Source organism: Rhinatrema bivittatum, chromosome 6, assembly GCF_901001135.1.
Source record: "Rhinatrema bivittatum chromosome 6, aRhiBiv1.1, whole genome shotgun sequence".
NCBI lineage: Eukaryota > Metazoa > Chordata > Amphibia > Gymnophiona > Rhinatrematidae > Rhinatrema > Rhinatrema bivittatum.
In genome coordinates this window covers 274,422,691-274,709,942 of record NC_042620.1, presented here as the reverse complement: position 1 = coordinate 274,709,942, position 287,252 = coordinate 274,422,691, and the positions used below count along the sequence as shown (strand labels likewise).

The 287,252-nt window shown below is 44.7% G+C and overlaps 3 protein-coding genes across 3 annotated transcripts; 1 reads left to right on the top strand and 2 right to left on the bottom strand.

Annotated features, from left to right (window-relative positions):
- Nucleotides 1-29,001: 29,001 nt before the first annotated feature.
- Nucleotides 29,002-73,664, bottom strand: SNX12 (sorting nexin 12). Its single transcript, XM_029607238.1, is given in 5 exon segments — nucleotides 29,002-30,418; nucleotides 30,749-30,839; nucleotides 49,948-50,072; nucleotides 51,237-51,332; nucleotides 73,217-73,664. Coding segments are annotated over 5 exon segments (480 nt in total). The 5' UTR covers nucleotides 73,382-73,664; the 3' UTR covers nucleotides 29,002-30,415.
- Nucleotides 73,665-104,071: 30,407 nt separating this feature from the next.
- On the top strand, nucleotides 104,072-199,476 carry FOXO4 (forkhead box O4). The gene is made up of 3 exons (XM_029607236.1): nucleotides 104,072-104,852; nucleotides 158,452-159,661; nucleotides 188,322-199,476. The coding sequence occupies exons 1-2, from the start codon at nucleotides 104,478-104,480 to the stop codon at nucleotides 159,640-159,642; spliced, it is 1,566 nt and encodes a 521-aa protein (XP_029463096.1). The 5' UTR covers nucleotides 104,072-104,477; the 3' UTR covers nucleotides 159,643-159,661; nucleotides 188,322-199,476.
- A 5,640-nt stretch (nucleotides 199,477-205,116) lies between these two features.
- On the bottom strand, nucleotides 205,117-277,025 carry C6HXorf65 (chromosome 6 CXorf65 homolog). Its single transcript, XM_029607962.1, has 6 exons — nucleotides 276,703-277,025; nucleotides 262,257-262,343; nucleotides 246,029-246,163; nucleotides 244,307-244,375; nucleotides 207,956-208,083; nucleotides 205,117-205,230 (listed from the first exon to the last, which is right to left on the bottom strand). The coding sequence occupies exons 1-6, from the start codon at nucleotides 276,983-276,985 to the stop codon at nucleotides 205,117-205,119; spliced, it is 816 nt and encodes a 271-aa protein (XP_029463822.1). The 5' UTR covers nucleotides 276,986-277,025.
- Between the last annotated feature and the right edge of the window lie 10,227 nt (nucleotides 277,026-287,252).

Sequence of the window (287,252 nt, the reverse complement as noted above, 5' to 3'; positions counted from 1 at the left end):
GAGTGCTGAGAGGAGAGGATTACCTTGCTGGTGGCCGAAAAGAATCAGTAAGTAGTGCTTTGAGAAATTTTTAAAACTTAAAATTATTGGGGAGAAGTAAACTATTGGGTATAGTATTTAGAGTCTTCATGTGTTTTGTTTTAAATAGGTAGAAAGAAAGGCAACAAACAGAAGTTTGTGTGTTTGTATTTCTCAACCCTCCCACCCACCCCTGTCTACAAAGACAGTTTTATGGAGCAGTTGGTTCAGGAGCCTACGAGAGAGGGAGCAGTTTTAGATATAATTCTCAGTGGACCACAGGATTTGATGAGAGAGGAAACCGTGGTTGATCTGCTTAGCAATAGTGATCATAATATGATCAAATTTGAATTAATGACAGGAAGGGGACAGAATGTAAATCCACAGCTCTAGCGCTAAACTTTCAAAAGGGTAACTGTTAAAATGAGAAAAATAGAAAAAAACTGAAAGGTGCAGTTACAAAGGTAAAATGTGTGCAATAGGCATGGACACTGTTAAAAAATACCATGCTAGAAGTACAGACCAGATGTATTCCATGCATTAAGAAAGGTGTAAGGAAGGTAAAAAAACAATTACCAGCATGGTTAAAAGGTGAGGTGAAAGAGGCTATTTTAGCCAAAAGATCTTTATTCAAAAATTGGACGAAAATAGGATAAAACATAAGCATTGGCAAATTAAATGTAAGACATTGGTAAGACAGGTTAAGAGAAAATTTGAAAAGAAGTTGGCCATAGAGGCAAAAACTCACAATTAAACCTTTTTAATATATAGCTAAAGCAAAAAGCCAAAAGGGAGTCAGTTGGACCATTGGAAGATCAAGGGGTTAAAGGGGCACTTAGAGAAGATAAGGCCATCATGGAAAGATTAAACGATTTCTTTGCTTCCGCGTTTACTGAAGAGGATGTTGGCGAGATTTTCGGAGATGTCCAGAGAAGGTTTTCATGGTTAATGATTCAAATGGGCTGAACCGAATCACGGTGAAGCTGTGGTAGGCCTGACTGACAAACTGAAGAGTAGTAAATCACCTGAACCGGATGGTTTACACCCCAGGATTCTGAAAGAATTAAAAAATGAAATTTCAGACCTATTAGTAAAAATTTGTAACCTGTCATTAAAATCATCCAGTGTTCCTGAAGATTGGAAGATGGCCAATGTAACCCTGATATTTAAAAAGGGATCCAGGGGTGATCCGGGAAACTATAGACCGGTGAACCTGATTTCAGTGCTGGAAAAAATCATGGAAACTGTTATAAAAAATAAAATCACAAAACATTTAGATAGACATGGTTTAATGGGACACAGCCAGCATGGATTTACCCAAGGAAAGTCTTGCCTCACAAATCTACATTTTTTGAAGGGGTGAATAAACATGGGCAAAGGTGAACCAGTAGATGTGGTGTATTTGGATTTTCAGAAGGTGTTTGACAAAGTCCCGCATGAGAGGCTTCTAAGAAAACTAAAGAGTCATGGGTTAGGAGGCAACGTCCTTTTGTGGATTGCAAGTTGATTAAAAGTCAGGAAACGGAGAGTAGGATTAAATGCTCAGTTTTCACAGTGGAAAAAGGTAAACAGAGTGCTTCAGGGATCTGTACTTGGACCGGTGCTTTTTAATATATTTATAAATGATCTGAAAAGGGGTACAATGAGTGAGGTGATCAGATCTGTGGATGACACAAAATTATGCAGAGTAGTTAAATTTCAAGCAGATTGTGATGAATTGCAGGAGGATCTTGCGAGACTGGAAGATTGGGCTTCTAAATGGCAGATGAAATTTGACATTGACAAGGGCAAAGTGATGCATATAGGGAAAAACAACTCTTGCTGTAGTTACACAATGTTAGGTTCTGTCTTGGGAGTTACCACCCAGGAAAGAGATCTAGGCGTCATAGTGGATAATACATTGAAATCGTTGGCCTAGTGTGCTCTGGCGATCAAATAAGCAAACAAACAATGTTAGGATTTATTATGAAGGGAATAGAAAATAAAACAGAGGATGTCATAATGCCTCTGTATCACTCCATAGTGAGACCATACCTTGAATATTCTACACAATATGGAACTCGGGTCAACCACCGAGTTTCATATTGTGTGCAGTTTATTTATTAATTAATGTATTTAATTAAAACTTTTATATACCGACATATGCATATCACATCAGTTTACAAGTAACTAGGGGAGTAATACCTTAAAATGAGAGAGGGAAAAATAAAGTTACATGTAACAGGGACATCAAAGGAACATGGGAAGAGTAAGAACATAAAAGGGTCAGAATGACCTAGGAAAGGCATTAATAAGAGAGTTAACAATAACTATATTACAAATGCTTATAGGTTTTGGGTTTTTTGGGGGGGGGGGGGAGTGGGAAAAAAAGGGGGGGCTATGAACTCAGGGAGGGAAGGGAGGATTTAAGTATAGGCTTGTTTTGAATAGCCAGGTTTTTAGCTTTTTTTTTTTTTAGGTCGTTGTGCCATGTTCTTGGCATAGTTCGGGTGGCATAGAGTTCCATATTGTTGGTCCCGCTATGGAAAGCACACATTCTTTGGTAGAGATGTGTTGGGTGAGTTTGTGAGAGGGTGTAGACAGGGATCCTTTGTAAGCGGATCTAGTGGGTCTGCTGGAGGTGTGGTAATGGAGGGAGTCATTAAGCCAATGAATATTCTTGTTGTGCAAGGTTTTGTCGATAATTGTAAGACTCTTGTGGAGGATTCTGGATGGGATTGGGAGCCAATGGAGGTCTCTAAGGATTGGAGAGATATGGTCTGATCTGCATGAGTTGGTGAGGATTCTAGCCGCTGCATTTTGCAGCATTTGGAGAGATTTGATTGAGATTGAGGGAAGGCCCAAAAGTAGGGAGTTGCAGTAGTCTATTTTAGTATATAGGGTGGCTTGGAGGACAGTCTGGAAGTCATTGTGATGTAGTAGGAGTCTTAATTTCTTAAGTACCTGCAGTTTGTAAAAACAATCTTTGGCCGTGTTGTTGATATATTTTTGTAAGCTGAGATGTTTATCAAGAATGACACCTAAATGTTGGGAAAAGGAGTAGGGATGAAATGAGGGAGGGGGTTATGGCGAGCTGGAGAGATGAAAAGGAGCTCAGTTTTTGATGTGTTTAAGGCAAGATTGAGGTTGGTGAGGAGGCAGTTGTCCCAGGTTTTGAGGACATTGGGCACGGAATCGGTGACAGGGATGAGTATCTGTACATCATCCACGTAAATATAATGAGTAAGTCCAAGGTCAGCAAGCAGTTGGCATAGGGTAAATATTGAAAAGGGTTGGGGAGAGGGAAGAGCCTTGGGGGACCCCATGTGTTAAATTAATGGGGTTGGATTCATGGTTGCCAATTTTGACTTTGTAATGACGGTTGTTTAGGAAGGATGCAAACCAGCTCTGGGCTGTTTCAGAAATACCAATATCAGAAAGGCGGTCAATTAGAATGTTATGACTGACAATGTCGAAAGCTGAGGAGATGTCTAGCATGGCAAGGATAAACGATTGGCACTTGACAAGTCCTTTGATGAGGGTATCAGGGATATTAAGAGAGTTTCCGTATTGAAGAACTTCCGGAAGCCGAATTGTGATATAATGAAGATTTTGCTTCAGGACTTTGGTTCATTTAGCCAGTCCCAGAGTCCTTAGCTGTCTGCTTCAAACTGAATCTGCTGGGATACAGTGAACCTTTGACTGTCCTCAGACTCAAGAATTTGGAAGATATCTGGGAAACCTGTAAGTTCTGCAAAGCCTATAATTAAAGGCCATAAGGTTATCAATGGCAGATAGCTGAGCCATAATACAAGCTTGGTTCTCACAGATTCCTCTCTCGACTGACAGAAGCCAGGTGAACTGGAGATTCCCGGAGGTCAAAGCTTTAATTAAAGGCCTGGAACCAGCAACAAAACACAGACCTATTTATTTACAAAACACAGAAGATCAGAAGAAATATAGTACATCAAAGCAATGCTAAGACAAAGGAACTTTTTAAGGTGGGAGGAGGTTTCTCAGACTAGGGAAGATCAGTTTATGACACTGTCATATTGCGTAAAGGATCCTCTCACAAGCATTTTCTATGAATGGTTTGAAAACTATAAAGTAACAGCTTTCACAAGAGACTGGAAGACACAGTGATGCTGTGCCTGTCTTGAAGGTTGGCATCTGTGCTTCCAAGGATATGAAATATTAAATTTATATTTGTTCTGACAAAATTCTGTGTCATATCCTTGTTTGAAATATGTGCTGACAAGCGTCTTATTAAAATCTAATATTTAGACATTTTTGGCAACAGCACGAAGCGACATAATAGCTGTGGCTATTGTTTTTTGGTGAAGTGTTCAATTGGATTCTGGTGTACAGAAATCAATTATACACTACGTTCTCGGACATTTAATTTGGCTTTAAGTCCGAAGGAAGTGTTCCCAGGCTTAAGTGATCTGGAGGAATTTACCCGGAAGACATTTGAGCTCAGAGAAGAGGCTTAACGAAGTTTTTACGCTACCCTGGTGGTCTGCGTTTCCTGGTTCCAGTTCTTTACGTATGTAAATTAATTTTCAAAAACAATCTGTGAGTATACATTTGTTATTATATGTATATATATTTTCCATTATTTGCTTGTTTGTGTGCACATGTACAGTGTATAGTGATTGTGTGTTAAATCTCATATCAGATATTGCGTTTAAAAAAAAAAAAGGGGAAAAGACAGGAAAGAGGAGGATTAGAATTTTTTCATTTTTAGGGTATAATTTAGTGTGTAAGTAGAGTCAGTGGGTGTATTGTGGTGTAGGGGTGCCATCTAGTGGACGATATGAAAACTCCTTTAGAGTTAGTTTTAGATGCAAATCCCCTTAATGTTAAAGAAATTAGACAATATTATATCAAATGGGGTAAGGGGTCTAAAGCATATCCAGATATGAATGTAGCCCACCATTGTATTAGAGGTCCTGATGGGGATCCTGATTGGGATGATCAATATATGAATGCTGGCTTAATGGTATTGGAGAAATATGAAAAACAAGCAGGGGCTGAAGCTACACAGTATCCCCTGTTGGTAGGGAGACCTAATGAGAGAGGTCAGGTTCTTCCTCGGTATACACCATGGCAATTTACTGATCTGACTAATTTAATCCTGCAATTGCCACCATTAACTAAAGGTGCAGGTGCATGGATTTGTGACTTTGAAAAATTAACTAGTGGATTGATGTTAGCCATTGGAGATATAAAAGCATTATTAGCTAGACTGCCTGGAATTGATGTAGATGCATTGTTTAGACAGGCTAGAATGAGGGAAATTACATTAGCTAATTCAGAATATGATGGTAATCCTTTTAATCATTTTCGTCAGAATGTCTGGAAAGCTTTAAGGCAAAACTTCCCTACACAAAGAGATTTATCAACCCTTATGTCACGTGTATGGGATGGGACAACTGATATCAGACTGCATGTGCAAGCAATGCAGGAAGACTGGTTTAGGCAGATGGAACAGCCATTTGATCAGCTGGGAATGTTACCTCTGTTTTACCAAGCATTAAGGAAAACTTTACCAAAAGGTGTTCAACAAAAGTTAGACCTTGTTGTAGGTTTGGAGAGCAAATTTTGGCCAGAAATGTTATTTTCTTTGTCTGTGTGAATCTATTTATATAGGTTAAGATTTTGTGTAAAATGTTTCCTTGCCAAAACAGTTTAGCGATTGCAGTTAAACTTAAATCTGGACATTTGTTTTACCGGAGCAGTAGATGCAAGAAAAGAAAGAAAAAAAATTGCTGTCTTCCCCTCCTCCCTCAAGGTAGCACAGGGCTGAGTGATTTAACCCTTGCTTGGTACAAGGAATCTTATGTTCACAGTTATCATGATGCTCATAGTTTCATTTAAGTTTTTAGAACTGTGTTATTAATGAGAGTTTATTGTGAAGAGATTTTAGCACAATGTGAGTTGTGTTTCATTTCTGAGAAATTCCAGATTTTCATTTGGTAAGAAAGAAAGCATGAAACTGGGTTTATTTATAGCCATTCATAATTAGAGTTAATTTATCATTGGAAAGGGATGTATTGTTTTTTCCTTGTTTTAGAATTCCCATGGAGTAAATTACTAGCGGCCAGGTGCATGGGCAGAGAGACAGAAAGGAAAAAAAAAAGAAAAGAGAGCGACTCCATTTTAATGAATTGATCTGTTTAGTTTGAAAACAGAAATTTGTGTTGTTGGAAGTGGGCAGAAGTGAATTTGATGGCATTAGCAGGGACATAGTGATGTTAAAGAGGGAAAAGATTTATTTTGTTATGCTGGATGCGGATGGGTGGAGTGCTTTGTCGGTGAATTGGTTATGGGGTACAGTGTAATGTTTGGAGGGGGTTTGGAATGTCTTTGTTAGAAAAAAATTTGTGAGTCAGTTGCATTTAAACCTCTCACCATGGGTTTGCTTTTAAACAATTGTGTGAAGATATGATTTATTTTAAATTAAACAAAGGTCAGAAACAAACAGAAGGCACTGATATGCATGAACTCCATGCTGCAGTATTTGTTAATTACAGCATTTGTGTTATATTCTAATGATGATAGATATTGCTCAGTTTTGCTTATACCTCACTAGATGCTAACTTTTAGAAGAGGGATGTGGTGCTAGATGAAGGGAATGATTGTTTTTTTTTAATTTTTTGATGGGAGCTTAGGTATACAGATCCGAAGGGAGAAATAGATTGAAACAACAACACAATAAAACAGGGAAATCCCTCACATATAATTGCAGGTCTTGGATAATGCATATGAATGAGTGCCCAAGGTTGTGCACAGTAGGGACTTAATTGCTCTCTGGTATAACAAAGTCCATCCTTTTATTTTGCAGACTTCCAGACTCCTAGTTAATATGTCTGTGCTTTTGAAATTATCCGTACTTTTATTTAGGGTATTTACAGGATCTGGTATTACAAACTCAATGGAGTATAGGAAAGACATAACATAAATTCTAATTAAGTATAACAGAATGTTGAATTTTAAGGAAACTGTAATATCATTTTTAAATGTAATTCTAATCATTATATTAATTGTTATATGCTAGATTTCTTTTCAGGGTACGACGGCACAAAGCACATCTGTCTCTGTCCCATGGAAGATGAAGATTGTAGTTTTTTTCAGTTTGATTCCTTTTCACTGTTTAATAGATCTATTTTTAATTTTAATCCTGATTTTGTTTTCTTTTGTGGATCGATCCAATTCTTTTAAAAAAATTTTAAGTATTTTTTATTTTTAATTTTGAGCTCAAACGTTTGTCATGTTGTCTGTTATGTGTTAAATGTGTAATACTGAGAAGGCGGAATGAATGAATGCATGCATTATGTAGTTAGTTCTGTGAAATATTTTTTAATGTAATGTCTGAGTATTTATGTTTGTGGTTTGGACCATTGCATGATGTTTTGAAATACTGTGGGATTATTATGCAAATTAGATATAGGGAGTATATGACCTGATGGCATTTTCTTATGGTTTAATTTGATTTGTTGTACTTTTATTTAGGTTTGAATTCATAAACATGCATCTAATTAATTAGGAGCTAAGATATTCTGCTCTGCCATCAGCACTGAATCCTACTAAAAGAACTATATACGCACTTGACTGCAGATATTATCCTTGGCCACAGAAGTTATTACATACTATATGGACTGAAATACTTACAATTTATACTTGATCTTTGCTTTTCTCTTGGTTCTGTGAGAGTGACTTTATGCAGAATCTAGGTTCTTTCATTCTCTGCCAGTACTTAGGTGTTCAAATCTAGTCTTAGAATTTCTAATACTTATATGTATTACTATGCTGAATCAGCTGAATGAATATGTACTATGTTTTTTCTTTATCTTTACCTATGAAAGCTGCGTTGATCACGTAGAAGGTGATATATCTTAGTGTGATTCAAATATGATAATTTACGGTTCAAGAGGGATATCTATTTATATATATTTCTCTTCCATACCAGCATATGTTAAAATACATACTGATCTATTTGCTATAAGCTATTCCTATTCTTTTGTTCTGCAGCTTGCACTTATGGTAATGGCTTTGTTGATCTTTATTCCCTGTTTACTCTGATTTTTTTCCTGAAACTCTTTTTGAATATTTTTCCTGTAATACTATTAGATTTCAGTGGGGCCTTTGATGCTTACTATGAGATTGTTCTCCTTGAAACAAACACACTCCTTATACATGATGAGCACTGTCATAGGGATCTGCAATTATTCTATTACTATATCTTTTGGCATACTAATGTAGAGATTACTTACCTGATAATCTCGTTTTCCTTAGTGTATGCAGATGGACTCAAAACAAATGGGTATTGTGTGCTTGTGCTAGCAGTTGGAGACGGATCTCACGTCAGCACGGGTACATATACCCCCACAGGAAGTATAGCTATTCAGTAATCTTCCTAGCAAAAGCTTTATGGATATATGTGTGACTGACCGATCGATTAATCAGCAGGATTACCCTGACCAATTGATGGTAGCTGGAGACCGCCAGAGTTCTCAACCGGAAGGCGTCGACACCCGGCAGGGTGGAAGCCCTATTATAAGCAAAACAAAGCTTACCGTGAGTCAGCGAATCCCCATGTATACCGGCAGCCGGGCGGGATGCTGAGTCCATCTGCATACACTAAGGAAAACGAGATTATCAGGTAAGTAATCTCTACATTTCCTAGTGTGTAGCAGATGGACTCAAAACAAATGGGATGTACAAAAGCTACTCCCGGACTGGGCGGGAGGCTGCCCGAGGACCGTGTAGGATTACCCTCGCAAATGCTGTGTCCTCCCTGGCCTGGACGTCCAGACGGTAGAATCTGGAGAAGGTATGGAGGGAGGACCACGTCGCCGCTTTACATATCTCTGCAGGCGACAGCAGCTTGGCTTCTGCCCAAGAGGCTGATTGTGCTCTGGTAGAATGAGCCTTGACCTGTAGAGGTGGTGATTTTCCTGCCTCTACGTAGGCTGCCTTGATAACTTCTTTAATCCAGCGGGCGATGGTCGGCCGTGAGGCCGCTTCCCCTTGCTTCTTCCCGCTGTGCAGGACGAACAGGTGGTCCGTCTTTCGTACTGCTTCTGACATTTCCAGGTATCTGGACAGCAGTCTGCCGATGTCGAGATGACATAGCATTCGACCTTCTTCCGATTTCTTCAAACCTTCCGTGGTAGGCTAGGATATGGTTTGGTTGAGGTGAAAGTGTGAAACCACCTTGGGTAAAAAGGATGGGACTGTGCGAAGATGGATAGCCTCTGGAGTGATTCTGAGAAATGGATCACGACAGGATAGTGCTTGTAGCTCTGAGATGCGGCGTGCTGAACACACAGCCAGCAAGAACACCATCTTCAAGGTTAACAAACGGAGAGACAGGCCTCGAAGGGGCCTGAAGGCTGATCCCGCTAGAAATTCCAATACTAGGTTGAGGTTCCACAAGGGCACTGGCCACTTCAGTGGCGGGCGAATGTGTTTAACTCCTTTCAGGAAGCGTGAAACGTCTGGGTGCTTGGCAATGGATTTGCCGTCACGTCTGGGACCGTAGCAAGACAACGCTGCTACCTGTACCTTGATGGAGCTGAGGGACAGACCCTTCTGAAGTCCATTTTGTAGGAAGTCCAAGATGAGAGGAATCTTAGCAGCATGTGAATTGGTGCCGTGAGAGTCGCACCAAGCTTCAAAAACTCACCAGATCCTGATATATGTTAGTGATGTGGAGAATTTGCATGCTCGGAGGAGTGTATCTATAACCGGCTCCGAGTATCCCCGTTTCTTCAGTCGAGCCCTCTCAATGGCCAGACCGTAAGAGAGAATTGAGCCGGATCCTCGTGGAGGATGGGACCTTGCCGCAGCAGGTCCCTGTGTGGAGGCAGGGATAGAGGGTTCCCTGCCAGTAGTCTTCTCATGTCTGTGTACCAGGGTCTTCTTGGCCAGTCCGGGGCCACTAGAAGAACTAGGCCTCTGTGTCTCTGAATCCTGTGAACAATGGCGCCCAGCAGGGGCCATGGAGGAAAGGCGTATAGCAGGATCCCCCGAGGCCACGGTTGTACCAGGGCATCGATCCCCTGAGCCCGATGATCTCGCCTGCGGCTGAAATATCTGGGAACTTGACCGTTGGACCTGTCCGCTAGTAGGTCCATGGCTGGCGTCCCCCATCGATCCACAATTATCTGAAAAACTGTGGGTGACAGTTGCCACTCCCCCGGGTTTAGGCTTTCTCTGCTGAGGAAGTCTGCCGTCGTGTTGTCCTTCCCGGCAATGTGGACGGCGGAGATGTCCTGGAGATTTGCTTCTGCCCAAATCATCAGGGGAGTTATTTCTAGGGACACTTGTTGGCTTCTGGTTCCGCCCTGTCGATTGATGTATGCCACTGTGGTGGCGTTGTCTGACATCACTCTGACCGCTCTGTCGCGAAGTCTGTGGGCAAATCGCAGGCACGCAAGCCTGACTGCTCATGCCTCTAGTCGGTTGATGTTCCACCTTGATTCTTCTCTGGTCCACCGCCCTTGGGCGGTGAGTTCCTCGCAGTGTGCTCCCCATCCGTTCAGGCTGGCATCTGTGGTGAGCAGAATCCAGGTTGGGGAGGACATTCTCGACCCCCGGCTTATGTGGCTGGGCTGTAACCACCACCGTAGCTGAGTCCGCACTCTGGCCGGCAGAGGTAGGTGTATGGCGTAGTTCCGCGATCGTGGACTCCCTCGAGATAGAAGGGCGCGTTGCAATGGTCTCATATGAGCCCGCGCCCAAGGCACCACTTCCAGAGTGGATGCCATGAGGCCAAGGACTTGTAGGTAATCCCGAGCTGTGGGCCGGCTGGCGGTCAGCAGGACCCGCAGATGATTCCAGAGTTTGAACTGTCTCTTGGAGGTCAGGCTGACCTTGTCGTCTTGGGTGTCGAATTGGACCCCTAGGTATTCCAGCAACTGGGATGGCTGTAGGGAACTCTTCTTTATGTTGACTACCCATCCTAGGCTTTCCAGAAGAGCTATAACTCTGTTGGTTGCCCGGTGACTCTTCTCCGGTGACTTTGCCCTGATCAGCCAATCGTCCAGGTAGGGATGGACGAGAATTCCTTCCTTCCTGAGTGCCGCCGCCACTACTACTATTACCTTGGTAAAGATCCGCGGCGCGGTGGCTAACCCGAAGGGTAAAGCCCGGAACTGGAAGTGCTGATTCAGGACTTTGAAGCGTAAATAGCGCTGGTGTTAATAAACATGTGGATAAAAGTGAACCGGTAGATGTACTGTATTTGGACTTTCAGAAGGCAGTTGACAAAGTCCCTCATGAGAGGCTTCTAAGAAAACTAAGAAGTAATGGGATAGGAGGTAATGTCCTTTCATAGATTACAAACTGGTTAAAAGATAGAGAGTAGGATTAAATGGTCAATTTTCTCAGTGGAAAAGGGTAAACAGTGGAGTGCCTCAGGGATCTGTACTTGGACCGGTGCTTTTCAATATATATATAAATGATCTGGAAAGGAATATGACAAGTGAGCTTATCAAATTTGTGGATGATACAAAATTATTCAGAGAAGTTAAAGCATAAGCAGATTGAGATACATTTCAGGAGGACCTTGCAAGACTGGAAGATTGGGCATCCAATTGGCAAATGAATTTTAATATGGACAAGTATAAGGTGTTGCATATAGGGAAAAATAACCCTTGCTGTAGTTACACGATGTTAGGTTCCATATTAGGCGCTACCACCCAGGAAAAAGATCTAGGCATCATAGTGGATACTACTTTAAAATCTTTGGCTCAGTGTGCTGCAACAGTCAAAAAAGCAAACAGAATGTTAGGAATTATTAGGAAGGGAATGGTTAATAAAACAAAGTGTCATAATGCCTTTATATCACTCCATGGTGAGACCGCACCTTGAATTCTGTGTACAATTTTGGTCGCCGCATCTCAAAAAAGATATAGTTGCGATGCAGACGGTACAGAGAAGGGCAACCAAAATGATAAAGGGGATGGAACAGCTCCCCTATGAGGAACGGCTGAAGAGTTAGGGCTGTTCAGCTTAGAGAAGAGATGGCTGAGGGGGGATATGATAGAGGTCTTTAAGATCATGAGAGGTTTTGAACGAGTATATCTGAATTGGTTATTTACACTTTCAAATAATAGGAGGACTAGGGGGCATTCTATGAAGTTAGCAAGTAGCACATTTAAGACTAATTGGAGAAAATTCTTTTTCACTCAACACACAATAAGCTCTGGAATTTGTTGCCAGTGGTTTGTGGTTAGTGCAGTTAGTGTAGCTGGGTTCAAAAAAGGTTTGGATAAGTGCTTGGAGAAGTCCATTAACTGCTATTAATCAAGTTTACTTAGGGAATAGTCATTGCTATTAATTGCATCAGTAACATGGGATCTTCTTAGTGTTTGGGTAATTGCCAGGCTCTTGTGGCCTGGTTTGGCCTCTGTTGGAAACAGAATGCTGGTCTTGATGGACCCTTGGTCTGACCCAGCATGGCAATTTCTTATGTTCTTTTTTTTTTTTTTTTAATTCTTTATCTGTTTTGATTGTATATTAAAAACTATGTTGCATAATTGAAATATCAATAAATGGTTAACACAAAGCGAAAATAAAAACATGAATTACAAAGGAAAACAAAATTGTTAACCTCTCTATTTACTTATCAACCAAATTGGAGGGATTTTAGTTCCTACAATGGGAGACATTATCAAGTAACTTTTCTAAAGAATCAATTAGCATATCCTATACCCTCCTTTTCCTTACTTAACTGGAACCTGAGGTTGAGGTAGTTTGTCTCATCTGGTCTAAGAAATTCTTTAATTGGTCAGGAACAAAAAAAATATACACATCATCCTGTCTTTTAACTATACATTTACAGGGAAAGCGTAAAAGAAACAAGAAGCCCAATGATATTACATCCTGACCATAGGCAAAAAGGCTTTGTCTTATTTGAGTAGAAAATGCTAAATCAGGAAAGATTTTCATTGATTTCTGCAAATAAGTAATTGGATATTTATTAAAATATCTTTTCATTACTGCATTAACATCAGCAGTAGAGTAAAAGGATACTAATAATGTACCCCAACTTATTACATTTATAGATGAGTCTTACAGAAAATTCGAAAGGTCTCCCTGAAACATTTCCGTTCCTGGTAATTCCCTTCTAACCGGAAGAAAATAGCAATTATTAATAACAGGGGATTGTTCCAGGGAGAAGCCAAGTTGCTCAACCAATATCTTTTTTAAGGTAATTAAGGGCTCTTCCCCAACAACTCTAGGAAAATTTAAACACCTTAAGTTGAGCTTCTTGGAACTATTTTCAAGCATTTCTATACACCTACTCATAGCTTCCCTGTCTTTCACAGCTGCGGCATTAAAATCCAAAGATTTCCTTTCCTGATTTTCCAAATATTTAACTCTATCATTGATTTCTTTAAACTGCGTTTGAATTTTTTGAAAGTCTTGTTCATTTTTACCATATAAATTTTCCCTTCCAAGTTCTTAATATTTATAGACATGCCTGCCAAGGGTAACTTGAGTATCACTCCTCTCATTTGGATTCTGAGTTTGGGTTTGGAGATTCCCCACACTAAGTCCCAAATCTTCATCAGCATTCACAGTTGGTCCCGAGATAATTTCCAACGCCCTGTGTATTGGCAGTAGCCCAGTATTCGAGCTAAGGGAGGCCTCCTCTGCAGACTCAAGGGGTCCTCCCTGACCCCTTAGTACACCAAAGTCCTCAGCGTCCCTCATCCGTGGTATAGGTGAGACCATATAGTTGGTAATTTCTTGTTGAACAGCAGGTAGGGTTGAAAGAGTGGGAAACACTCTAACTCTACCTTTACGTTTGGGAGGCATTATTATAAATCAAGAAAGAAAGTCCCAACTAGATCCCCTTATGCTAATATAATTTAAACAGGAACTGATGACCCAGAGAGGAGTAAATCAAAAAAGATCTTACATATTCCGACGAATCCGGCGAAGCCCGGCAAGGCCCGCTGACTGCACATGCGCGGCTTCAGCGCACGCCGCAGCGGGGCTGATCTTTAAGCCGCTTCCGGGACCGCCTCCTCTCTTGACATCAGACGTCAGCAGGCCGGTCCAGCTGGTCGATGGGGCAATCCTGCTTCACGGCCAGCAGCTGGTGAAGGTAAGCGCTGCGTTCCCCGGTTCTCCTCTCTCTCTCCCTCCTTCTTATGTTCTTAACTGCACTAACCACATCCTCTGGCACCAAATTCCAGAGTTTAATTGTGCATTGAGTGAAAAAGAACGTTCTCTGATTAGTTTTAAATGTGCCACATGCTAACTTCATGGCGTGCCCCCTAGTTTATTATCTGAAAGAGTCTCTTCTCCAAGCTGAAAAATCCTAACCTCTTTAGTCTTTCCTCATAGGGAAGCTGTTCCATTCCCCTTATCATTTTGGTCTAGCACTTCTTGTTTTACTGCAGGAAATGTAACTCCTGAGTCAGGGTTAAAATTTCCCATACCAGAGAAGCAGCAATGAAATCCACCTAATTAAAACAAACAAACAAAAAAACCCCACAAAATTTGTGACAGGAGACCTTACTTTCTCTCATTGGCCTGCTGTAAATGCTAGTACTTATTGTATTCTACTAATTAATTGAATAACCCAAATATAGCATGAAAACAAATAGCCAAATTATTAAAATCTTGCTATACAAACCATGAAAGGCTTATCTTATATAAAGTGACCTTCATATAGCACCGCAGGCTGCTTGTGACTTTTGAATAAGCCCTGAATAGCGCTAGGGCTTTATAATCATCGGTCACTATTATAGGATTTATAGATTCTTTGTAAAAAAGCTATCTGTGCACTTATCTGAATGAGTGTCTTGATCTAGTCCACAATGTGGTCGGACTTCTTGTAATCTATTGTTCTATCCGATACTGCAATGTTTCAGAGTGAATGCTCCTTCAGGGAATCAAATCGCTAAAGTGCCGGCTTCTGAATTGCAGACTGTGGTGGACTAATCTGTGACATGAAAGAATGCCCTCTTAAATACATGACTTCATATTTGTTAGATGGTATAAAGCAGAGTTGCTTACCTGTAACAGGTGTTCTCACAGGACAGCAGGATGTTAGTCCTCACATATGGGTGACATCATCAGGATGGAGCCCAATCACGGAACACTTTTGTCAAAGTTTCTAAAACTTTGGCACCTACTGGGCATGCCCAGCATAGCACCAACCCTGCATCCAGCAGGGTTCCCCCTTCAGTCTCGTATTATAGTAAACAGTACATGCGAAAAATAAAATAAGAAAATGTAAACGAACCCAACACCGCGGCGTGGCGGGTGAGTTTCGTGAGGACTAACATCCTGCTATCCTGTGAGAACACCTGTTACAGCTAAGCAACTCTGCTTTCTCACAGAACAAGCAGGATGGTAGTCCTCACATACGGGTGGGTACTGAGCTGAGGATGCCCGAGCAATAATGCACCAAAGATGTGCAACAGGCACAACAACAGGGGTGGCATTCTGGTTAGGAGAGCATCCCGAATGGGTCGATGGAAAGCTGTCGGGTAATTAAACTGAAAACAAGTTGCGTAGAACAGACTTGCCAAAGATGGAATCCTGCCTGCCAGCCTTATCTTAGTAATAATGGGCTGCAAATGTATGGAGACAACTCCAGGTCACAATCTTACAAATGTCAGCAAGCGGCACCGAACAGAGGTATGCTACTGATGTCGCCATGGCCCTGATAGTGTGCGCTTTCACACGGTCTTGTAACGGAATGCCTGCTTGCTCGTAGCAAAAAGAAATGCAGTCTACCAACCAGGAGAAGAGGGTTTACTTTCCCACAGGATTTCGAAGTTTGATGGCATAAAAAGACACGAACATCTGAGTGGACTTCCTGTGGGTCGACGTGCACTCTAGATAGAAAGCCAGGGCACGCTTACAATCTAAGGAATGCAAAGCCTGTTCTCCTGGGTTTGTATGGGGCCTGAAAAAAAGGTAGGTAGGATAATAGATTGGTTAACATGAAATTCAGACACTACCTTCGGTAAAAATTTAGGGTGCATGCGAAGCAGTAGCCTGTCATGCAGAAGTTTAGTGTAAGGCGGGTAGGTAACTAACGCCTTCAACTCACTAACTCTGAGAGCGGACGTGATTGCAAGAAGAAATACTACCTTCCAGGTAAGATAGCGTAGATCACAGGTGTGGAGAGGCTCAAACGGAGGTTTCATAAGCCGTCCCAAAACCACATTAAGGTACCAAGCAGGGGCAGGAGGGCGCAGTGGAGATTTTAAATGGAGCAAGCCTTTCATGAAACGTGATACTAAGGGTTGGGTTGAGATGGAGACCTCTCCTATACCCTTATGGTACACAGACACTGCACTAACATGCACCCTGATAGAGGAAGCTTTTAGGCTTGTGACAGGTGCCAGAGATAGTCTAGGAACCTCACAGCGGAACAAGTGAAGGGGTCTATGGACATGGAAGTACACCAGACCATAAACCTCTTCCATTTAGAGCGATAAAACCTTCTCATTGAAGGCTTTTGTGAAGCCACCAGGACTCAAGATACCGACTCTGAAAGGTTAAGAGGTTGGAGTATTAACCTTTCAACATCCAAGCCATCAGAGACAGAGCCTGGAGGTTGGAGTGACAAAGGTACCCTTCGTTCTGAGTTATTAGAAGGGGAGCCATCCCCAGAGGAATGTGCCGGCATACTGATAGGTCCTGGAGGATTGGAAACCACACCTGGCGTGGCCAGTGGGGAGCTATCAGGATCATTAATCCCTTGTCCTGCCAGAGCTTCATGAGAGTCTTTGAAATGAGAGGAAGCGGAGGGTACGCATAAAGGAGACCGCTGGCCCAGGAGAGGGAAAAGGCACCTCCCGACACAGCAGCCCTCCAGACATATCAACAACCTGCACACAAAAACACCAGCTTAAACACCTTTGAACCTGTAGCCTCCACTGAGATACAAGCCATCCTGAGAAAAATGAAACCTTCATCTCATCCTGCAGACCACATCTCCTCCAAATTACTTCTATCTATTCCAGACTCAATAGCCACATCTTTGACAAATATCATCAACTGCTCTCTAGCCCAAGGAACCTTCCCTGATGATCTCAAAATGGCCTCAATCTCACCGCTCCTAAAGAAACCTAACCTTGACCCGAAGGACCCCAACAACTTCCGCCCCATAGCTAACCTTCCATTCATCGCCAAGATCATGGAAAAACTAGTGAACTCTCAACTCTCAGTTTTCATCGAAGACAACAATCTTCTCTTCACCCCACAACACGGCTTCCGAAAAAATCGAGGCACAGAATCCCTCCTCTCCTCGTTGACAGATTATATCTTAATGGGCCTTGACAAAGGAAACTCATTCCTATTGATCTTGTTGGACCTTTCAGCAGCGTTCGACACGGTCAACCACGCCATCCTCCTAAACCAGCTCTCGTCTATAGGAATCAGTGGCACTGTCCTATCCTGGTTCAAAACATTTCTCAATAACAGAGGTTACAAAGTTAAAATCCAAAACAAGGAATCCTCTAGATTTGACTCTGTCATAGGAGTCCCTCAAGGTTCTTCATTATCTCCGACCCTATTTAATATCTATCTTCTTCCTCTCTGCCAACTTCTTACCGACCTCAATCTAAAGTACTTCCTTTATGCAGACGATATCCAAATCATCATCCCCATCAAAGACACATATTCTAAAACTCTTGACTACTGGGAATCATGCCACCTGAAAATCAAACAACTACTAAACAACCTACACCTCATCTTAAACTCTTCTAAGACAGAAATCCTACTCATTTCTCCGGAAACCAATATCTCCAACACTTCTCTTCCCACCAACCTACCTACCACACAAGTTCGAGACTTAGGAGTGATAATAGACAACCGGCTAAACTTCAAGGCCCATATCAACAAAACAACCAAAGACTGCTTCTATAAACTCCAGGTTCTGAAGAGGATAAGACCTCTTTTCCATGCTCAAGACTTCAGAACGATTATCCAAGCAGTCATTTTTGCAAAATTAGACTACTGCAATTCCCTATTGCTAGGTCTGCCCTCATCCTATTCCAAACCACTACAGATGGTTCAAAATTCAGCAGCTCGATTACTAACAGGCGCAAGAAAGAGAGACCACATATCCCCCATTCTGAAAGAGTTACATTGGCTACCCGTCCACTTCCGTATCATGTATAAAGCCATTTGTGTCATCTTCAAATCTATTCATCAACGCATCTCCCTTGATCTACAAATCCCCCTCCAAGTATACAACTCGACAAGACCTACCAGAAATGTCTACCGAGGTGCCCTCAAAGTTCCCCCTGCGAAAATGACCAAACACATCACTCTAAGAGATCGTGCCACCTCCACAGCTGGCCCGTCTCTGTGGAATTCCATTCCCACAGATCTCAGACTGGAACCCTGCCTCTTAACTTTTAGGAAAAGACTTAAGACTTGGTTATTCAAGCAAGCTTTCCCAGACACAATCTAATATCACAAGTCATAGATACAAACCAAGGACTTCAAATATTCAGCCATTAATCATGCCATTTTTACATAGCATTTAATTTGTATACCGTTTAACCGTTTATTCTTTCCGATCTCTTCCTTCTTATCCAAGTTCTGCTACCCTTGTTATTTGTAACTGCTCCTTCGATCACCACAGTTCTAGTTGATGTATTTAATGCACTCCCGTTTCATGTAAACCAGCAAGATATGTGCTCATGATTGCCGGTATATAAAAACCTTAAATAAATAAATAAATAAATAAATCTCTTGGTTGCGAGTGGTGACTGCGAATGAGAGAGCAGAAGTTGTCTACTTTGTGGTTGTGGACTGACACAAAGAGGTCTATGAGAGGGTAACCCCAGCTTTGGAATATTGTGTCCGCTACAGACCACTCGTGCGGATGGAAAGTGTGACTCAGCTTGTCCGCCAAAATATTGTCCACTCCTGGCAAGTAGGTTGCTTTGAGGCACATCGAATGGGAAAGGGCTCATGCCCATATCTGTACAGCTTCCTGACACAGGAGGTAGGAGCCCATTCCCCCTTGTTTGTTGATGTACTACATCGCAACCTGATTGTCGATTTGAAGCAGGATGGCTTTGTTTGATAGGCAGTCCTGAAAGGCCTTGAGGGCATATCTGATCGCCCGTAGTTCCAGGAAATTTATCTGGTGTTTGGCTTCCTCTGGAGACCAGGTTCTCGGAGTCTGCAGGTTGCCTACATGTGCACCCTACCAGAGGTTGGATGCATCTGTTGTTAAGGTTATTTGAGGTTCTGGAGCCTGAAACAGAAGGCCTTGAATGAGATTGAAGTGGTGCACACCACACTAGTGACAGACTGAGCTGTTTGGTAACCTGGATAATGTTGGATATTGGCTGATAAGCTAGAATCCACTGGCCTTTTAAAGGTCCACTGCATCACCCTCATGGCTAGGTGAGCCATTGGAGTGACATGCACTGAGGACACCATGTGACCCATCAGCATTAGGAAGTGATGAGCAGTTGAAGATACTCGAGGCTGTAGGTGATGTGCCAGAGATGTTATGGTGAAAGCGTGATCCTGAGGTAGGAAGGCTTTCGCCTGAATAGATAGGGTTTGAGATGGAACTAACTGGGATTTGGGATAGTTGATTAGAAACCCTAGGGAGATCAGGGTGTGTTTAGTAAGACGCAGAGAGGTTAATGTGCCCCACTGAATCGGAGCCCTTATCAACCAATCGTCAAGATCAGGGTAGACGTGCACACCCTGATTCCTGAGGAAGGCTGTGACCACCACCAGGCATCTTGGTGAACAATCGTGGTGCAGACGTTAGGCCGAATGGTAGTGTATGGTACTGGAAATGGTGAGGGCTGACCAGGAATCACAGCTACTTGCTAAGAGATGGGGTAATTGGTATGTGTGTAAGCGTCTTGGAAATCTAGAGAGCATAGCCAATCTGCTCTTTGTAGCAGAGGAAGTAGAGAGGCCAAGGTTACCATTTTGAATTTTTCTCTCTGCAAGAATTTGTTTAGGGCACAGAGGTCCAGTATCGGGCATATGCCACCTGACTTTTTTGGTATTAGAAAATACCGGTAATAGACCCCCTGTCCCTGCTGAGAAAGGGGCACCAGCTCTATTGCTCATGATTTGAGGAGGGATGAGAGCTCCTGTTTGAGCAAGGGAGAGTGGTTGGACGTCATCTTCCACATCATCTGAGTCCGCTGGAACAGTCAGGAAATTTAGGTGGTAACCTTGAGTGACTGTGTGTACCAACTAGTCTGTGGTAACTGACTGCCAAGTGCTGTTCAAGTGGCAGAGTTGACCACCAACCGGTATGGTTAGAAAAGGAGGTTAGCTTACACTCTCTAGGAAGGAGTCAAAACCCTGACTCTGGTCTAGGCTGAGACTTTAGAGGTCGAGACTGCCTGGATTGACCTTTCTGGTAAGGTCTGGAAGGGCGACCACTAGAAGCCAGAGGATAAATTTTCTTGGCTTAAAGGCAGGCCGCTTAGAATCACATCTGACAGTTCTCTTAGGGACAGAAGGGAACTCAAGACGGCACAGAAGAAAGCTGGCGCAGTGTCTCATGGTGATCCTTCAACAGTGTCTCATGGTGATCCTTCAGCTTGATTTAAAATCATAACAGTTTTGACATCAGCAGTGCCATTGAATTGAAGCTTAAATATAAACAAAAAATATAAAAAGATTGTAAAATTGAATGAAAGAAAATTGAAAGAAAAAAAGACTAAATATAGATACAACTTCTGCCGCAAATGATTAGAGGTCCGGGCGGCTCTCGCTTTGAATTCACAGAGAACACGCTGTCAGGCTTGATGATGCGGCTAAAACAAAATTAAATAACAACAAAAACATTTTGATATATTTTGGGAATCGGTGATTCAATATAAAGTTTTTCTGATGTGACATTTCCTTTTTGAATTTAATTTGGTGTTGTGGAAATTGTCCTTGTTCTTTTTGAGACGATCCTTCAACTGCACCACGGTCTCTCGGATCTTTTCCCCAAAGATTATTTACCACCCAGGGTAGATCTGCTAGCCTATCTTGGACTTCTGGTCTTAAGTCTGAGGATTTTAGCCAGGCCCATCTTCTTGCACTGATTCCAGCTGCAGCTACTCTGGAGGCCGTGTCGAAGATATCCTACGCCGCTCGGACTTTGTACTTTCCAGCATCCAGACCTTTTTGAGCGAGAGCACGAAGTTGAGTCTGGAGTTGCTCTAGTAAAGAATCAGAGAAATCCTGGATTCTCTTAAAAAGGTCTCTGTTATACTGGGTCATGTATAACTGGTAAGAGGCAATGCGAGATATGAGCATTGAGCCATGGAAGATACGCCTGCCAAAAGCATCCAGGGATTTTGGTTCCTTCCCTGGCGGTTTGGAGGAATGAGGTTTTGAACGTTGTGTCTTCTTCTGGGCTGATTCAACAACCACAGAGTGATGATCCAACTGTGGCTTCTGGAACCCAGGAGCTGACTGCACAAGAGAGGTGGCATCTGTCCTCCAGTTGACAGGAGGAACAGAACATGGGTGTTTCCAGTTTCTCTTCAGGAAGTCAAGCAGGATTTCATGAATAGGAATAGACATGATTTCCTTGGGAGCATCAAGAAACTAGAGTACCTCCAGCATCTTGTGCCTAGAGTTCTCTTCGGTTAGTAGCTGGAAAGGAATGGTTTCAGTCATTTCCTTGATAAAATTAATGAAAGACAGATCCTCTGGTGGAGTTAGTCGTTTTTCATTCGGGGGGAGAGGGCTCTGATGGTAGATCATCTGTATCCTGGGAGGTATCATCTGTCCAAGGATCATAGTGTTGATCTCCAGCACTTAGAGGGTCTCCAGCAGGGAGAAAAGGTGCTAATCTTGAGGGACCAGGTCTCGGCAACGATGGCATCGGAGGTGGCACCAACAGGACCAGTGACATAGATGGGCGAGTCGGTGGTAAAATGCCAGACTGTGGAATGGGTATCGGTGATTCCTCATCTGATGATAATGGAATCGGAGTAGAAGGCACTGGAGGTACCGGTACTCTCGGTTCCATCGATGGCGGGGCACCGATCAATGCATCTAGTCTTCCCAGTAGCGGTGCGAGGGCTACGGGAATCGGATCGGTGACCGGCTCGTGGACTGGTACCAGTGTTGGAGACTGGAAACCCTGAAGTGCTTTACCGATGGCCTCTTGGATTATCCGATCCAATTCGGCATGGAAGCCCGGGTCCGGAGTAGGAGGCAGCACTGGCGTAGATTGAGAGTCTACTGGAGGTGGAATCGTGGATCCCTGCACCACTGAAGGTGGGGAACGCCTCGGTGACCCGGTCACAGAAGAGGATGGGGCCTTTTCTGTACAGGGCTTCTTTATCGGTGGCTCTGTCGACACAGAGGGCTTGCCTGGATTGGCAGACTGAGCCTTCCGATGGCAGTGTCTATGCTTTTCACGATGATCCCCTCGGTCCTTTTCTTGAGGAGGCAAGGAGGGAAGAGACACCTTTGGAATAGTTGACAGTGGTTGGGCAGCAGCAGAGTCCCGGTGCTGGCGAGAAGTCGATGGTACCGGCTCGATGACGTTGAAGCTATCGATGGAGTCGGGGGTTTTACCTGAAAGAGAAACTCCATTTTCCCTAAACGAGCCTTACGACCCTTCGGTGTCATTTGGGCACATTTGGTGCAAGTAAGGACATCATGGTCAGACCCCAGACACAGAACACAGACCCCATGCGAGTCAGTGATGGACATTGTTAGAGTACAGTCAGGGCACAGACAAAAACCCAATGCCATGACTCTGACAAAAATTTAGCTATGATGTGATCGATGGCCGGTAGGCCCCAAGGAGAAAACTCGATGGGAATCGACCGCAAATAAGGTAAAGCCTTACCTTTCGACCACGGAGTACGGATATTGATAGGGGTACCCCTATGGGGTAAAGGTTTTTGAAAATTTTGAAAGAAGTTCCATGAGGAAAATTCCTGTCAGGAATCTCTAGAGAGCTCCTTTAACCTACATGGCTACTGCTGCATGGAAAAAAGACTGAAGGGGACCCCTGGTGGATGCAGGGTTGGTGCTATGCTGGGCATGCCCAGTAGAGGTGCCAGTCAAAGTTCTAGAAACTTTTGACAAGTGTTCCGTGATATGGGTGACAGCAGGATGGAGCCCAATGTAAGGACTACCATCCTGCTTGTCCTGTGAGAAAGATTACTTAGGAGATTTGATAGCATTCTCAGTTTATAAATGTGTATGATTCATATTTACAGCATTAAAGATGCACAATCCCGATAGTTAGCTGACCGCACTACATGGACCAAGTAAGTGTCTTTTCCAATCTTTATACCATCTAACAAATATGAAGTCATGTATTTAAAAGGGCATTTTTTCATATTTTATGCACATCATAGATTAGTCCACCACAGTCTGCAATTCAGAAGCCAGCACTTGAGCAATTTGATTCCCTGAAGGAGCATTCACGCCGAAACATTGCAGTATCGGATAGAACAATAGATTACAAGAAGTCCGATCACATTGTGGACTAGATCAAGACACTCATTCAGATAAGTGCACAGATAGCTTTTTTACAAAGAATCTATAAATCCTATAATAGTGACCGATGATTATAAAGCCCTAGCACTATTCAGGGCTTATTCAAAAGCCACAAGCAGCCCACGGTGCTATATGATGGTCACTTTATATAAGATAAGCCCTTCATCGTTTGTATAGCAAGATTTTAATAATTTGGGTAAATGCTAGTACAGCAGACAGCTCTTTTCACTGGTCACAGATTGGTCCCTTAACTGACAGCTGTCAGTGTAAGGACCAATTCCTGTTCAGAACTCAAGCTCTGAATGAAGATTGCTTTTAGTGAAGAGACCAACCACTGGCCAATGAAAACTGAATCAATTAATATGCAGGTATAGCTCAGTGGGCATTTACAACAGCCCACTGGGAGGAGGTTAAGGTCTCAGACTGTGCTTCCCTGCAATGGAGGTTGGGAAAGGGATGGCAATTTAGTTGCCCCACAACTTTATGTTTTTAAACTTGGGGTCGTGAAAGAGTGGGTGGGAGGGGGGATTGGGTCCCACTCTGCTCTAATTTGTCTGCAAATCCTCACTTGTTAGCATGAATTTGTATATCAGTGTCATGCAAAAGGCCTAAAAGGAAAAAAAAAAAGCACTTTTTCCATTTAGCATGTTTTACATGCCACAAAGCTATGTTTTAACACAGGGGTAAAATAAAACTCATGCTAAAAATTAGCACCAGTTTTACCACAGTTTATTTCATCAGCCCCTAGGTTAGAGCACTGGTATTTCTCTATGAATGACTGAGCAAGGCCTGTACTCAGAAAAAGACAGTCTGAAAAGCCAGATTCCAGCAATTGCTATCAGAAGGAAAGACCTCAATTATTAGGAACACGGCTCACAAAATGATCCCACAAACCGCTGTACTCACCCCATGCCGCCATGAGCAACCCAGGATGCTGTCAACATGCTCCTGCAACTGGGATGCTGTCACCTCAATTCCACCGTGCTACTCCCATCTTGGAACCTCCTTAGGTGTGCAATACATATGTGCACGCTATATGGACCCCACATTCTACTCTATTTAAAATATTTATGACCCACCCTTCTATGGTTCATGGCAGGGTACAATTAAATACACAAGAAATTGTTCCATAAAATATCCAATTTACATTTATCATAGATCAAGAACATGACGAATTTTGGTTAAGAGATGTTATGGGCCAGTTTAAAAAAAAAGTCTTGACTTTTATTTTTGTTTTAAGACTTATTATTATTTTTATATACCAAGGTTCTTGTAGTGTCTGAGATGCCTCACAGATCAAGAGGGAGGGAATTACAGAGGGTAGGTGCAACAGCCAAAAAAAAAAAATACCTCTCTGGTTTAATCAAGATGAGCAAGCTTTGCTCAGGGTATATCAAGAAAACCTTGGCCAGAGGAGCACAGCAATCAGGTCAATGTGTAAAGTTTAAGTGTAGAAGAGATGCAAGGAGAAGGAAGGGTTATACACTACAGCATGTTGTGGACAGTAACTACAAGTTTATATTGAATCTGGAAAGAGATAGGAAGCCAATATAAAGATGACAGGAGTGATATTACAAACAGGTGACTGGAAAGAAGACAGGCAGCAGAGTTTTGCAAGATCTGAAGAGGACTGACAATATAGGTGGGAAGACCACTTCAAAGGGAGTTCCAGTAATCTAGGCTAGAAAACAAACAATTGAAGAACCGTTCGAAAATCAAAAGGTTCTAAAAGAGGTTTTAGATGTCTGAGAAGTTTGAAGAGAACAAAAAAGAATCAAAATATACTTGTATGGAAAGTGAAGAGTCAATAAGGATGCCAAGATTGCACACAGTTTGAGAAATCTGAAATTGCCTTGGAGAAGAGACAGCTGAGGGGGGATATGATAGAGGTGTTTAAAATCATGAGAGGTCTAGAACAGGTTAATGTGAATCAGTTATTTACTCTTTCGGATAATAGAAAGACTAGGGGGCACTCCATGAAGCTAGCATGGGGCACATTTAAAACTAATCGGAGAAAGTTCTTTTTTATTCAACACACAATTAAACCCTGGAATTTGTTGCCAGAGGATGTGGTTAGTGCAGTTAGTGTAGCTGTGTTTAAAAAAGGATTGGATAAGTTCTTGGAGGAGAAGTCCATTTATTGCTATTAAGTTGACTTAGAAAATAGCCACTGCTGTTACTAGCAACGTAACGTGAGAGACTTAGTTTTTGGGTACTTGCCAGGTTCTTATGGCCTGGATTGGCCACTGTGGGAAACAGGATGCTGGGCTTGATGGACCCTTGGTCTGACCCAGTATGGCATGTTCTTATATACACACTATGCTTATTCTGCAGCTGTCATCCCAAGCGTCCACATGAAGACTGCCTTGGCCATGCTGGCATTAACTTCAACACAATGTTGATGGAGTTAATACCAAACTGTAGAGAGCGCAGAACTTAAGAACATAAGAAAATGCAATACTGGGTCAGACCAAGGGTCCATCAAGCCCAGCATCCTGTTTCCAACAGTGGCCAATCCAGGCCATAAGAACCTGGCAAGTACCCAAAAACTAAGTCTATTCCATGTAACCATTGCTAATGGCAGTGGCTATTCTCTAAGTGAACTTAATAGCAGGTAATGGACTTCTCCTCCAAGAACTTATCCAATCCTTTTTTAAACACAGCTATACTAACTGCACTAACCACATTCTCCGGCAACAAATTCCAGAGTTTAATTGTGCGTTGAGTAAAAAAGAACTTTCTCCGATTAGTTTTAAATGTGCCCCATGCTAACTTCATGGAGTGCCCCCTAGTCTTTCTACTATCCGAAAGAGTAAATAACCGATTCACATCTACCCGTTCTAGACCTCTCATGATTTTAAACACCTCTATCATATCCCCCCTCAGTCGTCTCTTCTCCAAGCTGAAAAGTCCTAACCTCTTTAGTCTTTCCTCATAGGGGAGTTGTTCCATTCCCCTTATCATTTTGGTAGCCCTTCTCTGTACCTTCTCCATCGCAATTATATCTTTTTTGAGATGCGGCAACCAGAATTGTACACAGTATTCAAGGTGCGGTCTCACCATGGAGCGATACAGAGGCATTATGACATTTTCCGTTTTATTCACCATTCCTTTTCTAATAATTCCCAACATTCTGTTTGCTTTTTTGACTGCCGCAGCACACTGCACCGACGATTTCAATGTGTTATCCACTATGACACCTAGATCTCTTTCTTGGGTTGTAGCACCTAATATGGAACCCAACATTGTGTAATTATAGCATGGGTTATTTTTCCCTATATGCATCACCTTGCACTTATCCACATTAAATTTCATCTGCCAGGTGGATGCCCAATTTTCCAGTCTCACAAGGTCTTCCTGCAATTTATCACAATCTGCTTGTGATTTAACTACTCTGAACAATTTTGTGTCATCTGCAAATCTGATTATCTCACTTGTATTTCTTTCCAGATCATTTATAAATATATTGAACAGTAAGGGTCCCAATACAGATCCCTGAGGCACTCCACTGTCCACTCCCTTCCACTGAGAAAATTGCCCATTTAATCCTACTCTCTGTTTCCTGTCTTTTAGCCAGTTTGCAATCCACAAAAGGACATCGCCACCTATCCCATGACTTTTTACTTTTCCTAGAAGCCTCTCATGAGGAACTTTGTCAAACCCCTTCTGAAAATCCAAGTATACTATATCTACCAGTTCACCTTTATCCACATGTTTATTAACTCCTTCAAAAACAGCCTTTACCCTGGTGTCTTCAGCATACATTTGTGGCATAGCTGGATATAAGTTGAAAAGGACGGATACCTAGTTTCCATTTTTTTGAGGCTCAATGTCAATCCAAAATGGAGAAAATAACTCAGAATAGTCATATGGCTGTTGAACTTCATGCAGCTAGTGTACCACTACTATATAGTCTACAAAAAAAAGATGATTATTATGTATCTTTTTTGGATTACACCTGCCTATGGTTGAAGATCTCACCATTAACGTAAAACTAAGAATACATTTTAAAATGCAAGCCATACCATTGAAAAATAACTATAAACCAAAGTGGAGCCAGGACACAATCTTGTTTGGTTCTATTGGCGACAAGAAAGTTCTCATCTGTATTCAACCCATAAGTCCTCATACCATCATGAAAGGGACAATTAACATGTGAATTTGCTAGGGCAACAAGGTTTTCTAAAGATCTTGCAGACTCCTATTGACAGAATCAAAAATTAAAATTGGTGCTGCTTGTGAGATTGCTCCTGTAACTATCTAGCTGTAAATCTCTTATCTGTAGTGCCTTTACTAGCTGAGAGCCAGTTTTCTGTAATGATCAATGGCTTTGACAGCCTGTTGAGGACACACACCAGGATTTTGCCCAATATGGACCATGATCATTTCCAATATTCACGAGTGGTCAGCTACTTCAAAGCAGATTGCATTCAGGTAGTACAGATGTGTTTCTGGCCCAAAAGGACTTACAATCTTACATTTCAGGTGGCAAACCATTTTCATTGGGAGCTTTCCCAGATGGGCTCAATGTAATAAAACTGCTCTGCTGAGTGAAGTTTATCTGCAGTTGTCTGTACATACTTTATTCCTGATTCAGTGCGAAGTTTTGTGCAAATCTTGGCCTATTGGTTAGCACCTCACATGGAAATCCCATGTTTGTTTATTTTTTATTTATTTATTTTAGTTTTTTCTATACCGGCATTCGTGAGGGTATCACATCATGCCGGTTTACAATAAACAGTGGGGTGCTAAACGGAAAACAGTGAACAGTGCTAAAATAATAATAAAGTTACAGTTACAATAAAACAGGGAGGCGTAAAACTAGGAGCGAGAAAAAAATAGGAACTTTAACATAGAGTATTAACCTGAAGTTAATGAAGACATTAGTTAGTACTGCCTCCCCAATACAGAGAGGTGCTTGGAATTAACTCATCTTTCATTAACATTCAAAATTTAACTTTTGGTGAGATGTGGAGGTTCCACATCTCACCAAAAGGCTATGAACCTGAACCTGGAATTAGTAGTGCAGGGGTCCTACATTTAGGATTTATGTACATGTGTTTTCCAAGCATTAAAATATGAGTTATGCACACAAAATGTTTTTTGCACAAACCTTCATGCATAGAAAACATGGTTTGTGCGCCGAAATCATTCTTTCTGCATGTAAATCTCACATTCAGGAGCCACACTAACATTTGCACAAAGATTGTGTGCACATAAATCATTTTCGGTGCATAAATCTTTATGCATGCTATCCCTTCTTTCACACGTTTGTGTTAGTACACTAGCTCCCAATGCATTAGCATTTCATCTTACTGCATCAGGAGTTTAATGCACTTACTAACAATTTAACTGTGAACTGAATTTCAGTGCTGTTTTAATACACACAAACACAGGCCTTATGATGTTAATGTATGCTGTAGCCATGAAGCTATAGTAATAGGGACCTCCGAGTAGGACAGTTCCTACTGCCCTACTGCTTATAAAACTGGCAGAAAGAGAAAGGCAGTTGGTATCACAGTAGTTTAATATGAACAGAAGTTGGACATTACACAGGCAAGCATAAGACCAAAGACATTTTTGCTGGCTTAGAGCAACCCCAATGTTACCTTCAATCTCAGTACTTGAGCAAGATGGAGGAAAGGAGAACAAGAACACCGTTGAAGGCAGCAAATGACATAACAGAAAGGAGCAAGAATCCAGATCTAATGCATCAGCCGGCAGAGCCCTCTTTCTCCAGTCACATCATGGGGTGAAGGAATGGGTTCTTCAATAGCAGCAATTGTTCAGCTTCCAAACGTTCTGCAGCACCATCTTTCTCATAAAGATTGCAATCTCATACTTCAAGTACAATGCAGAACAATGACTGTGCACCAATTGCAAGAAGCAGATCCTCTAAAATCCATGCAATCTTTGGAAAACATATTTAGAGTTCTTCCACATTGAAGAGGATTAACATTCCCTGCCAAAAGTTAAGGGTTGAGGTTCACAAAAACTGTATTTCTCCCTCCCGTCATTCTCTCCCAGAAAAAGACAAATTCTTATAGATATAAATATCAGCTTAATTGTCTAAGTCTGCTCAATCTCTTTCCTCATGCCCCTCCCCCTTTCTCCCTAAGCAGGTATAAGACAGCAAGCTTCTTTGCCCCCACTGCAGGACCTGAAGCCTAATAATCATACAATCTTAGCATGAGCAGGCAAACACCACTTTATTCCCCAGCAGAAAAAACGAACATGGCTCCTGCTTCTCAGCTGCCTGCTTTTAGAGTGCCCATAATAAAATTCTGTGCAGATTCCATTTCGTCCTGCAGCCTCACCATGGCCTGAGTAAGGGCAGAGTGCTTTTCAAGTGAAATTACTTCTTGATCCATAGACTATACAAAATCTATAAATAAATATCATGTATGAGTACAGGGCCAACATTCCTCTGGCCACTTTAAGGCACACAGGTCATAGCTGTCTCCTCTGCTCCAGCAGAGAGACTCAGGCAGCTCATGATGCAGGACACAAACTAGAAATGGCCTCTCTTGCTGTAGCTATGAACGGTCTTCCATGCTACAGTGGAGGCACCAGGTGGCACTATCTGGGGCAGCAAAAGTGGAAAGGAAAAGGTACGGTGAGGGCATATAGCAAGTTTCCCTCTATGTGGGCAGCTGGAGAGGGACAGAGATAAGAGCGCCCACATGATACAGAATGGGGAAGAAGCTGCCAATAGGTTACACAGAGCAGGTCTAACACACAGTACAAGACGCAAGAGATGAGTTCCACCTATGAGACTCAAAAAGGTGGTGGTTAGAGGGAGAAGGGAATGAGCGCAACCCATATCAATTCAGATTTCAACGTATGGGAAGTCACTGGGGCTGAGGGATGATGTAGCGAGCACCTCCACACCTCTCCCCCTTCCGCATGCTCTTTGTCTGTTTCACTATAAAAATAGAAAAGGAGAGAGTCAGTGACTTGCTAGCCTTTTTCCCAGCCTGGGCCATTCCCCTCTCCCCTTCTGGTATAGAGATTCATTTTAATGCTACCGCTTTCTACCGCTGATCTCCATCAGAGCAGGAGTTTACAAAAAGAAAAAGACACAAATGAAAATACCACAGTAATTATAGATAGTGATACAGACTTAAGGTAGAGGAATGAAAGCTGGTTCAGTGAAACAATATTTAGTGTAAAAATAAATGTTATTTATGAAGGGGAGGTGGGCAGGCAAAATAGAAGGAAAACGAGAAAGCACAAGGATCTTCTACTGACGCACTTTTCCAGGCACATAATTCCTATCGATAATTTCTTCTTGTAAGAACATGTGGAGACAGCGTTCGTTCTGTGCCAGCGGATGCCCAGCTATCCTACAAGGAAAGAGGATATCATTAGTGCATGCTCCTGGAAATCAATGAGCTGCAGTGCTGAGGAAAAGGAGAACCCTGCAGCTTATCTGAACTCTGATAACATAAGAAGGTGACCAACCATGTCTTAACAGTCTATGCAGAAGATGCAAAAACATCCACAACTGAAGTCTGAAGACACAGATGTCTATGTTATATTACTAACCACAAGCAGTCCCAGAGAAGGGGGGGACATGTTCTGTCACATAGGTAGCGGCATACCTGTTCTAATAGCGACATGATGCTTAAATTCACATGGATGGCATATACATCTTATTGAAGGAGCTGTTAAATAAGCCTCCAGGAAGCATTCCACATACTTTGTTTGTTTTGAGAATTTTAGTCACTGTAGCAAGACAGCAGTGCAACATTGGCAAATGTTAAACCAAACTACACAGACTTCAGCTAAAAGCTTTTCAAATAAAATGCCATTCAAATATAGCATATTCAAGTACAGCATAAAGAGAATACCTAATGGGTTATCGTCAGATGAAAGATTTAGTCTCAATCACTAACCAAGTTATACAGTTTATGGATTCAGCTAGACACACATACTGCTTAAACAGATATACTGGAGACAAGAAAGGAGTCCTTACTCCCCCTCTGTATAAATGATCCAGGGTCAGGGTAGGGAGAGAAGGCTGCTATCATCCAGAATCCTCAATCTCCCAGGCACTTGAAAAGACTTTTGTAAATGGTAGTAGAGCAGTGACCAACCACACAATGGCCCTTCCCCTACCTTAGTATCCATGAAGTGGCAGAGTCATGACCAAGTGCCTTCCAAACACCCAGCACTAGGTACATGGAAACTTGTCAGAAGCACAAGGGCTGGAATTCCAGGAAACCTTTCCCATATCCCATTCACACTCTGTCTAGAGAAGGAATTCCCTCTGTGTATGTAATACTCAAAAGCTTTACAATTATTCAGCCTTTCCTCTAGGATGAGCAGTAACAAAGAAAAGTTACCTGAAATCCACTAGAATAGCTCAGGCAGTGGGTTGTTCACTCTTCCATTAGGAGGAAACAGACCAAACCTCAGAGGCCTCCGTCATGTATAAAGGGCATGTTTACTTACTCTGCCTTATTCACCATATATTCCCAAAGAAAGCAGAGTTGCTTACCAGTAACAGGTATTCTCCAAGAACAGCAGGATGTTAGTCCTCATACATGGGTGTCATCAGATAGAGCCCAATGCAGAAAACATATGTCAAAGTTTATACAACTTTGACTAGGCACACTGAACATGCCCAGCATGCCCTATACAAAGCATCCACACAGAGTCCCTCTTCAATCTCACAACAATTACGATTAAAATAAGAACATAAGAAATTGCCATACTGGGTCAGACCAAGGGTCCATCCAACCCAGCATCCTGTTTCCAATAGTGGCCAATCCAGACCATAAGAACCTGGCAAGTACCCAAAAACTAAAAAGATCCCATGCTACTGATGCCAGTAATAGCAGAGGCCATTCCCTAAATCAACTTGATTAAAAGCAGTTTATGGACTTCTCCTCCAAGAACTTATCCAAACCTTTTTTAAACCCAGCAGCACTAACTGCACCAACCACATCCTCTGGCAACAAATTCTAGACTGCTTAATTGTGCGTTGAGTAATTTTCTGATTAGTTTTAAATATGCTACTTGCTAACTTCATGGAGTGCCCCTAGACCTTCTGTTATCCGAAAGTGTAAATAACCAATTCACATCTACTCATTCAAGACCTCTCATGATTTTAAAGACCTCTATCATATTCCCCCTCAGCCGTCTCTTCTCCAAGCTGAACAGCCCTAACCTCTTTAGCCTTTCCTCATAGGGGAGCTGTTCCATCCCCTTTATTATTTTGGTCACCCTTCTCTGTACCTTCTCCAGTGCAACTATATCTTTTTTGAAATGCGTTGACTAGAAATGTACACCATACTCAAGGTGCGGTCTCACCATGGAGCAATACAGAGGCATTATGATATTTTCCATTTTATTCACCATTCCCTTCCTAATAATTTCTAACATTCTGTTTGCTTTTTTGACTGCTGCAGCATACTGAGCTGACGATTTCAATCTATTATCCACTATGATGCCTAGATCTTTTTCCTGGGTGGTAGCTCCTAATATGGAACCTAACATGTAAGTACTGCATGGGTTATTTTTCCCTATATGCAACACCTTGCACTTGTCCACATTAAATTTCATCTGCCATTTGGATGCCCAATCTTCCAGTCTCGCAAGGTCCTAATGCAATTTATCAGATTCCGCTTGTGATTTAACTACTCTGAATAAGTTTGTATCATCTGCAAATTTGATAACCTCACTCGTATTCCTTTCCAGATCATTTATAAATTTATGGAAAAGCTCTGGTCTAAGTACAGATCCCTGAGACACTCCACTCTTTACCCTTTTCCACTGAAAAAATTGACATTTAATCCTACTATGTTTCCTGTCTTTTAATCAGTTTGTAATCCATGAAAGGACATCGCCTCCTATCCCATGACTTTTTAGTTTTCTTAGAAGCCTCGCGAGGGACTTTGTCAAATGCCTTCTGAAAATCCAAATGCACTATATCTACCGGTTCACCTTTATCCACGTTTATTAACCCCTTCAAAAAAATGAAGCAGATTTGTGAGCCAAGGACTTCCCTTGGGTAAATCCATGTTGACTGTGTTCTATTACACCATGTCTTTCTATATGCTCTGATTTTGATCTTTAGAATAGTTTCCACTATTTTTCCCCCAACACTAAAGTCAGGCTCACTGGTCTATGGTTTTCCCAATCGCCCCTGAGCCCTTTTTAAATATTGGGGTTACACTGGCCATCCTCCAGTCTTCAGGTACAATGGATGATTTTAATCATAGGTTATACATTTTAACTAATAGATCTGAAATTTCATTTCTGAGTTCCTTCTGAACCCTGGGATGCATACATCCGGTCCAGGTGATTGGCTACTCTTTAGTTTGTCAATCTGGCCTACATCATCTTCCATGTTCACAGTGCTTTGGTTCAGTTCACCCACCTCCCCCAACTCCGCTGAGAGGAGGGTGGGTTTTGTGGGGTCTAGCATCCTGCTGTTCTTGGAGAACACCTGTTACAGGTAGACAACTCTGCTTCGAGAACAAGCAGGATTGTTAGTTCTCACATATGGGTGAATCCCTAGCTACAGGCTGCTCCCCAACACAAAACAGGGACCAGACACCTAACTAGGTGCCAGAGGGCACACCACCACCAGTGCTGTTGGTAACAGAGGGGGAGTAGCATGAACCCAAACAATGGACCCTAGGTTGAGAGAGTTGGGTTCTACACAGACAGGTTCTGAAGGACAGACTGGCCAAATCTGTCACGTCAGCCATCCCTATTCAGACAGTAATGTGATGTTAATGTGTGGAGAGAACTCCACATTGCAGCCTTGTAGATCTCCTCCATGGGATCTGCTTGCAAGTGGGCCACAGACGCTGCCATGGCTCTGACAAAATGAGCCTTGACATGACACCCATGATGCAGTCCCACCTGGGCAAAACAGAAGGCGATGAAATCTGCTAGCCAATTGGATATTGTCTGGCAACGGCAATGCCAATGACTAACATATTCTTATTAAAAGAAACAAAAAGTTGGGTGGACTATCTATGGGCTTCTATCCGCTCCTCATAGAAAGCAAAGGCTTGCTTGCAGTCCAAATTGTGCAGTGCTAGTTCACCTTGGTGTGAATGGGGCCTGGGAAAGAATATTGCAGGATTATTGACTGGTTAAGATGGAAGTCCTTCACCACCTTAGGCAGGTTCTTAGGGTGCATAAGACGACCACCCTGCCATGATAAACAGTGTAAGATGGATAAGTTATTTAAGGCCTGGAGCTCGCTGACTCTGTGCAATAAAGTGACTGCCACCAAAAATATGATCTTTCAGGTCAGGTCATGTGCACAGCGGCTCAAAAGGAGTTTTTATCAGCTGAGCTAACACCAAGTTGAGGCCCCAAGACACAGCGAGAGGCCTTAGGGGAGGCTTCAATTGAAGCAGGCCCCACATGAAAATGTACAGCTATAGGCTGTACAGAGATGGGTGAACCATCTATACCTGTGGTGCTATGTGCCAACTGCACAAGATGAACTCTAACAAAGTTGTTTAAGCCAACTTCTGATAGATGTAAAACTTAATCAAGCAGTTTTTGTGTGGGGCAGGAGAACGGATCTAGGGCCTTCTGCTCACACCACATCGAAAACCTCCACTTCAGTCCATAGGACATTATAGTGGAAGTCTTTCTAGAAGCCAGCAGGACCCAAGACACATCCTCTGAAAGATCAAGCAGCTGCAGGATTAACCTCTCAACATCCAGGCTGTGCACGATAGGGCCTGGAGGTTGAGATGCCACAGCATGCCCTGATCTTGCATGATGAGATTTGGGAACTCCTCAAACTGATCGTTCTCTGGATAGACAGCTCCCGAAGGAGTGGAAAGCAGACCTGTCTCAGTCAATGAAGAGCTATAAGAATCATAGTCCCCTTTGTCCTCGCAAAGCTTCAAGAGTCTTCACCACTAAGGGAATCGGAGGATATGCATATACAAAACTCCTGCCCCAGTGATGGGTGATGGCATCAGAGGCTGGTTTTCCATCTGTCCTGTGCAGGGAACAGAACACAGGCACATTCCTGTTGCAGGGGGACGTAAACAGATTTAAGTCCAAGCTCCCACAGAAGCAGAATATCCGATTCACTACCCACTGGTTCAGGGACCACTCGCGGGGTCTGAAGGCTTGACTCCGCCTGTCTGCGTCAATGTTCTACAGCCCAGCCAGTACATGGCCATGAGCACCATCCCGTGGAACAGGGCCCACAACCAGACATAGGAGGTATGATCCCGTGTCTCCTTGCTTGTTGACATATCATATGGCAACCTGGTTATTAGTCTGGATTAGAACAACTTTGTTGGACAGCCAATCTCTGAAAGCCTATAGTGTGTACAGATTACCTGAAGCTCCAGGAAGCTGATTTGACAAGAACATTCCTGAGTGGACCCCAGGCCCTGGGTGCTGAGCCCAACTACATGAGCTCCCCACCCCAAGGTAGATGGATCCGTGGTTAGCACAATTTAAGTGGGGAGATTCCAAAATAAAATCCCGTTTCCAATTGGAAAGAACCCGCCACTAGGACAAAGAGTCCCTGAGAGATGGGGTGACTTGGCTGTAATCCTGGCGCCACTGTGACCTCAGGATCCACTGGGATCTGCGCATGTGTAAACTTGCCAGGAGAGCGACAGGGATGTTTGTGGCCATATGGCCCAACAGCCTCTTGTGCCAGGCTGACACCTGGTTGCTAAGGCGATGGCCCTGGCCTGAACCGTGTCTAGCGGGGCTCCTATGAAGTCCAACAGGGTACTAGGGTTTGTTTGGGAAATTGAGAACAAACCCTAGTAACTCCAACATCCGAATGGTCAAGTACATGGACCCAACAAGCTCCTACCTGAGACATGCTCGACCAGCCAATCGTCTAGGTATAGGAAAACACACTCCCCATCTGCGGAGGTGCGCCACCACAACCAGGTATTTTGTGAAGACCTGTGGGGTGGATGCGAGCCCAAATGGCAACACACAGTACTGGAAATGCTCATTTCCTACCCATGAATCAGAGATCTCTATATGGGTATATGCGTCCTTTAGGTCGGAGGAGAACAGCCAGTCCTCTTTTTGCAAAAGGGGATCAAGATGCCCAGAGAAACAATCTTGAACTTTTCTGCTCTTAAAAACTTGTTCAAGGCCTTTAGGTCTAGGATGGGACTGAGTCCTCCTGTTCCCTTTGGAATCAGGAAGTAACTGGAGTAAAATCCCCACCCACTTTGCCCTGGTGGAAATGGCTAGACCGCTCTTGGCCATAAAAAGAGAAGAGAGCTCTGTTGAAGTACCTCCTGATGTGTTACTGGTCCCCAATATGGGCTTGGAGGGCAATTTGGTGGGACACCCAGTAGATTCAATTGGTACCCCTGATGGATGATGGACAGAACCCACTGATCTAAGGTTACAGTGGGCAACTGGTTCGCAAAGAACTGTACCCTGCCCCCGACCTGAGGGTCCAATGCCCCAAGTACGGGAGACTGGCTTATGCTCCCTGCGGCCCAGTGAAAACCCCATACTCGGATTTGACAAAAGAGCTGGATAAGGCTTGGAAGCTCTCTGCTGTCTGGAGCCCTAATGGTGTTGACGGGAGCGAGGAGACTGAGGACAGTATGTCCTCTGTTGAAAGAAAGACTTCCTTGGCTCCAGTCTTGATGGCCTCCTGGATGAGGTAGATGGGACTGGAATACTAGCAGAGAGTTGTTGGAAGGTTTCACGGTGGTCCCAGAGTTGGGCCACAACATCCCTCAACTCTGTCGCCGAAGAGATTCTCTCCATCAGCAAGTCGTTCCTGTACCTCTGGTTGAAGATCAGAGGCCTGCAGCCATACCATTCTGCCAATTCCTGCCGCAAAGACTCCTGATGCAGTCTTGAAAACATCATAGGTTGCACAGACCTCACGTTTCCTGCACTCCAGACCTTTGTGCACCAGCGATTAAGTGTCTTGCTGTTTTTGAGGTAGTTGCTCAGCCACCTCTTGCACCTGCTTCCAGATGTCCCATGAGTTCTGGCTCATGTAGAGCTGGTAGGCAGTGATGTGGGAAATAAGCATGGTGCCTTGTGTTATGGTGGCCGGCCTCTCTCACCTCCTACGGCTGCCCCCACGACATGGAGGGAGCGCCCTCGGTGCTGCCCTCCTCTCCGCAGTGCGGTGGAGACGCCGCTGCCATTCCCCTTCGGGGCCTGCATCGCGGCTGATTTGCCCCCACCGAATTCCTCCTTCTGGGTTTCTCCTGGAGCGCGCGTCCCTTCGCTTGATTTAAAGGGTCCGCGGCTTATGCTATTTCTGTAGATCGCTGGAACAGAGATGGCAGTTTTCAGGTCACGTCACGTATTTTTACATGCAGTGTGCGGGGGGGGGGGGAATGCCTGTCACGGGCAATATGTATTTCCGTGAGATGCACTTAAAATTTTTACGTAGAGCGTATATCTCCCCCCACATTGCTCACAAAGCCGGTTTAGTCGAGTCGGCTCAATGTATGCGCTGTGGCGTGGGGAAGGGGACTTTAGCACATGTATTCTGGGCATGTCACCACTCTCAAAGGTATTGGCAACAAATCACTGCGTATCTGGGGCAACTGGTGGGGGTGTGTCTACCCCTTTCACCGTATCTGTGGCTATTTCATTGTGTTATCCATTACTTACTACCTAACTCCGGGCTTCGCATTCTGGTTAAAAAAGCCGGACTAGTTGGGAAGAAAGTCGTTCTACTCAACTGGAAGGAGCCAAAGGGGCCTTCATATTGGACTTGGAGAATACACTTCCATCGTTTGATGCAGTTCGACCATCTGGCGTCCCGAACCTCACCGAGACTTCGGAAACTCTTTCTCCAGACATGGGAAGTCTACTTACAACGCCTACCTCCTAGAGCCCAGAGTTTGGTTCTTAATAATTGACTCTGCAGGTCTTGACTACCACTGGACTTTAGTATCTTAGGGCTATCGATCTCTGTGCTGTGGGGGCGGGTGGGATCTGCCCCTTCTTGGTTGAGCTGTGGAGTCCCGAGCAGTGGGACGAAGATACAGGATCCTGGCTATCCTAGGAAGGGCAGCAATTGTTACTATATTGGGATAAAAATTGTTGTGGTCATGCATTACTGTCTGCATGGATATCTACAGTGGTGAATTGAGTTTGTTGATTTATTTGCTGTCAACAAGATGCACATGCTGTTTATTGTGATTATCTTGGGACCACTCAATAAAACATATTGAACATAAAGGGCCCGCGGCACGCTAGGGCTGCCGGTCCCCGCAAATTATGTCACTCGCCTGGCCCTATTTAAGGCAAGCTCTAACAGTCAGCCTTCTCTGTGCCCTGACTACTGCTTCGTCTGACTACGCCTGCCTTCTCCACGCTCTGACCATCGCCTTGAACGACTATGCTACAGACTGTTCTGAGACCAGAGTTCTACGTCGCTTGCCACAACTTCCACTTTCCGCCGGCTCTGATCCTAGCCTCAACCAGAGGGGAATGAGGGCTGGTATAGGTGAAGTTCCAGCGGTCTCTCGCTTCAGCCCACTCCGCCTGCCGACTGTGGGGATCCATAGGTCCCTACCTACGGGTTGCGTCAACTCCATCTCGGTCCAAGGGTCCACCTCCGACGCAACACCTTCCTTCTAAGAAAGTCCATGGTTCTGTGGTCCTTCCCTAGGGGCACCAAGGAATGGGTCCGAGAATACCTGGCCCACTCGAGGGTCACAACTGGTGAGACAGCTGATGCTTATCAAATCCATCAGCCTTCTGGATAAGGTAGACACTGTCCGCCTTCTTATTAAACAGGAAGCACTATGAGAGTGGGTTCCCATACCCTCAGCATCAACTCCTTAAGGATCTCATGTACCAGGACCTCCACAATCTCCTTAGGAGGCTCCACAAACTGGAGGATCTCAAGCATTCTGTGCCTCCTCTGTCAAAAGTTGAAATGGGATGGCCACAGGGTTTGTGAGGATGATGGCGGAGAAGGTCAAGTCCTCAGGCGAGGACTTCCTTCGCTCATCTGATGTCACTCACGTGCGAGGACTACCATCCTGCTTGTCCTCAGAGAACCACCATCTCTCTCGATCTTCACAAGTCCCCCCTGTCCCTAGTGCTGCAAAGCATCCCCACAATATAATGCTGCCACCATGCATTAACCACAGGGATGGTGTTAGCAGGGTGATGGGCTGTGTTTGTTTTATGCTTAGTGTTGAGGCCAAATAATTCTACTTCTCATCAGACCACAAAACCTTCTACATGTGTGCAGAATCCCCTAACTGTTTCTTTGAAAGCACTATAAAGCACATCATACAACTTCTCTTCAGCAATGGCTTCCTTCCTGCCAACTTCCATAGATGGCCTTGTTTGTGGAGTAATCTTCAAATTATTTAACAGTCAACATTTTTGCTAGTCTCAGCCAGAGATCTCTATAGTTCTTTTAAAGTAATCTTAGGCCTCACAGTGACCTTCCACAGCAGTTTCCTTAACTCACAGCTGCTGACTTTGGAGGAACAGCCTGATCATGGCAGTGCCAAACCTTTTCTGCTTTACAATGATAAACATTTTTTTTTTTATAGCTCTTCCCTTTTCTGTAACTTTGAACAACATTACCCTGGAGTTTTCAGCGGTTCCTTGGTCAGCATGTTTTGATCTCTGCTTCAAATTCACTTCATACAAAACATACTCCTAGGGGAATTATGTGCACAAAAATTTAAAACTCTGCATACTTTGTTATCACTCAAGATGTAGAGTTAAATATTTTGAGCAGAATTTCCCTAAAAGTACACTGCAATAAAGTGTCCTGCCTGTCTCTCTCTGTACTCCTTCCACTGTATCTCCACCCCCTAGCCCTCCACTCCCAAAGTTTGACCACTTACACAGGCTCCACTCTCTCTTGCATCTACACACAATCACCCACCCTCATACAGGCTACCTGTCTTCACAAAACTCCCTCTGTCCCTCAATACACGTGTACACAGAGGCTCCCTCTCTCATGCACACACACATGCTCCCTTCTCTCTTGCACATACTCACCCACCCTCACACAGGCTAACTCTCTCTCGAAACACACACCCCTGCACATACAAACTCCTTCACACATGCATACAGATAGATCTAATCCCTTCCACACACATATAGGTTCCTACTCTCTCACTCGTATATACACACTCACTGGCATCCACACTCACCATAAATATACCAAAAATACAAGGGCAAGCCCTATGAAATTAACAAAACTCAAACAAGATTTTCATATGAATACTATAGAACTCTGCATCAGGAAAATGGTGTTTTCTTGGCTTACACCCACAGTCTCTCGCCACACAATGGGTCTCAAGCATTATCAGCGGTACCCACCTTCAGTTTCATTAACTACTTATAAAAAAAACAAAAAAAAACCAAAGCAGAGTTGCTTACCTATAACAGGTGTTCTCACAGGACAGCAGGATGTTAGTCCTCACATATGGGTGGACATGATCAGGATGGAGCCCAATCACGGAACACTTTTGTCAAAGTTTCCAGAACTTTGACTAGCACCCACTGGGTATGCCCAGCATAGCATCAACTATACAGCCAGCAGGGGTCCCCCTTCAGTCTCGTGTTATAGTAAAACTACATGCGAAAAATAAAATAATAAATCATAAGCGAATAAAACTCCGCGGAGTGGCGGGCAGGTTTCGTGAGGACTAACATCCTGCTGTCCTGTGAGAACACCTGTTACAGGTAAGCAACTCTGCTTTCTCACAGGACAAGCAGGATGGTAGTCCTCACATATGGGTGAGTACCGAGCTGAGGATGCCCGAGCAATGCACCAAGTGTACCCAAAGACGTGCAACAGGCACAAGAACTGGGGTGGAATTTGGTAGAGGGCATCCTGAACCCTACTGGGTTGGCGGAAGGATGTTGGTACCTCAGTTTGCAAATAAGTTGCGTAGCACAGACTGGCAGTAGATGCAATCTTGTCTGCCAGCCTTGTCTAAACAATAATGGGCTGCGAAGGTGTGGAGAGAGCTCCAGGTAGCAGCCTTACAGATGTCAGCAAGTGGCACTGAGCGTAGGTGCGCTACTGATGTTGCCATGGCCCTGACAGAGTGTGCTTTTAACACGGTCTTGAAGCGGAATGCCTGCCTGCTGGTAACAAAAGGAAATACAGTCCGCTAACCAGGAGGAGAGAGTCTGGTTACCCACAGGTTTGCCCAATTTGATGGTATCAAAAGGAAACAAACAATTGGATGCCTTTCCTGTGGGCAGCTGTATGGTCTAGATAAAATGCTAAAGCATGTTTACAGTCAAGGGTATGCAAAGCCTTTTCTCCTGGGTTTGAGTGGGGCCTGGGAAAGAAAGTGGGTAGTATAATGGATTGATTGATATGAAACTCTGATACTACCTTAGGCAAAGGTTTAGGGTGAGTGCGGACTACTACCCTGTCATGCAGAAGTTTAGTGTAAGGCGGGTAGGTGACTAAGGCCTGTAACTCACCAACTCTGCAAGCCGATGTGATCGCCAAAAGAAAAATCACTTTCCAAGTGAGAAAGTGGAGATCACAGGATTGGAGAGGCTCAAACGGCAGTTTCATGAGCCTTTCCAAAACCATGTTGGGGTCCCAAGAAGGGGCCAGAGGGCGCAGTGGAGGTTTAAGGTAAAGTAAGCCCTTCAAAAAGCGTGTGACAAGGGGTTGTACTGAAATGGGTACATCCCCTACACCTTTAATGGAAGGCATCTACCGCACTGACATGTACCCTGATAGAAGAAGTTTCGAGGCCTGACTCTGAAAGGTGCCAGAGATAGTCCAGAAACTTCGGTGTGGGACAAGTGAAGGGATTGATGGACATGGAAGTACACCATCCTGTAAACCTGTTCCATTTATATCGCTAAGACTGCCTTGTGGAAAGCATTTGTGAAGCTACTAGGACACAGGAAACAAACTCTAAAAGGTTAAGAGGTTGGAGTATTAACCTTTCAACATCCAGGCAGTCAGGGAGAGGGCCTAGAGGTTGGGTTGAGAAAGGCAGCCGTTGTTCTGAGTGATCAGAAGCGGGTCCTTCCCTAGAGGAATGTGCCGGTGTACCGATAGGTCGTGGAGAATTGGAAACCAGACCTGGCGTGGCCAATGAGGGGCTATGAGAATCATTAGACCCTTGTCCCTTCGCAACTTCACGAGAGTCTTTAAAATGAGTGGAAGTGGAGGGTACGCATAAAGGAGACCGCTGGCCCACGAGAGGGAGAAAGCATCTCTTGGTTGGCGGTGTTGGCTGCGAGTAAGAGTGCAGAAGTTCCCTACTTTGTGGTTGTGAATTGACGCAAAGAGGTCTTTGTGAGGGTAACCCCAACGTTGGAATAGTGAGTCCACTACAGTGGGGCTGAGGGACCACTCGTGCGGTTGAAAAGTGCAACTCAGCTTGTCCGCCAACACATTGTCCACTCCCGGCAAGTAGGTGGCCCTAAGGTACAGCAAGTGGGAAAGGGCCTCCGCCCATATCTGTGCAGCTTCCTGACACAGGAGGTAGGAGCCTGTTCCCCCTTGCTTGTTGATGTACCACATGGCCAGCTGGTTGTCTGTTTGAATCAGGATGACCTGGTTGGAGAGGTGATCCTGAAAAGCCCTGAGAGCATATCAGATTGCACAAAGCTCCAGGAAATTTATCTGGTGTTTGGCTTCCCCTGGAGACCAGATGCCCTGAGTTTGCAGGTTTCCAACATGTGCTCTCCAGCAGAGGTTGGAGGCATCTGTTGTCAAGGTTATTTGAGGTTCCGGAATCTGAAATGGGAGGCCTTGTACCAGATTGGATTGGTTTGCCCACCAAGCTAGCAATAGATGGAGCTGTTTGGTGATACGGATTCTGGAGGACATTGGCTGAGAAGACTGAGTCCACTGCGATCTTAGAGTCCACTGCATTACTCTCATGGCGAGGCGAGCCATGGGAATGACATGCACTGTGGAGGCCATATGACCAATACTATCAGGAAATGAACGTGCAGTTGAATGTTGTTGAAACTGCAGTCGAAAGGCCAGAGAAGCGAGAGTGAGAGCTCGATCCTGAGGTAGGAAATCTCTCACTCTTAGAGTGTCCGAGTTGGCTCCTATGAATGATAGAGAGTTTGCGAAGGAACTAGTCTGGATTTTTGATAGTTTATGAGAAAACCCAGGGAGATCAGGGAATGCAAAAGTGAGGTGAAGGGACGTCAGTGCACCTTGCCGAGAGGGAGCCCTGATCAACCATTGTCCAGATAGGGGTAGATGGTGGACACTGACCTCCTGAGATAGGCCACTACCACCACGAGGCACTTGGTGAAGACGCATGGGGCAGATGCTAAGCCGAAAGGTAACACTCGATATTGGAAGTGTTTTAGGCCTACTAGGAATCGCAGGAATCTGTGATGTGACGGAGTGATGGAAATGTGCATGTAGGTGCCCTGAAGGTCTAGAGAGCAGAGCCAGTCTCCCCTTTGAAGAAGGGGAAGTAAAGAACTCAAAGTCACCATCTTGAACTTTTCTCTTTGTAGGTATTTGTTCAGAGTGCGAAGATCCAATATTGGGTGCACCCCACCTGACTTTTGGTATCAGGAAACACCTGGAATAGAACCATTGCCCCTGTTCTGAGAGGGGCACTGGTTCTATTGCTCGGGACTAGAGGAGGGAGACCACCTGCTCCAAGAGTGATGAATGATCGGATGTTCCCCACATCAGCAGAGACGGGAATCCGGTGGGACAGACAAAGTTGAGGTGGTAACCTTTGGATACTACTGCAAGTACCCACTGATCTGTGGTGACTGTGGGCCATAGGCTAGAGAAGTGGCACAACCGGCCGCCGACCGGAATGGTCGGAAGTGGAAACTGGGTACTGCTCTCTAGAAAGGAGTCAAAAACCTGCCGCTGGACCTGGTTGAGTGGCTGGCTGTGACTTCTGCCCTCTAGACTGCCTAGGTTGGCCTTTTTGTTAAGGCTTAGAAGGCCAACCCCTGGACGCTGGGGGATAGTATCTCCTCTGCCAGTAGAATTGTCTTAGTATCCTTCTTAAAAGATCTTTTGGATGGAGAAGAGGGATCAGAAGGCAGTAAGGAGAGCTGACGCAGAGTCTCTTGGTGGTCTTTGAGCTACGCCACTGCTTCTTGAATCTTTTCACCGAAAAGATTATCCCCCGCACAGGGTAAATCAGCCAATCTGTCTTGTACCTCTGGTCTGAGGAATTCAGCCAGGCCGATCTCCTTGCACTGATACCGGCTGCAGATACCCTGGAAGCGGTGTCAAAGAGGTCATACGCTGATCGTACTTCATGCTTGCCAGCATCTAAGCCCTTTTGTGCTAGGGCATGAAGTTGATCCTGGAACTGCAGAGGTAAGGCCTCAGCAAAAAGTCTTGAATCTTCGTGAACAAGGTCCTATTATATTGGGTCATGTAGAGTTGGTAGGATGCAATGTGAGAGATTAGCATTGATCCATGGAATACCCGTCTTCCAAATGCATCCAGGAACTTCTGATCTTTCCCTAGGGGAATGGATGAATGAGGTTTGGAGCTTCTGGCCCTCTTTTGGGCTGACTCTACAACCACCGAGTGATGATACAACTGAGTTCTTTGGAAGCCAGGGGCTGACTGAACTAAGTAGGTGGCGTCTGCTTTTCGGTTAACAGGTGCCACCAAGCCAGGGTGCTCCCAGTTTCTCTTCAAAAGGATGTCATGAATAGGGATGGACATGATTTTCTTTGGAGCATCAAGAAATTGTAGAAGCTCTAGCATCTGGTGTCTAGAGTCCTCTTCTGTCTGAAGCTGGAATGGGACTGTTTTCAGACATTTCCTTTACAAAATTAATAAAGGACAGGTCCTCTGGAAGGGAATGCTTCCTTTCATCAGGCGGGGAGGGCTGGGAAGGTAGATCATCAGAATCCTGGGATGAATAGTCAGTCCAAGGATTATAAGGGTCATCACCAGCTCCCAAATGTTCTTCAGAAGGAAGTAATGGGGTTATTTCTGAAGGCCCTGGCCTGGGCATCGATGGTCCTGAAGGAGGAATCTAAGGCATCGATGGAGGCATCGAGGCAGGCACCAATGGATGTGTCAGTGGCGGCACTCCCGATGGTGGAATGAAGAGCGGTGTTTCTTCATCTTCCTCCGACAAGGGAATTGGCGAGGAAGGAGTCTGGTCCCTCTGTTCCACCGGTGGAAGGGCACCGATTAACTTGTCCATTCTAGCCAATAGCAGTGCCAGCGCCATGGGCATCAGATTCGGTGACTGGAGGAGGAACCGGTATTGATGGAAGCTGGAAACCCTGGAGTGCTTTGCCGATGACCTCTTGGATCATCTGATCCAATTCTTCATGGAAACCTGGGGCATGAATACCTGGTTCCGGAGTGGGAGGAGCACTGGCATAGCCAGAGGGTCCACCGTGGAAGGTGGAATCGCGGATCCCGGCAACCTGTCCAGGTGGGGAACGCCTTGGTGATCCAGAGACAGAAGAGGACGAAGCCTTTTCTGTACGGGGCTTGTCGGAGGCTCTGACGACATCGATGTCGAGGGTTTAGCAGTATCGATGGCCTGAGCTTTACGATAACGGTCTATATGTTTTTCTCCATGTTCCCCCCGGTGTTTTTCCAGAGGAGGAACGGGGGGGGGGGGGGGGGGGGGGGGGGGGGGGGGGGGGAGAGGAGGTTTGACACCCGTGGAGTCGTCGAGGCCAGTCGTACAGCAGCGGATTCCCGGCACTGGTTCAGACGACGGCAAAGCTATTGATGGAGTCAGGGTTTTTGCTGAAAGAAGACCCATCTTAATCGAGTTGAGCCTTGCGACCTTTTGGTGTCATTTGAGCACATTTGGGCAAGTAAGGACAATTTGTGGCCGGACCCTAAGCACATCACACAGACCGTGTGAGGGTCAGTGATGGACATTGTTCTAGTGCAGTCGGGGCACGGACGGAAACCCGACGCCATGGCTCCGACAAAAATTTAGTTGCGGTGCGGTCGATGGCCGGTAAGGCCGCGAGGGAAAAACTCAACGGGAATCGGCCGCAAACGGCAAAAAGCTTACCGTTCGACCGCAGACCAAAGAAATTGATAAGGGGACCCCTGTGGGGTAAAAGCTTTTGAAATTTTTCAAACAAAGTTCTGTGAGGAACGTTCCTGTCAGGAATCTCTGAAGAGCTCCTTAACCCGCGTGGCTACTGCTGCACGGAAAAAAGAAGACTGAAGGGGGACCCCTGCTGGCTGCACGGTTGATGCTATGCTGGGCATGCCCAGTGGGCGCTAGTCAAAGTTCTGGAAACTTTGACAAAAGTGTTCCGTGATTGGGCTCCATCCTGATGTCACCCATATGTGAGGACTACCATCCTGCTTGTCCTATGAGAAAAAAAAAAAAAAAAAAAAAACTAGTTTATTAAAGATTTTATGTGAAAACACACTAAAGATCATTCATATACCCACTGAAACAAAATACAACTAAGAAAAAAAAAAATCACTCATCTTATATAGACATGCCATTTATAAACTCACAGCTGACTTGCAAAAAATGAAATCCTGACATGAGCTCACGTTTTGGCAGACACACCGCCTGCCTCAGGGGTGACCCCTCAAATTGGAACAGACACGAAGTTTAATTTGTTTAAATGCCTGTCCAAAGGACTGCACATCAGTTCAAAAACTGATCTCAGCACATTTCACCATTTTCACTGATGTACTGCAGAGATCACAGTTTTTGAACTGATGTGCAGTCCTTTGGACAGGCATTTAAACAAATTAAACTTCGTGTCTGTTCCAATCTATTGAGCCCAGCATCCTGTTCAGGTCACATGCAAGTACCAAACAAACCCCAATAGGAAAGTGTTTCATGTTGCTCTCCCCAAGAATTAAGAAGTAGAGAAACCAAAGTTATTCTAACTACTTATTTATGGGCTTGACTTCCAGAAACTTGTCCTTGGATAATAGCTGAAGGAACAAAAAGTAGTAGACACACACACCTTAAAGCTAGGTGGAGAACTGCCAGAATCTCTCCCATGACGCAGAAATGCTAAATATCTACAACAGCCACTGAAAAGCTGCTCAACTGTATTGGGTCCATGTGTCTTCACCCCTTCTCCCCATTTGTTTTAAAGTTTGGAAGAGAGACTGGGTTTTCAGGTACTTCCCTAGCTCTTCTTTTTGCCACAAGTCCTCTGTGTGAAGGCCGGTAGACCATATTTTTTGTTAATGTAGGTATTCCTTGGACTGGAAGAGGTTGGAAAACACCAAAATGGAGAGAAAGAAGATAAGAGTGGTAATATGCCTGTATCATGCTTTACAAGACATGGAGAAAAAGGTCAAAATGAAAGTGCAACAAGGCTCCAATATTTTCTTAGGCAGGAGAAACCAGGCATATTGGGTTCACCAACCTCTATCTTCTGAGATCTACTATGTTATGTTACATTATTGTCTGCTACTACCACAGATATCCCCCAGTGTAGTACCTTGGGGTAGAGGCCTTCTGCAAGCCTAGTGGTTGCTACAGGCAGGGCTGAAAAAATCCCCAGGAATCAGGTCACTTGATGCCTAAAAATCAAAAAAGCAAAACAAACACAAAAAGGAAAAAAAAAAAAACACAAAAAAAACCCCACAAAAATTTCCCTGGCTCCTGAATATTTTTTAATCAGGACATAACTTTTCTAAACATATTTCCACTCTTGCCTATAAGTTTGTCTTTGCTGCTCCAGAGGAGAAGAGGGAGGACCTGATTGTTATCCCATGCAGAAGATGCCAGCTGCTACTGTAGAGGCTCTAAGGTGGCTGGTGATTTCTGGGACTTACAGATAAGAGTCTTGTCTGTGGCATGAGGGCCTACCCAACACAGGAACCTGCCCAGTACTGGGAGTCCTCTAGACACTGCAGTTCAATACTAAATTGGGCTTCTAGAGTCCACAAGAGCCACCCAAGACTAGAGAAGGGAGGCAGGTCCAAAGCTGTTACAAACTGCTCCCAGCTTGCCTTACTTAAATAAAAAAAAAAACCACATCTGTTGAAATTAGCTAGGTGGATGAGGCATGAAATAAAACAAAACCAAAGCATAAGAAAGGAAAGTGAACATCCTTTCTATAGAAGGAGGCTTCTGACTGAGTTTTGGTCTGTCTCTACCTTTCTGCAAGGGACTATTCTTTAAAGCAGTTCCATGAATTTTATTTAGAAAATGTTTATATTCTGTATTACCAAATTGTTCAAAGCAGATCACAACAGTTTAAAACAAACCTGGCATCAAATGAGGTGCAAATAAATTTCACACTCCACTGATCTGATTTGTCTGTACTGACTATAATGTCCCAGATGACATCAGTGTGCTGATCTCGCAATGTCCCAGATGACTGGAAGATTAAACTTCATCTGCCATTTGGAAGCACAATGTGGACAAGTGCAAAGTGATGCATATAGGGAAAAATAACCCTTGCTGTAGTTACACAATGTTAGGTTCTATCTTAGGATTTACCACCCAGGAAAGAGATCTAGGCGTCTTAGTGGATGAATCATTGAAATAGTCAGCCCAATGTGCTATGGCAATCAAAAAAACAAATAGAATGTTAGGAATTATTAGGAAGGGAATGGAAAATAAAAAACAGAGGATGTCATAATGCCTCTATCGCTCCATGGTGAGACAGCACCTTGAATAGTGTGTGCAATTCCGGTCACTGCATCTCAAAAAGGATATAGCTGCATTAGAGAAAGTGCAGAGAACAGTGACCAAAATGATATGGGGCATGGAATGGCTGCCTTATTTGAAGAGTTTTTATATACCGTTATTCGGAAAGCCATCATAACGGTTTATGAGGAAAAAGACTAAAGAAGTTTAGGACTGTTCAGTTTGAAGAAGGGATGACTGAGGGGGGGATATGATAGAAGTCTACAAAAATCATGAAAGGACTTAATTAATGTAAATCGGTTATTTACTTTCTCAGTAATAGGACCAGGGGCACTCCATGAAGTTAGAAGTAGTTCATTAAAAACAAATTGAAGAAAATTCTTCTTCACTCAGCATAGTTAAACTTTGGAATTCATTCTGGGGATGTGGTTTTAGTAGTTAGTGGCTACTGGTTTTTAGAAAAGGTTTGGATAAGTTCCTAGAGGTTAAATCCATAAACTATTATGGTAATCAATAAGCAATAGTAGCGTGTGATCCGTCTGTTTGGATACTTGCGACTTGGCTTGGCCACGGTTGGAAACAGGATACTGGGCTTGATGGACCTTTGGTCTGACCGAGTATGGGCATTTTCTTATGTTCTTATAGCCAATCATATCTCATTGCACGTGATTGCCACATGTGCATTGTTCTTAACATGACTGCTCCCCAAGGAAGCTACAGGCTAGAAGCTGAAAGTTTCATAAAGAATGATTTGAGAGAATGAAGACTACTATCTTCTGTGCACACTTTTCAAATGCTGCATTATACACCTTTCCTTTACCCAGTTCCCACTTCATTTTCACTCTTGGACTTTTCTTGTTGATGTAAAAGTCCAAAACCACCAAAGCCAAATACAACCACAATAAGAATAGTAACGTACTTGTTAATAAATTGTTCTAGGCCCTGCCGTCGTTCTTCTATGAACGAATCCTCAAATATTCCCTCATCCCCTCGGAACGGGAGCTGTCTCTGTCAGGGCCTTCCAGGCAGCGGTGGCACTACAATCTGCAGAGAGCGCACAAGATCATCTCCAGGAAGTACTGACCCAAGCACCAGCAGCCGACTGTCCTCCCCACCACTATCCAGTCCTGCTAACAGGAAGGACACAGAGATCCAGTGGGTCAGGATGGACAGAGAGATACAATAACAAACACTCCATGCAGGGCTTCCCCACGATATAGCAGACACCCTGGCTCCATGCATCTATCCCAAGATATGAAGAGAGGCTCCTCCAGAGACAGCCAGACTAGTATCCAGCCAGAACTGAAAAACAGAATCGAGCCATGAACACTGAAATCCTGAGCAACAAATTCAGACTCTCACTGCTCAGCAGAGGTAGAAACACAATGTTTAATAAGTGGCTGAAATTCAGTGCAAAGGCTAAACTTTTTTTTTTTTTTTTTTTTTTTTAAAGTCCTGACACAGTAAGCTAATTCATCGGGAGTGGAAAGTGCATGGACTAGAAAATGTGTGCACAAACAGAGTTAAACACACAGGCTGATTACACATTTTAACTCAGGGGAGCCTCTCAGACATTATGCGTACAAAAATACTTTCAGTGCAGAAACTTTTGTACACAAATCATATTTCTGAGCAGAAAACTTACTGTGTGTGCAAAGCATATTTTCTGTGCATAAGAAACATGACGGTAGAGAAAAGACCATATGGACTATCCAATCTGCCCATCAGTCCAATTAATTTAGTAAAATCCTGACTACAGATCTTGATACTGGACTCTTCCTTCTGCCCATTGACTAACACTAGCAATAGATAGATACTTTATTCCATCTCTGACCAGGAATCAAATTTCCAGCACTAGGAAAACATGAGAAGACAGAAAACATCTCTGCACTGGGGGTAATAAATGCCTTCATTTAGATGAGATTTCCATACAAAGGCACTAACAGAATGCAGAGTTTTACACTGTCATTTTATGTGCAAAACTCCCTGCTGCTTCAGAAGTAATATCTGTGCACATCTAAATTATATATCGGGCCCACAGTCCATACTCGGCACACAACAGAAGAGAACAGAGCTACAAATTTTACACCAATCCTAACATGAAGAAAATTACATCAACTTATCAAGGGGTGTGGGGAGGGGGGGGGGGGGGGGTGGGGGGGGGGGGGGGGGGGAGGGGGGGGGGGGGGAGGGAAGCACTCACTTTACCTTACTATCTCTTTCCAGTTCATTCTTCAACCATTCAAAATCACTATATCGCCTCCGTACACAAGAATCTTTCAACTTGAAAATGGGAAGATTTGTCTGGAGGAAAGAAAATTCTATTTATTATTAGTTTTTCAGAGCATGTTTGGCTTATGCTATTACAATGCAGCTGAAGGTATAGAAACCTTAAACTGTGTCCCCAGAGGTCCACAGCTTGCACAAGACTTACTCTGCTCTGTCCTGCCTTAGCCTACAGCATTCTACCAGCCTCTCTTCCTCCCAATCCATCTTACCCCCTAAGAGGTTCTCCAAAATTCCCATCCCACCCACTCTCGACAGCCTGTCCATCTCCATCCCATAGTAGATTGCTTAAACCTCCACCCCCACGATGCTTGTCTCTTTCCTCTCAGAATGTACTTCACAGGGTTGTGTAGACTTGGGACAGGAAAGTAGCATCTGGAAAAGTGGTAGGGTGGGGAGCAAAAAAGTGCAGAAGGACAGCAGGATCCCAAAGATAGAAAGTAGTTAAATGGTGAAGAGTACACTGACAATAGCCAAGACATCGGCAATCCAGCAAAAGCAAAAATGAGGGAAAAGGGAAAATAAGCACAACAGTCGGGAAAGAGATGAAGACAAAGCCCTATTAGTACACCCATACCTGAGTAATACCACAGGGTCCTACACAATCTCCTGCTTTACTGTCACATTCTTTTATCAAGGGATGCTCTGCTCTCAAATTCTGTTAATATCTTTTTCTCTCCACCACAATCGCCTCCCCCTGTGAGGGCATTCCATTCATCCACTATCCTCTTTGTAAAGAAATATTTTCTGATGTAGCCTCATAGCATTTTCTACAGCTTCCTTTTTGTAAAAAAAATTCTCTAATGCACGACAGATAGCCAAACATCCAAAGGTATAAAAGATCCCTCTCTTTCAGAGATTATGTATTTGGGCATTTGGCATTTCTTAGTGTAAGAAAATTGGTGAATAAGAGGGTCCAGAGATTACTGTGTGGATGAATTATGCAATGTGAGCTCCCTGATCCTCTCTTAACAGTGTGAAACAGTGGACTCAGGGGATCCAACTTACTTTGAACACTGATGCAGGGGGGATGGAAGTGACCAGCTATCTATGGACAATTGTGAAGTGATGGAAATGATAGGGGAAAAAAGGAAAAAAAATGTGAGATGGCAACAAAAACATGGAAAAATACAGTGGAGAGTTTAAAACAGGAGAATGTAAAATGGCAACAGAGGCAAAACAACCTGTGCTAATAATGTCAGAGGAAGTTGCCAAACACTTGATAAATGCACAGCAGTAGTCTTAGGTCAAGTTGGCAAATTTTTAAATCGACATTGGATGAGTAGAGAAAGCAGAGTTGCTTACCTGTAACGGGGGATCTCCAAGAACAGCAGGACGTTAGTCCTCATACATGGTGACATCATCAGAACTTTGACGGCATACTGAGCATGCCCTATACCACGCATCCATGTGGGATCCCTCTTCAGTCTTATAAAACAGAATTAGATTTAAAATAACAAAAATAGGAGAAACCCAACTCCATGGGGTGGCAGATGGGTTTCATGAGGACTAAACATCCTGCTGCCCTCAGAGAACACCTGTTACAGGTAAGCAACTCTGCTTTCTCTGAGGACAATCAAGATAGTAGTCCTCACACATGGGTGAAACCCAAGCTACAGGCTGCTCCCCAACTAAAAAGGGGACCAGACACTAACCAAATGCCAACAAGCACAACTGTGCTGTTGGTAACTGTAGGGAAGACAGCCTAAACCCAAACAATGGGCCCTAGGCAGTGAGAGTTGGGTTCTATACCTCAAAGAGATTCCTGAGGACAGACTGGCCAAATCTACTGTCACATCAGCCATCCCTATCCAGACAACAGCAAGATTCAAATGTATGAAGATAACTCCACATCGCAGCCTTGAAGATCTCCTCCATGGAACTGCTTGCAAGTGGGCCACTGACACTGCTATAGCTCTAACAAAATGAGCCTTGACATGACCTTCAAGATGCAGTCCCACCTGGGCATAAAAGAAGGAGATGCAATCTGCTAGACAATTGGATAGTGTGTTTGGCAATGGCAACGCCTAACCTATCTACCATATAAATGTGCTCTCGCACATGCGCAGTTCTACTGCGCATGTGCGAGAGCACGTCAGTCAGAGGGGAGCCCAGCGGACGGCTGTCTTGGAAACGGCGAGGAGGAGCAGCAGCGGCGGCACAGACACAGAAATGGGAGGTCGCTGGGAGTCTCAGGCGCGCGAGAGAGAGACCCCCGGAGACCTCCCATGGAGCAGCGGCATCTAAACGTCAGGCGGGCCAGAGAGAAGAAGAGGGAGTGGAGGAGGGCTGAGGGAGAGGGACAGGGTTGTGGAGGAGGTGGGAGGGGAAGGAAGAGTATGTAAGTGGGGGAGGGTAAAGTTGTGGAATACAGAAAAAGGGAGTGGAGGAGGGCTGAGAGAGAGGGAAGGGAAGGAAAGGGAAGATGAGAAGGGATGGAAGGAAGAGGATGTAAGTGGGAAGAGTAAAGTGGAGTAAAGAAAAAAGAGGAAGTGGAGGAGGGGAGAGGGGAAGGAAAGGGAAAAGGGAAGAGGATATGACTGAACAAGTGGGAAGGATAAGAAGTTCTGGAGAAGAGAAAAAAAGAGTGGAGGAGGGCTGGGAGAGGGATGGGGTTGTAGATGAGGTGAAAGAGGATGGAAGGAAAAGGGAAGTTGTGGAGAACAGAGCGGCTCTAACCGTGCCGGTCTGACCGATGGAATCTCGCCCGTTTTAACGGGCTTAACGGCTAGTTATCATCAAAAGAAACAAAAAGTTGGGTGGACTGTATGGGCTTCTGTCCACTCCAGATAGAAGGCTAAGGCTCACTTGCAGTCCAAACTGTGCAGTGCTCACTCGCCTTGATGCGAATGGGGCCTGGAAAAGAATGCTGGCAGGACAATACACTTTAGGTAAGCCTAAAGTGTATTGTCCTGCCAGATGGGGTGGATAAGTCATTAAGGCCTGGAGCTTGCTGACACTGCGTGCTGAAGTGACCGCCACCAAAAATATATGACTTTCTAGGTCAGGTACAGCAGGTCACAGGTGCACAGCAGCTCAAAAGGAGCTTTCATCAGTTGAGCTAATACCACATTGAGGTCCGAAGACACAGCAGGAAGCCTTAGGGGAGGCTTCAACTGAAGCAGGCCACGCATGAAAAGGACAATAGACTGTACAGAGATAGGCACACCTTCCACACCCTGGTGGTATGCGCCAATTGCACTCAGGTGAACCCTAATGGAATTGGTCTTTAAGTGCAGAAGGTAGTCAAGCAGTTTTTGTGTGGGGCAGGAGAATGGATCAAGGGCCTTCTGCTCACACCACATGGAAAACCTCCTCCACTTCAGTCCATAGGACTTTCTTGTGGAAGGCTTTCTAGAAGCCACCAGGACCCGAGACACAGCCTCAAAGATCAAGCAGCTGCATGATTAACCACTCAACATTCAGGCTGTGAGTGACAAGGCCTGGAGAGGTTGGGATGCCTCAGCCTGCCCTGATCTTGCGTGTTGAGATCTGGGGAAGTCCGCAGATGATCTGTTTTCGGATAGACAACTCCCATAGGAGTGGAACCAGACCTGTCTCAGCCAACGAGGGGCAATGAAGATCATGGTCCCTCTATCCTCGCAAAGCTTCAAAAGAGACTTCGCCAGCAAGGGAATCAGAGAATAAACGTACAGAAGACCTTTGCCTCAATGACAGGCACGGGCATACAAGGCTAGTTTGCCATCTATCCTGTACAAAGAACAGAACCAAGTTATCTCCCTGTTCCAGGGATGCGAATGGGGCCTGGAAAAGAATGCTAGCAGGACAAAAAAGAAAAGTTCAAGATAGTTTCCCTGGGCACCTGATCCCCCTTTTACAAAGCAGGGACTGGCTTTGCTCTCTCAATCTAAAGGAATCGTACACCCAGGTCGAGATCTTCCCAAGTCACAGGAAATATCTCTGATTTGTGATGGGAAAACAGCACTTCCAGTACAGAGTGTTGCCATTTGGGCTAGTGTCAGCCCCAAATGTCTTCACAAAATGTCTGGCAGAGGTGATGGCACACCGCTGCAGGCTGGGAGTGCATATTTTCCCCAATCTGGACGAGGGGCTGGTCAGAAGCATCTCTGAGGCAGGGGTCATTTGGTCCATTAGCTTGACCATTTGGGTGTTGCATCACTAGGGTTCGTCATCAACTACCCAAAGTCCCATCTCAATCAGTCACCTCAATTGGACTTTATAGGAGCCCTGCTAGACCTGGCTCAGGCAAAAACCTTCCTGACTCATTCACGGGCCGCCACCCTGGCGTCCATAGTGGCAGAGATCCAGGGAAGACAGCAGATGTCAGCATGGCACATGTTGAGGTTGTTGGGCTGCAACTGTCTGTCACTCCCTTGGCACGTTTACACGTGCGCAGAGCCCAATGGACCCTGAGGTCGAAGTGGTACCAGGCCATGCAGAGCCTCCAGGTTTGAATCTGAGTCACCCCATCTCTCTTGGCGACTTTGTCCTGGTGGTGGGTACTCTCCAATCTGGAATGGGGGATCTCTTTCCAGAGTCCTCCTATGCAAATTGTCCTGGCCACGGATGCATCCACCCTGGGCACAGATAGAGGGGCTCCGCACCCAGGGCCTCTGGTCTGCTCAGGAAAGCTATTGCCAGATCAACTTCCTGGAGTTCCAGGCGACCAGGTACGCGCTATGGGCTTTCAGAGATTGGCTGTCCAACAGTTGTCCTGATCCAAACAGACAACCAGGTAACGATGTGGTATGTCAACAAGCAGGGATGTATGGGATCATACCTCCTGTGTCAGGAAGTGGTCCAGGTTTGGTCATGGGCCCTGTCCCACAGGATGTTGCTCAGGGCAATGTATATGGCAAGTATGGAGAATGTGGTGGTGGATAGACTTGAGTCGTGCCTTCAAACCCCATGAGTGGTCCCTGAACCAGGAGGTAGCGAATCAGATCTTCCACCTCTGTGGGAGGCCAGGTGTAGATTTGTTCACGTTATCTCCCTGCAACAGGGAAACCAATCTAATACCATCATTTCCAAAGCCTACATATATGAGTCCCCTCAAGATCTGCCTGGTCATCCAGAGTAGAAGACTCCAAGAGTTGCTGTAAGGGAGCATGCCAAGTTCATAGCATAAGAACCAATTCCCCTGAGGAAGAGAAGAGCATTGCCTGAGCAGATTGCTTGTAGCTACAAGCAGCCCTGACCAGGACTGGTATTGAGGGGCTGGAGAGGCTTCCAGTAAGCACATTTAGCTAGCCTCTGAATATTGGTCTCAATCCAGGACTACTTCAAAAAGGCACTTAATCTCAGAGAGGATACAATTGTAGAAAAAGGTCAAGACTGCAGTAGTAACCACTCTCTGGGAGAGCTCCCAAGAAGCATGGCTGTAAACACTGACTCCCACCTTGAACTAACCTGGACCAGGCCACATGAGGGATCTGAACGAGGAGCTCCTAGCATTACTTACCTTCACTATGCAAGACCTGCCAACCGTGAATCCATCCAGGAGCTGCAGGTTTGAGACCTCCCCCTGTAGCATACTGTTACCTGAGGGGGAAGTTCACCATCGCCACCTCAGAGGGACATGGGATCCAACACAGATGAACACAAGTCACACAGTTATTGCACATAGTTGCCTGGACAGAGATATTATAGAAAAAATTTAAGATCATTTAAGCAGAGACTCAATCTTTCTATTATGGAGACCCAGAATGCTACTTCTATCCATCAACTGTGGTCTTAAAAGATGATCCAAAAAAATATTCTTCTCTTCCCTGGGAAAGAACACGCAGGATCTCTCATACTGAACAGATCCTAGATCCAATCTCCAACAGTCAGCAAGAAACTGTTGGGGTAGGGTGCTTGTAGGGGTTCTCCTCCTACAAGCACCCAGGAATAAGGGATCTCCCTACAAATGAATGGCTCTTGTTGCTCATTCAAGAAATGGAGGCAGGCTCAGCGCAACTGGGTGCGCATACCAAGCAACTGCATGGAGCAGCACACGGAGGAACGGCAGCAGTAGTGGATGGATTTGAGATGTCCTTATCCTCCCAAGTCCCGGTGAGCTGGTGCAGTGCCAACCAGAGCAAGAAAAGCAGATTCAGGGAGCAAGTGCAGCTTCTTCCCTCCACCTCCTCCTCCCCCATGGTGCAAGTAACTGAAGGCAGACAGATGGGGTAAATTCTGCTAGCACATAGTATCTATTTAGGGATTTCTAGCAGCTTGATTTATTCTGCTCTCTTAATAGGTGGTGTTTTAGGGTCTAGTGTAATTTATAGTGTTGCCTTTTCATACATAGGATTGTTCCTGTTTGAGTACTGACATTTAGTACTGTTTTGGTATTGGAAGTTTACTATATTATTGTCAGTGTACTCGAGGCTATCCATGGACCAAACCCACCTTACAATAGGCCTAATATCATATGGGTTCCAAGTGTATTTTTTTGGCACTGTGCTCTGAGAAGCACCACAGCAGTGCATGTTTTTCTGTTCAACAAAATGGCATTGTCTACAGGGCTCATCTGGTGCCATTTTTATGTGAAGATAGGTACAAGAGCACCTGGGGATCACTGCTTCACTAGGAATTTTGGAACTGTGAATGGAGTAAGATATGCTCAGGGGTGTATCGATTTTGAAAGCTTGGATTTTTGGAAAGAGCAATGCTGTTAGGCAGGGAAAGGGGTCTGGGAGAACATGAGGCTGATATTTTCTATTGTGTATTGGTTGGTTATTTGGAAAATAGAAATTGTGTTAAAAATAGAGTGGGAGAGCGGGCGCTATCGAGCAGCGCAGCAAAATGGCCGCATAACTCATTTGCTCCCTTCCAGCCCTTCAAGCTGAGGCTGATTTATTATAGCTCTCCGAGGACTTTTTGCTGATACTGGGTAAATACTGCCATCTAATACCGCCAGGATGACTGCGAAATGAAAAATTACCGATTTCAAGCAGTTTGCCTTTAGTAAATTAGCTGAAGACGATCTCCCAGATGAGGAGCTACCAGGCCCGGACCCACGAGGTGGGCAGATCCTAACGGCTGACTTGGGTAATCCTCAAGATTCCCCTGGCGAACAAAACGCGGGATCGCTGCACCCTGACATACCCACTAGATCAGAAATCCGAAATTGGTTTATAGAGCTCCGGTCTGATTTACAGAGCTATAAAGCTGAAATAATGACCTGGATGGAGGAAATGAAGGAGGATCTCAACTCAATGGGGCACCGCGTGAATGAACTTGATTTGCGGGCAGATAATCAAAGCTCCCATATAGACACCCTTGAACAAATCACAACCCAGCTATCCTCGGAGGTCGAAAATATGGCTAAAAAAATTGGAAGATTTGGAAAATTGATCTAGACGTTCCAATCTCCGTATAAGAGGAGTGCCCGAAATGGAGCTACACGCTGACTGCATGAAAACAGCACCTGCTATTTGCTCCGACCTCCTTGCAGCACATGGGCCGCATGCGGGTGAACCGACAGTATCCACTGCGATAGAGCTGGAGAGGGCCCACAGAGCACTCTGGCCTCGACGAGACAACAAACCACGGGATATAATAGTCAAATTCTTAAATTTTCGGCAGAAGGAGGAGATCATTAATCTGGCCAGAATCCATCCCCACTGGAAGTGGAATGACATGGAACTTTCAATATATAACGATCTGGCACCATCCACTCTTCAAAAGCAGTACTTACTACGGGAGGTGGCTGCAGCTCTGCGAGCTGAAGGCATTAAATATCGCTGGGCTTTTCCTTTTGCGTTGTTGTTCCAGAGACAAGGAGTCACCCATAAAATAAAGTCCGTCGAGGATGCGGCACATGCGTTTAAGGAGGCAGGCCTAAACTTGGCGATTGCAGCACCAGTTAAAACCACCGCTCACAAGATATCTGATTCCACTCCAAGATGGCGGCGGCCTGGAACCGGGCGAGGTAGTCTCCGCAGACATCCCAGCCACACCGGCAGAATTGTTGTTGCTGATAAAGGCTGAGCTGAGGAGTGACGGTCACCCACGAGGTAGTTGTGGGTCGCAGAATACTTTAAGCGATCTGTACTTTTTTGGGGGCTATCACTATTAAGATTTAGGGCAGCAGTGTGCCATTTTCTTAACACTGCAGCCTGATATTTACCATCTTATAAATTCAAGATATCCTCTGAGACTGTTTGCTGTTTTGTATGTTAAGTCTCATACTCAATGTTCAGAAGTTTGCCATTTACAGAGGGCGGTGGGAGATGATCCATGGCCTGATGCGCTGTTCTTCTTTCCCCCGGGACCAAGATTCGCAGGGTCTAGATTGCGGATCTCCCCAGGTCCAACCAGAGGACATGACGAAGTCACTTTTTCCATGGTCACATAATGCAATGTTTCAGTTTAAGCCCTCATGTATGTATATATTCTTCTTGGTGTGGCTATCTCTCAACCTGTATTCTACCACAAGAGTCTCTCAGGGGCTTTTACATAGATTGCATCTTACTTCTCACAGTAAATATGGTTAAGATATTTTCTTTGAATGTAAAAGGTTTAAATACTTACAGGAAGCGCTTTCTACTTAGAACTGAACTTAGACGACAGAAAGCGGACATAGTGTATGTGCAGGAGACGCATTTGAAGCGTAGGCATGATCATCTACTTAGCTTTAAGGAATACCCACATAAATATTTGGCTGCAGCGGATAAAAGTCATAAATACGCGGGTACTGGGATCCTGCTGTCAGCATAGTTAGTCTTTGAGTACATCGATCATGTAGCAGACCCAGAGGGGCGATTCTTACTCCTGAAGATTAGGCTGGGCAACCAGGCTTATACGTTGCTATCTTTGTATGCCCCTAATCGTGACTATGCAACATTCATGACTCGTATCAAACATCTTTTACTTACACATGCTACTGGTATATTAATCATCGGCGGTGATTTGAATATCACCCTGAAGCCGGATTTAGATAATTCTGGACCCCGATCTTATGCCTGTGGAAAATCCAGGAAAGCCTGGCATAATATCATGGCTGATTGGAGCTTAATTGATATTTGGAGGAACCGGTTTCCCAAATCCCGCTCCTACACATATTATTCTCCGCCCCATGCGAGTTATTCTTGTATAGATCTGTTTCTGGTAGACAAGCAGATGGGAAATAAAATTATGAGAGCGGACATTGATATTATAACATGGTCTGACCATGCACCTATTAGCATAGAGGTGGACATGAGTGATAACGATTTGGGAGACCAATTCTGGAAACTTAATGAGTCTTTGTTTTACGATGAGGGCTTCACCAAGAAGTTTGAAAGTCAAATGCAGGAGTATTTTGCACTAAATGATACACCTGATACTAAACCTAGTGTTTTGTGAGAATGCTCTAAGCCTGTGGCTAGAGGGCTCTTAATATCTAGGGCTTCAGCCTGTAGAAAGCTTAAATCGCAACAAAGGGAGGAACTGTACAGGGACCTGCAGGCTGTGACCCAAGAACATATGAGTACAAAATCCCCCCGATGCTACCAGAAGCTTCTTGCCCTACAATCTGAATTATATAAACTAGATAATGCACAATACATACACCACCTAGACATTACCAAACAAGCCTATTATGAGGGAGGCGATAAAGCTGGGCGTATGCTTGCTCGCAGGCTTAAAGCCCGGCTTTCACAAAACATTATCCCTAAAATTAAGAATATTTGGGGTGATATAGTAACTGCATCCAGGGATATACGAAAAGAGTTTTCTGAATTTTACGGGACCCTCTATAGTGCAGATCAGAAAGTCCAACAGCCAGATATTAACACTTACCTGCAGGACATTAATTTACCCTGCCTTAATGCCGACCAACAAGCCGGTTTAGATGATCCCATAACGGTATCAGAAGTATTGCATGTTATTAAATCCCTTAAATCAGGTAAGGCTCCGGGCCTGGATGGCCTCTCCAGCGTATACTATAAGAAATGTGCCCACACGATTGCCGAACCTCTTGCCCAATGTTTTTACAGCCTCCGGGGGACGGATAGACTTACTTCACAGGCAAATGTAGCTGGCATAACAGTTCTGGCTAAGCCGGGTAGGGATCCCACACTATGCGCTTCTTATAGACCAATTTCTTTAATAAATTTGGATCTAAAGATACTCGCCCGTATACTAGCTGTCAGACTTAATAAATATCTTCCGCAACTGATACACACTGACCAGGTTGGGTTTGTGCCACACCGAATGGCGGCAGATAATATACGCAAAGTTAGGTGCCGGCAGTACTACTTTCACTTGATGCCGAGAAGGCGTTTGACCTGGTCCATTGGCCTTTTTTATTCAGTTCTTTACAGAAAATGGCGTTTGGACCGTTTTTCATACAATGGATAAGGAAGCTATATGATCAGCCTAAGGCCCTAGTCAAAGTGAACAATGGCTATAGCCAGGCTTTTGTTATAGGGCGAGGCAAACTGCAGGGGTGCCCTCTTTCCCCTCTACTTTTCACTCTCTATCTATTCGGAGCTCTGAGGATATAAAAGGGGTACAGCTTGGGGATTACCATTATAAGCTCTGAGGATATAAAAGGGGTACAGCTTGGGGAGCTCTGAGGATATAAAAGGGGTACAGCTTGAGGATTACCATTATAAATTATCTCTTTGCAGATGATGTGTTATTGATTCTGACCCGATAGCATCTCTGCAAGGAGTACTGAGGGAACTAAATCGGTTCAGCGCCGTGTCGGCCTCAGGATTAATTTCGAGAAGTCTGAATTACTTAATGTGAATTTAGATTCATCCACTGAACAATCTATTAGAACTACATTCCCGTTCAAATGGGCCAAGTCACAGATCAAATACTTAGGAGTGAGAATTTCATCCACCCTGTCGGACCTGTATCGCCTTAATTATCAGCCGTTAATAGATAAAATTATGATTGACATGAGCCGATGGAATAGCAATTCTTTCTCCTGGTTGGGCAGAGTCACGATTGACAAAATGAATGTACTACCTAAGTTTCTGTATTTATTTGCCTCTCTACCAGTCTACATCCCGACTTCAATCCTGCGCACTTGGCAAAAGAGAATATTCGATTTTATATGGAGGAGACGCCCTCCTAGGGTATCTAGAACTATACTTTATAGACAAATCACAGGGAGGATTGGGGGTCCCAAACTTTATGTGGTATTACGTGGCATCACAAATGAGGGCCTTATTGGATATCTATAAAACCCGATTCCCTAAACAGTGGGTGAGGATCGAGCAAGCTATAGTGGGCCAGATGGCGATTGGTGCCATGCCCTGGCAACCACGGTACACATGGCGCTCGGTGCAAACCATACCCTGGTCCCTGGCAATCACATTACGTATCTGGGGTCAGGTGAGGAAGCGACTGGTGGGCAATTATAAGTATTACTATCAAACATCCTTATACCACAATGTACTATTTCCCAGTGGTTATCAAAATCATCACTTTCGGGGGTGGCAGGAGGGGGAATTACCAATATTGGACATTTAATGACACAGGGATTGATTATTCCGTTGGACCAGCTAATTACTAAATATCACCTCCCCCACTGTGATTTTCTGGCCTATGCTCAAATTACTCACTTCCTATGCTCCCAGATATCAAGCAACCATCTACGATCTGGTCGATCCATGGTTGAATCGTTTTGTTTATCTAGTGATTTTATTACTGGGTCCATTTCTAAGTTGTACCAATTATTCTTCCCACCGGGAGAGGAATTATGTAAATATAGGAATAGCTGGGAAAATGATTTGGGCACCAGTCTGGATCCTAAAACTTGGCAAGAAGTATTACGTAGAGCTTACACTTGCTCTCTCTGCAGCTATGCAAGAGAATTGCTATAAAATGATCTACCGGTGGTACTACACACCGGACCGCATTCATAGATTTTGTCCCCAGATTACTGACAACTGTTGGCGCAACTGTGATGGAAAAGGTACTTATTTCCACATTTGGTGGGACTGCCCCAAGATAAAGCCTTACTGGGTGGGTATCTTTTCATGGTTAAGCAAACTATTGGAAAGGGAAATTTCACCCTCGGCAGCTATGGCATTATTAAGCATATTCTCGGAAACTGTTTCTAGTAACCAAAGCTTTGCGCGCAACTTTGTATTGCGGCACGTAGTCTATTAGCAGCACATTGGAAATCAGAACGTGTTCCCTCAGTTGCCAGGATGAAAGAACGATTACATGCCTATTATAGACTGGCGGCATTAACTGCTACCAGGCACAATAGATTGGCGGCTTTTCATAAGGTATTGCAACCTTTTGTGAACCACGGAAAATATTTATGATCCACTTGTAATCCTCTGGGAGGTTTCTCTCTCCATTTTACTTGAGTTAGATCCGTTGTAAGGTTGACTGTACTACGCTCATGGATACCAATGTTTATATAGTAGGGCTCATTGGTGTGTGACTTTGTCATGATGGGTGGGGGGTAGGGAAGGAATGGGGAAGGGGAATAGGAGACAGTAAATTCACCAGTTTTTTGCATTTCTGCCTTTAATATTATTATAACATGATTATTTGTATAATGCAAATATAGCTGTACTGTTTATTGATACATATCTGTACACGCCTCTTAGTACTCTATATTGTTATTTTGTGCACTACAGTTTGGAGTGTTATGGATTGTCAAAAAATTGAATAAAATGTAAATTAAAAAAAAATTAGTGGGAAGTGAGGGGGGGGGGCAGAACAAATGCTAGCAGTAGCCTGGATGCAGGAGGTCATTCCTCAGAATTAGGGGTCACCAGCTTCTCTCTCCTGAATTGCCGATCTAGCAGACTAGAGTAGAGGAATAGTGCCTCAGCAGGGAGGCACGCTCCTCTTCCTCTTGTCCAGCCAATTCCCTACAACTGTCCCAATAGTGGAGTGTTCTACACCCCAAATGTATTATCAAGTGGCTGGAAGGCAATTTTGCATGTATTTGGAATACCAAAATTTTACAACATTACCAATGTCAGGAAGAGTCTAACGCATGCACTGTGTGCAGAGTGAATCAAAGGAAGTTCCTTGCTACTGCTATCTCTTCAGAGATTCATTTCCTCTAGACTGCACTTTTGGTGCAAGGTAGAACCCTAACTACAAGGTCCTTGTTTGTGGGAAAGGCATACATGGTCAGCAGAACTTCAATCCGGTGACTTGGGTGCATTTGTTTTATATTGGAGAAATTATTTACCTGATAATTTTGTTTTCCTTAGTATAGACAGATGGACTCCGAACCAATGGGTATTGTGCTCTCCTGATAGCAGATGGGAGATGGAGTCAGATTTCAAGCTGATGTCACTCTACATATACCCGTGCAGTAAGCTTAGCTCTTCAGTATTCTCCTCAAAAAGCCATTGTGGATATATGTTGCTTAAGTAACTTGATTAAACTTGGAATGGTTTGCACTGATTTTCACACTGGAGACCATCAGTGCACTCAATTAATGCACACAACCGACAGACTGTAGGTGTCTTGAACTAGGGGTAGGCCATGGTTTACCCGTATTTGCTTAGTCTCAATGTTTGCTACCCGAGGTTCTCGTTTTCTGGGGCAGCTGTCCATCTTCTACACTAAGGAAAACGAAATTATCAGGTAAGTAATTTCTCCATTTCCTAGCATGTAGCTAGATGGACTCAGAACCAATGGGATGTACAAAAGCTACTCCCGGACAGGGTGGGAGGCTGCCCGTGGCCCACTGCCATTGTGAAGGCTGCGTCCTCCTGGGTCTGAACATCCAGGTGGTAGAACTGGGAAAGGTGTGTATGGAGGAACATGTTGCCACTTGACCGATCTCGACAGGCGACAACAGCTTGGTTTCCGCTCAGGAGACTGTATGGGCCCTCGTAGAATGAGCCTTAACCTGTAGAGGTAAGGGCTTTCCTGCCTCTTATTAGGCCGCCTTGATTACTTCTTTTATCCAGCGGGCTATGATCGCCCGCCATGCCGCTTCCCCTTATTTCTTCCCGCTGCGAAGAATGAACAGGTGGACCTTTTGCGCACAGGTCCCGATCTAGAAGTTGGCCAACATTTAGATAGCAAAGGAGGCGTGAGTCTTCAGAGTTCTTATGTTCATCTGAAGATTGTCTCGAGATGGTTTGGTTCATGTGAAACTGGGAAACCACTTTTGGTAAAACAGAGGAGACCGTGCGCAGTTCTATGGTTCTAGGTGTTAACCTAAGGAACGGTTCCCGACAGGATAGTTACTGAAGTTCAGAGATGCAAAGAGCTGAATCATCAAGAATGCCGTCTTCAATGTTAAGAGGCGCAGTGACAGACCATGTGTTGGTCTGAAGGAAGCGCCCCCCCGCGCTAGGAAGTCTAATACTAAGTTGAGATTCCATAGAGGTACCGGCCACTTTAGGAGTGGTCGGAGTGGTTTAACCCCTTTCAGGAAGCGGGACACATCTGGATGGGTTGCTAGTCTGATGCAGTCCACTTCAGCTGTGAAGCCGGTCACTGCAGCAACTTGGGACCTTGAGGGAGTTGAGTGACAACCGATTCTTCATACCATCCTGCCGGAACTCCAGGATCCTGGGGTTTTGGCTGTCCGTGGGAGAATCCCGCAGTTCTCACACCAGGCTTCGAATACTCTCCAGATCCGTATGTAAGACGGGGATGTCGAGACTTGCGCACTGGAAGCAGGGTGTCAAATCATGGCCTTTGTGTAACCACGATTCTTTAGGCTGGTCCTCTCAAGGGTCAGACTGTAAGGGAGATGAAACTGATCTTCGTGGAGCATCGGGCCCTGCCGGAGAAGGTCCCTGTGTGAAGGTAGGCACAGAGGGTTCCCCACAAGTAGTCTTCGCATGTCTGCGTACCATGGTAGTCTTGGCCAATCCCCTGCATTGCTTTATCTTGCGGATGGACCCTGCCCAGTAGTGGCCATGGGGGGGAGGCATACAGTAGGACTTCCTCTGGCCAGGTGTGGACGAGAGCATTGAGTCCCCAGGATTGTGGTTCTCATCTGTGGCTGAAGAACCTGGGAATTTGGGCATTGAGCCGGGTTGCCAGGAGATCCAAGGCTGGGAGGCCCCAGCGATTTACTATCAGGTGGAAGGCTGTGATTGACAGTGTCCATTCCACCAGGTCTAGGCTCTCTCTGCTGAGGTAGTCTGCTGAGATATCTTTTCCCACGTAGGAGGCAGAGATCCCTCGTAGGTTTATCTACGCCCATGTCAAGAGTGGGTCTATCTCCAGAGACACCTGCCGGCTCTTGGTTCCTGACGGTTGATGTAAGCCACTGTTGTCGCACTGAATGACATTATTCTGATTGACTCACCCCGGAGTCTGTGGCTGAATCTCAGGCACACTAGCCTGACTGCTTGAGCTTCCAGACGGATTATGTTCCATTGTCCCTGGGCTATCAGTTTCTGACAGTGGGTTCCCCACCCTCACAGGCTCGCATCCGTGGTGAGCAAGATCCGGTTCGGTGGGGATAGGCTTACTCCTCTGCTTAGGTGGTCTTCTTGTAGCTACCATTGGAGTTGAGTCCGAACCTCTGCTGTTAGTTGGAGGTGAATTGAGTAGTCCTGGGACAGTGGGTTCCATGGAGACAGTAGGGAGCGCTGACGCGGTCGCGTATGGGCTCTTGCCCACGGAATGACCTCCGGGGTTGATGTCATGAGGCAGAAGTCTTGAAGGTGGTCCCATACCTTGGGGCATGCATTGGTAATCAATTGTGATTGTTCCATCAGTTTCCTTCTCCTCAGAGGGGGAAGAAAAACTTTGTTCTGTTTGGTGTCGAACCGGGGAACCCCCTCCCTGGGTACTCTAGTGACTAGAGGGCTGTAGACAGCTTTTGTTCATGCTCACGACCAATCCGAGCTCCTGCAGTAGGCTCTTGACTCTGCTGGTCACCTTTCTACGCTCCTCCGAAGGCTTTGCCCTGATCAACCGATCGTCCAGGTAGGGATGTAACAGGATCCCTTCCTTCTTCAGTGTTGCTGCCACAACCACCATAATTTGGTGAAGATCCTGGGGAGGTTGCTAAACCGGAAGGTAGTGCCCACAACTGGTAATGGTGACCCAGTATTGCAACACGCAGAGTTTCCATGTGGAAGTGTGGTATTTGTAGATTACGGATGACGTTCTTGAAATCCAAGATGGGGTCGGAATGACCCTTCCCTTCTTGGGAACGATAAAATAGATGGAATAGCACCCAGTAGTTTGCTGGGGCGTGGGCACCAGAGTTATTGCCTTCAGACTGAGTAGTCTTGTTAATGTGGTTTCTACTGCCAGTCTCTTGGGGTGGGAGTGGCCAGGTGATCTCAAATTTGTCTTGATGGATGCAGCAGAATTACAGAGTACCCCCTCTCGATGATGTTTAGGACCCATGTCAGACGTTATCTTGACCCATCTTTGGTATAAGAGGGCAAGTCGACCCCTATGGCTTCTTCCTGTGAATGGGCCTGTCTCTTCTCATTGTGGGGTACGGCTGGAACCTGCCCCTGGTCCTGCTCCCCTCTTGGTGTGTCTGCTCTGAGAGGCCTGGGTCCTTCTGGAAGGGCGAGGTACCTGGAACTGTGCGTTCCTGTAGGATTAAAGTGCTGCGATCCTCTGCCCTTCTGGGGGAGAAACGCTGGGGTTTTACCTCTATCTACCAATTTCTTGGATAACTTCTCCAATTTGCTCCCAAACAAGAGAGATCCTTTGAGGAATTCTCTTGAGATTTGTTTTAGATGTCGTGTCCACAGACCAATTTCGTAGCCATAGATGTCTTCTGGCTGTTACTACCGAGGCAACGCCTCTGGCTGAGGTGCGCACCAGGTCTGAGCTTATGTCAATGAAGACGGATGCCGCAGATTCCATCGTCTTTCCGGCAGTATTTGTGTCTCTCAAGAGGAATAAGCAGGCACATGCTACCAGTGCGCAGCAGGAAGGAATCTGCGGTGTCATTGTTATTGCGTTGAAGACCTGCTTAAGGGTGGACTCCAATAGTCTGTCCTCGACTCCAATCGTTTGTCCTTCAGTGCCACTCCTCCCTCAACAGGAATCATTCGCTTTGAGACTGCACAGACCATAGCATCCACTCTCGGGAATGCAGGCACTTCTTGGCCGCAGGTCCCAGGGGGTATAGGGCTTCCAAGGACCACCCCCCCCCCCCCTTTGAGGTTGGCCTCTGGGGCCTTCCATTCCAGGTCAAACAGTCCTGGATGGCTTCCAACATAGGAAGTAGCATGTGGCCTTACGAGGGGACAGGGACACCAAGATAGAGGTCCCTCTTTGGTTCCACCATAGGGTCAGTGCCCAGAATGCCCCGCGTCTTCGGAGTCTGAGAAACGAGGGCTGGTAATTCGTCCTTGTGGAAGAAGCGAAGCATGGTTCGGTATGGTTCCATTCCTGGAGGAATTTCTCCTTCTTCCAGGGAGTCACTCTCATCACTGAGGTGTCTGGTTCTTGGTTAGATGAGGCCTGACTCGAGGCATCCGAGTATTGTCGGGAGGATCTTGTGCTTCCGGCCTGGGTTGAGCTTAGTGCTCAGCAGGGGCTGTTTTCAGCCCTTTGAAGAATTCCACCCAGGAGAAGGTCCCTGGGTCCATGTGGACCCCAGGGGTAAAGTAGGGGCCCCAGAGGTGTTCTGCTGTGGGGAGGCCGTGTCAAGGTACGTAGGTCTGGGGAGCAATCAGTAGTTCTGGACCCCTCCTACAGTGGGGGTCCGTTCCTCCTGGGCTTCTTCACACTGCGGGCACAGGCAGGACTTCAATTCAGTCTGCGTGGCTCTTATGTGGCAGGCTGTGCAAGGAGAGGGCCTTCTGGCCTTCTTAGACACCGGTGCCATTGAATTAAAGTGTAGGCGCATAAATTTTACTGCGTGTGAGAATTTGTGCGCGGCCATAGCTATGCGCACAGAGTGCGCTTGGCCAACTTGTGCGCACCACTGCGTGAGCAGCTATGCGTGCGACTCTATGGGATGCGCACAAGTTATGCGCATTGGCCACCGGAAGATCCTGTGCGTACCACCGAGGGTAAGGGAAGGTGGCGCCGACGACCACCGTGTGTAATATGGTGCCCACCCTAAGGGTCTCCACATGTGTGGACCCTTGCACTGGATCAGGGCCTAGCCTAAGCAAGGCTGCTCAACCCGATCAGTGTCCCCTTTTTAACTTGCTGGAAGCAGAGTTAGTACGGCAATCATCTGTGAATTTCCAATGTATAGTGTTGTTACCTTCTGTGTTACCTGCTCCAGATAACAGTTCTAGCAAAGAGACTTGAAAAGGTTTCCAACAGGCTAAGAAGGTAACAACTCTACACACTGGAAATTCACAGATGATTATGCTGCATTTAGCAAGCTGTTAACAGCTGAAGTCACTGACTGGCAAATCATCATATAAAGAATAATAAGATTGAGTCCGCTTCACTAAATACAGTCCATGGTATCAATGCAAGAATAGTTACGAATATTCCCCCCCCCCCCCCCCCCCCCGGGGGAAGCCTGGACAGTGAAACAGAGGCCTTTGTAGAGACAATGCAGGATGTAGCTGAAGTAGATCAGAGACTACAGAAACATCATTGGAACAGCAGCCCTGTGAAACAATTACAAAGTATCCTTTCTTGTGGATTGTGATTCTCAACTGTATCCCCTTTTTAATGAAGGTATCTTCCATGTGACTCATTCACAATTCACAAAGTATCTTTCTTGAAGTCCAGCTCTATTGCAAATGTGTCATTGTTCCATTACAAGCACTTTGTATATATTTTGTCAAACGTTTTATGTCAATATCTATACATGTTATAAATGCATAACACTATAGAGAGTTTAGAAGCAGTGTAAATGAGGAATGACTAGGGCAATTGATAAATGTGTTACGCCAATTTTATTTTTTGAATTATTTTTGGAATAGTATTGATATTCTTTGCCATTGTGTAAAAGTTTGCAACATTAAGCATCTTTCAAATCATTTAAAACATTAGTGATATTACTTACCCTATATTAGAATTTTCTGACAGATATACCATTTTAGATACCCACATATTTTTATTTTATTTAAAGCCTAGATCCAATATAACATATATATTATATAATAGTAGGCAATCACGCTGGCAGCCAGAAGCTCAAAATTCCAATTCTGATTCTCTTCAAGTTGCTTTTAGGGACAATCAAATATGCACAAACACAAAAAGAGGCAGTCACCATGCCACATCCAGAAAGGCACCTCACAATAACAGCAGAACAAACTCCTTCCACTGTAATTATTACACTAAGTCCCAGAATACAAATATAGCAACTATTGAGGAAATGAAACAAATCCAATTGCTATAGATCCCTACTCAGACATTTCATACTCGAAAAATCTCTCCCCTTGGTCACACACACAAAGCAGAAACAGATCCTCACCAAATACAGGATAAAGGATCACAAATTAGAACCAGCAACATGGAGACAAAAACTGAAATGGAAACTCCAAGAAGCCAAACTGTCTACAGTGTAACAGAACCACCATTCCCCATAAAACAAACTCAAGAAACAAAGCATTAATTATAATAGTATAATCATACTAATAAAAGAATGTTTCAAAACTGACAGAATATCTATTAGTCATATATTTTTTTTTAATTTCTCAAGCACCAATAAAATATTTCAAAACAGCACACAACTACCACCCAATAATTAAAACTAAAGAGGATAAAAAAGCCCCTGCATGCCATTCCTAGGAACTTGATTTCCAGTCACCCTGAGATTGTCAAGGATTAGGAGGCTAGGCCCAAACTTTATCCTCTCTCACTCATACAATCACATGTTCTCACATATACATTACATGCTCATATACAGGCTCAAAGTCCCTCTCCCCGCCCCATGCACACAAAACCTCTTACCCAGATTCCCTCACACACACATACAGACTCCACCAGGCAGGCACCCTCTCACACACACACACCCCCAGCAGGTACCCCCTCTCACACAAATACAAGCTCTAATCATAACCATACACACAGTGAAGGCAGACCCCCCTCGCTGTTTTGCCAGCCTCTGAGCCTCTCTCATTTCTGTTGTTGGGGAGGAGCCTATTACTTGTTGCTGCTTCTGGTGCTGAAGACCATTCTGCTGCTGCCTCCTCTGTGCAGGCCCTGCAATATTAAAAATTGGTTGGACTAGCACTTCTTCCATGCTGATCTCATGCATCGTGAGATCAGCACAGAGAAAGTGCTACTCATGAATTCTAATACTGCAGACCTGCACAGACTGCATCCTGCTCTGCTCAGACACTGGTGGGATTGGGTCCACCGGCAGCCACATGCACTTCCCCCCATGGTAAGACATTTGCAACCCCCTGGAAGCTCTTTCATGCTCCTCCCCCCCCCATTTGCACACCCCTGGGCTAGTTGACACACACAAAGACAAGAAAAATGGTGCAGAGTCTGAACTAAAAGCCAATGAGACTACAGGACCTAAATATGTATAGCCTAGAGGGGAGAGAAGGTGGGGAGGGGAGGAGCATAATAGAGACAGTCGGACACTGAAAGGTATTATTAATGAACAAGGAACAAACCTTTGTGTTTCAACAGATAGAAGCTGTAGAACTAGAGGTCATGATATGAAGCTTCAAGAGGGATACAGTTAAGAAAAATGTCAGGAAATTTATTTTCATGGAAAGGGTGGTGAACGCCTGGAATGCCTCACACCCCACTGAACTGGGAGAAGTTAAAACAGTTGTACCAAGAAATTATGGCATAAATACAGAGGATTCTTACTTGCAAGAAGTGAAGGGATAGTGGATGCATGACTTCCTGGTACCACAGGTCATGGGAACAGCCTCACGGAACCTTGAAGGAGCAGCTAGTAAAGCTTAACAGCAGTGGTATGGCTGCATCAGGCTTTCACAAAGGATTTAGGATAACCTGCATGGAGCAATGGTTAAAACCCAAACTTCACTGAGCATGGTGAGGCTAGATGTTTTGGTCAGTGACTTTGCTAGTTTTGTTAGCAATGTGGATTAGTAGAAAATAAGACGTGTGGGTAGATCCAAATGTTGGATTTAGCATTTGTTTTATACAAACATAACAGGAGATAAAAAAGCAAAATGGCATATCTGGCCTGCCCAGCAAGATGTTTATGGTTGTAACTGCCACTCCATACAGGTTACTCTCTTGTAGAAAAGTTACCATGGGTTACCTAAGTGCTTCATTTCCATCCTGCCACTAAAGATACTCCATGTTTATCCCACACCTTTTGAATTCTGTCATTTTTTATCTTCACCACCTCCTCTGGGAGGGAATGCTAGGCATCCATAATACTCTCCATGAAAGTTTCCTGACATTGTTCATGAGTCCACTCCCTGAAGCTACATATCATGACCCCTAGTTCTACAACTTCCTTGCCAGTGGAAAAGGTTTATTTTTGGTGCATTTTTTAAACGTTTTGCAACAATTTATGTCTGTATCATTTCCACCCTCGCTTCCCTATACTATACACATTTAGCTTCTCAAGCCTCAGCTCATCTTTTAGTGCAGAACCCATATAATTTTGGTTGCCTGTCCCTGGCCTGCTTCTATCCTATCTTTTGAGATTATGGTCTCCAAAATTCAACACCATATTTTAGATGAGGCTTATGACAAGGCCTGAAGTGGCCTACTACATTTACAGATTCTGGGCATAATTGGGGGAAAGGGTGCTGAGAAGAGGAGGGGGTGGAGCCGAGTGAAGCTGCGGAGAGGAGGGTGCCGGGGAGAGGAGGGGGGAGACGAGTGAAGCTGCGGAGAGGAGGGTGGAGACGAGTGAGGCTGGGAAAAGGAGGGAAGAGAGGAGTGCGGCTGGAGAGAGGAGAGTGCTGGGAAGGAGGGTGCTAGAGAGAGGAGACGCTGGGAAGAGGAGGGGAGAAAGGAAGGTGCTGGGGAGAGGAATGCGGCTGGAGAGAGGAGGTGCTCAGAGGAGGAGCTCGGTCGCTGGGGTGAAAGGGAGGAGGAAGGCGCTGGCTGGATGTAACTGCATCTTTCAGGGTCTCACTCGGCCCCGCAGGCCCGTCACTCACCCGCATGCGGACCTCATAAGTGGTGAAGCGGTTGCGGCCGACGCCCACGGTCTGCGGGTTGTGGATGTCGATCTCTAGGAAGTTACTGGGCGGCCCGTATGCGTCTGTCAGATCCTGCGGCTTCGAATTCAGCCTCCGAGTATCCGCTACTGCTGCGTCCGCCATGTTCCCCAGTGCGAGCGGCGCCACCACCCGTCACACAGCGCAAGACCACGAGCGAGCTGTAGTGCGCATGCGCCGAGTCCTCACCACCGCCTTTCACGTTGCGCGGGGCTGCAAGCGAACCGAACACGCAGGCGCCCTGTCCTCATTGCCACCTTTCACGCAGTGCAAGGCGGAGAGCGAGTTCAAACATGCATGCGCTATGTATTCCCTGCCACCTTCCACGCCCCGCAGGACGGCGAACTATCTGAAGCACGCCTGCGCTATGCCCTCCTCAGTACCTGAAACATTGTACGGGGCCCGAGCGGGCACAAACACATTTGAGTACTTCTCCTCCTCCGCGCTACTTTATAAATGGTGCGAGGTCCGAGCCAGCTAAATCACGCATACGCCCCACTCCTCAGCACCTCCTTGTACATGGTAAGGGCGCCAACGAGGCTGAATTGGGCAAGCGTCCTGTCTTCTTTCCCACCACCTTATCAATTCCTACTACTATTACTCTTTAATCATTTCTAAATCGCTATTAGACACAGGCGGCATTGTACAGATACACATAAGAGACAGTTCCTGTTCCAAGGAACTCACAATCTAATCAAGAAGAAACATACACTTATTTCGTTTTGATTACTGCTTCCTATAAGTACTCTCAAAAGCAAATACAATAAAGTATAAGAAAATATAAATAGAAAACATAAACTTAACGAGGAGCTGGCAGAATCGGAAGATATAGTTGAAATGGATGAACAGTGGGCTAAATTAAAAGAAGCTAAAATGTCTCACAGGGAGGATGCAAAATGGGGTCTGAATGGAATGCTGAGCCCTGAGTACCTGGTGAAGAGGAAGGCAAATCGAAGGCCTGCCTAACTTTACCTCCACTAACAGCAAGGAGTCTGATTCCTTTATTGCAACTGGTTCTCTGCCTCATGTAGAGACTGCTGCGGCTTTGATGGCAAGCTTCTTTGAAGATCAGGTGGCAGGACCACCTCCCCACAAGCACACTGCTTCCAAACATTACTATTGTTTCCTTCCTTTCTGCTGTGAAGCAGACTGTTAGTAAAGTGAATTCCTGGCAATCTGCCGATTGAGAGTCTATAAAAGGCTGCATTTTGGAGCCAGGATTCTATCCTGCCATGAGGATATCAGTTGTGAAATGATTTGGCCTCCTCTAGGACAACTACAGAAGGTAGCATGGAGGAGCAGGAGGTTCCTGTTCCAGGGTTGGTGGCAGTGTCAATGCTTGCAAGAAGCAGGGCAAGATTTAGGCCTAGGCAACATAGGCATGTGCAGGCCAGGATTTAGGCGTAAACAATTGTCTTTGGTTCCAACTTTTGAAGATGCCAAATATCCAGACCAAGGAGGAACCTGCCTCTGTTTGCTTTAGGGCCATGTGCTAGCACAACTTCAAAAGGGGCGCTGCTATGGCACCCTGCCTAAGGGGACATGCCTAATGCATTCAATTCTGGGTATGTGCTAAAGCATTAAATTCTGATGGCGCCCAAAAAAGTACGACACCCCCCCTTCCCTCCCCCGGCTGCTCACTGATTGCCAGGGGACAGAACTACACCCATTCCTCCACATATGGATACTGTAATTTATATTTTTTTATATATATATATAATTTATGCAATTTCAAATATGCTTTTCAAGAACTACAAATCTTGAGTGGAAATAAAAAATAAACAAAAAGAAAAATATATTTCAGAGAATGCTATCCAGAATCCCCAGGGTAGCATTCCCTGAAATGCTCCCTTTTCCACACCCAGGTCTCCAGAGGCAGGCAGAGCTCCAGAGTCTCAATGCATGGATGAGATGATGGTGCAGGGAAGAAGATTTCAGTTTTGTAAGGGAACTGGCTAACCTTTTGGGAAAAGGGCAGTCTTTTCTGAAAGGACAGATTCCACCTTAACTAGGGTTGAACCAGGCTGCTAGCATTAAACTTTATTTATTTTATTTATTTATTTAAAATATTTATATCCTGCATATCCAAATTTCTAATTGGTTTGACATGAATACATTCATAATAAACTCTTTAATAAAAAGACAAAACTAAATATAAAAAATAATACAACATTAAAATAATATAAAACACCATAATAACATTCATTAGATTTACAATTTACTCAACAATTTAGCTTAAATTCCAGACTTAAGATTGAGGTTATCACAGTACTCTGAACCTATTTATTTAGCATAGTTTCTTCTACAGCCTTGTATCGGAGTATGCCTGAAGAAAGAAATGAGCCTTTAGATGTTTTCTAAATCTTAGTATCGATATCTCTTCTTTTAGCTCGAGGCAACGTGTTCCATAACACTGGCCGATGAGGAGAGAGAGATTTCAAATTAGAATAAAGGGGAAACCCGACAGTCGCTCAGCAGTGTATGGTTTGGAAAGGGGAATCTTCGAAGGATACTAATGAAATAGGAGAGTTAGGGCACCCCAACAAAGAGGTTCCAATAAAAGCAAAAGTAATCCATGTTCCTATAAATAAAGACCTGAGATAAAAAATTCCAAATTACCCCTGTCAATTGATAAGCAGATTGTTAATACCAACAAAGCCACACTTTAAAATGTCTGTATGCAAATGCAAGAAGTCTAAGAAGTAAGATGGGAGAGTTAGATTGTATAGCACTAAATGAGGAGGTAGACATTATTGGCATCTCAGAGATCTGGTGGAAAAAGGATAAACAATGGGATAGTGCTATACGAGGGTATAAATTATACTGTGTATAAACTTGGGGGCAAGTTGGTGCATCATGTTTGGGCTGGCATAGAATCCACAAGGATAAAGATCCTGCAAGAAACTAAATGCACAGTAGAATATTTATGAGTAGAAATCCCATGTGAGATGGGGAAGGGTATAAAGATAGGAATATACTACCATCCACTTGGCCAAAATGATGACAGTTGATGAAATGCTAAGAGAAACAAGGGAAGCTAATCAATTTGGCATTGCAGTAATTATAGGAGAATTCAGTGATCCCAATATTGACTGGGTAAATGTAATATCAAGAATGCTAGAGAGAGAAAGTTCCTGGATAGAATAAATGTCTGCTTCATGGAGCAATTGGTTCAGGAATCGACGAGAAAAGTAGCTAATTCTTAATGGAATGCAAGATTTGGTAAGAGAGGTAATGCTGGTGGGGCCACTTGGCAATAGTGATCATAATATGATCCAATTTGAATTAATGATTGAAAGGGGGGCAATAAGTAAATCTAAAGCTCTAGCACTAAACTTTCAAAAGGGAGACTTTGATAAAATGAGGAAGATAGAAAAAATGAAAGATGCAGCTACAAAGGTTAAGAGTGTACAACAGGGAAAGATGGCTGCCTGAGTTTGAGCTTCTTGTGTGCACCTGCTGCAGCATCTCGCAGCCGATTGCTCTCACCCGACGCAGCCCTGTTGCAGTCCTGGCTCCTCCTGCAGTGGCAGAGAGCCGCCGCCAGCATCAAACCTCTCCGTGGTTCAGAGCTGCTGCTGAGGATGCTGAAGTCCAAGCCCTCTGGTGACTCTTTAGGCACGCGCATGCACCTTTTCACTATTCTTAAAAGGACCATCGCGGGAAGATTCCCATAGTTCCTCATGATGACGTCAACGCTTCTGCCTGCTATGCCTTGCCTCAGCATCAGGTCGTGCTCCTTGTGGGTAGCTAGTTATCTGTCACTGTCTTCTCCAAGATTGCTTCTCTGGTCTTGATTTGGATTGTCTTGGGCTTCGTTTTGGATTGCTGCCTGCATTGACCTTTGATACGTTGATACGTTGCTTGCTGACTTCTGGTTTAGATACAGACTTCGCTTTTTAAATACCTCAAGGCACTTAGTCTTAGTGCCTTGACAAGCTGCACTAAGACTAAGTGTTTCTTCACGATCAAGCTAAGTAGCTGAAATATTATATATGATATATATGAGAATGACTTAAAAGGAGAGAGACATAACTATCGTATTTTATGTTCACAAAATGGTGTATTGACACATATGGCAGCAAAAGAAAATATTTGAATGAACAATGATTATACAAAGTCCCGCACATAAAGGCGTAGTGATTGTGCATATATTGCATTATTAACAGCCTAATACGAGGTCATTTAAATAACAAAAATTATGTTTTGACTCAAACTCATTGGGAAATAGAGGTTTTTTGTCTTTCATATTACCTGATTACAAAGACTGCCACACGGTAGTAAATAGTCTAAATGCCTTTTTCTTGAGCCGGAATCAAGGCTCGGACATGCCAACACCAGCGGTAGAGGTGGATATAGAAAGGGCACACCAGACATTGGGGCCTAAAGCAGGGAATAGTCCTCATGCTATTGTGGCGTGCTTTCACCGTTTCCCTATTAAAGAGAGAATTCTCACTGAGGCCAGAAAGCAACAAACCTGGCTCTGGGAGTCCCATACTATTTCAGTATTCGCTGATCTATCACCAGGCACCATAAAAAAAGATCGGACTTCAGGGAAATCACCTCAGTTCTGTGAAAAGAGGGGATCCATTATCGGTGGTTATTTCCATTCGGTCTAGCAATGACTATTCGTGGCAGTACTGTTATGCCCCTGCCCGCTTATCCCATCCCGCAGACAAGCCCTCACTTCTTTTTCCAGTGCTGCCATCTCCCGCAGCCCGGACCGCCGCTGAGACGCACTTCCCTCTAACTTCGCGGCCTTGCCGCCGCCGCTGCTGCTGCTGTTGTTGCTTCCTCCTGTGTGGCTGCAGCCGCGCCGCTGACTTCTTCGGGGGGAATTCCCTGCTGGGATTCCCCTCCTCCGCGGCCAAGTGCCGCCACCGGAGCCAGTCTTCACGGTAGGGAGCTACCTTCACTGTCTCCTCTTCGGAGCCAGTCCTGCCCCAGCACAGCTCCTCTTCAGCGGCAGGAGCCTCCTCCAGCTGTCTCCAGGCTCCATGATGCTGCTGCAGACCCTAGCTCCGCCCATCTTCCTTCCTAGGCTCCCTCTAGGGGCTGGCCGCACGTCTCTCTTCGTCTTTTAAAGGGTCAGAGACAGGAAGCTCTCCTGTGCCCTCCCAGATGATGTCTTTGGAGCTCTTCCTGGTCCTGCACTATAAAAAGGCACTGCTTCAGTTCCTCAGTGCCTTCGGATGGAGTTACACCAAGGAGTTACACCTTCTCTACATTCCATCTTTGGAGATTCACCCTCCATGGAGTTCCACCGCATCCATTGTGGTCCATCTTGCTGCTCCTGTCCGGAAGACTTCATGTTCCATGTCTTCATCTTCTTGATGTCTTTGTCCGACGCTCCAGGTTCCATTCCTCATCAAATCTTCCTCGTGGTATGTTCCAGCCCTTGGCTTCCCTTCCTGTAAGCCTTGGGGTTTCCAGATGTCCCAGACGTTCCTGATGCCCAGATGTCCTGATGTCCTCTGTTTCAAGTGATCCAGGTGTCCAGAAGTCCTTCGTCCTGTGTCCATCATCCCAGATGTCCAGAGACCCTGATGTCCAGTTGTCTTTTCGTTCTGAGATCCAGATGTCCAGGTGTCTTGAGCTTGAGGCTTCCCCTCTTGTGTGTCTTCTTCTATCTCTTCTATCTGAAGGATCCGCCAGCAGCCTTGTCATCCCCCGGACTTTGCCTCCAGTCGTCCCTCGCAGAAGCATCCAGCGTTCCCAGTATCAGTCTTCAGATGACCGGAATCGTCCCCGGTTGGACTTCTCTCAAGCGCTGTCCGGATTCTCTTCTCTGTCCTGTTCACTTCCCGCTCTCTGCGTGGTCCGCAACCAGCCTTCCAGGTTGTGTAGGGTGTGCAGCGGGACAGGGTGGTCTGTGACCAGTCCACACTGGGCTGTGTAAGGCGCCCTGAGGGACAGCACTCTCCCAAGTCTCCTAGAACGTCATCTCTTCTTCACCTTCGAGTGTCGCCCCTCGTTCAAGTCTTCGAGTGTCTCCCCTCGTTCAAGTCTGTGAGTGTCTCCCCTCGTCCAAGTCTTCAAGAGTATCGTCTTGTCCAAGTCTTCACATCTTTGAGAGTCTCGTCTCATCTTGTCCAGTCCAGGAGTCCTCTTCTCATCCAAGTTCCAGGAGTCTTTGTTTCCCTATGTAGTCTGACTCTTTGACTCGCTTGGGTCTGGAATCTCCTGCTCCGGTACCTTGCCTCAGAGTTTCCAGCCTCTGTCTTCTCTAGTACGGGCTGGTTCAACAGAGGGTTGACCCACTTCGTCCTCCTCCTGTGTTCTTACTCCGCCCTAGCTTGTACTTGCTTACCTCACCTCGGGGTGTGTCTTGGGACTCCTCCCTGAGCCACCTCGGGGCCCAAGGGCTCACTTTCTCTCAGGAGCAAGCGATCGCTCCTCCATGCCCTTCCCAGGGCTTCCTGGGCGTGTTCGTAACAAGTACTTCCAAAGTTAACAAGGTGGAGGAAGTGGAGACCATTTTGGAGGAAGCAGGCTTCACAGTCAAAAAGGTTCTATCTCAGAGTGTGCGAGGGCTCTACTGAAAGATGATACTACAAAATGGCAGAGAGTGGGGAAAGGAGACTGAGGAGACACTCAGGTGACTCCCTTTCTTCTAAGGACAGTGGAAAAGGCTGAACTATGCATCTTTTATTTATGCTTTGGCTCTACCTCTAGCAGCTCCTATCCGCTTCTCGGGAGAAGTATGGAGATGCAGAGACTTCATTAACCAGTGCTGCATGCACTTTGCTTTACAACCTGGACATTTTCCCACAGCTTATGCGAAGACTACGTATATCCTGTCATACCTAGATGGATGAGCCCTGTCCTGGGCATCTTCGCTGAGGGAATGCGAGGACCCGAACCTTCACAACATAGAAGGATTCCTTGAACTGTTTAAATCAATTTTTGATGATCCTGCCCGATATTCTGTTGCAGGATCTTCTTTGGTTCACCTGAAGCAAGGGAACAGGCCCTAGCTGACTTCGCTATCGAATTCAAAACACTGGCGTCTGAATTATCCTGGGACCCAAGATGCCTGAAGACGCTGTTCTTTGAAGGACTGAACACTCACCTGAAGGACGAACTCTCAGCCAGAGAGATGTCTGAAACCTTGGCTGAACTGGTGAAACTGGCAACTAGAATTGATTGCCGGCTTCGAGATAAAGTTCAAGAAACCAAGACTGCCAGGAGACCCTTTCTGAGTGAAGTCCGAGTCAAGACTGCATCGAGGGCTGCCCCTATGGTCCCGGCAGCCGGCGAAGAGGAACCAATGCATTTAGGCCGCAGCCACCAGACGTCCAAAGATAGAGGAATGCGGAAGAAATTAGGGCTGTGTATGTACTGTGGACAAGCTGGGCATGCTGTCCAAAATTGCCATATATGTCCAGGAAACGAGCAGCCCTAAGTCCTGCGGGAGAACTCTTCTTAGGTCTCTCCACTCCTTCTCCTCTGCTCTTTCTTCCTGTATCTCTGATCTGTGGTCCTCTTCAGTACCAGACTCTTGCCCTAGTGGACTCAGGAGCAGGAGGCAACTTCATTCTTCAACGACTAGTGGAAAATCTACGGATCCCCACTTCCACATTGTCGCCTCTTTTACTTCTTTCTTCCATCCATGGAGAACCCTTGCCGGGAGAAGTAACACCACGTACTGAACCAGTGTGTCTACGTACCGGCGCACTTCATACGGAGATCATCTCCTTCTTTATTTTAGAGAAGGCTATGCACCCCATAGTACTGGGATTACCGTGGCTACAACAGCATATGCCGCAATTCAATTGGGTCACTCTGGAACTGTCAAGTTGGGGTCCAGACTGCCATAAGTGATGCCTGACTGAGGTTAAGCCATTACCTACTACCCCAGTAATGCTGGGCTTGCCGCCTCAATACGCATCTTTTCAAGATGTCTTTTCAAAAGAACAGACCTGTTGTTGAAGTGATCGCTTTGTGCAATCGACATCCACACAATGAACATCATGGATTTTATGATGTTGGATGGGCGTATGGATATTGAATAACACGTGGGATGAAGATGTTGATATATGATGCTCATATGAATAACGCAGCAATTTTCCCTGAAGAAGCCCCAAGACAGGGGTGAAACGGGTATTCCGTCGGGCATTGTAGCATTGGGTATTACATTGTATAAATTTAAATAAATTATTATGTTATCATTTAGTGACACATGGTAGATACTGTGTATCTGATATAATACTGGAAATTATCGGTCAATTTAGAAGAAAACGTGATGTTAACAAGTTACAGAGACTGTGTCTCTTTTGTAATAATGAGTTAATTTGTAGAAATACAATGTGTTACAATATCGGGGGGTTATAAGTTGTGTTATTAATATTGCTAATGTATATGATGTTTTTTTAATGGTATGGTGTGTGATGTGTGAGGGTATGTGTGGTATGTATGTAAGTATGATGGGAATATTTTAATGTGGGTATTGTTTATTGCACTTGGCACTTTTTGGTAAAATGTATTTTTGATAAGATTGTGAAATAAAAGTATATATATAATATTTGTTTGGCATTAAATGTAGCCGAGTTCCTCTGGGTTGGAATACAATTTTTCAAAAGAAGCTGCAGACATACTTCCGCCTCACAGACCCTATGACTGCGCCAATCGTCTGAAGCCAAATACGGAGCCACCCAAGGGCAGCGTGTTATGATTCAGAAAGTGGACCCCTGTTCCGAGGTAGAGTCAGCGCTACCAAAAAGGGAGTCAACCCTCTTCGGTCTCTACCGTCGGATGGCAAGGCCTGCTGATGTAGATGTTAGGTGAAGGCTTCACCCTGGAAGCTCGTGAACCCCCCAGGAAGAGCCCGTAGGGACACGGCCGCTGGGACTTAGGAGACTCCCTGAAGACTGAAGATAGTCTGGATGCAGACGCCCCCTGCAGATCGTGGGTTCCAGATGGCTGGCGCCTCCATCAGGTCGTAATCAGTCTGGGAGTAGACGTCAAAGGATAGTCCAAAGCCGGTCCAAGGGTCGAAGTCCAGAGAGAGGTTGAGAGCTGTCCAGGAGCAGAAGGGAAAGTGGTCCGAATCCAGTCCAGGAGCACCACAGGAGAGAGGTCCGAAGCCAGTCCAGGAGCAACACAGGAGAAGGGTCCAAAGCCGGTCCAAGTCAACACCAGAAATTCACCACCACCGGTCCGAGGGTCAGAAGCCAAAGAATCAATCCAACAAAGTGGAGGAGCAGAAGCGGGATAAAGAGCAAATCCAGGAACATGGAACACAGGAACCAAGCACTGAGCCTCAATAACAAGGCAAGGTCTGAGTATTCTTAATAATTCCTAACATTCTAAATGTCTCTGGCCTTGACTTCATCTGTTTTCTGCCTGCCCTGACCTCCTGCTTGGATTCTGACTTCATCTGAACTCTGCCTGCCCAGACCCCAGCCTGCTATGTACGCCTCATGGAAAGCACTGCTGGCTACCAGAGCCTACAGTCTCAACCCAAGGGAGAAGTAGTTGGTCAAGTAGAAGACCCTGTCTAACTTTGCCCTAAAGTCTGGCCTTGCTCCTGCCGGACTGCCGCCCCACTATTCCTCCTATGTGGAGGTCTTTTCCAGAGGATGTGGTTAGTGCAATTAGTGTAGCTGTGTTTAAAAAATGATTGGATACGTTCTTGGAGGAGAAGTCCATTACTTGTATTAATTAAGTTGACTTAGAAAATAGCAACTGCTATTACTAGCAACAGTAGCGTGGAATAGACTTAGATTTTGGGTACTTGCCAGGTTCTTATGGCCTGGATTGGCCACTGTTTGAAACAGGATGCTGGGCTTGATGGACCCTTGGTCTGACCCAGTATGGCATGTTCTTATGTTCTTATTGCATACTTTTTGTTTCATACTTTTGCTCCACTCAGTTTGTGATAATGCTTAGGAATGTGTGGGAAGGGGGAAGGAAAAGGAAGGAAGAATCAAGCAAAAAAAGTTGTAAGTGTTAATTTATGTTTTGCTGTTATTATTTTGTATGTTTTGATACACCAGTATTGTTTATTGCTTTGCATAACACAATGGGGCCGATGTAATAAGGTGCGCTGAAGCTGCCGTGAGTTTGTGCACACCTGTACACACATTTGTATGCGTGTTTTCCTGTGCAAAGCCCTATACGGGGATGTAATAAAGGTTTTATACACGTGAAAAAAGCGTGTACGAACACGCTTACAGGCCCATGGATTTTACTGTGCGAATGCATGCTAACAGCATGCAAAGGAAGCGATTAGCTAATCAAAGGCAATGCAGGGAGCCGTGCTAATGCTAATACGGGTTTTTTAATGAGGGTTTTTTACCTCCATGGACAGGGAGTGAGTTAAGTGTCAGCGCTGACTCAGGGAGGGCCTATGTCGGCTTCCGAGTATCCTGAAAACCACCTAGCTGAGCGCCTATCTCGGCGTCCAAGTGGCCAGCTTAGCTAGGCGCTTTTCTGGGTGACCGAGCGGCCAGCATCGCTAGGCACTTTTCTCGGCATCGGAGCAGCCAGCTTAGGTAGTGCTTTCATAGGCGCTTTTCTGGGTGTCTGATCTTATAGATTTGCGACAAAGCAAGCACCGAGCTCAGCACCTGAGCGGCAAGATTAGCTAGGTGTCTTTCTGGGCGACCGATTGTATAGATTCATGACCAACTAAATGCCTAGCTCAGCGCATGAGCGGCAACATTTGCTAGGTACCTTTCTGGGCGCCAGAGCGTTCATATTCACTCCTGGCTGAGTGCCTATGATGGCACCCGAGCATCCAGATAGGTGCTCAGTTGGGCATCTATCTCGCTGCTATGCCAGTGTGAATTAGCATCCATGAAAATATATGCTACGTTTTCTGCAGCACAGTTATTTGAAGTATTAAAAATACCTTCCAGAGTCATACTTTCACTTAATAGGGAGACCCATTCGCTCGCTCAATTTTATGCACGGATTATTGGCGCGGGTTTTCAGCATGCGACTGCGTATTATATAGGCCCTTACTGTACTTAGGTATGCGTATTTTTCCGTATGTGCACAGATTTCTGCATGCATATCATTTGCATAATTTTTTTTACATCCAGCAGAAGCAGCATCTTCAGCCGTACAATGGTGATCAAAACCCATGCTCATAACTAACTCCTATTTTGCCACGGGTCTTATTACATTGGCCCCAATAAAATTTGAATTGAAAAAAAAGAAAAGAAAAGAAAGAGACCCATCTTTCAAAGGAAGAAATGAGTTAACCAGACTATCCCTCAAATTCCATAAGTGATTGTAAGCAAAGGCAGTTTAGAAAAAAAGGAAAATTCACGTCCTATAATCCAGTAAGACTTGATGACAGGAACAACTTGATGAGTAAATGGAGCATAGGGAAGAACATGTTGCATCGGATATGGACCCTTGGGCTGAGGTGGGGTTGACGCAACCCGTAGGCAAGTACCTACGGGTTCCCACTGTCAGCAGGTGGAGTGGGCTGAAGCTAGAGGCTGCTGGAGCTTCACCTATACCAGCCCTCGTTCCCCTTGGGTTGAGCCTTTGGGTGCTGGGGCCGGCAGGACTTTGGTGGGCCTCGGAGTTAGCTAGGGATGGAAGGTGGTTCAGCCCAGAGACAGCAGCCGGTAGATGGCATAGTCCTATCCTGGACAGGATTCGGTACTGGAACTTGGTCGCCAAAGGAACAATAAGTAACTGGAGGTGCTCAAGTAAAGGAAGGCCTAAGCCTTGTAAGTCCATGTCCAGAGAATAGGCAAAGAGAGGATCAGAGCCGGCAGCAAATGGAAGTTGTGGCAAGCGGCGTAGAACTCTGGACACAGGAGACTCTGTAGCGTAGTCGTTGAAAGCAAGGGTCAGGACACGGAGAAGGCAGGCATAGTCAATCAAAGCAATGGTCAGGGCACGGAGAAGGCAAACGTGGTCAGGTGTAGCAAAGGTCCAGGGCTGGAGAGAAGCAGACGAGTGGTCAGGCGTGGCGGAGGTCCGGGGCTGGAGAGGAGCTGAAGAGTAGTCAGGCGTAGCAATGGTCAAATTCAAGTGTCAGTCCAACGCATAGACAAACAGGAACACAGAGAACAGGAACCGGGAACCACAGGAAACTGGAACACCACGAAGACACAATTCTAGGATCAGCAACGAGTACTCGGAGTACGATGAGACCTGTTGCAAAGGCAACACTATGGAGCGAAGCCTAGCTTTTATACGCTGAAGTGTCTGATGTCAGCATCTGGGTCTGCGGCCAGGTTCCTGCCACGAGCCCTTTAAAAAAACTAGTGATGCACGCGCACCTAGGAAGTGGCGCGGTGTTGATGGCGGCGTCTCTCCGCAGGCCACGCAGAGAGGCCCGACGAACAGGGACATCTTGGCTGGCAACACTGGGAGGCGTGGCAGGACTGGAGGCACTGGAGGGAACCCGAGGTCGGAGCTGGCGGCCCACCTCCGCCAGAGAAGAGGAGCCAGCACTGGAATCCGTCTGAGAAGGTGAAAGGGCCCGGCCACTGGGCTGCCACTGGTGGTACGCGTAACAGAACACATGCCACCCTATCAGAAGACTCCTCTAGTTTCTTCTTCAATAGTAAATCGTGATTACAAAAATGCATCCACTTATAAACCATCTTGACCACATTATATGGATACTCATGTTCCAAAAAAGAATTCCACATTACCATAGTCTGGGCTTTAAACTCGCTTAATGTAGTGCAAACCCAATGCAACTGAAAAAAAAACTGACTAACTGGTATATTTTCCTTCGTTCTACGTGGAGAACAACTATCAAAATGCAAAAGGGAATTAGAATGGGAGGTTTCCTATGAATAGATGTATAAAATCTTCCTGAAGAAAAAGACACCCACATATCCAAAAAATGTATCCGAGAAAGATGAGCTATACATGAGAAATGCAAATTGTTGTCACAGGAATTCAAAACTCAAAAAACTGCAAAAACCTATTCACATTTCCCTGCCAGACCATAAATATATCATCAATATACTTTAGCCATATAACCACCTGAGGCCAAAAAGAAGACTGATACCTAGAACTCTCCTCAAAATAGCTAACATTAAGACAGGCAATAGTGGATACCACAATGGCCCCCCATTGCTGTGCCCTTAATTTGCTGAAAAATCTCTTGTTGAAACATGAAAAAATTCCTTGTGAGAGCTAAAGTGGCATGTTCTGTCAAAAAAGATGTGGTGGTTTATTTAACCAACTGTTTTTTCCTTATTGGGTTTTCCTGTATTTTGGCAATATCTACTTTGGAGGGAGATGTGTTTATTTATGATAGTGTTCATGAGTCTTTATGGAACATCACATCATTCTTTGATTGATGGACAAATGATTTGAGAGGCATTCAGTGGACTAATTTACATAAATTATCTAAATGCTCTCAAGTGACTTTTAAAAGCCCTATGTATGCCAAAGCTGGGAGATATGTGAGTATCTCAGGCCAGTGCGCGCGCTGCAGATTTTAAGAAGCCCATGAGTACGTGCGTATCTCCTGGTATGCGCACAAGTAAAAAAGTTAAAAAAGGGGTGGGGTGTGGGCATGGTCTGTGGAGATCATGAGCAGGACATGGGCGTTCCGGGAAATTGCCTTGGAAATGTGCGTATAAGTATTTATGCACAACATCAATATTCAGCTGAGAGAGAACTCTTGTTAAAAATGCGTAGGGGAACCTTCATAAATAGCTTCAGTACACTTATGGCTTATTTGGTGAAGCCTGTAATATTCTGGGCTTAATATAATCATAGGTTGCATAAACGCTTTTTGCAGCGCCAACAGACGCTATAGATGTAACACGACCACTGTGTAATAGGAAATCACTAGTGCATGCACTTATCTTGTTTAAACGCAGGAAAAAGGCAAATGGTCCTGAAGTGTTGCCTCCGACACCTTGGTGTTTCGGAGTATTAGGGATGTGAATCGTTTTAGGACGATTAAAATTATCGTCCGATAATTTTAATATCGTCTTAAACCGTTATGGAACACAATACAATAGAGATTCTAACGATTTATCGTTATAAATCGTTAGAATCGTGAGCCGGCACACTAAAACCCCCTAAAACCCACCCCCGACCCTTTAAATTAAATCCCCCACCCTCCCGAACCCCCCCCAAATGACTTAAATAACCTGCGGGTCCAGCGGCGGTCCGGAACGGCAGCGGTCCGGAACGGGCTCCTGCTCCTGAATCTTGTTGTCTTCAGCCGGCGCCATTTTCCAAAATGGCGCCAAAAAATGGCGGCGGCCATAGACGAACACGATTGGACGGCAGGAGGTCCTTCCGGACCCCCGCTGGACTTTTGGCAAGTCTCGTGGGGGTCAGGAGGCCCCCCACAAGCTGGCCAAAAGTTCCTGGAGGTCCAGCGGGGGTCAGGGAGCGATTTCCCGCCGCGAATCGTTTTCGTACGGAAAATGGCGCCGGCAGGAGATCGACTGCAGGAGGTCGTTCAGCGAGGGTTCCGGCGCCTCGCTGAACAACCTCCTGCAGTCGATCTCCTGCCGGCGCCATTTTCCGTACGAAAACGATTCGCGGCGGGAAATCGCTCCCTGACCCCCGCTGGACCTCCAGGAACTTTTGGCCAGCTTGTGGGGGGCCTCCTGACCCCCACGAGACTTGCCAAAAGTCCAGCGGGGGTCCGGAAGGACCTCCTGCCGTCCAATCGTGTTCGTCTATGGCCGCCGCCATTTTTCGGCGCCATTTTGGAAAATGGCGCCGGCTGAAGACAACAAGATTCAGGAGCAGGAGCCCGTTCCGGACCGCTGCTGTTCCGGACCGCCGCTGGACCCGCAGGTTATTTAAGTCATTTGGGGGGGGTTCGGGAGGGTGGGGGATTTAATTTAAAGGGTCGGGGGTGGGTTTTAGGGGGTTTTAATGTGCCGGTTTTTGCGATTTTTTCGATTTTTAGATTTTTCACGATTTTTCACGATTTTTCACGATATTTTACCCCCCCCAAACGGCAACAATACGATTCCCTCCCCCTCCCAGCCGAAATCGATCGTTAAGACGATCGAGGACACGATTCACATCCCTACGGAGTATATTACTTCTTCATCAGGGACCTTCAGGGAGAAACGAGCCTTCTGGATTTTTCTGCGTGAAAAGATACAATTAGGAGAGTTCGTGGCATGCTTAACAGCTAAAACATGCAATGGCTTGATTTGGATATGGAAACTTACTCCGCTGTTTCTTGGTCAGTGTATGTATTGAAGCGGCGATTATCTGTGCGCTGTAACAAGTGAACATTTCTTTAAGCATAAAAATGATAATTCCTAAAGTTTTTGAACAAGCGTTCCAAATTTGTCAAAACTTACGTGCACTGTAGCAATGACACCTGCCAGCTTACCGTTCAAAGACTGACAGCTTGCGCGCCGGAGAGACGCTGATTTTAAGGGGAATCCATCGAATCGTTCTTAGGCAGGAAATGACATATAATGGCACAAATATGGTCATATCCATAAAAGGAAAGTGACGTGGTATGGGAAGCCCTTGAGGGCTAACACCAAAAAAGGAAAGTGACGTCATCGAAGCGGCCATCTTTAAAAATTTTGACGAGTGACAAAGCTAGGAAACCTGATATGAAGAAAATGTTTATACAGGGAAAACCATGCTGAAAAAATGAAAATTCGAAATTCAAGTAACAGAAGCCTGATGTGAAACCAAAAGTTTAGATTATGGAGAACCATTTATGTGCACAAGCGCGCACAAGCATGCACCAAGGTCCCTTACCGTGTAACTTTACTTCTGCTATAGATGGCGTGTAAGTATTAAAATAAAAAAAACTAGGTGAGTCAGCAGGGTTGTAAAGGTCAGGGTTAAAAGGGTAAAAGGGAGGCTACATAATAGGGGGTCAGGAAGTCCAATCCATTAACTGGGTGAACTGGGAACGAACTGGGAAAAAGGGCTATTGTGTCAGCACACTGTTACGATTTTTGTGGATCCAATGGAAGAAAGTAACAGTCTTACCTCGAATTGGAGACCAAATGAAGGCTATAGAGCAGTTCTCGACCAGAGTTGAACAGGAGATCAAGACAAGCAGTAGTCAATCTGTCTGAAATCAGACTGAGTGTCGAGGGTTCAGCACACAATCCACGTCCAGAATCCAGCAAGGGGTCGAGGCAGGCAGCAAACAATCCGAATCCAGAGTCTGACAATGGGTTGAGGCAGGCAGCAGACAAACCAAATCCAGAGTCCAACAAGGGGTCGAAGCCACAAGGAAGCCCAAGGACAGAACTTACACACAGAGGGACTCACAAGGCAGGACCAAGGGGCAAGGGGAACACAGGGAACAGAACAATCAGGCACAATCAGTAGAACAGCAAGCACCCACTCAAACCTGTTGCCGAGGCAAAGAACTGCAGAGGAGATGCCATTTAAATATTGACTGCCCTTGATCTCCTCCACGGGAACTTCCAGGCAGGGACGGTCAGCATGGTGGGAAGGAGGGGCCAAAATGGAGCGCGCTTCCCATTGTGCTCCTCTCAGAGGGACCTGCTGCTGCCGATGGCGGCCACTGCCGTGCCGCTGGACCGCTAAGGGCAGGCAAGAAACAGATTGTTAATTAACAGTACCTCCCCCGCAAGGTCCCCTCTCCTTCTTCCTAGGCCTTGGCTTAAATGGAAAGCGTTGATGGAATTCACGAATAAGTTGAGGAGCTTGAATATTACTGACAGGCTGCAAGAGTTCTCCTCCAGGCCTTAACCTTTCCAAAAGTTCAGATATTGTAGTCTCTTTCTTCCTTTCCTAACATCCAAGATCTCTTCCACTTCATACTGAGTATCATCATCAAATATTGTAGGTGAAGATTGTTTTGACTTCCTAGTAGGCCAGGACAGAATTGCGGGCTTAAGGAGAGATACATGGAATGCATCGTAAATTCGAAGAGTAGAAGGTAATCGGAGTTTATATGTGACATTTCCTATTTGTCTCTCAACTGGAAATGGTCTCACAAATCGAGGAGCAAACTTAATGAAGGCCTTCGTAATCAGAGATTGCAAGTACTTAACCACACTAATTCTCCTGGATGGAACTGTTGTGCCGGTTGTCACTTTTTATCTGCCTGATTTTTAGCATGAGCTGCGGCCTGCTCCAAAAGCTAACGAGTATTCTGCCATAATTTGAGTAATTCTTGAGTAGCAAGATTGATAGCCGGGCAGCATGATGTTGTAGCAACAGGTAATGGTACTCAGGGATGCCATCCGAAGACCAGATAAAAGGGTGATGTTCCTGTGGCCTAGTTAACATGGTTATTGTGACACATCTCAGTCCATAAGAGTAATGAGGACCAATCATCCTGATGCTGGTTCACATAATATCGTAAAAAGATTTTAAGTGATTGATTAGTTGACTCCGTCAGTCCATTATTTTGAAGATGATATGCTGAAAAAAAATCAAGTTGAACTCCGAATTTTTTACAAAGGTCCTTCCAATAGTGTGCAGTAAACTGAACTCCTCTATCAGATAAGCTGTGATGAGGAAGTCTGTGAATTCGAAAAACATACTGTGCAAACAATCACGCTAACTCTGGTGCTGATGGTAATACAGTAAGTGCAATAAAATGGGCCATTTTTGAAAAGCTATCAACCACTATCCAAATCATATTATTCCGTTCTGAGGAGGGAAGATCCGTGATAAAATCAGTGGCAATATGGGTCCAGGGTTTCTCAGGTACTGGTAGCGGGTTAAGTAGACCCCAAGGTTGAGTCCGGGAACTTTTGTGGGATGCACACATAGGACAGGATTCCTCATATCGTATAGTGTTATTTTCCCACTGCGGCCACTAAGTTTCATAGTTCGTTGAAGTCCTGGATGTCCTGCAAGGCGAGAATTATGGGCCCATTGGAGGATTCATTCCCGCAAATGTTTAGGGACAACAGTCTTCCCTAAAGGAACTATGAAAGTTGAGGCGACTATGATTTGAGCTGGGTCTATAATGTGATGAGGTATGTCAGGAGTTTCATCAGGATAAAAACTTCTAGACAGAGCGTCTGCCTGATGATTCTTCTCCGCTGGATGAAAGCGCAAATTAAAGTCAAAATGGCTAAAAAATAGAGCCCACAGGGCTTCTTGAGGATGTAGCTGTTGATCATGAGAGAAATATGCCAAATTCTTGTGGTCAGTGTAGATCGTAACGGTATGTTTGGCTCCCTCCAGTAAATGACGCCATTCTTCTAATGCTAGTTTGATGGCATGAAGTTCTCGGTTACCTATGGAATAGGGGAAGAAAATGTTTTCGAGAAATAAGCGCAGGTAATTAATTTCCCCGCTACATCTGGTTGCAAAAAAATTGCTCCAACTCCTATCGCAGAAGCAACTACCTCAACGATGAATGGTCTGGCAGGATCCGGATGTTTGTAAACAAGTATCCTTGATGAACTCTTCCTTTAATTTTTGGAAGGCTTGAATTGCTTCTGGGGTCCAATTTCGTACATCAGCCCCTTTTTGGGTTAAGGCCATAAGTGGAGCTGCTAATGAGGAACATCCAACGATGAACTGGTGGTAATAATTAGAAAATCCTAAAAAATGTTGTAACACCTTGAGACCCACTGGTTGAGGCCAATCCAGAATTGACTTAAGATTTTCTGGGTCCATCAGTAATCCGGTTCAGGAAATTATGGATCCCAAGAAAGGTAATTCTTCTTGGTAAAAAACATATTTTTCTAACTTGGCATATAACTGTTAGGAAAGCTCTGTGTTAGAGCTGGGAGTTAACAATCTGTTAGCGATCTGTTAGCGATTTGCTAGGGAGTTAGCAATCTGATGTATATCTGCTGCTCAAGTTAGCAATCTGTATGGAGAAGATGCTTGATGGGAGGAGCATTCAGATAGAAGGAGCAATCTGTAGAGAAAGCTCTGATATAGTTGTGGGTGGATCTCTGGGCTGATAGCAGATGACCACGCTCTCGGGAGGATACCCTGAGAGGGACCACCGGCTAGGCTGGAGTATGGAGACAGACACACATTAGTTCTTTTATTAAACAGGGATGTGAATCGTGCTTCTGAAGATTGAAAATACCGTACGATATTTTCAAAATCGTTAGAAATCAGGGGCTCCCCGAAACCGATAGGAAAACCCCACAAAATTGTTCGTGGGGTTCTCTTATCGTTTTGGGGGAGGGCGGGGAAAAAACGGCACACCAAAACAATCCCTAAACCCACTCCGACCCTTTAAAACTGATCCCTTAGCTTCGCCCACCCTCCCAACCCCCCCCCCAAAACTTTTTACAAGTACCTGGTGGTCCAGTGGGAGTCCCGGGAGCGATCTCCCGCTCTCGGGCCGTCGGCTGCCACTAATCAAAATGGCGCCGATGGCCCTTTGCCCTTACCATATGACAGGGTATCCGTGCCATTGGCAGGCCCCTGTCACATGGTAGGAGCACTGGATGGCCCGAGCCATTTTTAAAGATGGCGCCGGCTGTCCATTACTCCTACCATTTTGCCAATTGCAAGGAACTCCAGTCAATGTGAGGTTGGTGTAACATCAACCACAGTAGTCCCAAAATTATCTGGTTAATTGCGGAAGGTAGTACATATACAGGGTCATTCATCAAAATGCTTTATGATGTTAACGCACATGATTATGCTAATGCATGGCGCAAATGCAAATTTTAGGAAGAGGCAGGATTAGGGAGGCGTTTGGGCAGGATTTATGAAAATGAGGGGTAATATCGCACCGTGTGATAACATAACGCATGCTATTGCACGGTTTTATCGCCGGAAATTACCCCTTTTTTCCTGGCATTAAGCTGTATGATATGCCCGGAACAGCCATAACGCAATTTGCAATAAATGTTTTGAATAGCGTTTCGGCCATTTCTGGGCTTGAGAGGGAGAGGAGTGGAGGGGAAAGAGAGCCTCTGGGGAGGCCCTCACAGTGTGCACTAACTATATGCCTATAGGAGGGCCATCTAATAGCTTGAGGTGAGGTGTTATGGTGGTTTAGGGGCCAGTTTTCTATGCAGCGTGAGATGTATGAGCAGCACAATACACCTTGGTGAAGGTTTGACATGATTTGGAGTGAGGAAAGTCTCAAAAAGATGAAATTTTGTACTATGTTATCTCGGCCTAGCTTGATGGTATCCTGTTATAGAGTCCATAAAGCTAGGGTGAGAGAACATAGTAGAAATGTCATTTTTGTGAGACTTTCCTCACTCCAAATGATGTCAAATCTTCACCGAGGTGTACTGTGCTGATTTTCGCTCAGTGACACAATCTCTTATTTTAACTAGTCTGGACTACTGCAATGTTCTGTATCTTGGCCTGCCGAAATCTACTATATACCCATTACAACTAGTCCAAAACGTTACTGCCCGTTTACTGTATAACATACCACTCAGAGAACATATCCCCCTGGTTCTACAACATTTACACTGGTTACCTATATCCTACCGTATTACATACAAAATTCTTAATACTATACACAACCTTTTATACAACACAAACTCAATATGGCTCTGCTTGCTTTTTAGAATTCACAAACCAACAAGACAACTAAGATCAATGGATAAATGCACGCTGAAGTACCCTCAGTAAAACTTGCCCATCTAGAATTTACACGTAAACGCGCTTTTTCTGTCGCTGGACCAATCCTCTGGAATCCCATCCTAGAAGAAATTCGTTTAATGGCAAATACGAAAGAATTTAAAAAGGCTCTAAAGACATAACTCTTTGCTGCTGCATACATTACCTAACAACTTTTTCAGTTTATTGAAAACATTGTCATCAACACAGCAAATCTGTTCTTTTGCTTTTAGTCTTTTAAGAAGTAGTTTTTATAACGTTTTAATGTTTTTTGATGTATTGTTCATTTGATGTACTTTGCCTGTTTTAATTTTTGAGTATTTTATTATGTATGTTTATTTTTGTAAACCGCTTAGCCAAACAGATCCTGTTTAATTTGCGGTATATTTATTCTTTTAAATAAATAAATAAATAATAAACCACCACCAACACCTCACCTCGAGCTATTAGATGCCCCTTCTGTAGAGATATAAATACTTGACTACTATAAGGGCCTTATAGATAGGTTCTCTCTCTCTCTCAGCACAAGATGTGAAACGTGGAGCACAGAAACTTTACTGCACCACGTACTGCTGAATGCCACTTTTTCTTAGTGCGGGCCTTATCCATGCGTTATTAGCACATTTTGACGAATCTAGGGGATAGGCAGATTCTCTCTTGATGTAAAAGTCTGGTAGTCATAGTTAACAGCATTGTGATGCGGGAGATCCTTTCTGCCAGTGGTTACCCTGAAACTGAAGATACTGTAAGAGCAACTCTCAGTGGTTCCGTGGGAATTTGGTACTGCTGAACAATACTTTCTTCAATGAAGTTCCTGGCCACCCCCGTGTCTAGTAAGACTTGAAGATGTATCAAGTTCTTATCCATGGAAAGACTTACAGGAATTAGAATCTGCAGAGAGGAAATTGAATGACCCAGGGTGGCCTCTCCTACCAGTCCTAGGTATGAGAGTTTCCCAGTTTCAAGGGACAGGATGCCGCATAATGGCCAACCCCCGCACAATATAAACAGAGATTATGTTGCCACCGTCGCTGTCATTCTTCAGGCAAGATCCTGACTTGGTCTATTTGCATGGGTTCCTCGGAAGCAGACCATGATTCTTGAGGTTTGGTGGGGAGAACTGGGCGTTGAGGGTGCTAGTTGTACTGAACAGCGAAGAGAGGCTCTTTCACGAGACCCTTCCTGAAAGCGAAGATCCAGGTGAATTGCCAACTGGATTAATTCAGGAAAGGTCTTGTCCAGGAGCTGGGACACCTGAGCGACCATCTACCCAATGACGAATGACATTTATAGGGTTTTTACAAACATCAGAAGTAATTAGCTAAGACTGAAGTCATGTACAGTCCAGGTGGAAGGTTCCACCCCACAGGTACCATTAACCACATATCCAGCCAGGCCCCAGAGTGAAGCACAAGGTCAACGGTTACTCAGTCGAGCTCACAGGTGCAAGTGACCATCAAACCACAGGCCAGGGAGGATCAGTGTAAAGTTCTGCTGGGGGTGTATAATTTAAGCGTTGCTTTTGAACAGGGTGAAGTGAGATAAGAAAATTATTCCTTACCTGCTAATTTTCGTTCCTGTAGTACCATGGATCAGTCCAGACGGTGGGTTATGTTAGAGATGTGAATCGTGTCCTCGATCGTCTTAACGATCGATTTCGGCTGGGAGGGGGAGGGAATCGTATCGTTGCCGTTTGGGTGTTTAGAATATCGTGAAAATCGTTAAAATCGTGAACCGGCACACTAAAACCCCCTAAAACCCACCCCCGACCCTTTAAATTAAATCCCCCACCCCCAAATGCCTTAAATTACCCTGGGATCCAGCGGCGGTCCATAGCTAAATCGGGGGAAGGGGGAGGGCAGGAAAACCGGCACACTAAATCCCCCTAAAACCCACCCCCGACCCTTTAAATTAAATCCCCCCCCCTCCCGAACCCCCCCAAATGCCTTAAAGTACCCTGGGGTCCAGCGGCGGTCCGAAACGGGCTCCTGCTGTTGAAGCGTGTTGTCTTCAGCCGGCGCCATTTTGCAAAATGGCCGCCGCAAAATGGCGGCGGCCATAGACCAACACGATTCAACCGCAGGAGGTCGCTTCTGGACCCCCGCTGGACTTTTGGCAAGTCTTGTGGGGGTCAGGAGGCCCCCCCAAGCTGGCCAAAAGTCTCTGGGGGTCCAGCGGGCGTCCGGGAGTGATCTCCTGCCGTGAATCGTTTTCCGTACGGATAATGGCGCCGGCAGGAGATCGACTGCAGGAGGTCGTTCAGCGAGGGTTCCGGACCTCCGCTGAACGACCTCCTGCAGTCGATCTCCTGCCGGCGCCATTATCCGTATGGAAAACAATTCACGGCAGGAGATTGCTCCCGGACGCCCGCTGGACCCCCAGAGACTTTTGGCCAGCTTGGGGGGGCCTCCTGACCCCCACAAGACTTGCCAAAAGTCCAGCGGGGGTCCGGAAGCGACCTCCTGCGGTCGAATCGTGTTGGTCTATGGCCGCCGCCATTTTGCGGCGGCCATTTTGCAAAATGGCGCCGGCTGAAGACAACACGCTTCAACAGCAGGAGCCCGTTTCGGACCGCCGCTGGACCCCAGGGTACTTTAAGGCATTTGGGGGGGTTCGGGAGGGGGGGGGATTTAATTTAAAGGGTCGGGGGTGGGTTTTAGGGGGATTTAGTGTGCCGGTTTTCGGCCCGTTTCGGACCGCCGCTGGACCCCAGGGTACTTTAAGGCATTTGGGGGGGGGGGGGATTTAATTTAAAGGGTCGGGGGTGGGTTTTAGGGGGATTTAGTGTGCCGGTTTTCCTGCCCTCCCCCCTTCCCCCAATTTAGCTATGGACCGCCGCTGGACCCCAGGGTAATTTAAGGCATTTGGGGGTGGGGGATTTAATTTAAAGGGTCGGGGGTGGGTTTTAGGGGGTTTTAGTGTGCCGGTTTTCCTGCCCTCCCCCTTCCCCCGATTTACGATTTTTTGACGATAAATCGGGGGAATTGGTATTGTATCGTGGCCCTAACGATTTTTGACGATTTAAAATATATCGGACGATATTTTAAATCGTCAAAAAACGATTCACATCCCTAGGTTATGTCCCCCGTCCAGCAGATGGAGTCAGAGCAGAGTTTGAGGGCATGACCATATAGACCAGTACACCCTCTGCTGGAGCTCAGTATAACGAATAGCAAAGCCCAAATAGAGCAAGAAGACATTTTGGATCAAGAACCCGTAACCATAAAGGAACAGCAAAAATAGAACTAAAAACGGCCAACAAGGCCACCAAACAGCCAACTTGTGAGGAGCTGTGAACATCAATAAGAAAATTGGAAAGACAGGATGACAACTACACCTAAGTACCCAAGCAGGAACCGAAAACCCAGAGCGGTGGGCGTCTGGACTGATCCATGGTACTACAGGAACGAAAATTAGCAGGTAAGGAATAATTTTCTTTTCCCTGTACGTACCAGGATCAGTCCAGATGGTGGGATGTACCCAAGCTTCCCTAATTCGGGTGGGGTCCTGAGAGACCTGCTCGGAGTACCTCATCGCCAAAGTGACCCGAGGACTGCGGCGCCAGGTGTAGTCGATAATGTCTGGAAAAGGTGTGCAGCGATTTCCATGTCGCCGCACGACAAATTTCCTGTGAAGAGACGGAACGAGCTTCTGCCCAGGACGCCGCTTGTGAGCGCGTAGAGTGAGCTAAAATGCCCCGAGGCAGACTCCGCCCCACTCCAATGTAAGCCGCTGAAATGGCGTCCTTTATCCAGCGCGCAATGGTTGTCTTTGATGCCGGTGACCCTTTCTTCGGACCTGACCAGAGAACAAACACATGATCGGATACCCGGAAGTCATTGGTAACCTCCAGGTAGCGGAGCAAGGCACGCTTGACGTCTAAATGCCTCAGAGACCTTGGTTCCTCTGGAGCGAACGCTGGGAGTTCCACCGTCTGATTCAAATGGAAGGACAACACCACCTTCGGTAGGAAGGATGGCACCGTACGAAGGGAGACTCCAGAGTCGGAGAATCGAAGATACGGCTCCCTGCAGGACAATGCTTGCAGCTCCGAGATGCGGCGGGCGGAACAGATGGCTACAAGAAAAACCGTCTTGAGAGTCAGGTCCTTGAGGGTAGCCTCGCGAAGTGGTTCAAATGGTGAGCCCGACAAAATCCGTAGGACCAGGTTGAGGCTCCAAGAAGGGAAAGGGTCCCTGACCGGTGGTCGTAGGTGTTTGACACCCTTGAGAAAACGAGTGATATCCGGCTGAAGAGGGAGAGAGCTGTCCTTCTGCACCAGGGCGTTCAGGGCCGCTACCTGAACCCGGAGTGAATTATAGGCGAGGCCCTTATCCAGGCCATCCTGTAGAAACTGAAGAATCAGTGGAACCGTCGCCTCCGTGGGCCGGGCCCCTTGGTTGGAACACCAAACTTCAAAGACCTTCCAGACTCGAACATAGGCAACGGAGGTGGAAGGTTTACGGGACCGCAGCATAGTTGAGATCACTGCCTCCGGGTAGCCTCTGCGGTGGAGCCGGTGCCGTTCAAAAGCCAGGCCGCAAGACAGAAGAGTTCTGCCTGCTTGAAAAATACCAGCCCCTGGCGCAGAAGACGAGGAAAATGGCCCAGGCGAATCGGGCCGTCCAACGTCATTTGAAGAAGATCTGCAAATCATGGACGACGGGGCCACTCCGGGGCAACGAGAATCACGGTCCCTCGATGGTGTTCTATTCTGCGGAGAACCTTTCCCACTAGAGGCCAAGGAGGAAAAACATAGAGCAGCTGATTCGGCGGCCACGGAAGAGCTAGGGCATCCACCCCCTCCGCGCCGTGCTCTCTCCTGCGACTGAAAAAGCGCGGAGCCTTGGCGTTGAGAGATGTCGCCATCAGGTCCAGGCGCGGAGTGCCCCAACGGCGGACAATGAGATGCATTGCCTCGTCGGAAAGAGCCCATTCTCCGGGGTCCAGCTGTTGCCGACTCAGGTAGTCCGCCTGAATGTTGTCCACCCCGGCGATGTGAGAGGCCGCTATCCGGACGAGATGACACTCTGCCCACGCCATCAGAGGCGTTGACTTGAGAGAGACATGCTTGCTCCTCATCCCCCCTTATCGGTTGATGTAAGCCACGGTGGTTGCGTTGTCCGAGAGAATCCTTACCTCTCTGTGCCGAACCAGGGGGAGGAAACGCTGAAGGGCTAGGCACACTGCCCTTGTCTCCAGGCGATTGATCGGCCACTTTGCCTCCGCTGGTGACCATGTCCCTTGCGTGGCACTTCGTTCGCAGACGGCGCCCCATCCCACGAGGCTGGCATCGGTGGTCACCACCACCCAATCGGGCACCTCGAGAGAGATTCCGCGAGCCTGGTACGACGGGACCAACCACCAATCCAGACTTCCCCTGGCAGTTGGTGGGAGAGGTAGAATTACCTGATACTCCTGCGAGACTGGTTTCCAACGTGAGAGCAGCAACGCCTGCAAGGGCCGCAGATGTGCAAATGCCCAAGGTACCATGTCGATGGTGGAGGCCATCATCCCCAGGAGCTGAAGGTAATTCCAGGCGGTGGGTTCCGACAAAGCAGAAAAGTGACGCACGTGTTCCCTCAATGATTGGGCCTTGTCCGGGCGCAAGAACACCATGCCCAGCTGTGTATCGAAGCTCGCTCCCAAGAAATCCAAGTGTTGTGAGGGCACGAGGGAACTCTTGGAGAGGTTCACCACCCAGCCCAGAGAGCGTAGGACTTGCACGACCCTGGCCACTGAGGTTTGACCGTGTGAGAAGGACTTCGCGCGGATCAGCCAGTCGTCCAGATAGAGATGCACGAGAATACCCTCCCTGCGAAGGGCCGCCGCCACCACAACCATGATCTTTGTGAAGGTCCGAGGGGCGGTCGCCAAGCTGAAGGGTAGAGCCCTGAACTGGAAATGCTGACCGAGGATCTTGAAACGAAGGTACCGACGGTGAGCCGGAAGAATGGGAATGTGCAAGTACGCTTCCGGCAGGTCCAGGGAGGCGAGGAACTCCCCCTTGTGCACTGCGGCAATCACTGATCGTAGAGTTTCCATGCGGAACCGGCTGACCCTCAGGGACCTGTTTACCTCCTTCAGATCCAGGATGGGCCGAAAGGAACCGTCCTTTTTGGGCACGACGAAGTAGATGGAATAATGCCCCAAGCCCACCTCGCCGAAGGGGACGGGAACTATGGCCCCAATTTCCTGCAGCCGGTCTAGAGTTTGTTGAACCGCCATCCTCTTGAGATCCGAACCACAGGGGGAGAAGACGAACCTGTCCCTCGGCGGACGGACAAATTCCAAAGCGTAGCCGTCCCGTATGGTGTCCAGAACCCATTGGTCTGTGGAGATATTTACCCACTCCTTGTAGAATTCCGTGAGTCGTCCCCCGATACGGGGAGCGGAGGAGTGGGCTACTCTGGCATCATTGTGTGGACTTTGCGGGCGGATTCCCCTGCCCGGAACCGTCTCGCGAGGGCCTCCACCCACGAAAGGAACGCGACCAGGGCTGCGACCTGGTAGGTTGTGTCCGAGTACCAGGCTGTCGGTAAGACCTGTAACGCCTCTGCGCCCTGGCCCTGGTCCTGCCTGAGGGAAAAGATCTGAAGGAGCGCTGTCTATCTTCAGGGAGCCGATGTACAGAATTTTCCCCCAGTGACTTGATGATCTGATCCAGGTCCTCCCCAAACAGAAACTTGCCTCGGAAGGGGAGGGAACCAAGGCTCGACTTGGAGGAAGCATCCGCCGCCCAGTTACGGAGCCACAGGAGCCGCCGGGCTGCTACCACCGACACCATGGACCTTGCCATTACTCGAAAAAGATCATATAGAGCGTCCGCCCCGTAAGCTATGGCCGATTCCAGGCGGTCCACCTGGGCGGCCTCCTCGGGGAACAAATCCTGAGATGTGAGGAGTTGTTGAACCCAGAGCAGACTGGCCCTCTGTGCAAGCGAGCTACACATTACGGCACGCATCCCTAGGGCGGAGACTTCAAAAACTCTCTTGAGGAAAGTTTCCAGTTTACGATCCTGCGTATCCCGCAGAGCCGTCCCGCCCGTGACCGGGATGGTCGTCCTCTTAGTGACCGCCGACACCGCTGAATCTACCTTGGGGACCTTGATGAGATCCAAGAAATCCTCCGGCAGCGGGTACAGCTTTCCATGGCACGGGTGACCTTCAAGGACGCCTCGGGCGTGTCCCATTCCCTGGTGAGAAGCTGAAGGAAAGACTCATGTATGGGGAAGGCCCTCGCCCTCGGTCGGAGGGCGGCCAGAACTGGGTCCCCTTTCCGAGCGGACGTAGTGACGGCCGGTGCCACAGGGGCTGGAGGGTCCGGCGGGGAGGTCAAGGTCTAGCTCCTGAATGATATGGTGAATGAGCTCGTCCAGTTCTTCCCTCTGGAAAATTTGCAGAGCACGAGGATCGTCCCCCTCCGTCTGTCCGTCCGGGTGCGCTTCCAGGGGGTCCAGGGAGTCAGCTCTCGCTGGCGAAGCCGCCCCCGTGGGCCGTCGGGGTGGCATGGTGGAGACTTCCGGGGCAGAGGCAAGCAGACCCTGCGAGCCAGTAAGACTAACAACCACCTTGGGTACCTTGGGGGGAGGGGGCCCCGAGGGAGACTCCCCCGGGTCTACCCTTCCCTGTAAATAAGCCTTATGCATCAGCAATATAAATTCAGGGGAAAAAAACGACGAGCTGGCTGAAGTCCCTGAGGAGGGACCTTCCTGGGGCCCCCAGTCTTGAAAATTCCCCTCCGGGGCCAAATTCTGGTGGGAGGTTTCCCGATTCCTCCCTTCCCCGTCTGAAAGCCTATCCGTCTCGCGCTGCCCATCTAAGATGGCCGCCGTTCCCGCCAATGGCGGCGACGTGGCCGGCCCGCGCTGCCCGCGCTGTGAAGAGGGGAGGTCCGCACAAGCGTCCGAAGACAGCAAAGTGCCTTCCCCCTCGGGGAGGCACCGGTCGCAAAACCCCTCCCGCGTAAATCGAGTCCCGTGCGCGCCGCAGGCCTCACACCTCAACTGCTGCGGCATTGGAGCACAGGGTAAAGACGCCTCGGAGGGGGGGGGGCCTGAACAACGAACTAGTGCCGCGGGGGAGGGGGGGGGCCCGAAAACGGCCTGCACAACCCGCCGGAGGGGTCCTGAAGCGCCGGGGGATTTCCCCTGCCAGCCGCGTACAAACCCGCCAGCAAGGCCAACGGAACGCGGGACCCCAGACGACGCATGGAGTGGCCGGCACCACCGGCATCCACGGGGCACAGCAATCAGAAACGAAGATGCCTGTTGGAAAGAAAATCACACACTCCACTTACCCCGAACGGTGAGGAGAGAGGCACAAAAGAGAGAAGACTGAGTAAAAGAGCAACACGCCTCCTCAAAATTTGGAACTTTTTTTTTTTTTAAACTTTACTGATCCAAAATATCTGGGAAGATGACAGGTACAAACTGAGAAAATGAGAAATAAGAAGTGAAAAAGAAATTCTAAGGCCCTGTCACCCTGGGGGAGCTACTGGTTCCCCCAACTCTCATCTGCTGGAGTCAGAAAGATACTGAGCTCCAGCAGAGGGTGTACTGGTCTATATGGTCATGCCCTCAAACTCTGCTCTGACTCCATCTGCTGGACGGGGGACATAACCCACCGTCTGGACTGATCCTGGTACGTACAGGGAATGTAAATTAGGATGTGGATAATTGAAGCCAACTTGTATTGAATTCAGTAACATAAAAACACACAAATTACAAGCTTACAAAAACTCTAAAAGTGCTATGATTAAAACTGTAGATCAACTAACTTGCTTACCATACTAATGACCTTTATATATGTTTGCGAGAAAAAACATGGTTTAACTCCCTTTCCTAAAATGCATTTCTTTTGTGTTCTCCAGTGTTGTACTGTATATGGAGGCTGGCTTCTCAAGATTTCCATTTCAGTTTTTGTCTCAGTATTTCTAATTGCTAATCACTTATTCTGTATTTGATGAAAGTCTGTCTGTGTTTGCATGTGTGGCTGAGGTGCTGATATGTACTTTTTGTGTAAGGACTGATAGCAATATGCTTTCTTCTATTTGCCAGTAGGAGGTATATTGGTGTTATAGGGCCTACTGCAATATTTGCAGTACCACCTTTTCATAGGTTGAGTTATTGCTGTTTGAGTTCTAGGTATTAGTGCTGTTTGGGGATGGCAGGTTTGCTACATAGTTGCTGGGTGTGCTTTTTGTAGGATTTTGTTTTGCTTCACAGAATGCCTGTTACGGGATGGTGTCTGTGACATTCTTACCGAGATGATGCCAAAATGTGAATAATAGTTTTTGTATGATAAATAGTAAGGGGAAACATCCTCCCCTCCTGCTCTGTACACTTATTGACATGTTCTATGGACACAGAATATTTGTTTGCAGACTACAGGTGCAGAATTTCTATAGGAGTTATTTATTTATCATTGTTTCTTAACCAATTTACAAATAAAAATCACCAAAAGCGATGTACAATAAAACATCAGCAATGACTACAAATAAAATAATGCTATAGTTTTGTTCTATTCTGTATAGTTTGGGGTTAATGATTGATCATTGATTGAATTATATTATTGAATAATTGGTCTCCAGGAGATCATCAGCAAAAATTTTACTTGGCACCTCTAAATGCTTTGGAATTTTCATAGTTGAAAGTTGGTAATCCTAGGGCCATGCCCATACCCAATGCATATATTACAATATGCGTAATACGACATAGGTTCCAAAGAGTATGGAGACAACACCCCCCCCAATCGCCCGTCAAGTATCTAGTCGTGGTCTGTGGAAAAGTTGGCAACCCTAGTCTAGCACCTCTTTCCATCCATTTATTTTATCTTACTGACATTTTTTTTATTTGAATTGTAGATTTAATTATCTAACTAGACTGGAGCGGGTTGACAGGATATAAAATAGGGATAAAATCCCAAGGTAGTGTGAATGAGGCTCATTATGACAAATCCCAGCCCTGGTTGTAATTTAGAAAGGAGTAAACTGCCAATTTCAAACAAACCATGTATTATCACTTTTTCTTCTACACTCGTCTATGGGGAAATGCTGCCTATAGCTGACCGCGCCCTAAGTCACGGGGAATGGTAGAATTTGGATCCGGATCTTCAGCAACAATTCCCACCAGGGGGCATTTCTGACAGGCTGGGACTTCCTCATCCGGGCATTTACTGCGGGCTGCCTCTGAAGCGGGCGCACTCAGCAGTGTAAACAGCACGTGCCCGAAGTTCTACAAGTTGAATATTTTAAATGTGCACTTCCTGGACGCCCTGGCCCAGGATTCTGGGAGAAGTAGTTTTCTTGGCACATCCTTCTGGGATTGCCTCAGACCCGTGATGTCTCACGCAAGACTTCGTTTTGGCATTGTTGCGGCTGCCTTCTGGGAAATGTAGTCGTATAGACGAAAAGTTTTCGGGTAGCAAGTGACAAGGAAACTGAACAGAAAACTACATTTCCGTACAAGCAGTACGGCCGCCCTTTCTGGGCCTCACGCGCAGCGCAGGCGCAGACACGGCGCTGCCTCTGGTAAACAGAGACGTCAGCGAGCATTTCTGAAGAGCCAAACAAAAGAGAAAGTCCGAGGGCCCGGTACCGGACCTGGGGAAGGGGGAAACCGAGTGGCGGTGGGGTCCGGGGACAGAGGGGGAACGGAGCCGGAGGGAAGCGGGTTTCTCCGCGCCTTCACTGTAAGGGCCCGCGGGCGGACTCAGTTGTCCCAATGGCGGAGGCGGCGGACGGGGGCCCTGTGGACATTGATCCCGATTTTGAGCCGCAGAGCCGGCCCCGCTCGTGTACGTGGCCCCTGCCACGGCCGGAGCCGGAGGAGGGCAGGTCGGACGGGCAGGAGCCGGCAGCGGCTGTGGTACCCCGGCTGGACTCGGAAGGCAGAGCTCCGGCCCCGGCCCCGACCCCTAAGAAAGGCGGATCCCGCCGGAACGCGTGGGGCAATCAGTCGTATGCGGAGCTTATCAGCCAGGCCATCGAGAGCTCCCCGGACAAGCGGCTCACCCTGGCCCAAATTTACGACTGGATGGTAAAGTCTGTGCCCTACTTCAAGGATAAAGGCGACAGCAACAGCTCTGCTGGCTGGAAGGTACTGACGGCTCGGCTCGGCCCGGCCCAGAGCTGCTTGTGTAATGCATGTCTCAGTGATCCGAGCTCCTGGCCGTCGTTGGCTCTCTTTAAACATGAATTTGCTATGGAACATATTGTCCAAGAGGAGCTAAATCCATGTGATTTCAGTACTTGCTGAGTTCAGGGTTTTCACAGCCTTTGAAGATTATAATCTTTGAGGTCCTTTAGCAAATTTATGGTAATTTTCTGAGCTGGGAATTGGCTCGCAGAAATCTTGGAGGCTAATATAATAAAATTTGCTAAAGTTTAGTGCACGTTTGTTATTCATGTGTTAAACATGAATTAATGCTATGTGTAATTGTAAATAATAAGTTGATGCAGATCAGAAGTTTAAAAAAACAGGCTAGGACAAAAAATGTGTGCTAAAACGGGATTTGAAAAAGTGCACTAAACTTAGTACAACTTTTTATATCAACCAGATGTAGTGAAAACGTTAGTAAAGTTAAAGTGCTCTAATTTAAAATTTAAGGCAGCTGATCTAGCCCAGGACCCCCACCAAGAGACCCCTTTTCCTGGGATGTTAGAGCCAGAGGGACTCTATCCCAGGACCAGAGAAACCCAACCCCAATCGCCTACCTACCCACCAACTCCAATATTGCTCTTTGCTTCAGCTGCAAGAGGTAATGGGGAATTGGAATCAGACAGCAACCAACAAGGGCCCTGACTTTTGTGGTCTGGGAAACTAAGTATGGGGGGTGACCTGTACGATGCGGCAGACATAAGCTTGCTGGGAAGACTGGATGGACCATTTAGTCCTTTTCTGCCATCATTTCTATGTTCCCCTCCTCCCCCAAGCTATAGAAGCTCCCATAATTAGCTGTCCTGTAGAATGCCTCCTATACTGCTGACCATTTTAAAAAAATGGTGGAGGGTCAGCTGATGTCATTTTAAAAGTGGCCAGCAGGGAAAACAGGAGGTGGCATGCTACAGGATAGGTAAGTATGGGGTGCAGCCTAGCCTATCCTATAGCAAGAGTGGGACTCTGGGTTCCTGGGGCAGAGTCTGTCAGATTCTGGTACCCCAGTACTTGGCTTGTTTTTTGTTTTGTTTTTTTGAATTAGACATTTAAGTCCCGAGTTAGAGATGGAATAAGGTAAATTTATTTCTGGGGCTAGAGTTAGTCTTTGGTGCTATGCCAGTGTGATCCCTGAACCTGGGTTTCCTGGGTGAGTAGTCCACCTGGGAGTCCCTGCACTCAGGAACATCAGGTCCAGGACCATGTCACAGAGCCATAGACTAACTCTAGCCTCCTTTTATTTCATCTCTGACCCAGGGGAACTTACATTTCCAGCATTACAACTCTGAAGGCTTAGCTCCCTTTTTTTAATGCACCTCCCTGCATTAGAGAATATAGCTACATTTTTTGAGCACTAAAAACTTCATTAAATTGTGTGTGTGTGTGTGTGTGCTTTTTGGTAAGCTAAAATTTAATAAAAATTATCACTAAACTTAGTGTATTTTATTACACCTACATCTTGTGCTACAGAATGACAAGCAGAGCAATATGCCTTCCTCTTAGCAAGATGCTGCTTGTCATATAGTTGCATGGGGGAATTGGGATTTTAGATGAAACACCTTAACTGTGAAGTTGCACATCCACTAAATAGACTTAATCATTCCCTTCGCATGCGCGAAGGGAATGATTAAGCAAAAGAAATTAAAAGTTTACATTTTTAGTACATAAGTAAAAAGCGTTGTAGCTGTGAGAGTGCCTATTGCACCTGGATCATAGCAAGCCATTGATTTCCTTGCCTGCAGCAGAGCAGAGCTATGCTGCTTGTGTTTGTGAGGAACATATGTTGTCACCAGGTTCTACTTGCTCTGTTTCATTTTCAAGATTTTTAATACCTTTGGTTTTGTACCATCTGCAAGCTTTTTTTCTCTGCTTACTGTAGGCTTGCAGTGTTGGTTTGTTGGTTTGTATGATAGTTATATGAAGCTCATCTCAGAGGTGCCAGTCAGTCATGTTTAATAAAGGTATGTGAAGGCAGTGACCCAGAAGAAATATTTGCTGGTTGTGCTATGCAGCAGGAGGCAGAGTCTATCTAGTTGTCTTCCATCCTAGCCATGATAGAAAAACTGCATTAGCAGATATTCTGCACAGACTAGGAAGCATTTACCGGGATTAAAGGTAGACGGAGCATATGGGTAATGTTTGACTGATGCCTAGGTAAATAGCAAATAGAATCCTGAAGGGAGTGCTTATGCTAGCCACTATGTGGAAACAATTGGCTGCCTTTTCTGTTGACCTTTGAATTCCAAAGGCAAATATGTGTACATTTCGTCATCTTTACCAACCATTTTACCTGAATGCAGATTATATATGCAATAACTAAATAAATCTTAAGTTTATCCAGCTAGCACTTAAGATATTTCCTTGCCTGTCCCTCATGGAGTGCTTCCTGAAAACATTCCTGCAGAATGTTTGCCCAGCAGCATGGCACACACAATGTGTCTAATAAACCTGGGTATGCTTTAAGATGCTATTTAAAGTCAATTTTGATAAAACAGAATATAATTGTGTGTGCATATGTATGTATGTGTATATATATATATATCCGTGATCTGTCTGGCATATGTGCAAACATGCTACAGCAGGCAACTGGATGGACACTGCCTTTATTATAAAGAAGAAATATAACAGAATAAAGAGGATTTTAAATCTGGGAACACATTTAGCCTTTATAGTTTTCCAAAAAGCCTTTGGGCAGATCTTGGAGAAGAGGATACATTAAACAATTAACAAAGTCTAGTCAAAATCTATATGATAAAACACATATCTCTTTATTATGGAAAGACTTACAAAACAAATTGAAATCAATCAAGGAGTAAGACAAGAATGTTGCTTATTGCCAATGCTATATTAGAAACATATAGAAACATAGAAATGACGGCAGAAGAAGACCAAACGGCCCATCCAGTCTGCCCAGCAAGCTTCACACATTTTTTCTCTCATACTTATCTATTTCTCTTAGCTCTTGGTTCTATTTCCCTTCCTCCCCCACCATTAATGTAGAGAGCAGTGATGGAGCTGCATCCAAGTGAAATATCTAGCTTGATTAGTTAGGGGTAGTAACCGCCGCAATAAGCAAGCTACACCCATGCTCATTTGTTTTTTCCCAGACTATGTTATACAGCCCTTATTGGTTGTTTTTCTTCTCCCCTGCCGTTGAAGCAGAGAGCTATGCTGGATATGCATCGAAAGTGAAGTATCAGGCACATTTGGTTTGGGGTAGTAACTGCCGTAACAAGCCAGCTACTCCCCGATTTGTGAGTGCGAACCCTTTTTTTTTTTTTCTTCTCCCCTGCCGTTGAAGCGGAGAGCTCTGCTGGATGTGTGAAGTATCAGTTTTTCTTCTCCCCTGCCGTTGAAGCAGAGAACTATGCTGGATATGCATTGAAAGTGAAGTATCAGGCTTATTTGGTTTGGGGTAGTAACCGCCGTAACAAGCCAGCTACTCCCGTCTTTGTGAGTGCAAATCCTTTTTTCCACATTTCCTCTTGCTGTTGAAGCTTAGAGCGATGTTGGAGTCATAGTAACCATGTGTATGTTTATTGAATAAAGGTATTGTCTCCAGGCAGTAGCCATCATTCTGGCGAGTCACCCACTCTTCATTGGCGGCCTCTTGACTTTATGGATCCACAGTGTTTATCCCACGCCCTTTTGAAGTCCTTCACAGTTCTGGTCTTCACCACTTCCTCCGGAAGGGCATTCCAGGCATCCACCACCCTCTCCGTGAAGAAATACTTCCTGACATTGGTTCTGAATCTTCCTCCCTGGAGCTTCAAATCGTGACCCCTGGTTCTGCTGATTTTTTTCTTATGGTAAAGGTTTGTCGTTGCCTTTGGATCATTAAAACCTTTCAAGTATCTGAAAGTCTGTATCATATCACCTCTGCTCCTCCTTTCCTCCAGGGTGTACATATTTAGATTCTTCAATCTCTCCTCGTACGTCATCCGATGAAGATCCTCCACCTTCCTGGTCGCCCTTCTCTGTACCGCTTCCATCTTGTCTTTGTCTTTTTGTAGATACGGTCTCCAGAACTGAACACAGTACTCCAGGTGAGGCCTCACCAAGGACCTGTACAAGGGAATAATCACTTCCCTTTTCTTACTCGATATTCCTCTCTCTATGCAGCCCAGCATTCTTCTGGCTTTTGCTATCGCCTTGTCGCATTGTTTCGCAGACTTCATATCATTAGACACTTATCACCCCAAGGTCCCTCTCCTGCTCCGTGCACATCAGCCTTTCCCCCCCCCCATCGAATACAGTTCATTCGGATTTCCACTCCCCATATGCATGACTTTGCACTTCTTGGCATTGAATCTCAGCTGCCATATCTTTGACCACTCTTCCAGTTTCCTTAGATCCCGTCTCATTCTCTCCACTCCTTCCGGCGTGTCCACTCTGTTGCAGATCTTAGTGTCATCCACAAAAAGACAAACCTTACCTTCTATCCCGTCCGCAATGTCGCTCACAAAGATATTGAACAGGACCGGTCCCAACACCGATCCTTGCGGTACACCACTTAAAACCGCTCTCTCTTCAGAGAAGGTTCCATTTACCATCACACATTGTCTTCTGTCCGCCAACCAATTTGCAATCCAGGTCACCACCTCGGCACTCACTCCTAAGCTTCTCGTTTTATTCACCAGTCTCCTGTGCGGAACCGTATCAAAAGCTTTGCTGAAATCCAAGTATATGATATCGAGTGCTCTTCCTTGATCCAATTCCTTGGTTACCCAGTCCAAAAAAGTCAATCAGATTTGTTTGACAGGATCTTCCCCTGGTGAATCCATGTTGCCTCTGGTCCATCAGTTCTCCAGTCTGTAGATAGTTCACTATTCTCTCTTTCAGCAGTGACTCCATATTGATGACCTTAGAGAGTGGAAGAATTTAGTTGACCCTGGAATTATCTGAAGACAAGCAGGATGGCAGTCCTCCCACATGGGTGACATCATCAGATTGAACCTGGCACAGAAAACTTATGTCAAAGTTCCTAGAATTTGACTGAGCTTCATTGAGCATGCTCAGCATGCAATATCCCATGTGTCCACCCAGGGTCCCCTCTGTTGTTTTGCTGTCAGGTGAGAGCCTCACTGTTTCTAAGGTTTTGGCCTACTTCGGCCTTTTTTTGGAAAACTTTGTTTTCGCAATTTTGAACTTCGCTGTCTCATGCTGTCAACACGGGGTCCCCCTGGTTCTCCCTTTAGCATCCTAGGTAAGTTTGTCGACTGTTATCGGTAAGTTTCTTTTTATAATAGAATACCCCTGAGGCAGCAGTGCATTCGGTGTCCGCCGGCTATCGACAGCCGCCATCATCTATTTCGATCTTGCATTCCTTTTATTTCGTGGCATGTCCACTTCGAGATTTAAGCAATGTCCCCAATGTCATGGATCCCCATGATAAATGTGTCCTCTGCCTTGGGGTTGCAGCAAGTGTGCCCGGATGACCTCAAAAGGACGTAAGATCAGACTTGACAAATGGAGGACCTCTTTGGACCAGAGAAGACCAATCCATCAGCATCAACCTCAGAGCCACACCGATGAACACCAAGCCATCGACATCGGTTCCATCAAAATCGTCGGCTGAAAGGGATGCCAGAGACTAGCCATCATTGAGCTTCTCCAGGTTGAGGATGTCTGGTATCTTACCATCAACTGGGGAAGGACTGTGCCAAGCATCAAGGGAAGCCGAAGAAGCATCTGCATCAGTCCCTGTCTCACAGTGCCAGGAACGGGGATGCCCCAGCTTCTGCTGTGATGCCCCCAAAGTGACTGAGTGGCGAAGAGAGCTAGTCCTCGATTGAGTCTGGGGATGTGCCATGGACTCCATCGGTCCTGACGCCATCTACTGATCCTCCTTTTGGTTCTGAAGAAGATCTGGTTACACCTCCTCCATTCCAACATGCGTTTGCATTGGTGATTTTGAAGAGGACCTGGAGAGGCATGTGCAGCTGGACATCGAGAAGGTGATGCGCAGCATTGGCATCTTGGCACCGTCACTCCTCAAGCGACTGCTGAAATCTCTGCATGCACTCATCGGTGTGTTCTTGACCCAGCAGGTATCGATTCCCAGGATGTCACCAATGCCCTGCAGGGCACCGCCGCCTCCTACTGATCCGATCATTGTTGCTGGTTCCTCTGAGGAAGAAGCTCCCCCAGACTGGCAAAAGCACTGGGGCCTGCACCTGAGTGCCCAGGGCCCTGTTGCCAGTCAATGACAGTAGGGATGAGGGCACCTATGACCCCTGGGGGAAGACTCATCCGTGGTCTCTGATGATGCTTCTGATGGTCTCCCCTCAAATCCATCTCCTTTTAGAGGAGCAAAGGAAGTCCCCGCCAGAGACCCTCTCCTTTGTAGTGTTTGTACGGTTGATGGAGGAAGCCATGCTCTATTAGTTAATGTCTGAAGAGGATACCAGACACAAGATGCTTGATATCCTCCGTTCATGGAATCTCCCAAGAAAATCGTGGTAGTCCCAGTGCTCAAGAACCTTGTGCAGTTGCTGTTGAGGATTTTATTTGTTTGTTTATTTAGCATTTTTCTATACCGACCTTCATGGTTAAATACCATATCAAATCTGTTTACATCGAACGGGGATAGAGAACTGTAACAGACGGAACAACTTTTTATAATTGGAGGGAAACAAAAAGTTACATTAAACAAGGACTATAAACTTGGAAGCTTGGACAGCTGGAAGGTAAAGGCCCGAGGAGGGCAATAACTTTAGAACAAGAGAGTCATAATGGAGTCCGGGCTAGTGCTAGTTAGAGTTATTAGCGAAGGTACTTATGAATAAGAAGTAAATAGATGAGGAGTGTGGATCCATAACTCATGCACAGGTTGATCATCTAATGTGTGTCCGAGGGATCCGGGAAGGCTTGTCGGAACAACCAAGTTTTAAGTTTCTTCTTAAATGTTAGGAGGCAGGGTTCCAACCTGAGATCTGCGGGGAGGTTGTTCCAGATGGATGGGCCTGCTATTGAAAAAGCTCGGTCCATGGTCGAGATGAGGCGGGTGGCTTTGGTTGGAGGGGCTTGTAGCGCTCCTTTGTAGAATTCTCTAATCGGTCTGTTGGAGGTATGGAGTTTGAAAGGGATTTCCAGGTCGAGGTGAAGGTGGTTATGGATGGACTTGTGTATCAGGGTTAGTGATTTGTGAAGGATTCTGTGGTTGACTGGTAACCAGTGTAGGTTTCGGAGAGTGGGGGTAATATGTTCTCTCCTGTTGGTGTTGGTCAAGATTCTGGCCACCCTCACAGTGCCTCCCATGAACAGGAAAGCGGACATGTTTTATCTTGTCCAGAAGGCTCTCTGATTCAAAAAGCGACAGCTGCCCCACCAATCGGTGGTAGATGAATTTGCACTCGAAGGCCAAGGATTCACGGACCCATTCCTTGGCCCCCCTGGGGAAGGATCACAGAGGAATTGACACTTTTGGGAGAAAGATGTACCAGGGGGTTATGCTTATTGCCTGCATAGCTGCCTACCAGCTCTATATGAGCCAGTATATGCGGGATATCAGGAAGCAGGTGCAGGATGTTGCCAAGCAACTTCCTCAGCAGCAGCAAGACACATTCCTTTCACTAGTGCATGAGGGTCTAGAATGCGACAAATGGCGAAGTCCACTGGACCTACAATGATTTTGAAATGGCATCAAGAGTCTGCAGAAGGAATCAGCGCTCATAGACTTGCATGGCTGCAGGCCTCTGATCTCAGACCAGCGATGCAGGAGCAACTCGCTGACATACTCTGTGCCCTGGAGAGAATCTCTTCTTAGATAAGGTCAAGGATGCTGTGGCCCAAATCTGCAATCACTTTGCAACCCTTCAGCAGCTCTACACCATCATTCCAGATCCATCCTCCTCCTCGGTGATGTCAGGGCAAAGGAAGTCCTTCTTCCAACCGAGGAGGTACTATCATCTGCCCTCTTGCTTCTGTCAACACCAGGGCTCTCGCGGCCATCTCAGGCATCAAAGAGCCCCAAAGCCTCAGCTGGCATCTGCTCTAGGGACAGGGTTTTGACTGGATTGTAGGGAGCGTAGCCCATGAATATTCTCTGGACCAAGGGGTCACAAATCGGATCTTCTGCCTCTAGAGAAGCTTGGATGTGGATCTCTTCGCAGTGCCTTGGAAAGGAAGGTTTCTCACTTCTGCTCCCTGTACAGGACACATGGCAAACCAGCCTCGGATGCTCTCACCTGACATTGGGGTGAGGGTCTTCCATTCACATATCTTCCAGCTCACTGGTAGCACAGACTCTCTTGAAGCTTCACAAGGGCAAAGAGACTATGATCCTCATTGGCTGAGACAGGTCTGGTTTCCACTCCTCCAGGAATTGTCTATCTGGAAAACTATCAGACTGGGGACTTCCCCAGATCTCATCACACAGTATCGAGGCAAGTTGCAACATCCTAACCTCCAGGCCCTGTCGCTTGCAGCCTGGATGTTGAGAGGTTAATATTGCAGTTATCCAATCTCTTGGAAGAAGTGTCTCAGATCCTGGTGGTATCTGGAAAGCATTCCATTAGAAACTCCTATGGACACTAGTGGAGGAGGTTTGCCATATGGTATGAGCAGAAGGCCCTAGATACTTTCTCCTGCTCTACACAAGAGAAAAAGAAACGCCACTTACCTTGTATAAATATTCCTGGTCAGCCCTCCAAAATCTTTGAATTGGGGGACAAGTCCAAAATTGGTGGCCTAAAGTACTACCCCCTTCCCCACATTTAAGATATCTCCCCGAGTCTGAGATACCCATCCGGTAAGCAGGTTTGGGGGGAATGTAAGAACTTAAAATGAAGTTCCTGAAAAGTAATATTAATGGTTAAAGATTGAGCTCGCAGAAAACATCCTGTGTAATAAGCAGGAGTCCAGTTTGTCCCCAGTTCCCAGTCCCACCCTTCTACTAAAGCGACCCAGTTAGATTTAATATTACTCTTACATATCAATTTATACCAAAAGGATATCTTATGCCTATTTGGGTCTTCTGAGTCCAAAAAGTCGGAGAGAAGCTCCCATGCTCTATTATGGGGGTCAGGTAAGGTCAGAGAAGCAACTTAGTACCGCAATTGCAGGTATGCAAAAAAATGTTTGGAGTCTAAAGCATATTCATCTTACAGCGCTTTAAAATATCTCATGATTTTCATCATCAACTAGGTGAACAGCAGTTTGAATGCCTTTGTCATGCCAACATTTAAAAATGGTACTAATCATACCGGGGCTAAAATCCTTGTTTCCCAGAATAGGCAGATAGTGGGTATCCTAGTATCGAAGCTCCATTTGCCAAGCACACAAAGTTTGACCAAAGAAGAACACTGATTTGAAGATGAATAGGCAGGACATGTCTGATAATATGACTGATGACTGTATTGTATGACTGATGACGGTATAGAAAAACAATAAACCATGTCTAGTTTTGGGTAGCACATAACCAACTCCAAGGGGTACACTTTTTATTTTTTTCCAAAGAAAGTGGTGTATAATAATTAGAATTCATTATCCAGTCCCCAATGTGTCATAGATGACAGCCAGACCCAAACCACCTTGTTTCTTGGGACATTTTAATTACATTAATGTTATATGGGGCCTGAGACCTTACTAGAGAAACAGTCGCATCTGTCGATCTATACCAGCGAGTTCCTTCTGTGTCCAATAGACAGGGAGAGCTGCATTAAGTATAACAATCATCTGATACAAAGCAACTCTCCCTGCCAAAGACAACGGAAGATCCATCCACTTTTGTAGCTGGCTACTAGTACGTTTCCATGTGGTGGCATAGTTCAAGATTTGCGCTCTTGCTGCAATTCGATGGATCAACACATTTAAATATGTCAGTGATTCGTCCACCCTAAGAACAGGAAAGTCTATAGTTCACCACGTTTGAAGTGCTGGTTGTTAAAAGAACCCTAGATTTACCTAAGTTCAATTTGAATTCCGCTATCTCACCATATTTTGTAAATTCCATTAGCAATGCCTGCCAAGAGTCTGGAGGATCACTGAGATGTACCAAAAGGTCATCTGCGAATGCCACTAATTTAAATGGCGCCCTCTTCCCTGGTCGCATAGATATCTCCTTGATATTTTCATTATTTCTGATTCTATTCAAAAGGGGCGCTAGACTGATGAGAAATAGAAGTGGGGCCATCATGGAAAGATTAAACTATTTCTTTGCTTCGGTGTTTACTGAAGAAGATGTTGGGGAGATACCTGTACCGGAGAAGGTTTTCATGGATAATGATTCAGATGGACTGAACCAAATCACGGTGAACCTAGGAGATGTGGTAGGCCTGATGGACAAACTGAAGAGTAGTAAATCACCTGACCGGATGGTATTCACCCCAGGGTTCTGAAGGAACTCAAAATGAAATTTCAGACCTATTAGTAAAAATTTGTAACCTATCATTAAAATCATCCATTGTACCTGAAGACTGGAGGGTGGCTAATGTAACCCCAATATTTAAAAAGGGCTCCAGGGCGATCCGGGAAACTACAGACCAGTTAGCCTGACAACAGTGCCAGGAAAAATAGTGGAAAGTGTTCTAAATATCAAAATCACAGAACATATAGAAAGACATGATTTAATGGAACAAAGTCAGCATGGCTTTACCCAAGGCAAATCTTGCCTCACAAATCTGCTTCCCTTTTTTAAAGGAGTTAATAAACATGTGGATAAAATAACCCATGCTATAGTTACACAATGTTAGGTTCCATATTAGGAACTACCACCCAAGAAAGAGATCTAGGCGTCATAATGGAAAACACATTGAAATCGTCAGTTCAGTGTGCTGTGGTAGTCAAAAAAGCAAACAGAATGTTGGGAATTATTAGAAAGGGAATGGTGAATAAACAGAAAATGGTGAGACCGCAACTTGAATACTGTGTACAATTCTGGTTGCCGCATCTCAAAAAAGATATAGTTGCGATGGAGAAGGTACAGAGAAGGGTGACCAAAATGATAAAGGGAATGGAACAACACCTCTATGAGGAAAGACTAAAGAGGTTAGGACTTTTCAGCTTGGAGAAGAGACAGCTGAGGGGGGGATATGATAGAGGTGTTTAAAATCATGAGAGGTCTAGAACGGGTGGTGTTCCATTCCCTTTATCATTTTGGTCACCCTTCTCTGTACCTTCTCCATCGCAACTATATCTTTTTTGAGATGCGGCAACCAGAATTGTACTCAGTATTCAAGTTGCGGTCTCACCATTTTCTGTTTATTCACCATTCCCTTTCTAATACTGACTTAGAAAATAGCCACTGCTGTTACTAGCAACAGTAACATGGAATATACTTAGTTTTTGGGTACTTGCCAGGTTCTTATGGCCTGGATTGGCCACTGTTGGAAACAGGATGCTGGGCTTGATGGACCCTTGGTCTGACCCAGTATGGCATGTTCTTATGATCAGCCGTAATTTTGGCCATCAGTTTATTCTCAAAATTTGAGAGAGATCGGGCAATATGAGACTGGGGAAGCCGGATCTTTATTGGCCTTAGGAATAACAGTTATATATGCTAAGTTGTCTGAGTGTCTGTAAGCTCTTGGTATACAACACATAAAGGCAATGCTAACTGAAAGAATTCTGCTGAATAGCCCTCCGGGCCAGGGGCTTTAAGCAGTGCAGCATGCTTAATTCCAGTTAAAATTTGTTGAGCTTGGAGTGGTGAATTAAGTGTCGTTAGTTGGGCCTCTGTGAAGTGAGAAAGATCAGAGTTCTGAAAACATTCTATAATTTGGGTTTCTGTACTTGTCTCACACTGTGCTATACTCAGCTAATAGGTATAAAAAATGTCACAGATCTTTATTGGAAGTAACCAATGTATTATGTGCATTCCTCATAGCCAATACATGCCGTCTCCCACCTCAAGACTTAGTCATATTAGCAAGACTTTTCCCTGAACTGTCCCCATAGTGATAATATTTAGCCTTGTAATGCCAAAGGGATTTCTGTACTCATTGATGTAACAAGGAGTTTAGCTCATATTGCACAGTGACTAATTTTTCTTTATTCTGCCAAATTGGTTTGTTTTCATAAGCCTGTTTAGCCTCTCTCAACTGAGCCTCAAGTTGTCCAATTTGGTTAAGCATTGCCTTGTTACGCGCTACAAGGAAAGCAATAATTTCTTCACGTAGCACCTTTTTTGCGGTTTCCCAAAATAATAGTGGTTGGCATTTATGCTCCTAATTAGCAACTACACACACTTCCCATTTGTTTTGTAAAAAGGTCTGAAAGCCCATATCTTCATACAGATACTTTGGGGATTTCCATGGTTTACGAGCAAACACCTGAAGAGATTCCTGCATATCAAGGGTCACTGGTGCATGATCAGTGATTTCTAAGGGCCCTATAGTTGTTTGTAATACTCTTGTAAGATCAGTATTCCTGATCAGCAAGTAGTCCAGTCTAAAGCCTGTGCCAATGGCCCTGGAGAAATTAGTTTATTCCACATCTAGAGCGTGGAGTATTCTCCAGACATCTATCATACCTAGAGTGTTACATATATATGAAACACTTCTCGTTGCTAGGTCTCCTTGTCCTGGACTTCCTGATTTCTATCTAAAGCTGAATCCAGGAAACAATTAAAATCTTCCCCAACTAACAGAAATCCTTGGGCATGTTCAGCTAGCAACTTCGCTAGTTTTATAAAAAAAACAAAAAACGGTATGTTGATAGACATTCGGAGCATAAATGTTACATATAGTACATAACTGACCATTCATTTTACCTGTTAAAATAAGGTATCTTCCCTCACTATCTACAAATTCTTGTTCCAGTTGAAAAGAAACTCGTTTACCAATAAGTATGGCTACTCCAGCAGTTCTGAGCAGAAAATACTTGGCTCACCCACATGCGGCGTAACTTCTGGTGATCCACTTGATTTAATTTTGTCTCCTGCAGAAGAGCAATGTGGACTTTGTCTTTGCAAGGATTGCAGAAGCTTGTATCTTTTGACCACAGAGCCAATTCCTGAGACAATCCATGACCAAAACTGCAAAGCTGGAAACATCATGTGAACTCAGTTCGTGCTGAAAGAAATATGTTAGAACTGTACAACATTGGAAAACCCAGACCTCCCAGCCACGATCCAGTCTGTAACCAAGAACAATACATGTACAGCCTTATAGAATTCCAATACACCCTTGATGGTTCAGGATCAATCTCCCCTATGGTCCTGATCATTACCTCAAGAAGATAACTGATATCCCAGTACCTGCCTCCTCTGCCTTTTAACCTCTACATCCTATCTCCTAAACAAGGAGAGTGAAGCCCGTGTCACAGGGAACATTCCTTCCCCTCCAAGAAAAAAAAATTCTTAAGATAGCTTTCAAAAGAGTCAGCAAAAATTGTGCAGTATTATGTTCAAATGTTTGAGACTCTGAATGCACAAAATTAAGAAGTAACAAGTCACTCTGTCTACAGCAATAAGGATCTGCAGAATGAAGAGTAAGCGAAAACTTGGAATAATCAAAAGATGGGGTGACAGGAGAATAACCCCCCCCCCCCCCCCCCGATAAAACAAAGTCCTGCAGAATAGCCATGGTTGGATTTGTCATCAGCCCATGTGGAAAAATAGGCAGGTACTCCCGATCACTCTGAAAGGGTGCATGTGCACTGAGTGCAAAAACTTCAGTGCTTCATCCGCAGAGTCATAAAATAAAGAATCATTTTTCCACACAATCTTGAGAGTAGCAGGGAATTGTAGGACAAAAGGTACCTTTCTTTGTGCTAAGTTTTCACAGATCAGTGCAAAGGACCTACTCTATGCCGTCATTAATGGTGAATAATCCTGAAAGATAAGAATCTGTGCGTCTTTATATATAATGGTTCAGCATTTCCTATATGCTTGAAGGACAGGATGTTAGTCCTCACATGTGGGTGACATCATCAGATGGAGCCCGGCACAGAAAACATTTGTCAAAGTTTTTAGATACTTTGACTGGCAGACTGAGCATGCACAGCCTGCTGCTATCTGTGCGTCCATGCGAGGTCCCCCTTCAGTCTCGTAACATAGCAAAAATATGAGCAAGAAAAATAACGTAACAAACCAAAGCTGAACCCAATATCATGGGGAGGCAGGTGGGATTCCTGAGGACTACCATCCTGCTGTCCTATGAGAACACCTGTTACAAGTAAGCAACTGTGCTTTCTCCTAGGACAAGCAGATGGTAATCCTCACATGTGGGTGACTACAGAGCTCCAGAATGCCCCCTGTGAACAGAGGGACCCACAGTTGCCGAATAAGGTGCAAAAGGGCACAACACAACTGCAGCGCTGTGGGGAAACGGATAGTCTGGACCCACAGAGAGCATGATGAAAGTTGGGCAAACTTGCTTTTTCCCATCAATAGCAGGGCTGAGTTAGCCATGCTGTCTGGGAGTCTCCAGCCTAGGGTTGTGGTCCACCATACACAGCAACTTGCACAGGGGAAGAGCACCCCTGTTAAATCTGACATTCCTGCTTTCACAACATGCCCTCAAAGTGGACAGCATCCATTCTGCAAAGAAGTTAACACTGCTGAACCCAGTGTTGTATTTAAAGACACCTGTTGGTCCAGGCAGTAGTGTGAGATGAAGGTATGCAGAGATAAGAACATAAGAACTTGCCATGCTGGGTCAAACCAAGGGTCCATCAAGCCCAGCATCCTGTTTCCAACAGAGGCCAAACCAGGCCACAAGAACCTGCCAATTACCCAAACACTAAGAAGATCCCATGCTACTGATGCAATTAATAGTGGCTATTAGCTAAGTAAACTTGATTAATAGCAGTTAATGGACTTCTCCTCCAAGAACTTATCCAAACTTTTTTTGAACCCAGCTACACTGACTGCACTAACCACGTCCTCTGGCAACAAATTCCAGAGCTTTATTGTGCATTGAGTGAAAAATAATTTTCTTCTTAGCTACTTGCTAACTTCATGGAATTCCCCCTAGTCCTTCTATTATTCGAAAGTGTAAATAACCTATTCACATCTACTCGCTCAAGACCTCTCATGATCTTAAAGACCTCTATCATATCCCCCCTCAGCCGTCTCTTCTCCAAGCTGAACAGCCCTAACCTCTTCACGGGCTGCTTTACAAATGTCCAACAACAGCACTTTGTGAAGATGTGCTATTGACGTAGCCACCGTCAATAGCACATATTTTATGGAGGTGAAGAAATTAAGAATTTCTGAAATCTGAGTCATCACCTGTGATGCCAGGCCACCTTCTGCGGTGGTACCCTGCTGTTTCAGCGCGACAGAAGGCACAGTACTATGTCGTTCTTTTCCTTGGGCAGACCGGGATCTTTTGCCCGCTTTTGCAGGTAGTGCAGCCAATAGTATATTGGAGGCAGCCCCCTGAGTGTGGTGCATCGCTGGCCCCACTGCTCTGGATGGTCTGTGACATTCGGACAAGAGCTTTTGAAGTTGAGGTAAATGTCTCTTCGCTTGGGAAACCGATGATAGATCTCAGAAAACTGCCTGTGATGACCCCTTCCAACTGGATAGAATCCGAAAGCATGCCCTCATCCAATAGCCCCATGTTCTGTAGCTCTTCAGGTATAAAGACCACTTGAGGGTCCAGTTGAGACTTCTGTCTCGACATGGGCTGAGATTGAGATAGCTTGCATCCCCCAGACTCTTTCAGCATCTTTCCCTTCGAAGCATGAGTCGGCGTTAGGAGTGTTGTTGGCATTAAGTGTGTCGTAGGCCTGCGCGCTGAGTTGGGACTCTCCATCAATGCCTGCAATGCTGCGTCGATGGTAGCGTACTCGGCACCTTTTTCCTGGGAGCTTTGCCTCTCGACTCATCCATGCTTCGATATTGGCCGAACTTTATGCATGCTGCCCTTCCTTGCGGCGTGGAGCATCGTCTTTGCCCCATTGCAGCACACGCTTTGACGCAGACGATTTGGTGCCACAGATACTGGATGATGCTGACTCTGGCATACGACCGGATGTCGCATCTCCCGACGCCTGATGACTTAATGGGTCGTGGTGGGCTGAGAGTCCCGGGGGCACCAGACTCACTTGCCTCTGTTTTTGCTTACGCTGGGGCCCCAGGGAAGAAGCTCTCTTTAATTTTTCCGGGCGGTCCATCCTCTGTCTCGGGGATGAATGGCGCTCCGACACCAGGGCATAAGATCTGGCGTCCTTCAGGCGCACAATTTTCTGTGCATTTTGTGTCATACTCAAGGTGACAAATGACCATAGTCCCGACAGTTGGGCTTGTTGTTCTCAGGCCCCAAACAGATATAACAATACTTATGTCCATTTGTGATGGACATAACTTTACCACACTGGCAATATTTGAAGCCAGGTGGTTTAGGAGCTGCTATAGCACTGAAAATGTGCTGTTTGTTTTTTTTTTTTTAAATTGAGGAGAGAGGAGAGAAGAACTCAGTGTGCGACTGGCAGCGCAGAAAGACAAGACTGAGGAGAAAATGGAGAATTGCACGGGAAGATGCTCACAGCCGCATAGAGCCAAAGCTCTGTGGTCTCTGAGAGAAGCTCCCTCTAGAGGCTGCCGGAGGACGACCACAGACAGCATGGCTAATTTAGCCCTGCTATCGACAGGGGAAAAAAAAATACTCTCAAATAAAACATCCATGTCTATCTCCCCATGCCCTTCCCCGGAAAATATGAGATTATCCAATTGATAAAAGATATTTAAGACCTTATTGAAAACATTTTTATTTAAACAGGCATTTTCTTATTTTATAATTTTTATTGGCAACCAAACCAATAACATTGCCATAACATCCAGAGATACATACATATGAAAAATTTCAATAAAGCATTTACAATCATTGCCTTGCCTGTTCAATTTTTTTTTTGTTTTCCCCCTCCCCCCCCTTTCCCCCGATGTATGAATGCTCCATGGGTAATAATCAAATGTTCGTCGTTCTCCAACATGTCGGAAGCTATTCCAGCAAAATTGTCCTCCCCTTCTAGTTTATCTACTATGATGCTAGCTGGTCTTGTAATCCTGCGAGACTCATAAGGTTCGACCGCATCTCATGGCCCTCTGTACCAGCGTAAGAAGGGCTTCCAGATGAGGACATGTTTGGCCACTGTGTCATGCTGCTGGGCCCTCATATAATACCAAGAGTGCATCAGCCACAGTCTCTGTATAACAAGTCTCCATCACTGGTGAGCTATCCTGTCGCCAATGTGCCGCCAGCTCCTGTCGGGCCGCACTGAACACGTGATGGATTAGCGTTCGCACCTTCTTTGTCCACATGCCAGGATAATCTGACACCAAGAAGATCGCTGGTTCGAAGGGCACCGTAACATGTACCATTTGCAGAATCAGCTGTCGGATCCACCACCAGAATGGTACTATCTTGGTGCAACTCCACCAAATGTGCATGTATGTCCCCTCCTGCTTACAGTTCCTCCAACACCGCTCATCTTGTGTAGGATAAATGGTATGCAATCTGGTAGGGGTAAGGTACCACCTCGACAGTACTTTATAATTGGTTTCCATTATGTTGGCAGAAATAGAGCATCGAGACAATTGCAGGAAGCACCGACTCCATCGGTCTGCAGACCAATTTAAATTTAAGTCCTTTTCCCAAGCTCGCTGAAAACGATGTAAAGTCAGGTCCGGCTTAGACAACCACACGTATATGTTAGAAATTGTGCCCTTCAAGTCTTCCGCTGAAGAGCACAAACTTTCAAAGGCCGATCTCTGCCTTCGCACATTATCCATAATATACGGGTCTTGGAGACAGTGTCTTATTTGCAGGTAATGATAGTATTCCCCCTTCGGGAGACCATAGCATTGCTGTAGATCCTCAAATGTAGAAACACGAGAGTCCTGAAATAATTGTCCATAACTCCAAATCCCCCACTTACTCCACCTAGAATATCCCAGCCCTCCATCATGAACCCCACATCTTTGTTTGTATAGCCCAATGGGTAAAAGTGGCGTGACCAGTTCTGACGCCGATAGCAGCTTCCTACATTGACGCCAAATTTTCAGCGTTACCTGAGTAAAAGGATTCTCCTCATCCCTAAACAGGCATTTTCTGATTGATTATTTTTATTATATTCAGAATCATTCTAGGATCAGTTTTATTGTTTTGTTTTATTTCACTTTTAAATGTTTATTATCATGAATTTATTATTTTATTTTTTTTTTAGAATATTTTAATGTGGATAAGTTTTATTAATTGTATGGCATTGTCTTTATCTTTTATTTGATTATGAATGCTTAAAGTGTAAATCGCCTAGAACCCTTGCAGTTAGGCAATTCATAAATTTTGAATAAATAAATAAAATTTCCAAAACTGATGATGATAAAAAAAAAACATGTATTTACTGCACCCTTCTGCTAAAGACCAGGCCTCTTTGTATTCAGCTTCGATGAAATCTTTCTTTTCTTCTGGATAGTATTGTCAGAACAATCAGGCTTCAAATTGCTTACGGGAAACTGGGACATCATCCAAAAACAACTTACTTGGAGTACTCTGCAGTCTGGGGCTATGATAGAAAACATACCATCCTCTTGTTTCCTCCAGAGACCATACTCAGAGCTAGGAGTTCTTGGTACTGGGTACACACATAATGACCTCAATCCACCATGGATATAACAGTACACGTTGCACTCCGTGCAAAAGACTGGAGAGCCCCCATCCTGCTGCTAGATGCTGGCTGCATCTTTTGTTTATTTGTTAAACTATAAGGAGTAGGGAAATGCTTAGCCAAATTGAAGTTCTCTAAACCGTGTATCCTTAGAAATCAAGTTTGGAACTAATTAACAGGGATTCAGTACAATATAGGACGGATTTTCAGAGCCCTGCTCGCCTAAATCCGGGCGGATTTAGGCGAGCAGGGCCCTGCGCGCCGGTGCGCCTATGTTAAATAGGCCTACCGGCGCGCGCAGACCCCGGGACTCGCGTAAGTCCTGGGGTTTTCCGAGGGGGGCGTGTCGAGGGGCGGGCCCGATCCGCGCGGCGTTTTCGGGGCAGACCGTAGCGTTTCGGGGGCGGGTCCGGGGGCGTGGTTATGGCCCGGGGCGGTCCGGGGGTGTGGCCGCGCCCTCCGGACCCGCCCCCAGGTCGCGTCCCGGCGCGCTAGCGGCCCGCTGGCGCGCGGGGATTTACGTCTCCCTCCGGGAGGCGTAAATCCCCCGACAAAGGTAACGGGGGGGGTTTAGACAGTGCCGGGCGGGTGGGTTAGGTAGGGGAAGGTGAGGGGAGGGCAAAAGAAAGTTCCCTCCGAGGCCGCTCCGATTTCGGAGCGGCCTCGGAGGGAACGGAGGTAGGCTGCGCAGCTCGGCGCGCGCCGGCTGTACGGAATCGATAGCCTTGCGCGCGCCGATCCCGGATTTTAGCGGATACGCGCAGCTACGCGCGTATCTACTAAAATCCAGCGTACTTTTGTTTGTGCCTGATGCGCCAACAAAAGTACGCCAAATCGCGCTATTTGAAAATCTACCCCTATATTTTTTAATGTGATTTATAGTCAGTTTTGCAGGCACTTCACAGCAGATTACATTCAGGTACGGCAGGTATGCCTCTACCTCCAGAGGGCTAACAATCAAATTTTGTACCTGAGGCAGTGGAGGGTGAAGTAACTGTTTTATAACCAAGGTCACAAGGAGCAGCAGCAGGATTTGAACCCTGGCTTCCCTGCTTCTCAGACTGCTGCTCTGACCACTAGGCTACTACTCATCTCAAAGGTTTGATACTGTTTAGGTTTAACAGCCTAGCTCCTAGTCACCAGATCTTCTTCCCCCTGTAGCCTAACTCTTGGTAGTCCTACTCTGAGAAGCTGTCGCTTCATACTATTGACCTCATATTCATCAATACTAATGACTGGTATACTAACTCAACTAACATTATTGAAATACGTTGGTCAGATCATTACCTAATTCAAGCACCACTGACTTCTAAATTCATCTTTAATCCTCCTCAAACCCAACAAAATAATATTTCCTATCGCCCCCAATTCAACATTGAACTCCTACAAGAAACCCTTCAAATGGAATTATCTAATATTAATTTATCAAATTCTGATGAAGCCATAAAATCATGGTTAATGATCACTAAAACAGTAGCTGATAACATCAATCCAGTCATAACTAAATCAATAAAGCCATCAAAGCACAACAATCCATGGTATAATGATAGCATCAGAGCATCTAAACAATTACTCAGGAAAAAAGAAAGAGAATGGAGACGTAACAAAACCTCAGTCACTCTAAACAGATACCGAACACATCTAGCACAATATAAATATTCCATCAACAACGCAAAAAAAGAATATTTCTCAAAAAAAATCAACAAATTCTACCATAACCCCAGAATGCTCTTCTCAATTGTACAATACCTCACAAAGACTACTAATAAACCTACTTGCACATCATTCAAAAGTGATGATTTTGCTGAATTCTTTGGTAATAAAATATTAAACCTAATTCAATCCAACTTCATCAATAACACCCAATCCATATGTCTGAACACAAAAATAAAATAAAAATGGAACAGCTTCGATACCTCCTCCACCATCCAGATCCAATCAATCATCAAGAAAATGAATCCTGCCAACCACCCTCTGGATAGCATCCACATTACAGGCCTCAAGACAATTGAACCTATTATAACAAAATTAATCACCAAGATAGTCAATTTATCACTTACCGAAGGAAACTATCCCACTTGTCTCAAATCTGCAATAATCAAACCCATAATAAAAAAGAATAACCTTGACCCAAACAACCTATCAAATTACTGCCCTATTTCTGATCTACCCTTTATTGCCAAAATCATAGAAAAAGTAGTTCACAACTTGATGATTACCTGGAAACAAACAACATCCTATCTCCAAACTAATATGGTTTCAGAAAAAATCTCAATACTGAGACTCTCCTTCTCTCTTTAAATAACACCATTCTAAGAGGATTTGATAACGGAAAGCAATTTCTTCTAGTACTCCTTGATCTCTCTGCAGCATTTGATACAGTAAATCATCAAATTCTTCTAGAACAACTATCTGAAATTTAGCTGAGACTACACTTCTATGGTTTTCATCTTATCTCTCCAACAGAAGCTACCAAGTTTCATTCAATAATAACATCTCTAAGAAAATTAACCTCAGTACTGGAGTTCCACAAGGTTCAGCGTTATCTGCCACTCTATTCAATGTATACCTTTTACCAATTTTCCAGCTACTAAATGATCTGCAAATCCCCCACTACCTCTACACAGATGACGTACAACTTTTAATTCCCATAAAAAAACTCCATTGATGAAACATATAAAGACACTTCTATACTACTTGAATCAATAAAACAACTCCTTATATAATTAAAACTCATAATCAACATTGATAAAACCGAATTACTTATCATGAACAAAAAACCTAATATAACACCACTACCTCTATTCGCAACAATCAATCAAATTAACCCAATATCCCCTGTCACTCATGCCAGAAACCTTGGAACAATAATTGATAATAACCTATCTTACAATAACCACATAACTACCAAATTCAAAGAAGGATATCACAAACTCCTAATCCTAAGGTGGATAAAACCTTTTCTAAATTCAGTAGATTTCAGAACAGTTTTACAACTAATAATTTTCTCAACCATTGATTACTGTAATTCCCTCATGATTGGCCTTCCATATATTAACATCAAGCCTCTGCAGATTCTTCAAAATTCAGCAGCCAGAACTTTAACTGGAAAAAAAAAGAATGATCACATCACCCCAATTTTAAATTCACTACACTGGCTTCCTATTAAATCCCGAATTGAATATAAGACTTTGACCATTATACACATATTAATACATTCCGATCACCATAAACAAACAAGCTTGAAAATCACTCCACAGAATAACAATAGGAATCTTCGATCAAATAACACCTCGTCTATTAATTCCTCCCATCAAAGATGCCCATCTATCAACAAGAAATAGAGCATTCTCCATTGCCTGTCCTAAAAAATGGAACTCACTACCACCTTATTTAAGAACTCAAACTAATATAAAAACGTTCAAGAAGGATCTTAAGACTTTCCTTTTTCACAAAGTCTACATTAATGATTTAATTCAACAATCTAACTTCAATCAATACTACCAACCAGACCCATGCAAGAGAGATACCGAATTAACATCTGGCATCAGCCATTGTAGCAGCAATATGAACTTATAATTAACAACGCTAGAAGTCCATTCCAAAGTTGAATAAATACCAAGACTATTACCTTCCTCCTTTTCCCTTTATTTCCTTGTCCTACCTTTTTCACCACCAACCTCTCCCCTTCCCTTCATCTCTCCCACTGTTAATTTATGCAGCTATGTTTTAATTGTATATTCTTTGTTTGATTTCTGTAAACCATTATGATGGCTGCACCAAATGATGGTATATAAAACTGAACAAATAAATAAATAAATAATTCTCTCAAGAAAAGGGCTCTTGCAGGGAGATTTCGGTTTTTATTACCAGCTAGGTTTCATGTCCGAGGAAGAGGTATGTTGTTTAATTAGCTACATACAATAATTTGAATAAAGTACCCCTATGGATATCCCACAAAGGTAGAGGTATATCAACTAATAAATCTGAGAAAATAATCGGGGAAAATTTAGCAGCTTTACTTCTCCTTACACTGTCAGCATCTCACTTTGCTAGACCAGGGGCTGCCAACCTTTCATGCACCAGGAGCCAAGAAATTGGGATGCATAGTACCAAAGAGCCTCACATTTACAAAAGGTGGAGTTGATGGGGGAATGGGTCCCTTCCAACAGTATCTCTCCCTCTCTTATTCTCAAACCCCCCCAATCCTGTCAGCACCAGTCTGTCCGTCTCATTCTGTTCCCATTTGTCTTTCTCTGAATCCTCCCACAAATCTCTCACAATCCTTCTACCCTGTCTCCCCGAGTCTTTCAATCCTCTCACTCTGTTCTCACCAGTCTCTCTCTCAATTCCCCACCCTGTCTCCAATAGTCTTTGTTCTCCTACCAGTCTCTCTCTGTTACCCATCTGTCTTTCTCAATCCCATCCTGTCTTCCAATCTCTCAATCCTCTCACTAGTCTATCAGTTCCCCCACTCTATCCTCACCAGTCTCTCTCAATGTCCCCACCTACCTCTGCCCAGGGCCTGTCTTTCTCTTTCTTGATCCCATCACTCTTCTTCAGTCTGCTCCAGCATAATATTCCCTAAACCCCACAAGAACAGTGAGGTGTTTATGTTGGGGCTCAGTGGCTCCAATATAAACACCTCCCTCCCAATATTCACCCCTGATTTTCCCCACAGCCTAAGCTCCTCCTTGTGTTGTGTCCCCCCCCCAACTCTTACAATATTCACCACTTTTCATGTTACTGTCCTCAGAAGCATTCACCCCCTTTTTGCACCATTTATTCTTTAAGCATTCACTTGATGCACTGGCCCCCCCAAGTGTTCATCAACGACATTCACCCCCTTCTCCCTCTTTCAGCAGTCACCCTGTTTCCCTTGCCACAACTTATTATGACCTGACCAGAGCTTTTGGTGCTGTCAACTGTATCCCGAGTCATGGGAGCACACTGAGCTGCTGGGCCCTGGGGCTGTGTACACTTCAGCCTTTCCTCTCCAGACAGCAGACCAGAGAAGAGCCCTCTATGTAAGGCAGCAGGTGGGTGTAGGGATTTGGACCTAGAGGAAGAACTAAATGGATGGGAAAATGAGAGAGATGTGGATCAACAGTGGACCAATCTAAAAGGAGCAATCGCCAAGGCAACTGCTCTATATGTTAGAAATGTAAAGAAAAGCAAAAGAAAAATGAAACCTATCTGGTTCTCAAAGGAGGTGGCTGACAAAATTAAAGCTAAAAGAACTGCATACAAGAAATACAAAAGATCCCAAAGGGAGGAGCACAAAGAAGAATATCTGATTCAACTGAGGGAGACTAAGAAATTAATCAAGTTGGCAAAAAGTCAAGCGGAAGAGAGGATTGCCAAGGAGATAAAATATGGTGACAAAACATTTTTCAGATACATCAGCGAAAAGAGAAAAGTCCAAAGTGGTATAGTGAAATTGAAAGGTGGAAATGATCAATGTGTGGAGGGAGACGAAGAAATGGCAGAAATATTAAACGAATACTTCAGCTCTGTGTTCACTAAAGAAGACCCTGGAGAAGGACCATCTCTACACAACAAGAAACTGGAGGGAAGCAGAACAGAGGAAAATACATTTACAGTAGATAATGTATGGGAAGAGCTAAAGAATCTGAAAGTGGACAAAGCCATGGGGCCTGATGGGATTCATCCAAGGATACTGAGGGAGCTCAGATAAGTGCTGGCGGGACCGCTGTGCGACCTGTTCAATAGATCCCTAGAAACGGGAGTGGTGCCGAGTGATTGGAGAAGAGCGGTGGTGGTCCCTCTTCACAAGAGTGGGAACAGAGAGGAGGCTGGTAACTACAGACCAGTTAGCCTCACTTCAGTGGTGGGAAAAGTAATGGAGTCACTGTTGAAAGAGAGAATAGTGAACTATCTACAGTCCGGAGAATTGATGGACCAGAGGCAGCATGGATTCACCAGAGGAAGATCCTGTCAGACAAATCTGATTGACTTTTTTGATTGGGTAACCAAGGAATTGGATAGAGGAAGAGCACTCGATATCATATACTTGGATTTCAGCAAAGCCTTTGATACGGTTCCGCACAGGAGACTGGTGAATAAAACGAGAAGCTTGGGAGTGAGTGCCGAGGTGGTGACCTGGATTGCAAATTGGTTGACGGACAGAAGACAATGTGTGATGGTAAATGGAACCTTCTCTGAAGAGAGAGCGGTTTTAAGTGGTGTACCGCAAGGATCGGTGTTGGGACCGGTCCTGTTCAATATCTTTGTGAGCGACATTGCGGACGGGATAGAAGGTAAGGTTTGTCTTTTTGTGGATGACACTAAGATCTGCAACAGAGTGGACATGCCGGAAGGAGTGGAGAGAATGAGACGGGATCTAAGGAAACTGGAAGAGTGGTCGAAGATATGGCAGCTGAGATTCAATGCCAAGAAGTGCAAAGTCATGCATATGGGGAGTGGAAATCCAAATGAACTGTATTCGATGGGGGGGGAAAGGCTGATGTGCACGGAGCAGGAGAGGGACCTTGGGGTGATGGTGTCTAATGATCTGAAGTCGGCGAAACAATGCGACAAGGCGATAGCTAAAGCCAGAAGAATGCTGGGCTGCATAGAGAGAGGAATATCGAGTAAGAAAAGGGAAGTGATTATTCCCTTGTACAGGTCCTTGGTGAGGCCTCACCTGGAGTACTGTGTTCAGTTCTGGAGACCGTACCTTCAAAAAGACAAAGACAAGATGGAGGCGGTACAGAGAAGGGCGACCAGGAAGGTGGAGGATCTTCATCGGATGACGTACGAGGAGAGATTGAAGAATCTAAATATGTACACCCTGGAGGAAAGGAGGAGCAGAGGTGATATGATACAGACTTTCAGATACTTGAAAGGTGTTAATGATCAAAAGACAACGACAAACCTTTTCCGAAGGAAAAAAATCAGCAGAACCAGGGGTCACGATTTGAAGCTCCAGGGAGGAAGATTCAGAACCAATGTCAGGAAGTATTTCTTCACGGAGAGGGTGGTGGATGCCTGGAATGCCCTTCCGGAGGATGTGGTGAAGACCAGAACTGTGAAGGACTTCAAAGTGGCGTGGGATAAACACTGTGGATCCATAAAGTCAAGAGGCTGCCAATGAAGAGTGGGTGACTCGCCAGAATGATGGCTACTGCCTGGAGTCAATACCCTTATTAAATAAACATACACAGGCTTACGGTGACTCCAACATCGCTCTAAGCTTCAACAGCAAGAGGAAATGTGGAAAAAAGGATTCACACTCACAAAGAGGGGAGTAGCTGGCTTGTTACGGCGGTTACTACCCCAAATCAAATAAGCCTGATACTTCACTTTCAATGCATATACAGCATAGTTCTCTGCTTCAACGGCAGGGGAGAAGAAAAACTGATACTTCACACATCCAGCAGAGCTCTCTGCTTCAACGGCAGGGGAGAAGAAAAGAGGGTTCGCACTCACAAAGCGGGGAGTAGCTGGCTTGTTACGGCGGTTACTACCCCAAACCAAATGTGCCTGATACTTCACTTTCGATGCACATCCAGCATGGCTCTCTGCTTCAACAGCATGGGAGAAGACTTATACGTCACGCATATCCAGCATAGCTCCCTGCTTCAACGGCAGGGGAGAAGAAAAACAACCAATAAGGGCTAATAACATAGTCTGGGTAAAACAAATAAGCATGGGTGCAGCTTGCTTATTGCGGCGGCTACTACCCCTAACGAATCAAGCTAGATATTTCACTTGGATGCAGCTCCATCACTGCTCTCTACATTAAAGGTGGGGGTGGAAGGGAAATAGAACCAAGAGCTAAGAGAAACAGATAAGTATGAGAGAAAATATGTGTGAAGCTTGCTGGGCAGACTAGATGGGCCATTTGGTCGTCTTCTGCCGTCATTTCTATGTTTCTATGTTTCTATATGTTCTATGGACAGGATGTGGAGGGCTGGAGCAGGGAGCTAACTGGCTCTTCTTTGTTATCCTGTCAGCTCCAGTCTCACCTCCTCCTATCCTCCACTGTTGCTTACTACAGATTGCGGGTGAGGGTAGAAAAAGCAGGATGAGTAGTAGTCTCTGCTGTGTTCTGTTGGGTCTTTCACAAGCTAAAACAGTCTAGGAAAGCCATTTATGTTTTTTGCTATGTCCTGGAGGGCCCCAGCCAGTCGTGTTTTCAGGATAAGTTCAACATGCAATGGAAGCAGTGCAAGTAAATCTCATACATGTTCAATGTGAATATCCTGAAAACCTGACAGACCGTGGGTTCCCCGGGACAGATTAAGGAACCACTGCTTCAAATTATACAAATTTTATTGCATAAGTAAAGCAAATCTGCTTACCTGTAAACTGGATTCTCTGTAAACAGCAAGATGAATTAGTCACATTATGCATAGATAATGTCATCCAGTGGTGGTGACATAGCTCCAGTTCTCAAAAGCTCAGTAAGGCAGAAATTAAACTTAATGCTGATCTGAATAAACTTTAGCTTACTTTTTAGAATTTCAACAGCCTTGACTATTTCTATAAGTCTGATCAGTGCAGTCACCACAGAAACCCCGCTTAAAGCATCCTCCTGTGTTATATTTTTAGTATGACAATATTATTTGCCAAACTCCAATACCATTGGCCTTCACCCCTTATCTTAGATTGTTGCTATGTCGGTCTAGTCCATGGAACAGTGCATTAGACTGGAGCTCTTACCTGCCATAGGGATGACTGATGTATAACATTTAGAATTATTTTTCCTTGGGGAGAGGAAAGGGAAAATAGGAGGATAAGAACGATAATCAGTTTCTTCTTTGAGTGGATATCAAAGCTCAGGAACAACAGGAAGTGAGATTGATACCATTATAGAAACTATAAAACTGTGGCAGACTTGTGGTGGAGTGTTAGTACATATTGGTAGCAAAACCGCAAGACAGTAAAGAAAATGAACTTCATTAATGCATGTCTGTTTCTTTCCTAAACCAGTTTGAGTGCTACTACCTAGGAAATACCAGCCCAGTTTTATTGGATAGATTGCAATTTGGCTTTGATTCAGATGGCAAATATAAAAAGATCCACGGGGACTAAGACGGTCAAAGCAGTTCCAAGCCTTGGGTTATCAGAATACAAAGTGATAATCTTATTGCAAGAGGGTCAGCCCATTTTCACACATATGTCAGCACTTGACATAGGAAATTGCAATTGGAAATAGTCACATTAAGAATCATTTAAAATTAAATATTTTAAATAAATTTGTAGTTCTGAATTGAAAATGGTACCCCCACTCCCCCAGGGGGAAGGGGCAGGAAATGGCCAGCTGCCTTTTGTCCATACTGCATGCAGCTAGAGTCAAAGAAGTGTGCAGTAAGATTAACTTAAGTGTTTGTGAGAAGTGGATAAGCCTCTAGTTCTAGTCCACAGTAAGGCCATGAGTTATGTAAGACTACTGTGGCTAGGGACCATATTTGTGTTTGTAAACTTTCTATCTCATTAATAGTTTCGTTAGTCATGGATTTTACTACGACTGAGATATTATGTATGGTGGACTGTAGCTCAGCTACACTTAACTGGGAAACAAGACTTTCACAAATTATGGCATCCTGTGGGTCTTTCAGCAAAAGGATAGGCATTGAATGTGGGCATGTATGGAAGTTATTGCTGTCTAAGTGGAATTGGGACCAATTAAATGCTGGGAAATGGAGGAATTGGGGTGTTGTCCCAAGGCTACAGTAACAGTACTGTTCATGCACTTGTTTCCCCATCTGTTTCCCAGAAAATAAACCTATTGAAGATTGCCGCCTTCCTCTATTATTTTCTAACCACCCTTGATTAATAAGGGATAGTGGTCAGATCGCCTTTACTTTTAATAATACAGTTATGGGGTGGGGTTATAGTGTTAGTAAGATGAAAGTAATAAGTTTGGCTATATGTAGGTGTTGTACTGTTATGGAAGCAGTCTGAATAATTGCATATTCTGGGCATACCTCTGGTACCATTAAAATATATCATGTTTTATTACATTTGAGTCCACAGAGGATGTTTTTGCCTGTGTTCTCAACCATTGCACACACAGGCTCTCATCAGAAGCTAATGGTTGCATTGGGAAATACCAATCTTGGGTAGCATTTGTAACTGCAAAAGTAGCTATATTCAGTGTCTCAAGAAATGGAATAAAATGGCCAACAGCGCTCTGTCCACATTGCATGTATACCCAACATTTAGTTTAGCTGAAGGAGTTGGCCCAGTTCATAGTCAAAGTAATATAAGTATTTGTAAGGTACAGGTATACTTCCTGTATTAACCCATGAATCAGAAAAACAATATTTAGGAATGCTCTAAATCACTATATAAGGAAATAGGCTGAGGATGGGGGATTATTATGACTGAACACAAACCACCATTCCCAGTGTCACTCCTTGCCTCAATTATTCATCTGTCTCTCTGCCTCGTCTGTGTTGCTCTTCAGGGTCGTTTGCTGTCATCTGCTTCTTGGCCTAATGCAGGATTGTGGATTTTCACTTGTAATGCATGGATCCAGGTTAAGACTTATTTTCCTTTCACTGCTGTTGATGTGAGGAGCAAGACTTGGTAGGGTCCCTCCCAGCGTGGTTCTAAGAAAGTTTCAGATTAAAACTTCCAAGATTTTTTTTTTTTGGACAAACACTTTCAAAAGAAACAAAACTTTAAGAAGAAGGAAAGTTTAGAACCCTTAGGTTCAAATATCTTGGATCTCCATATTACTTTATTATTTTACTAATAGAAGAAGTATGTAGATTGTGAAATAAATTGGTAAAAGGTTTTTTCTGCCCTTTTTTGGTAAATATCTTCCTAAATTTAAAAGTGATGTGAATTAACATGCTTTATGATACTTCTCTGTTTTGTAAAGATTTGAAAAATTGAATAAATAATTACAAAAAAATAAATTAAAATAAAACGCTTCACTTGTCTGCATTCCATTTGAAACATCGACTTGATTTCGGCAATGCCGTATTGAGATGTTTTAGAAATAGCTTCAGTTAATACTTTGAAATATGAAATCATTGTCATTAACAATTAAATGCCTCTTATTCATGTATATATTATTAGAACTTTGAAATTAGTTGCACACCCACTAGCGGTGAATTTTATCTAATCTTGGTAATAAACACTAACATGTTTTTGTTTTATTATTGAAAATGTATCTTAAAAATTGTATGAACATAAAGGTAAATGATATTCTTTGATGCCTTCAGTTAATTTGTAAATTGAAGTACTAATTATAATAGTATTAAAAAATATGAACAAATTATGACTAGGGGCTGTGCCCCTGCTTGGTTTGTTCAGCAACCCCATCAGTGGGCTTTTCCACTCTAGATTTCATAGTCATGCCTAGGTGGAAAATGCAAGGAATGGCTGGGTAGGGCAAGTGACTTTAATGAAAGGAAGAGTGGGGAGAAAGCAAAAAAATGTTTGACCCCAGGGAGCTTGGTCCACTGTCCTACCAGGGTAGCCAAGTGGCGCTCTCTCCTTATTTTAGAGTCACAACTCAGAAGAAGACAGAATATATACAATTAAAAAAAAAAAAAAATCCTGCACAAGAAAAAAAAAAATAATTCAGGCTCCTGTACCCTGCTAAGTTGTCTCTGATGATCAATGGGGCCTGAAAGGTGTTTGCCATGCCACATGAGGCAATGGCATTTGTATGGTGCATAATAAAGATGGTGCTTAGTCACTTGCGATCAGAAACATCCCCAGGACAAGTTGGAGGCACAGCTTGGAGAAAGAAGGTGGTGGGCGCCACTAAGGAGGGAGCCTAAGCCCTCTGGTCAGAAACAGTCGGTCTTGATAGGCAGATCCCTCCCTGCAAGACACCAATGAGTGACCTAGCCTGGCAGCATGTGTAGGCTACTCAACATCAAAGCTAAGTGCAGCGTGTGGATCAGGGGACTCAGAGCAAGGGCATGGGAGCAGTACCAGAAAGGGTTGCTGAGGTTGGACAGTGGAGACAAGGCCTAACTGATGCGCCACAAGAGGCAAGAAGGATAATGTAATGGCGGAGCCCTCCTTACTAGTCTAAGATATGCCTGATATCCCTTCTAATTGTTTACATACACATACTTGTTCTAACACCTTCTGTGGGAGGAGGGAGACAGGTTTATTATTAGGATTTTGAAGGGGAATGGCTCTGTGGGGGTTAATGATGGGAGGTAATAGGGGGATGAGGAAGATTGGTTATTGAAGGGGGAGGGGCATAAATGGTGGGATTATGTGTGTTAGTCTTTTTGTTGTTGCTAGCGCCATAACTGGGGATGCGGAGAGACTGGCTCAAGGGCACAAGGTCAGTTGATACTCAGCTGCAAGTTTCACAACCTGAAGAGAGCAGGAAAAGTGCCTTCTTCAGGAGAGCAGACTGAAATATTAAACACTATCAAGACAGAAGTGGGATAAGGACCATGGGAGGGGAGTATACCAGAAACTCCCTCAAACTGCCAGGCATACATAAACAAGTCCAGTTATATTGCCAGTCCTGCCCTACCTGCCAACTCATAAAGTCTGCCGGTGTATGGGTGGCACCTCTCATACTAATGCCTATAATCAAGAGCTCTTTTGAAAGGGTGGTCATGGATTTTGTGGGACCACTAGAGAGATCGACTTGAGGAAATAGTCCAGTATGATGAGAATGTACTTATGCCACAAGCTATCTGGAGGCAGAACCACTACGGAATATGAAGGCCCTGTTAGTGGCGACTGCCCTATTGGATATTTTTTTTTTTTCACAAATTAGGTTGGCCAAGGAGATCCTAACGGATCAGGTTATCCCTTTCATCTCCAAGGTAATGAAACAACTCTGCATCTTGCTCAAGTTAAAAACTCTATGTACCTCTGTGTATCAACAATAGACCAATGGCCTGGTTGAGCACTTCAATCAGACATTCAAACAAATGTAGAGGAAATTTGAATATGAAGACGGCAAAAACTGGGATGCATTAGTGTACCCTATGTGCTGTTCACAATTTGCGAAGTACCACAGAGCCTGTTGGTATTTTCCCTTTTCAATTACTATATAGGAGGAGACCGAGAGGATTCTTGGACATAGCTCATGAGATTTGGGGGAGGATGACGCAAATCCTGGGCAGAACCTCATTGACTATGTGCTGAGAGTGCAAGATGGCTAGGGAGGTGGACCACCTATGTCTGGAAAAGGCTCAGAGTTCCCAAACCTGAGCTTACAAATATGTCCCACGGTCCAACGAGTATTCCAGTCGGGGAACCGTGTCATTGTCCTCTTCCTATCCTGGAAAGTAAGCTGTTAAGTGTCTAATTTTTTGGACTCAACGCTTAGGGCAACAAGAACATTTCAAATCAACAAGAGGTTTTCAAATTTAGTTTATTTGGCTTCTTAAAAGTCAAATGTTCCTGTGAGATGCAATATGCCCTCTATCTCTAATAACTAGCATCTCCTCCAACACAGGAAGAGAGCCTTCTTTTATAATTAAAACATACAGTATTGCCGAAACTTCCAGAAAGGTGTAACCGCCCACAAACACATGATGCTGTTGTCATGACAATCTATCCTGTATAGGAAATGCTTGTGAGGACCTCCCTCAACTAAGAATTCTTCTAACCCTGTTCCTCCTCCCACCATAAAAAAGTTCCTTTATCAATCATGACTTTGCTGGCTTTGTTCTTCTGTTCTTCTCTTGATATTCTTTGTTGTATAAACAGGTAACAAGTCTGGTGTTTGAATAGAAGCTCAGCATGAATTCCATTTCTTGGCACCAGGGTTTACTTGAAAACTGTAACCTCACAGGATCTTCTTTTTCAACTAGTTTCTGTTAGTTGAAATATGCATCTGCAAGACAAAAGCCTGCAACCTGGACAGTATCTCTGTATTGTGAAGTAAATGGTGCCATTAAATAGGCCTTTTCCTGTTGTTGCCAGCAAATCTGTCTCAGGGATTTTCTGCAAGTCATGCTCAGAAAAGCACTCAAAGTTCATTCACCTTTGACAAGCCATAGTACAGCAGAGGCATCTGGGAATTCTTGGTTATCTGCTCGGCCTATTCTTCATAAGTCATTGGCAAGGTCCCTATGGACAAAACAGAGCCCGTGGATTACAAAATAGCTCAGCTTACCACGTAAACCTCCTGAAGGAAGTGGGTTACACAGGAGTACAAAGTGGTGCAAGAAAGAGAGGTTGGTCCAGAGGTCAGACCTGAAGTGGACCAAGCTTACATTCCTTTTGTGGAGCAGCTGACCGAATCTGCTCTATCGTACCCACTTGGTGCAGTACGACATCATTAAGCTTCCTGGAGTTGTGGTACTGCAGTGACCCTGTCTGATTCCTGAGGCCAGGTGCTGCGTCATTGAAGCTGAAGTGAAGGAGATGCTCCAGCTTGGGGTGTTAGAAAAATCTAACAACTCATTGTGTTGGTGCGGAAGCCAGATAGAAGCATAGGGTTCTGCACTGACTTCAAAAAGGTCAATGAGGTCTCAAAAGTTGATGCATATCTGATGCTTTAAGTGGATGAACTGATTGAGTATCAGGGATCGGCCTATTTTATCTCTATCCTGGAACTTACTAAAGGGTATTTTCAGGTGAGTCTCATGCCAAAGGTGAAAGAGAAGACTGCATTCTTGATGTCAGGTGGACTCTTCCATTTCACCATCCCTCCCCCTTTTGGACTTCATGGTGGCCCTGTAATGTTTCAACAATTGGTCGACCACCTGCTCCACCCACATCAAGGATACATAGCCACCTACTTGGATGACATTGTGACATACAGCCTCGATTGGAAGAAACATTTAACCAACTCCAGGCCGTCCTAACCAGTCTGAAGAAAGCAGGACTAATGGCTAACCTGAAGAAATGCTTGTTGGGAGGACAAGAAGACCGGTATCTTGGCTACACCTTGGAGAATGACAAGATCCATCTGCAGACCAGGAAGATTGAGGCGATTTACCTGGTGCCAGTCCCGCAAACAAAAACGAAAGTGAGATCATTCCTAGGCAATATAGGATACTACAGACTGTTTATTCCCAACTATTCAGAGAAGGTGGAGCCTCTTACAAGGCTTTTGGTAAAGAAAGCACCAGAGAAGGTCCAGTGGTCGGAGAAGGCCTTCAGGGTCCTGAAAGAGGCGATATGCTCTGAACCGGTCTTGTTAAGCCCGGACTTCACTGAACCCTTCACAGTGCAGATCGATGCCTCAGAAATCTGCTTGGAAGCCATCTCAGTTCAAGAGAGGGGGATAGTCAAGAACATTAGCCAGAAGTTGATGCTGTAAGAGAGGTGGTACTCAACAATGGACAAGAGGCCTTGACAGTCAAGTGGGCCTTAGAGGCCTTGTGCTATTATCTGCTGGGATGGCAGTTCACACTCATAATGCACCACCAACCCGCTCCTATGGATGAATAGGAACAAGGAGTCCAACGCATGGCTAATGAGATGGTTCCTAGTCCTGCAGCCCTTCAAGTACAAGATCCAGCATAGGGCAGGAAGAGAGAATGCCAATGCGGATTTCCTGTCAAGAAAGGTGTCCCTTGTACAGGCAGATGCTCATCCCAGCAAGACTGAGCTGAGGGAGAGGGTATATGAGGGAGTATACCAGAAACAACCTTAAGGGGCAGACAACAGAGATCTAGCCAGATCTTCCTTAAAGATCAGCTCCGCAAAAGGTTTTGGACTCATGGAGGATCCTTTCAGCCTAACATAAGTTGGCAAGACCCAGAAGGATTAGAGAGGTCCCAGGGAGCAGGCAGAAACCAGGAATATGCTGTTATATCTGATACCCATTATTTGTGTGATACCTGACCTTCGAGGTGAACTGCCTAATTTGTTTTGCTTTGCACTGAGCTTTGTGTTCTCTGTAAATAAACTGCATTTAAGGAACAGCCAGAGATGCCTCCTTTTTCCTTGGGCTGTTTCCAAGCGGCTACAGCTCGAGTTACCACTGACCAATAAAACAAAATTGGAGGAAAGACCTGAAGACGTGCAGATTACGAAAAGTGCAAATAATAGTAGTGGGAATGTATCCAGGAAGGCAGTGACAGAGCGCTGGCGATGCCAGGATGGATGTTACGGCTAGTGTTAGAGACAGATTGCAAAAGGGGTTTAGATGGGAATAGAGGTGAGTGACGGTAAGAAGCTCTATGGGACAAACTCCATATGGCTCATATTAAATTTTCCAGATTTAAGAGAATTACACTAAATCCGAGGTGTTTCCTATTGGTGCCTTAACTGTAGAGGGTATTCCCACCCCCCCCCCCCCTGGCTTTTCAGATTTTTGGGTGGCAAGAGAAGGGATTAAATGTCTAGGGATATGGGTTGCCAAGAAACCTGTGGACCTATATAAGTATAAATATGCAGTAGTGGTTGATTGCATACAGAGAAATTAATGGGCATGGGATGATTAAATTCCACTCATGGTCAGGTAGAATAAATATTTTGAAGATGAATACACTCCCCAAATTAATATACCGGTACTTGTTTCAGCATGTTCCATATTATTTACTGAATGGGGTTTTCCTTCTCTGCAAGAGACATTAGGGAAATTTATATGGCATAATAAGAAAGCATACAGGGACGGTGGAGTGAACAGCACACATATATAGAAGAAATGCAATATGAGTAGTGTGTGGCATTTTCCAGAAATTTCAGTCATGTTTGAACTCCTGCACACCTCTTCAGTAAGTCTTTCACTGCTCTTTAGCTCTAATTCCCTTTGTTTAGTTTTGGGTTTTACCTTTTTTTCTCTTTTCTTTACCTTTTGTAGGGTCTGTTTAAACTGCATACAGCTAACTATATGGTCATCCTGCATTGAAACGCTTCAGCATTTAAGGTACACTATCCTCATTCCCCCCCCCCCCTTTTTTCCCCGGTTACCGTGCCTTATTCCCCTTCCCGGTGTTCCTGTTTTTATTTCCCTCCCCCGCCCCCCCACCCCCTTTTGCCGCCTTGTTCCTCCTCACACACTCCTAAACCTCAGAATTTTATTTTCTTACCTGCTTTGTTGTTTCAAACACTGCCAAATTTTTTTTTATTTTTAAATTTCCCTTCCTCCCCCCCCCCCCCCCCCCCCCCCCCCCGCAGCTTGCCTCTCCCTCACTGGTTTTTTTTTTTTTTCTGCATATCCCCCTCGATTGGTTGTCAAGAATTCTTGTATTATGTTTGCCTACCTGCTCAATATTTTATTTATCAATTTCTTTGGTTTATAGATATATGGAAGTTCCAGTCCGTGTTGGGGTCCTTTGAGCTTATATCTTGTATTACTATTTGTGCCTTTGACCATGTACCACTAATGTGACTGTATTCACAATAAAGAGTTTGTTGTTAATGTGTATTGACCAGTCAACATTGTGTGCCACACATTACTCATATTGCATAATAAGAAAGCATACATTAAGTTCAGGACACTCTGGAGTTTGAAGGAGGCCAGGGGAATGGCGCTCCCATGTTTGCAATGATACCACTGGACAGTAGGTCTAATGGGCACATTGCCCTGGTTCCATAGAGCTCAGGCTCTTGGGAAGACAAGCCCTTCTGATGCTGCTGTTACAGCCTGAGCTGTTACATAGAGGAAATGAGGCAAGCTGCAGAATCGATTAAGATTTGGAAAATGGTGAGCAGGAGTTTGGGATTCCCCTCGCAAGTACTGTCGGGAATTGTGCCCATAAGGCGCAACCTTAGGTTGCCAAGCACTACATTTCCCAGGGAGGCTGATGGAGGAGTTGGAAAATTATAGGAGAAAGGGATGGAAACTAAAGGCACTTAACCTAGTAGAACAAGTTATTGCCCATGAAGATATGCCAAAGTGGGGAATTTCAAAATTCTACAAGGCAGTGCTGGAATGTCAGAAAGAGATCCCCCACTCAATTTAGAAGTGCATTGGAATAGGGATTTGCATTTGGACTCAAACATTGAAAACTGGAGGGCTATTTGGAAAAAGGAATATAGGTTCTCATTGTGTAGTAAGAGAATAGAACTAATGGTGAAACTCCTCTATAGAGTGTATTGGTTCCCGGTATATTATACTAAATTTTCAGCAGGTGCCTCAAGCCAGTGTTGGAGGGAGTGTGAGTATGTGGACACGTATTTACATGGGTGGTGGAAATGCCCTTTAGTGGGGGATTTTTGTAAACAGGTCAGGCAGGAGATGTACTGTATCTTAGAAAATGGGGGGGGGGGGGGGGGGGGGCAGCAGCCCGGAACCCTCCCTTTGTTGGGAAGAAGAACCTGGGCATGGCAAAGCGTCAACTTGCCGATCATTTGATTCATGCAGGACAGTTCATGCTAGCTGCGCTCTGGAAGGCTGCTCCTACAGCAGCGTGCTGGTGCCGACAGGCGCACAAAATTACTTTAGTAGAAAAGCTCACATATATGCTCCATAGATTATCTCGTTTGTATAATAAAGTATGGGCACCTTACTGGTCTCACTGGGCAATCCGACCTGAGAGATATGCAGTTTGTTTGTGGGGCAGCCTTCTGGGTGCACACATATAGGTAGGAACCTCAGGATGATCTGACATTTCCTAGAGACCCCAAATATTTATTTGTGTGTTTTTAATATACCGAGGTTTTGAGCAGTCCTTCACTCCAGTCTACAGTTATAACAACGTAATACAGTAAATAATAACAGGCATATTGAACATTGGAAACAGCATGATGTGGTAAACTATAACAGGTGGTTTTGAACATTGGTAACATAAATATAATAGAGCAGTAACGTTTTGTATTGGCTAACATTGATAGCATTGATGACATTGATAACATTGATAGTATATTTACATCTTGATAAACATGATAAAAGTACTAAGATAAAGTTGCCTGGAATGTACCTATTCTGATAGGTGAGGGACTGACTGCACATGTGATTGAGGTGAGGTATTCTGCTGCATGTAGTTTCTGGATAGAGCTCTATAGCAGTCTGGCTTGTTCCATTTTCCTAATAGAAGCATTGGAGTTTTAAGGTCTGGTGTAATATTTTCAGTGTTGCCTTTTCTTAAGTAAGGTGATTACTGTTTGAGTGCTGGAAGTTGGTGCTGTTCTGGTATGGGAGGTTTACTATTTATATAATTTATGTTCAGAAAAAGTACTCTTATTTTTCCCTTGTGTCATTCTTAACAATAAAAGTAATATGAGGCCTTTATTTATTTATTTATTTTTTTAATTTCCACTGTAGATTGTAATGAGCAGTGTGTCACACATGTGAGAACCATCTGTCAGGTATGTCCTGACTATAAAAAGGTTGAGAAACACTGCTGTAAACATTTTTATAAAAATTAAGAAATCTTTAATATTTCCCCCATAGAAGAGACAATCTTATCATGTGATTTAAGATTTAACATCAAAGATTTATGTTTAACTGTTCTCAGAAAATTTGCCAGGAGTTTTCTGGTCTCGTTGCCTCACTGAAATAACTTATATTTATAATAATAACTATTATTTTTTTATTTTGATTCCAATAGGACATAAAGTTCCTTATGGACCTTCATCATAGTCTTCTTATGCTCCTCTGTCACCTCTTACATACAGCCTCCTCAATTCAATGAACTTTTTTGTAAAATCCAGAATTTCCTGTGATTGCTGCTTTATTCTCCCAGCTTGATAAGATACAATATGTCCTTTTAGTACTGTTTTTGTCTCATTCCAATAAGTAATAGCATTAATACCTTCTGTATCATTTTCCTGTTTATAGTCTTGCCATTTATTTTTAAAATATTGATGAAAATATTTGTCATCGTATAATAAAGGTGACAATCTCCATGATGCTCATTCAGTCCTAACTTCAGAAAATTGTATTGTAAGTGATACTATGGAATGATCCGAAAAAGGAACATCAACCATGTCATAATCTATTAGTTTGTCAAACCATATTTCAGGTACCAATATATAACACTGGAAAACATAATTTTCGTTGAGTTAGATCTGACACTTGTTTTTGACTAACTTTTGACATCTGAATCCAAAAATGACCCCAGTTTTTCTCTATCATGTCAACTTTTTTTTTTTTTTTGAAACATAATTTTTATTGTAATAACATGTGAACAACATCTTCCAGAGTTCAACCATAGTCTCTACCACAACAATAATCTCATAGACAGCAAAGATACAAGGTATCCCATTACGGTTATAGTATACCCGGTCAAGCGGGAGAACAACCAGAAGGCTCATGGGCTGCATCTGAGGCATTTTCTAGATTTGAGAAAAACCCTCCCCCCCCCCCTTTCCACCCCCCTCCCACCCTCCCACCCTTCCCCTGGTACTCAAGGGTATGTCAACCAATCAGGAGTCAGACGAAACATATCACCACAGTAGCATATCTGTAAAATACAAGGGACAAACTGCCTTAACCATAGATCAGGCGGAACTAGGAGAGTCTTATGTAGTACAAATATATGCATATTATATATAAGGCAGACCAAATAAGTCCAATGTCACCAGTCCCGCTAGAGCATGGTAGAGGTGACTAAAAAATGGCAAGGAACTTGGTGTTACTGAAAATGGTAAGTATCGTGGGAGGTTCCTTTTAGGCTAGGTAACAGTTGTGTTTGAAGATCTGGTGAAAGAGTTGAAATATACTCTCCCCAAATTTGAAGAAACTTAGCTTTTTGTTTGGAAAGCATAGAGACAGCCGTCAGATATTCCATATGTATCAGGTTATGAAGCTTCTTGGTCCAAAGTGACAAGAAATCAGGGTGAGGCTCAATCCATAACGCCAAAATGGTTGCCTTCGCCATTAAAGCCATCTTATCCACAAGTAAAGATTGATGCGGGGAACACCACTCCATAGAATCTGTAGAAGCACCCAGAATCCAGATTTCCGGCGCTAGAGGTATTTGCTTTTTCCATATATTTGATAAGACATTCTGTACTGCTGTCCATAGAACTTGTATAGCAGAGCAAGACCAGAGATTATGCAAAAGGTCTGGCAGGGGATGTGAACAACGCAAACAGGCAGATGAAGAGACCAGGTGCATATAAAAGGCTTGTTGTTGGGAGTAAAAAGCAAAGTGTAGGATTTTATATTGCTGATCCCTGAGAGAGACATCCTCCACAACCTTAAGAAGTTTCGCAAAACAGTTTTGAAGCTCATCAGTCGTGAGGGATGTGTGAAGAACAGCACTCCATCGGGATGCCAGTCGAGTAGGATACTGAGTGGGCAGGAGATCCAACATCGCTTTGTAGTATTCCGCACATCTAGTCCTTTTACCGTTAAGACCAAGTAGCAGGTTGCGTAATGGAAGTCCACATGGTAGAGACGGGTTATCCCGGAGTAACCCCTGGATGAAATGACGTACTTGTAGAAATCCGTAGTGATCTTTATTGGATAAGGAGTATTGCGACTTTAAATCTTGAAAACTTAGGAGATGGGCCGATCCAGAACCAGAGCTGAAAAATTGAGTAATATTAGACAAACCATTTTTTTTCCACGTATCGAACATAGAAGAACCAAGTCCCGGAGCAAATAAGGGGCACCCTGTAATTTGCAAGTAAGCAGAGCTGTGGGCAGGGATTCCTAATAGTCCACATATGAACTTCCACCCTCGCCGCATAGGAGAGATAATTTTACTCTGTACAAGATGTTGCGGTATAAGAGCAGCAGGAACATGTAAAATAGAGCTTAAGGATAACGGTGCCACCCATTGTTCATAAAAAGCCAGAGGCGAGAAAAACCGGGATCCAAAAAGCCAATCCCGCACGTGGCGAATCAAACAGGCATAATTATATAAGGCTAAATTTGGGCATCCAAGACCCCCCGCCTCTTTGGCTTGCATAAGCCGGTCCAATGAAATACGTGCTCTACGGCCTCCCCAAATATATTCCCTGATGGCTTTGTTTATGTCAGATAGATCCCCAGGGTTCAGCCAAATAGGTAACATTTGGAACAAATAAATCCAGCGGGAGATCTCCATCATCTTCAACAGTTGGACTTTCCCCGAAAGGGAGAGGGGAAGACTACGCCATTGATCGAGATGCTTTAATAATTTTGTCTTTAAGGGACCCACATTAAGGGCATAAAGTCTCTGAGTGTCTGCTGGAATTCTAACTCCCAGATATTTTAAATCCGAGGAGACCCATTTTAAGGGAAAGGATCCGGGCCATGAAGTCTGCAAGCTGCCGGTGATATCTAGGGCTTCTGATTTCTCAGCGCTAACTTTTAAGCCCGCAAACTTGCCAAAGGCAGTTTGAATTCTCAGTACCTCAGGCAAAGCTATAACGGGGTTAGTTAAAAAAACAAGCATGTCATCCGCGAAGGCCGCCACCTTAAATGAGGTGGCAGAGGAGCCAAACCCTTGTATTACTGGTGAAGCGCCTATGGTACATAACAGGGGATCTAAGGACAAGATATACAAAATTGGAGAGAGAGGGCAACCTTGTCGCACACCACGCTGAATCGGGATGGCACCGGACAAGGAATCATTAACTAGGAGGAATGACTCAGGAGAGCTGTATAGGAGTTGGATCCCCTGTAAAATAGCCCCTTGGAGTCCAAATCTACGTAACACTGAAAACATATAAGCCCAGGACACCCTATTAAAGGCTTTTTCAGAGTCAAAGCCAATTGCCAGAGAGTGAGAGCCAGAATTTCTAGTAGCCTCAATAGCCGCAATCAGTTTAATCACATTTGCACCGGGATTTCTGCCTTTTACAAACCCCGTCTGAAAGGGGGAAATTAGGTCGGGGAGAACAGAACCGAGTCTCATCGCCAAAATACGGGCATAGATCTTCAGATCACAGTTTAATAAGGAGATCGGTCTATAGGAGGCCGCCTGCAAGAGGTCCTTCCCGGGCTTAGGGAGGATCGTAATATATGCTTTATTAAATTCAGAAGGAAATCCTCCCTGAATACCCGCCTCCTGATAAAATCGGCACAAGGGTCCCACTACCCGATCTCCCAGGATCTTGTAGAAATCTGAGGAAAAACCATCAGGGCCGGGAGCCTTGTGGGCCTTACTAGTTTTAATAACCTGGAGCACTTCCTGTGCCATGATGGGCTTATTTAAACTGTCCAGTTGAGAGGGGGTCACTTGGGGTAAGTCCAGGTGCCGAAAAAAGGATTCTTCATCCACAGAGTCACCCACTCGATCATCTGTGTAAAGCTCCGAATAAAACTCCTGAAGGATTTTACAAATCTCAGAAGTTTGTGTCATAAGCTGACCATTTTTGGCTTTGAGACTACTAATAAAGGTCTTTCTCCGCTTAACAGCAACCAGACGTGCCAGTAGCCTCCCCGCTTTATTCCCATATCGGTGTAAACCATGCTCTGAAGTTTTCAAGGCCTTCTGTGCCCTGGCCTGCAGTAATGAATTGAAGTGGGTTAGGCAAGCCCAATAGGCCTCCCTGTTGGATTTGGAGGGGACTAGTGCTAAATCCTCCTTCTTACGTTTCAACTCTTGTTCCCAGTGCAAGATAGAACTTAAGAGCTGTTTGCGTTTCCGGGCTGTATAAGCCAAGATATCGCCCCGAATAACAGCCTTTCCCGCCTCCCAGAATAACAGGGGCTCCGCCTCATGCTGCTGATTGTTTTTCAAAAAATCATCCCATCTCTCTTGTAAGTAAGTATGAAAGGCCTTATCATTGGACATGTGCCCAGGGAATCTCCAGAGATTGCTAGTCCGCTCCCTCCCCGAAATGAAAAGTTCCACCCACACGGGTGCATGATCTGAGACCACAATGGAGCCAAGCTCCGCTGCACCTAGTCTGGAGAACAGTTGAGTGTCAACCAAGATATAATCAATCCTGGATAACGTGTCATGTGCACGAGACACATGGGTGTAATCACGGATTTCGGGGTGCAATACCCTCCAAACATCCAGAAGGTTCAGGTTTTTACAGAGGGACTGAATAACAGATTCCTTCGGCATTCTAAAACTGGCGGGAATGGCAGATTTATCCACTCGAGCATCCGCTACACTGTTAAAGTCACCTGTCAGGATTAAGGAACCTTTCTGGTGTTCAAGGAGAAGTTGTAGTAAGGATGAAAAAAATACAGTGCTAGTATCATTAGGCGCATATAAGTTACAGATAGTTAAGGGCTTCCCCTCCAATTCCCCAATGATAATAATGCACCTGCCTTCCGGGTCCACAAACTCCTGAGCAGTTACAAAGGGGGTATTCTTATGGATTAAAATTGCCACACCTTTTTTCTTCCCTACAGCTGGGGCGTAATGGCAAGTAGTGACCCATTCCCTGCACAGCTTCCCACTTTCAAGGGCATTCAGGTGCGTTTCCTGCAGACAAGCAATGCTGGTTTTTAAGCGGGCTAAATGTTGAAACACTTTTTTTCTTTTTATAGGATGACCTAGGCCGTCCACATTCCAAGAAACAATGTTATATGGGCCTCCCATGAGAGCAAAGTTTAGGAGCATGAAACATGTTAATAAACAGTAAAAACAGAGGAACTGGAGGCTCCCAGCCTCGCCTCCGCTCCATAAGGTAAACAAGAAGGGGCACAAACGTATACCCAGCCAATATTAAGCCACACACAAAGTTAAGAAACATTCCCATTGCAAACATCATTATATACAACCTGACCCTTGAGTACCCTAAATCCCCAAAACCTGTAAAATCCCCCCCCTCCCCCTCCCCATAGAATCGAGAACACCCGCTCAGGTCTATAACCTGCTGAGAGATCACTACAATGTGACCGGGGACTAGGGCCCTTCACCAACCCCATCCAAAAGCCAATAAAAATGTGGAACAGTAAAAGATTAGGCCTTTAAGAGAGTTTCTCCTGCAATGGTTTTGTAGACTCCGGTGTGTCATAGGTAGACCATTTCCCTTCCTGAAGAACACGGAGCTTCGCTGGAAATTGCATTTGGAAACGTATTTTCTTCTCTACAAGAAGAGTGCACACCTCTGAGAAGGCCCTCCTTTGGGCAGCAACTTTTGCGGAGTAATCGGGCGCCAACCTAATATCTGAGCCCTGGTACTGTAAATTTTGTATTTTTCGGGCCGCCTGTAAAATACAATGTTTGTGATGAAAATTAAGGACCTTGAAGATTACTACATGTGGCCTCCCGGCCGGGGCCCATGTCGAATCTCTAGGCCCCAGTCTGTGCGCCCGTTCGATTTCAAATGTGGGTTGAAGCTCGGGCAGGCCCAGCGCATCAGGGATCCATGCTTTTAGAGCCGTGCGCAAGTTTTGATCTTCGAGTGACTCTGGGAGACCCAGCACTCGAATATTTGAGCGCCGAGATCTGTTTTCCAGATCCTCCGTTTTACTCTGCTGTTCCACCAAAGCCTTTTCCAGGGAGCAGATTCGGGTGGTAAGTGCCAGCACATCATCCTCCAGCACTCCCGTGCGGCCCTCCACTTGATCAAGCCGCGGTGAAAGTTCGGCGAGCGAAGTTTGTAGAGCCGTTAGTTGTTCAGAGAGGCCGGTAAATTTACTTTCTAGCGCTGCAACAACCGCCGTTTGCAATTCTCGGGTCGTTAGAGGTACCTGGGCAAGGTTTTCGGGGGCATCGCTGCCGCTAGATTTTTGCGTAGGCGTCGCCATTTTGGGATCCGGACCTCGCGTCTTGTCTTTATCGCGTTTGGTCACTTTCGGTGGCATTCCCGACGGCGATTTTTGCATATAAGTAGTGATCGACATAGACCACAGTTGCTAGAGGAGGATCTGTCCCGAAAAAGGCGGTTTACCGGTCTGATGGTGGAGGATCAGGGCCCTATCCCCGGAGCTCAGCCAGTAACCACCCGGCCGCTCTCACCACATCACGTGATCTCCATGTCAACTTTTTAAGGTACAGGATACCCTCCCTTTGTCCCAAAAATCATGCAAAATGTACATACAAAGGAAATAAAAGAAAAAATTACCTGAATATACTGTTTATTTAGTTATTTTATTCATTCAAAGGCTATGTTACTGTAAGTCAGATTGTGTACAAGTAGTAAAGTTCTGCTACCAAACATACATATTAAGGTAAAAATTTACGCTTATGGCTTTTCCAGCAGTGTTCAATCTGTGGACAATCTCGCCTGATGCTCCAACAATAGTCAGCCATCATATGTATATTCCATCTACCCTGATACCGTGCCTCCATGACCTTCAAATCTTGGTAGAATCGTTCACCTTGCTCATTACTGACTGCACCAAGGTTTTTCTGGAAGTCAGCAAGATGGCTATGCAGAAAATGCACCTTGATGCTCATGTTGCAACGAAGCATTTTGAAGCTCTCCAAGAGTTTCTGGACAATTTCGGTGTAATTCTGTGCTTGTGTATTTCCAAGAAAGTACTTGACAAGGTTTTTGAATGATAACTAAGCATTCTTTTGGAGTTCTGACATTGTCCCGATGAAATGTTCATCTTTAATGAGCTGCTGAATCTGTGGATCGTCAAACACACCGGCCTTTATCTTTTCAAACGAAAGGCTAGGAAATGCCAAAATGAGGTACTTGAAACAGTCTCCTTCAGTTGGCAAAGCATTTTGATAAATCCAGGCCTAAAATAGGCTGTAGAGGAAAAAACTTGACATGATAGAAGAAAACTAACTGCAGTTTTGAAATCAGCATGCCTATTTGCCTTAAAGAGCTGAAAAATCGAACTCAACAGGAATTATGTTAAAAATTATTCCCCAGTGTAATCTAAGCAAGAAAACACATTGTGTACGTTAGAATAGAATGAGAATTCTTTGTCTTTTATATTTAAACTTCTCCAAGCATCTATCAAACACAATTCCTGGGACAGAAAGCCTACACCCACATCCTTTTGGCTGGCTTGCAATGAACTAACCAGTTATCAGTTATGTTAAAATCTCCTGCAAGTATACATCTGCAATTGGACCACTTTAATTTAGCTACCAGGTCTGAAAAAAAACAAAACATGAGCATATTTGTTGGGTGCATATAAATTTACCAGCATCAGCTTGACCCCCATATAATTCTCCAAGAACAAGAAGATAACGACTATGAACATCTATTACCTGACTTTCAAAATGAAAGGGCAATGCTTTGTGGATCCAAAGGGAAGTAATAATTTTGCCCAACCCATTCTATATAGCTTCTCATGCTCACAATTAACTGATGTCTCTTTTAAAAACATATCCATATTTATTTTTTTTAGATCCATTAATACTTTTTTTCTTTTTATTGGAGCATTTAACCCATCAACATTAAATGAGCACACTTTAACCTTAGCTGTTCACTCATACATTTCTAACAGTATGATTGTACAAAATGTGAATGGTGTAGCAGGAAGCCCCCCAGCTCAGGCCACCCACCTCGATTCCAACAGCTAATTTTAACTGTATAAGACAAACGTCGCAAACATGAGTTTGTGTTTCTTCCTACTCACGGAAATTCATTCTCTGAACCACCACGTGAAACTCCACAACCACACCCTTCCGTACCCATTCCCATTCACACCAAATTGAAACCACATTTTTATCAAATTCCCTCCACCCAAAATGCAGGGCTTCTCCCCTTGCAAGTGTTTCCTTCCCCGTGGATGAGCCTTCATTCTGCTCAATTCAGGGGAATTCCTGTAACCAACAAAATTCTGAGTCAAAAATCCTCTCAAAATCTTCTGAGGGTGGTAATAACCGTATCAAAATTAACCATAGCATTAAAGGCCAAAGAACCACAATTTTGTGACCCAAATCAACACACCGTGGGTGAAAAACTTTTTTTCCCTTATTTGATGGACCTCATACTAGGGTGACAAGGACCGGGTTTAGGCGTCTGCCTTCATCAAGGGGCAGGTCGGCAAGAAAAGCCGCTCACAACATACATATTTGGCCCCTTGATGAAGGCAGACGCCGAAACACGATCCTTGTCGCCCTAGTATGAGGTCCATCAAATGAGAAAAAAAAATTTTCCCCACGGTGTGTTGATTTGGGTCACAAAATTGTGGTTCTTTGGCCTTTAATGCTATGGTTAACCAACAAAACTCTGCCAGTTATTTTTTCCTCATGTCCATTAACCTTTGCAAACACCGCCTTCTGCTACATTGCTGTCCTTTGCTTTCCTGTCCACTTGTAGCAAAAACCCTGCAAAATGCCCCATATCTTGTGGTCGAGTAAACATCTCGTGGCACATTTTTCTTTTTTTCTCACATTTACAAAAAATAAAATATATGTAATAGTTCTGAATTTGCTATTGCTGGAATTTTTATGTCGAGAAAACCTGCCCGTTAGCTTAAAGCCTGATTGTAACCCACCATATTTGGTGGCAAATCATTGCAGTAAGACCACCCAAACACTTAACAGTCTCACTGGCACAGCAGACTGTCTCAATATATTAACACACAATAACTTTGCGGTCGTCGAATTCATATGTTACCTCCAGCATAACATCACTTTGGAAGAAGAGAAAAAAGTCTTGCACTTCTTTAGTTATTTCTCATATCTTAACTTCTCCATGATGAAAGGTGCATGGCCTGGGGGAAATTGCAGTATAAATTTTATTCCCTTCTGGTATAATTGAATGCAGTATGGTGTAAATTCCTTATGTGCCATCATCACTTTGAGAGAAATCTTGGAAAATTACCAGCTTCTTATTGGCATAAGTAAGTTTCTTTCTGAAAGCCGTCAAACTTCTCATTTTATCAGTATAATTCAAGTATTTAACCATAATTGGTCTAGGTTTTTTCCAATGGTTGTCTCACCATCCCCAACCAATATGTTCTTTCCATCAAAATCTTTCTCTCCTGTGGGCTAAGCCCAAACGTGTCTGGTAGCCATACCTCACAAAAATACAGCAGGCCATCAGGAGGCATTGTCTCCAGAATGCTTAAGATGTGTAAAATTGTTTGACCTGCTACAGTTCTCAAGGTCATCTAACTTTTCTTCTATGGTTTTATTTGCCGTTTTTAACTCTGCAATCTCACCATCCATGTGATTGATGTTCTTATCGTGTACATTAACTTGCTTGCCAATCTTAGGGCCTCATTTACTGAGCATTTTTCCTGTTGACTCAGAATAGGAGAAAAGCCTTAGTAAATCAGGCCTTTAGTAAGCTCGACATTGTAGTTTCCTATTATTTCTCTTAGTTCACCTACAGAAGGCTGTGGTTTCTGGAGCTGGTCTACAATCGCTGCCGTGACCGCTTTTGAAATCTCTCTAATTGCCAACTCAGAAATGTCCTCCATGCATGGGCCTGTCTCCAGTGCCATTTTCTCCACCACCACTGTTGCAGACTTAGGAAGGTGTTGAGGTAGTGTGATTGGGTTTGAATAGGTACCAACATTTGTTAATCAAGAGAGCAGTGAGTCACTCTGGCTGACTAACTGAAGTTAGACTGTTTGTATTTCCCAACCCTCCCACCCCTCACTCACCCACCCCTAGCTCATCCCTTAATTTATAGGCAGGTGCCACTTTCACAAAAAAAAAAATCAACAAAAACTTTATTGAGAATTCGATCAGACCCCGGTAGGCCACTACCAGACACATAGTGAATTCACTAATACATTTAAAGGACGTTTGACACATTACTACTCCCATAGCAACCTAAAACTTAACTAGGAACTGATCAAAATTGAGATGAAGGCAGCAGTCCAGCAACAAGAGGGGGGCTTCCCAGTCTTTTGCATAGAGTGTCACATGTATGATTTTTTACCCACCAGTGAGAAGTTGTACATGTGCATGCGATGCAAAGAGCTTCTGGCTCTCAGAGAACGAGTCTGATCTCTGGAGGCTAGAGTGGCAGACCTGGAGGAGCTGAGGCAGACAGAGAGGTATATAGATGAGACCTTCAGGGACATAGTAGTCAAGTCCCAACTTCAGACTGGCAGCCCTGCTGCTGCCTTCGAGGAAGAAGGTCACATGATGGGAGAGCATCAACCATGTGCAGCAGGAAAGGATCCTGTAGCAAGGACCTGCTCTCCAGGTGATGCATTGTCCTTTCGTACCGAGGATATCTCCCCAAGGTCTACTGCCCAGGAGGGAAGGGTTAGGTCGGCCGTCATAGTTGGTGATTTGATTATTAGGAATGTAGATAGCTGGGTGGCTGGTGGGCGTGAGGATCGCCTGGTAACATGCCTACCTGGTGCGAAGTTGGCGGACCTCACACGTCACCTAGATAGTATTTTAGACAGTGCTGGGGAAGAGCCGGCTGTCGTGGTACATGTGGGCACCAACGACATAGGAAATGTGGGAGGGAGGTTCTGGAAGCCAAATTTAGGCTCTTAGGTAGAAAGCTTAAATCCAGAACCTCCAGGGTAGCATTCTCTGAAATGCTCCCTGTTCCACATGCAGGTCACCAGAGGCAGGCAGAGCTCCAGAGTCTCAATGCATGGATGAGACGATGGTGCAAGGAAGAGGGATTCAGTTTTGTTTGGAACTGGGGAACCTTTTGGGGAAGGGAGAGTCTCTTCCGAAGGGATGGACTCCACCTTAACCAGGGTGGAACCAGACTGCTGGTGCTAACCTTTAAAAAGGAGATAGAGCAGCGTTTAAACTAGAACAAAGGGGAAAGCCGACAGTTGCTCAGCAGCGCATGGTTCGGAGAGAGGTATCGTCAAAGGGTACTAATGATGCATTAGAATTCGGGCAGCCCGACAGTGAGGTTCCAATGATTAGAAAAATAGTCCAAGTGCCTGTAACTAAAAACTCACCTGAGCTAAAAAATTCTAACGTATCCCTATCAATTAAAAGCAGAATGAAAATACAAACAAAAAACAAACTTTGAAATGTTTGTATGCTAATGCCAGAAGTCTAAGAAGTAAGATGGGAGAATTAGAATGTATAGCAGTGAATGATGACATAGACTTAATTGGCATCTCGGAGACATGGTGGAAAGAGGATAACCAATGGGACAGTGCTATACCGGGGTACAAATTATATCGCAATGACAGAGAGGAGCACCCGGGAGGAGGTGTGGCGCTTTATGTCCAGGATAGTATAGAGTCCAACAGGATAAACATCCTGCATGAGACTAAATGCACAATTGCATCTTTATGGGTAGAAATCCATTGTATGTCGGGGAAGACTATAGTAATAGGAGTATACTACCATCTACCTGGTCAAGATGGTGAGACGGACAGTGAAATGCTAAGAGAAATTAGGGAAGCTAACCAAATTGGTAGTGCGGTAATAATGGGAGACTTCAATTACCCCAAAATTGACTGGGTAAATGTATCATCCAGACACACTAGAGACAATGTTCCTGGATGGAATAAATGATAGCTGTATGGAGCAATTGGTTCAGGAACCAACGAGAGAGGGAGCAATTTTAGATCTAATTCTCAGTGGAGCACAGGACTTGGTGAGAGAGGTGTAATGGTGGTGGGGCCACTTGGCAGTAGTGATCATAATATGATCAAATTTGATTTAACGACTGGAAGAGGAACAGTGTGCAATTCCAAGGCTCTCGTTCTAAACTTTCAAAAGGGAAACTTTGATAAAATGAGAAAAATTGTTAGAAAAAACTGAAAGGAGCAGCTACAAAAGTAAAAAAAAATGTCCAAGAGGCGTGGTCATTGTTAAAAAAAATAAATTAAAAAAAAAAACAAACCATTCTAGAAGCACAGTCCAGATGTATTCCACACATTTAAGAAAGGTGGAAAGAAGGCAAAACGATTACCGGCATGGTTAAAAGGGGAGGTGAAAGAAGCTATTTTAGCCAAAAGATCTTCATTCAAAAATTGGAAGAAGGATCCAACAGAAGAAAATAGGATAAAGCATAAACGTTGGCAAGTTAAATGTAAGACATTGATAAGACAGGCTAAGAGAGAATTTGAAAAACTCACAGTAAAAACTTTTTAAAATATATCCGAAGCAGAAAGCCTGTGAGGGAGTCAGTTGGACCATTAGATGATCGAGGGGTTAAAGGGGCACTTGGAGAAGATAAGGTCATCGCGGAAAGATTAAATGATTTATTTGCTTTGGTGTTTACAGAAGAGGATGTTGGGGAGGTACCCGTAATGGAGAAGGTTTTCATGGGTAATGATTCAGATGGACTGAATCAAATCACGGTGAACCTAGAAGATGTGGTAGACCTGATTGACAAACTGAAGAGTAGTAAATCACCTGGACCAGATGGTATACACCCCAGGGTTCTGAAGGAACTAAAAAATGAAATTTCAGACCTATTAGTAAAAATTTGTAACCTATCATTAAAATCATTCATTGTACCTGAAGACTGGAGGATAGCTAATGTAACCCCCATATTTAAAAAGGGCTCCAGGGGCGATCCGGGAAACTACAGACCGGTTAGCCTGACTTCAGTGCCAGGTCAAATAGGGGAAAGTGTTCTAAACATCAAAATCACAGAACGTATAGAAAGACATGGTTTAATGGAACAAAGTCAGCATGGCCTTACCCAAGGCAAGTCTTGCCTCACAAATCTGCTTCACGTTTTTGAAGGAGTTAATAAACATGTGGATAAAGGTGAACCAGTAGATGTAGTATACTTGGATTTTCAGAAGGTGTTTGACAAGGTTCCTCATGAGAGGCTTCTAGGAAAAGTAAAAAGTCATTGGATAGGTGGCGATGTCCTTTCGTGGATTGAAAACTGGCTAAAAGACAGGAAACAGAGAGTAGGATTAAATGGACAATTTTCTCAGTGGAAGGGAGTGGACAGTGGAGTGCCTCAGGGATCTGTATTGGGACCCTTACTTTGCAATATATTTATAAATCATCTGGAAAGAAATACGACGAGTGAGATAATCAAATTTGCAGATGACACAAAATTATTCAGAGTAATTAAATCACAAGCAGATTGTGATAAATTGCAGGAAGACCTTGTGAGACTGGAAAATTGGACATCCAAATGGCAGATGAAATTTAATGTGGATAAGTGCAAGGTGATGCATATAGGGAAAAATAACCCATGTTATGATTACACAATGTTGGGTTCCATATTAGGTGCTACAACCCAAGAAAGAGATCTAGGCGTCATAGTGGATAACACATTTGAAATCGTCGGTTCAGTGTGCTGCGGCAGTCAAAAAAGCAAACCGAATGTTGGGAATTATTAGAAAGGGAATGGTGAATAAAACGGAAAATATCATATTGCCCCTGTATCGCTCCATGGTGAGACCGCTCCTTGAATACTGTGTACAATTCTGGTCGCCGCATTTCAAAAAAGATACAATTGCGATGGAGAAGGTACAGAGAAGGGCTACCAAAATAAGGGGAATAGAACAGCTCCCCTATGAGGAAAGACTAAAGAGGTTAGGACTCTTCAGCTTGGAGAAGAGACGGCTGAGGGGGGATATGATAGAGATGTTTAAAATCATGAGAGGTAGATGTGAATCGGTTATTTACTCTTTCGGGTAGTAGAAAGACTAGGGGGCACTCCATGAAGTTAGCAAGTAGCACATTTAAAACTAATTGGAGAAAGATCTTTTTCACTCAACGCACAATTAAACTCTGGAATTTATTGCCAGAGGATGTGTTTAGTGCAGTGTAGCTGGGTTTAAAAAAGTTTTGGATAAGTTCTTGGAGGAGAAGTCCATTACCTGCTATTAAACAAGTTGACTTAGAAAATAGCCACTGCTATTACTAGCATCAGTAACATGGGATCTACTTAATGTTTGGGTACTTGCCAGGTATTTGTAGTCTGGATTGGCCACTGTTGGAAACAGGATGCTGGGCTTGATGGACCCTTGGTCTGACCCAGTATGGCATTTTCTTTTGTACTTATGTATACCGATCTGTTTTGGATGTGTTTCCTTAGGCCTTAAAGGTGCAATAATTAGCCTGTGCTGTGTAGGGAAAAAATAAATGTATAATATTTGTAGCTGAACATGAGGGTTTACCAATTAATGTTATATTGTGTCGCTGGCTCCCAGGAAGCAAGTGCTCAGTGCTTCCTACTCTCTCAATGTCATAAATGGAAGTCTGGCAGAAAAAAAACTTAAAACAGTTTTATATTTTGCCGCTTTGACATCCAATGTACAGGATGGGTTTACAAAATAAACATTCATAATATACATATGCATAAACTATTCATAAAAAACTAATGCTCATCTTTAACATACTGGCTATCCTTAGCTTAAATTTTAGCATTTCAATAGCTTTGGCTATTTTTACAAGTCTGATCAGTGCAAGCTCTACAGAAAATCCCCTTAAAATAAAAGGTGTCGCGCGACGAAGGGGTTTTCCCCTTTGTGCTCCCCTTCGTGCTAACCTTTGTGCTCCTTCTAATATAATTATATTTATGTTTATGTTAATAATTTAACTTTTATTAATGTTATTTAGCTTTTTGCTTTGTTTAAAATTATTTCATTATTGGCGTTTAAATGTATTAGACTAAGGAATTTTACTTCCTGCTTATTCTGTTTCATTGTAAACCGGTTTGATATGCATTTTATGCAGGAAAATCGGTATAAAAAAAACTAAAAATAAATAAATAAATCTACAGGGTAAAATAAGTTGCGTAGAACTAAAATTCACCTAGATGTGTGCTGTTTTTACTCCCCCCCCCCCCCCCCCCCCCCAACAAGATTGCCTTTTATAATGTGGCTAAATATTCATATGTTATGGAACCCATGCGGATTTTATCTGCATTTGAGGAGGGTGGGTTTCATGTTACCTAGTTTAATATAGTTGAAAATTACCTACTCTGTGGGGTTGCGTTGTTGGTGGTTTTTTTTTTTTTTTTTTTTAGAAGGTGTGGGTAAAGAGTGACACTTTTTTTTTCTGGCACAAATGATAGTGACAGAAATTGCAGTGCAGGCACCAATATGCCTATCATGCAGGTTGATGCCACCATCAAGGACTCTTCCTGTACCTTTCCACTTATCTTATGAGTAGAACCCATCTGCTTTGGGAGGTGGAAGGGATGATGACTTTGATTAGAGGCTGGGAGCAAGATTGACCGTGTACGGTATCAGTACTTCAGTTAAGATAATTTAATTTGAGGCTGAAGCAGAATGTATTGTCCTTGCTCTGCTCTGAAATTCAGTCAAATTAAAATGCAAATGCTGTTCTTGAGGTGTGACATCAGCATTAGGTCCCGTGCCTCTGTGGGTGGGAAAGAAATGAATATGTGGGGTTGTGAGCCTTGGGGAGACAATTAGCTTTGGGGTGAGGAGAAAGGAATGAGAGCCTATTGCACATTTTTCTGATTTGCCTTTACTTTCTTCCAGAACTCAATACGTCATAATCTGTCCCTGCACAATAAGTTTATCAAAGTCCATAATGAAGCAACAGGGAAAAGTTCCTGGTGGATGCTGAACCCTGAAGGTGGTAAGAGTGGGAAAGCCCCCAGGAGGAGAGCTGCTTCCATGGATAACACCAGCAAACTGAACAAAGTACGAGGGAAAGCATCCAAGAAAAAGGTATCGCTCCAAGCTGCAGCAGACACTCCCGCTGACAGCCCTGACTCCCAGTTCCCTAAGTGGCCTGGGAGCCCTTCATCAAGGAGCAATGAGGACTCTGATATGTGGATTTCTTTCCGGACCAGGACCAGCTCCAATGCAAGTACTATAAGCATACGGCCTGAACACGAGGATGTCCAGGATGAAGATATTCACTCTCCATTGGTGTACTCAAACCCGTCCAACAGTGTTCCTCCAACGGTGACAGAGGAATTGGAGCTCATTGATGGGTTAAACCTTCTCTCTTCTGGTTCTTCCATGCAGTCGGTGACTGGCAGCCTGATCCAGCAGAGTTCCAGCTTCTCTCTACAGCCTCAAAGCACATCCAGTCAGACTTCTTCATTTGGCAACTCTTTGTTCAACCCAGTGGATATCTCTTTGCAGAGCTCGGCCAATCATTTCACAGGGCCTCGGACTCTGGAAGCACTCTTAACTTCCAATTCTCCACCTCCTAGTGATGTAATGATGACCCAGGTAGATCCCATCCTGACTCAGACTGGTAGCCGGATAAATAACCAAAATATGCTGATTCTTGGTGGACAGGCTGCTCAAAACAAACTCAGCCTGTTAGGGAAACCCCTGGAACTGCAGCCTACTTCTATTGGTACTGGTGCTTTGCCATCCACTCTCACCCTTTTGGCATCTTCTCAAAGCACGACTGCTTTGACAACGCTGAAAGCTCCAGCCTCTGCTAATTCAGTGGTCCAGCTAGGTCCTCAGCATCCTCTGCCTTCTGCTGCCATGGCACCATTTGTTGGCATGAACCATGACAAACTGCCCACAGACTTGGATGTAGATATGTTCATGGAGAACCTGGAATGTGATGTGGATTATATCATCCACAGTGACCTCATGGATGAGGAGGGACTGGATTTTAACCTTGATCCTCTAATGCCCAGTCCAAGTCCAAGCTATCCTGGCAGTTCGCAGGCCTCCACCCATAGCTGGGTTCCTAGCTAACTTCAGGAGCATCAGAAAGGTAGGTGCATTTCTTAAAGCAATTTTTCTCAGTATTGTTGGTTTCATGGTACACTTTAAAATTTGCCTAATCCCTGTGCCACACAGAATAAAATTTCATAATATTGTATTTTCCTTACAAATTACAACTTATGAAATAGTGCAACTCCTCCTTCCCCTCCCAATCTCTCAACCCTGCCTGATCCAATCTTTCACGTCTGCTCCTAGTATGATAATTTTTCCTAACCTCAATAGTACATTTTTTTTCTTTTTGACCTTCTGCACTCCTGCATGATCCTTGTTTGGGCATATACCACCCACCCCCATTTCCCATATGTTCCCTCTTTCATGCTGTCCATGTGATCCTCTGCCTCTTCTCTCCAACTGGCAGAAGAGCAGCACTTCCTCCTGCGTTTGCCTCCACTACTGGCCAGCTTCATTCAGACCTGAACACCTGGTTCTGGCAGATCCTACAAAATTGCAGGATCCCACTTGATGCCATGGGTAAAGATGGTAGTGCTGCTTGGCAATAGTTGTCATAATGCAGTCAGATTGACATAGAAACATGATGGTAGCAAAGACCGATGATTCATCTAGTCTGCTCATCCACCCCACTAATTTAGCTTTAAAATTCCCATTGTTCCGTTAGAGATCCCCTGTATATATTTCATGCTTTCTTGAATTCATATACTGTGTTTATCTCCACCATCTCCTCTGGGGGGGACTATCCATGCATCCAGTACCCTCTCTGTAAATAAATATTTCCTAAGTTTACTCTTCAGTCTACCCCCTTTCAACCCCATCACATGACCTCTTATTCTAGAGTCTCCTTTCCTTTGAAAGAGGCCCTCTGTCAGGAGAGTGGACCCTTGTGTTGTGGCATGGTCGGCACAACCTAGTAGGCGAACCCACTAGGCCTACACTGACAGCGAATGTGCCCTGGGCCAGGAAAGAACTGAAGCTTCACCTGTACCAACCCCATTCTCCATAGGCTGAGCCCTTAGCAAGATGGATGGTAAGGCAAGGCTGGAGAGACTGGACGAGTCAGGACAAGCTGGACGAGGTATGGCTGGAAGCAGGAACATGTCAAGGCAACATACTGCTGGCAAGGCAGGAGACCTGTCGCTGAGGCATTGAGAGGACCATGGTGGGGGTATAACTTCCCCGCTGCGTGACATCATCTTGAGGTGCCACAGGAAGGCTTTCCTGCTGAAGGGCCTTCATAAGCCGGCGTGCATGTGCACATAGGGGCAACAGAGGCAGAGAGAGGATGGCAGCATTCTTGTTGCATCGGAGCTTGGCAGCATGCAGAGTGAGTGCAGCTGGTCACGGGGTCTTTCCACAGCTGGCCAAACATTATACCCACCTCCTGTACATGGAAACCTTGGAAGTATTTAAATGTTGCTATCGTATCTCCCCTAATCTTGCCTTTCCTCTAGAGTTTACATGTTTAGATCGTTAAGTCTGTCCCCATATTCTTTAGAATGAAGACCATTGACCATTTTAGTTGTCACCCTCTGGACACATTCCAGCCAGTTTATATCATTTTGTGAAGGTGCGGTCTCCAAAATTGTACACAATATTCCAAATAAGGTCTCACCAGGGACTTATTCAGGGGCAATATTACCTCCCTTTTTCTGCTAACCATTCCTCTTCCTATATAGCCAAGCAGCTTTTTGGCTTTTTCCATTGCTTTATCCATCTGTTTGGCCACCTTAAGATCATCAGATATGAACACCTTCCCGCTCTTCTTTAGTGCTTAAAAGAATTTCACCACCAGTACTGTACCTCTCTCTTGTGATTTTGCAACTTAAATGCATAACTCTGCATTTTTTAACATTAAATCTTAGCTGCCAGACCCTAAACCATTCCTCAAGCTTTGCTAGATCCCGCCTCATATTTTCCACACTACCTGGTGCTCCTACCCTGTTGCAGATTTTATCATTGGAAAAATGACAAACCTTTCCCAACAATCCTTCCATAATATTGCTGATGAAAATGTTGAAAAGAATGAGTCAAAGGACTGATCCCTGAGGCACACCACTAGTAATGCCCCCCTCCTCAGTGAGCCCCATTTACCACTACCCTTTTTTGCCTCCCGTCAACTAGTTTTAACCCAGTCACTCACTCTAGGGTTCATTCCAAGAGCATTCAGTTTATTTCTAAGTCTCCTATGTGTAACCATGTCAAAGGTCTTACTGAAATTCAAGTACTCTACATTTCCATCAAACCCCTCCAAATGCTTCAGAATGCTGCTGCCAGAATCCTCACAAATACACGTAAGAATGACCACATTATACCCATCCTAAGAGACCTTCCTTGGCTCCCATATCCTGCAGAGTTCTCTACAAAATCCTCTCCCTCATACACAACCAAGACTTTCAATTGCTCAACGACTCAATTCATTTCCACTCATCCAACAGGCCCACCAGATCTGCCTATAAAGGATCTCTCCACATACCGTCCCCTAAACTCACCCACCTTTCCTCTACAAGAGATCAAGCCCTATCGATAGCAGGCCCCACAAACTGGAACCCAATGCCGCTTGACCTCCGCATGGAGCCATGTACTCAGAAATTAAAAAAAAAAAAATTAAAAACATGGCTCTTCAGACAGACTTTCACCTAATGCACTATGTATACCCCCCCCCCCCCCCCCCCCCTGGTCCCCTTAGCCTAGCCCTCATTTCATCTCGCATGAAAATATTATTTGTATCCCACTATGGGATAACACTCTATTCTAGTTATACCTGTGGAATAATAACTACTCTAGTCATACCTAGTTCTAATCTGTTAATGTTTTATTACTCCTTCCAAACTTTTAAACACATATGTTAACCATTTGTTTTTACCTTAGCTTACGTTACCCTCCGTTCCATGTAAATGTTCTTTATCTTACAGTTCTATGTAAACTGATATGATATGCAAACGGTTATCGGTATTAAAAAAAAAACAAACAACAAACCTTAAATAAATAAATCTAGTGCTTTCCTTTGTTCCAGCTCTGTGATTAAGAAAATTAATCTGACTCCTCTGACAAGATCTACTCCTGGTAAAATGTTCAGCTTTAGATCTTGTAAATCCATTGGATTTTAGAAAATTCACCATCTTTGGTTTTATTGGCGATTTCATTAATTTGCTCAGCAAAGAGATCATTCTAACCAGCCTGCATTTTCTTTTTTTTTTTTGAAATTAATAATTTTATTAAACTTTTGACATAACAGTGCTATTACAATAACAATATGAATACAGAATATATCCCCAAATCCCCCCTCCCTCCCCCATCCCCACCCTCATCAGTGCAGTGGAGCCGAAATCTCTCTGCTACAGAATCCATAAGGATTAATGTCTAGTAATGATTTCTCATTTACATACCAGAATACTCTCATATCCCTTACATAGTTTTTAGAAAGAAAACATATCACTGAAGGCACATTAAAATACAGGAGGTAAAGGTACACTCCCACCCAAGTTGGCAAAGAGCAACTGATCTCTTAACCCAATAACAATTTACATTTGAGAAATATATTCCACAAACGGTTTCCAAGATCAAAGTACGAGCAGCTATAAAAGTATGAGAACAGAAGCGCTGCTGGGATTTATGCAGAGCATCTGGGAATACATGCAGCAAGGCCATAATGGCAGAAGCCTGAATGGGCACCTGAAACAGATCACTCAACCAAGTAAAAAGGAGTTCCCAAAAGGTTTGGATTTTCGGGCAAGTCCACCATATATGGAAGTAAGTACCTCTACTTCCACAGTTGCGCCAACAGGAGTCCGAAACAGTCTGATATATCCTATGAATTTTATCTGGGGTGAGATACCATCTGTATATCATCTTATAACAGTTTTCACGTAGGCCAGCTGAAATTGAACATTTCCTGGCAAAATATAGTATGGTCTCCCATGATTGAGGACTCAATTGCTCCCCCAGATCCATTGCCCACTGTCTCGCAAATGCGCTTATTTCCTGCTTATCTGGAAAGAGAGCATGATATGTTTTAGAAATAGGTCCCTTCATTCTGTCACTATATTGCACCAATGCCTCAAACAGCGAGCGACTTGGTCGTAACTCTTTAGCTCGTTGTATAGTCTGAATGAAGTGGACTACTTGAGCATATGCCAGGAAATCCTTCGAGCTAAAGAGGGAGATATCCATTAGACCCTGCATTGATAAGATCGACCCTTGGGACATCATATGACCAACTGTGGTAATACCCGCACTCCTCCAAACTGTCAACTGGGAGATGTGTCTGTTGTAAAGGAGAGAGGTTTGATAGAAATATTTATAGGCTCCAACTACTTGCCTGCTGCTCTGCTTCCAAATATTCAAAGTGACCTGTAAGGACCATGCTATGTCCTTGATTGTCCGCCAGGTGTTTTGAGGCTGCCAAAATATGGCCCGTATGGCCATTGGGCCTAAAATTGCTTGTTCAATAGTCACCCATTGTTTAATTTCCATATTACGATGGATATCAATTAAAGCTCGCAGCTGGGCTGCCCTATAGTACCATAAGAGGTTAGGAACTCCCAATCCCCCCTGCGACTTCGGGAGATATAAAACCTGACACGCTAGACGTGGAGGATGCCTGCGCCAAATTAAGTCAAAAATCCTTTTTTGCCAGCGGCGGATCAGACGAGAAGAGATCTCCACTGGTAGAGCAGAAAACAAATAAAGAAATTTAGGCAGTATTGTCATTTTAGTAATAGCTATTCTTCCCAACCATGAGAAAGTGCACCTATTCCATCGGCTCATATCCGTAGTAACACTATTTAGTAGTGGGGCATAGTTTAATTTATAAAGGTCAGTTAATCTAGCTGTTAAATAAACCCCCAGATACTTTATATGGGACGTCGCCCATTTATACGGAAACCTGCTACGTATATTTTGCACTTCTTCCGGGTTCAGAGTCACATTGAGTAACTCAGACTTAGAGAGATTCACCTTAAGGCCTGCCACTTTGCTAAATTGCTGTAGCTCGCGGGTTACACCCTCCAGTGACGAGGTCGGCTTTGTTAATGTTAAAGAGGATATCATCGGCAAACAGAGATGCCTTGTACTCTTCAGACCCCAACCGGATCCCATATATATCTTTGGCTTTACGGATCCGGGTCACTAGTGGTTCCAGATATAAGGCAAATAACAGGGGGGAAAATGGGCACCCTTTTCTGGTGCCCCTTCCGATGGGAAAGGCAGGACTGTATCCGCTATTCACTTTGACCCTGGCCGTGGGTTTATCATACAGCTGTTGTAGCCATTGCAAAAAGAAGGGCCCAAAAGCCATATGTCTTAAAGTGGAAAACAGAAAGGGCCAATGCACTAGATCAAAGGCCTTTTCTGTATCTAGGGATAATAATACCGCAGGGGTCTGCGTTTTCCGAGCCCACCATATGAGATCAATGACCTTCCTGATGTTATCCGCCGCCTTGCGCTGCGGGATAAACCCTACCTGATCAGTGTGGATGAGCTGCGAAAGAAAATTGTTTAGCCGAAGAGCTAAGACCCGAGCCAGGATTTTAAGATCCACATTGATAAGCGAGATGGGTCTATAAGAGCCGCATTGTGCCGGGTCTCTACCAGGCTTTAGAGTCACAGTAATGCTGGCTGTATTATTGTGGGGCCCTATGCCTTTGCCCTCCCTGAGGTTATTAAAATACTGGGCTAGGGGTTCTGCCACTATGGATGCACATTTTTTATAATACATCCCAGAGAGCCCATCTAATCCAGGAGCTTTACCAGATTTCAGGGATTTAATCACCATCTCGATCTCAGTGGGCAGGATCGGAGCATCCAGGCTCTGACGTTGCTCGGGTGTCAAGCTAGGCATTTCTAAATCATGCAAATATGCATTTATGTCAGTCTGATATATGGAGCCCTCAGACTTGTATAGGTTCTGAAAAAACTCTGCAAAGATGCTGCGTATTCCCGCCGAAGCAGTGAGGATCTCACCTGCTGAATTTTTAATTTTGGAAATATTATTTTGGGAGGCCCGCACCCGAAGTTGACATGCTAAAAAACGGCCTGCCTTGTTCCCACCCTCATAGTATTTCTGTCTTAGAGAGTCCAAAGCATGGAGTATAGGTTTATTATCAAGTTGTGCTAATTCATCTTTAAGGGCGAGCAACTTCTGGTAGCAGTGCTTAGAATGAGTTTTCATATGTACCTGGGATAAGGCTGAAATTTTGCCCAGTAAAGCTAAACGCTCCCCCTGTTCCTGCCGTTTGCATGCAGTTGCCCTAGAGATCAAAATCCCTCTTGCCACTGCCTTAGAGCACTCCCAGAGGGTGGTAGGTGATACCTCCCCTCCTGAATTCAGGCAGAAGTAATCCTGCATCTGATCATTCAGCATTTGAACAAAACCTGTGGCTTGTAATAGGGATTCATTCAGCTTCCAGAACAGACTGCCCATGTCTCTATCGTCCAGATCTACCTCAAGTGTTATAGGGGCATGGTCAGACCAAGTGATAGCGTCTATATCTGCCCCCATAACCTGGTTTCCCATTAGCTTATCAACCAAAAAATAATCTATGCGTGAATAACTTTCGTGGGGTGCAGAATAGAAAGTGTATGATCTAGACTTGGGACATCGGCTCCGCCATATGTCAACCAGATTCCAGTCGGAAATAAGGTTTCGCACTGCCTTTCTTCCAGTCCCAGAGGGCTGAGAGTGTGGCTTAGATGTATCTATGTCAGGTCGAATCGAGACATTTAGATCTCCTCCTAATATGATTGGTCCATCCGCATGTAATGCTAGTGTCCCATGTAATTCTTTCCAAAAGGGCCCTGAATCTCTGGTAGGGGCATAAACCGTCACTAGTGTGATCTTCTTCGAACCAATCTGGATATTTAAAATAAGATACCTCCCGTGCGGGTCAGCCAAATGGGATACATGCCGGAATACCAAATGTTTTGATATCAAAATCCCTGTTCCTGAATATTTAGCTTCTGGCCCTCGAGTGGCCAGGAATACATGTGGGAATTCTCGGAACTGTAACAACTGCTCATGTTTGCGCTTCAGATGGGTTTCTTGAATGAATGCAATATCTGCTTTTTGATGTAACAGCTCTTTTCGGAGGAGGAAAAACTTTCTGTGAGAGTTTAGGCCTTTAACATTAAGCGAGATTATCCTAACCATTATCAATTAGAAGAGAAAACATCGCTGTAAATGCATAGTGATTTCCCTGTAAAGATTCAAATGTACCTTGGGTGCGTGCTGGGAAGTGAGAAAGTGTCATCACATCAAGTCTATAGACAAAGAATAATCTGGATCTGTCTGAAATGCGCTTCCTCAATTCGTTTGTGGGCAGTTGTTTCTCCCCTAATGCGCTGCCTCCAGATCCGCTTTGAGATTCCCAATCGGGCGTGAGATTTAAGAAAAGTTATAATAAATTACCTCTCTGTCCGGACGAAGCTTCAGACTCATGCAGCCCTCGCTAAACACGGCGGTCAGGCCAGGGGGATAGTTTTTAATGTTGTGCCTAATGGGGGGTGCTGCACTTTAGGAGCTCGCACCGGTATCAGGGCTGTTTCGGGGATCCACCTGTTCTTCCCTGGTCCCGTCTCCCCGCTCCGGTTTTCACGGCTAAGATGGTTGCCGGAGCGAAGGTAAAGTCCAGGCTATGCTCTCTCTCAGCTCCTCTGCTGTTCTACAGGCGGCGTTTCCGTGAGTTTTTTCCTGACCTCGTGATACTGCAACTGGCTGGTCAGAAACCCAGGTCGGGTCCCATTGCCAAAAATTATTATTGAACGGACACTTTTTATTTTCACGCCTCTAGTTAGGGGTCTTGGTTTTCTGCTTGACTATGCTTTTGGCTTAAAACTTCAATTGTGAGCCATTAGAAAGACAGCATTTTTAAGCTCAGACTTCTTCGTCCTCTGAAATATTTGCTTCTTGCTCCTGATTTAAGAATAGCAGTGCAAGCATTTATCTTGACCACACTAGACTATTGCAATTCGCTATATTTGAGCTTGCCAAAGTATAGGCTAGCTTCCCTTCAATTATAACAAAATGCTGCTGCTCACCTTATTACTTCCCATTCTATCGGGGAACATATTTCCCTGCATTGTGTCAACTTCATTAGCTTCCTGTTGAGTACAGGATTCAGTTTAAACTTATGACTCTCATACATAAGGCCCTTTATACTTCTGTCCTATTGCATTGTCTAATAAATTAATATGGTATATTCATTCACGGTCCTTAAGATCTGCTGATACAGGTTTACTTGTTCCTACTGTAAAAAGCTATCATCTTCAGACTATATTCGCTCTAGAGCTTTTGTTGTTTCTGCTTCTATGTGATGGAATGAGTGACCAATGGAATTAAGGACCCTTTCTGTTTATAGATCTTTAGAAATCAGTTGAAGGCCTATTATTTTCGACAGGCTTTTTCTTGACGTTTATTTTTTTCCTTTTTCTTTAATGTATTGACATTTAATTTACTGTTCACCGCTTAGCACAGTTTTCTGTTATAGGAGTATAAAAAAAAAATACTCATTCTGTTCTACTTATTATTTTATAGATCTTTATCATATCTCCCCTCAGCTGTCTCCTAACCTCTTTAGCCTTTCTTCATAGGGGAACTGTTGCATCTCCTTTATCATTTTGGTTATTTTTCTTAGTACCTTTTCTAATTCTGGAGTGATACAGAGTGGCTCCATGGTGCAGTCTCATAGTTTGACTCAAAAATCATCAACCAGGTCTTCAACTTGTGGAGAAACTGCGTTAAATTATTCTCTTCCCTGATGGACAAAGGAAGATCATTCCATAATTTAGGAATAGTTCTAGAGAATGACCTGATTTGCAATTTAACTTGTTGAAAAGCCCTCGTTGGTGGAAGTTGAAGCTGATGATGATATTGTGGGCACACGTTTCTGATGATTTCTAACAAAGCTTTTGTGACATATGTGGAGCTTCTGGTATCAGTTGAAAGAAATGAGAGACCTACCAAAGTCCATGCCTTTTTCTCTACTGAGGATGTAAAAGTAAACCAGAGTAATTAGAAATTATTACCACAAAGATCAACTATGATGCTGCTAAGCAATCTCACAAGAAATGTACTTAATTTGTTCTATTTGCAGATGACACAAAATGACTTAAATCATTTGCTAACCCTTCCCTTCTTGGTACAAAGCAGTACTTTCTCCAACTGATGACTAGTAATTTATCCTGTCCTATGATCTTATTCTGTTTACCTATGATCTCTAATAGACCAGCTCTCTCGTATAATTTTGGTTATGGTTAATATTGCACTTGTCTAAGATCACTAATAGATTCAGTTATACACAGTTTTCCATAACTCCCTTTTAGATTACAAAATGTGTTTTTGTATCTTTAAGTGTGTATGCCTTAAAGAATCCTGTTGCCTTAGCTATTAAAGATCAGACCAACTAAAAATAATTACCTGAAGGATTTACTATGGTATTACTAGTCAAGCTCCCCCTGAAATTTACTTAGTATTCCCAATTTAAAAATTGACTAAATTTATCTAAATTACTTCTTTGTGTTTCTCTGCCAAGCAGTATCAAGCTGGAGGAAAAGGATATTAAGTAAACTACAACAATAACATTTAACTTTAAAAAGAGATTATGATAAAATGAGAAATTAGAAAAAACTAGAGCAGTTGTGAGGGGTACCGGTTTGCACAAGATGTGGGGGTTTGTTTAAAAAAAGAAAGAAAAATCATCTTGGAAGCCCAGGTAAAATGTATGTTATACACAACAAAGGTCTAAAGAAGACCAGGTGACTACCAGCATGGTTAAATAGTGAGGAGAAAGGCAAATAAAGCCAAAAGGTCTTTTTTTCAAAAAAAATAGTAAGCAGATCCAAATGAAAAGAATGGGAAAGAACATAAGCACTGGCAAATTAGATATAAAACATTAATAAGACAGGCCAAGAACAAGCTTGAGTAGAAACTTGCCACAAAGGCGCAAAACCTAATAATAAAAACTTTCCTAGCGTGTAGTGTACTCCTGCTAGCAGTTGGAGACGGATCAGATTTCAATCTGACGTCAGCCCCTAGTACATATACCCCTGCAGGAAGTGCAGCTCTTCAGTATTTTCAGTCTCCATTGCAGTTAGGGACTATCTACACGCTCTCACAGCATTAGAACCAAATTCAAAGAAGAAAACCAAATTGTAAAGAAGAAACCTCCCTGAAGACGAGCCCCGCTCTCCTGCGGTGATACCCTCGGGTCCCTCCCCCAGTTGAGATTCCCGAGGTGATTTCCGTGGTCCCTCTGAGGTAAGCCTTGGTCCGGTGGCCGAATCGCAGCAAGGACCTAGCCCCCGATCCTCAGGCGCGGCTGAGAGGCAGCGGGTGCACCCTCGAGCGCGGCGGTGAAGGTATTTGCCCTCTCCCCCCGCAGCCGGAGACCGCCCGGGACAAAACCGGGAAGCGCCGAAGACAAGGTAAGAAGGTAGAAATCTTCTGCTTGAATCCGGTCTCCGAGGATCGAGGAAGAGCACGGGTCACCGGCCGGGACCAGTGCCACCGGGTTGATCCGCCCTAGCAGGCCAGGCCCAGGCTATTTCCAAGGGTCTACCCACGTGGAGACCCTCCGAGGGGGTCGCCATATTGCCCGCGTGCTCGCCATCGCCATCTTGGCCCTATTCGCCGCGCCGTTCGCCCCGAGCGCACAAAACCGAGCTAGGCGCACAAAGCACTTGTGCGCATAAGTTGCACGCGCATATCTACGGCTGGACGCACAGCTGCGCGCACAACTCACACTCTTATCTTAAGCGCACTGGAGTGCATAAGAGTTTAAGCGCCGACAGCCATGGCACCACCAGAAACAGGGATAAAGGCTCAAGGCCTCTGCACAGCATGCCACATCAGAGCCGCACAAAGTGAGGAGGCCGCCCTGTGCACGCAGTGTGAGGAGGCCCTGGGAGATCCAGTTCCGGGCCAGTCCCACCCAGGGCCGCCGAGTACTAACTCCTCAGGGAGTACCCCGGACCTAGCAGATCCCAGTGGGACCTCCCCACATACGGGGACCCCCAGGGAACCAGTGCCCCTCAGCTTGGATCCAGCGTCGATCTCATGGGTGGTGGAGTTCTTTAAGGGGATTCACACCTTTGTTCAAATGCAAACTGAATCTCCAGCTGGTCAGCCACATGCTCCGCCGGAGGACCCTCAGGCCCCAGGCCCTTCAAGACCCAGGCACAGGCTTCCGCTACCCAAAAGCCCCACCTATGGGAACACAGACATCTCTGAAGAGGAAGCTGAGCCCCTAGAAGAGGGAGAGCTCCCCCCGGGGACAGAGCCTCACCGAACCATGAGACGCTTCTTCACAAAGGACGAGCTCCCGGACCTGGTCGCCCAATGTCTGACGGAGCTCACTATCCCGGGCCCAGGTACTTCGGGGTAACCTAAACCGAACCCCCTGCTGGAGGGTCTTCGTCAGACCTCTTGCCATTTCCCTGTGTTACAAGCGGCACAACAGCTGATTGACCTGGAATGGAATGCCCCGGAGTCCACATTCAAAGGGGGACGAGACTTGGCAGCCATGTACCCCCTGGACCCGACGACCAAAGATCTTCTTGCATGCCCAAGAGTTGATGCCATGGTCTGCGCGGTCTCTAGGCGCACCACTATCCCAGTAGAGGGAGGAGCAGCGCTCAAGGATGCACATGACCGGCGTCTGGAATCCATCCTCAAACAGTCATTTGACGTAGCCGCTATGTCTCTACAAATTGCGGCCTGCTGCACAGTGGTAACATGTGCCTGCTTATCCCAAACCAGGAGCAACACCCCGGGAGAAGACATGGAACCAGCAGTATCATTCCTCGCGGACGCTGCCTCCGACCTAGTGCGTACAGCGGCCAGAGGAGTGTCATCTGCGGTGGCGGTCAGAAGGCAACTCTGGCTCCGAAGCTGGTCGGCCGACGCATCTTCCAAAACGCGCCTCACAAGGATGCCCTTCAAAGGATCCCTCCTGTTTGGCAGCAAACTAGAGAAATTAGCCGACAAATGGGGCAAGTCCCCAGTGCTGCGCCAGCCGGAGGATAAAATGAAGAGAAACCAGCAACTCTTCCCCAGGTCCTCCAGGGGCAGAAGTTCACAGCGCTTCAATCCTTACAGGAGCAACTATCAAGCGCCCCACCCTATGAGCAAGAACCAGTCCTTTCGGAACAAGCACAACAAGAGGGGTACCAGCTCGGGTACAGGCCCCAGCCGCACCCCACAATGAGATTCAGCTGATCCGTCCAAGGGAAGAAGCCATAGGGGGCAGACTAACCCTATTCTACCGCAGATGGGTCGAGATAACTCCGGACAAGTTCATGGAGTCCCCCTGGCACGACCTCTTCAAGAGAGTGGCAGTGGAAGCTACACTGTCCAGACTACTGGCCCTTGAGGCCATAACCCCAGTGCCTCCACAAGAAATAAATACTGGACATTATTCCATCTATTTTATCGTCCCCAAGAAAGAGGGAACATTCAGGCCCATCCTGGTCCTCAAGTCGGTCAACTGCCACCTGAGGATTCCCCGCTTCCGCATGGAAACCCTGCGATCCGTAATAAGGGCGATACAACCAGGAGAGTTTCTCACATCCCTGGATCTTTCGGTGGCCTACCTACACATCCCAATTCATCAGGAACACCAGCGCTATCTACGCTTCAAAGTCCTGAACCGTCACTACCAGTTCCGGGCACTACCTTTCGGGTTAGCCACAGCACCCCGGACGTTCACCAAGGTAATAGTAGTGGTGGCAGCAACACTGAGGAAGGAAGGAATCCTCGTCCACCCTTACCTAGACGACTGGCTGATCAGGGCAACGTCCCCGGAGGAAAGACACCAAGCAACCAGCAGAGTCATAACTCTACTGGAGAGCCTAGGATGGGTGGTCAACACAAACAAAAGTTTCCTACAACCATCACAGTCGCTGGAATACCTAGGAGTCTGATTCGACACCAAAGAAGACAAGGTCAGCCTGACAACCACAAGGAGATTAAAACTGTGGAACCGGCTACATACCTTGCTTGAACAATCCTCGTCCCACAGCATGGGATTACCTGAAAGTCCTCTGGCTGATGGCATCCACACTGGAAGTTGTGCCATGGGCATGAGCCCACATGAGGCCCCTACAGCGCTCACTTCTATCACGGTGGAGCCCACAGGCCCAGAATTACACCGTATGTCTATCACTTCCGGGCAGAGTCCGGAACCAGCTACCGTGGTGGCTGCAGGCCAACCACATGAGCCGAGGATCAAGACTATCCTCTCCAACCTGGACCCTACTCACCACAGATGCCAGTCTACGAGGATGGGGAGCACACTGCGAGGAGTTAACCACCCAAGGGCAGTGGAACGTAGAAGAGGCGGGATGGAACATGAAGCGCGGGCAGTCAGACTAGCCTGTCTGCGGTTCGCTCACAGACTTCGAGACAAAGCGGTCAGAGTTATGTCAGACAACGCCACAACAGTGGCCTACATCAACCGACAGGGGGGAACCAGAAGCCAAGTGTCCCTAGAAATAGACCCCCTGATGGCGTGGGTGGAAGCAAATCTCCAGGAGATCTCCGCTGTCCGCATCGCCGGGAAAGACAACATCACGGCAGACTTCCTCAGCAGGGAAAGTCTAGACACAGGAGAATGGAGGTTGTCGTCCGCAGCCTTCCAAATGATAGTGAATCGGTGGGGGATACTGGACATGGACCTTCTGGCAAACAGATCCAACGCCCAAGTGTCCAGATACTTCAGCCGCAGGTGGGAACCTCAGTCCCAGGGGATCGATGCCCTGGTACAGACCTGGCCACCGGGGACCCTGCTATACGCCTTCCCGTCGTGGCCCCTATTGGACGCAATCATTCACAAGATACAACTACACAGGGGGCTAGTTCTTCTGGTGGCTCCAGATTGGTCAAGAAGACCCCTGTGTAGCAGGCCTCCACACAGGGACCTGCTACAACAAGGTCCGATCCTCCATGAGGACCCAGCTCAATTCTCTCTTACAGTCTGGCCATTGAGAGGGCCTGCCTGAGAGAGCGCGGATACTCGGGGGCTGTAATCGACACCCTCTTCCGAGCACGCAAGTTCTCCACATCGTTAATGTACATAAGGATTTGGAGAGTATTTGAAGCCTGGTGCGAAGACCACAACATCAAGCCACGCTCATTTAAAGTTCCCGTGATCCTGGAATTCTTACAGAACGGACTACAGAAGGGATTGTCCCTCAACTCCATCAAGGTACAGGTGGCCGTATTGTCATGCTACGGCCCCAAGAGCGAGGGCAATAGCATAGCCTCTCACCCGGACGTATCACGCTTCCTAAAAGGAGTCAAACACATTCGTCCACCACTAAAGTGGCCGGTACCTCTGTGGAATCTCAATCTCGTTTTGGATTTCCTAGCGGGAACCGCCTTCAGACCCCTCCGAGGACTGTCCCTCCGCCTGTTAACCTTAAAGACGGTGTTCTTGCTGGCAGTTTGTTCAGCCCGCCGCATCTCGGAACTACAAGCACTGTCCTGCCGTGAGCCATTCCTCAGGTTCACCCCGGGAGCCATCCAACTATGCACGGTTCCCTCCTTCCTCCCCAAAGTGGTCTCACACTTCCACCTTAACCAGACCATCTCGCTACCAACGACGGATGGCTTGAAGAATTCGGAAGAAGCCCGTAGTCTACGCCACCTCAATATCGGCAGACTCCTATCCAGGTACCTGGAAATGTTGGAACCCGTACGAAAAACGGACCACCTTTTCGTCCTTCACAGCGGAAAGAGACAAGGGGAAGCGGCCTCGCGGGTAAGCATTGCCCGCTGGATCAAGGAAGTCATCAAGGTGGCCTACGTAGAAGCTGGCAAGCCGCCACCACCTCTACAGATCAAGGCCCATTCTACCAGAGCCCAGGCAGTATCCTGGGCAGAAACTACAATGCTGTCGCCTGCCAAGATCTGCAGGGCGGCGACATGGTCCTCCATCCATACCTTCTCCAGATTCTACCGTCTGGATGTTCAGGCTGGGGAGGACACGGCATTTGCAAGGACAATTCTAAGTGGGTCATGGGCAGCCTCCCACCCGGTTCGGGAGTAGCTTTTATACATCCCATTGGTCCTGAGTCCATCTGCTACATGCTAGGAAATGGAGAAATTACTTACCTGATAATTTTGTTTTCCTTAGTGTAGACAGATGGACTCAGCATACCACCCTTGGCTGCTGTTACGCATGGTCTTTCAAATGATTCAAGGGTAAGCCATGTTTTCATTTACCTAGAGCATCCACCCTGCCGGGTGTCGACGCTTCCCGGTTGAGTACACTGGCGGTCTCCAGCTATAGTCAATCAACCAGTTCAAGTTAATCAAGTTTTAACGTTTTAACTAAGTTATGAAGTTATTCAAGTTAATCAAACTATTAAGTTAATCAATCAGTCAGTCACACATATATCCACAGTGCTTTTCAAGGGGAATACTGAAGAGCTGCACTTCCTGCAGGGGTATATGTACTAGGGGCTGACTTCAGATTGAAATCTGATGCATCTCCAACTGCTAGCAGGAGTATACTATACCCATTGGTTCTGAGTCCATCTGTTTACACTAAGGAAAACGAAATTATCAGGTAAGTAATTTCTCCATTTTTAAAATACTTCAAAAGCAAGAAGCCTGTAAGGGAGTCAGCTGCATTAGTAGATAACCAGGGGGAAAGGAGGCACTCAGGGAGAACAGGGCCATCACAGAAAACCAAAGTGAATTCTTTGCTTCTCTCTTTACTAAGGAGTTGATTCAGAGCAACTGAAGTAAATAACTATGAAATGGATAGTACATAGATCAAATTGAGAAACTAAAGATTAACAAATCACTGGATGGTATTCACTCCAGAGTTCTAAAAACAAAACAGAAATATGAAATTGTAAACAGGTTACAGATTTCTAGTGACATATCATTTAAAAAGACCTCAATACCTGAATGGAGGATGGCCAATGTGACCCCAGTTTTTAGAAAGGGCTCCCGAGGTGACACAGAAGGTATAGACCAGTGAGCCTGATGTCTGTGCTGGGCAAAATGGTAGAAATTATTCTTGAGGTCAAAATATGGAGAGACATGATGTAATGAGGAAGAACGAACATGGATCTATTAGAATGTTTTGATAGCATAAACGTGTAGCTAAAGGTAAGATGTTCAATATTAGTGTATCTAGATTTTCAGAAGGCATTTGATAAAGTCCCTCATGAGAAACTCTTCAGGAAATAGACTTAATTGGCATCTCAGAGACATGGTGGAAAGAGGATAACCAATGGGACAGTGCTATACTGGGGTACAAATTATATCGCAATGACAGAGAGGAGCACTCGGGAGGAGGTGTGGCACTTTATGTCCGGGATGGCATAGAGTCCAACAGGATAAACATCCTGCATGAGACTAAATACAAAATTGAATCTTTATGGGTAGAAATCCCTTGTGTGTCGGGGAAGACTATAGTAATAGGGGTATACTACTGTCCACCTGGTCAAGATGGTGAGATGGACAGTGAAATGCTAAGAGAAATTAGGGAAGCTAACCAAATTGGTAGTGCATTAATAATGGGAGACTTCAATTACCCCAATATAGACTGGGTAAATGTATCATCGGGTCACGCTAGAGAGATAACGTTCCTGGATGGAATAAATGATAGCTTTATGGAGCAATTGGTTCAGGAACCGACGAGAGAGGGAGCAATTTTAGATCTAATTCTCAGTGGAGCACAGGACTTGGTGAGAGAGGTAACAGTGGTGGGGCCGCTTGGCAATAGTGATCATAATATGATCAAATTTGATTTAATGACTGGAAAAGGAACAGTGTGCAAATCCAAGGCTCTCGTGCTAAACTTTCAAAAGGGAAACTTTGATAAAATGAGAAAAATTGTTAGAAAAAAACTGAAAGGAGCAGCTACAAAAGTAAAAAATGTCCAAGAGGCGTGGTCATTGTTAAAAAATACCATTCTAGAAGCACAGTCCAGATGTATTCCACACATTAAGAAAGGTGGAAAGAAGGCAAAATGATTACCAGCATGGTTAAAAAGGGAGGTGAAAGAAGCTATTTTAGCCAAAAGATCTTCATTCAAAAATTGGAAGAAGGATCCAACAGAAGAAAATAGGGTAAAGCATAAACATTGGCAAGTTAAATGTAAGACATTGATAAGACAGGCTAAGAGAGAATTTGAAAAGAAGTTGGCTGTAGAGGCAAAAACTCACAGTAAAAACTTTTTAAAATATATCCGAAGCAGAAAGCCTGTGAGGGAGTCAGTTGGACCGTTAGATGATTGAGGGGTTAAAGGGGCACTTAGAGAAGATAAGGCCATCGCGGAAAGATTAAATGATTTCTTTGCTTCGGTGTTTACTGAAGAGGATGTTGGGGAGGTACCCGTAATGGAGAAGGTTTTCATGGGTAATGATTCAGATGGACTGAATCAAATCATGGTGAACCTGGAAGATGTGGTAGGCCTGATTGACAAACTGAAGAGTAGTAAATCACCTGGACCGGATGGAATACACCCCAAAGTTCTGAAGGAACTAAAAAATGAAATTTCAGACCTATTAGTAAAAATTTGTAACTTATCATTAAAATCATCCATTGTACCCGAAGACTGGAGGATAGCAAATGTAACCCCAATATTTAAAAAGGGCTCTAGGGGCGATCCGGGAAACTACAGACCGGTTAGCCTGACTTCAGTGCCAGGAAAAATAGTGGAAAGTGTTCTAAACATCAAAATCACAGAACATATAGAAAGACATGGTTTAATGGAACAAAGTCAGCATGGCTTTACCCAGGGCAAGTCTTGCCTCACAAATCTGCTTCACTTTTTTGAAGGAGTTAATAAACATGTGGATAAAGGTGAACCGGTAGATATAGTATACTTGGATTTTCAGAAGGCGTTTGACAAAGTTCCTCATGAGAGGCTTCTAGGAAAAGTAAAAAGTCATGGGATAGGTGGCGATGTCCTTTCGTGGATTGCAAACTGGCTAAAAGACAGGAAACAGAGAGTAGGATTAAATGGGCAATTTTCTCAGTGGAAGGGAGTGGACAGTGGAGTGCCTCAGGGATCTGTATTGGCACCTTTACTTTTCAATATATTTATAAATGATCTGGAAAGAAATACGACGAGTGAGATAATCAAATTTGCAGATGACACAAAATTGTTCAGAGTAGTTAAATCACAAGCAGATTGTGATAAATTGCAGGAAGACCTTGTGAGACTGGAAAATTGGGCATCCAAATGGCAGATGAAATTTAATGTGGATAAGTGCAAGGTGATGCATATAGGGAAAAATAACCCATGCTATAATTACACGATGTTGGGTTCCATATTAGGTGCTACAACCCAAGAAAGAGATCTAGGTGTCATAGTGGATAACACATTGAAATCGTCGGTTCAGTGTGCTGCGGCAGTCAAAAAAGCAAACAATGTTGGGAATTATTAGAAAAGGAATGATGAATAAAACGGAAAATGTCATAATGCCTTTGATTCGCTCCGTGGTGAGACCTCACCTTGAATACTGTGTACAATTCTGGTCGCCGCATCTCAAAAAAGATATAATTGCGATGGAGAAGGTACAGAGAAGGGCTACCAAAATAAGGGGAATGGAACAACTCTCCTATGAGGAAAGACTAAAGAGGTTAGGACTTTTCAGCTTGGAGAAGAGACGACTGAGGGGGGATATGATAGAGGTGTTTAAAATCATGAGAGGTCTAGAACGGGTAGATGTGAATCGGTTATTTACTCTTTCGGATAGTAGAAAGACTAGGGGGCACTCCATGAAGTTAGCATGGGGCACATTTAAAACTAATCGGAGAAAGTTCTTTTTTACTCAACGCACAATTAAACTCTGGAATTTGTTGCCAGAGGATGTGGTTAGTGCAGTTAGTATAGCTGTGTTTAAAAAAGGATTGGATAAGTTCTTGGAGGAGAAGTCCATTACCTGCTATTAATAGCCACTGCCATTAGCAATGGTAACATGGAATAGACTTAGTTTTTGGGTACTTGCCAGGTTCTTATGGCCTGGATTGGCCACTGTTGGAAACAGGATGCTGGGCTTGATGGACCCTTGGTCTGACCCAGTATGGCATGTTCTTATGTTCTTAAATTAAAAATGCACTGGATAGGAGGTGATGTCCTACTGTTTTTGGTAACTGGTTAAAAGATAGGAGACAGAGTTGGACTAAATGGCCAGTTTTTCTAATGGTGAGATTTAAATATTTGCATGCCCCAGGGATCTGTACTAAGACTAGTGCTGTTTAACATTTACATAAATTATCTAGAAAGGGGAGCAATGAGTCATGTGAAGAAATTTGCAAATGACACAAAATTATTCAATGTTGTTAAAGATGAGCAGATTGTCAGGAACTGCAGAAGGACCTTGCCAGAGTAGGGAACTAGGCATCTAAATGGCAGATGAAATTTATTGTGGACAAGTGATGCATATAGGGGAAGAATAATCCAAACTACAGATACACAATACTGGGTTCTGTATTGGGGGGGGGGGGGGGGGGGGGGGGTCACTATCCAGGAAAAAGACCTTGGAGGTCCTTATGGACAATATATTGAAATCCTTGAATCGGTTTGCAGCAGCTGTCAAAGCAAACAGAATATTAGGAATTATTAGGAAAGGAATGAAGAATAAAATGGAAAATATATGGACTCTGATCGAGCCATGGTGTGATCGCACCTTGAGTATTGTGTTCAGTTTTGATCGCCCCATCTCAAGAAAGACATAGCGGACTAGAAAAGGCACAGAGCAGGGTGACAAAAATGATAAAGATGAAGCAATGGCTCCTTTATGAAATAGACTAAACTGGTTAGAGCTCTTCAGCCTGGGTAAGAGATGATAGATGGGATATAACAGTCTTATAATACCATGAGTGGGATAAAACAGGTAAATGAGGAAAGGTTATTAATTTCATCTTGTACTAAGGTTAGAGGATACTCCATGAAACTAACAGATTTAAAACAATTCAGAAAGGTGGATTGTCTTTCTTTTTTTTTTTTTTATTTGGCACACACTCAAGCTGTGGAATATATTGCCAGAGGATGTGTTCAAGGTGATTAGTGCAGATCTGCTGCTCGGTGTATTGCCGACGTAGCCTTGCTGATGCAGGGGGCATCGATGCGGCCTCCACTGGTGGCTATCCTGGTGAGTGATTCCTCTGACAAGGGTAGGCCATTGGGGTCGATGATGCCACTTCAATACAGTTGGAGCTGCCGATTCCCTTGTTGCTCCCGGTACCCACAGGGCCTTCGGTACCAGTGTTTCCTCCGGTTCCAGTGGTGCCTTTGGTACTGAGATCATCAAGGTTGCACATAAAAGCTCACTGGGGGCCCTACTTCAGGTGTTCCTGGGCACACAGTGAGTAGGATGCCCCCTATGACCCTTGGAGAGTGAGGCGCCCCCATCCTTTATGGAGGACTACGAAAACTTGCTCTCCAAGCCATCTCCTCCTGAGGAGAGGCATAAGTCTCTGCCGGAGGACTTAACTTTTTCTGGATTCGTGAGGGCCATGGCAGAGTCTGTGTCTTTTCAGCTCCTGACTGAACAGGATTCCAGGCATAAAATGCTGGAAGTCCTGCAATTTGTGGACACTCCAAAAGAGGTGGTCACAGTACCAGTGCACAACATCTTCCATTTTATTTATTTATCGGTTTTTGTAAACAGTCATTCAGTGTAGCCATCACAACGGTTAACAAATTCTAGTACAAATAAAACAGTGTGTAATAAAAGTAAAATACAATAACATTCATAATAAAAATAGGTTACAATTACAGACTAAAAGAAAAAATAAATATTAAGAACATATAAAAGAATAAAATCTTAGGATGTTAGTGTAGGGTAGGTAGGGGGATGCGAGGATTATTACGAATCTTGGTATGCCTTGGCGAAAAGCCAGGTCTTTAGCCCCTTCTTATTTTTTTTAGATTCGATTGTAGTCGTAATTCAGTGGGAAGTTCGTTCCATAATTTTGGACTGGCAAGCGAAATTGCACGTTTGCGAGAGTTGTGCTGAGCGTACTGATGGAATTGTTAATAGGCTTTTGATGGCTGACCGTAAGTTTCATTGAGGAACGTGAAGTTTAATCTGTCTGTTTTTCATATATAATTTTATGTAAAACGGCAAGTACCTTGTATTCAATTCGGGATCTTATTGGAAGCCAATGTAATGATGTTAGAATTGGAGTTATGTGTTCGTACTTTTTGGTGCTTATTAAAATTCTAGCAGAGGAGTTTTGAAGAATTTGTAGAGGACGAATGGTGGAAAGCAGTAGACCAAGTAAGAGCGAGTTATAATAGTCTAGATTAGAAAAAATGAGCAGTTGTAAAACAGTTCGGAAGTAATCTGGAATTAGAAATGGCTTTAGTCGTCTCAATATTAGTAATTTATGATATCCATCCTTCACTTTAGCCGCAATGTGAGTTTTGAAACATAATTCGTTGTCTAAGATGATTTCAAGATCGCGTGTATGGGTGACGGGGGAGATTTCAGACTTTTGGTTCTCAAGTTTTAGAGGAGGTAGAAGCATTGGGCTAGTTTTTATTTCTAGGAGTATGATTTCTGTTTTAACGATATTTAGTATAAGATTTGGTCGACCAGTTATGGGAGCACCCCATTTCCATCCCACCAGTAAACCGAAAGACCGATGCTATTTTGTGCAGCCCACCAAAGGATTTGAATGCCGCCAGCTTCCACACCAGTCCGTAGTGGTGGAATCTGCTTTAAAGAAAGCAAAAAGGGTGTGGATTCATGCTTTGATCCTCCAGGTCATGAGCACAGGGTCCTGGACACTCTGGGAAGGGGAGTGTTCCAGGGGTCCATGTTGGCAGCCCCGATTGCATGTTATCAGTTCTATATGAGCCAGTACTCCAGAAACCTGTGGAAACAAGTTCAGGATCTGGTGGAGCGGCTCCCACAGCAATTTCAGGAGGATTTCCTGATCCAACAAGGCCTGGAGTGTGACAAACACTAGGGTCCATTCAGCTTATGATGTGTTTGAAACAGCAGAGAGGGTGGCAGCAGCAGGCATTGACCTCTGGCCTGAAATACAAGACCATCTGGCAGACCTGCCCTGTATCAGGGAGAATCTCTTCGGAGATAAAATCTAAGAAGCAGTAGCTCAGCTGAAGGACTACCGTGAAACCTGCCAGCACCTCGGACCCTCAGTCCTCTGGCAAAAAGCCATCATTGCAAACCTCAAGACGCCCCTTTTACCAGGCCACAGAAGTATTATCCGCCGGCCACTCGGGCAAGACCCCAATGGGCACCAGCTAGGCCAAGAGTTAAGGCAGCCACATGCCCCTTGACTGCTCCCGTTCCCGCAGGAGAGCCCTGCCATGGGGTTTTGACTGGCAGTGAGGGAGTTTAAGCCAGCATTCATACCCCAGAGGAAGGACCCTCTGGTGGGGGGCTGTCTACAGGTGTTTGCCAACTGGTGGCTTTCAGTCATCTCGGACCAATGGGGTGCTTTCCATCATTCGGCGGGGGTACAGCTTGAACTTCCAATGGACCCCTCCACAAGCTCCTCTGTGTCCCTTATGAGGGTTGGTGGCAAATCAGCAAATACTTTGACTAGAGCTCTCTGCCCTCTTAATGGCTCGAGTGGTTGAACTTGTTCCGCCAAATCGGAGGGGAGACTGGTTTTACTCCAGGTATTTCCTGATTCCCAAGGAAACTGGAAGCCCTCGCCCCATCTTAGATCTAAGGGCGTTTAACAGATATCTCATAAGAGAAAAATTCAAAATGGTCTCGTTGGGTGCTCTAATTCCTTTCCTCAGGACTAGGGACTGGCTTTGCTTCCTCCATCTCCAAGACGCTTTAGCTCATATTGTGATCACTCCCTGCCTTCGGAAATATCTTTGTTTTCTGGTGGAGGAAGAGCACTATCAGTATTGGGTGCTGCCTTTCGGCCTCACATCCGCACCCCGTGTTTTCATGAAATGCCTGACTGTAGTAGGAGCTTATCTCAGGAGACACTGGGAGCATGTCTTCTCCTACCTGGACGTTTGGTTCATCAAGAGCAACACCAGGCAGGGAGCATTACATTCTCTCCACTCCACCATCTGGATTCTGGAGGTTTTGGGGTTTCTAATCAACTACCTGAAGTCCCAGCTGGTTCCATTGCTACAGCTGGACTTCATTGGGTCCAGGTTCGATACAGTCCGGGGAAAGCTTTTTTGCCCTGGGATTGAACGTTAACCCTGGTGTCCCTGGCAGAATCGATCTCTCGCAGCCATCAGGCATCTGCACACCAGATCCTGCGTCTCCTGGGGCACATGGCAGCGACAGTGCATGTCACACCATTTGCTCGACTACACATGTGCAGAGCACAGTGGATATGTCACCACTGTGTCAGGCACAGTGGTGCCTGACACAATAGTGTCAGGCACCCAGAACCTTTGAGCTTGCCTCATAGTAACCACTCCACTTCGGCAGTTCCTTTTGTGGTGTGAGACCCTATCCAACCTAGAAGTGGGAATACCGTTCCAGGTTTCTCCACCACAGGTTGTTCTCACTATGGATGCATCCCACATAGGTTGGGGGGGGCCCATATTGTGGGCCTCAGCATCCAAGGTCAATGGTCCTTGCAGGAGCAGCATCTTCAGATCAACTTCTTGGAGCTCCGGGCGATCCTGTTTGCTCTATGGGCGTTTCGGGATCATTTAGCCAACAAGGTAGTTCTGGTGCAAACCGACAACCAAGTGGTGATGTGGTACCTGAAACAGCAGAGGGGGGGGAGGGGTTTGTTCCTTCTCTGACAAGAGACGGTACAGATCTGGTCCTGGGCACTCGCAGGGCATTCTCCTGCGAGCTATATACCTGCCAGGGGCCGAAAATGTGAAGGTGGATGCTTTGAGTTGGGCCTTCCGCCCCCATGAATAGGCCCTGAAACAGGAGGTGGTGAATCAGATCTTCTGCCTTTGGGGGGGATTCCAGACATAGATTTGTTTGCTTCCCTGTGCAACAGGAAAATAGATTTGGTTCTGCTCCGTAATCAGAACAGACGAATGGCTGGTTTCGAATACCTTTGCCCATCATTGAGGCACCGGCCTTCTATATGTGTACCCTCCGCTTCCACTAGTATCAAGGACTCTCCTGAAACTTCAGCAGGACTGAGGAACCGTGATCCTGATCATGCTTTATTTGCCACGACAGATTTGGTTCTCACTTATGCAGGATCTATCCTCATGGGGCTCCAATCCATCTGGGGATGGGATGGCGCAGCCTGCCCTGATCACACAGGAACAGGGCAGACTGCGCCATCCCAACCTCCAAGCCTTGTCCCTCCCGGCATGGATGTTGACTGGATGACCCTGCAAGTTCTGGGCCTCTCGGAGAGCGTGTCTCGAGTCCTGGTGGAGTCCAGGAAGCCTTTGACTAGGAAGTCTTACAATTTTAAGTGGAAGAGATTCTTGGTCTGGTGCGAGGGGAATGGTTTGAATCCGTTCTCCTGCCCACTCAGAGACTTCTGGACTACCTGTTGCACCTGTCTGAGGCTGACTTGAAGACCACCTCCGTGAGAGTGCACCTCAGTGCCATTGGGGCATAGCACCATGGGGTGGATGGCTTGTCCATCTCAACCCACCCTCTTGTGGGGTGTTTCATGCCAGGCTTACTTCAGCTCAAGCCTCCGATCTGGCCCCCAGCGGTATCCTGGGACCTCAACATGGCCTTGACCCATCTCATGACGGCACCTTTTGAGCCCCTGAGATATTGCGACCTGAGGTACCTATCCTGGAAGGTCATCTTCCAAGTTGTGGTCACCTCAGCATGCAGGGTCAGTGAACTTCAGGCTTTGGTGTCATACCCATCTTACACAAAATTTTTTCATGGTAAGGTGGTTTTGTGTACACAAACTAAGCTTCTACCGAAGGTGGTCACAGAGTTCCATCTCAATCAATCTATTGTCCTGCCCACCTTTTTTCCCAAAGCTGCACTCTCACCAAGGTGAACGAGTCCTGCACACCCTAGATTGTGAGACGGCCCTAGCCTTTTACTTGAAACGGAAGGCAGCCCATCGCCAGTCCACACAACTGTTTGTCTCTTTTGATAAAAACAGACTGGGAGTCTGTGTCCAAGCAGACCTTGTCCAACTGGCTGGCAGATTGTATTTCTGCTACGTGGAAGCAGGACTGCAACTTAAGGGCCATGTCAAGGCTCATTCTGTACGAGCCATGTCAGCTTTGGTGGCTCACTTGGGTGAGGTACCCATAGTTGAGATCTGCAGAGCAGCGACTTGGAGTTCCCTCCACACCTTCACCTCTCATTACTGCCTGGATATGGATGGTCGATGTGACAGTGGTTTTGGTCATTTGGGTCCTCTGTAATCTTTTTCAGCCATGAAAACCAACTCTTCCTACATTGGGCCCTCTCTTCGGGTTCAGGCTGTCTCCCTCTGTGGCAGACAGCACCAAGGTTGTTGTGCCTGTTGGCATCTGGTTGGATGCCTGTCGGTCTTGTTTGTTGTTCAGGAGCAGCCTGTAGCTATGTATTCACCCATGTGTGAAGACTACCATCCTGCTTGTCCTAGGAGAAAGCAGAGTTGCTTAGAAACATAGAAACATAGAAATGACGGCAGAAGAAGACCAAACGGCCCATCCAGTCTGCCCAGCAAACTTTCACACTTATTTTTCTCATACTTATCTGTTACTCTTGGCCTTTATTGGTAACTTTTTGGTTCCAATTTCCTTCCCCCCTGCCATTGATGTAGAGAGCAGTGCTGGAGTCTCATCAAAGTAAAGTATCTAACTTAATTGGTTAGGGGTAGTAACCGCCGCAATAAGCAAGCTACTCCCACTTTTATTTGTTTACCCAGCCTGTGCAATTCAGTCCTTGTTGGTTGTTGTCTGAATATAAATTATCTTTTCTTCATTCCCCCTGCTGTAGAAGCAGTAAGCTACGCTGGATATGTATTCCAAGTGAAGTATCAGGCTTAATTGATTCGGGGTAGTAACCGCCACAATAAGAAAGCTACTCCCACTCTTTTTTGTTTACCCAGCCTGTGCAATTCAGTCCTTGGTTGTTGTCTGAATATAAATCCTCTTTTCTTCATTACCCCTGCTGTTGAAGCAGTGAGCTGTGCTGGATATGTATTCCAAGTGAAGTATCAGGCTTATTTGGTTTGGTGTAGTAACCACCGTAACAAGCAAGCTACTCCCCTGCTTATTTGTGAATGCAAATCCTTTTTTCCACATTTTCTCTTGCCATTGAAGCATAGAGCAATGTTGGAGTCTCATTAACCATGTGCGTGTTTATTGAATAAGGGTATTGATCACCAAGTAGTAGCCGTCATTCCCGCAAGCCACGCCCATGCCTTTTCTCCTTATTCACATCCTCTAGATTTTATGGATCCACAATGTTTATCCCACGCCCCTTTGAAATCCTTCACAGTTTTGGTGTTCACCACTTCCTCCGGAAGGGCGTTCCAGGCGTGTACCACCCTCTCCGTGAAGAAATACTTCCTGACATTGGTTCTGAGTCTTCCTCCCTGGAGTTTTAAATCGTGACCCCTGGTTCTGCTGATTTTTTTCTGATGGAAAAGGTTTGCTGTTGACTTTGGATCATTAAAACCTTTCAAGTATCTGAAAGTCTGTATCATATCACCCCTGTTCCTCCTTTCCTCCAGGGTATACATGTTTAGGTTCTTCAATCTCTCCTCATAAGTCATTTGCTGAAGACCATCCACCTTTTTGGTCGCCCTTCTCTGGACCGCCTCCATCCTGTCTCTGCCCCTTCAGAGATACGGTCTCCAGAACTGGTCACAGTACTCCAGGTGAGGCCTCACCAAGGACCTGTACAAGGAGATAATCTCTTCCCTTTTCTTACTCGACATTCCTCTCTCTGTGCAACCCAGCATTCTTCTGGCTTACCTATAACAGGTGTTCTCTTAGGACAGCCGGATGTTAGTCTTCACGAAACCCACCTGCCACCCTGCGGAGTTGGTTTTTTCTTTGGGTTCGATATTTTATTTTTTGCAAATTCTATATTATGAGACTGAAGAGGGGACCCCCGTGTGGATAGTGGCATGCTGGGCATGCTCAGTGTGTCGGTCAAAGTTTCTAGAAACTTTGAGTTAAGTTTTCCATGCCGGGCTGCATCTGATGATGTCACTCATATGAGCACTAACATCCTGTTGTCCTAGGAGGACACCTGTTACAGGTAAGCAACTCTGCCATATCTAGAATCCATTGGCAGATTGTGCACAGCGAATTCCCCTCCAAAAAAGGGAATACTGGTGAGGCAGGGAAAAAAAAACCATATTGTTTCTCTGGTGTCTGCTCTGCAGTGACTTTAGCCACCCCTCCTACTACAAAATGGCTAGTTATATAGTGCATGAGCAACCAGTCCCAGCTCTCCTAGGTTGGAAGAGGGCAAGAGGGGATGAATAGCTCAAGATGTTTTAGAAAAGGGAAATGGAATTAAGGCATACATTGACAGACTTGGGGGGGGGGGGGGGTTCCAGTCATGGTAGTAACTGCTGCTCCATGCAGGTTAACCCCCATGCATCCTTTTCTTTTATTCTGTCCTCTAGCCTTTAGGGATCCACAGTGAACTCCTCATGCCTTTTTGAATTCTTTGTTTTCATCCTCATCACCTCTTCCAGTTTTTGAGAATCTTTGGCTCAGGCTGGCAAATAACATTTTTAAAATAATTTTTGGAAATGTCGCCAGTTGCTTTTCATGCTTTCTGAAAAGAGCTTTTAAACACAGGAAGTGGCTGGCTTGATAGTATTATAGAATTCAGAGTCCATGTAAACTCAAAGATGATGGCCTTGGAGTAAACCCTGAGGGGAAAAGGACAAGAAGTGGTGGTCTTAGATTGCTTCACTGAAGATTTTGATTTGCTAAAAGAATGGCTGAGCACTGGAACAGGTTATCTGGGGAGGTGCTGCACTCTTTGACATTGAAGATTTTTAAGAACAGATTAGATAGACATCTGTCTGGGCTAGTCCAAATAGAGTGGCTCCTGCCTGAATGCAGGGGGTGCACCTCTTGTGATCCTTCATTTTCCTGTCCTGCCCTATTTTTTATGATCTTTTCTTAGAACTCCTGAAGCTAGAAGTCTGTTTCCTTGCAGTGGCCCATGCTGTCGCACCAGAGGAGAGTGGCTTCGGCGTCACTATTGCCTCTCAGCTTGCCCCATGAACGCAGCAGTTATGCATACATTGTAAAGTCTGTAATTGTGAGGTGAACCTTCTAAGAATGCCGCTTGCAGGATGCAAAGGGTATTTGTCACTTCTGAGTTTGGCCCCTCTAGCCTCACCGCATGCCTCAGCTTGTCAACTCATCTGCACCCTAACAGCAAGGTTCCTCGCACTGTGGAACTGAGCTGGTGCACACACTCCATCCTCCGGGTATGTTTGCATGCACGCTGCCCCATGGAACCTTGCTGCCAGTTTTTCTCAGCACCCCACCCACTTCTGATGGAAGCAAGAGAGGGTCGAAGTGAGAAAACTGCAGTAAGGGTTTTCTTTAATTGTCCATGGTTTTTTCAAAGAAAGCAAAGTGAGAGGAAGAACTAAAGAAAAGCAATAGGAGGAGAATAGGACTGGTTGTGATGCCAATAAAGCAGTGGAAAAAATAAAAACTAGAGGATTTAAAAAGACCATTGTAAACCACGTTGAGCAGTTTTGGAAAAGCAGTACAAAATGTAAGTAAATAGGAAAAACTGGAGTGTGGCAGTATGCAGGCTCCTCTAATGTATTAACCTGATTCTTTTTCTTTTGTCAGGAGGTCCTTGAGGCGTGGGTCTGGATTTGATTTCATATCCCTCCTGCTGCCCAGGAAAATTGATGAAGAGTACCGAGAGAACTTCAGCACCAGGCTTTTCTGAGCACAGCAGAGCCTCCACATGAGAGAAAACACTCTTGAATGTGTGCATACTCACCAGGAAGTACTGCAGCTGAAATCTCTCCAGTCACAGAAGGTGTTTCAGAATCAAGGTTTGGTGTTTATATTCCCAATCTGATTTCTATTCAGCAAACTGCAAGAAAGATGGAAGAACAGCACTTTAAATCAGCCTTCATATGCAAAGCCTGTTCAGCGCACCCCAAAAATAAACGCACCGCATTTCAAGGGGAAGTAGTGGGAAGTGCTGGGGATGCTGCAGGGAATCCATTTTTGTAAACTGCAGACTGATGGAGGGATGACTGAAGTTCATTCTGGGCCTCCCCTCAGGAGGATAGCAGTACCTAACATTAGGAAGAGTTCAGAACTGTGAGCAGGGCAGTGCTGCAGGAGAGCTCACACTCCAGTCTCCGTCCCCAGATGTAGAAGCCTCTTTCCAGAGCTCCTTTCTTCTCCATGCTGCAGCGGAGAAACTTCAAACTAAGCACAAAGCTGCCTTGATGTCTACATATCCAAATTGGAAATGCTGATTTTTTTAAATTTTTTTTTTTTAACTCTACTAATCTTGCATATTTGAATTTCAGTTGCTGTGGTCCACCTTGTCTGATAGGCACATCCTGGACCTGTGCTGCCGGGTCCACAGCATGCTGCAGAGAGAAGTGACATTGAGAAAACCAGGGTTACAATGAAAAGTGGTGTCTAAGGCTGGGGCAGGCAGAGAGTTTGTATGCCTTCCTCATACAGACCAGTTTAAACTTTTTATTTGTAATGGATTTTGTTTAAAAATGTACTTTTACCTGTAATCTATATGTAAAACCAGCTATAAATAACAGATCTTTTTATAAGCATTTAAAATAGATTTTAATGTAGAAAATAGCATTTTTTAGGATAAAAGCCACCTTTTGTAATCACATTTTATAATTTTGCATGCTAGTGGGTAAACACTACAGAGAAGCTGAGACTAGGCTCATGCAGGATGAAGGATCAGTTTCTTCCTGGGCAGGGGGAAGCTGATACATGGCCTGACCCAGGACTTGTGGAGATGGGGTTGTGGGGGGTCCTCTTCACATTATTTCCCTTTAATTTATTATCAGTGCAGTCTTGTGGCCTCCCTGACATTCATTTCCATGATGCAGGTACCCCCACCCCTGGTACTGAGGATGGCACTTTACCTTTCTTTACAGAAACACTCATGCCAGGACTGTGCATTAGGGCCCATTTCCAAAGGAATTGTATGGGCACAATGACCTGTAGACTTTTAGCCACAAAAGTGTCAATCCTAGGACAAGGAGGAGAAAAGTGCGTGCATGATGTTTCCATAGGAGAGCATGTGGAGGCAGTTTCAGATTGTCCACTGCAGGATAACGTTTGGGGGTACATATGTGTTTACCATGGCAGGTGTTTTTACTTTGTATCTTGCCCTGTGCACCTCTACCTTTCTGTGTGAAGTAACACATGCCAGCTTTTCCTTCTTGGCAGTTTTCAGGGTTCTTTACCTGGATAAATTGGCCTGGTTCTTTCAAAGCCCGCACATGCTCCATGCTGCATTAAACAGGCATTCCTGGGGCTGCGTTTAAGTGCGGAGGCATAAGGTGCGTGTGGACTTAACTTTTAGAGAGAAACAAGATCCCTGTGTATGTGTTAAAGGGCCATGTTACCTTGCACTTCCCCAGGCCCCTTAGTGACTGGTTGCAATCACGTCAGAGACGCAGCTTCTCTGGCAAAGTGAAGCCTTTTTTTGCTTTTCTTGCACTAATATTGTTTTCACTTTAGCTGGATCCTAAGAGAGAGCCTGCTTTGTCCCCCCAACTCCCTTAAGGTTCTTTTTGGAGATCATTTCTCATAATCCCTTTGGCAAATTAGATTAGGAGTTGTCAAGAATCAGAGAATGTAGGTTACTTTTTGGTAACAGTACCAGTAAGCTTGGAGTCAAAACCATGTATGAAAAGAGTGAATGAATGTGAAAGGCAACCTTATCACTGAAAGCAACATATTTCATGTTCAAAACCCAGATTGGAGAAAGGTTTTGTTTTTGTGGGACCCTCACAGGGTGTGGGGGAGTCCTTGCACATGTGAGTAGAACTGGGAAGTGCAGCAGGGGGTAACAGACCCTTGCACCTGTGTATACTATTATTTTCTTTAAACTTACAAGCTTTCATCATTTCTATTACTAGATGTACACAGACTGTAGTACTGGGGAACATGCGGGGCGTCAGGAGGGGAAATCCTGCATGCTGATTGACTCTGAACATCATATTCCATATGTCCTCACTCTGAGAGAATTAAAGTGGGATGCTGAGATGCATGTCATGGGACAAACATACCTTCTCCCTTCCTTTTGTTATAGGCATGTTCCTTCACTTAGGTCACATGCCCCCTGATGATCCCTCGGCCTCTCTGATCTCTTGCAACTGAAGGACTATTTAGAACAATGATCAACCTTTTGCTCATGTGCCATTTTATTTGAAATAGAATAAAATATAAATGTTCATATATGTTTTTCAAATCTACAAATGTCACCCAGAAATATGATTTTAAAATTTGAATGCAATATGCAATGAAGTAGTTTATATAGATATACATGCACACACAATTTTAAGATGTTTAGCTGTTTTTTTTTTCAGAGGTATTTCTGCAGTGCAACGCTGCTGTGTATCATGCTGCCGCTGTCTGCAGTGGTATTTTAGCAGCAAGTGAGAAGTTTAGGGGCTTGGACTGCTGCCTATTGCTCTGCTTGTTTCTGCAGTGTGGTGCCAAGTTTCAGGCTACTGTAAGAAGTACACTATACTGGTTCTTTTATAACTAACATTCTCCATCGACAAACAGGGCTGAATTAGCCATGACACTTGGGTGATGTCATGTGGTGTGAATGGACCCAACTCTCTAGCTCAGAGTTTTTACTGTTGAGCATGTGCGGGAGTTCCCAGGTGCGTGTCGCCTCATAAGCCCCTCAGCCTTTGTGTGTGCTACCGCACGGTCATGTTCTCGTTCTCTCTTTCAAAAGGTTTCTGTTGGCCTGAGGGCTTCTTCCTTTCTTTTTTTCACTTTATATGCCTATGCTACCTCAGCAGCCCTTCAATAACACTTTTCACTGCGCTCTTAGAAAAAAAAATTGAAAATGTCAAAGATTGTGCCCAGTAAGAGATCCACTCCCAGTGGCTTCAAAGATTGTGTGTGTGGCTGGATAATGGCTGTCACAGAGAGCCATGCAGTTTACTACAAATACCTGGGCCCAGATCATGATTTTATGAACTGCTATGATTGTGGCCAGATGTCTCCCAGGGCCCAGAGCTGTGCAGAGCTTCCTTAGGTGCCACGTCAAGCAGGAACTCCTCATCTTAGGCTCGTCTGCTCACAGTGCTAGGTTCTGGATCCACTGTGACCCTGCAGACAAGCAAGATTCAGAAATGTAGAGCATCAGAGTCTTCGTGCTACATGTCACATTTCCAAGCCTCATCCCCCTTGAATTTCTTCAAAAGTGCCATTTGATGTGTCAAAGCAGCCGGTATTTGCGCAAGTGGTGTCAATGTTTCTGGCAAATGTGAAGTGCCCAGCACTGGTGAAGCACTTGATTCTGACACATCCAGTGCCATTAACATATAAGACTTGGTCAAGTCTCTGACAGTTGGATTCTCATCTGATACGTCCCTGGAATTGGAGGGACCAAGAGGGCTGATTTTCAGGTTCCCTCTTCCTTTTTGGCATAGAAGCCACCTTTATCCCATCTCATCTCTTCTTTCCAGATGCTAGACTGCCAGACTTTTGAATATGGAAGTTCAGACTGGGAAGCAATCATCTACCTTGCAGCTAGTAATCCCAGATTCTATTTGTCCAGTGGTACCCCTAGTCTTCTTGTGGTCCTTTTTAGGAGGAGACTACATGGATGATGACCCAATTCAGATCTCTGAGGATGATGTTTCTTTGTTGACTCTGGTCTACAGCAGTCCGGGGAGCAAATGTTGGAATTGGTGAATTTCTTTACCTGTTTGATAGCCAGTGACAAGGAGTTTACTTTCAGCCATTCCTGTCAAAGGTGTCAGACTTTCTTCCACAAGGGGGCGTCCCAACCTTTTCCATTTCACCAGATGTCCTAATCCTGGAGATAGAAGTCATTCAGGCAACCTTCCCCCGTCCATGGAGCAATCCAGCTACCGAGGTTGAAACACCTGGGCATGGCCACACTGATCCTTCCCCGGCATGTCTTCCCTGTGAGACAATCAAGGGTGTCATTGTGATTGTCATCCTCTTCATTGGAGTCCTGGGTTAGAGTCTATGACTGACTTGGAGAAGGGACCTACAGAAATTCCATCCGACTCCCTTACCTGACCTGCTGGAGCATTAGTTTCCACCAGAAGATCTTTTCTACTCCAAATTCCTAGATAAGTTGGGCAAGGCCATTGGGGTTAATGTTTGGAGGGATAAGGACCAACCTTCTGAAGTTTTTGACCTTCTTCATATCCTGGAGACCCTGTCTGAACAGCAACCACCCCTAGTGCACCAAATCCTGTGGGACCTATAAACAAGGCTGTGGGATAATCCAATATCATGTTCTCCAGTATCAGAAAGCTTCACCAGAAAGTTAGACCTCAATTATAGAGTGCAACCAGCTCCTGGTTTAAGGATGGTTGTTACCCCATCAATCTTTGGTAGTGGAATCAGCTCTCAAGCAGGATAAGACGACCTATATTTTCTCCAACACTTCTCTTGGTAAGGACTCTAGGCTATTGTGATACTTTCAGGAAAAAGGTCTTCCAAGGTTCCATGCTCCATGTACACATTGCAGCCCATCAGCTTTGTATGATCTAGCAATTACATGACTGCACCGAGAAGGTAAAGCCCCATAGTTGAATCCTTGGAAGGGGGAGCAAAAGGGTTATTGTCATGCCCTTTTGGATACAGAAGAGTGTGAGCGCCATCTTATCCTGTCGATATGGCAGCAGTATTGAAGGCTTCATATATCATCAGCAGCAGCCATCAGAGCCTGCTGTATGGCCTGGCTTGGAGTTAGTAGTCTGTGGGAAGATGTTCACGACAAGCTGACTGACTCCCCTGTAGTGGGGACAAGATCAGGGAGACAGTTACCCAGATTTAAAAAAAAAAAAAAGTCTCTTTCCAGAACCACTGAGCAAACTTCTGGTTCAAGATACCAATACTTCTCTTATAGGCAGCCCTTATTTCAGTGACACCCCTTCCAACTTTTTCAGTGTTATTGAGCCCTGCTCGCTCTACTGTAGCTACAGCTTCTGTATGAAAGGCAGCAGCCAAAGATGCCACAACCCATGCAAGTCAAAGCAGGGGCCAAGTTTTTGATGGGTATCAACCTTCACACCACAACTTCTCCAGTAGGGTGAAGGAGTCATAGAGGAACATTGGGTCCTCAAAATTGTAGAATTTGGTTACTGCTTGCACGTCTTAGGTTTTAATCTGAATCAGTCTTATATAGCTTAGCTTCATCTCAAGGTGACAACGCTTCTCTGTTAGCGGGCAATAGTACTGGTACCTACTGAGGAATGTGGCAAGGAGTTATATTGTCGTCCTATCCTTATCCCAAAGAATTTGGGGGGGGGGGAGGGGATTGAGGCCCATCCTGGATTCGCAAAGGCTGAACAAGAGTCTCTTATGGGAGAAGTTCAAGATGAATGCCCTACACATCATTCTCCCCTTCATTCAAGTAGGGGACTAGATGTATGCTCTGGATTTGAAGAATGTGTATGCTCACATTTCTATCCACCCATCACATTGGAAATTCATCAGGTTCATGGAAAACAAAACACACTACTGATACAAGTTCCTTTCATTCAGCCCGTTGGCAGCCCTGACAGTCTTCACAAAATGTTGGCAGTAGTGGAGTTGCTCCTATGCCACCAAAGGATCTGTGTCTTTATATACCTGGTTGACAGGTTGGTGAAGGGGCCTTCCCAGGAGGGAGTTCCGAACTCCATGAAAAGATCAATTCATCTTTTTCAATCTGGGCTACTCAGAGGATCAAATTAATCAGAGTTTGAATAGATTTACTGGAGAAAATAGTTCCTTCCATTGGTCCAAGCATTAGTCCAGGATCTGCTATAACATCTTCAAGCTCTGCCTCAAGTAATCCTGGTGATCATAAGAAATTGCCATACTGGGTCATTCCAAGGGTCCATCAAGTCCAGCATCCTGTTTCCAACAGTGGCCAATCCAGGCTTACAAGTACATGGTAAGTATCCAAACACTAAGTAGATCCCAGGCTACTGATGCCAGTAATGACAGTGGCGGTAATAAAACATGTAGTTCTTCTTACTTGTCTCAACATGAGATCTCTCCAGTAGGACCTTCATTCTCAGTGGGATCAGTTGACTCAACTTCTGTCTCACTCAGTTACAGTTGCCAGGGAGATGAAAGCATCCCTTCTATGGTGGCTCAATCCTACATTCCTGGAGGGTAGGATCTTGTTTTTGAGCATTGCCTTATCAAGTAACTGATCACCAACGCATCCACCAAGGGCTGGGCATACATACAGGTTCCTCTCAAAATCAAGAGACATAGTGGACAATGGAATATATTCTTCAAATCAGGCTATTGGAGTTATACATCATTCAGCATATACCAACGGTGTTCTCTTGCCTTCTTCAAGGGATAAGAATTCTTGTCCAAACAGATAATCAAATAATGATGTTTATGTGAACAAACAAGCAAGCATGGGATCCTGGGCACTTTGCTGGAAGTCCCAGAGGATCTGTGAATAGGCAATCAGGAAGGAGCTTTGGTTCAAGCAGCACATTAGCAGACCACCTTAATAGAGTCTTTCAATTTTCAACTCTCCATTCTCTCCTACTTTCTCCTCCTCTGCTACACTTTTGCTCTAATTTTACTCTATTTTCAATCCTGTAAATAGCATCAGTGCCTGTAAATAGATTCAGCACCCCCCTTTGGGATCCTCAGCGCCTGTAAACTATTATGTATCGAATTATGTACCCAGCTCCTGTAAACTATCTTATACACGATTTATACGATTGTTACTGCTCGCTCCGCTGTTCGCTTGTTTTTTTTTTTTTTTTCCCTATTACCCTAAATTTTCTCCCCCCTGATGAAATTATGATCATTTTAAAGCTCTGTTCCGCTGCATTATTTGTTCTCTGGAAACCAATGTGATGTTCCTGATGAATGTTGGTCTATAAAAATGTTAAATTTATTTCAAAAATGTGTATTCTACTCATATATGTTTTGATGGATTACATGGGTACATTCATAAATTAAAAAAAAAAAGAACATAAACATCACACAATAAAAACAGTATCACAAACATAAAAAATTCAATATGTCATAAAAAGTAACATAAAACCTAAAAAATAAACCACTAAATTCTATAAAATACTGATAAAACATAAAATGAACCGTACAGAGAACCTTAGACCTGTTTTGCTTATTTTTTAAATACAAATATCAGGACATGTTTTTAATACTGTACTGATTTTGTTTTGTTTGACTGTTTTTTTTATCATGTTCTGTTTTATTATGTATGTTTTACATTGTAAATTGTCTAGAACTTCAGTAGTAGATTAATAAATTCAAATAAATACTAAATACTTAAACGCATACTTGCCACACAACATGTTTTTTTAATAAACTGAAACCTCAGCTGTTCTATCTATCTAAAAAGATGTTAAAACACCTATGGCCCAGAAAGAACCTCAGACTTCACCAAAAGTAAAGGTAGATCAGTGTTCTCCAAATGCTTCCTTATTTAAAAAAAAAAAAAAAAACCCCAAAACTTCACTGTCTTCCTAAAAGTGGTCAAGCAAAATTCCTAATGGCATCAAGGAGGGCATTCCATAGGGATGGTCCCACTAAAGAAACATCCCACTCCCGAGCTTTTTCCAGATGTACCACTCTAAAAGATGGAACCTCCAACAAAACCTTTCCAGCAGATCACAGAACACATGGTGGAATATAGATCTTAAGAATAGCATGAACCCCAGGATATGTGGTTGTTTATTATTATCAAATCTCAGCTGGTGGATCAGTATTAAAATTTTAAATTTAGTCTGCCAAGCTAAGGCTAACAGAGTTTTGAAAACTGGTGTGTTAAGAGAACTGCACTCACTTCAGATATTAACCTTATTGCTGAGTTTTGGACTATGCAGAAATTGTAATTGATTACCAGGCAGGCCAACCAGTAGAGAACTACAGTAATCTAAGCCTGTAATCACCAATGCTTGCAAAACTGAACAGAAATCTTGATAATATAATAAAGGCTTAAGTCTCCATAGCATATGTAGTTTTACAAAAAGGACCTTATAAATGAACTAATCTGATGTTTCATCCATAGATTTGAAACTAAAATGACTTCTTGCCCCACGAGTGATCTCTGGATCAGTCTGTGGCAAACAGTCTTTTCAACCTCTGGGGTCTTCTGTCCAGAAAGCAATAGGAAAGTCAAAAAGTTTATTCTCTTCTTCAAAACAAGTTCAGACATATGCTGGTTGCTTATCTAATACAGTGGGATGTGGATTACTGTTTCCACCACTTCTATTAGTGTCGAGGACTATTCCAAAGGTTCTCAAACAGGGCATGTCTGATCCTCATTGCTCTGGCTTGGCCCAGATGTGTGGTTCTCCCATCTTGTCAAGCTTGTCAGTCTGTCCTCTGTTTTGTTTTGTTTTTTCTTCTCAGAGAGCCAGACCTCTCCTCTCAACTTGACTGCATGGATGTAGAGCTCAGTAATCTCCTCACTAGTGCTCTCCAAAGAGACCAGAGGACATTGGATCTAGGCTCAGAAGCTGTCCACCAGAAAAGCATAGTTTTTAATGGAAGCATCAGATAGGATCCTTGGATTCATATGCCTGTGACCCTAAGGATCTGCTTCAGTACTTTATTTTTTAAATCTTCATCAGGTTTCAGTGATTCATCAATGAAAGTATACCTTAATGCATATCACCCTCAGGTTTCTAAATCTCCTGTCTCTTTGGACTTCAGTGTCATCTTGGCACAACTCATGAAACCCTCTTACAAACCATTAGTCACCATTGCTGAATTTTCATTTGTAGGGTGGTGTTCCTTGTGGCGATCGCTTCAGCAAGTAGAGTCAATGAACATCAGGCTTTGGTTTCCACTCACTGTATCTTCAGTTCTTCCACAAAAGAGTTGTGCTCCACACCCACCCAAAGTTTCTTCCCAAGGTAGTTTCTGCTCTTCATTTGAATCAATCTTTTCCAGACACCATGTACATAAAGAAGAAAGGGCTGCAAAAGGGCTCTAGTTTACTTCTTGAAGAGAACACAGCCTCATTGTCAAGCTTCTCAACTATTCATATCCTGTTATCCCAATAGAATGGGTGCAACAGTTGCCAAACCAACTTCTACCAATTGACTAGCAGACTGTGTTGTGCTGATTGGTCTGCAGATTAAAGACTTAAGGCTCATCAGGTCATAGCCATGACAACATCAGTGGCTCATCTGAAATCTATCTCTGTCAAAGACATCTGCAAAGCTGCAACGTGGTCATCTGTGCACACCTTCATATCTCATTACTGTCTGGATCATTTCTTAAAGTCTGGAGATAACTTTGGACAAGCCGTTTTGCACAGCCTGTTTGCTTCATAGTCCACTCTCCCATGGGGGGAGCTGGATTGCTTATTCAGTAACTGTTCCACAGTACCTCAACTTGGGACTCCCCATAAGTCATGGCTAGTCTATGGTGAAAGCCATTTATGGTAAACAAATATGATTTCTTTATCAATCAGGGCTAAATTAGCTATTCCTAATAACTGCCCAGCTCCTTGGAGAGTCGACTCCCTAGCTAAAGCTGAGCTCTACAAATGACCTGAAGGCCTCACAAAGTAGCATGCATGTGGGATCTCCCGTGCATAGGCCAATAATAAATACTCTACTTAACTAGAGAGATGGGTTCATTCAGTGCTGTTGGATGACATCACCCTTGTGTTATGGCTAATTCATCATGCTGTCTATGCAGAACATCTTCTTATAGTAAGCAAATGTTTTATCAGCTTGTTTTTTTTAAATTGATTTTGGAACATCCTTTACTTGACAGCATAAGGTTAACTCTTCCTTAGTTACCCCCATACCTGTACCAATCTGCCTCTCTCCTTGCAAGGGACTAGTTACAACCAATGCAAGTAGGTGGTGGTACATGGCAAAGGTGTGTGGACAAGCAGCAGAGCATTGACTCCTGCATGGGATCATATAAATTGTAAATTCAGGGATCCTTGCCCTCCTCATTGCAGTCTTTGTTGTGGTTCTCTCCCTAGTATGTCTGCCAGTGACACTGAATGTTCTGGGGACTGTTCCCTTGCATCTCTGTGTTTAGCGGTCCACAAAGCTGATACGTGCTGCTTAGCTATGATATGGACCAACACTGTGTATGCTGTGAGTCTTGAGATTGGGTCAGAGATTGGCTACTGCTGTGAGAAGCAGGGTAATCGTAGACCAACGTTTTATAGGTGTGAATTCCAGACAGTGGGTTCCACCATAGCCTTCACTTTAATTTGCTATGCTGCCATCATGTCAGTTGATTGCTATGTTAAAAAAAAATAATAATCATGGAAGTGACTTGGTAGACAAATTGGAATGCCTGTATTTCCTTTGCAAATTAGAAAGCTACATTTTATTTGGCTGCTAGAGCAGTCTTGAGTCATCTCTAGCCTAATTAGAAATGAGCTAATTCTGTGGTTCCTGACTCACCCTCTTCTTTTTGAATGAACTTTCAGTGTTTTATGAGCAAATTTGGGGCCATAGTTTTTTTGGCATGATTTTTCTGGCAGTACTCAGGTGTCATGTCTGTCTGTAGGATGGGTTGTGAGGTCCACAGGTTCTCAACTGTATGGTGAATTTGGACACCCCACCTTTGTGCTGTCTCTGGCCAATTCAGCCCTTTATTGAAGTTTTTCTTGTGCTCAGTTGAATTCTTTCTGTGGTTTAATTTCCTGTCCTTTTATTTAGATGTCTTCTGCTGTTCCCTATGTACTTAAGACTCTGTGCAACAATGTGGTAAGGATTTTAGAGGGAGCCAGTCTGAGAAATAAAAGAAATGTTTAAGCTTGCCTTGTGCTGTTGGCCTATTTCTTGGTGCATTGCACCAGAAGGTTAAAGTGGGCTAAGATTACATTTCAGCATTCAGTTTTTCATCTGCTGTTACACATACCTTCTCCCAACTGGAGATTTTACAGGAGAACCCAGAAACCTGCATCTGTCGAGGACATTCTTCTGCAAAAGCTCCCAGAAATCTGCATTAGGATGATGTCACAGATGTAGCATCGGCGATTATATGCTACATTGATATTATCAGGTAGGTGGTCTATTAATGTGAATTTGATATCTCTGTAATAAAATGGCAGTTAACAGATTTGTCACAAGTAGCAGAATTAGCTTTCTGGAAAAAATGAATAGGAAATAGCTTAGATGCCAACGTTTTTGTTTGTTATAAGACAGGTTTGCCTAGCTTTTTATACATGAGGATGATAAATAGGGCAGCATGGCTATGGCAGTTCCTGCTGTAAGAAATCATGAAATGTATGGGTAAAGTTCCAGCCCTGCTGCTGCTTTCACCTCCCCAGAACATTCTGTTTTCTCCTTCCATGTCATATTTCTGCTAATGAAAAGCAGCTGTGTCACGGATTTGCCTGCTGTATAGTCTTCCCATGCCAGGGTTCCACCTGCTATGCAACCTTCCTTCCATCAGCAAGCCTGGTTACTAGTTCTGTCAGTTACCTCCTTACTGGTTGCACCCATTGCTTAGCCTCAGCCCTACTTAACCCAGCCTTCTCAGTGCCTCTTCATTGAGTCACCTCAGCTGTCTGACCTGGTCACTCTTTCCTGGTTATCCTGTCTTGCCTTGCAGCCTACCCAGGCCTCCTGCCTTGCCTTGTGGCGTATCCATTACTTCTGGCCTTGCTCTCCGGCCTATCAAGCCTCCTTGCCATTCTTACTGAACTTTTCTGTCTTAACCTTACAGCTTCCGAGCTTGCTAGGATTACTTTGCCCAGTCTTGTGCCTTGTTGGGCTTTCTTGTTACCTGTCTAGTCCTGTCCTGTCCTTGCCCTTGTCCCTGTTTCAGCCCTGTCTGTATCCAGCCCCTGCCTGCCCTCAGTTCCTGGTTGTAGTCCAGCTAGTTCCTGGCTCCAGCCCCCAACTTGTGTTTTGTGCCAAGACTTCAGCCAGTTATCTGTGTACAGCCCTCAACCGTGCCTGCCCTCAGCTCCCAGCCTGCCGTGCCTTGTCCAGCCTAAGCCTGACCTCAGCTCCCAGCCTGTTCCCAGCTCCCAGTGAATGCCCTGATGTTCCATTGCAGGCAAGTCCTACCAGACCATAGAACTCAAGGGCTCGACCTGTTGGGGAGGAGTTTGGTTAGGGAGAAGACCAGCTCTAGTCCTTTCCTGTAGCCCTGTATTGCCTCTGGGGGTGCTCCCTCTCTCCAGCCATGCCAGTCCATGACAAGCTGCAGCCCTGAGAAGCTGTCTGTTCCCTTCTGTTTTCCTCATTGGGCATCTGCATGTTCATTGAGAAAATGTGCCCATGGTCCTTGTCTCCTGCTCACCAAAACATATCCTTATGCCACCTTGAGAAGAGTCAGAGACACCAGCAAATAGGAATATTGGAACTCACAATCTTTGAATTCATGTTGAAATCTTCTGATGTCTGTTGTAGTGGTGTGTGTTCAAATGCAAGTGAGATGACAAATGCCCTCTAGCATCATAAACTGGCTTAGGAAGTGCTGGACATTATTTTGCTGACCCGGGGAGGGGGGGGGGGGGCACATTAAGATGGAGCACCTGCACAGAAGATGTGTTTCTAGTAGCCTTTGGCTATTGTGCAGCATTATGCTCTCAGGTCTTTAGTAGTCCCAGGCTGGTACACACACCTAGTCATCTACAATTGGGTTCTCAATTAGCGTAAGGTGTGAATCTCCAGTAAACTAACCACAAGTCCTTGATAATGTTGGGGAGATACCAGTTCCGGAGATGGTTTTCAAGGGTGATGAGTCAGATGAACTGAACCAAATCACTGTGAACCTGGAAGATGTAGTAGGCCAGATTGACTATCTAAAGAGTAGCAAATCACCTGGACGGGATGGAATGCATTCCAGGGTTCTGAAGGAACTAAAAAATGAAATTTCAAATCTATTAGTTACAATGGATGATTTTAATGATAGGTTACAAATTTTATCTGAAGACTGTAACCCCAATATTTAAAAAGGGCTCCAGGGGTAATCTGGGAAATTATAGACCAGTGAGAAAAATAGTGGAAACTATTCTAAAGATCAAAATCACAGAGCATATAGAAAGACAAGGTTTAATGGAGCACAGTCAACATGGATTTACCCAAGGCAAGTCTTGCCTCACAAATCTGTTTCATTTTTTTTGAAGGGGTTAATAAACATATGGATAAAGGTGAACTAGTAGACATATAGTGTATCTGGATTTTCAGAAGACGTTTGACAAAATCCCTCATGAGAGGCTTCTAAGAAAAGTAAAACGTCATGGGATAAGAGACGATGTCCTTTTGTGGATTACAAACTAGTTAAAAGACAGAAAACAGAGAGTAGGATTAAATTGTCAATTTTCTCAGTGGAAAAGGGTAAACAGTGGAGTGCCCCAGGGATCTGTACTTGGGCCGGTACTTTTCATTATATTTATAAATGATCTGGAAAGGAATATGATGAGTGAGGTAATCAGATTTTCAGATGATACAAAATTATTTGTGATAAATTGCAGGGAGGACCTTTCAAGACTGGAAGATTGGGCATCCAATTGCCAGATGAAATTTAATGTGGACAAGTGCAAGGTGTTGCATACAGGGAAAAATAACCCATGCTGTAGTTACATGATAATAATGTTCCATATTAGAACTTACCACCCAGAAAAAAGATCTAAACATCAAAGTGGATAATACATTGAAATCATTGGCTCAGTGTGCTGCGGCAGTCAAAAAAGCAAACAATGTTAGGAATTATTAGGAAGGGAATGGTAAAACAGAAAATGTCGTAATGGCTCTGTATCACTCCTTGGGGAGATCGCACCTTGAGTACTGTGTAAAATTCTGATCACCGCATCTCAAAAAAGATATAGTTGCGATGGAGAAGGTACAGAGAAGAGCGATCAAAATGATAAAGGGGATGGAACAGCTTCCCTATGAGGAAAGGCTAAAGAGGTTAGGACTGTTCAGCTTGGAGAAGAGACAGCTGAGGGGGGGATATGATAGAGGTCTTTAAAATCTTGAGAGGTCTAGAACGTTTAGACTTGACTTGGTTATTTACTCTTTGGGATAATTGGACGACTAGAGGGCACTCCATGAAGTTAGCAAGTAGCACATTTAAAACTAATCATAGAAAATTCTTTTTCTCTCAACGCACAATTAAATTCTGGAATTTGTTGCCAGATAATGTGGTTAGTGTAGTTAGTAGTTTTTAAAAAAGGTTTGGATAAATACTTGGAGGAGAAGTTCATTAACTGCTATTAATCAAGTTGACATAGGAAATAGCCACTTCTATTACTGGCATCAGAGGCATGGGATCTACTTAGTGTTTGGGTACTTGCCAGGTACTTGTAGCCTGGATTGGCCACTGTTGGAAACAGGATACTGGGCTTGATGGACCCTTGGTCTGACCCATTATGGCAATTCCTTATGTTCTTATAATCCCAATGCACTAGGACTTGTCCAGTTTTTTGACCTCAGGTTCTCAATAATCCTAGGGAGCTGTGCACATCTGGTCAACTGGTCTTGGTGATGATTACTGCCATTCCTGGTCATTTGATCAGGGTGCTGTACATTTCCAATCATCTGCTTTTGGGTCCCTAGTAATCACAGGGTACCTGCTAGAAACACAGCTTTTGCACAGGTGCTCCATTTTAATATAGGTCCAGTGGCTCCCCTCCTTGGGTCAGGCAAAGTAATATCCAGCATGTCTTAAGCCAGTTTATGATGCTAGAGGGCATTTGTCATCTGACAGAGCTTTACTTCAGCTAGTTGCGTTCACTATTTTTTTATTTATGTTAAGTTTTTCTATACCGGCATTCGCGATGAATATCGCATCATGCCGGTTTACAATTAACGGGAGGTGAAAGAACAAAGTAATAATAAGTTAATAATAAATAATCATAGTAAACGTTAACAGGTGCTGACAGAAGGTTGCAGTTACAATAAAACATGGGAATTACACAACTTGGAGCAAGTGTGTTCAAACTTGCGTTTGAACACACACCACTACCACAGTCAACTGAAAATTTCCACATGAATTCAGAATGTGAGTTCCAGCACTCCTATCAGTTTGTTGATGTCTCTGATTCTCCTCAAGGTGGCATAAGGATGTGTCTTAGTGAGCAGGAGATTAGGTCCAGAGGGCATATCTCAATGAACATGCAGATGATTGATGAGGAAAACAGAATGGAACACACACTTTCTCAGGGCTGCAGCTTGTCACGGGCAGGGAGCATCCCCACAGAGGCAGTACAGGGCAACAGGACAGGAATGGAGCCTGTTTTCTGCCTAACCAACCCCCTCCCCCACAGGTTGACCCCCTTGGGTTCTGGGGTCCGGTAGGACTTATCTACTGTGGAACATCAGGGCATGGACTGGGAGCTGAGGTCAGGTATAGACTGGATAAGGCACAGCAGGCTGGAAGCTGAGTGCAGGTACTAGTTGAGGGCTGGGCTCAAAGCACAGGTTGGGGACTGGAGCCAGTACTGAGGGCAGACAGGGCTGGACAAGGGGAAGGACTAGGAAACAGACGAGTTGAATCAACTGGATAAGGACAGGACCGGACTAGATAGGTACCACAGGGCACAAGACTGGCAAGGTAATTCTAGTAGGCTCGCAGGCCTTAAGGTAAGGCAGAAAAGCCCAGGAGGGCACAGAGCATGGCAAGGAGGCTTGAGAGGCCAGAGAGCAAGGCCTGGAAGGGCCCAGAGCAAGGCACGAGGCCCCAAGGCAAGGTCAGATGCCTAGGTAAGTCGCAAGACAAGACAGGATAACTAGGAAAGAGTGGCCAGGTTAGAGAGCCAAGGTGACTTAATGAAGAGGCATTGAGGAGGCTGGGTTAAGTAGGTTTGAGGCTAAGGCGTGGTGTGACCAGTGAGTAAGTAAAGCTAGGAACAAGGCTCGCTGGTGGAAGGTTGCACTGTCACTACTGCCTCAATCACTGATTCCCTATAATCTCAGTCATTGCCCGCACACGTTCTGACCTCGCCCCCCCTTCCGCACACACACACAGAGCACCCCCCTGCTCCTAAAACTTCAGTCTTTGTTGCCACACGCTACCTCTGCCACTGATTCACACACCCATGCCCACCCCAATCCTCCGCCCCTAAAACCTCAATCATTGCCACCACAAACACACTTCCCAGGCCCCTACCACCTTTTATGTTCTAACCTCTCATCCCACACGCATAGCACTCTCCAGCTTCTAAAACTTCAGTAATGGTTACCACGCACACCCCCCATCTCCACAGCCCTTACCGCCTCAGTCACTGTCTGCCACCTTTCCCCGACACAAAAACACAGCACTCCCCCGTCACTAAAACTTCAGTCACATACCCTGCAAAACATCTACGTTTTCAAGCTTCACCACCTGTCCTTGTCTGATGCACCCCAGCCCCTACCACATAAGAATCTGACATGATTTTCTTGCTTGTTTTTTGTTACACTGCAGCAGTTCTAATGTGCAATCCGAGGGGGCTCATCTTCCTTTATTTGTGCCGCTCCTTTCTGCCCGTCTCCACTTTGGTTCTTGTTTTGGAGTCACTTTTCTTTAGTGGTGTTTCCTGTGAACCTCCTTGCCCTGGCTTCCCAGCAACCTTCATCTGATAAAGAAGATGCAGGATGAGATGGTAAAGAGAGCACAAATATCACCAAACTCTATACCAGTGAGACAATGTGGCCCTTCACAGCATTAATTTCTTTTCCAACTGAGCCATGTCCTTAGGGCCTTGCTACTTACTGTACATACAAACAAGGTTTGCCATACTGGACCAGACCAAAGGTCCATTAAGCCCAGTACCCTGTTTCCAACTGTGGCGAGTCCAGTATCAAGCACCTGCCAGGATCCCAAAGGGTAGATCGATTCTATGCTGCTTTTACCAGGGTTAAGAAATTGATTTTTGCAACTCCACCTTAGTAATAGTTTATGGACTTTTCCTCCAAATTTGTCCAAACGTTTTTCAAGCACATCTACACTAACCTTTCACCACATCCTCTGGCAGTGAATTCCAGAGTTTAATTATGCATTGAGTAAAAATATTTTCTTATTAGTTTTAAATGTACAATTTAGTAACATTGTGTGTCCCCTAATCTTTGTACTTTTTGAAAGAATAAATAACCAATTCACATTTACTTGTTCCACTCCACTCACTATATTAGAAACCTCCATCATATTTCCCCTCAGCAGTCTCTTCTCCACACTGAAGAGTCCTAACTTGTTTAGCCTTTCCTCTTAGGGGAATTTTTCTATCCCCTTTATCATTGTGGTCACCTTCCTGTGTACCATTTGTAATTTTACTGTCTTTTTTGAGATGCAGTGACCAGAACGGCACACAGAATTCAAGATGCAGTCTCACCATAAAGTGATAGAGGCATTATGATATTCTCCATTCCTTTCCTAATAATTCCTAGCATTCTATTTGCTTTCTTGGCTGCTGCTGCACACTGAGCAAATGATTTTAATGCCCCTCCAAAAAGCAATCTAAACCCTTCCTGGAAAACCATTTTCTCACTGCCTTTCACCCCTAAGGAAATTTCTGAGCCCTTCCCCTAAGAATCATTCTCAAGAGAAATATCTAAGCTCTACTCCTTGGGTACACGACCCTACGCACACACACACCCAGAGTAGTATCCAAAGCCCTTTCCCAGGGGATTTCTTAGCCCTCGAGAGCTGCAAACAGATGGGGTTTTCAGGCTATCACTTATGATTATGTGTTAGAGAGATGTGCATATGGTGGAGGCAGTGTGCATGCAAATATATTTCATGCTTATTTATGAGGATATCCTTCAAACCTGATCCATCTGCAGCCCCTTGAGGACTGAAAATGAACACTACTGATTTACCCCATGCCCAGACACACACAGTAGACGGACCCCCCCCCCCCCCCCCCCCCCACACACACACTTCTGCAAGAGAAATATTTGAGCATTATCTAGTAGATCATTCCTGCCATTCCCAGGGAAATATCACAGCTCTGCCATGGAGAACCATCTTACTATGCCACCAGAGAAATATTTGACCCATTGTTAGGAAACCATCCTCATCCCCCAAATAAATGTCCAGGCCCTGCCTGGGAAATCCAGCCTATAGAAATATCCAAGGTCTTAGTTAGAGACCCCTTGCTCCACTCCAAATAAGGTATCTGGACCACCACCTGGGGCTTAACCCCTGAGCCAGATTAACTGAGCACTGGTCCACCTTGCCCTTCCCTTATACCCAGGAAGTGTGTACACAACATATGAAGAGAATTTGTCTTTGTGAGGGGGGTCAGGATGTTTTTTTGCCAGCAATGAGAAATAATAACATAGTTAATAACAGCAGATAAAGACCCAAATGCTCCATCCAGTCTGCCTGCAAGTTGCTTAGGGTAGTAACTGCTGCTCCTTAAAGGTTACTCGTATGCAGAAATGTTATTCCTAAATTTAACAGAGGACATAGGGAACAGGTCTCTGATTATGTGGTATATGTGTGATCCTTACAGGCTGGACAGACCTCCAAAAGCACAGAAAACAGGGTGTGTCTAATTTGGCTGGTGTGTTAGTGAAGACCACAAAGAGCATAGGAAACTGCCAAGCTGTGTGTTTGTAATATGTATTTGTTCCTTACAGAACTGAGAACACTTAAGATGTCTCTGGTGTGTGTATGTATGTGTGTTCCTGGAGACTGTTTGAACCTGCTAAGGTTTCTCTTATATGTAAATATCCTTTACAAGTTTAAGATACCAAAGAAAACACAGAGAACACATAGAATATCTCTGGGGATGTGTATGTATTCCTGGAGACTGCAGAAAATTTAGGGAACTGTTAGAGTGTCTCTGGAGATGTGTGGATGTTCCTGGAGACTCCAGAGAGTGTAGGGAATACTACAGTCTCTCTGGGGCTGTGTATGTGTTCTTGGAGACTGCAGAGAGTGTAAGAAACTGCTACGGTATCTCTGGAGTTCAGATATTTGTGGAGACAGCAGAGCTATAGGGAACTACTATGGTATCTCTGGAAGTGTGTGTGTATGTATATCTGGAGACTGCAGAGATGCAAGTGAACTGCTACAGTCTCTCTGGGGTGTGTATGTATTCTTGGAGACTGCACAGAGTATACAGAACTGATGTGTATCTTGGAGTGTTCATGTGTTCCTGGAGACTGCAGAGAGTGTAGGGAACTGCTTCAATGTCTCTGGTTTTGTGATGTGTCCATGCTACATGTTTCAAAGACCTTAGAAAGTATAGAGAATATGTCAGATGCCTTTGGCTGAATTGGTGTAATACTGGAGGCTTGCAGAAAGAATAGAGAACTGCTAAACTGTTGGGATGTGTGTGTATGTGTTTCCCTTACCCAAGGCTGTGAGACTGCTGAGGGCACTGGGCCCAATATCTCACTAGAACGAGTTCTCTTGGCTTCCGGGAGTTTGGCCAGTTTGACTCTGTTCTTCTCTAAGAAAGCTCGTTGGCGCTTAAGGGCCTCTGAGGAAAGAGAGGACAAAGAAAAAGTTGAGCAAGCATAGTCTGTTTTTTGTTTTTTGTTTTTTTTTTTCCCCCATCCCTGTTACTGACAAGAGAAGAAGGGTCAGAAGATTGGGATGATGTGAACAAGGAAGGGAGAAATGAGATGAAGGACATGGAAGATAATGTGAGATCAGAGAAGGAAGTTGAGAATTTTATCAAATGGGCATGTAACAAGGTTTGTTTGTTTTTAAATAAATATGATAAATGTTATAAAATGTAGACTATGACAGCAGATCAAAACCACAAGGCCCCATCTACTCTGCCCATTTCTGATGTAATACCATAAAGCCTACCCAACCTCGAGCTTTACCCCTCCCTGTTCCACATCTAAGGATCCTCTGTGCTTATCCCAGCCTTTACTTGTCAGTCCCCCCAAGTTAAGAATCCTCTGTGCTTATCTCAGATTTTACCTCTCACTTCTCAAAGCTAAGGATCCTCTGTGCTTATCCCAAGCTTTACTTCTCCCTCCACAGCTAAGAATCTTGTGTGCTTATCCCAATCTTTACTCCTCACTCCCTATGAGGAAAGGCTAAAGAGGTTAGGGCTGTTCAGCTTTGAGAAGAGATGGTTGAGGGAGGGCATGATAGAAGTCTCCAAAATCATGAAAGGACTTGGAATGGGTAAATGTGAATCTGATATTTACTCTTTCGGATAATTCAAGGACTAGGGTGGGCACTCCATGAAGTTAGCAAGTAGTAGATTTAAAACAGAAAATTCTCTTTCACTCAACGCACAATTAAACTCTGGAATTCATTGCCAGAGGATGTGGTTAAGGCAGTTAGTGTATCCAGGTTTAAAAAAGGTTTGGATAAGTTCCTGGAGAAATCCAATAGGGAATAGTCACTGTTTGTTGCCAGCATTAGTAGCATGGGATCTATTTAATGTTTGGGTACTTACCAGGAACTTGTGACTTGGATTGGCCACTGTTGGAAACAGGATACTGGGCTTGATGGACCCTTGGTCTGACCCAGTTTGGCATGTCTTATGTTCTTATGTACCCCCATAGCTAAGAATCCTCTGTGCTTATCCCTTCCCCCCCCAAAAAACACAAACTTAGCAGCTCCCCCTCCTCAAAAATATCCATGGGGCCTTGGCCTACCCAGCTGGGCCCCTCCAACCCTCTTCGTGGTTTAAAAATGAAGGCTGGGTTCCTAGATCCTACTTGAGTCAAACTCAACCAAGGCCTCTTTGGGACCCTTCTGATCCACGCTTCTCCCCTCTCAAAGATTTCTGGAGCCAGAGACCTTCTTAGCCTCCACTTACCCCACCTGATGGCATCCCCACTTTTTGTAAGTTCACAGGGCAGGAGTGAGATCCACGTGCTCCTGCCTTGCCTTCTATAGTTTGAAAAATGGTGTTGGTGTCCTGGATGTTCATGCCAAAATGATGTTACTTTGGCACCTGGCTGAGCTGCGGACAGCGTCATGTTGTACGGCATTAGTTTTTATACCAGGAGGGAGGATGGAGGGGCCCAGGGAGAGGCATGGTCAGGTAGACCTGGGGCCTGGACTTAGTTTCACCAAGCCAGAGGAGATTGGAGGGCTTTGGGGAGGCCTCCCTTTGAGTATTTTCATGAGAGGCCATTTTCGGTTCATTCCATTCAGAATGAACCAAAAATGCCCTTGTCCATCCTGTTTAGTGCGTTCATCTCAAATGAATGCACATCCCTAGTCCCAAACTTCTGCTTCAAATATGTGACTTCAGTCAAGCTATCTGTCTCCCTAGATTGGACAAATGGGCCTTCTATATGCTTATCCTCCTATTCCTTGAGAGGCAAAACCTTTGCTAAAACTCAGAAGAGACCAAGGGACTTGGAATAGCCAAAGCTCAGAGCCAGTGCCAGAACCTGGAACTGGAGCAGAGCTGGAATCAGAATGAAGCAAGGCTCGAACTTGAAGCTGAGGTTCTGGAGCTTTTACTCTTTCTTAAAATACTGATAGTTTACTGAAGGTAACAAAATGCAGTAGCTAAGCCATTTCATAAAACAATTAAACCTCATTCCACCTATTTGGGAAATAACATTTTTTATTAATGTAATCTTTTTTTATGCCTTCTACAGTTCTAGAGCGGATTATATAATCTGAGTCTGCTTGAATTCCTAAGCATATGTAAGGATTGGAAGAAGGTCAGGTGACGGGAAGAAAAAAAAATAGAAACAAGTCTTTGTTTAGGAAGTTTGTTTTGGTTTGCGTATGCAATTAATGTTCTACAAATGTAGCTTCTATGCCAGATAATTGTTTAAAAGAGAGAGATATCACTTTCCTAGCCCTAATGCCATAGTTGCTGACTTTGTTAGATATACAAATAAAACAAATCAGGTTTAATAAATAGCTTATAAGTATCATCTTTTTTTTATTCATAACATCCGTGAGAAAATGTTAAGGTTATTACAGTATAAATATCTTTTACATTTTTTCCTCTGTGGCTCCAGAGCTTGAGTCTGGTAAAAGCAACTGGAGCTAGTTCTGTAGTTTGGAGCTGTTCTGGTGCAGGAGGAAGAGTTCCTGGAGCAATCTGTAGTTGGAGTGGAGGGTCTCTCTTGGCCCAAGAATGGAGCCACTCCAGAGCAGGACCTGACAAAGCTGGAGCACTGCCAAACCTCCAGGTGACCATGATCCTCATAGCCCCCTATTGACCAAGACTAATTTGGCTTCCTCTCCTCTGGGAGTTATCCATCAGAGAATACTGTCATCCCCACTATCAGGTCTCTAGCTCTCATAGCCTGGATGTTGATAGGTTAAAGGAATCCAATGCTCTTCTATCTTAGGATGTGCCTCAAATCCCTCTAGTGTCTCGAAAGGATTCCACAAGTAAATCATATGGTTTTGAATGGAGGAAGTCTGCCTTCTGGTGTGAGGGAAAGATCCTTTACCCATTTCTCCTGCATATCTGTCAGAATATGATCTGAAAGCTAACTCCATTAGGGTTCATCTATATGCAATTGGCCCTTGTCACCACCATGTAGAAGGAAAACCCATCACTGTATAGCTTTTGGTTGTCAAATTCAAGTGGAGCTTGCTACAGGTGAAGCCTCCCACTATGTCTTTGGACCTCAGTGTGGTACTCACCTAGTTAATGAAAGCTCTCTTTGAGCCATTAGACTCCTGTGAGCTGAAGTACCTGACCTGGAAAGTCATGTATTGTGTGATGGTCGTCTTGGCATGTAAAGTCATTGAGTTCCAGGCTCTAGTAACTTATTCACCTTATATTAATATTTTTCATAATAGGGTGGTTTTGTCTAAGGTAATATTGGACTTCCACCTTAACCAGTCAATTGTCCTTCCAACATTTTCCCCAGCCCATATCCACAAAGATGAATAAGCCTTGCACAATATGGATTGCGAAAGAGCCTTTGGTTTCTATCTAGAGTGGATTGATGCTCTTGGAAATTCTACGCAACTTTTTGTTTCTTTTGACCCCCAACAAACTGGAACTGCTGTTGCCAAGTTCACCCTTTCCAATTGGATAGCAGATTGCGTCTATTCTAAAAGCTATGAAACAAACTTCACCGATCTGGGTTCTGTTGGAAAGTATCACCCACCTGTGAGGACTTACATCCTATTGTCCTTGGAGAAAGCCTGGTATAAGTACAGAGGATCCTTAACCCATAGCATCAGCGAGCTTCAGGCCCTAGTAACTTATCCACCTTACACTAAATTTTCATAATAACAAAAAGGTGCTGCAAATGCTGTTTAAAGTGACATCGGACTTCCATTATCAGTCAGTTATATTTTTCCATAGGCCACATACCAACAAAGTTACTCCTGGGGGAATTCTGCCTAAAGTCATTACAAATTCTGTGCACAATATTTTTAAATTCTGCAGATTTTATTTAAAAATTTTATAAACTGGAAATTACAAAATATAGATCTAAGTGGTGTACAAGCTAAAACAATTATTAGAATAATAAAAAAAAACCCCACAAAAAATCTAATACATGAAAATTATTTGTTCATAACAGCTTCAATAAATAAAAATGCTTTCAATTGCTTACAGTACACAGAAATGAATCTCAAATACTTAAGAATTGAATTCCATAGTTTTGGACCGATAATTGAAAATGCTTTATGATGTGTTTCAATGTAATGCTGATATTTATTCTGCATTTCTATATTACATGCCTTGAAATCTCTCTGTTTTACAAACTATTGATATTGCTAGTCTGTATTAAGTAGCTGTGTTTGTTAATTAAAAAGGCTGCTTCTCTGAGGACAAGCATGATGGTAGTCCTCACACATGTGTGATATCATCAGATGGAGCCCCAATGTGGAAAACATGTCAAGGTTTCTAGAACTTTGACACATGCCCTATACCAAGCGTCCACATAGGGTCTCTCTTCAATCTCTTCTGTGGAGCTGTAAGCTTCGTAGTCTGAGCTCGCTTTGGCTGTTTCTGGCCTAGTGGAAAACATTTTTCATTGCAGTTTTCGGTATCGTTCCTTGGCCAGGTCCCTCTCTGTGCCTCCCTGTAGTATCCTAGTCAGGGTTTTCAGCGTTTCTGGTAAGTTTCCTTTTATGGTCGATTTCTCCTCCCCCACTCCTCCCCCATGGCAACAGTGCTCCAGTGCCCACCAGCCATCGATGGCCACAGCCTTTTTGTGTCTGTGACCACTTTTCTTTCATTCCAGGGCCATCATTTTTGTTGATGGCCCCGGTGCCCAAGGACCATGTTCATTATGGATCCTCATGAGATGTCCTTTGCCTGGGGCCCTTGCATGACGTCCAGGGTTGTCGCTTGTGTGCCCAAATGACCCCCCCCCCCCCCCCCCCGAAGGGATGTCTGCTTTGATTTGACAAGATGGATGAGCTGTTTGGGTCGAGGAAGTCCGAGCCATCAGCATCCGCGGCATCAGCATCGATAGATCTTGGAGCCACACCAATGGACACCACACAGTCAACATGGGGGGGGGGGGGGGGAGAGACCATCTGTTCCATTGGTGCTATTGGCAGATAGGGGTGCTAGAGATCAACCATTGTAGATCTCCTTCAGACCGAGGATGCTGGGTTCATCGACTTCGGCCTCGGCACCAAGGAAACACCAGCTGAGCATGGAGGGAAGCCTAAGAAGCAATGACACTGGACCCTGTCTGCACAGTGCCGGTCACGGGGATGCACAGACTTGCCACAATGCCCCTGAAGTGACCCCTGCAGCGAGGAGGGCCCATCCTCTATCGATGCCGGGGGTACGTGACGGTCTCCACCAGTTCTGATGGCAGTCGATCAACCTTGTGGGTCCGAAGAAGATCTGCCTGCATTGCTGCCTATTAGCTCTACATGAACCAGAACTCGCAGGACTCTGGAAGCAGGTGCAGGAGGTGGCTGAGCAGCTGCCTCAACAGCAGCAAGATACCCTCATGTCACTGTTGAGCAAGGGTCTGGAGTGCGGAAAACATGAGGTTCTTGTGACCTATGATGTTTTCAAAACAGCATCGAGAGCCTCTGCAGCAGGAATCAGTGCCTGTAGAATGGCATGGCTGCGGGCCTTGGATCTCTGACTGGAGGTACATGAATGACTTGCTGATGGGCCATGTACTAGAGAGAATCTCTTCAGAGATAGGGTGAGGTATGCTGTGGCCTAACTTTGGGACCACCATGAGACCCTCCAACAACTGTCTGCCAGTACTCCGGACCTATCCTTGTTATCCAGGAGGCCGTCAAGACTGGGGCCAAGGAAGTCTTTCACCAGAGGAAGTACTATCCTATAGGGATGTGAATCGTGTGATCGATCGTCTTAACGATCGATTTTTGCTGGGAGGGGGAGGGAAATCTGATCGTCATGGTTTTTTTCGTTAAAAAATCGTAAATCGGGGGAGGGCGGGAAAACCGGCACACCAAAACAACCCTAAAACCCACCCCGACCCTTTAAAACAAATCCCCCACCCTCCCGAACCCCCCCCCAAAATGTTTTAAATTACCTGGGGTCCAGTGGGGGGGTCCCGGCGTGATCTCCCGCTCTCGGGCCACGGCTGCGTTAATAGAAATGGCGCCGGTGGCCCTTTGCCCTTACCATATGACAGGGCAAAGGTAGCGCCGGCGCCATTTTGGTTCCTGTCACCCGACGTCACGAGTGCAGGAGATCGCTCCCGGACCCCCGCTGGACTTTTGGCAAGTCTTGTGGGGGTCAGGAGGCCCCCCCAAGCTGGCCAAAAGTCCCTGGGGGTCCAGCGGGGGTCCGGGAGCGATCTCCTGCACTCGTGACGTCGGGTGACAGGAACCAAAATGGCGCCGGCGCTACCTTTGCCCTGTCATATGGTAAGGGCAAAGGGCCACCGGCGCCATTTCTATTAACGCAGCCGTGGCCCGAGAGCGGGAGATCGCACCAGGACCCCCCCACTGGACCCCAGGTAATTTAAAACATTTTGGGGGGGGTTTCGGGAGGGTGGGGGATTTGTTTTAAAGGGTCGGGTGGGTTTTAGGGTTGTTTTGGTGTGCCGGTTTTCCCGCCCTCCCCCGATTTACGATTTTCTGACGATAAATCGGGGGAATTGCTATTTTATTGCGGCTCTAATGATTTTTGACGATTTAAAATATATCTGACGATTGTTTTAAATCGTCAAAAAACGATTCACATCCCTACTATCCTATGCCTCCTCACTCCTGTCAACACCATCAGGGCTCCCGCGGTCGTCCCAGGCAGCAGAGAGCCCCCATATCCCAGCCAGCAACTCAGCCAACTCCGGGGACTGGGTTTTGACTGGGCTGTAGAGCATAAGCCAGTTTCCCGTTCCTGAGATGATGGACCCTCTGATCGAGGGCAGGGTGTGGTTATTTGTGAACCAGTGGCCCAGTGTAACCTCAGACCAGTGGGTTTTGTCCAACTTCTGTCAAGGGTACCAATTGAATCTATTGGGTGCCCCACCAAATTGCCCTTCCCTGCCCACATTGGCCAGAGCAGTCGAGCCCTTACCACCAGGGCAAAGAGGGTGGGGATTCTACTCTAGGTACTTCCTGATTTCAAAGAGGACTCCATCCCATCCTAAACCTAAGGGCCTTGAACAAGTTTCTATAAAGAGAAAACTTCAAGATGGTTTCCCTGGGCACCTTGATCCCCCGCTTACAAAAAGGGGACTGGCTTTTCTCCCTTGACCTAAAAGATGCATACACTCATATTGAGATCTTCCCCCAGTCACAGGAAGTATCTTCGATTTCTGGTGGAAACCCAGCACTTTGAGTACTGAGTGTTGCCATTTGGGCTTGTGTCTGCCCCACAAGTCTTTACAAAATGCCTGGCCATGTTGGTGGTACACCTCCGCAGGCTGGGAATGCATGTTGTCCTGTACCCAGGCGATAGGCTGGTCAAGAGCATGTTTCAGGCAGGGTCCATCAGGTCTATGCGCCTGACCATTTGGGAGATGCTAGGGTTCATTCTCAACTACAACTACCCAAAGTCCCATCTCAGCCTTTCACCTCAGTTAGATGTCATAGGAGCACTACTAGACACGGCTCAGGCCAAGGCCTTTCTGCCTCACCAAAGGGCTGTTGCCGTGGCGACCAATGTGGCAGAGATTAAACAGAGCCAGCAGGTGACAGCCTGACACATGTTGAGGCTTTTGGGCCATATGGCCGCAACCGTCCATGTTACTCCCTTCGCACATTTACACATTCGCAGAGCCCAATGGACCCTGAGGACACAGTGGCGCCAGGCCACTCAGAGCCTCCAGGATTGCATCCGAATCACCCCCTCTCTCTGGGACTCATTGTCTGGAACAGGGGATCTCGTTTCGGACATTTCCCATTCAAATTGTCCTAACATGGATGTATCTAGCCTGGGGTGGGGATCTCAGATAGATGCGCTCGGTCCCCAGAGTCTTTGGTCCACTCAGGAACGTGCTTGTCAAATCAACTTCCTGGAGCTTCGGGCGATGAGATATGCACTATGTGCTTTCAGATATTGGCTGTCCAATAAAGTTGTCCTGATCCTGACCAACAATCAGGTAGCCATGTTGTATGTCGTTGAACAGGGAATCACGGGATCATACCTCCCATGTCAGGAAGTGGTCCACATATGGACGTGGGACCTGTCCCCTGGGGTAGTGCTCAGGGCCATGTACTTGGCAGGGATGGAGAGCGTGGTTGCGGACAGGCTGAGTCTAGCCTTCAGACCCCATGAGTGATCCCTGGACCCAGGGGTTAGTGAATTGGATATTCTGCCTCTGTGGGAGTCCAGACTTAGATCTGTTTGCATCCCCCTGCAACAGGAAGGTGCCTCAGTTCTGCTCACTGCACAGGACAAGACAGCAAACCAGCCTGGGATGCCCTTGCCTGTCATTGGGGCAAAGGTCTTCTATACACATATCCTGTGATACCCTTAGTGGTGAAGATTCTCTTGAAGCTTTGTGAGGACAAAGGGACTATGATTCTCATAGCCCCTCATTGGCCGAGACAGGTCTGGTTTCCACTTGTTTGGGAGTTGTCCATTTGGAGACTGTTCAGTCTGGGGACTTCCCCAGATCTCATTATGCAAGACCAAGGCAGGCTGCGGCATCCCATCCTCAGGCCCTGTCGCTCACAGCCTGGATGTTGAGAGGTTAATCCTGCAGAAACTTGATCTTTCAGAGGATGTGTCTCAGATCCTTATGGCTTTTAGAAAGCCTTCCACTAGAAAGTCTTATGGACTGAAGTGGAAGAGGTTTTCAGTGTAGTGTGAGCAGATGGCCCTAGATCCAATCTCCTGCTCCAAACAATAACTGCTTGATTACCTTCTGCACCTATCGGAAGCTGGCCTAAAACCAACTTTGTTAGATTTCATCTTAGTGCATACCACCAAGGTATAGATGGTACGCCCATCTCTATACAGCCTATAGTTGTACATTTTATGCAGGGCCTGCTATAATTGAATCCTCCACTATAGCCTCTCTCTGTGTCTTGGGATTTCAACGTGGTGATAGTTCAGCTGATGAAAGCTCCTTTTGTGCCACTGTGAACTTGTGACCTGAAATACCTGACCTGGAAGGTCATATTTTTGGTGGCGGTCACTTCAGCGCATAGGGTCAGCAAGTTCCAGGTCTTAGTGACTTAACCACCTTTTTACTAAGTTTTATCACAACATGGTAGAATTGCAAACACACCCTGAGTTCCTGCCTAAGGTAGTGATGGATTTCCATCTTAATCAATCAGTTGTCCTGCCAATATTCTTTCCCAGGCCCCATTTGCACCAAGGCGACTGAGCACTGCACAGTTTGGACTGCAAGCGAGTCTTAGCCTTCTGTCTGGAGCAGACAGAAGCCCATAGACAATCCATCCAACTTTTTGTTTCTTTTGATAAGAATAGGTTGGGCATTGCCATTGCCAAACAGACACTATTCAGCTGGCTAGCAGATTGTATCTCCTTCTGTTTCACCCAGGCGGAACTGCATCTTGGGGGTTCATGTCAATGCTCATTCTGTCAGAGACATGGCAGCGTCTGTGGCCCACTGTGAGCAGTTTCCATGGAGGAGATCTGCAAGGCTGCGACATGGAGTTCTCTCCACACATTCGCATGACATTACTGTCTGGATAGGGATGGCTGACAGGACAGTAAATTCAGCCATCTGTCCTTTGGAACTTGTTTGACATGAAGAACCCAACTCTCCCGCCTAGGGCCCATTGTTTGGGTTTAGTCTGTCTCCCTCCCTTACCAATAGTACCGGTATTGTGCTCGTTGGCATCTGGTTAGGTGATTGTTGGTCTCCTTTTTAGTTGGGGAGCAGCCTGTAGCTACGGATTCACCCATGTGTGAGGACTACCATCCTGCTTGTCCTCTGAGAAAGCAGAGTTGCCTACCTGTAACAGGTGTTCTCAGAGGACAACAGGATGTTAATCTTCATGAAACCCACCCATCATCCCGCAGAGTTGGGTTTCTCCTATTTTTTTATTTTAATCGTAATTCTATGTTACGAGATTGAAGAGGGACCCCGCATGGATGCAGGGTATAGGGCATGCTCAGTGTGCCTAGTTAAAGCTCTAGAAACTTTGACATAAGTTCTCTGCGTTGGGGCTCCATCTGATGTCACCTATGTGAGGACTAACATCCTTCTGTCCTCGGTGAACATCTGTTACAGGTAAGCAACTCTGCTTACTCTCAGGAGATCTGTTGATCCAGTTGGAGTGAACTGCATTAAAGATAAGTCCTCCCGATGCAGCTTATCCAAAATGTCAGCTGACATCTGGGTTTGATTTCTTTACATTGGCATTCAAGCTTTCCTTGCGGATATAACTTCCATGTGTTGCTATAAGCCGCTAACACATGCTGCTGCTGTCTTATATTTATGAATTTATGGAGTGATATTTGCTACCTATAGGTGTTCTAATTACAACAAAAAAACAGTTTTAAAAAATGTTTTCGGCCCCTTGAATGGGCCATGGATGAATGAGAATTCTATGTTACGAGATTGAAGAGGGACCCCGCATGGATGCAGGGTATAGGGCATGCTCAGTGTGCCTAGTTAAAGCTCTAGAAACTTTGACATAAGTTCTCTGCGTTGGGGCTCTATCTGATGTCACCTATGTGAGGACTAACATCCTTCTGTCCTCGGTGAACATCTGTTACAGGTAAGCAACTCTGCTTACTCTCAGGAGATCTGTTGATCCAGTTGGAGTGAACTGCATTAAAGATAAGTCCTCCCGATGCAGCTTATCCAAAATGTCAGCTGACATCTGGGTTTGATTTCTTTACATTGGCATTCAAGCTTTCCTTGCGGATATAACTTCCATGTGTTGCTATAAGCCGCTAACACATGCTGCTGCTGTCTTATATTTATGAATTTATGGAGTGATATTTGCTACCTTTAGGTGTTCTAATTACAACAAAAAAACAGTTTTAAAAAATGTTTTCGGCCCCTTGAATGGGCCATGGATGAATGAGAAGTCTGTGGAACCTCTCTTAAGTAGATGTCTTGCAGGTATACCCAGCTTACTGCTGCCCATTTGTTGCATTCCCTTTATGATTTTTATAGTAATTGGTGCTATTTATGCTCAGTACAGTTCATCACCTGTCTTTAGTTGTTACACTGTTCTATCTTTTGTGGGTACAAAAAGATTGTTTTATACTATTTAGTATATTTTCAACCTCAGCAGAGGCTACAGAATTAAATGGTTCCCACAACACTATGATATTATCATTTGAAAAATTTCAAAATTATCTATAATAGTCTTTGCTGCAGAAAGTAAAAGTGTATAATTTTATTTATGAAAAAAATCAGCCAGTTCCTGAGAATCTGGCATTTTATTCTTTCCTTTCATTAAGAGGCTTTTACATAATTTATGCACCACATAAAAAAGTTCATAAGGTCTGTTAATAGAGCAATTAATTTGCTTGGTATAATCTTTTTTTATTAAGAATACATTTCCATCTATATGCAAGCTGTGCCTCTTTAAAAGCATTACATTAATAGAAACTTTATTTTTTTTTTCCATTTCTGCTCAGCCTTCGTGCAATACGCTTTTTTAAAATCAATTCTTGCATGCACCATGGTATGTACCATTTGGTCTTTTCACTTTTCTTTTTTATTAACATAAAGGAGCAACAATATTCATAGAACAAGTCCAAAGTATTAATAAAAGTTCACTAAAATGTTTACTGAACTATAATCAAGCTTTGTAGTTCTTGACCCCAATTTTCATTTAAAAAAGTCATAATTAAGTGGTATGTGACACAATTTTCAAATATCAGATGCTAAAGAATTTTGTTTTAACTCTGGCATATTAAGAGTAAAAGAAATTAAATGGTGATCTGGCCAGAGTACGAGTAAATTAGTTATATTCATTACAAGGTCAGAATCATTAAATTCGTCAGAAATAATCAAATGATCCAAAATATGCCCTGCTCTTTGTAGGAGCAGTAATCAATTGTTTTAGCTGTAAAGCTGATGATAATAGTTGAAATTCAGAAAATAAGAACTTTAGAGAAGTTTTCATGCAAATTCAAATCACCTAATATTACATTCTTCCAGGTGCTGGTTAAGAGAGACATATTAAGATAAATTAGGTCTGATCTATTTGCATTTGGAGGGTGGTAAATCAATGCTAATATCCATCCTGTAAATGTAATGTTAGATTTTCACATCCATTTCCAATATCTAATTTCATATCACATAGTTGCAGCAAAATTTTATAGATAACTATACAGTGCATTCAGAAAGTATTTAGATCTCCTTTTGCCTCATTTTGTTACATTACAGCCTTATTCTAAAATGGATAATATGCATTTTCTCTCCTCAATCTACACACAATACTCCATAATAATAAAGTGAAAACAGATTTGTAGAAATGTGTGCAAAATAATTAAACCCCCCCCCCCCCAAACCCTGAAATTACATTTACATAAGTATTCAGACCTTTTACTCAGTACGTTTTGTTGAGGCAACTTTTGTAGTGATTACAACTTCAAGTCTTCTTGGGTATGATGCTACAATCTTGGCACACCTGGATTTGAGGATCTCCTATTCTCCATAGATTCTCTCAAGCTCTGTCAGGTTGGCTAGGGAGTGTCGATGCACAGCTATTTTTAGATCTCTCCAGAGATGTTTGGGTTCAAATCCAGGCTCTGGCTCGGTCACTCAAGGACATTCACAGACTTGTCCTGAATTCTCTCTTTAATTGCCTTGGCTGTGTACTTAGGGTTGTTGTCCTGTTGAAAGGTAACTCATTGCCCCAGTCTGAGGTCCAGAGCATTCTGAAGCAGGTTTTTATCAAGGATCTCTCAGTACTTTGCTCCATTCATCTTTCCCTTGATTCTGACTAGTCTCCCAGTTCCTGCAGTTGAAAAACATCCCCACAGCTTGATGCTACTACCACCATGTAAGTAAAATGTTAAGGAGTTATTTAGTGGACATGAAGAACTTTGTGCGCAGAAGTTGGGTCAGTGGAACAAAGTAAACCACAACTGTAACAAAGATAGACAGCCTAATGGTTCTATAAGGAAACAGGATGTCTGAATAGCAGAATTAATGCAAACTACAGTTCAACCGAACTAGCTTCACTTTAACTTTGATGCTGAGATAAGATAAAATTAGCTTTGATGCAAATTAGATTTAGAACTTGCACAACCTGAAACTAAGCCAGGAAAAAATGATAAAGGAATAGAGATGAGTAGTCTAGGTAGATCAGAAGGAGAGTGCCTTAACCATCTTGTCAAATCAGTAACCAGACTCCAGTGCTGCTGTTTTCCATTATTTCTTGATACCCTGTTTGCACTGGGAAACTGAGAGAAATATAATTCTATATACTCTGTTCTATGCTTGGTAACTCACTGAAATCTTGTCTTTATATATGCTATTTTTATAACCTATAGGACCTTTGTTTTACCTATGGTACCAAAGTAAAAATTTACTGAACTGTGGTCTCTGTTATCTCTGATTAATAAATCCCACTCAAAACCACCTTTACGATTGGCATCACAAACAGGATTCTTACATCATAGATTATGTTTAAAAAAAGATAAGGCTAACAAAGAGATACGGTTGATTATGGGCTGGACCGAGGCAGATCCATGGTATTTTGTGTAGAACAGCTCCCTAGATCTAGGGTGCAATGTGACCAGTAGAAAAAAGTTAGCCACAGACGAGGAGGTCAAAGTGTCTATTATTTTAGATAGATTGAGTTTGGACAAAATGAATGCTATTGGGGGGGGAGGGGGTGCATGTTGGTTATTACAGGCTAATGTGCAACAGCATAACGAAATTGGAAGGTTGCATTCTCAACTTAGCTTTGTTGAAAAATAGTCTTGGGAGTTCGAGACTCAATTGATGGCATAGTCGCAGTGTGACCTTGCTTTGAAACAAGCTGCTGTGGCTGTTCAAGATTCTATGGTCTACTGTGCTTAGGTCTTAGCACAGCATATGCAGGATGGTCTACAGATGTCTACAGCAAAGGTGGCTGCAATCATCTGGGGTGATACCCTGGTTGCAAGCCCAGATGTATGGACGTGGTATTATAGTGATTTTGAGGACGATGAGATGTGTAAATTGTGGGAGGCTTCCACATGTAGATTGTGCCCATTGTTAACTGCCAAATATATAGATGATCATGATCTTTTTAGATGTAGAAGATACAGACTATAACAAAATTGGTGAAAGGAAGGAGGAAGCAGTAGTAGTAGTAGTAAAACCATTGGGGCAGATTTTAAAAGCCCTGTGTGCGTAAATTCGACTGGATTTATGTGTGCAGGGGGGTTACGTGCGCCGAGCCCCAGGAAGCGTGTATGTTCCGGGGCTTGAAAAAAGTGGTGGGGCGTGGCCAGAGGCCTCCGAAGGCCCACTAGGCCGAGGGATCGCGTGCCGGCACACGCAACCTACGCCTGCCCAGAGGCAGGCGCAACTTAAATAATAAAAGTTAGGGGGGGGTTTAGGTAGGGCTGGGGGGCAGGTTAGGTAGGGGAAGGGAGGCCAAGGTGGGGGGGTGGAAGGAAAGTTCCCTCCAAGGCCGCTCCGATTTTGGAGCAGCCACGGAGGGAACGGGGAAAGCCATCGGGGCTCCCCTAGGGCTCTTTGCGCGCAAGGTGCACAAGTGTGCACCCCTTGCATGCGCCGAACCTGGATTTTATAACATGCGCAGATTTGTGCGCGCCGGGTTGGCGGATCGCAATAAACAATAAGATGGAGAGGGTCTTTCCAAACGGCTATTGCGGTTAGTAGACACAGGGGCATGTAGTCTGCTTGTTCGTGCAGACAAATTGAGTCATGGATCTGCTGTCCAAAGAATGTATAGAAGAAGATTTTATTAATCATATGATAGACTGCCCAACTCGGGCTGAGTTTCGCCCATAAACAGGGGCTGCTTCAGGGGCTATATCAATGTTGAAAGACACAAATAGTACATAATTTAAAAAATGATAGATACATAAAAAGTCACATAAATAACTTAAAAAATATAAGATTAAAATAACACACACAAAAGAAATACACACATATATATATTTTTCCCATACAGAACAGACCAAACTTAGGCCAGGATTCATCATTTCAACCAGCAGTTTCCTAAATTGATTTCAACCAGCAGTTGAGCATTTACCTAAATTGGAATATTACACACCATGTTTCACGATGTTATATAAGTTTATCCATTTCTTGTTATTCCTTATTTTGTAACTTATTGTTTGTCAGTTGCTTTCCAAATTGTAATATGTTGTTTTATCTGTAAACCGGAGTGAAGGCATCTAGCTAAACTTCGGTATAAAAAAAGCTTATAAATAAATAAATAAATAAAATCATTCCATGCGGAATGATGAAGCCTGCGCTAAAGGGGGCGGGCAGCAGATAGCCCGCAGCCGATCGCACCACGGCTGTGCGATTTCGCCTTCTGCGATGCGACCGGCTGCAGGCTTTCACGGGCATAGCGCCACCACCAAATCCTCTCTAACTCCACCCGACTCCTCCCCTCCCCCTAATTTTAATGTTACTGCCGCAAAAAGGCCCTTTTCACATGCGATAGGGCCTTAGAAAATAACCCCCTTATTTTGAGAAACGATATTGCTTTTAGTGCATAAAAGCAAATGGTGTAGTATTTACATATATCATTCAGAATTGTCTGTGGAACGATTAATAGCTCAGAAAATAGTTGTAGGCAGTAATCTGTTTTCAGGAGAGTAGTGCACAACTCCAACTCTTCTCTATTATGATCGAGCAAACAAAAAAAAAATTATATCATTAGATGCAGTGCTCCAAAACATTGCAGTTAGATTAGAGCTGACAGGGGCTGCAGTAAATTAATATCTATCATTATATGGGAAAAAAATGAAATTTAGGCAGAGAATCTTTTTTTTTTTTATATTAAAAAAAACCCCCATGTCGACTAAAAGGTTATCGCTGTTATTGCTGTTGTCTACTGTTTCACTTTTAAAATGCTTTTTTCTAAAAAAATGTTATTCAATTCTAATATTAAAAATTATTTTTTTAAATAAATTGTATTGTGCATTTTTTTCTGTGGCTGTACTGTCAATATTTAGGCATTGTAGGGCCATTGACATTAATAATTGCTATTTCATCATTAAAAACATGTAGCTCATGTATTCAGCACTGAGATCTACTTTGTTTTTCAAAGAACGTATAGTACATAAACAAATTAAATATGCAATTGCTAAAGACCAAGTGGGAGATAAGGTCCCAGCCTTGTTATCATTGATTAGTATGGAACTGCAGGATAAATATAAAGACCTAGATGATTGGCCAGGGCCTCCCCTTAAGGAAAGCAAATGAGCCACAAGTAGTGAAGGGGTGAAGGTCCTTAAGAAATTGGGATTGCAGCTGGCTGTTCGGAGCAAAGTTCCTTTGAAAAACTTTTTGGATGTGGCCATTACTATGCATAATATGAAGCCCTTTCTACAAGCAGAGTACTGCTTTATGTTCTTATCTTTGTTTAGGGAAGTATCGCAGGCAGAACAACTGCACACAGTAAGGGAGCTGATCCCTAAATTGTAAGACCTTTATGCACTGTGTTTATATGATGCCAAGGAGACAGTCAAAAAAAGGGGAAAACTGAAAGGACATTTTTCCTATGGAGACCGGAAGTTCATGTGCATAAGGTGGCTTATGCAAACAATCCTGCACATGAATTTCTGGTCTCCATAGGAAGACCGGAAATTCATGTGCAGGATTGTTTGCATAAGCCACCTTACTAGCCCCTTAGAGGTAAAACCTGGCGAGCCTAACCCACATCGGTACCCTGAAGGAAGAAATTGACAGCCTTTCCACTGAAAAACTGGTACAGATTTTATTGGAGAAGCAAGAGTCTACAGGCTCTTGGGTTTCTCAGCCCCCTTGGCTCCGGACTCTGCTAATCTCCGATAGGAAACTGGCCAAACCTCTGTTGCCACACTGATATTCTCTTCTCCCATAAATGACCAAAGACCCTACATGAATGTCACTGTCTTGTGGAATGACGGTAATAGGAAACAATGCTTTAGTGGATACCGGGGTGGAAGCCACTATTATAAGGGGTAACCCAAATTGATACAGGGGCCAACCAATACAGCTGGAGGGATATGGAGGTTCTGTTACAAAAGGTGTACAGGTGCTAGTGCATCTATCAACTGAGGATGGTCAATGACTATCTCTTCCTGTCATCATTGCTCCCCAGAAAAATTGCATATTAGGTGTTGATTTATCAAACAATTTGATTGGGAAATTAAACATGGACAGATGGCTATCCCGATCTCAGCATCACTTGCTGTCTACTATTCACATGGGTTGTCTCCTAGACTGTTCCTCTTCCTAAACCCACAGAGATTGTTCATTCTGATCAGTTTAAAATAAAATGTCCACTAGCAGTCCTGCAGAAAACTATTAATGAATTGAAGGAGGCAAAAGTAGTGATGCTGGTGAAATCATCTTACAATAGTCCAGGCTGGACAGTGTTAAAACAAGATGTAGTCACTCTGCCCTTATATTTATTTATTTAAAAGCATTTCTTGTCCACTTATAATGAAGACTTTCAAGCTAAGCAGATAACATTAACATACAACAATGCAATCACAAACATACAAAAAAATGACTTACAATAAAAATCTATTAAAGGCTTCCTTAAACAATAACGGGCAGATTTTAAAAGCCCTGCGCGCGCCAAGCGTATTTTGCATAGCCCAGTGACGCGCACAAGCTCAGAGAGGCGTGTAAGTCCAGGGGCTTGAAAAAATGGGTGGGGCATGAGCGGGGCGGTCCAGGGGTGGGCGTGGCCAGAGGCCTCTCCACTGCCGCTGGGCCTGGGGATCGCGCGCCGACACTTCGCCGGCACGTGCAACCTACGCCTGCCCAGAGGCAGACGTAAATAAGATAACAAAGGTGGTGGGGGGGGGTGGGGATTTAGGTAGGGCTGGGGGGCGGGTTAGATAGGGGAAGGGAGGGGAAGGTGTGGGGGGCGGAGGGAACGGAGAAAGCCATCGGGGCTCCCCTAGGGCTTGGTGCATGCAAGGTGCACAAGTGTGCACCCCCTTGCGCGCGCCCCAACCACGGATTTTATAACATGCGTGCATGTTATAAAATCGGGCATAGATATTAAAATCCAGCCCTAAGGTTTGCTTATGTGCTGCTGTTCAATCTATGATTGACTTAATACAGGCTATCCAGGAGAATAATAGTACCTGGTATGCTGTGGTAGACATCAGCAATGTGCTTTTAGTATTCCCCTTGATCTGTCTAGTCAGGAAATGCTGGCTTTTTCATGGCTGGGCTGCCAGTACACCTTTACATGATTATCTCAGGGTTATATACATTGGGCCAGATTTTCTAACATGCGCGCGGGCGTAGATTTGTGTGCGCAACCCGGCGCGCACAAATCTATGCCCGATTTTATAATAGGCGTGCGCAGCCGCGCGCCTGTTATAAAATCCAGGGTCGGCGTGCGCAAGAGGGTGCACACTTGTGCACCGAGCCCTAGGGGAGCCCCGATGGCTTTCCCCGTTCTCACAGGACAAGCAGGATGGCTGTCCTCACAAATGGGTGACATCGAGGATGGAGCCCAACCACGGAAAACTTCTGTCAAAGTTTCAGGAACTTTGACTGACCCCTACTGGGCATGCCCAGCACGGCACCAACCCTGCAGCCAGCAGGAGTCTCCCTTCAGTCTTCTTTTTTCCGTGCAGCAGTAGCCACGCGGTAGAAGAGCTCTTAACCACGTTCCTGCTAGGAATTTCCAATAATTAATTCTGAGAAAAATTTGCCCCTCAGGGGTCTCCCTTTGACGAATTTTTCGGTCCGCGGAACTTCGGTAAGTTTTTGCCGTCGTTTGGTCGACTTCCGTCGAGTTTGGCCCTTGAGGCCCATTGGCATTCGACAGTCCCGCGGCTAAATTTTTGGCCTTTCGCCATGGCGTCGGGGTTCCGTCTGTGTCCGGACTGTACCCGAACTATGTCAATCACAGACCCTCATAGAGTCTGTGTTTTGTGTTTAGGGAGTGAGCATGATGTTCTGACTTGCACCAAATGTGCCCTAATGACACCAAAGGGTCGCAAAGCCAGAATGGAGAAGATGGGGCTCCTCTTCCAAGCTCGTACCCCAACGCCATCGATTGCATCGACGTCATCGGAACCGGCACCGTCGAGGTCTCATCATCATCGACAACCCTTCGGTGACCGTCCGCCATCGATGACTTCGCGGCCATCGACTCCCGTTCCTTCCCCTGATGATCGAGGGGATCGGAAAGAGAAACATCGCAATCAACGTCATAAGTCTCGGCCTGTCGAGGAATCGACGTCATCGACCTCAGCACCGACCGAGCCACCGCCAAAAAAGTCTCGATCAGAAGTGGCACCGTCCACTACTGTTTCGCAGGCACCGAGGCAACCCTCACCCCCTCGGGGTTTGGGAGCCGTGATCCCACCGGTGACAGTGGTCCCTCCGGCTCAGCCTCAGCCTCCCTCTCCCGTCGAGCCGGGTCTTGTTACCCCTGGTCTCCGGGCAGAACTGGACTGGCTGGTCCAGGAGGCCATCGACAAGGCGATGCTACGGTTCCAGACTCCTCCGGCACCGACTCTGGCACCGAGAGTGGAACCGGTCACCGAGCCGATTGCAGCAGCACTGGCACCGCTGCTACACCGGATGGAGGCGCTCATGACAGCCCTTCCACCGGTGATACCTCAGTCACCGACACCGGTAAGACCGCTGTCACCGACAGGTTTATCATCAAGTGGAGAAACACAGTATCGAATTCCCCCTTCGGGAATTGTTTAATCGATGCCAGGTCGTCCCTCGCCACCGATTTCTTCTTCGGGGGCGATACGCACCTCTGCTCCACTGAGGTTTCCGATGCCGACACCGATTCCATCGAGACCGACTCCGGTTCCCTCGATGCCTACACTGGCACCGATTCCATCGAGACTTTTCTCGATGCCCCCGGTGATTCCAACCGATATTTCGGAACCTCAACCTGGGCCTTCAGGTGTTCAGCCCCCTCGAGGTCCTGCAGGTCATCATCCAGATCCCTATGATACTTGGGGTGATGATACCTCTACTGACACCGATGATTTGCCTTCATCGCCCTCTCCTGTGGAGAGTAGAAAGCGTTCTCCCCCTGAGGACCTCTCTTTCATAAATTTTGTGAAGGAAATGTCAGAGTTGGTCCCATTCCAACTTCAATCTGAACAAGATGACAGGCACCAGATGATGGAATTGCTCCAATTTTTGGATGCCCCGAAAGTCATCACTTCTATTCCCATTCATCAGGTTTTTCTAGACCTTCTTAAAAAGAATTGGGAATCTCCCGGATCTGTTTCCCCGGTCAACAAAAAAGCTGACTCTACATATCTTGTACAGTCAGCACCTGGTTTTCAAAAACCTCAGTTAGACCATCATTCTGTAGTCGTAGAATCAGCTCAAAAGAAAGCTAAGCGACTAAAGCCACACTCTTCCATACCTCCTACTAAGGAAAACAAATTCCTAGATAGTATAGGTAGGAAGGTATATCATGGAGCTATGCTGATTTCCAGAATAGCTTCTTATCAACTTTATATGACTCAATATAATAGGGTCATCCTGAAACAGATGCAGGAATACACTGATGCCTTGCCTGAACAGTTCCAGCCACAGCTTCAATCCCTTCTAAATAAAGGGTTTGAAGCTGGGAAGCGTGAAATACGAACAGCCTATGACATCTTTGATGCTTCCACTAGAATTTCTGCTACGGCCATCTCTGCCAGACGTTGGGCTTGGCTTAAATCATCTGACCTTCGTCCAGAAGTTCAGGACAGGCTCTCTGATTTACCCTGCCTAGGGGATAATTTGTTTGGTGAGCAAATTCAACAAATTGTTGCTGAATTGAAGGATCATCATGAGACACTTAAACAGCTCTCATCCATTCCTCCTGACTTGCCTTCTAAATAGCCCTTTAGAAAGGACTCCAAGAAGTCTTTCTTTAGGCCACGAAAGTATTATCCCCCATCAACCAAGCCTAGGCCTGCACGGTCTTACCATAAGACTCAGCCTCGCCAGACTCGTAAACAAAAGCCTGCAGCAGCTCCACAACCGGGCCCTGCGGCGGGTTTTTGACTTTCACTTAGAGAGCAGTTGCCAAACCCCTCTTCCAGCTATACCGGTAGGAGGACGACTGTGCCACTTCCTAGAAAAGTGGCATCAAATCACCACAGATCAATGGGTGATAGCAATCATTGCACAGGGTTACCACCTCAACTTCCTATCCCTTCCTGCCGACTCCCCACCTTTACAGGCGTGGAGACTCACCGATCACTCTGTTCTTTTAGAGCAGGAAGTTTCTCTTCTCCTACAGTCAAACGCTATAGAACCCATTCCTCCCTTACAACAAGGATTCGGTTTCTATTCCAGGTACTTCCTGATACCAAAAAAGTCAGGGGGACTTCGTCCAATCCTAGACCTTCGGGCCCTCAACAAGTACCTTTCCAAGGAGAAGTTCAAGATGGTAACCCTGGGCTCGCTGCTCCCTCTACTGCAAAGAGGGGATTGGCTATGCTCTCTAGACCTGAAAGACGCATATACCCACATTACGATCACAGAATCTCATCGCAAATACCTGCGTTTTCTAGTAGGCCGAAACCACTACCAATACAGAGTACTACCTTTCGGCCTGGCGTCCGCACCACGAGTCTTTACCAAATGCCTCGTGGTGGTAGCAGCATTCCTCAGGAAGGAAGGTGTCCACGTCTACCCCTACCTGGACGATTGGTTAATCAGGGCCCCAACCCAGCAAATAGCTTGGTCCTCCCTGACCCTAACAATTTATACTTTGCTCTCTCTAGGATTTCTTGTCCTATCTTATGCCCCAATGAAAGACCTTATCTTTCATTGGGGCAGACTTGGACACCTTACAAACAAAAGCCTTCCTCCCTCATCAACGGGCCAAGACTCTGGTGTCCCTAGCTCGCCAGCTGCAGTCTCAACACACAGCCACGGCTCGCCAATTCCTCATTCTACTAGGACATATGGCCTCCTCAGTTCAAGTAACTCCCATGGCCCGTCTGGCCATGAGAGTCACACAATGGACTCTAAGACTACAATGGACTCAAGCTCTTCAGCCTCTGTCCTCCATTGTTGCAATCACCGACGCACTCCGTCTGTCTCTTGCCTGGTGGACAAATCAATGCAACCTCCTACAGGGCTTGTCCTTTCTTCCACCAGATCCCCAGATAATCCTCACCACCGACGCTTCCAACATCGGGTGGGGAGCCCATCTACAGAATCTGCAGACTCAAGGATACTGGTCACTAGAGGAAGCCAAACACCAGATAAATTTCCTGGAGCTGCGAGCAATCCGCTATGCTCTCAGGACCTTTCAAGATTGCCTATCGAACCACGCAATCTTAATTCAAACAGACAACCAGGTGGCCATGTGGTACATAAACAAGCAGGGAGGCACAGGCTCCTTCCTTCTGTGTCAGGAAGCTGCGCAGATTTGGGCGGAAGCCCTCTCCCGCTGCATGTACCTCAGGGCCACCTACTTACCGGGAGCAGACAATGTATTGGCAGACCAGCTGAGCCGTGTCTTCCAACCACACGAGTGGTCACTCAATCCCTTGGTAGCGACCTCTCTATTTCACAAGTGGGGTTATCCCCACATAGACCTCTTTGCGTCCCCTCAGAACCACAAAGTGGACAATTACTGCTCTCTCATTCGGAGCCAGCACTCTCGGCCGAGGGATGCGTTCTCCCTCACGTGGACAACAGGTCTGCTTTATGCATTCCCTCCACTTCCTCTTCTGTCGAAGACTCTTGTGAAGCTGCGTCAGGACAGAGGAACTATGATCCTGATAGCACCGCACTGGCCGCGCCAAGTGTGGTTTCCCATACTACAGGATCTCTCCATCCGCAGACACATTCCTCTGGGAACGGACCCGCATCTGCTCACTCAAAATGACGGATGCCTCCTCCATCCCAACCTCCAAGCCTTGTCACTGACGGCATGGATGTTGAAAGGTTAGTCCTTCAGCCATTTAACCTTTCGGATTCAGTTTCTCGTTCCTGATCGCTTCACGAAAGCCTTCCACAAGAAAATCTTACTCATACAAATGGAAACGGTACACATCATGGTGCACTTCTCAGTCCCTTGATCCCCTTTCCTGTCCAATCTCTAAATTCTTGGACTATTTATGGCATCTATCAGAATCAGGTCTAAAAACCTCTTCCATTAGAATGCAGTGCGGTAGCCGCCTTCCATAAAGGTATCGGGGGTGTCCCTATCTCAGTACAACCCCTGGTAACCCGTTTTCTTAAAGGCTTGCTCCATTTGAAGCCACCTTTACGCCCTCCGGCCCCATCTTGGGACCTTAATCTGCTTCTTGGTCACCTTATGAAACCACCTTTCGAACCTCTGCACTCCTGTGACCTAAAATATCTCACATGGAAAGTGTTATTCCTTTTGGCTATCACTTCACCTCGCAGGGTTAGTGAATTACAGGCCCTAGTTACCTATCCGCCTTACACTAAACTCCTGCAGGACCGGGCGGTACTCCGCACTCACCCTAAATTTTACTTAAGGTAGTTTCGGAGTTTCATATCAATCAATCCATCATACTACCTATCTTTTTTCCCAGGCCCCACTCCAACTCAGGGGAACAGACTCTGCATACCCTAGACCAGGGGTAGGGAACCTATGGCTCGCGAGCCAGATGTGGCTCTTTTGATGGCTGCATCTGGCTCACAGACAAATCTTTAATAAAAAAGTAAAAATCTTAACAAAACCCCTCACCCTCCTGATGCCCCCCAAGACCTCCAAAATTAATTTACTACAACCCACCCCCCCAAGACCTGCCAAAAGTCCCTGGTGGTCCAGCGGGGGTTCAGGAGTGGTCCGGGAGCGATCTCCTGGACTGGGGTCGACCAATGGCAGCGGTAGCCCCTGTGACAAAGTGAGGGCAAAGGGCCGTCGACACCATTTTGACTACTGGCAGCCGACAGCCCAAGTCCAGGAGATCGCTCCCAGACCGCTCCTGGACCCTCACTGGACCTCCAGGGACTTTTGGCAGGTCTTGGGGTGGGTCAGGAGGGTGGGGGATTGTAGTAAATTAATTTTGGAGGTCTTGGGGGGGTGTCAGGAGGGTGGGGGTTTTTGTTAGATTTTTACTCTTTTATTAAAGATTTGTCTGCGAGCCCTGGACCACCAGGGACGTTTAGCAGGTCTTGGTTGGGGGGAGGTCAGGAGGGTAGGGGGTTGTAGTAAATTAATTTGGCAGGTCTTGGGGAGGCGTCAGGAGAGTAGGGGGTTTAGTAAATTAATTTGGTAGGTCTTGTATGGCTCTCATGGAATTACATTTTAAAATATGTGGCGTTCATGGCTCTCTCAGCCATAAAGGTTCCCGACCCCTGCCCTAGACTGTAAACAAGCTCTGGCTTTTTATCTAGACCGTACAGTTTCTCACAGGAAGAGCACTCAATTATTCGTCTCTTTCCATCCTAACAAGTTAGGACAACCTGTGGGTAAGCAGGCTCTTTCCTCCTGATTGGCAGATTGCATCATCTCCTGCTATCAGCAAGCTGGCATTCCTTTCCAAGACCGTGTTAAGGCACACTCTGTGAGGGCCATGGCGACTTCAGTAGCACACCTTCGATCGGTGCCGCTTCCTGACATCTGCAAAGCTGCAACCTGGAGTTCCCTCCATACCTTTGCAGCCCGCTATTGTTTGGATAAAGCTGGAAGACAAGATTCCATCTTCGGCCAATCTGTCTTGCGTAACCTTTTTCCAACTTGATGTAACACCCTTCCACCTCCCAGTAGGGTGCGGATGTCCTTACCAAATTCCTCCCCAGTTGTTGTGCCTGTTGCACGCCGTTGGGTACATTTGGTGCAAGTCAGGACATCCTCAGCTCGGTACTCACCCATTTGTGAGGACAACCATCCTGCTTGTCCTGTGAGAAAGCAAATGTTGCTTACCTGATGTAACAGGTGTTCTCACAGGACAGCAGGATGTTAGTCCTCACGAAACCCGCCCGCCGCCCCGCGGTGTTGGGTTCGTTTTTATTTATCTTTTCAGCACTGCCTGTAGCTTTGAAACAAAACTGAAGGGAGACCCCTGCTGGCTGCAGGGTTGGTGCCGTGCTGGGCATGCCCAGTAGGGGCCAGTCAAAGTTCCTGAAACTTTGACAGAAGTTTTCCGTGGTTGGGCTCCATCCTCGATGTCACCCACTTGTGAGGACTAACATCCTGCTGTCCTGGGAGAACACCTGTTACATCAGGTAAGCAACATTTGCTATACCAACCCTGGCTGCACTGGCTCCACAAGAGAAAGCAGTATTAAATCTGGAGCTGTGCTATTTTTTTGGGTTAGTGGCTCTGCCCAGTCTTGTTCAGAGCTTAATTTTCTTTTTTTATAAGCCCAGGGAACAGTATGGGTCACTTCTGGTGCTCACTCCCCTGGAGTAGGTAGGCAGAGCCGAGCCTGGGGAACCATAAAAGCAGCAGACTGTGTAGTCTGCAGTCAATGGGAATGCACTAGAATGGTGGGAGCATTGTGGAGAAGAGGAGGCAAGCTACAGGAACAGGAACGAATGGGGTAAGCCAGGAGAAAGTGCCTAAGCAGTGTTGAGGAGACTTCTGTCTGAGGTGACTGTACTGAGCTCTGAGAGAAGTAGCTGGCTATGGAACCAGCAAGTCAGCCGGTTATGAAAACCAACACAGAGTTCATCGGCATCGGTTTTCATTACTGCAACCGGCTGGTTAGGAAACCAACGCCGAGCATATCAGCGTCGGTCTTCAAAGCAGCCAGTAGAGATTTAGTTTTTCTTTTTTTTAACTTTTAATAAAGTACAGAAAAGCAGTTTTTTCTGCTTTTCTGTACTTTTTTTCAGTGCGCTCAGCTATTAATGCCTGCTCCAGGCAGGCATTAATAGCTGAGCGATAAATGTGTGTCTGAGACGCACATTTATTTTTTTTGCATTTGGAGTGAATGAGTAATAGCCTCATTCACATGCATTTGCATGTGATGAGCACTAACTCATTTCCTCCACGTCAGACGCGTGTTAAATAGGCGCTAATCCCCCTATTGCATTAGGGGGTGGATTAGCGCCTATTTAACCTGCGTCCAACAGCGGGTTAAACAGTGCGCTCGGCTGAGCTCACTGCATTGCATCGGCCCCTTTGTATGTGAGAGAGAGTATGTATACGTATCTTTCTCTCTGACACAGACACACATACTCTGTGTGTGTCTTTGTGTAATTGAGGTAATTGAAATCTCCCATTATTATTGCACTGCCAAATTGGTTAGCTTCCCTGATTTCTCTTAGCATTTCATCAACTGTCTAACCATTTTGTCCAGGTGGACGGTAGTATACGCCTATCACTATACTCTTACCCAACACACATGGGATTTCTACCCATATAGATTCTACTGAGCATTAATCTCTTTTATGATCTTTATCCTGATGGACTCTATACCCTCCCGGACATAAAGTGCCACAACCCCACCAAGTTGATCCTCCCTATCATTGCGATATAACTTTTACCCTGATATAGCACTGTAAGAACATAAGAACATAAGAAATTGCCATGCTGGGTCAGACCAAGGGTCCATCAAGCCCAGCATCCTGTTTCCAACAGAGGCCAAAACCAGGCCACAAGAACCTGGCAATTACCCAAACTCTAAGAAGATCCCATGCTACTGATGCAATTAATAGCAGTGGCTATTCCCTAAGTAAAATTGATTAATAGCCATTAATGGACTTCTCCTCCAAGAACTTATCCAAACCTTTTTTGAACACAGCTACACTAACTGCACTAACCACATCCTCTGGCAACAAATTCCAGAGCTTTATTGTGCATTGAGTGAAAAAGAATTTTCTCCGATTAGTCTTACATGTGCTGCTTGCTAACTTCATGGAATGCCCCCTAGTCCTTCTATTATTCGAAAGTGAAAATAACCGAGTCACATCTACTCGTTAAAGACCTCTATCATATCCCCCCTCAGCCGTCTCTTCTCCAAGCTGAACAGCCCTAACCTCTTCAGCCTTTCCTCATAGGGAAGCTGTTCCATCCCCTTTATCATTTTGGTTGCCCTTCTCTGTACCTTCTCCATCGCAACTATATCTTTTTTGAGATGCGGCGACCAGAATTGTACACAGTATTCAAGGTGTGGTCTCACCATGGAGCGATATAGAGGCATTATGACATTTTCCGTTCTATTAACCATTCCCTTCCTAATAATTCCTAACATTCTATTTGCTTTTTTGACTGCTGCAGCACACTGAGCTGACTATTTTAAAGTATTATCCACTATGATGCCTAGATCTTTTTCCTGTGTGGTAGCTCCTAATATGGAACCTAACATCGTGTAACTACAGCAACGGTTATTTTTCCCTACATGCAACACCTTGCACTTGTCCACATTAAATTTCATCTGCCATTTGGATGCCCAATCTTCAAGTCTTGCAAGGTCTTCCTGCAATGTATCACAGTCTGCTTGTGATTTAACTACTCTGAATAATTTTGTATCATCTGCAAATTTGATAACCTCACTCGTCGTATTCCTTTCCAGATCATTTATATATATATTGAAAAGCACCGGTCCAAGTACAGATCCCTGAGGCACTCCACTGTTTACCCTTTTCCACTGAGAAAATTGACCATTTAATTCTACTCTCTGTTTCCTGTCTTTTAACCAGCTTGTAATCCACGAAAGGACATCGCCTCCTATCCCATGATTTTTTAGTTTTCGTAGAAGCCTCTCATGAGGGACTTTGTCAAACGCCTTCTGAAAATCCAAATACACTACATCTACCGGTTCACCTTTATCCACATGTTTATTAACCCCTTCAAAAAAATGAAGCAGATTTGTTAGGCAAGACTTCCCTTGGGTAAATCCATGTTGACTATGTTCCATTAAATCATGTCTTTCTATATGCTTTACAATTTTGTTCTTGAGAATAGTTTCCACTATTTTTCCCGGCACTGCAGTCAGGCTCACTGGTCTATAGTTACCCGGATCGCCCTTGGAGCCTTTTTTAAATATTGGGGTTACATTGGCCACCCTCCAGTCTTCAGGTATAATGGATGATTTTAATGATAAATTACAAATTTTAACTAATAGATCAGAAATTTCATTTTTTAGTTCCTTCAGAACCCTAGGATGCATACCATCCGGTCCAGGTGATTTGCTACTCTTTAGTTTGACAATCTAGCCTACTACATCTTCCAGGTTCACAGTGAATTCGTTTAGTTCGTCTGACTCATCACCCTTGAAAACCATCTCCGGAACTGGTATCTCCCCAACATCCTCATTAGTAAACACGGAGTCAAAGAATTCATTTAGTCTTTCTGCAATGGCCTTATCTTCCCTAAGAGCTCCTTTAACCCCTCTGTCATCTAATGGTCCAACCGACTCCCTCACAGGTTTCTTGCTTTGGATATATTTTAAAAAGTTTTTATTATGAGTTTTTGCCTCTATGGCCAATTTCATTTCAAATTCTCTGTTCGCCTGTCTTATCAATGTTTTACACTTAGCTTGACAATGCTTATGTTTTATCCTATTTTCTTCAGATGGATCCTTCTTCCAATTTTTGAAGGATGTTTTTTTGGCTAAAATAGCCTCTTTCACCTCACCTTTTAACTATGACGGTAATTGTTTTGCCTTCCTTCCACCTTTCTTAATGCACGGAATACATATGGACTGCGCCTCTAGGATTGTATTTTTAAATAATGTCCATGCCTGTTGAACACTTTTAACCTTTGCAGCTGCACCTTTCAGTTTTTTTCTAACTATTTTTCTCATTGGTTATCCTTCTTCCACCAAGTTTCTGTGATGCCAGTTATGTCAATCTCATCATTTACTGCTATACACTCTAACTCTCCCATATTACTTCTTAAACATCTGGCATTGGTATACAGACATTTCAAAGTGTGTGTTTTGTTTGTATTAACAACCTGCTTTTCAGTTGTTAGGGATAATTTGGAAGTCATTAGCTTTGGTGATTTTTTACATATAGGCACATGGACTACATTTGCTTTTATTGGAACCTCTCTGTTGGGATGCCCTAACTCTCCTGTTTCATTAGTATCCCTCAAGGATACATTTCTCCGAAGCATGCACTGCTGAGTGACTGTCGGCTTTCCCCCTTGTTCTAGTTTAAAAGCTGCTCTATCTCCTTTTTGAAAGTTAGTAACAGCAACTTGGTTCCACTCTGGTTAAGGTGGAGCCCATCCTTTTGGAAAAGTCTCCCCCTTCCCCAAACGTTTCCCCAGTTCCTTAAAAAACTGAATCCCTCTTCCCTGCACCATCGTATCATCCATGCATTGAAACTCTGGAGCTCTGCCTGCCTCTGGGGACCTGCACGTGGAACAGGAAGCATTCCAGACAATGCCACCCTGGAAGTTCTGGATTTCAGCTTCCTACCTAAAATCCTAAATTTGGCTTCCAGAACCTCTCTCCCACATTTTCCTATGTCATTGGTGCCCACATGTACCACAACAGCCGGTTCTTCCCCAGCACTGTCTATAATCCTATCTAGGTGACGCGTGAGGCCTGCCACCTTCGCTCCAGGCAGGCAAGTTACCAGGCGGTCCTCATGTCCACCAGCCACCCTGCTATCTACGTTTCTAATAATTGAATCACCAACTATGATGTCCGGCCTAACGTTCCCTCCTGGGCAGTCGCCCTGGGAGACTTGTCCTCAGTGCGAGAGGACAATACATCACCTGGAGAGCAGGTCCTTGCTATAGGATCACTTCCTGCTACACCAGAGTGATGTTCTCCTACTGGGAGACCTTTCTGATCCAAGGCAGCACTGGGGCTGCCAGACTGGATTTGGGACTTGGCTACTATGTCCCTGAAGATCTCATCAATGTACCTCTCTGTGTGCCTCAGCTCCTCCAAGTCTGCTACTCTAGCCTCCAGAGATCGGACTCGTTCCCTGAGAGCCAGGAGTTCTTTGCACCGAGTGCACACATACAATCTCTCACCGGCGGGTAAAAAATCATACATGTGACACTCAATGCAAAAGACTGGAAAGCCCCCCTCTTGCTGCTATTCTAGAATTTATCAACAGCTTCAGAAATCTAGAGGGGAATTAAAATCTCTGCAGGTTTCTGGGATAGAGAAGTCGTTTAAGTATGCTAGACAAAAAATATATGAACATGGTAAAAGAGGGGTGTTGCTGGTGAGAGCTTTTAGAAAAAGAACACAGCAGACATGCATTAACAGTATCAAGGGGCAGAGTGGAATTGTTACTCATCAGTTACTGGAGGTGAACCATGTGTTTGAAGAATTTTACTCTGACTTATATATGGCCACTAAAGGGAGTAACAAAGAGGAGATTTTAGCTTATCTGAATGAAACTACTCTGCCAGAGCTTACAGAAATACAACATGGATGATTGGGAGCTCTCATTACTTTGGAAGAAATACAGAAGATCGTAGGTGAGTGGCCCAGTGACAAGTACCCTGGACCAGATGGATTTGCTCTTGAGTTTTACAAAATATATTCTCAGGAGCTGGTACTCCCGCTTTGTGCTTTATTCAATCATTTGTAGCTTGCCCCTGAAATGGATAGTGGCCTGTTGGAGGCCACAATAATGCTCATATATAAGAAAGGGAAAAATATATTGGATCCTGGTTCCTACCACCCTATTTCGTTATTGAATGCTGATATAAAACTTCTGGCCAAAGTCTTACAGCTCTGGATGGAGAGGGTGGTGGGGGATTTAAGAAAACCAGACCAGATGGGGTTTATCAAAGGTTGGCTGTCAATCGCTAATACTCACTGGCTATTTGACATACTGTCATTGGCTAAGAGAGATAAAATTAAGGGTCTTGTGGTCTCTCTGGATGCAGAAAAGCCTCTGAAAGGGTGCGAGGCCTTTCCTCTTTTCTGTCCTGGAAAGGTTTGGGTTCCCAGAACATTTCTGCACTTGATTAAAAGCTTTAGATCATAATACCAAGGCTTGGGTTCTGATGATTGGATATAAATCTGAATTGTTTCCTCTCATGGGGGCACCAGACAAGGGTGTCCACTATTCCCTCTTTTGTTCGACTTGGTCATTGAGGTGCTAACGGAAAGGGTCAGGGAGCACCAAGGGATATCTGGGATTTGTGTAAATGGTAAAAAAAAACATGTTATCTCGCTGTATGAAGATGATGTCTTGCTTTTCCTGACAAACCCAAGGCGGCCTGGTCCAAGACTATTAAGTCTACTAAATGAGTATGGCAGACATTCCGGTATTAAATAAGTATTAGCAAATCAGAAATCTTCCCTGTGGGGCTGCAATTCTGGGAGATATTCAGGAATACCTGTTATCGTTTAAGGTGGCACAGAATGGGATGTTACTTGGGAGTATTTGTGCCTTAAGGATTTGGGTACTCTTTATGGTACTAACTTTGCCCCAGTGGTCAGTAAAATACAAAAGGATCTATTAAATTGGAATGACCAATTTGTGACCTGGGCTGGACGCATTAGTATCCTCAAGATGAATTTGCTACCAAAGCTTATGTACATTTTTCAACATGAGCCTTGTTACTTACCAGATTTTTTTTTTCTGTTCTTAATAGTCTATTCTCAAAGTTTATTTGACATCATTGTACACCATGGATTAAAATGCATACTTTGTGGAGGCCCGGGGAGGAAAGTGGGACGGACCTCCCTAACTTACAGGCTTACTATTGGGGGGGCCTGCTTTCAGGGATCGTTAGTATAGTTACATCGTCACAGCTCGCAGCCTTGGTACTCCCTAGAATCATATCCAGTGGGTGGTTTGGACTTGGCATCCTTGCTGTTGTCTCCACCAGCATCTCTGCAAATACAGAAAATTAATGGGATGGGTATCATGGTACAGCATACTTTAAAGCTGTGGGGTATGATGCGTAAGATACTAAGGCTACAGTTGTTTACTACTTCATCCATCTCTCCCTTGAGGAACAATCCCTTTCTCTCAGTGCACACTTTTAGTAGTGCTGTGGCGGAATGGTGGAGGGCAGGTCTGAAATTTGTGGGGCAGCTGTGGGAAGATGATAGCATGGAGATGCAGTCATTTTCAGGTCTAAGGCTGCCATATGAGATTGGAGAAGACTCTCAGGTCTTCTATGACCGGATAGTGGAGATGTTCGCGCACTCATCAGGGGGTGGGAACCTATGCTGCCAACCCAATTTGAGAATATATTTCTGACGGATGTTATTTTATGTTGCAGTATTTCGCTGTTTTGTAAAGCTATTTTGGGGAGAATGTTAGTGGATGATTCACCACTTAAGTAATCAGTGAAACACAAATCTTGGCCTAAATTTGGTGGCAGGGGATTGGAAATATATTTGGAGAGATGCACATGGGATATCTATCTGTTGACAAAGCATGTAGGCCCTGTTGGCGGGGTTGTGGGCTCAATGTCTCATAATATAATATCACATGTGGTGGACGTGTCTAAAAGTTGTGGAGTTCTCAAAAAGTCTAGGCAGTGTGCTCACCAGAATACTGTGTGGACACCACATGCTTACTCTGGAATTGTGCCTCCTGGGGAGACGGGGGATCAACGCTTGGTTACTGCAAAAATAATTATTGCCAAACCAAGTAATTCATGTGGGTAGGCTTATTGTGGCGATGATGTAGAAGAATGCCCCTACTATAGAAGTCTGAAAAAGACAGATACATGATATTGCCTTGATTAAGAAACTTACTTTTCTTTTAAAGCATAATATGACTATGTACGATAAGATATGGAGTGGCTACTGGGATTCTACAAAAGATGCTTTGTAATTTTGTAGAGGGGTGTATACTAGTGCCTTGGATATTTGTATAACTTCTTTTAGGATGTTTGTTAGTTGACATCACTGAAGATTTTGTGTCATTTGGAGCGATGAAAGGTAAAAGAGGAGTTGATTTGTACAATGTACTCTCTACCTAGCTTGATTGAAGCAAGGTAGAGAGTATATCAAGCTAGGTTGAGAGTACATTGCACAAATCAACTCCTCTTTTACCTTTCATCGCTCCAAATGATACAAAATCTTCAGTGATGTCAACTTTGCTGTTCGTACCTCTGACTGTGTATGTAAAATTGCCCCCCCGACCTACCCTACCTCCAAAAACCCACCCAAGTTAAAAATCTCTCTTTCAGTCTCTCTCTCTCTCTCTCTCCTGCCCAAACGGCATTTGAGAAAAAAACCTTTTCAGTCGGTAACGTGCCTGCTTGAATTAATCAGCATGAGATATGAAAATTAGCGCTGGTATGATAAATCTATCGCAGCTTGCAGAAATTACCTGTGCGATGCGGGAGCAGGGAAATTAGCCTAACCATGCGCCCTTTTTTATCGCGGGCGCTATTTCGATATATTTATAGCTTTTTGATGAATCTAGGCCTTTTTGTTGATTGCAAAAGTCATGCTGTCCTCTATTAAATAAAGAGTTTCAGAAAAATGCCATTTCTGACATTGGTATCTCCCTAACATCCGCCTTGTCTTCCCTATCGACCCGATTTTAAAAGAGCCACGCACGTAAAAACGGGGGACTACACGCATGGCTGGGCCTTGCGCGTGTTGCGCACATTTTCAGAAGGGCCTAGCCACATCGTAAACCCCATTATATGCCAAAGTGCCAGGCCTCTCCAAAGGGGTACACCAGTGGACTGGCCTGGGCGGGAGTGGGTTGGGACAGCACCATTAGCCGCTGTCCCAGAGAAGTGCGCGCTGGCAGCTGGCTGGTGCATGGAATCTACTGCTGCTCTGAAGGAGCAGCAAGGTAAAAAATAAAATAATTCTAAGAGTTAAGTAGGGGTCGGGGAGGAAAGGAGAAAGGTAGGAAAGTTAGATGGAGTATAGGGAACTGGGGAAGCCCTACTCGCATCACAGTGCTTTGCATTATAAAATCCCCCCCTTGCACGTGCAAGTCGCAGGCTGCCCGCACATGGCCTTCAGATTTTATAACATGAGTGCGCCGGCGTCCACATGTTACAAAGTCAGGGCGTCTGTGAGCGTGCGCTGGGAACGCACGCACGCGGGTCTTAAAATCAATCCCTAAGTGTGTCTCTCTTTCTGCATGATCATTTAATGGTCCAACCGATTCCCTCTCAGATTTCCTGCTACAGATGTATTTGAAAAAGTTTTTATGATAAAAAAAATTTAGCATGCTGGACAATGTCTGATAGACCTACTGTAGCACAATAGAAGCTGAGAGTGCATAAATTGCCAATTTTTTTAACATTTAACAGTAAAATGTTTAACTTAAAGAAGTATGACTTTTTTTATTTTTTTTTTAAAGAAGTGTGGCATGACTTCTATGATCCCTCAAGCAAGGAACCTTTTGATTCCTGAGGAGAGCTGTACTGAGTTTGTTTTACAAACATATTTGCTTGACTATTTTTCAGTAATATGCTAATTGATTTATTCTGAGAATGTAAATTATTTAAACATGCATGGTATAATGATGCTATCTTGGTAATTGGGGGGGGGGGGGATTTAATGTAAACTATGGAGCTGATTTATTAAGGCTTTTCTCCCATTCTGTTTCTATAGAAAAATGCTTAGTAAATGAGGCCCTATTTTCTCTGCAAAGGTGTTCCTGTATTTTTGTTTTTAAATGAATAATGAAGGTTTGAAAAAATAGTTTATATTATGAAATTTTTGCCTCTATGGCAAGTTTCTTTTTAAATTATTTTTGCTTGCCTAATCAATGTTTTACATCTAACTTGCCAGTGCTTATGCTTATTTCTATTTTCTTCATTTTTATTCTTTTTATTCTTTTTATAATAGCCTCTTTCACCTCAACTTTTAACCATGCCAGCAGTCATTTCACTTTCCTTCTGCTTTTTTTTAATATGTGGAATACATTTGGTCTGGGCTTCCAATGTGGTATTTTTAAACAGTATTCACACCTGGTGTAAATTCTTAACCTTTGTAGCTGCCCCTTTGTGGTTTTTTTTTCTATTTTTCTTCATTTTATCAATCTCCCTTTTGAAAGTTAAATGCTAGAGCAGTAGTTTTCCATAATGTCCTCCCTCCAGTTATTAAGTCAGATTTGATTGTGTTATGATCATTACTGACAAGTGGCCCCCGCTACCATTACCTTTTCCTGCTTTCCTCTTAGGTCCAATATAGCTCCCTGGATCAGCTGTTCCATGAAGCAGTCATCTAGAAACTTGACCTGCCTAGCATGTCCTGAAGTGACATTTATCCAGTCAATATTGGGGGTAATTGAATTCTCACATTATTACTGTGCTGCCAAATATGTTAACTTAATTAATTTTTTTTACTATTTTATTGTCTGTCTCTATTTAATTGTCTGTATCATATCTTACCTGCCTCTTCTCTCTTCTAGTGTATACATAGTTAGATCATCAAGTCCTTTCTCTTTCAGTATAGACCTCACATTTATTAAAAGACATATGAGAAGAGACTTGAGGTCCTAACTATGTATACCAGAGAGGAGAGATGGAGGATATGATCAGCAAAAGTAAGAGCAAAAATGATAACATTCAGGTAACAGAAACCCACAAGAGGCAGACAGGCAGAATTCCCAGGAGAAACAAAAGGAGACAGGAAGGGATAATTAGAAAGGCAAATGCTCAGAGAATATATTGTCCAATCAATGAAGGCAGGGGATAAAGCTTTCTTTAGATGTATAAGTGAAAAGAGGCCAAGCAAAAGGGGAAGAGTAAGAATCAAAGTGGAGAAGCAGAAGAAACCATTTACCACAGAGAATATACATTTATGAGTAATTTGTTCAGTATTCATGCTAGAAGAGAGTATAAGTTCTGTTCTGCACTGTTTATGTGCTGTACCTGACAGTTCTTATACTGGTTGTAGCATGCTCTTAGTTCTCTGTTTGGAACAGTATGAATATAAATAGACGATGATGATGATAGAGGGCCGTTTACCCATGAGGTAGTGTTCAATGTATTTGCACAATTGAAAGCAGAGAAGGCTATAGGGCCTGATGTGGTACATCCTAGAATACTGAAGAAGATAACTGACTGCACCCCTCACAGCTATGCACAACTTGAAATAGGAGAGGTTCCAAGAGACTAGAGAAGAAGCGATGGAGCACCACTCTGCAAAAGGGGGGGGGGGGAGGAGGTACAGGGAATGGAAAACTACAGAGTATCGGTGAGAAAGGTAACCACTACTGAAGGACAGAATAGTGCAGTATCTTAAATCTAGCAAACTACAGGATCATATGCACATGGCTCAGAAGGGGAAAATCTTGTCAAACAAATGTAATTGATTTGTTTGCTGAGGCGATCAGAGGAATAGATCAGGGTGCTGCAGTAAAAGTGACCCTTCTAGATTTTCTGAGGGGAGAGTGGTGCAGTGGTGAGGTAATACGTGGAGGAGTGATAATTACCACAAAGGTCTGGATCAGGATTTTCCAGGAGGGGGTAAATTGCTTCATACGTATTCTCATTTGTGGTCCCTGTGGAAGAATCATAAAATCAATTTATTGGTTTATTTATAACACACTGACAATAGCAATCTCTTAATGTGGTACATGCAAAATATAACAAATTATAGAACGTTAAATTCAAAATACACAATAGGTGGCATAAAATTCCTAACACAGAAAATGTGAGAATTTGTGGCTGAATGAGACATTCTAGAGGCACATCTTTCCTCATCCACCTCCCCATTACTGTCATTTCCAGAAGCACGTCTTCCCTCTCTGTTTCACCTTAAGAGAATACACACCCTTGTCTTTCCCACTCCCAGGGAGAATCCCTTATATTTTTAATCCTCAACCCAGGGAGATGCTGCCTCAGTCTTACTCTACTGCACTCAGCCCATACTCTTCCCATTTCTCCAGGGCTGGCTTAATAATTAGGCGAACTAGGCACACACCTATGATGCCAACATTTGGGAGGGTGGAGGAGGACGGTGGCATAGACACATGTGTTAGCACTGTGGTACTCAACCATTGAATCTGTCTCCTGCCCCATTTTCCCTCCCCATAGGCCCTACGTAGGACTGATGAAATAGAACTGCTGCCGCTGAATCCCTTCTCCCTCCCTCCCACCATAGAGGGTCCATGCGGGGCTAAAGCAACAAAAAGTTGTTGCCTCTGCCTTCTGAACTTCTCCTTTCCTCCTTGTAGGGCCCAAGGAGGGCTGAAGAAACAAGAGCCATTAGCCTCCGTTGCCACCGTGTCCTGTCCCTCTACCTCCCAATAAGACCCACATATGGCTGAAACTCAAAAGAGCTGCTAACTGTAGCCACTATTTCCTGACCTCTCCTTCCCAATAAGGCCTGTGCATGATGGTGGAGGGCACAAGGCTGAAGGTTAATCGAGGGCATGTCATATTCTTACACTGGCTCTGTATCCCTCTCATCCATATGTCTTTTCTTTGAAAGCAAACTACAATTATGTTTCTTCTTAGGAAATCTCCGCATCTCTGTTACCCCCCTCAGTCATCCCCTCTTAGTCATACCCAAAGAGCCTCCTCCTTCTCAGTCATACCCAAAGAGCCTCCTCCTTCTCAGTCATACCCAAAGAACCTCCCCATCTCAGTCACCCCCTCACAGTCAACCTCTGAAAGCCTCTCATTTAATTTACCCAGAAACTTCCACCCCCCCCCCCCCCCCCCACACACACACACACTTCCTCCCACTGCCTGGCTCTGGGGAGGCTTCCAGTGTGTGTCTATCTCAGTCCTCTTTCTTGATAGCTTCCTCCATTTTCAGTCTCATTTGCTATGGAGCCTCCACATGATCTCAGCCCCCTCCCTGGGAAGACTTCCTCTTCCCAAGCTCTTCTTCTTCACTTAGTTTCTCTTTTCCCATCTCCTCCACTTGCGGGCATTCCTCTTCCCAATCCTTTCCTGGGGGGGTTTGCCTGTTCCCACATCCCTTCTCTGGGAAGTCTTCCTCTTTTCAGTTCTCCACCTGTACAGACTTGATCATGCAGGTTTAGTGTGTCCTATGGAATCCCCCAGGACCTATTACTTATAGTTCCACAGAACTGTGAAATGTCACAGCTGTACGAGACTGACTGCTGGATTTTGCATTTAGCACATTCCTAGGGTCCCAGGGCCTCTTGCTCACAGTACCCAGGACCAGAGAGAGATGGTTATACCAGGCTCGCCACGCTGAACCTTGCAGACATAGTAAGTCCCTCGGGGAGTGAAGAACCGGCTCCCATTCTCCAGAGGGTCTCTGGCTAGAAAGAGAAGTTTCAGGACCCCAGCTTCATTACACAAATCAATGGTGTCTGGAAAAAGTCAGAAACAGAAAAATATTCTCATACTGTTTTGGGGTGAGAAGTCACAGCTATATATATCCACAGGCACAACATGAGTCAGATGTAGCCAGAATCACAGTATGAGACCAGCCATATCCCCATCCACAGCATGTGATTAGACATAGCAACATAATATATAAATACCTGTGTATAATTTAACTCTGTTTTATTATTAATCTTTTAATTTAATACACATATACAATCCACAAATTTATGTTAAAACCAATACTATCACTCATACCACATTCACACATGCACAATCACATAACACAGAAAAAATATTGCACCTAATTCTAATACAGCAATTCACCTATTACCAACATATTAAAATACATCCAAAATTGTTACAATCAGATAGCACCAATTTTATGTTATATATTTCATTTGTCATCCAACCCACCCTTATTTCTTATTAGTCTCCCTCTAGATATTCTTTGTTATTCTTTGTTATTATTCTTTCTAATAACAAAGAATATCTAGAGGGAGACTAATAAGAAATAAGGGTGGGTTGGATGACAAATGAAATATATAACATAAAATTGGTGCTATCTGATTGTAACAGTTTTGGATGTATTTTAATATGTTGGTAATAGGTGAATTGCTGTATTAGAATTAGGTGCAATATTTTTTCTGTGTTATGTGATTGTGCATGTGTGAATGTGGTATGAGTGATAGTATTGGTTTTAACATAAATTTGTGGATTGTATATGTGTATTAAATTAAAAGATTAATAATAAAACAGAGTTAAATTATACACAGGTATTTATATATTATTTATCCATAAGAATTATACCTGTGGGTTACCCATATGATGTTATATTTATTAGACATAGCAACAGACACAACAGAAGTTCAGCCATATCCATAGGCACAGCATGAATCACAGAATATGTGTGGCCACAGTAGCAACCAAAGAAAAAGGCCAGCTGCACAATCCTCAGATATGGCCCCAGCATGAGACCCACCCTAGTACTGGCCAAAGAATGAGCCAACCCAAGTCAGACCCACAGGGAAAACATATGTGTGTGAGTGTGTGTGTACGTATGTATTTTAGTGCATATGTGTAGCTTATTGGTTGGGGGATATCTTGTCCGGGATGGACCAGTTATGTGAGTTGGAGGGTCAGTAGCAGATCATACTGTATATGCATAAGTAGAAAGGCTATAGGTGGGGGTTGTCTGATTGTGTTTGTGTGTGGGGTTACTGATTGGAGTAGTCTGTGTATATAAAGTGTGATGATAATCTGTTTGTGTATAATCTGTTTGTGTATATAAAGTGTGATGTAAACAGATAATCTGTTTGTGTATATAAAGTGTGATGATAATCTGAGCACGCCGCACTCCCCACTCAGGCCTCATCAGGGCCCTTCCTCCCTAGATTCTACCCCCTCCTTTTTTTTTCTTCTTCCCCCCCCCCCCCCCCCACGCTCCTCAGTCCCTTCTCCCTCCCTTCAATCCCCTTATACCCCTACCTCTCCTTAGAACCCTAGCATCACGTCTATTGTTTTTATATATTTTTATTCTGGATTGAAATCTCTCAGTTAATCCGCACTAAGTTTCTTATGGTTTGCAATTGTGCCAGAGTTTCTCCATAAGTTTAAACGCATTAAAAATTGATTATTACGTTCTAATAATCAATGTTTAATGCTCTAATATTTAATGTTATCTCTAACTTTTCGAATGTACGATTGCTCTAATTGTTTAAGGTTCAATGTAACGCCCCTCGGCGGCAGTCATGTTCCACTGTAAACCGGTATGATCTGTATTTTTTACAGGAATGTCTGTATATAAGAATTCAAAATAAATAAATAAATATATAGGCAGGTTACTATTGGAAATTGGGTGTGCACACTATGCATGAGTGGCCTCTATCAGGGAATGGGATGTGATGGGTTACTGAACAGGGTACCCAGCAGGGTGGGAAGTTAAAAGACCTATTAGTAGTAGTACCTGGGGCACAGTAGGTCCAGGCCTTCTTTCTCCCAGAGAGCCCACAAAACCGTTTTTTGAAGTCAAGGGTGTCTTTCACCCCATAAAAATTTAAAATATAGACTATTTGATTAAATAATTTTTACAGGATATAGAAAGGAAAGTGAGAACACGCTTAATTTAGCTGTGCCTGTGGGATCATTTAAATCATATTTTAGCCTGCCTAACAGCGAGCTAGGCAAGTCCACCCATTTTTCCAGACTGATTACAATTTTTTGTATCACCAGAATCACATTGGCTTCAATCATATTATTTAACTCTGGTACCAGGAATATCTCCACTACTTTAAACAAATATCTTCATTGGTATGGTGGTTTTTTCTTTTCTTGAGGTATATATAATGTCTTAAGCCCTTCTTAGAGATATGGGACCTACAAATCCTAGTTCATGCCCTTATCTTATCAAGACTTGACTATTCCCGGGGCTGCACTAAAATGCATAGCTACTGTAAAATGCGTTGCTTTGCAAGGTTGTAGGAAATATGAGCATGGATCAGAACTGTTGGAAAAGCTACATAGGCTCCTCATACTCTGCCATATAAAGTTTGAAATATTAGGTTTGGTCTTTAAATCTTCAGTCATGGACCAACCTAGTTATCATTTAAACTTGTTAAGAGCTTACAAGCTGGTCAAACCAAATCCCCCTCTCTCTGATAACCAACTATGTCCTGCACATTACACCATACTCTCATCTCCCCCATAACGATTACAAATGCACCTTATATGTCTGTCTTTGAAGTATGCCCTTAGATTTGGAATGTTTCCTTGGATGTTTACCTGTCTGCATGCCTGCCTTTGCAACTCATCCTTTGTCTGTGAGTTTTAAACCTGTACACAGTTGTGATCTAGTGATTCTCACATGGAATGTCGGTATATAAAACACTCAAATAAATAAAGCTCAAATAATCAAGATCTGACTGAAATCTGGCTCGAGGAGAGAATGTGAACTTCACTCTCATATTAAGCCTCAGTCGTAAGGCATGCTATTCCAGTAGACCTCTGCTCTGAGATGAACTACATGAAGCTCAGGAAAGGAGTAAAAACCAATGGCTGAATTTTTGAAGCCCATAAAATCCAGGAGATACGTGCATGGCCCGGGCTGTGCGCGTGTGCGGAACGCATTTTAGAAATGGCCCGGCCACGCATGTATCTCCTGGTATGCACAGAAGTGCCAGGCCAGGCAAAAGGGGTGGGCGACGACCAGGACAGTAGCCATTAAGCCCTGTCCAAGGGAAGCATGCGCCGGCAGCTGGCTGGCGCACGGAACTTACTTCTGCTCCGAAACAGCAGCAAGTATTAAAATGAAAAAATTAGACCTAGCTAGGTAGAGAGGTTAGGGGTCGGGAAGAAGAGGGGAAAACGTAAGAAGGGTATTTAGGAGGATAGTGAACTGGGAAAACCCTACTTCCGTCACCGTGCATATTTTTTTAAACCCCCACCCCACCCCGTTTGGGAGAGAACACCTGCCGGCATATGCATGTGTGGCATTAAAATCCAGCATGCACATGCACGCAGGAATCATATTTTATAAATGCATGAGCCAATGTGTGCATGTTATAAAATAGCCGTGTCCATATGCAAGCGCCAGGAACTGTGCGCTCATGGACACCTGCACGCTTTTTCGAAAATTGACTCCCAAACTTTTAATTAGACTTAGTTTTCCCTCTGATTTTTAGTTTAACATTTTTTGGATTTTGGATAAAATCAATTTTTAGAATTTTCAGATGGTTATTTTATGATTTTATTATTATAGATCTTGTTTAAGCACATATGACTGTTATCGATATTTTGTGTTATGTTATAGAAATGCTTAATTGATTTTTAGGCTTGTATTTTATGATAGTTTTTAAAATTAATTTTGTGACATATGTAATATGTTCGTATTTTATTGTAAATCACTTTGATTTTTTCAAGAAAGGTGATATAGCCAGTCTAATAATAAATGAAACTAAAAGTAAAGATTTTCTTGGAAGAAAGGAAGTCTTACCAAATATAGTAAATTAACTAACTAACCCCTATAGCTTCCCAGTTCTAGCAGTTCTGATTGTGTGCAGTTAACAGTACATCCTGAGATATTTCCAAATGATTGCATTATTTCTTGTCTCTGGGGGAGAGATGAACACAAATCCTCCATCATCTGCATAAAGAAGAAGTTTGCGCTCTCTATCTCCAGATCTGATTCCTGTCATTTGCACTGTTCACCTCATGTTAACTCCCTATAAATTGTTTTAATCTAATTGATAAATCAAATACAGAATCCATGTGTGAGGGGGCATGTAAAGAACTCCCTCAGACCACCTTAAAGGACCAGGTACAGCTATCTGTACTCGTCCTCCTTAAGACCAAACCCAGCAAGGGATTCTGGGATAGGCTGGAGCACTGCAAGCAGGGATAAGAGTCCAGGGCCAGAGGGATGAAGGAAGCCCAGGAACAAAGAGAAACCTCGAGAACATGAACTGTTAGTTATGATTGTTTTTGTTGAAATGCTCAAACCAGCTACTGTTTTGTTGATTATTGCTTAACAATAAAGCTACTTATAAAGATTGTTGTCAGTCCAGTGAGGAGTCTGTTTTCTGGCTAATTCTGACAGCTTGGCATCACACCATGTTTTTTTTTTTCCCATCATTCTAAATAGGAATGACCATCTACTTTGTCAAAAGCTTTCTTGGTATCCAAGGACAGGAGACCAGTAAGTCTCTGAGATAGGCTTGTCTCCCATATCAAATCTGACATTCTTCAAATATCTGTAGATGATCTACATGCAATAAAACCCACCTGATTTGGGTGGATTATGTTTCCTATTACTTTTTAGAGCCTCCGTGCTATAATTTTTTTAGGATTTTAAAATCCACATTAAGAAAGGAAATGAGTCTGTAGCTAGAACATTCCAAGGTCTTTTCCTTCTTTAGGGATAAGGGTTATAATAACTTAATACATAGTGGGGCAGATTTTAAAAAGTTGCGCGAGCGCGTACTTTTGTTCGCGCTCGCGCAAACAAAAGTACGCCTGATTTTATAAGATACGCGCGTAAGGCTGCGCAAAATCGGCAGCCTGTGCGCGCCGAGCCGCGCAGCCTGCCTCTGTTCCCTCCAAGGCCGCTCCGATTTCGGAGCGGCCTCGGAGGGAACTTTCCTTTGCCCTCCCTGCACCTTCCCCTCCCTTCCCCTATCTAACCCACCCCCCCGGCCCTATCTAACCCCCCCCTTACCTTTGTCGGCAAAGTTACGCCTGTCGGCCGGCAGCCCCGCTCCGTCCTCCGGTCCCGGGGGCTGGTCCGGAGGCCTCGACCACGCTCCCGGGCCGGTGCCACGCCCCCGGGCCCGCCCCTGAAACGCCATGGCCCGCCCCCGAAATGCCGTGTCAGTAGGCCCCGCCCCCGACACGCCCCCTTACAAAAGCCCCGGGACTTACGCGCGTCCCGGGGATTTACGCGCGCCGGCCTTTGAAAATCCGCCCCAGTATGAGGTAGATCCTGCTTCTCTAAGCATTCATTAAATAGCTTTGTTAGTTCTGCAGCCAGAATACCTATACATTCTTAATCATATTGTTGCGAATGGGGGAGTGTGGTCGCTTTCTTTAGAGGGATGTGAGCCCTTGGGCCATGGCACGGCTCAGGGAGGAGCCCCAAGACACACACCGTGGGAGGTGAGAGTGTCCAAGCACAGGCTGGAGCTAGAACAAGGCGGGACCAAAAACAAGACATGGAACATCATAGGTACTGGAACAAGCAGGCTCAGACCTCCACTGGACCTGCACGCACAGGTGAGACCCAGCAATGCAATGCTGGTCTCAAGAGTAACCCTCCAGCCACTCAGTAGTCCTTCCGCACCCGCCGCTTGGGAACGATGAGTGTGTGAGGCCAAACGGAGGCTGAGGGCAGGAAATGATGAGGCATGGAACTGAGGAACTTGGAAGACTCAGATGAAGACTTGAGGATTCAGGATTCAGGCAGTAGTACAGGGTGAGTACTGCACCGCAGCGTGCCCTACACAGCCGCTCATGACTGGTTGTGGACCACGCCGGAAGAGAATCAGACTCCAGACGAGAAGATGAAGACTTAGAGCTGGAAACGTGACAAAGATTCAGGAGAGGCCTGCACTGAGATGCACCCTACACAGCTGCCTGTGGCTGGTCGTGGACCATGCTGAAGTGGAGCAGGCTCTGGCTTGAGTCTAGGACTTGGATGGAAGCAGGAACAAGGAACTCCGAAGACTGGGAACAGGATTCAAGGATTCAAGACTCAGGATTCAGGAACAGACCTCGACATTAAGAGCAAGGGTCTTCCGGAGACTTGCGCTGCAGACATGAAGAAAGGCCTTGAGCCACGAAGTGCCCTACACAGCCCCCATGGGCTGGCCATGGACCATGACGGTGGCATACCAGGAAAGGTGGACGAGAAGGAAACTTGAAAGCAGGACGAAGAGCTGGAGACGGGAACATCAGGACCAGGACTGGAACAGCAGGAACATGGAATGCTGGAAACATGGAACATCAGGACACCGGAAAAGCAATGAAGGAGCTCCAACGAAGAACAGGAACATCCACAGGGACCAGGAACATCTAACGAGGAACTCGGAACCATCTGGACAGGAGCAGACCACGGAAGATCTTCTTGGATAAAAGAACCATGGACGACCATGAAGATCCGATATGAAAGCACCGAGGAATGGAAGCTGAACCCTTTTTATAGGGCTAGTGAAGGAGCAGGCTGATGACATCATCCGTTGGGGGCCGCAGGGCTTTTCCTGCCACTGGTCTTTTAAATAAAATACAGAGGCGTGGGTGTACGCCTAAGGAGCCCGATGCAGGACAGGAGAGGAGCAGCAGCGTTGGCGGCGTTCCTGCCGCAAAGAAGTGGAATCTGTGGCGGCCCTCCCCGCCGCGGAGGAGGAGATATTGGCGGCGGCGGCCCTCCATGCTGAGGAGGAGATGTCAGACGCGGCAGAGTTCCCCTGAGGCGCAGGAAGATGGAGTCGGCAGCGGCCCTCCCTGCTGTGGAGCATGGCGTCAGCAGTGGCTGGGCTGCACAGAAGTGGCTGAGAGCGGCGGCAGTAGCAGTGTCGGCGTCCGAGCCGCATCGGAAGCAGGAGACTGGCAGCGTCGGGCCGGAAGGTGAGTGTGGCTAATCAAGGTCGGGGCCCTTGAGCAGCGAGCGCAGCACATAGTTTCAAAACTATGCTCCCCGAGGGGCTTACACTTTGGCATGCTTTTAATAACATTCTGTACTTCAGATTCCCCAAAAGAGAGGCTATAAGGTAAGCATTCTGTTCAGGAGAAATACTTGGAAATTTTATATTCTCACTACATTTTTTAAATTTCTCTTCAGAAGAGTCTGAAAAATATTGAGTAAAAGTGAAATGCTTCACCAACCGAGATGCCCATCCCGCGGCTGGCGCACCCTTACCTTCCGGACCGTCCACGCTTCCGAAGCTGCTGCTGTCTTGCCCCAAGCTGCCTAATGTGCGCGCGTGTACGCCCTCTTCATAAAGGGCCCACAGCAGGAACAGCTCCTCGGCGCACTCTGATGACATCATCTAGCCCCGCGTACTTAACACCAGCTATGCAGCATTCAGGTGCTTCAGCAACAGGTCCTCCTGCGTCTCGTCACTGGTGTTTGTTGCCTTGCCCCTATTCCTTGTCTCATCTCTAGTTCCTTGCCTTACCTCCAGTTCCTATCTGTCCGCTTGGTCCTTCCCTCCTTGTCTCTTGCCTCTGCCTTGTTCTCCTCAGATTGATTTCCTGTACCTGACTTGGATTGTACTGCCTGGATACTGACTTTACTTTACCACCACCTGCCTTGACCCTCTGCCTGGATTCCGAGTGCTTGACTTCTACCTGCTTTGATTCTCTGTCTGGATATTGACTTTGCCTGACCACCGCCTGCTTCAACCCTCTCCCTGGACTCCGACCTTGCTAGACCGATGCCTGCCTTGACCTTCTGACTACTGCTCAGTTCTATGGACATTCTTCTAAGTCCTGCCAGCCTCAGAACCCAAAGGCTCAACCCATGGGGGAAGAGATTGATGCAAGTGCCTCTTTTCGACCACGCTCCCGGCTCCAGCCAGCGCCTCCACCTCCTCTGCTGGGGCTCGAATGGCCCAATCGGGGCTTGAGCCCGCTCAACCCTAAACGATCAGGGAGCCGTGCAGAGGAGGCAACCCTGAAAATTGAAAAAGATAAATAGAAAAATAAGCCAAAGAGAAAAACCTCTACAACGAAACCTCGCGGTGAGTGACAAACACACCCCCACCGTAAGGCACCCGGCCAATCAGAGGGCAGACGGAAGCCTTTTAAATTTTAGAGCGCACAGACAGCGTCCCTCTTTTCGACCACGCTCCCGGCTCCAGCCAGCGCCTCCACCTCCTCTGCCGGGGCTCGAACGGCCCAATCGGGGCTCGAGCCCACTCAACCCTAAACGATCGGGGAGCTGTGCAGAGGAGGCAACCCTGAAAATTGAAAAAGATAAATAGAAAAATACGCCAAAGAGAAAAACCTCTACAACGAAACCTCGCGGTGAGTGACAAACACACCCACCGTAAGGCACCCGGCCAATCAGAGGGCAGACGGAAGCCCTTTAAATTTTAGAGCGCATGGACGGCGTCGCGCGTCCGAAGGGGCGCGACCTAAGGGGCTTGCCCCTTAGTGCGCCCCTTTGTGACCCCAGGACCCAGGACTCACAACACTACATGCAGCTTGCCTCGCCAGTCCTCGCATCTCTTCATCCCCAAGCTTATTCGAAGACCTCCAGCGGAAACAGCAACCATCCTCTCAACATTCATCCCTCCAGCACTCACGCAGGGGAAACAGCAACCATCCTCTCAACATTCCTCCCTCCAGCACTCACGCAGGGGAAACAGCAACCATCCTCTCAACATTCCTCCCTCCAGCACTCACGCAGGGGAAACAGCAACCATCCTCTCAACATTCCTCCCTCCAGCACTCACGCAGGGGAAACAGCAACCATCCTCTCAACATTTATCCCAACATTCATTTTTTATTCAGCATTCAACCCACTACCCCAGCATTCAACCCACTACCCCAGCATTCAACCCACTACCTCAGCATTCAACCCACTACCAACCACCCCAGCATTCAACCCACTACCTCAGCATTCAACCCACTACCTCAGCATTCAACCAACTACCTCAGCATTCATCCAGCAAAAGATTGACACAACCAAACATATTAGTCTGACCCCCTCAAAGAATACTTCCACAAACCATTACCGCCACAACTTCATAGGACACCAGTTGCTGACAATCCCATCAAAGCAATCTCCCTAGTACTATCATGTTACTAGGACACCCAATACATATAATACATCACAAGACCTGCTTCAAGATGAAGCCAACGCTAAGATATCAACCTATAACTCGTAGAAATCTAACCCCTGTAATGATCTCACCCATTACACAACTACTTGGACTGGCTCTATTCATCTTATCACTCTTCAATGCCCAGTCAATCACCAAAAAAAACCCACATCCTTAATGACCATTTGCTAGATACCGGACCAGACATCTGTGCCATCACAGAGACCTGGTTAAAACCCTCAGATATAGTCTTAATAAATCAATTGCCTACACAGATATATGATGTCTTCTCCTTTCTTTCCCCAGAAAGAAAAAAAAAGGAAGAGGTCTCCTAATAGCTGCAAAAAAACTTCTTAACCTCACTCAATAACCTATCTATACTATACCCAAACTTGAGGTAGGCTTATTCAAATCTAAGTCGCTTCAAATCCTCCTCACCTACGTTCCTCCCGGACTTTTAGATCAAGACGCCTCTCCTATGGTAGAAGTTATAGCCAAATACTTAAAACCAGACTCTCCAGCCATAATCATTGGAGATTTTAACCTCCACATTGATGCCAATCCTCGATCGTCCAATTGTGAAGCTTTCCTATCAGCCCTCTCAGACATGGGCTTCAAACAGCACATCAACCAACCAACACATAAAGCAGGTCACACTCTTGACCTTATCTTCACAAACTCTAATCTCACTCCACTCTCACCTCCCTTATGCCTCCCAGTCCCATGGTCAGATCACTTTATGATCAACTCCACCTTCAGGTCATTGACAGGATTGTCTGCACCTCATCAGCCTACCACTCTATACTACAGGAAAACATGTCCTTCAGAAGATCTCGGCAAATCCCTGATCAAAAAACTTTCTAACTTGGATCTTTCCAATCCCAATTCAGCTATCACCTCATGGCAAAATATTACCGAAATGATAGCCAACGATTTATGCCCACTGTCAAAAAATATATAAATCCTTCTCTAAAAAATAAGCAACCGTGGTTCTCAAATGAACTCCACACTCAGAAGCAAAATCTAAGACGGAAAGAAAAAGAATGGAGGAAGAATCCTAATCCCCTCTCTCTTTCCATATACAAAACAGCTCTCCATCATTACAGATCAGCAACACTTCGAACAAAAAGAGATTTCTATGCTCACCGTATCCATGATATGCTGTATGATGCGAAGGCCCTTTTCTCATATGTTTCGGAACTTACCAAAACGGTTCCTCCTACTATCCCTGACGATACAGCCCAATCGAAGGCCAATGACCTGGCCTTATTCTTTCAGAACAAAATCTCCAACACCCTGGCCAGATTACCTACCAGCCCAAATCCTCTTCTTCTGGACACAGTTCTCCTACCAAACACAGACATAAGATTGGATTCCCTTGATCCTACCCACACTTTAGAGGTAGAATCCCTGATAAAAATAATGAAACCTTCGACCCACCCCCTGGACCAAATACTTTCCAAGTTACTGATTCTCATACCAGAATACATCTCCAAATATCTGGCTGATATCATCAATTGTTCCCTTTCACAAGGAACATTCCCGGACGCTCTCAAATTGGCCACGCTCAAACCCATACTCAAAAAATCAAACCTGGACCCGGAAGACCTCAACAATTACCGCCCCATATCAAATCTCCCATTTGTAGCTAAGATCATGGAGAAAATTGTAAATAAGCAACTTTCAAATTACCTAGAAGACCACAACATACTACATACGTCTCAATATGGTTTCTGAAAAGAACACAATACTGAAACTCTCCTCACCTCACTCCTTGATCAATTATATATTGGCTTTGACAAAGAACAGTCGTTTCTCTTAGCTCTCCTCGACATCTCTGCGGCTTTTGATACGGTAAATCACAATATCCTTCTAAACTGGCTTTCAGACATAGGAATTACAGGTTCAGCCCTCAGATGGTTCGAATCCTTCCTTAGCAATAGAGGCTATAAGCTAAAAATCAAAAACAAGGAATCACCTCATACTAATGCTCCTTTTGGCGTCCCCCAGGGCTCCTCCTTATCACCCACCCTGTTTAACATTTACATACTCTCCCTCTGTCACCTACTCTCAAACCTCAAACTCAAATTATATATTTACGCAGATGACGTTCAAATTTTAATCCCCATATCCGATTCACTGGACTCAACACTCAGGTTATGGAACTCTCATCTACAAACTATTAACCATTATCTATCAAGCCTCAACCTTGTGCTCAACACTTCTAAAACTGAACTCTTGCTAATTACTCCAGAAGGCAGTCCCATCCTTCACCAATCACAAACTATTCCACATATATCACATGCCAGAGATCTTGGAGTCTTAATTGACAGTCACCTGAACCTAAAGCATTTTATAAAACACACTACTAAGGAGTGCTTCTACAAGCTACAAGTACTCAAAAAACTCAAACCGCTCCTATTCCATTACGATTTCAGATCCGTTCTCCAAGATCGACTATTGCAATTCCATTCTGCATGGTCTTCCAGCCTCTACTATTAAACCTCTCCAGTTGCTACAAAATGCAGCGGCAAGAATTTTGACACATACCAATCGGAGAGAGCATATCTCTCCCATTCTAAAAGATCTCCACTGGCTCCCAGTAAACTTCTGGATCCTTCATAAATCTCTCACAATCATTCATAAAAATATCCACCATCAGACTCCTCTTGATCTGCTTCATCCTCTCAGACTGCACTCGACGACCAGGCCTTTAAGGGATGCCTACAAGGGATCCTTACACGTTCCTCCAATCAAATTAGTGCACCACTCAAATATCAGAGACCGGTCATTCTCTACTGCAGGCCCTTCCATTTGGAACGCCATGCCTCCAGACCTCAGACTGGAGACCTGTCTAATAACTTTTAAAAAGAAACTAAAGACATGGCTGTTCAGCCAAGCCTTCCCCACTACAAACCCCATTGCCTGATCAAGAATTGTTCCATCACCCACTTATGTAAACAAATTTTTCCATATTTTTCATGCATAGTATCTATTAAAGAGGTTGGCTCCTTGCCCCCCTCTTTTGTATATAGTATTTATTTATTTTTTTCGTTCACCCCCTCTTTATTTCTTACTCCAAGTTAAGGCATCCTTGTTATAATGTAACTTTTATGCTCCTTTATCTCTTGTTGATTGGTTAATTATATTTTCTGCTTAGTTCATTGTAAACCGAGTTGATTTGATTTGTATCAAGAAAGTCAGTATATAAAAGCCTTAAATAAATAATAATAAATAAATAAAAAGTGAAGCTGTCCTCCCACACTCCAGCCTGTGACGTGTCTGCTACTGCCTGTGTGCCTGGCCAGTGTTCCATGAGTTGAGTGCTTCTCTATAACAACCCTGTGCTTCAGCTTTTAGTCAACGGCTCATTGTCTAACAAATGTATATTGGGCAGAGACACCAGGCAGGGTTGCCCTTTGTTGCTCATGTTATTTGTTCTCTTTTTGGAGCTCTTGGCTATTACATGGCATACATTACCCACATTTGATGGTATTAAGATAAGGAATAAAATGGTAAAGTTAAGCTTGTTTGCTGATGACATGATATTATTTGTGGGAAATCCTAATTAGCCTTCTGGACATCATTAACATATTCAATAAGTTTGGGACTTTTTCTGGTCTACGTATTAATTACAATAAATCAGAAGTGTTCCTCTTAGACAAAATTTTAAAAGAACAATGGGTGGGTCCCTTTCCTTTATTATGGACTTTGGACAGCATGTGGTATTTAACCATCCAGCCGGCACATACCATGGAAGAAAAATATTCTCTCAGTTTTGAGCCTGTTTTGAAGAAGATTAAGAATTTACTGGGTCGCTGGAGGTCTCTGCCTTTGTCTCTTTTGGGTTGGTGTGCATTAGTGAAGATGGTGATTTTACCCAAAGTTTTGTATTGTATGCAGATGATTCCATCTGGGTTAAGATCTCTGATGTTAAGGCTTTCCATTCACTAATAACCTCTTTTATCTTGTGTAATAGTAGAGCTCAAATGAGCTATGAGATGTTGAGACTGTATAAATAAAAATGGGGGTCTCGCATTACCCGATTTGTGACGATATAATGTGGGAACCACCGTTAATAATGTGACTGGTTGGATTCTAAAGAAAAAGATGCCTTAAACGTAATGAGCATTGTGTTCGTGGATGCTTAGGCTGAGATGGGGTTGACAAAACCTACAGGGAGGAGCCCTGCGGGTCCCCTCTGTTGGCAGGTGGGCCCAGATGAGTTAGAGGCCCAACCGGATCTTCACCTTTATCAGCTCACGTTCCCCTCGGGTTGAGCCTTTGAACCGGTGTTGTCAGGTCTTAGGTGGAGGACCTCTGCAGGTAGCAATGAGATCCGTTGAGGTAGATTGGTCGGAGTAGGCATAGATGAGGCATGTCTGGTGGCAAGCAGAGGTCTATGGCAGGCAGCTAGCAGGAGTATACAGGAGTCAAACCGTGACAGGTAGTGATCAATAATATCCATAAGTCAGGGAGTGGTCAATACCAGATAGCCATCCGAAAGAAAAGTTAGAATGGATAGGCAGGGCAGGAAGGCAGGGAGAAGAACAGGTGGGCAACAAGGGAGGCAGAGATGAACTGAAGCCGAAGAACAAAGGCAAGGATCACTGGAAATGAAGAATGAATACAAGGATAATAGGAACTGAGGAATGAAGACAAGAATCACAAGAACTGGAGAAAGAAGACAAGGAATGCTGGAGCAACACACATTACTACAAGAGTAGAGAGACCTATTGCTGAGGCAAGAAAGTAAAAGACTGGAGGCCTTTTATAGGTCTAGCTGCATGAGATCATTAGCCCACGCTGCAGGGTTTTTCCGGCCGTGAGCCCTTTAAATCTGCCAGTGTTGACTGCAGGTGCACCTATGAGGAGTGTGATGGCAGGAAGTCGTCAGTGTCCAGCCGTGAGGGAGGCCAGCAGTGTGTTGCTGTGAAGAGGAGTGGGGCCTGGAGCAGACAAGTGTGGCGTCCTTCAGTAAGAGCATCATACCCCGACCAGGGTCTGGGCTGAGAGGAGAGGGTGGCAGTTTAAGGGATTAGCCCGCGGACTGCTGAACGCAGCAAGATCCATATTCAGACATAGTCTGGACAGCAAAATTAACTAGATAAACTTCTCCAACTAATTTTAGATGTATATTCAATAGTGCAGCCACACTATTAAATATAGCAGCTATCTTAAAGTTAACCAGCCAAATGTAACTAAATCAGCTGCTCTCAGTTATGCCCCTGGAACACCCATAATTTAGCCAGGTAAGTGTTCAAATATTAAGAACATAAGAAGTTGCCATACTGGGTCAGACTGAGGGTCCATCAAGCCCAGCATCCTGTTTTCAACAATGACCAATCCACAAAACAAGTACCTGGCAAATACCCAAACATTAAATAAATCCCATGCTACTAATGCCAGTAATAAGCAGTGGTTATTTCCTAAGTCAGTTTGATTACTAACAGTTTATGGACTTCTCCAGGAACTTATCCAAACCTTTTTTAAACCCAGTTACACTAACTGTCTTAATCACATTTTCTGGCAATGAATTCCAGAGCTTCATTGTGCATTGAGAGAAAAAGAATAAACTGTTCTAATCTCTTTAACCTTTTTTCATAGGGGAGCTGTTCCATCCCATTTATCATTTTGGTCGCCCTTCTCTGAATCTTTTCCAGTGCAATTATATCTTTTTTGAGATGCGGCGACCAGAATTGTACACAGTATTCAAGGTGCAGTCTCACCATGGAGCGATACAGAGGCATTATGCCATCCTCTGTTTTATTCATCATTCCCTTCCTAATAATTCCTAACATTCTATTTGCTTTTTTGATTGCCATAACATACCGAGCCGATGATTTCAATGTATTATCCACTATGATACATAGATCTTTTTCCAGGCTGGTAACTCCTAAAATGGAACTTAACATTGTGTAACTACAGCATGGTTCCCTATGTACATCACCTTGCACTTGTCCACATTAAATTTCATGTGCCATTTGGATGCCCAGTCTTCCAGCCTCACAATATTAATTTAGCTTTCTAACTTCTGCGTTAGCCTTGTTAAATGCTTCTGAATATGGACCTCATAGACTAGAATAAAACATTCATTTTTAATCTTTCCTAGGGACAATATGACCTGTAGCCAGAAATGTTCAGGTTTTAATATTATTTTTGCTTGGGTAATTTGTTTACTATTGTAGCTAGTCTTCTTTCTGTGGTACAGGAACGAGTAATCAAATGTATGAAATAATAAATAATATTCTCCATAGCCTATCACAGTCTGACTAAAGTTAACACTCTGAGGCTCCAAAATGGGAAAGTCTTCCTTAAGAAGACATCTGGACAGGGGTGAGAAACATCTAGAGGTATAAGAATATTATTAAGGCTAAACTCCAACACTTAAAAAAACCAAATAACATTTGATACATTAAAATCCTGACAAAGGACCATGCCAGGAGGTAAACATGCTGCCCTCGCCGGGCCAGAAATATAAGCAGGTAGATGGGGCTGAACCTTGGCTGTAGAGCCGCTCTCAGTTACTTTGTGCTAAAGCCATTAGAGATTCATGTGACTATATTGATTTAAATGTGTGCTAATAGCTCATGTGGCCCGGAGGCTGCTATATAAGAAGCTGTTGTCCCAGCTTGCCAACAATATAGGACCAGCTGCAGGTTTGCATGGAGCATCCTAAGAACATTTTCTGTAAATGGTTTGCAGTTTTATCCCCATGTCCACTGCGAGGGGTTTGCTAGGGGAGAGAGGTTTAGCAGCCTACCTGTCTTTGGTATTTCCAGTTTATTCTTCAAGTATTGCAGAAGCAGAAGCACTGGACAGTTGACATTAGCCAAAAATTCTTTGTTATCTACAAAACAAAAACTCATTTTAAATTGTTATGGCAGGTTAAAGAGAGTTCCCTCACTACTAAACTCCCCTTATTGTGATAACTCTGCCCTGCCTCTTATACAAGGTTGATTACACATTGGTGATCAGGATTCGACATCCTTTTAATTTAATACAATAAAATATTAAAGTAAAAAAGAATACAAAAAAAAATGTATTTGATGCGGGTTAGGTGGTGTTCATTAGGTTAGTTACCCCCATTTGTGTGGATTGATCATTGGTACCTGCCTCTTAATCCAGCATGCTCCCTGCCATACACTAGACTGAGAGACTCCCTCAGTCTCTCAATGCTAAACTATCCCCAGCACACCAGTGTCACTTCCACACCATACACCAGAGTGAGATTCCCTCAGAGCTAAACTATCCCCCATATACCATTGCCACCACCCATAACACCTCCACCCCATACACCAGAGTGAACCCCCCCCCATGCTAAATTATCCCCATACACCAGCATGAGATCCCTCAGCACTAAACTATCCCTCATACATCAGAGTAAGACCCTTTAGTGCTAAACTATTTTCCATATACTAATGACACCATCCAAGTCACCTTCACCTCTTACACCCTAGTGAGACCCACTCAGTATTAAACTATCCCCCATTTACCACTGTCACTACCCATGTCACCCCCACCCCATATACAAAAGAGAGATCCCCTCAGTGCTAAACATTGATAAGACAGGCTAAGAGAGAATTTGAAAAGAAGTTGGCCATAGAGGCAAAAACTCATAATAAAAACTATTTAAATATATCCAAAGCAGAAAGCTTGCAAGGGAGTCGGGTGGAGTGTTAGCTCATCGAGGGGTTAAAGGGGCATTTAGGGAAGATTAGGCCATCGCGGAAAGACTAACCAAATTCTTTGCTTCGGTGTATAAGGAAGAGGATGTTGGGGAGATACCCATTCCGGAGACGGTTTTCAAGGGTGACGATTCAGATGAACCGAACCAAATCATAGTGAACCCGGAAGATATAGTAAACCAGACTGACAAACTGAAGAGTAGTAAATCACCTGTACTGGATGGTATATACCCCAGGGTTCTGAAAGAACTGAAAAATGAAATTTCAGACCTATTACATTTCATTTGTAACCTATCATTAAAATCATCTGTTGTTCTTGACGACTGGAAGGTGGCCAATATAATTAAAAAAGGCTCCAGGGTTGATCCGGGAAACTATGGTCTGGGGAGCTTGACTTCAGTGCAAGGAAAAATCGTGGAAACTGTTATAAAGAATAAAATCACAAACCATTTAGATAGACATGGTTTAACGGGACATAGCCAGTATGGATTTACCCAAGGGAAGTCTTGCCTCACAAATCTCCTACATTTTTTTGAAGGGAAGAATAAACATATGGACAAAGATGAACTCGTAGATGGTATTTGGATTTTCAGAAGGCGTTCGACAAAATCAGACTAAAGAAAACTAAAATGTCATGGGATAGGAGGCGATGTCCTTTTGTGGATTGCAAACTGGTTAAAAGACAGGAAACAGAGAGTAGGAATAAATGGTCTGTTTTCACAGTGGAAAAAGCTAAACAGTGGAGTGCCTCACGGATCTGTGCTTGGATCAGTGCTTTTTAATATATTTATAAATGGAGACCACATGATGTGACGGAGGAATAGGATGTGTGCCTATGTAGCTCTGGGTCCCCTCCTCCCAACTTTGCTGTTATTTTGGGTTAATATTTTCTTTGCAAACCCTTTCACATGCTGTTTTAAGCGGGTATCTCTTGTCTGTTGGTGGCAGCGAAAGTGAACCCAGCATTTTATGGCATCATGGTCAAAGAGGAAAGACAAAGTGCAGCCTAAACTGGTGAGTGCAAAGATGGAAGCTCCTTTTGAGAGCCCCGCCTTCGCCTCTGACTTCACATTTGAAAGAGACTGATGTCGTAGCTGCACTCAATTTTTAATATTGAAAAGGTTTATACGAAATTCGATGAAATTTTCACACTACTAGTGGACTCAACAAAGCACATCCAGGACATCAAAGCATGGGTATCTGATTTGGACGACAGAATAACTGCCTTAGAAGCAGAGATTGCATCTTTAAAAAAAGATTGCGATCAGCAAGTCCTTAAGCTGGATGACTTGGAAAACAGGCCCTGCTGTGGGAATTTGAGATTTATCAGACTGCCGGAGAATATTTGCAATACTGACCTTGCAGAAGTGCTAGAGAAGTGGTTACCACGAGTGTTCCCATTAAGTAATAAATTAAATATGGTGTCCTTCTCATTGAGCGGGCTCACTGTTTAGGGGCTCGACTCCCCCAGCGATCTAGACCTCGTCTCATAATTGCCAAGTTTTTAAATTTAGCACATAAGATGGAAATCTTGCAGGCCTATTGTAGAAATCATAAAGTGACCTATGAGGGAGTGATGGTTTTAAGTTTTCCAGATTACTCTGCAACGGTTGCGGCTCAGAGGAGAACCTTTGTGCCTGCCTGTGCAAGGTTAGCAGAAAAAAAAATAACATTCATGCTGCAATATCCAGAGAAATTGCGGATCACTCATTATTATAAAGTGAGCATCTATTACACGGTGGAAAGTGCTACTGCCTTTTTGAATTCTTTGCAATCTGAGGGCTCAGGATGAACGATTTAGACCCGTTGTGCTGATGGTGGACCCTTGGCCCGAGGTGGGGTTGATGCTACCCGCAGGGCAAGCCCTACGGGTCCCCACCATTGGGAGGCGGAGCAGGCTAGGAGACAGAGGCCGATTGGAGCTTCGCTGATACCAGCCCACATTCCCCGCAAGTTGAGCCCTTGGGTGCCAGGGTCGGCTGGACTTAGGCGGGCCTCCGTGTGTCGACTCCCAGTTGGTGTAGACAAGGGTACACCAGGAACCAGCAGAGGTGTTTGAGGGCTGAGGATGGTCCGGATGAGGCAGGGTTCCAGAGACCCAGACACCAACAGGAACAGAGTAGAGCAGGCAGCGTCCAGGTAAAGATAGGCCGAAGCCTGAGAAGCCAGGTCCGTAGGATGCTGAAGAGAGTCCAAGGCAAGCTGGAGTCGGGGCAGGCAGCAGAACAGCAAGGTACCGGAAGCAGAGCAGAGGTTAGAGCCAGGAGATCATATCAAGCGTAGTCTAGACGAAGCAGGGGTCAATATCAGAGAATCAGTCCAAGCGTAGTCCAGGAGAAGCAGGGGTCAATACCAGAGAATCAGTCCAAGCGTATTCCAGGCAAAGTAGGGGTCAATACCAGAGAATCAGCTCAAGCATAGTCCAGGCGAAACAGGGGTCAATACCAGAGAATCAGTTGAAGGGTACAAGGAGAAGGCGAAGGAACAAGTAGGAACAGAAACCAGGACCAATGACAGGAAAAGGAGTCAGGAGTGATCACAGGAACAGGAACGAGCAACGAGCACATTTTTTACATACGTCAGGGCGTAAAAAAAAAAAAAAAGAAGATGGGGCTGAAGAAGGTACAATTCGTAATTCTGCGGGTAAAAGGGGGGCAGCGGGGGAGGAGAGGTGGGTGTGTGGGGGGCAGGAAGGACGCTTAATGATATCGTCTTGTTTTATTACAGAGATATTCAGGGTGGTGCGCAGAACAGGGTGCGTCTGGATTGTGGGCCACTCGTTCATTCACCGGGCGCAATGGCGAGCATTGAGACGGCCATATGGGGAACACTTAGATCTTGACCAGCGGCAGTGGAGCGTGTCCTGGTTCAGCAAGAGAGGAATGCTGTGGGATGAACTCTTGCCATTCCTGTGGGAAAGGGCAGAACTGTGAGGTGTGCCGGATTTCTTGCTTATTCATCTTGGGGGAAATAATATGGGGAAAAAGTCATGTCGGGAATTGATCACCTGTATCAAGAAAGATCTTTCACAGATTTGGATTAGATGGCCAAGGGTTCTGCTGGGATGGTCAGATATCATTGTCAGGCTTCGATGCAAAACGGAAATATTATGGAAAGCAGGGGTAACGAAGATGAATCAGCAGTTGGGTAAATGGGTAACCAGAGAGGGAGGTTTTTGGTTAAGACATAGATGGGCATCGGGGGTTGAGGAAGGATTATTTCAGGGTGATGGAATCCATTTGTCAGAGGTAGGAATGGATTTATTTAATAATTCCCTACAGGACAATTTGGAGGTGGTGCTTTTTAGGAGGTTTGAGGCCGCAGTGGGGGGAACAAGAACTGGTTAAACAGTTTCTTGTCTGTGGCGGTAAACCAGAGCCCTAGTTACTATTGAAGAATTTGTAAGGTTAAAAGGGGGTGGAATGGGGGGGGGGGGGGGGCGCAACTCGTGCAGTAGGGGGGCTGCTGCACAAGAAGACCTGTGAGCTTGGGGGCTATAGCTCAGGGCCAGGGCTTGATGTGAGGCGGGGCAAGGGGGGGGGGGGGGAGGAGGGTGGCAGTTGCTTTACCTCAGGGACAAGGGGTAGAGCCGGAAAAAGGGAAAGGGGGGGGGGGGGGGGTTATGAGGGGAAGATAATGGGGGAAGGAGGGGTTGGTAGTTAAATGTTATAATGTTATAGTTGTTGTAAGGGGCTCGGGTTTGCAAATAAACTGTGGCCTATGTTAAATGCCAAAAATGGTACGTGTTTTATTGGGAGGGGGGAGGGTTTGAAGGAGCGATCTTAGAACAGGTCTAACCTCCCCGAGTTATATTTTTATGATGTTGGTTTAATTTGAATTGTATTTCTATATTTTTCTGTTATACCTTATATTGAGCTGTTTAGAAAAAGCAAAAATGACAGAGGCAGATGGACTTTATAGACTAACCCAGCACTTCTCAACCGGTGTGTTGCGACACACCAGTGTGTCGCCAAGCACCGGCAGGTTTGTCCCGTGCTCTCGGTCTCTCCCGCTGCTCTTCCTTCCCTGCTGCCGTTGCCACCGGGCTATCAGTATGTTCAATGTTCAAGCCCAGTGGGAACGGCAGCGGTGGTAGAAGAAGCAGCGGCATCTTTTATTCTTCCCCCCCCCCCCCGTGACCCGGAACAGGAAGTGATACGCGGTGCGCGGGAAGGAGAAAGAGCCGTGCCGCGTGATAAAGTAGCGGCGGCGGCTGCAGCATCGGCCCCCGAGCAATTGAAGCAGCCGGTAATCAGGAAAGGAGACAGCAGCATGAGCCTCCCGCGGCCGATGGGGTTCTACTTTCTTGGCTTGCGGGGGCTGGAGGAGGAGGAGGCTGCTGCAGTTACCATTTGTGCTTGGGGGGGGAGAGGAAGTGAGTGAGAGAAAGAGAGAGAAGCAGCCAGCCAGCCAGTCAGTGTGTGAGAGAATGTATTTGATTGAGAGCATGTGCGTGATTGAGAGAAACTGGTCAGAGAGCTGGTGTGTGTGTGTATTTGTGAGAGACAATGAAAGTGACTGCTCAGGGAGATGACTGATGTATATGTGAGAGTGTGAGACATTAGTCAGGGAGGTGACTGATGTGTGTGTGTGAGAGAGGGAAAAAGCATGGAAGTGAGAAATCTGGGTATGTGAGAAAGCATGGGCATAAGAAGCCTGGTGTTGGGGGGGGGGGGGGGGGGCGGGAGGGTTGTGTGTGTGAAAGAAAGCATGGAAGTGAGAAGACTAATTATGTGAGAGAGAGCATGGGAGTGGGAAGCCTGTGTGTGTGTGCATGCATGAGAGAGAGAGACTGGTTGGTAAGGTGACGGTGTGTGTGTGAGAGAAAGAGACTGGTGTGTGTGAATGTGAGAGAAAGAATGTGATTCAGGGAATGAGAAGCCTGTGCACATGGAAAGTGAGCATGGAAATGAGAGACTGGGGTGTGTGTTTAACATAGAGAAAGTGATTATGGGAATGAGAAGCCTATGCATGTGAAGAGAGTGAGCATGGGAATGAGAAACCTGGGTGTGTGTGAGACACAGCATGGGAGGGAGAAGCCTGTATATCTGAAAGAGAACATGGGAGTGGGAAGCCTGTGTGTGTGTGTGTGTGTATGCATGAGAGAGATCAGGTGACTGGTGTGTGTTTGTGTGTGTATATGTGTGTGTGTGTGTGTGAGAGAGAGAAAAAAAGTGATTATGGGAATGAGAAGCCTGTGCATTTGAAGAGAGTGAGCATGGGAGTGAGAAACCTGGGTGTGTGTGAGACACAGCATGGGAGTGAGAAGCCTGTATATCTGAAAGAGAACATGGGAGTGGGAAGCCTGTGTGTATGTGTAAGCATGAGAGAGGGCAGGTGACTGGTGTGTGTTTGTGTATGTGTGTGTGAGAGAAAGAAAGTGATTATGGGAATGAGAAGCCTGTGCAAGTAAAGAGAACAAGCATGGGAGTAAGAGACTGGTGAGTATGTTTGTGTGTGTGAGACAGAGAAAGTGATTATGAGAGTGAGAAGCCCATATAAGTAAGTAGAACATGGGAGTGGGAAGCCTGTGTGTATGTATGGCATGAGAGAAACTGTTCAGGAAGGTGACTGGTGTGTGAGTGTGTCAAAGACTGTTTGGGAGATGATCGGTGTGTGAGAGACAGAAACTGGTCATGGGGGCATGACTGGTATGGTGTGTGTGTGAGAGACATGGGCACTAAGGAAGAGGACCATGAGTATAGAGCTTAGCTTCTACTGCTGCTTCTGGTGTATGCCACGGCCTGCATGGACGGGGAGTAGGAGAGCTGCTGGAGGGGGTAAGTAAAGGTGGCTTTTTAAGTTTATTTTTCTTGATTGACTGCCATTTTAATTATTTAATATTATGTGATGTCTGCTTTTTTGAAATATTTTATTGGTGTTTGGAGAATGTTTAATAGTTTTTATGAGTTTTTAATTGTTGGATGTTATTCTGTTCATAGCTGTTTTGAAACATTTATTCTGCTTATTAGTATAGTACTAAACATTGGCATCTCAGAGACATGGTGGAAAGAGGATAACCAATGGGACAGTGCTATACCGGGGTACAAATTATATCGCAATGACAGAGAGGAGCACTCGGGAGGAGGTGTGGCGCTTTATGTCCGGGATGGCATAGAGTCCAACAGGATAAACATCCTGCATGAGACTAAATACAAAATTGAATCTTTATGGGTAGAAATCCCTTGTGTGTCAGGGAAGACTATAGTGATAGGTGTAAACTACCGTCCACCTGGTCAAGATGGTGAGACGGACAGTGAAATGCTAAGAGAAATTAGGGAAGCTAACCAAATTGGTAGTGCGGTAATAATGGGAGACTTCAATTACCCCAATATTGATTGGGTAAATGTATCATCGGGACACGCTAGAGAGATAATGTTCCTGGATGGAATAAATGATAGCTTTATGGAGCAATTGGTTCAGGAACCGACGAGAGAGGGAGCAATTTTAGATCTAATTCTCAGTGGAGCACAGGACTTGGTGAGAGAGGTAACGGTGGTGGGGGCCGCTTGGCAATAGTGATCATAATATGATCAAATTTGATTTAATGACTGGAAAAGGAACAGTGTGCAAATCCAAGGCTCTCGCGCTAAACTTTCAAAAGGGAAACTTTGATAAAATGAGAAAAATTGTTAGAAAAAAACTGAAAGGAGCAGCTACAAAAGTAAAAAATGTCCAAGAGGCATGGTCATTGTTAAAAAATACCATTCTAGAAGCACAGTCCAGATGTATTCCACACATTAAGAAAGGTGGAAAGAAGGCAAAACGATTACCGGCATGGTTAAAAGGGGAGGTGAAAGAAGCTATTTTAGCCAAAAGATCTTCATTCAAAAATTGGAAGAAGGATCCAACAGAAGAAAATAGGATAAAGCATAAACATTGGCAAGTTAAATGTAAGACATTGATAAGACAGGCTAAGAGAGAATTTGAAAAGAAGTTGGCTGTAGAGGCAAAAACTCACAGTAAAAACTTTTTAAAATATATCTGAAGCAGAAAGCCTGTGAGGGAGTCAGTTGGACTGTTAGATGATCGAGGGGTTAAAGGGGCACTTAGAGAAGATAAGGCCATCGCGGAAAGATTAAATGATTTCTTTGCTTCGGTGTTTACTGAAGAGGATGTTGGGGAGGTACACGTAATGGAGAAGGTTTTCATGGGTAATGATTCAGATGGACTGAATCAAATCACGGTGAACCTAGAAGATGTGGTAGGCCTGATTGACAAACTGAAGAGTAGTAAATCACCTGGACCGGATGGTATACACCCCAGAGTTCTGAAGGAACTAAAAAATGAAATTTCAGACCTATTAGTAAAAATTTGTAACTTATCATTAAAATCATCCATTGTACCTGAAGACTGGAGGATAGCAAATGTAACCCCAATATTTAAAAAGGGCTCCAGGGGCGATCCGGGAAACTACAGACCGGTTAGCCTGACTTCAGTGCCAGGAAAAATAGTGGAAAGTGTTCTAAACATCAAAATCACAGAACATATAGAAAGACATGGTTTAATGGAACAAAGTCAGCATGGCTTTACCCAGGGCAAGTCTTGCCTCACAAATCTGCTTCACTTTTTTGAAGGAGTTAATAAACATGTGGATAAAGGTGAACCTGTAGATGTAGTGTACTTGTATTTTCAGAAGGCATTTCACAAAGTTCCTCATGAGAGGCTTCTAGGAAAAGTAAAAAGTCATGGGATAGGTGGCGATGTCCTTTCATGGATTGCAAACTGGCTAAAAGACAGGAAACAGAGAGTAGGATTAAATGGGCAATTTTCTCAGTGGAAGGGTGTGGACAGTGGAGTGCCTCAGGGATCTGTATTGGGACCCTTACTTTTCAATATATTTATAAATGATCTGGAAAGAAATACGACGAGTGAGATAATCAAATTTGCACATGACACAAAATTGTTCAGAGTAGTTAAATCACAAGCAGATTGTGATAAATTGCAGGAAGACCTTGTGAGACTGGAAAATTGGGCATCCAAATGGCAGATGAAATTTAATGTGGATAAGTGCAAGGTGATGCATATAGGGAAAAATAACCCATGCTATAATTACACAATGTTGGGTTCCATATTAGGTGCTACAACCCAAGAAAGAGATCTAGGTGTCATAGTGGATAACACATTGAAATTGTCGGTACAGTGTGCTGCGGCAGTCAAAAAAGCAAACAGAATGTTGGGAATTATTAGAAAGGGAATGGTGAATAAAACGGAAAATGTCATAATGCCTCTGTATCACTCCATGGTGAGACCGCACCTTGAATACTGTGTACAATTCTGGTCGCCGCATCTCAAAAAAGATATAATTGCGATGGAGAAGGTACAGAGAAGGGCTACCAAAATGATAAGGGGAATGGAACAACTCCCCTATGAGGAAAGATTAAAGAGGTTAGGACTTTTCAGCTTGGAGAAGAGACGACTGAGGGGGGATATGATAGAGGTGTTTAAAATCATGAGAGGTCTAGAACGGGTAGATGTGAATCGGTTATTTACTCTTTCGGATAGTAGAAAGACTAGGGGGCACTCCATGAAGTTAGCATGGGGCACATTTAAAACTAATCGGAGAAAGTTCTTTTTTACTCAACGCACAATTAAACTCTGGAATTTGTTGCCAGAGGATGTGGTTAGTGCAGTTAGTATATCTGTGTTTAAAAAAGGATTGGATAAGTTCTTGGAGGAGAAGTCCATTACCTGCTATTAAGTTCACTTAAAGAATAGCCACTGCCATTAGCAATGGTAACATGGAATAGACTTAGTTTTTGGGTACTTGCCAGGTTCTTATGGCCTGGATTGGCCACTGTTGGAAACAGGATGCTGGGCTTGATGGACCCTTGATCTGACCCAGTATGGCATTTTCTTAAGTTCTTATGTTCTTATAGTTTTACAATTATTTCTCTGTGGGGATCTATAGCTGCTTGCTAGTTCTGTTTTCCTAATAAGAGGTGTATTGTTTTTTAGGGCCTGATTTAATATTTGTAGTGTTGCCTTTTCATAGATAGGGTTGCTCCTGTTTGAGTGTATTCCATAATACAGGTGTAACTGTGTGCGGATTAGTTTATGTGCATTACTACAGATCCTGGGAGTATGTTAGGTCTGTTCTATGTCTGTTAAGGAGATATTTTACTAGCATGTAAGCGTTTGTATCAGTCTTATTTGTTGTGTTTTCTCAAGAGGACATGCATTGGTGGTAAACTGCTATCTTTTCATAAGTAGGGCTATTGAGCCTGGAAGTAGAAGGAGTTTGAGTTGCTGTTACTGAGATGACACCAGAACCAGAATATCTTTTTTGTAGGGTGAGTTGTATGGGGAATGTCATAATTCTGCTTTACATCCATTATTGTGGGTCAGGGGGGTTCCCGTGGATGCAAACTGTACGTTTACATCTAGCCCCGTGACAATCATGGGTCAGTGTGTCATGCATGTGTGATGTAGCGCAGCCCGGCCGCAGGCAGGAGCTAAGCTAGCATAAGAACAACGGCAATACCAGAGCCCGACAGCAGGGGGCACAGGGGAAGAGGAAAAAAACCTACAAATCCCAGGTTCCCTGAAACCCCACCAGACCTGGGAGGAGAGCCTGAAGGCGAACAGGTGGCAGACATAGAGATTAATGAGGTAGACAGCGGTGAGTCCATGGAAGTGGAGGAAGAGGGCGTTCCACCGTGGTGGAGCTGGCCACAAAAGCCCGGCTCTTCAGAGTCAGAGGAGGAGGAGATGGAGGTAGGTTCAGGGGGAGAGGAATCCTCCAGCTCATATATGGAAACTGAGTAGTCTAAGAGGGGTGGAGTATAACCTTTATCTTAGGGGAAGCATGGGAGAAGGGCTCTAGAGGTGCTTGTTGTGTTTGAGGTTGTAATAGCGCTGATTAGAGGATGTACAAGCTTACTCTGTAATAGCACAGCTTGTAAGAGGACCGGAGGGCTAGGCTGGGGGAGGGTCATTTGCTGCACGCCTTGATTCAGTAGGTATAGACAAGGCTGGAGGGGGGAGGAGGCAGACCCCATGGGGTCTGATGGGATTCATCCAAGGATTCTGAGGGAGCTCAGAGATGTGCTGGCGGGTCCGCTGTGTGACCTGTTCAATAGATCCCTAGAAACAGGAGTGGTGCCGAGTGATTGGAGAAGAGCGGTGGTGGTCCCGCTTCACAAGAGTGGGAACAGAGAAGAGGCTGGTAACTACAGACCGGTTAGCCTCACTTCGGTGGTGGGAAAAGTAATGGAGTCACTGTTGAAAGAGAGAATAGTGAACTATCTACAGTCCGGAGAATTGATGGACCAGAGGCAGCATGGATTCACCAGGGGAAGATCCTGTCAGACAAATCTGATTGACTTTTTCAACTGGGTAACCAAGGAATTGGATCAAGGAAGAGCGCTAGATGTCATCTACTTGGATTTCAGCAAAGCTTTTGATACGGTTCCGCACAGGAGACTGGTGAATAAAACAAAAAGCTTGGGAGTGAGTGCCGAAGTGGTGACCTGGATTGCAAACTGGTTGACGGACAGAAGACAATGCGTGATGGTAAATGGAACTTTCTCTGAAGAGAGAGCGGTTTTAAGTGGTGTACCGCAAGGATCGGTGTTGGGACCGGTCCTGTTCAATATCTTTGTGAGCGACATTGCGGACGGGATAGAAGGTAAGGTTTGTCTTTTTGCGGACGACACTAAGATCTGCAACAGAGTGGACACGCCGGAAGGAGTGGAGAGAATGAGACGGGATTTAAGGAAGCTGGAAGAGTGGTCGAAGATATGGCAGCTGAAATTCAATGCCAAGAAGTGCAAAGTCATGCATTTGGGGAGTGGAAATCCGAATGAACTGTATTCGATGGGGGGGGAAAGGCTGATGTGCACGGAGCAGGAGAGAGACCTTGGGGTGATAGTGTCTAATGATATGAAGTCGGCGAAACAATGCGACAAGGCGATTGCAAAAGCCAGAAGAATGCTGGGATGCATAGAGAGAGGAATATCGAGTAAGAAAAGGGAAGTGATCATCCCCTTGTACAGGTCCTTGGTGAGGCCTCACCTGGAGTACTGTGTTCAGTTCTGGAGACCGTATCTACAAAGAGACAAGGACAAGTTGGAGGCGGTACAGAGAAGGGCGACCAGGAAGGTGGAGGGTCTTCATCGGTTGACATACGAGGAGAGATTGAAGAATCTAAATATGTACACCCTGGAGGAAAGGAGGAGCAGGGGTGATATGATTCAAACTTTCAGATACTTGAAAAACTTTAACGATCCAAAGACAATGACAAACCTTTTCCAACAGAAAAAAATCAGCAGAACCAGAGGTCACGAGCTGAGGCTCCAAGGAGGAAGACTAAGAACCAATGTCAGGAAGAATTTCTTCACGGAGAGAGTGGTGGATGCCTGGAATGCCCTTCCGGAGGAAGTGGTGAAGTCCAAAACTGTGAAGCACTTCAAAGGGGCATGGGATAAACATTGTGGATCCATCAGGTCCAGAGGACGCATATAAAGAGCAGGTAGTAAAATACTGCACGGAGCGGCAGTAGCCACAGAGGCATTCACGGAGCGGGATGCCAGTGGCCAGTGGTAGGTGTCCACCTTCATGGAGCGGAAGGATGAAGGGCTGTCATCTCCCAATTAAATAAAAAAAACAAAACAAAACAGGGATGGGATCCATCAGGTCTAGAGGACACATATAAAGAGCAGGTAGTAAAATACTGCACGGAGCGGCAGTAGCCACAGAGGCATTCACGGAGCGGGATGCCAGTGGCCAGTGGTAGGTGTCCATATAAAGAGCAGGTAGTAAAATACTGCACAGAGCGGCAGTAGCCACAGAGGCATTCACGGAGCGGGATGCCAGTGGCCAGTGGTAGGTGTCCACCTTCACGGAGCGGAAGGATGGAGGGCTGTCATCTCCCAATTAAATAAATAATAAAAAAACCCAGGGATGGGATCCATCAGTTCTAGAGGACGCATATAAAGAGCAGGTAGTAAAACACTGCATGGAGCGGCAGTAGCCACAGAGGCATTAACGGAGCGGGATGCCAGTGGCCGGTGGTAGGTGTCCACCTTCACAGAGTAGAAGGATGAAGGGCATCCATCTCCCAATTAAAAAAAGAAAAGAAAAAAAGAAAAAAAACAGGGATGGGTTCATGGGCTATAGGTATTACCAATTATTAGGCTTTTCAATATTTGATGATAGTTAATGTGACTTTCAAGGCATGCTTCACTTTCGGTGCATGTCCGGCATGACTCCCTGCTTCAATGACAGGGGAAAAGAAAAACTGATACTTCACACATTTCCAGCATTGCCCTCTGCTTCATGGCAGAGAGCTATGCTGCCGCTTACCCAACTAATCAAATTTAATATTTCACTTGGAAGCAGCTCCAGCACTGCTCTCTACATTAATGGTGGGGGTGAAAAGGGAATTAGAACATAAGGTTACTAAGAGCCAAGAGAAACAGTTAAGTATGAGAAAAAATGTGTGAAGCTTGCTGGGCAGACTGGATGGACCGGTTGGTCTTCTTCTGCCGTCATTTCTATGTTTCTATGTTTCTATAATACAACCAGCTGTTACTTTATAAACTACTTTGAAGGAACTAGCTCTCTGTCTGTGTTGTCTTTGGGGATTGTGGGGGGCTGCTTAACCCCAACCCTGCCTGAAAAGAACCTAGAAGCCCAGCAAAACTAGGGCCAGCGGAGGCACCGACCCCGGGAGTTACGTGAGCCTGGCGAACTCCAGGGACCAGGGCGACTGGTGGAGGGTCAGAACCGGAGACAGAGGAGCGGCACCCGAGGCCTCACGGACGGTGAGCCTTCACACATGTGAGAACCATCTGTCAGGTGTGTCCCGACAGAAAAAAAGTTGAGAACCACTGGACTAACCAATTTATTGAGGCCTGAACTTTTGAGGACAGAATGTGCACTTCGTTAGTTGCATCTGATCCTTGAAAGCTCATGCCTCAATAAATTGGTTAGTCTATAAGGTGCCACCTGCAGCCGCCCTTTTGCTAATACCAGACTAACATGGCTACCCCTCTGAAGATTTTTAGAAAAAGCAGATGATAAATTGATTAAAAGCAATTATTATAACCAGACAGACTAAAAATATGCAGTATAGTGTATAGTAAAGGACATTAAAGCTGGATGTGGTGACATTACATAGATATTTAAGAAGCTATTCATAGACTTTAAATTTGTTGTACTTATGGAAAGTCAGAGCTGAAAGGGAGCTTAGGAGATCATCTACTCATCCCCTGCCTCCATGCAAGATCTACTGTACATAAACCATTCCAGAGAGATGTACTGACAGCTCCAAGGGCAGAGATTTCACTTCTTAGGTAACATTCCAGTGTTAGAAAGTTTTTCCTTATATCTATTTAACTTAATTCTCCACTGCTGTAATTTAAGCCCATTGCTTCTTATCGTCCCCTCTCCCCACCCACCCATACACATATTTCTCCTTCTCTTCCTCCTTTTGTGTCCCGTAAGTGTGAAGAGGATGTCCCTGGATCTGCCCTTTTTCAGAGTTTGGAGCTGCCGTGGCCCCTGATAAATACTCACTGCCATGTATAACAGAGATGAACATCCCGTACTCTTTGACTAGTGATGCAGAATTTGTCTTAGGCGAGGCAGATAGCAGGCAGTCGTCACTGGGTGAGCGTTTCTGAGCAGGTGTTGCAGAGCAGCAGGGCATTTGATGGGGTGAGGCAGCAATTACTGGGTGTTGGATACCAGTCTTTGGGTATTTGCAGTCAATTAGTGCGGTCAAGAAGCAGTTGGGTATTGGGTGGAGTAGTAGGGCACTGGGCAGCTGTAGGGCAACAGTCGGATGCTGGTCATGCATTGATCAGTCTGGTGTTGAACAGTCAGGCCACAGAGCAGGGAAGATACTGCTAGAACTGTAACTTCAGCGCGTGATGCCATTGTGAGGTCATCACAAGTAGGTCCTGTGTCACTATCCTGGCACTGAGATAGGATTAATCTACAGACACAGAGTGGGTTGGTACTGCTGCTTTCCTGTTAACAAGTCTCTGATGCTCTTAGTAAAAGAATATTCTCATTTCTAGTTAGATTTTTTTTCCCTCTCAGTCACTGGTCTGATGTATTACAGTCGACATAAAGGTGTGACACTGTATTAGACTGGATGTTAAGGGGATGTGGTGCATATTTGCGCACACAGAGGTGGAGTATCACATATTTTCACTTCTGAACTATCATACTTGATTCTAGGCATGTTTCTATGTGACTTCTGTGTCATTTAGTGCTGCATTTGCACTGCAGAAAGCTCGAAACTTCATTAAAATACAAAAGAAATGCCAACATTTAACGTGTAGGTGGAAAAGGGGACACAATTTAGGTTATGTCAACTAGGAACAGATATGATTGCATCATCTTTAAGGACCTTTGTCTTCATTCTTTACAAAAAAAAGAGTGAAAAATGACTTTTCCATTGATTTCTCTTAGGTGTGTTATAACAAAGTCATTTTTCCACTGACTTTTTTTGTTATAACATTGAAATTCCCAAGCAAAATCAAATAAAACTGAAAATAAAGAGCCTTGCCTGTTACGCTCGCCGCCCGCAGCAGACCCGCGGTGCGGCCCTCTCACCTCTCTGCCTAGGCCTCAGGCTCCAGCTCCTCGTCGCTGGTGGCAGTGAGCCGCCGGTCTCGACCTCAGACTCCTGCCAGCACCTCCGGCCCTGCTCCGCTTCCCGGAACCTCCAGCCAGGATGCCTCCACTCCTCGGGCCTCTCCACGGGCCTCGCCGCGCCCCTCCCTAGGCGTGCGCGTGCGCGTGCGCATCAGTAAATGATTTAAAGGGACCGCAATGGGAACCTGGCCGCAGACCCAGTTACTGACGTCAGATCCTTCAGCACACAAATACTCAGGCTGCGCTCCTCAGCGTCACCTTTGCAACAGGTCTCCTTGGACTCCTGTTCCTGCCTTCTCCGTGCCTTGACCATTGCTACATCTGACCACGCTTGTTTTCTCTGTTCCTTGAACTTTGCTACGTACGACTTCACCTCAGACTCTCTTGGGTCCAGAGATCCACGTTGCTTGCTACACCTTCCAAGTGCCATCCACTTCTACTCAAGTTCGACAGCGATGCCTCTGTCCCTATCCTCTGGACACGGACTGTTAAGCTTCGGCCTCCCTTTGCTCAAGCACCTTCAGTATCCTCCTGTTCCCTGGTGCTTGAGCTTCCATTCCGCATCCTGTCTGGGATAGGATCATGCCACCTGCTGGCTGCTGTCTTTGGGCTGAACCAGCTACTACTGATACCCAACCTCGAGGTCCGCCTAAGTCCTGCTGGCCCCGGCACTCGAAGGCTCAACCCTAGGGGAACGTGGGCCGGTATAGGTGAAGCTCCAGTGGCCTCCAGCTTCAGCCCACTCCGCCTGCTACGGTGGGGACCCGTAGGCCCTCGCCTACGGATTGCGTCAACCCCACCTCAGCCCAAGGATCCACCTCCTACACAACATTGCCATGCTTTTCAGTACATATTTTACAAGAAGAATTGTGACTTCATTTTATCTGAAGGTACGGTTAGTTCTGCAGTCCCTGGGACTGGAGAGAGGAGGAGGTACAGCCAGCAAGGGAATCTCCCGGCATCGTAGGCTTGGAAGAGGTGGAGAGAGGAGCTTTAGTCTGGCTATTTCTGATGTGGCTGTGGAGGATAAATCTCTCCCAACAAGAAAATCCTGCAGCTATTTGCAGAGTTAAAGGATGACTTGGAATCAAGACACTCGCAGACCCAGCTCATTTAATCCTTTCATTTTTGTATCCGGCTCTTCCCCATCCACTGTGGCATCAGCAGGTGGAATTGGCCTCATTCCATTTCCTAAGGCATTGTATTGAATGCTGCAAACTTTTATAGATGGCAGGGAAGTATATTCTGTTCCCTAGAATCCAATCATCATTCAGGGCCACTAACAGGGATTTGCAGAGAGCAGCTTTTTTGTTGTATATGTTGCCATGCATGCAGCTGCAGACATGAAGCATATTTTTCTTTTTTCAACTTATTAAGCCATTCAAGCAAAGTAAATACAGACTAGACAATGATTTACAAGATGCATGAACTAAAAGAAGGTGTGCTCATCAAGTGCTCAGTTATATCTACAGTTGCAGGAACATTTTTAGTTCAAAATTGTTTACTGATTTTTAATAATAATAAGCGGATACAACCATTCAGGTGAATTTTCAAAGGAGTTATTGGTGTAAAAGTAACATACTATCATAGCAATTTTCAAAAGCCATTACCCACAGATGTGCACTGAATGTGGGTAAAACCTATGCACAATTCGGTGGCCTATATTGTAGCAATTTTCAAAAGCTCACTTGCATGGGTGACGTGCATTTGCATGTGTAAAGCCCAGTTTAAGTATATAAATGCTTTTGAAAATTACTCCCATAGTACATAGCAATGGGTTGGCTCTGGACTTTGCACACAAAAGTAGAAAATCGAATCCAGAAATTAAAAAAACAGAATAAACTCCCTCAGCCTCCCACCCTTCTCTCAATACAGGAAAGTGTCCACATTGGAAAATGACAATAGTGTAAAAAATATCTCTAACAAAAAGGACATCAACAGATGATGTATAATATCGGGCCAGTTAACTCAGCCAGAGTGTGGTGCTAATAACACTAAGGTTGTGAGTTCAACCCCCATACTAGCCAACTTCTTGGAGTGGAGTTGTAGCCTAGTGGTCAGCACAATGGGCTCTGAACCAGGAAAACCTGGCTTCAATTCCCAACAAGGGGCACTTAGAGAAGATAAGGCCATCGCAGAAAGATTAAATGATTTCTTTTCTTCGGTGTTTACTGAAGAGGATATTGGGGAGGTACCCGTACTGGAGAAGGTTTTCATGGGTAATGATTCAGATGGACTGAACCAAATCACGGTGAACCTAGAAGATGTGGTAGACCTGATTGACAAACTTAAGAGTAGTAAATCACCTGGACCGGATGGTATACACCCCAGAGTTGTGAAGGAACTAAAAAATGAAATTTCAGACCTATTAGTAAAAATTTGTAACCTGTCATTAAAATCATCCATTGTACCTGAAGACTGGAGGATAGCTAATGTAAACCCCATATATAAAAAGGGCTCCAGGGGCGATCCAGGAAACTACAGACCGGTTAGCCTGACTTCAGTGCCAGGAAAAATAGTGGAAAGTATTCTAAACATCAAAATCACAGAACATATAGAAAGACATGGTTTAATGGAACAAAGTCAGCATGGCTTTACCTAAGGCAAGTCTTGCCTCACAAATCTGCTTCACTTTTTTGAAGGAGTTAATAAACATGTGGATAAAGGTGAACCTGTAGATGTAGTGTACTTGTATTTTCAGAAGGCATTTCACAAAGTTCCTCATGAGAGGCTTCTAGGAAAAATAAAAAGTCATGGGATAGATGGCGATGTCCTTTCGTGGAATACAAACTGGCTAAAAGACAGGAAACAGAGAGTGGGATTAAATGGACAATTTTCTCAGTGGAAGGGTGTGGGCAGTGGAGTGCCTCAGGGATCTATATTGGGACCCTTACTCTTCAATATATTTATAAATGATCTGGAAAGAAATACGACAAGTGAGGTAATCAAATTTGCAGATGATACAAAATTGTTCAGAGTAGTTAAATCATAAGCAGGCTGTGATATATTGCAGGAAGACCTTGTGAGGCTGGAAAATTGGGCATCAAAATGGAAGATGAAATTTAATGTGGACAAGTGCAAGGTGATGCATATAGGAAAAATAACCCATGCTATAGTTACACAATGTTAGGTTCCATATTAGGTGCTACAACCCAAAAAAGAGATCTAGGTGTCATAGTGGATAACACATTGAAATCGTCGGTTCAGTGTGCTGCGGCAGTCAAAAAAGCAAACAGAATGTTGGGAATTATTAGAAAGGGAATGGTGAATAAAACGGAAAATGTCATAATGCCTCTGTGTCGCTCCATGGTGAGACTGCACCTTGAATACTGTGTACAATTCTGCATCTCAAAAAAAGATATAATTGCAATGGAGAAGGTACAGAGAAGGGCGACCAAAATGATAAAGGGAATCGAACAGCTCCCCTATGAGGAAAGACTAAAGAGGTTAGGACTTTTCAGCTTGGAGAAGAGACGGCTGAGGGGGGATATGATAGAGGTGTTTAAAATCATGAGAGGTCTAGAACGGGTAGATGTGAATCGGATTTTTACTCTTTCGGATAATAGAAAGACTAGGGGGCACTCCATGAAGTTAGCATGTGGCACATTTAAAACTAAGCGGAGAAAGTTCTTTTTCACTCAATGCTCAATTAAACTCTGGAATTTGTTGCCAGAAGATGTGATTAGTGCAGTTAGTATAGCTGTGTTTAAAAAAGGATTGGATAAGTTCTTGGAGAAGAAGTCCATTACCTGCTATTAATTAAGTTGACTTAGATAATAACCACTGCTATTACTAGCAACAGTAACATGGAATAGACTTAGTTTTTGGGTACTTGCCAGGTTCTTATGGCATGGATTGCCACTGTTGGAAACAGGATGCTGGGCTTGATGGACCCTTGGTTTGACCCATTATGGCATGTTCTTATGTTCTTAAGGCAAATTACCTCTCCCTCTGGAACAAATAAATATAGTAAATAACCTTTTGAAAGGACTTGATGGACCCATGATCTGATCCAGTATGGCATATCTTATGCTCTGTGTGGTAAAGACTGTAGATACAAATCCCATATTTTTTAAAAAGTTATTTGTTTTTTAGTTATGGCTATTTTCTCAACATATTTTTCCCTACCACAGATGTTTTTTTGTGCACAAACTTTACTCCCGTGGCAGCAAAGAGTTTTGTGTGCAAAAAATGTGTACAACCTTGCATGAAAATCCCATGCTAAGAAAGACATTAACTAATAACTATTACCCCACAGTGGTGTTGGTAGCTCAGTTTCATGTCTTGAAAAACAAATTTGATCTAGAGAGGGCATGTTGGCATTACATTTTCAGTTATGCAGTGGGCTGGAGTGTTTATCTCCCAACCTCTCCGGACAGTGAATCATACGGAATCATTTTTTGTTGACTTGGATGTTAAGTCTCGTGGCAATTTGGTTATTTACAAAGGAATATTGCTAGCTAAATTGGGATCGTACACAGATGCCTGTTTAATTTCCAAATGGAATGATGATTTGAATCTTACATGCACAGCTAAGGACTGGGAACACTTATGGAGGTCTGCGCATAAAAAGGTAGATTTTAAAAGTCAGGTGCATGCAAAAATGGCCACATACACGTGTAAATGGAGCTGCATGGGAGCTACATGAATTTTAAATAGCCAGGAAGTACACTTGCCCAGAAAAAGGGGCAGAGCATGGGTGCTCTAGAGACAGGGCCAGCACTGATGCATGTAACTCCAAATTTTCCTCAGCTGGCATGTTATGCATGCCACAGTTCCTCAGTAGGTGCTGGAGTCTGGTGAATGTTGGGGAGAGAGTGAGAGAGAGAGACCCTTTATAGGCCTCAGTCTGATACTCTATATATGGACCATTGTAAAGAGGCACTTTGATTCACGGTGACTTTTCAGGAGGTGGGTTGTGGTTAGGGGGATGGTGTTACAGACACATTCAGAGGTATCCATTGTAAAATTGACATCAGTAAAGAATTTTTAACCATATAAGTGATGAAAATTCTAAAAAGAGGAATTGATTTCTACACTGCAGTCTCTGCTAGTTGCATTGTACAAATCACTCCGAATCAAAGTGCTCCCTTACAATGGTCACCACCGTTGGCTGGCAGAGCTGGCTATGGCAAAGGCCCACCTGGAGCTTCACCTGTACCAACCCTCATTCCCCTTAGGTTGAGCCCTTGGGTGCCAGGGCCAGCAGGCCCTCTGCTTGCGAACCGGAAGTCTGTGGAGAAGTTCGGGTCACAGGCCAGGGTCCGGGGCATGCTGGTTATAGGCGTATTCAGAGACAGGCAGCATTCAGATATGGTCTTGAACCAGGCAGTGGTCAGTGGCAGGAGGAGTTCAGACTTGGTCATGACTCAGGCAGTGGTCAGTAGCAGGTGGAGTTCAAGCATGGTCATGAGTCAGGCAATGGTCAGTGGCAGGTGGAGTTCAATCATAGAAGAGTGTCAAGCTAAAGTCAAAACCAAAAATTCGTCCAAGGGAAAGTGGAACAGATAGCTAGATAAGGAGGTAAGGAGCAGCACAGGTGGGCAGGAGAAGATACTGAAGAACAGAAGACTGACCACAAGATGAAAATTTGATGAAGAACTGAAGACTGATCATAAGATGAAGACAAGGATTAAGAACTCAGGAACGAAGACTAGGAACGCTGAGGCAACTTGCTCTACTAAACAGTAGTTGACCTATTGCCGAGGCAAGGATATGCTACTGACCTGGCCTTTTATAGACCCTTGTTGGTGATGTCATCATAGGCCGCCACTGGCATTTTCCTGCCGCAGGCCTTTTAAGATAAGCAACGTCAGGTGCACATATGCCTTAGGAGGGCCCAGAGGAAGTAGTAGTGTTGGAGGCAGGTTGAGTGCAGCGGCCTGCCGTGTGTCCATTTGTGGGCCTGCCCTGGCGTCAGAGAGTGTTGCTACTGGCGCAGGGCTGGAGGTAAGTGCAGTGGTCCACAGGCCTGCCCCATGGAATGCCAAAAGCAATAGGGATTTAATGTGCATAAATGTTTTTCTGTGTGCACATTATCTATTATGTGCATTTTTTAACTCTCCGTGCATTACCATACCATTAGCTTATTGCATCAGGAGTTTAAAAGAAAATCTTTGCCTATGTATTAAGAAATTGTGTGTGGCCCCATGATTAGGCATTAGATCTAAAGGTCCCATGAAATTAAGGATTACTCCTTAACTCTGCCTGCAGGGAGAGTTGTTTGTACACCAAGTCCAATATCTTATTCTTCCCCATATGTCATCTAAAAATGGAACGTAAGTTGTTTTTTTGTATTAAAGCAATCTCAGCTACATGTCTTCTCCATAAGTTCATCTGAGGCTTCCAGAAGTGAACAATAGTAAGTCAAGTAGCATGTTAGCAGCTTTTTTTTTTTTTTGATTGACAGGAAAATTTGAAACATCTCAGAACCCTAGCAAGCAGAATGAGGGAGAAAAATAGATATCTAACTCAATAATAGCAATAGATTTCATTTCAGCCAAGGACCTGAAATCATGTATGAATTTTCAGTGCCACCACATAGAAAAAAGAGACCAATGCACCCACAAACTCTTTGGCATAGAGCCAAAAAAAGACAAGGGGTTCTCTGTATGTGTGATGCAGTAAACAAAATATTAACTTTTTCTTTGTACAGCAAATAGATATTCTGGAAGCTGCAGTCCATGTTTATTTATTTATTTAGACATTTTATATATCATCATTCCATGTAGATCACAATGGTTTCCAGAGTGACATTCATAATTATAACTTAACAAGCAAACAAAGATTGGTTACAGTGGTAGTATTCATTGGCAGGCATTAACAAGTCAAGTTTTCTAGTACCTATTAATTGATCTATTACATAAGGCAGAGGTTATGGATAATTGAAATGAAATGATAGTTTTCATGTCTTAGTCAGAGAGCTGTTTTGAGAATCTTCCATTCTCTTGTTTGATTATTCTTCATAATTTATTATCTTTTGTCCTTCCTGTTTTTGTAGTTATATCTATTCTGATGATTTTATGTTAAATTATAAGCCTTTTTGAATAGCCATGTTTTAAATTCACGTTTAAATTTCTTTCTATCTGGTAAAATATGTAGTGCCTCAGGCAGAGCGTTCCAGGGCTTTGGACTTGCTATTGAAAATACTCGATCTCTTGTTTGCATCAGATGTGTGCTCTGTATTGTGAGAGTAGACAAAAGGCCTTTATTTTGAGATCTTAGTGTTCGCCGAGGATTTTACTGTTGAAATATTACCCCTAATAAGAGGGTGTTATTGGCGTGTATGATGTTGAATATTATTGTTAATACTTTATAGTAGATTCTGGATTTTACTGGTAACCAGTGCAGTGCAGTCAGCAAGGATGAAATGTGATCATATTTCCTTGATCCTTTAAACTAGAACAAAGGGGAAAGCCGACAGTCGCTCAGCAGCGCATGGTTCGGAGAGATGTATCTTTAAAGGATACTAATGATGCATTAGAATTAGGGCATCCCGACAGTGAGGTTCCAATAATTAGAAAAGTAGTCCAAGTGCCTGTAACTAAAAACTCACCTGAGCTAAAAAATTCTAACTTATCCCTATCAATTAAAAAGCAGAATAAAAATACAAACAAAAAACAAACTTTGAAATGTTTGTATGCTAATGCCAGAAGTCTAAGAAGTAAGATGGGAGAATTAGAATGTATAGCAGTAAATGATGACATAGACTTAATTGGCATCTCAGAGACATGGTGGAAAGAGGATAACCAATGGGACAGTGCTATACCGGGGTACAAATTATATCGCAATGACAGAGAGGAGCAGTCGGGAGGAGGTGTGGCGCTTTATGTCTGGGATGGCATAGAGTCCAACAGGATAAACATCCTGCATGAGACTAAATACAAAATTGAATCTTTATGGGTAGAAATCCCTTGTGTATCAGGGAAGACTACAGTGATAGGGGTATACTACCGTCCACCTGGTCAAGATGGTGAGATGGACAGTGAAATGCTAAGAGAAATTAGGGAAGCTAACCAAATTGGTAGTGCAGTAATAATGGGAGACTTCAATTACCCCAATATAGACTGGGTAAATGTATCATCGGGTCACGCTAGAGAGATAACGTTCCTGGATGGAATAAATGATAGCTTTATGGAGCAATTGGTTCAGGAACCGACGAGAGAGGGAGCAATTTTAGATCTAATTCTCAGTGGAGCACAGGACTTGGTGAGAGAGGTAACGGTGGTGGGGCCGCTTGGCAATAGTGATCATAATATGATCAAATTTGATTTAATGACTGGAAAAGGAACAGTGTGCAAATCCAAGGCTCTCGTGCTAAACTTTCAAAAGGGAAACTTTGATAAAATGAGAAAAATTGTTAGAAAAAAACTGAAAGGAGCAGCTACAAAAGTAAAAAAATGTCCAAGAGGCGTGGTCATTGTTAAAAAAAATACCATTCTAGAAGCACAGTCCAGATGTATTCCACACATTAAGAAAGGTGGAAAGAAGGCAAAACGATTACCAGCATGGTTAAAAGGGGAGGTGAAAGAAGCTATTTTAGCCAAAAGATCTTCATTCAAAAATTGGAAGAAGGATCCAACAGAAGAAAATAGGATAAAGCATAAACATTGGCAAGTTAAATGTAAGACATTGATAAGACAGGCTAAGAGAGAATTTGAAAAGAAGTTGGCTGTAGAGGCAAAAACTCACAGTAAAAACTTTTTAAAATATATCCGAAGCAGAAAGCCTGTGAGGGAGTCAGTTGGACTGTTAGATGATCGAGGGGTTAAAGGGGCACTTAGAGAAGATAAGGCCATCGCGGAAAGATTAAATGATTTCTTTGCTTCGGTGTTTACTGAAGAGGATGTTGGGGAGGTACCCGTAATGGAGAAGGTTTTCATGGGTAATGATTCAGATGGACTGAATCAAATCACGGTGAACCTAGAAGATGTGGTAGGTCTGATTGACAAACTGAAGAGTAGTAAATCACCTGGACCGGATGGTATACAACCCAGAGTTCTGAAGGAACTAAAAAATGAAATTTCAGACCTATTAGTAAAAATTTGTAACTTATCATTAAAATCATCCATTGTACCTGAAGACTGGAGGATAGCAAATGTAACCCCAATATTTAAAAAGGGCTCCAGGGGCGATCCGGGAAACTACAGACCGGTTAGCCTGACTTCAGTGCCAGGAAAAATAGTGGAAAGTGTTCTAAACATCAAAATCACAGAACATATAGAAAGACATGGTTTAATGGAACAAAGTCAGCATGTCTTTACCCAGGGCAAGTCTTGCCTCACAAATCTGCTTCACTTTTTTGAAGGAGTTAATAAACATGTGGATAAAGGTGAACCGGTAGATATAGTATACTTGGATTTTCAGAAGGCGTTTGACAAAGTTCCTCATGAGAGGCTTCTAGGAAAAGTAAAAAGTCATGGGATAGGTGGTGATGTCCTTTCGTGGATTGCAAACTGGCT

Coding starts and splice junctions, on each gene's coding strand:
- FOXO4 (XM_029607236.1), top strand. CDS start 104,478: ATGGCGGAGGCGGCGGACGGGGGCCCTGTGGACATTGATCCCGATTTT. Junction 104,853..158,451: donor ACAGCTCTGCTGGCTGGAAG/GTACTGACGGCT, acceptor ACTTTCTTCCAG/AACTCAATACGTCATAATCT.
- C6HXorf65 (XM_029607962.1), bottom strand. CDS start 276,985: ATGCATGACCAGCATCCGACTGTTGCCCTACAGCTGCCCAGTGCCCTA. Junction 262,344..276,702: donor CATCTCTGTTATACATGGCA/GTGAGTATTTAT, acceptor TTTGTTTTGTAG/ATAACAAAGAATTTTTGGCT. Junction 208,084..244,306: donor TCCTGATCCAGACCTTTGTG/GTAATTATCACT, acceptor CTCTTTCCTCAG/AGGCCCTTAAGCGCCAACGA.